Source organism: Rhinolophus hipposideros, assembly GCF_964194185.1.
Source record: "Rhinolophus hipposideros genome assembly, chromosome: 4".
Taxonomy (NCBI): Eukaryota; Metazoa; Chordata; class Mammalia; order Chiroptera; family Rhinolophidae; genus Rhinolophus; species Rhinolophus hipposideros.
In genome coordinates this window covers 50986745-51202147 of record NC_138050.1, presented here as the reverse complement: position 1 = coordinate 51202147, position 215403 = coordinate 50986745, and the positions used below count along the sequence as shown (strand labels likewise).

At 46.7% G+C, this 215403-nt stretch overlaps 3 protein-coding genes across 4 annotated transcripts; 1 reads left to right on the top strand and 2 right to left on the bottom strand.

Moving 5' to 3' along the window:
- Positions 1-44540: 44540 nt before the first annotated feature.
- Positions 44541-46605, top strand: LOC308496890 (polypyrimidine tract-binding protein 1-like; the record flags this gene model as incomplete). Its single annotated transcript, XM_081046671.1, is given in 4 exon segments — positions 44541-45469; positions 45548-45787; positions 45790-46281; positions 46595-46605. Coding segments are annotated over 4 exon segments (1632 nt in total). The 5' UTR covers positions 44541-44580.
- Positions 46606-73462: 26857 nt separating this feature from the next.
- Positions 73463-83591, bottom strand: LOC308496567 (uncharacterized protein C13orf46). Its single transcript, XM_081046096.1, has 8 exons — positions 83404-83591; positions 79560-79611; positions 78729-78900; positions 78588-78635; positions 77480-77527; positions 76193-76260; positions 73819-73899; positions 73463-73576 (listed from the first exon to the last, which is right to left on the bottom strand). The coding sequence occupies exons 1-7, from the start codon at positions 83585-83587 to the stop codon at positions 73833-73835; spliced, it is 639 nt and encodes a 212-aa protein (XP_080902222.1). The 5' UTR covers positions 83588-83591; the 3' UTR covers positions 73463-73576; positions 73819-73832.
- Positions 83592-85129: 1538 nt separating this feature from the next.
- RASA3 (RAS p21 protein activator 3) lies at positions 85130-209986 on the bottom strand. Of its 2 annotated transcripts, none has more exons than XM_081046095.1 (24): positions 209865-209986; positions 164026-164143; positions 145169-145272; positions 133632-133726; positions 126990-127066; positions 114900-114980; positions 114441-114513; positions 111386-111462; positions 108931-109035; positions 107171-107327; positions 106650-106798; positions 105655-105769; positions 104689-104763; positions 103686-103809; positions 102087-102193; positions 101146-101223; positions 98578-98655; positions 97265-97338; positions 96307-96413; positions 95605-95687; positions 92058-92266; positions 90767-90870; positions 88176-88359; positions 85130-86690 (listed from the first exon to the last, which is right to left on the bottom strand). In XM_081046095.1, exons 2-24 carry the CDS (start codon positions 164100-164102, stop codon positions 86615-86617), a joined length of 2409 nt encoding a protein of 802 aa, XP_080902221.1. In that variant the 5' UTR covers positions 164103-164143; positions 209865-209986; the 3' UTR covers positions 85130-86614. The 2 variants fall into 2 exon arrangements, with proteins under 2 accessions (XP_080902221.1, XP_080902220.1); XM_081046094.1 differs by lacking the exon at positions 209865-209986 and adding an exon at positions 203259-203419.
- Between the last annotated feature and the right edge of the window lie 5417 nt (positions 209987-215403).

Sequence of the window (215403 nt, the reverse complement as noted above, 5' to 3'; positions counted from 1 at the left end):
GTACAATTTGACCATTGACCAGATTTAAACCTCTTTCCCCGTCCCACCACGCTCAGCCCAAATCTACCACATCCTTTGTGGATTCTTCATTCTTGGGTAGATTTTCTCAAGACTTAAAACCCACCAAAGAAAAGACAAACCGAGGTCAAACTGAATCCCAATGGGATGGACATTAAGTTACTTCCTTTTGTAATCTTTGTTTTCTTCCATAATGATGACATTGAAAACCTTGAGGCTCCCAGTGGATATTTAAGCTGAAAGCAACATTGTGCTTGTTCACAGAGACCAAGACTTTCTGTCCCTCCTCCCGGGATAGTTCGCAAAGTCACAGGCAAAAAACACCAAACAAAACCAAAACACAGCAGACCACTCAAGGGGGACCACAGCAGGCAATGCAGCAGGAGGGGAGGCCTGCACCCTGCCTCTGGAGAAACCTGCTCTGTACACACCTCCGCCCCCATGCACTCAAAATGATGAGAAAAGGGACAGTGAGTCATCTCCACCCCAAACGGTTGGTCATTTTGCTTGGTGGGTTCAACACAGAGAGTCTGCACCTCTCAGTTCCTCCTCCCCTTCTTAGTAAGAGAATGAAATAGCGTTGCTGGTAGAATTCTTTAAGGTCATTGGTTCGAAGGTGGGGGTAATGGGCGTTAATATGTTAAATTCCGGGAAATTAACATTCTTGAGGACCATCTTCAAAGAATTAGCAATTTAAAAGATAAGCCATCTGTACCTGTGTCTGAACTAGAGTAATAAGGCACTTCTTTGTCAGCGAGCAACTCAAATGCAGCCTAGTGATGACAGCACCCAGCAAACACCATGGAGCTTAGAAAGACTATTGTGTTTGAGAACACCTACCTATTATTTCTCAGGGGTTCTAAACTAGCAGCCCATGGATAGATCTCAAGAATTGTGTGAATTCCTAGAAATTGTTTGCAGGGTTTTTCTCCATTATTTGTGTGTTTGGAGAAGAGAGTCAGGTGACCAGGCATCAGTATGGCCCCACTGGACAGTCTTTCAGGTCCCCTGCCCTGTCAGCCTGGACCTCACTCCCCTTTCCCATATTCCGCATTCACTCCTTCTACTGAATTGGTATCCCAATAATCATGACACCTCCCATTACGTAGAGACTTCATTTAATAAAAAGCATTCACAGACACGTGCTCATTTTGATTTTGATAACTGCGGAATGCAGAAAGCAATCATGGGAAGCAGTGGAGGATGCTTGACCCAAGCTAACTCCCAATTTTTCAACCTAGTTACTAATGCATAAAATTTGCTCTAAGGCAGAAATAGAAAATGAATAGGAAACAATTTGGATAATGTGTTCCAAAATCAGAAAGAGTTGTCAGGCACTATATTATATACCTTGAAATAGCAATGATGAAGTAGACAGTTCACCTCCACAAGGGGCAGGTTAGACTCGGGGCAATGGATGCTTTATATCAGGGGTGTCCAAACTGCAGGCCTGTGGGCCAACTGCGGCCCGCAATCCATTTTTAATTGGCCCGCACAAATTCCAAAAATATATTTAGTTTACTTAAGTAAACCAGGTGAGGCAATATGTACTTCACCTCGAGTGAGTGGCCCAGCTGTTTGTGTACTTTACTGCATATGGCCCTTGGTAAAAAACGCTGAAAAAAGTTTGGACATTCTGCTTTATATGGACAACCAGCCCATGATCAGGAGGTGGAAAGCCAGTGGTTCCTCTTTCCAAGGATAAACTAGGATGAAAGTATGGAGGTGAGGTAGGAGGTAGGGTAGGGGATGAGGTGTTTGTAGAGAAATGAAACTTCTCTGTTCTCCGTTCTGTCATCACATCTGTGGGTGATTTCAAGGTAATGAGATCATTCATTTAGGTATCCACTCAATACATGTGAGTTGAGTACAGTTAACTCTTGAACAACATGGGGAGGGGAGTAGCCAACTCCTCCCCATAGTCAAAAATCCACCTATAACTTTTGACTCCCCAGAAACTTAATTAACAACAGTCATTCCTAGGTATCCAAGGGGAATTGGTTTCACGACCCCCTTTGGATACCAAAATCTGTAGATGGTCGAAAATCCCTTATATAAAACGGTATAGAACAATGCATACAGTCAGCCCTTCACATCCATGATTTTCCAACCCTGGATCGAAAACACTGTTTTCGATCTGTGGTTGGTTGAACCTGCAGATGTGAAACCTAGGGATATGGAGGACTAAATGTATTTTATTGAAAAAAAATCCATGTGTATAAGTGGACCCACCTGCGCAGTTCAGACCTGTACTTGCTATTTGCCTTAAAAGACACTGTGCTGAGTGCTGACCAAACCAATCATATTTGGGTTTCGTTTGTTTTTAAACAGCTTTGCTGACATGTAATGAAAATATAATCAACTCCACACATAGGTTTTGACATATCAATGACATATGTATATACCTGTGAAACCACCACCACAATCAAGTTAAGAACATACCCATCACTCAAAAACATTTCCTCATTCCCTCTGGTAATTCCTCTCTCCTGAACGTCCTTGCCCCATCCTCATCCCCATCCCTAGGCAAAACCACTGGCCAGCTTTCTGTCATTATGGAACATTGGGCATTTTCTGGAATTTTTACATAAAAGGCATCATACAGTATGCAGACGTTTTTGTCTGTTTTTTTCCCACTCAGCATATTTTCAGGTTTGTCTGCATTGTTGCATATATCAATAGTTTATTCCTTTCTATTGCTCAGTAGTATTCTGTTGTGTGGATCTGCCACAATTTGTTTATCATTCTTGTTTCCAGTTATTGGATATTACCAATAAAGCAGCTATGAACATTGTATACAAGTTATTGTATGCATATAAACTTTCATTTCTCTTGGGGAAATATTTAAGAGCAGAATGATTGGACCATGTGGTAAATATTTGCTTAACTTTTTAAGAAACTGACAAAATGGTTTTCAAAGCGATTACCATTTTACATTCCCACCAGCAGTGTGAGAATTCCAGTTGCTGTAGTTAGTCTTTTTAATTTTACGCATTTCTAGTAGTTAGGTGTATAGTGGTATCTCATTGTGGCTTGAATTTGCATTTTTCTGATACTAATGATGTTGTTTAATGTGCTTATTGCCATCCAAATGTAGTTTTTGATGAAGTGTCTGTTTAAATTTTTTTATCTTTTTTTTCTTTTACTCGGGATGTTTGCTTTTTCAATTGTTGAATTATTTGATGCTTTATAAGATTTCTTTAAATATTCTGGATACAAGTCCTTTATCAGATGTGTGATTACCACATATTTTCTTTCAGTCTGTGACTTTTCTTTTCATTCCATTAAATAATGAAAACTATGCTTTTCAAAGAACAGAGTTCTCAATTTTGAAGTACAGTTTCTATAATTTTTAATGAATTCTGCCTTTGGAATTATATTTTCCTAATCTAAGGTCACAAAGATTTTCTTAATTTTATAGATTTAAGTTTTACATTTATGATTATGATTCATTTTGAATGTGTTCCTAAATATTTTATATTTTTCATCCTATTGTAAATTTTTAAATTTCAATTTCTGATTCTTTAAATGTTTGATTTTTGTATGTTTGTCTTCTACAACTTTGCTTAACTAAATTATTAATTTCAATGCTTTTTTGGTAGATTCAATAGAATTTTTAACATAGATAATTATGCAAAATAACAAGATGATTATTTGTAAATATAGACACTTTACTTCCTTCTTTCAAATCTGGGTGATTTTACTCCTTTTCTTGCTTTATTGACTGTCTAGTAACCTCCATTACAATGTTGACTAGAAATCATGACGGTGGATATGTCTGTCTTGTTCCTGATCCTAGGGAAATAATTCAGTATTTCATCATTAAGCATAATGTTAGCTGTAGGATTTTCATAGATGCTTTTTATCGATACGAGGAAGTTCCTTTCTATTTCTAACTTTATGCGAGGTTTTTTAAAATTAGTAATGGATATTGGGTTTTGTCAAATTCTTTTTCTGCATCTAGTGAGACAATCATATGTTTCTTCTTTTTTTGTACTCATTAATATGTGAGTTTTTTGTCTTGAGTGATTTTCAAATGTTAAATAAACCTTGCATCCCTGGGATAAACCCCAGTTGGTCATTTTATAAACTATTGTTGGATTCAGTTTGCAAAATTTTTGTTAAGAACCTTTGCTTCCATGTTATGAGGGTATTTCTTTTTTTTTTAGAATAGACTATTTTTCTTTTATTTATTTATTTTAAGATTTTTAATTAAAATACAGCTAGTATACAATATTATATTAGTTTCAGGTATACCTCATAGTTATTCAACAGTACCCACCTCACACTATACAGTGTTATTACCACGTTATTGATTTTATTCCCTGTGCTAAAGAAGTGATCACCATGATAGGTCCCGCAGCCATCGACACTGTACCACGTGGTCACAATATTTATTATTGATCTTTTCCCCCCTTTTAAAATTTTTCGATTAGAGTTGACATTCAATATTATTTTATATTAGTTTCAAGTATATAGTATAGTGGTTAGACATTTATATAATTTAGGAAGTGATCTCCCTGACTAGTACCACCTGGCACTATACATAGTTATTACCGTATTATTGATTATACTTATGCTTTACATCTCCATGACTATTTTGTAACTATCAATTTGTATTTCTTTTTTTTAAGGGGGACAGGACTTTATTGGGGAACAGTATGTATTTCCAGGACTTTTTTCCAAGTCAAGTTGTTGTCCTTTCAGTCTTAGCTGTGGAGGGTGCCGTTCAGCTTCAAGTTGTTGTCCTTTCAGTCTTAGTTGTGGAGGGCGCAGCTCAGCTCCAGGTCCAGTTGCCAGTTGCTAGTTGCAGGGGGCGCAGCCCACCATCCTTTGCGGGAGTCAAACCGGCAACCTTGTGGTTGAGAGGACTCGCTCCAACCAACTGAGCCATCTGGGAGCTCAGCGGCAGCTCAGCTCAAGGTGCTGTGTTCAATCTTAGTTGTAGAGGGCACTGCCCACCATCCCTTGTCGGACTCGAGGAATTGAACTGGCAACCTTGTGGTTGAGAGCCCACTGGCCCATGTGGGAATCGAACCGGCAGCCTTCGGAGTTAGGAGTATGGAGCTCTAACCGCCTGAGCCACCGGGCCGGCCCCCCTATTTGTATTTCTTAATACCTTCACCTTTTTCACCCTGTCCCCAACCCCATCACCCTGATAGATCTAGTACCTATCTGGCACCATACATAGTTATTACAATGTTATTGACTATATTCCTTATGCTATCACCTACATCCCCATGACTACTATGTAACAACCAATTTATACTTCTTAATCCTTTCCCATTTGCAACCATCCCTAACCCCACACCCATCTTAAACAAGTCCCTCTAAAATTCCTTGTAATACTGGTTTGGTGGTGATGAACTCCTTTAGCTTTTTCTTGTCTGGGAAGCTCCTTATCTGTCATTCAATTCTAAATAATAACTTTGCTGGGTAGAGTAATCTTGGTTGTAAGTCCTTGCTTTTTATCACTTATAATATTTCTTGCCAATCCCTTCTAGTCTGCAAAGTTTCTGTTGAGAAATCAGCAGACAGTCTTATGGGGGCTCCCTTATAGGTAACTAACTGCTTTTCTCTTGCTGCTTTTAAGATTCTCTCTTTGTCTTTAACCTCTGGCATTTTAATTATGACATGTCTTGATGTTGGCCTCTTGGGTTCGTCTTGTTTGGGACTCTCTGAACTTCCTGGGCTTGTATATTTAATTCCTTTGCCAGGTTAGGGAAGTTTTCTGTCATTATTTCTTCAAATAGGTTTTCAATTCCTTGCCCTCGCTCTTGTCCTTCTGGTATCCCTATAATGCGCATGTTCATATGCTTGATATTGTCCCAGAGGCCCCTTAAAATCTCCTCAATTTTTTTGGATTCTTTTTTCTTTTTGCTGTTCTGGTTGGGTGTTTTCTATTACCTTATCTTCTATATCACTGATTGGATCCTCTGTTCATGGAATCTACTGTTGATTCCCTGTGATATATTCTTCATTTCTATTATTGTATTCTTTATTTCTGACTGGTTCTTTTTCATGTTTTCTATCTCCATTTTTATGTTTCCTATCTCTTTGTTAAAGTTCTCCCTGAGATCATTGAGCATCCTTATAACCAGTGTTTGGAACTCTGCCTCTGGTAGATTGCTTTTCTTCATTTTGTTTAGTCCTTTTTCTGGAGCTTTGTTCTGTTCCTTTATTTGAGATATGTTTCTTTGACTCCTCAGTTTGGCTGTCTCCCTGTGTTTGCTTCTCTGTATTAGGTAGGGCTGCTAGGTCTCCCAGTCTTAGTAGAATGTTCTTATGTAGTAGGTATGCTGTAGGGCGTGGTGGTGCAGTCTTTCTGGTCACCTGAGCCGCATACTCCGGGTGTGTCCCTTGTGTGGATTGTGTGTGCCCTCCTCTTGTAGTTGGGCCTTGGTTGATAATTGCACATCAATGGGCGCTCACTGAGCTCACTGGTTGTAAGGAATGGCCATGACTACAGTGGAAGAATTGTTGTGCAGGGACTGATCCTACAGAGCAGGAATTGCCTCAGCAGCACCCTGGTGCCTGCCTAATCTGCCCCATGGGTGTGTCATTTTTGGAGGTGGCTGGGTGATATACCAGCTTGTTTTGAAGCTGTCCACTGGGGGTTAGCCCCAAGACCACCTTGGAAGAGATCCACTGTAGGTCAATTTCAGCCACAGCCCCTGCTCCACCTGGAGCCACCTAGTGGGAGCCAGAAAGAAATCCACAGATGGCTGCCGCCTGTGCCATGCTTGAAAGTGCTTAGAGAGGCCAAGCTGTGAACCAAGGCTGGCTGCTGCTACTGCTGAGCTTAGGGTGCTCAGCCAGAGGTATAGGACACTCTCAAGTCTGATGCTGCTTTCTGGGTTCCCTGAAGCTTTGAGAGACCCTAGGAACATCTGCAGCATGAGCTAAGGCAGGCAGTTTGTATGAAAAAGCCACTGAAAGTGGCTTGGGTGTGTATGAAAGTTGGTGGGGCAGGGTCTCAAATCACCAGGGTGTGGCAAACGAACAACAGAGACTCAGATACCTGGCAGATTCAGATCCCCACTCTGCGTGCCCATGCCAGGAAGGGGGATGGCTCAACAAAGAAACAATGACATCTGCCAGCTACTCTGTCCAGGAGAAAGCCACCTCTCCAGCCCCTGTCCCAAGGCAGACAACTCAGTTCCCCAGCATATGTCCTTGCCACTTTTCCAGCTGCTGCCCCAGCACTGAAGCTCAGAGCAAGTGATTCCGTGGGTGGGTAAAACCATGCAATGTCCCTTTAAGAGGAGCATCTGGGACTCTAGCCACCCTCTGTCTCACTCAGTCACAATCTCCGCTGGTTTTCACAACCAGAAATTATGGGGTTTTCTCTCTCTGGCACTGGAACCCAGGGCTGGGGTGGGGCTGGGACCTCTTGCTCCTCTGAGGGGTGGGAGGGACCTCCACAGATGAAATATCCCTCCGGATCTTTAATGGTCACATGCAGGTGTGGGACCAACCTGTTCTGAGTCTTTACCCGTCCTACCAGTCTGGAGGTGGCTTCTTATGTGTGTCCTTAGTTGTAGGGCTTCAGTTCAGCAAGAATTTAAGTGATTCTCAATGATGGTTGTTTTGTAGTTTAGTTGTAATTTTGATGTGGTCGTGAAAGAAAGTAAGCACAGTGTTTACCTACTGCTCCATCTTGGTATTCTCTTGGGTATTTTTTTGTATTATTGTTATCTGGTTTGGTATCCAAGAATTTCTGTCTTCACAAAATTAGTTGGTAAGTGTTTCTTCCATGTTTTGTAACCCACTGGTAGGTCTTGAAATCAATTTATTATTTTGTTAACCAGCAGTTTTTTAATGATGCAGAATAGAATAGAGGATATCAGAGATTATTAGATGTTAGTTCTTCATTTCCACTCTATTTATTTTCTGAGTGTGCACTGGGTCAGGATGTAAAAGTATTTATTACTGTGGGTTGTGGTCAAAAAGTTTGGAGAACACTGCTTACCATGGTGAATGAAAGTGATCAGACCTCATTAAGGTGAAAAATCCCTTTATGGAAAAGTCCTCCAGGGCCTATCCTGAAGGTGACCCTCTTGTTCCTATTTTTCCAGGAATGGTTCCATTTTTAACATCAAAAGTCCTGGGTCCTAGGACCCCCTGGGCACAGAACAGACCAAGAGGTTGCTCCCCCTGTTTTTTACCCCTGGGGGTCCCTTTGCAGCCTGTGACTTACAATGTGGTTTAGTGCCAAAAATAAGTGCTTTTATGGAATGCTGTAGGGATCTTTCCATAGAAACAACATCTATTTCTGCCTACCATAGGCTGGTTAACCTTTCCTTAGTCTGAAACATAGAGCCTCACTCTAGCCTGAGTCCTGGTCGTGGTCCTGGTGAGTTTGCAGAGCAGAGGGAGGGAGGCAGGAGTGAGTGAAGATGGGGAAGGGAGGAAGTGCATGGTGGAAAGAGAAGGACCTTTGAGCTGAATAGGTACAGTGTACCTCCTCAATTTAGTGTGACCTTTGGCAAGTCACTTTTCTTCTCCACCCCAAACTCTCTTGTCTGTAAAATAAAATAACGGTTAGAAAACTGTTGGTGTGTAGTGTGACAATTAAATGAGATGGTGAATGGGAACTCTTTGGTATGTCCTAATGGAAGCCATGACTGTGACTCCCGGGTCCTGCTGCAGCCACACAGCTTCCACTCCTGACTTCTTGCTGTTCTTAAGATAGGAAAGTGGCGACAGTTTCACTGTTGAGTGTGTCTATTGTAGAGAAGCTACTACTAATCAGGTATTAGTTCAATTCAAAAACATTCCCACACTCAGGTCTAACACAAGAGAACTGCTATAATGACTCGTCCTGACAGAGGAACCTCTTGGGAACTAAGAATCATGGAAAGGTGGGCTTGCTGCTGGACAGACGATGGTGCCATGCCCAGGACACAGTCAAGTGGAGTCACCTGGGAAGCCAGTCAGCTCCATGACTTGCAGGTCTTGGGAACCCCAAGATCAGGAGTGACCGAGGTAGCATTGTAGAGCATAAATATTTTGCCACAGCCATCCTGATGCACTTGTGTTTGGACAAAACCCGAGCCCTATGATGCTATTGCCCAGGGGTAACTGCAAAAAGAGTTGCAGATTTTAGTAGTGTGTTATTCACAGCCAGTTCGGCTGCATGTGCAGAAACCCAAAGTAAACGTGCTTATGCTATGAATGGGAATGCATCGGTTTGGGTAACTGAGAAGTCCGGGCCTGTACTGACCTCAGGGTTCCGGCAATGCCAGGACTCTGCCTTTCACTTGCTGGGATTTCTCCTGCAGTTACATTTCTTATCTCGCAATATTCTCACATCCATAGGAAATCGCTGTGGTTCCACAGGGCTCCTGCTAGAATTCCAGGGATGAGTTGGTTGCCCTTGCTTGGGCCGTGCTCCCACTTGTGAGCTGTGGGACGTGCACACACTGCTCTAACTGGAAATGTGCTATTGTGATCAACAGCCTTGGGTGGCAGGACAGAGCTCCAAAAAGGAAAAGTTGCTGGGCAGACAAAATGCAATGGATACCCCTTATCTAGAAGAGTAGCTTTTTGTATTGGAGGTGTAGATAAATGTACCATGATATAAAAGTTTACATTGTTAGAGCTTCTGGAATAATAACTTTTTCAGAACATTTTTTTCCCTTCTGGGTGATAAAAATATTGTTAGAAAAATATGTAAGTTGGCTTAACCATGTATTTTCAAGATCTGAAACCCTGACATTATTTTGTAGGGTTTGATCTACCCTTTGCTGCCATGACCATCTAGTGGACTCACATTTCACAGGAAACTTCTTTATCAGGTGCTGGACTGTGGCGTCCAATGCCAGCTGATGTCTCAATGGAGAGGGTAATGTCAGATTCCCCCATTCATTGCATCACATAACTTCAGGTGGACTTTTAAGTTTATGATTGTGACAAAGATATATATTTTGCAAAGCCAACTAGAAAACATTCTGTTTGTATCCATTTAGCATCCCAAATACATTTTGTTAGTTAAGTAACTGTGAACACACTTCAAGTGGATATGAAATTGAATCAAACTACCGTGAAATAACTGCCTGAATTCTCCTCTTTGTAACGGGGTCCTTCTCAGTCTCAATCTGGGAGGGGCCAGCATGGAACTTAGTGGTTTGCTGGCTGGTTAAAAGCAGCTGGAGGGTCTTTGATGCTGACAAAACTCTGTGTGGCCAAATGAGGCCTTTCCCTCCACCCCAGAGATGGGACAAAGCCAGTGTGGCCGGCGTACCTGCTTTTACTGCCAAGGATGAAGGATGGGTAATCTCAGCAAAGGCCCTTCAGCTGAGACCAAGAGTTGTGGGCTTGCCAACAATAGTGGAGCTGCCTCTGCACTCTGTCGTCTGGGTGAGAAATCAGCGAGCCATGCTAAAAGCAGGTACATTACAGAGGGTTGGCCTGGGCACTCTAAGGTATTTGGACTTTCTTTGGATGGTATGTGGGAGCCATTAAGAGTTTTGGGGAACTGAAGTGCCACGTGGACTCTTCTGGTCTGGATGAGATGATCCTTCCATTCCAAGTTTGACTGTGAGTGAATGCCCAGGCACAAGGGGCCTTTGGTTTCTTCCCCACTGCCCGTGTGCAGAAGACAAATTTAGATGACGGGCCTCTTACATTACTCTTTTCTCACCAGGAGTTTATGGTTCAATTTTCTCTGAGGCACCTGAAGGAAGGAGGCAGACTGCCTGCTGGGAGGCCCAGCCTCTGGGAAGTTCTGGAAGCCAAGGCCTGTGTGGGACAATGGAGGATGTGAGATTTCACCCAGACCGCCCAGAGCTGGGAGATGCTTCATTCTTAATAGAAGTGTCTGAGAACCCTGGTTTCTAGAATAATTGGCAGCTTTCACAGAGCTTTTCACAGGGCCCTTCTGATGATGAGCTGTGAGCGGGTGTTCGTAAGAGAAGCTGTAATTGTGGCCTCCAAGTGCACGTTCTGGGGCAGGGCTGTAAGTAGGTGGGAGGAACCACCATGTTGCCCTTAGCAGGTGCCCCGAGGACACGGGCGCAGAGCATGGGTGTGAACCCACGTGTGTGTGGAAAACACCACCTCCACTCCATCTCCATGACTATTAGTGGACTGTAGACATGTAGACAGGCTGCTGATAGCAGCTCCCTGTAAAAAGAGGAGGGGAAATTCCCTTTTTGCTTTATTCTTATATTTCTGCAGCTATTGAGTTGTGTTCTTTTTTATAATGAACATATATCACTGTAACAAGTATAATTTATAAATATCAACTAGCCCCTCTGAGGGTGAGCATTCACATTGCATAAAGAGGGACTTTTAGGGCTTTAACTTAGAAGGGCTTAAATAAGTGATGGAAGACACGCCTGCATTAAAGACTTCCTCTCAGATAAGCGTTACACACGCTCAGATGAAAGCGTCTTCCCTGGGCTGTCTCTCTGATGTTCTGACGACAGCTTTGTGTGCGTGCATGTGTGTGACATGCTTAGATGACAAGGCCTAAAAAGGCGTCATTACAAAGGTCATCAGGATTGCTTTGTTTGTTGGGGTGAATTATCTGATTCCTCTTCTGACTGTGCCCTTTTCTTATCTGTCACAGCCATCAGAATCTTGGAAAGTCATATAATTTAGTGTGTTCATTTAGAAAATTATGCCGATAACCATCTTCCCTGGCAAACTGTCTCGGAAGACTGAGATGGCTCGTTTAGGTTCCACAAAAGGAATTAGGAAGTGATTCGGATTTTTCTGGAGATAGCACTGGAAGGTGCTTCTGCGCCCAAACCCAGTGGCACACACAAGCAGGTGGTAGTTAGGGGGTGTTGTCACCTTCGTGGGTCTCTCTGGGAGAGTGGGGCTCATGTCTGCCCCTGGCCATGGAGGAGCTGTGTTGTACCGTGGGCATCTGGGACGAGGAAACGCAGAGAATCATGGAAGAGTGTAGCACATCCACTCTGGCCTGGGAGGTCTGCTTTGCCACTGAACATTACCTAATAAAAATAAGGGATAGTCGTAATAATAAGAAATTTAGGAAGTCCCTAAATGTCTCAAAAACCTCCCGTCTTTGATGAGGGAGTGGGAAGTGTTTCCAGTGAAACCCAGTGAATGGGTGAAAAGGGAGTTAGAGCTTATCTCCTCCTTCCTGTCTGGGAAGGAATGTGGTTACATGATCTGATGAAATCAGGACTGGGCCTTCTTCATGCATCACTTCTCCACCTTTTCCTCTAGCAGGTGTCCCAGATGGGTCCTTTCATTGGGAAGGATTTAAATGCAGCTCGGTATGGACAGCAGTGAGGATAGCAATAGAGTATTTTGGTCTGATCTGTCTTCATGGCTGGCTTACAACCCCGGAAAACGTTATGGGGAAGGCGGTCTTGGAACGAATGGAGTCATGCCATGACCTCAATTTTGAACACACCCACCAGTGCCGACAGAAATTGAATCCTGGATTGTGAATGCTGGTGACACGTAAACAAAGTTATTAAAAGGAAATTGAGTGACACATATTTCCTCGTAAGTGAAGTTGGCTGAGCCCTGCAGTTTCAAACAAACTGATGAGCTTTGCTTTAATTAATTAAAAAAGAAGAACTAGTTTGACATGGAGCTTGAAGAGGTCTAGAAATGTTAGTTTGGAGAGTATCCAAAACATTTATAGCGGCCTTCTGAGCTTTTGGAATTGATCCAGCTATTTAAATACACACAGAGTCGGTTTTCAACCTTCAAGGACAGGTGAGTTGAGTGGTGAGTCTCCAAACCCCTTAGTAGGTCTTCGACACACATCTCAGTGAAGCCAACCACACTCCCATCCTCAAGAAGGCCATGCACCTGGGGCATGTCAGTGTCCTGGGGCCACCATAACAAACACCAAGATCAAGGGCCTAGCTCCCTTTGGAGACTTCAGGGCAGGATCCTCCCTGCCTCTTCTAGCTCCTGGAGTTTGCCAGTTTTCACCAGCTCGTACACATGTTACTTCAATCTCTATTTGTCTTCACACAGCATTCTTTCTCTGTGTCTCTTCTCTTCTAATAAAGCCACCAGTCATATTGGATTAGGACCTCAGTGGAACTAGTTAACATCTACAATGCCCCTATTTCCAAATTAGGTTACATTCTGAGATCTTGGGGGTCAGGAATTTAACACATGAATTTCAGGTGACACTTTTAACCCATGGTAGGGTGGTGGGATGGCAGAGCTGGGAGAAACCTCACAGGGATTTGTCTCACTTCTGAATGCTTCAAAGGCGAAACTGTGGCTGGACATTTCCCTGGATGGCAGAGCCATGTGGACCCATCTTCTGGATGTTTTTGCCCTGAGTTGCTTTCAGGCAATGGTTGGTTCTTCTGTGTCATGGGTATGATAAAGTATAGTTTTTTAAAATTTCAAATACAGAATGAACAAGTGTCACAGACTTATTAACTCATTAATGAGGGAGGCAGACCGTTGGTAAAGCTGGTTCAAAGAGTATTTTAAGGAACTGGGTGTTTGTTCACAGGCACTAAAGGAGGAACGTGACAGCAAGGTCGCTGGGTCAGGTACAAAACTGGTGAATGTCCTTCAAGGCCATTAATATATATATATATCATATATATCATAAATAATAGGTATTATATTATATATCCACACACACACACACATACATATCTTTTGAAGTTATCTTTTCTTTTGGGCAGAAATTATTAGCCTCTTTACTGAAAAAGATCTATGAGTTAACCATGTATCTTACAGAGTCTGAATCTGCAGTTCATAGTAAATAGCACTGTAAGACCAAGCACTTTGCTGGGATGATGAAATAGCCTCATGGGACTTGGGAAAGGGCATCCCAGTATGACGCTGGAGTGACACCCCACACGCCCTTTAGCCTTATCTCCAAGTCTAGGATATTTTTCTTAACATAGATAATGATAACCCTCTGTCTGTGAAGAGGCCATTGTATGAATAAGAAAGTATTTTGGAGAACTCCTTTCACCCTGTAGGATGTTATCAACTACATTTAATCTGTGTTCTGTACAAGTGGTTAAATCAATGATTCTAGATAACAAGAAAGACTGTTTACAGGCCAAATTCGTTTACGAAGAAATTCTAGATTTACAAATGTCAACGCTTAGTAGATAGACCACTTATAAGGTGAATTAAGGCCCTGTGCGTGTGGATATGCCTCCCTAGGGACCACTCAGTTTCTCAAAAGGTTGGTTTCTCAACAACCAACATTTGTTGGACAATTCTTTATTTGATGCTTAATGGAGAAGAAGGGAATTCTTGTTGAAATTTCTGTCTGGGAGCCAAGACCAGACACTTGGACTATGGCGTCTATAAAACAAATTCCAGGTAAACCAATAACTTGCATCAAGGTCTTAGAATTTACAGTGAGCATCAACCCGCCTCTGTCCCACTGTCACGGATGATGTGCTGATGGGAGGTGCTTACACAAACACAAGGCACCCTAGACCTAGAGACAGGGCCTCTCCTGAGTCAGGTGAGCAGATACACATCATCGGCGTGGGGCATGAACACAGGCTCTCTTCCCCTAGCTCTCGCCCGGGGAAACCGCTTAACCTGGCTATCACACTACATGACTTGTCTAAAGGCAGAAAGTAAAACACTTGCTCGCTTGGGATCTATTTCCCCGCTTGAAATCTGTTACTAGAGCCTTGGAGCGTAAAAGTGGAAGTGGCTCCATCGCACAGGTGAGCGTCTCCCATTTTCTTTAACTGCAACACTGTGTTTCCCTGAGAAAGAACGTCCCTCTTCTCATTCCTGGCATATTCCTTGTTGAAGATTCTCTGGTATTTAGTCACCCCTCACCGCCTGCCACTCAATGAAATCCAAGGTTATAATCCGCTATTTGTATGACATTCTCCAGGAATTGGGCAGAGAGCAAACCTGGGCAGTACATGGAACCTGCCTGAAGCAGTGTTGGGGTTAAACAGCCAGCATCCCGTTAACTGTCCCCGGATGAGTGAGAAGCAGTCATCGGAACTTTGCGATGATTTGTGCACAGCAGATACAGTAAAGAAATGGTGTGTGTATTCTAGAGATGTACACATAAGGAGAAGGCTCGTTCTAGCATGCTGAAGCCTTCCTTCCATTCCAGGTTTTTAGGGTTTGGGACATGCATGATTTATACATCACACAAAAATGGATTTTCTTTTATTGGTTTTTCATTGCAAGAGGCAAGGGGAACACAACCAATTAGTTATGGCCGGTCCGACTGCCAAATCCTATATGATCACAGTGCAGAGAGCTAAGTAGGGCTTAGGAAAGCACATTTCATTGGCCCCCAAAGCAAGGACATCAGTATGTTCTGGTGCCGAGAATGAGCTAGTGATATCCAGGGATTTAACGAAATAAACGACTGTTGGAGTTATACTTACTACAGTCATGATTTGCCAAGTGTGATGCAGGCAGCCCTGGAAACTGCTATGTTTGGGTGGGAGGACGCAGAAGCTGGAGCCAAAGAGACAGAAATGCCTGCTTCCTCCTCTCTAGGCTGCAATGCAGTCCAGCAGTCACCACCACTATCTAATTTCAGAACATTTCCATCACTACAGTAAAACCCTGAACCCGTTAAGCAGTCACTCCTCATTCCCCTGCTGGTCCCATGTGGCTTCAAGCTGATCGCAAAGGCTATGGGTGCTGTGATGATGGCTGTTTATCGATGTCCTTTCTCCCTTCCTTCCTCAATCATAGGTGCTCAGCCCGCAACCACCTTCCTGGCCATGTGACTACAAGGTCTAACAATTAAGTTCGCAAACTTGTCCTAGAAAAAGTACTACACACCTCATTGCTGAATATCACTACGGTCACCTTCGAGGTTCTCCCCTTGGGAAGCTATGCACTGATGCCGGCACCTACTCCACCCTTCAAAGACACTTTGGAACTCTTTTTCTGGAATGGCCATCAGAGCTGTCATCGTATTACCCTTGATGTCCTAAATGTCATCAAAATGTCTTCCTTTCAATATTTCCTTCATCTTCGGGTAAAGAAAGAAGTCATTGGGGGCCAGATCACGCGAGTAGGGAGGGTGTTCCGATACAGTTATTTGTCTGTTGGCTAAAAACTCCCTCAGACAGTGCCGTGTGAGCTGGTGCATTGTCGTGATGCAAGAGCTCTTTCAGGACCATTTTTGCACACACCTTTCTCATGCCAAGATTTTTAGTTAATATTTTCCTAACTGTTTCTCTATCGATGTTTACTTGGTCTGCTATGCTTCTCACAGTCACCCGATGATTTTGACACACAGGTCGATGAATTTTTGCAATGTTTTCCTCAGTTCTGCTTGTTACTGGCCACCCTGACCTCTCTTCATCGGTGACGTATTCTCTCCCCTCAGAAAAACATTTAATCCATTTGTACACTGCCATTTTCTTCATGGCATAAACTTGGACTAATATGTCCTTGATTTCATTTCCACTTTTGCCAAGTTTAACAAGAAATGTAATGTTTGTTCATTGCTCTAATTCAAGCTCAGACATTCTCGCGACGACACACAACAACACGCAACAACAATAATGAACGCCACTCAGCAAGACACCACCACATGTCAACAAGAACACAGCTGTGAGACACTGATATACCAAGGTTATGAAACCTGACCGAGCAGTTTGTACAGTGCTGCCAAAGTGAGTACACAGTGGCAAGTTTGTGAACATAATTGTCACACCTTCACAAGTTCTCAGAGCTACGTCTGGGGTGGGGTGTGCCCTCTGCACTCTTTCATGCTGTCCTTGGAGGGCTGAGAATTCACCACACAGCAGAACCAGGCCCTCGGAAATGACAGAGCAGCAGGAGAGATGGGACCTCTCTCCCTGAGCTGCCGTGTTTAGCTGTTACCTGTACAACCCATGTGAGCAAAAAACAGACTTTTTTGTTCCTTAACAGTCATTGTTAATTCGCGTCTCTTTGCTGGAGCAGCTTCGCCTTGACCCCAACCGACACAGTGGTGGAGGTGGGGCTTGAGCCCAGGCATCTTTGACATCATGGCAATTACTCTCAAGATGCTACAAAGACTTCTCTAGCAGGTGCAGTGGGCCATGGGGACCACCAAGCAGTCCCCAGGCTTCTCACAGGAGCACCTGGCCTCCATCCATGTCAATAGCCTGAGGCCATGTCTGCCATATCTCAGGCCATCATGGCCCCTTCGTGGGCCCCTCTGGCCCCTGGAGTCCTTCACTCCCCTGTTCCCTGGGCCTCCCACCAGCTTCAACCCTGTGCTGACATCATACTTCGGAGACTGTATCTGAGAAGCTGCTGTGGGGGAGTTTATTTCAGGTCATGCTTGTCCCCTGGGGCTGCAGAAGTCAGGGTCACATCCTGAACCAAGTCTCTATTTGACACTTTTGTTTCTGTTCCTGAGAGATGGATAAAATGCAATTGAGCAAGAGTAAATAAAGGGACACTTGACCTTTGCCAACACTTGGGGACCCGAGAGAGGAAAAGCTGCATGGTGTGTAAAGTGAGAACAAGGGCTGTAAAGATTTTACAGTTTGTTTGACATTGTGGGCTTGGCCTTTACAACTCGAGAGGGCTGGCCTCCCAGCATGGCTGCATTTCTTCCAATGATGACTACAAGGAATGCAGTCCACTGAGAGTTACAGAGCGCTGTCCCCTGTGCAGCACCCTGAAAACTGTAAGAAGGTCGCCCTAGGCTCTCTTAACCTTTCCAAAATGAGCCAGGCTCTCGGGCCAAGCGAGAAACATGGAATGCAGGCCTAGGAAATGCTTTTGTCCAACTCTGCTTATCTGATTTTACCAGCATGTAGCTCTGTCTTATCAAAACAAGTCGTTTCCTTTGTTAGATTAGGCAGGGGTGTTGATAAACACAGTAGGTGCCAGATTTAGCAAAATCCTGCAGTGTCCCTTTCCCTTGTGGTTGGTGGAAGGTGACCCTCTCTGTTCTTGGTTGGGGGGAGGAGAGGGATGGGGTGATGGTGCGGCGTTTGGATGGGTGAGCAGGCAAGCACAGTTCTTTCATCATTACTGGGACTTTTGTTTCTGTCCGCCCTTTCTGCTCAAGGTCATTTGAAGCATTGTGTACTCCATTTATTTGCTCCGAAACTTCTCTTAAAAATGGAAGGTGTGCCTGAAGAGTGTTAATCACTTTTATTTTACAGAAGAGGAAAGTGAAGGTAAAGATTATGCAGATAGAAATGGAGGAGACCCTTAAGAAATACATGTCCCACTAAGGCCTAAGGTTTAGACAGACAAATTATTGTGGCAAATTATTGTAAGTTAAATCTCTTCTATGATCTCCTCATTCTCCTCCTTCATGTTAAAGTATGTGCACAAAACACTGTTTAAAGTCACCTCCTAAGAGCTGGAATCAGAGATGTCCAACCTCTTGGCTCAGGCAGTTAGCTGGTAAGAGACAACACAGGCAAAATGAATTCACAAAGCGATTTGGTATTCACACGTTTGTGATGTTTATTATGGAAACTTTCAAACATACACAAAGCAGAGAACCCAATGCACTGAGTTCCGTGATCCACTACCCATGCAGTGATGCCCGCCCAGGGCCAGCCTTGTTTTGTCTGTACCCCACCCATTTCCTCACTGGGTTATTTTAAATCAGTCCCAGACGTCATATTATTTTATCTATAAACATATCAGAAAGTATTTCTAACAGATAAGAACTTTGAAAAACCAACAAAAGCACAATTCCATATTTACAACTAAAATAATTGGCAATGATTCCTTAAAATGATCAGATATCACTGTTCAGATTCCCCTGGTTGTTTTACAATATTTTTAAGTTGCTGTGTTTTTTCCACTTAGGGTCTTGGAAGTCTTTTTTGATGTTTTCATCTCTGGGCCAGGCTCTGAGCTGGGCATAGCAAGGGGACATCAGGAAAGAGGGCCAGGCCATTACCCAGGGGGTTGGCCAGTGCTGTGGCAAGCACATCTAAACATGGGCGGAGAGGGCAGCAGCGGGCTGCAGGAGCCCTTGCGCAGGCACAAACCCTTGGGGAAGGTGTTCACCCTCCAGGTGAGGTGGCACTTGACAAAGAAAAAAGCATTCCACCTGGAGGAAACTGCACGAAAGAGCAGAGAAGGGAGTGTGCGGTGTGTGCTGGAAACTGCAATGGGCTCAGCGGGCTGAGTGAACAGAGGACGCAGGGGCTGGAAGGGTGGGCTGGGACCCCCTCACTGGGGTCCTGAAAACACTGCTAGAATTTAGACTTTATTGGAGGCCATGGGAATGTTCTCATAGGGAGCTTGCTACATAGAAGTGTTTCCTCTCTGGGATCTGCATGTTTCTGGCTTTGTGACCCCCGACACCCTCACTCACACACAGCCCCCCCCATCGGTGTGGTGCCTCTGCCCAGTCTGCTGTCTTCACACACTCAATCTCCACCACTGAACTTGTCCTCTGTTTGACCTTCGGTTACTACAGGAACTGAATCCCATGATGGAGTGTGTCTTGTTTGGACAGAAAGGTGACGCATGGAAAATTCTAAATATCTATGTGCAACTATGATCTACATACTGGTGTGCAGGGACCTCCCCTCTTCGGATCATAGCCATGTCCCTAGTGCTGGCCTGGCATATCGTTGACATGCAGTAAGTATTTACTGAATGAAAGAATTAACTTTGAGGTGGGGGCTTTAAACAACACAAATGTATTATCTAATTATTCTCTAGGTGAGAAGTCTGAAATAAAAGAGCCACGAGCTGCTTCCTTTTGGGGGCTCCAGGGAGAATCCATTCCGTGTATTTTCCAGCTTCTAGAGGTGCCCACGTCCCTAGGCTCATGGCTGTTTCCCCATCTTCAAAGCAGCAGCACAGCATCTTCCAGCCTCCCTCTGACGCGGGCCCCCTGCCTCCCTCTTTCTCTTATAGGGACCCTTAAGATTACATTTCCCACCGGCATAATCAGGATCATCTCCCATCTCCAAATCCTCAACTTAATCTCGTCGGCAAAGTCCCTTTTGCATGAAAGGTAACATGGTCACTGGTGCTGGGAATTTGGATGTGGATGTCTTAGGGAGGCATTATACTGTCAGCCACACGGACTACATAAAATGTTGTACTATGCTTATCAAGGACACATTCCAAAGGCAGGTGTTGGTTCAGGTACTTCAAGCCACACTCTTTCTTCAGATGATTTATTGGAATTCTGTTTTAGTGCTGTAGAATATATTTCAAAATAAAGTTCAGATAACCCATTAAATGTCGATAACCATCAACGGTATAAAATAATAACACGTACATGTTTATGTAAGAAGTGGCTTTTTGGAACACAAGCATTGGTTGCTGGGGGTTGCCCTGGTGTGTGTGGTATGTCTCTGCTGAAGGCTGCGCCAGCCAGAAACAGCTCTTTGCTTCAGTTCCAAAGTTCTGAGCCTGAGAATCTTTTCATGCCTCCAGGGTTGGAAGGTACAGAGGATTTGGGGCTCAGGGCCACAAATCTGGCTGTGATCACCTCTCTCTGAGCACAGCTTTCAGAGAATTGGGGCAGTCAGCTGTGCAGGCAGCCGTCTGCCCTCATCTCCAGATGACAGCTCCTTAGGTCCTTCCATGATTTGTAGTCAACATCCCTGCTCCTTCTGTCAGAGAGGCAGACACTCTTACATTGTCATGGCTGTTTTTCCCTCTTAGGCTCCTGTAGACCCTCCTTCTTCCCTCCCCCTGGACCATCGCTGACCCCAGGCACTCAACCTAAACTCCTTGCCTATGTTCTCCCATTCATTCATTGGTTCAATGATTGTTTATCAAGTTCACGTCATCTTCCAGGAACCATGGATGATGCTGAGGACAAGGGGCAGAAAATCAAGTATATAACTAGACTGACTTTTTCATAGAAGTTACCTTTTTTTCTAATGGGGAAAATCTTAACCAAAATATTATACAAATAAATGTAAAAATACAACTAGAATATGTGCAGCTGGTGGTGATATGAGAGAGTAAGTAAAGTTTGGAATCTAGAAATCAGGGGACGTGGTCTTCTTTTCATACTTTCCTGAGGGGGTGATGATGGAGAACAGCCTGGAGGAAGAAGAGGGTGGGGCGAGAGTGAGCAAGACAACCTGTGGGAGAAGACGGTGGTCAGCAGGACTGAAGGCCCCTGGGCAGGAGAGGGAGCATGGGTTTGAGAGAGGCCGGTGGGCTTGACCCCTAGCGCTATCCATGCCCTGCCAAGGCATCTGCTCACTCTCAGCCCTTTATTTATTATCATGTTTATTCCCCTGAAGAGTGTAATAACTATAATACAGCTTATTTTATCAGCTTTTTTCTCAATGGATGACACCTTCTCAAAGGTGTCCAGATTTTAATTAGAGCAATCTTCTGCATTCCAAGATGATAAAAATGTCTGCTCTTTCTTTCTTTCTTTCTTTCTTTCTTTCTTTCTTTCTTTCTTTCTTTCTTTCTTTCTTTCTTTCTTTCTTTCTTTCCTTCCTTCCTTCCTTCCTTCCTTCCTTCCTTCCTTCCTTCCTTCCTTCCTTCCTTCCTTCCTTGCCACGTTTATATCTTTGATTCATCTAAAATATATTTAAATACAAAGAATGAAGAATAAAGAGTAGGAGTTTTGTTTTACCCAAATGGGTAATTGGTTGTCTTAATGTCATTAATTAAATAATTTATAGCTTATGTATTTTATTTTGAATCCTCAATGTTAACCCTTAAATATAAGTATTGCTATCCCTATTTCACAGATGAGGTAACTGAGATCAAGTTAAATTAGGTATTCAAGTTTGCAAGCTAAAAAACTTTGAAGAACCATAATCAAATCAGATTTGCAAGCTCTATGGTCCACCTCCTTTCCCCTTCCTGGTTGTAAATCAGCTTATCTAATGTTGGAGCTCCAAGGAGCCATGGGAACCATGTCTCCTGGGAAACTGTGATTTAGAGAAGTTGCCTAGCAACACAAAGAGTCTTTGGTCTTTGGGTCTAGAGTTGCCTTATAGGAGACATTGTTTTTACAGGAATGACTTTGTGCCACTAAGACAGCTAAACTCCTTTGGATGAGTCCAGACACCTCAACCTACACCAAATTTGGCTTCATGTGGCATGAACAAGTTTCTGTTGTTAATTTAAAAAGTATGTATTGCTATTTAAGATACACCAATTAGATTCAGATGGGAAAAGTTGGAAGAAATAGGAAGATTTCTGCTTCAGAGAAAGGAGGTGGGGTTGACTGGTGGTTGGTACATATTTTCCCCTTATCCCACACTTTTGTGGTGGGAAAAATGATGCTTTGCTGAGAGGTGAGAAGGCGGCAAAGGAGTGCTCCTTCCCCATTGAGGCCCACTAGGGCAGGACCAGCTCTTCTCATTACCCATCACATTCCACAGAGGTAAATCAGCAGCAAGACATGACATCATGTCTGTGTCTATGAGCAGCTGAACAGTTCTGTGGTTCCTGAGCCATGCAAACAGCATATGCAGCTAAATGGGAAAGTGCAGGTTGTTATAATGTAGGACCCCCGGACATCGGGGGTCCTCTTCATACTGCTTCTCCTTGGAGCCCTCGAGAGCAGTCCACACAAATGCCTATGTGAATACCTACTAAGTGCCAGAGGCTATGATTAGTCCTCGAACTCAGGAGTCTACAGTCAGTAGGATTAATGGTGGGAGTACATGCGGGATTAAATAGAGAACAGTGTTAGATGAATGGTGAGCATGGTATAGAATTAATGGTGGAGCAGGGTGTGGGATTAATGCTGGAAACCAAAAACAAAAAAAGAAGCAGCAAAGCATTCACTGAAGTTTAGGAGATTTTTGAAGGCCTTAGAGTTCAGCATCTGGCCTAACCCCATTTCAAGTAGCAGAAGAAACCACGGAAAATCTCTGAGCTGGGGAGTGAAGGATGAAACTATGCAGCCCAGTGTGGGAGTAGAAGGGCATCTGAGCTGAGAGGTCATTGAAAGAGGCTAGGCCAACACTAACAATCATCCAATTTGTGATGGTGACACGTAAAATATAATGGGAACTGAGGAGAGAGAGCACATGAAGGAGGCTTTCTGACACAGACCTGATAAACCTTGGTAAACTCTTCAATGGCTCCCCATTGCTCTCTGGATGATAAGGCTCAACTCCTCGGTGTGGTTTGCAAGTGTGTTGCCTTGCTTCCCTCCAGTCTCCGCCTTCTCCCATGTTTTGCGCCCGACGCCTGAGCCGCTGGACAACACGCCATCCTCTTATGCGCCTCACACTCTGGGCCTAAGTTCTTGCCTTGGCCTGGACACTCTCCTGCCCCACCAGCCCTACATGCCCCCACCCTATTCCATCCTTCTGACCTCCGCACAGGGCCTGCCTGCTGGGACCCTCTCCTGAACCCCTACTCAGGACGGATTTAGGGGTTCCTTCCATGTGCCTCACCCTTATGTTGTAACTATTTTTTGTGTGTAGATGTCATCAGGCCACACTGCTGGAGGCACGTCGCTGGCTTCGTGGGTGCTCAGCAAAGGAGTCAGAATGTCTGGAAGAATGGACTGAATGTGAAGAACAGGGAGGGGCAGGGAGTTAACACAGATCAAGATTTCAGCCTGGGAGAAGTCATCAAAATAGGTCAGTATTCAAACTCTGCTCTGTAAAGACCCTGTTACAAGGATGAAGGAAAAGCTACAGACTGAGAGAAGATATCTGCATATCACATGCCTAACAAAGGATTTGTATCCAAAACATATCATGAGCGCTCTAACTTCAGCTGCAAGAAAACAAACAACAATTAGAAAGTGAGCAAGAGATTGAACAGACACTCACCACATCGTTTGCCAAGAGGGAAATGCAAATTAACACCACTGAGATGTCACTCCACACCCACCAGAATGGCTAACGTAAAAACAGGGACAACACCAAATGCTGGTGAAGATGCTGAGATATGACATCTCATCGACTCGACTCTTGGTGGGAGTGTGAGACGGCACAGCCATCCTGGAGATATTTGGGCCATTTCTTAAACAGTTGAACATACACTCACCATGCAACTCAGCAGTCACACTCCTTGGGATTTACTCTAGCAAAATGAAGACTTATGTTCACACAAAAGTGTGCAGCAGCTTTGTTTGTAATAGCCAAAGACTGGAAACAACTCAGCTGTCCTGCAACCCCCAAGCGGACAAGCATGCCAAGGGTGGTTGCAGCAATAAAATAGAAGGAACCGTCAACACGTCCTGCCGCAAGCGGATCTTAAGAACAGGGGCTGAGGGAGAAAGCTGGTTTCAAGGTGCACATACCCAAGATCCCATTTGTATAACTTTCTTTTCTTTTTATTTTTTTTATATGAAATAGGGGGCCAAGGGTCTCACAGCCTCAAAGACTGACAGCCCTGAATTGGGCCATCTTGGGGCTTTTATTGATGCACACACAAGAAGTAACGTTGTTTTCTCCATGGTCTGTGAATTTCATACAGGTATAACATTCTTAAAGTGACAAAATTATGGGAGTGGAGGAAGGTCAGTGGTGGCCAGGGGTTAGGGTGTGGGGTGACCATTCAGGCACCCCAAGAAAGTGAACTGGAACTGAAGTTAACTCTTTATGACTTTATCAGGTGCCAGGTACAGGAAACCCAAGCTGAGGTGGCTTATAGGAAAAGCAGGTTCATTTGTTGTTTTTGTAGTTTAAAGCCCAGGGGCAGAGCTGGCTGATGAGTGGATCTGGCACCTCTGCCTTCCTGCAGATCCTCTGGTTGGATCTTTGATGGGCCCCGCTATGCAGCCTGTTCCAAGGCTGGGAAGGGGCAGCCTCGGTCCTGGAAGCTCCTGGAAGCCTGGAACTCCCTGGCCAGACCACTCAGACCATGTGGGCTCCCAAAAGAAAACCAGGGTCTGTTTCTGGGAGAAGGGGCATAGGTACTGTGTTTCCCTGAAAATAAAACGTAGCTGGACCATCAGCTCTAATGTGCCTTTTGGAGCAAAAATTAATATAAGACCCAGTCTTATTTTAATATAAGACTGGGCATAACATAACATAACATAACATAACATAACATAACATAACATAACATAACATAACACCAGGTCTTATATTAATTTTTGCTCCAAAGACACCTTAGAGCTGATGGTCAAGCTATGTCTTATTTTTAGGGAAACACGGTAGAAGTAGACAAACTGCGAGTGTTGTCTACTCACGTCTCCCAGCTGCCCACCAGCATGGGGAGCAGACAGCCCCAAACATGGTAAACACAGGTGGGAATGGCAGAACTGTTATGCAAAATCAATCGCTATCCAGTTAGTAAAGAACCAACAAAGATAACATAAGTAGGCTTTGTGATGTTTTGGAAGGTGAGCCTCCCTCCAGTTGAGTGGAGTTGAGTTCTGAAGCTGGTGAGCTCTGTGGCTATAGCCTCACTACCAGAGATTGTTAGGAGAAGGTGAGGAAGAAAGCTGTGTGGAGGGAAATTGTTTCCAAAGAATAATTCTGGCAATATAGAACTTTCAGCAGAATTAAACTTTGGATGAGAGAAGCCAAGTAAGAGAAAAGAATCCTAGAGAGTCTTAGTGGGGCATTTCGGTCAAGACCAGTCATGATTCTCATTCCTGGACGTCTGTCATGATGGATGTGGGGTTTTTTTGAGGTAAAAGTTACAGACAATAAATTGTATGGTTTTGATAAATTGATCGGCTTATGTAACCCTCACCCCTGATAAGATACAGGCTGTCTCCCTCCTTCCCCTCATCCCCTGCCAGAGACAGCCAGGTTTCTGATGTTTCCATCACAGGTAAGTTTGATCTGGTTTTGAACTTCTCAGAGATGGATGCACACAGCTTACATTCTTTGTGTCTGGCTTCTTTTCCTCATTTTCTTCATCCTCATCATTCTGCTGAACATTTTGCCCCTCAGGAGGAAGTGTGGCCCCATCAGGATCCCATGTAATTTTCCTTCCATTGAAGAGCATCTGAAAAGAGATGCTGCATTGTAGCTGTTTGGCCGTATGTCATTGAATCCCCAATTCTGTGGGGAGGGCGGGGCTCATGTCTGGGGTTAGGGGCCCCAATTGTGTGACTACTGTCTAGATCGAGAGTGTCTACTCCCTCCTGCCAGTAACTGTGTCCGAAACCCCAGCAGTGCCTGCACAAAAGCCCCCCACCTGCTGGTTTAGAATCAACAACCAGTGAAGAATGAATGAAATGCAGGAACATGAGTTTTGAGGCTTCTCGGAGCCATCAGTGCCCATGAGGTCCACCAGCAGCTGGTGATGACAAAGCCGTCAGATTTGGTGAGATTTGCCTTAACAAGAAGGTTGACCCTCAGGTGCAGGGCTGGTGGTGGAATCCTTGCTGGGGCATCTCCAAAATCAAACAGCAGAGTGTTTAGAATTCTCTCATGCAGTCTAAAACTAGATTCTTGTTGCTGAGATTTTGCTTTTCCTTACAACAAAGAGGGAATTTAGATGCTCTGAACTATCAACAAACCAAAGGTTGTTGGCTCATGGGGAGCCTAGGGTTCTTATTTCAAAGTTGAAAGGGCCTTGAATAAAAATTAGACTTCATCACTAATTAGACTTCAGGCTCCAACAAGGCAGAAATAAGCTTTATCATAACCACCCACAGGCTGGAGAAAGATGAAAGCCTCTCCTCAAAGATTAGGGACCACAGGCAGAGCTGCACCTCTCTTCCAGATCAGGGGTTCCCGCCAGCTGGAAGCCTGCCCTGAAGATCACAGGATCTCAGATTTGATGGGAGTGGAAGGGCCGTCTCATCCGCTCCTTGTGCTACGTCGCTTCCGACACCCCTTTCACACCCTCCCACACTCATCTGGGGCTCCAACAATTCCCCTCTCCTTTCTCCTACTCTTTGGAAATTGTGGGGTCATTTCAGGAAACAAAATATATTCAGCTGTCCGTCCTGGAAGAAGGAATAACCAAAAATTAGGTCTAAGCTTCCAGGAAAAAGATGCAGAATACTGTTATGTCTCCTGCAAGCCCTTTGTTTTCCGGAGTGGAGTATGAGCTCCAGTAGGTATTTAGGGTTTTCTCCGTTGTTCCCTCGAAGTGGGGGGAAACATGCTCTGAGCTTTTCCTGCGCTGGGGTTTCCAGGTTATATGTCCCTCCCATCTCTTCACCATACACAGTTATGTCTGACCTCAAGGGGCTCTTCCAGAATGGAAGGCCTGCCTCACCCTCACTCACAGGGCGAGAACTTCTGAGAGAGGACTTTACGCTCATTGAGGATTTGGACCCCTTCTTTACATCTGTTCCAGCATTCAGTATGTTGGGGTGCAAATAGTAGGTGCTCCATAAACATAGGAAAAAATCATAACCCTCATAGTAGACTCTTCCTAAACACCAAGCTACGCACTATTTAGCATTTTTTACACTGCTCTTCAAAGTAGAAAAACAAACTCCTTCCCCAAACTTGCCAACAAAACACAAATGTTTCAGTATTGGAATATATTTTGACTAAAAGCACTGGTTTGGTGTAAGTTCAGCCAAATAATATATATCAAGAGTCTTAAAGACATTCACGTCCCATGTTCCAATATTCTACTTCTGGGAATTTATTCAGGGGAAAGTATTAAAAATGTGGTAAAAATCTTTACACCCAAAAATACATATGGTCATTATTAGACAGCATTATTTGTAATAAGGAAAACTGTAAACAACCCAAATGTTCAACAGGGAGATTGTTAGGTAATCTGTGGTAAATTCTCTTACTGGGTGATGATAAAAAAATAAAAATTAACACTTATCAAGATTTAATAACATTCATCCATACATCCATGAGTTATGGTAAAGTGTTCTGTGTAATAATTCTGTTCCAAAGGAAATAAGATTGTATATATGATATATGAGAAAAAAAAAATTTTTGAACTGCAATATAAAATTTCTTAAGGAAAATATAGCGAAAGTATTCACCATGGTTTTCTCTGGGTGATGGAACGCTGAGTGATTTCTTCTTTTCTTCCATTTTCCAAATTTCTTATAATGAGCATTTTTTATCATGGAAAACCCTAGTAAGATGTTGGCTTCACTTTGTACGTCTTTTCTACTCGTGTGTATGTTGATTCTGTTGTTTTGGTGCCATTTTCTGTGTGTGTTATCTTCTCCACCGCCCTGTAAATTTTTCGAGCAAACAAATGAAACCCTGGACCCCTGGAGTCCACAGTACCTTGCAGGGCTCTGAATGCAGTGGGTCCCGTTCCTGTCTTCAGAACAGGATGAATGACTTACCTGTGTATTTCCCCCACTGTACAGATGAGGAAACCAACGGAGAAGGACCTCAACCTGCCAAAGTGCACGGCATGCTATTACATACCACCGATAAACTTCAGTGGGGGAATTAATGTTCTTGGTCCATTAATGTCATTCCTGGTAACAATCTGAATCGTTTCCAAACACCTCCAGTCTTTTAGTACATACTTTCCTTATGGGGTTGCCTTTGGAGGCCAAGGAATTTGCATGCTACAGCGAAGTCCTCATAAATTTCCAAACAATAGTTGTCGATTGTCTGCCTCTCTGGCAGGAAGACAGACATTGCAGGTTTGAACTCACTTTATTCCAAATATGCATACTTTCAAAGAAAGAAGACTTATCTGTGATTTTAATAGTCAGGGCCTTGTTGGAGCAAAGCAGTGTTGTAGCATTTAAGAAAGAAATAGACTTTCAGGAAGATGGTCAAAAGGATAGTTTTTTGGGGCTAAATATTCAGACAAAGCATGAGTAATGCCCAAAATAAAGGACAACTAACAAAAGTTCAGCAAGGAGCGCTCCAAAAATAATGAGGAAATTTAGAGAAAAGACCATCCCTGGTCCAATTACCAATAACTGCTCTGTGGGGTGAGAGGAAGGAGGTGGGAAAGAACAGATGGGAGAGACGCACCGTGCTGAGGCTGGAACACCCATTAAAAGCTGTTACTCAAGCATACCTGGATTTACAATAACTTTTAAAAAAAATTTTCACGAGAGTTTATTTCAGCCAAATTGATGACATTGCTGGGAAGCGAGATGTCAAATGCTCCCTACAATAACTATTTTAAAAAGAGGGAGAAAAAAATGTAAATGTCTGTGAAGGTGAGACAGGGTATGGTATTGAAATTCTAAGCTTGTCATCATAATAGATATTTTAAAAGATCAAGCGAAGATGTAATGTTGCTAAGACGCCAAAAGCACAGCCAAAGTACATAAAGATGACAACACGAAGGAACGGGTAGAGTTGGGGAAAAAAAATAAAAAACAAATCACAAAGGTTTCCCTTGCAAATATTAGGGATAATTGAAGGGGTGGTAATAATAACAATGAAAATGACCATGATAATAACAACCCCACTTATCGGGTGCATGATGCGTACACTGTCTTGTTTACTCTCACAGCAACCCAGTTGGCATTCTAGTAACAAGTGTACGAATAAAGAAGCTGAGGCTTACAGGAATTGAGTGTCTTGCACAAGACTACATACTTGATAAGCAAGCAGGGCCACGTTGCAACCCAGGTATAACTTTCAAGCCCTTACCAGCAATGTGGAAATGAATAATTCACAAGTTAATTCCAGAAAGTTTCCTGACCGACAGTGGATCTTGGCATTGATATTACGGACAGCAAGACATGCCCAAAAGCAATTTAAAAAGTAAAGCTCCACCCCATCTCTAAACCCAGACACCTACTTGACAAATTTTTAGATTACAAAAAAAGAAGAAAGGATTATACAAATATCCATGAAGAAATGAGAAGTGATATCTGAATATTTTGGTATTCATCCCTTAGACTTTTGAAATGAGAATATTTTGGGGAAAGGGATAAATAAATAGAGTTTCAGTATGTCACCTCTAAATGAAGCATATCTAAGACATCACTCTTGATCGTCTCCTGGAGACCTGTCCTGACCCCTTATCTCTTTCATTTCTGTTAAACAGAGTTCTAGGGTCCAGGTTTCTACACCTTCTCCAATACTTCTACAAAGAAGGAGAACCAGGTGCCCAGTTTCTCCCAGTCCAATCTCTCTGAGTCACGTAACTAAATGTGCACCAACTCACCAGGAGTTTCTGGAATTGTTGCTAACATCCTAGAAGTCCACGTCAGACACAAGAGTCATCCCCATGGATATGAAGCCAGAGTGAAACATGGCCAGCAGGTGGCATCCAACTTTGGGAGGGTCTGGTCAGGTGCGGCCTTAGTATTATCCCAGCTTGCCCTGGTCACTCGACTTCATAGTAATGTAATACCACAACCTACCCATTTAGATTATTTTGGCCCCCACTTATGTTGTTGAGGTAGGGTTTTATTCTATTTCAAAATTGTAATAATTAGAAAATGATGATACTAATTGAATCTAGGAAGTAAAGATGCATTTAATACATTCTACAAAACTTAAGTGTATCATATTGCAATAATACTGAAACCAACTAAGAATAAAAAGGATAAATAGATACCTAAGCAAAAGGAAATTAAGACTGTCTTCTTAAATAAAACAGAAATGGTGTGTATATATACATACACATATATATACATATGTATATGTCACTGTGAAAGGTATTTAAAAGCAATGAAAACACAGATACAATCAGATACAATCAGATACAATATACTATATTTAAAACATGTAGCCCAAACATTATTTCATATGGCAATGTTTCCCAAATTTCAGTCCTCTTCATGCCAATTTCAAAGTTTTGCCATATCCATATAATCTGAACTATTATTATTTACTTAGCACATCTTTAATAGACTCAATTTTTGAACTTAAATACATTTAGTGCCATCTGAAACAGTGCCTGTAAAAATCACAGATTTGTTTTATTGGCTGTGCTTTTTCTGTACCACATTGAAATAAATTCTCAACTTTTAAAATAAAATAGAAAGTACCTATCCATGTGCCACCTAACCTTTTGTATAATTTTCCACACTTTGGGACTTAACGAAATCTATAGTTATATCTTCCACCATGAAAGCAAAGGTAGCACAATAAATAAACATAAATAGATGGACCTGTGTTTTCATTCAATACACACCATTTGCTAGATCTATGTTTTGGATAAGTCATCATTATATTATCTTTTTTTCCTAGTTTTATTGAGATATAGTTGACAAATAATATTGGGTAAGTTTAAGGTGTACAACTTGAGGATTTGATACAAGCATATTTTTGGAAATCATTACCTCATTAAGGTTAGTTAACACATCTATCACCTCACATAATTACCATAATTTTTTGTGTGTATGGCGAGAACATTTAAGATCTACTCTCTTAGCAAATTTCAAGTATACAATACAGTATTGTTAACTATAGTCACCATGCTGTACATTAGATCCCCAAAATTAATTCATCTTATAACTGGAAGTTTATACCCTTTGACCAATATCTCCCATTTCTCCCTCCCCCCAGCTGCTGGTAACCATCAATCTACTCTCTGTTTCTGATTTGGGCTTTTTTTAGATTCCACATATAAGTGAGATCATGCAGTATTTGTCTTTCTCTGACTTACTTTACTTAGCATAATCTCCTCCAGGGTCATCCATATTATTGCAAATGGCAGGATTTCCTTCTTTTTTATGGCTGAGCAACTGTCTATTATATACATAATTATGGAGGAATGAATAAAGAAACTGAGATCTATGTATCCGTAAATGTGATAATCATCTATCAACGGACACTTAAATTGTTTCCATATCTTGACTATTGTGAATAATGCTGCAATGAATATGAGTGCAGGTAACTTTTTAAGATCCTGATTTCAAATCCTTTGGATATATACTGAGAAGTGGGATTGCTGAATTATATGGTAGTTCTTTTTTAAGTTTTTTGAGGACCCTCAATACCCCTGTGATGATTGTATCAATTTACATTCCCACCAATAGTACCCTAGGGTTCCCTTTTCTCCACATCTTTGCCAACACTTATCTCTTGTCTTTTTAATAATAGCTATTCTAACAAGAGTGAGGTGACATCTCCTTGTGGTTTTGATTTGCATTTCTCTGATGATTGGTGATGTTGAGAATATTTTCATGTACCTGTTGGCTGTGTTTATATGTCGTCTTTGGAAAATATCTTTTTAGATTCTTTGCCCATTGGATTATTATCATTATGCTTTATTTGCTATCGAGTTGTATGAGTTCTTTACATATTTTGGATATTAATTCCTTATCAGATATATGGTTTGCAAACATTTTTTACCATTCTTTAGGTTGCTTTTTCACTTTGTTGATTGTTTCTTTTGCTGTGCATAAGCTTTTTAGTTTGATGTAGTTGCACTTGTTTATTTTTCCTTTTGTTACTTATGCTTTTGGTATTATGTCCAAAAAATCATTGCCAAGACCAATGTCAGGAAACTTTTTCCATATGTTTTCTTCTAGGAGTTTTATGGTTTCAGGTTTTGCATTTAAATCTTTAGCTTATTTTGAGTTATTTTTTTCTGAGTGGTGTAAGATTACAGTCTAATTTCATTCTTTTGCACATGGATATTCAGTTTTCCCAACACCAGTCATTTTCTCCTGAAGTCCTCACGTTCCTTGTCTGTAAAATGTGCATGGAAAGACTTATCTCATGGGATGGTGTGACAGTGAAATGAGATAATGTGTTTTTAAAATGTGTGATATGTATTCTTAGGCATAGATATTCTTAGACATGTTACATGCAACTAATGATAGTTCCTTTTCTTCCTTTCTTTTCTCTTCTTTCTTCTTCTTCTTCTCCTCCTTTTCCTTCCTACTCTTCTTCCTCTTCCTTCTTTTTTCTTGATTTTCTTGATGTCGTATTTTTTATTTATTGCTTTTTTGGTCTTACTGAATTGGATACAACGTCTGGAATGCTGAGTAACAGTGGAGATAGAAGGTCTTCCCTCTGTGGCCCCAGTGATACTGGGAAAACTCACTACTTCACTGCCAAGGGTGCTGTTGCCTGCTATTTCATGCTCCTTGTCCGGAGTTCCTCTAAGTACAAACTTCACAGCTGATTCCTCTCTCAAATTTGGGAAGTCTGAGCTGCGTCTATGACTGGAAGCAGTAGCACTATTAGGAGAAAAGTCAGAGGGCCTTTCAATGTTGCATGGATCACATATTCAATTTTAAATACCTTACAGTGGTCTCACTTAGCAGAAGTCCAGAGTTGTCTCTAGGGCCAGCTGGGCTCAGGATCCAGGACCCCTGTCAGGTTCCATGGGTGCAAGTGTCCTCTGCTGATGCTCTCTGCCCCTGGGTGGGTGCTCCGGCAGGAAGATTCGCTCTGGACAATTGGACCAGTACTGCAATAAGAATTAACCTCCTCTTCCTCCACCTTTTTCCTCCTTGCTTATCTCTAAATCTAAAGAGATGTTGAAATGTGTTGGACAGAAACATCTGGGAAGTTTCCAGGTAGAGGCAGGCTTACCTTCATGGAGAAAATTTATGACTTTAGATGTACAGCCAGAACAGGAGAATAAAAGCCTCCATGTAGAATATATTTAAGAGAGTTTCCCATCGACTTTAAAAAAGCAAAAAGATGTTAAGAATGTTTCCTTTTATTTCTAGTTATCAATTTTTTATCAGATAAGGTTGCAAAATTATATCAATGTCTTTTTTAGCATAGATTAAAAAAAAAACCAAAGAATTTTCCTTTTTTTGATCTACTTCATTTTTGTTTTCTTAATGGTGTCTTTCCAAAAGCAAAAGTTTTGAATTTTTATAAAGTCCAATTTATCAAGTTTTTCTTATATGGTTCATGTCTTTTGTGTCCTCTCTAAGAATTCTTTGTCTATTCCAAGATTGCAAAGATTTTTTCCTAGAAATTCTATAGTTTTTTATTTTACATTTAGGGCTATGATCCATTTTGAAGTTCATTTTTGTGTATAGTGTAAATTAAGGGTCAATGTTGATTTTTTTTTCCATATGAATATTTAGTTATCTTAGCACCATTTGTGGAAAAGACACTCCTTTCTTCATTGAGTTATCTAGGCACCTTTGTTGAAAATCAATTGACCATATATATATATATATAGGCATATTTCTACTGACATGTAAAGATATAACTGATTTTTTTAACATTACATTTGAATTCTGCAACACTGCCAAATTCATGCATTATTTCTGGTAGTTGTCTTACAATGCATGAATAGGTGTTGATTTTTGTTAAATGTTTTTCTGCTCAGTTGATATGATTGTGTGATTTTTCTTCTTTGGTTCATTGATGTGGTGGATTATATAGAATGATTTTGAAATACTGAACCAACCTTGCATCTCTGGAATAAACCCCACTAGTTCATGGTATATAATTTTCTCTCTGATGTTCAGATTGGGTGATTTTTTATTGTTTTAGCTTTCAGTTTACCGATTCTTTACTCTGTCTCCTCCATTTTTCTGTTGAGCCAATTCATTAAGGTTTTATATTTTTGTTCCTTCTGCCAGGAGGGACACGTGCTGGGCTGGTCCGGGTGTCCTGCTGGGTGTCACTTGTCTGGGCACAACATGGAGCTCCTGGGGATTGACTTGTGCAGCCAGAACAGGTCACAGGAACCAGGGGGCATGGTTAGATGTCAGGAGGGCAGGTCTGGAGTCTGGCCTAGACCAGTGCAGGCTGAAGTCTGGCCAGGCCACCTTCACGTCCAGAACCAAGTGGACATTCAGACAGAACTGGAGAAATGCAAATTTGAAAAAGGTTCTGGATGCCCCTTTTTTGTTCTGGCCCTTGGTTACCAATGGTGGCAGCAGATTCCCCCACGGACCTCAGACATATTGTGATGCCCTAGAAGCTCAACTTCATAGCTGATTCCCTCACCCTCACCTTCTATTTGGGCCACTTTTCAAAATGGAGGCAGGCCACCTGGGCCAAAATTGTGTGTTGGTAGGCTCTCTGACTGGTGATAAATATTGCATAGGCTCACAGTAGCAGTGTCTCTCTACGTTCTTTCATTTTAGGACAAAGGATCTTCCTATAATGGTCATAATAATACACATAGTGACAGTATGACAATTTTGCATTATGCTCACACAATTCCTAGTGCCGTAGATAAACCATCTCATTATTCTGCTCAAGAACCCTGTGTGGTTACTTCCCTCTTCTGTGGCTAAGAAAACTCATCCATGCCCTTACTGATGTTGGGTGCCTCACCGGGGGCGATGTCCCGGTAAGAGGTTGGCACAGGATCTGGACCAAGGCAGTCTAACTCCGAGCCTGAGCTTGTAGCCGCCATGGTCTGCACTGACCAGTCAGGGAACACCTCAGGTACTCTCGGAGCTGGAACCTACACGTGACACTCACCTCAACAGGGTGGCTAAGCCACACCATGAAGAAGGACTTCCTGCTGCTTGCGAATGATGAGGTGGGTTTATCTTTCCTTTCCTGCCAGCCATTTGGACCCTTGGCACATCCAAGAGTTAAAGGTGTCCACTTTTGGATCCAGAAAGCAAACACAACATAGTTTCTTAATCCCTTCACCATGCTGGCACATGAAGTTTAAGTGCTAATTGTGCTAATGGAAGAAGAACTCATGCTTGGAAGGCATGTTCTCACCTTGGTGGGATACGATCACAGAGCAAGCACTCAGGCAATCGGACAGACAGAGCAAGACAATGAACGGCGTTGGTCCACCTCCAGTGGAGACCAAGGACGGACCCACTGTTCAGCAGTGCTAGCTACATCTGGTCTGCGTTATACAGAAATATTAAGGGCATTTACTTCTTGGCTGATTATAAATCACTTATTTATTGTGGTTGCATTTAAAGAGCTGCCTAAGTTTTCCTCCTTGGTCAGCGTCCCTGCTCCCTTGAAAGCACAATTCAAACGATCTTTAGCTCAAAGTGGATCTAACATATCCTAGCTACGCATTCAGTCGAGATGCCTTTTCTTGGCATCAGAACACCCAAGATGCTGGTGCCTCAAAGTGACAATTAGTGAAGTCCTCACCAGTTTTGTTTTTCCCATATTGTCTGGACAGCTGCTGATTTTTGGGCTCATGCCTTGGTTGTAGAAGATTACAAGAGAATTTTAGAAGAGCAACATGTCCTTGGCAAGCAAGTTAGATAATCCTGTATTTCTGTGACTTTTCTCTTTGCAATTGTGGTTCCAAACAGTGGAGAGTGGTTTCCTAGGAAATAAATACCAAGGAGGTGGAAGAACATGGGGGCCCTGTCAGTGGTTGTTATAGGGTGGACAGCCACCGTCTAGGAGGTTCACCATACATTTCAATGTTCATGCTGATGTCATGAAGCCGTACTCACTGATGAGTACTTACTGGAGCTGTTACAATAACAAGTCTTTGGAGAATGCCAATTCTTTCAACATCTTATTTATCACGTGGAGAGAGTACTTGTAAAATCTGGAAACTTCACAGTAGAGCTTGATAATACTCAGAAAAGTCTCAAGTGAACAAAGCCCAGGCTTACAGCAGGATTCAATTACCCAGTGGAGGATTTCAGGACAGTTACACCAGGGAGGGGACAACTGAGTTTGGTGAATTACACAAATGGAGGTTTCATGTTCAGTCTTCATTTTTCTCTTCATTCTGGATCCAATAGTCGAAAATCATCTCAACGAGCACTTCCTGTTTACACAATGGTCTGAGGAACCTGTCATTTCTTAGAGGGAATACCAAAAAGGCTACTGTCCTCCAACTTGATGGAAGGGGAAAAAACTCCTTAATTTTGCTGCTTCCAGACATGTCATGGATCAGAGGGTTGGCGTTTATTTAGTCTCTCCTCCCCACTGTTAAAAAGAAAGGAAACAATCCAGTGGAAGTCTTGCACTGCCAGTGAAATCAACCAGAAGTGAGGGAATGAAAAAAGGAAAGGAAAGCAGGCACCGTGGAGACTAGAGACAAGAGGGATGCAGTCCGCGGGCCAGGGCTTCTGGTGTGGCTGGGTGTCCTCCTGCCAGCTGGATAGAGAGTGAGCAGTGTCTGCCGTAAGGTTTGTGGGTCACATCTGGGAGGTCATGGAGCAGAAACCCTGTTAGGTGGGAGGAAATACCTCAACCCACTGCAGCAGCTGCCAATGTTCTCAGCAGAATCCACCTTGAAGGGCACTCTGGAATTGAATGACTTGGGCAACTCTAAGGACAGGACAGGAACTGGGATGAGGGCCCTTTTGACACAGCTTGCTATGTGGGATTCAAGCACAAAATGGGCTCTGTGAAAGCACAAGTGTCCTGAGAGCACAGTGATAATAAGCCTTACCTCTGTAGAGCGTGGTTTAGGAAGTGCTGAGAGAGTGAGAGGAAATGCCGTTACAGACACTGCAGTGTCTGTAGGCAGCAGTCGTCCAGACAAGCCCTTTAGCAACTCCTGTCTCATGGACTTCTCAACAGTCCTGTGAGGTGAGCCCATTTCAGCTGAGGAAGCTGACTTTGGGAATGTTACTGAACCAGGTCACACCTGATAGTAGGCTGGGTGGTTAATTGTTCAATGGACTCTCTGCCTCTCCAAGGCCCCCCTGATGTCAGGTTTGGCTGCATGATTGGCTTCAGCCAGTGAAATGTGAGTCACATCTGAGCAGATGCTTTGAGGACCACTATGTGGCCCCATCACGTCCCCTTCCTCTCGGCCATGGGATCTCTATGTCCCACTCCAAAGTGTTTCTTCAGCCTGGGCCCCAGAATGGAACAAATGTGGAGCAGAGCCCCAGTTGACCAACCACATGCATATATGGCATGAGTGAGAAACACGTTTTGGTTGTTGGAAGCCCCTGGGATGTTGAAGTTGTTTGTTATTGAGCATAACCTAACTTGAGCTGACTGATTCTGAAGCCAGGGTTCAAGTCCAGTTGTGCCCAGCTCCAGAGCTGCTCCTCAGACCCCACAATGCTACCCTCTGTACAGGAGGAAATGCCTACGTCTGACAGAAAAGAAGCTGTGCCTTGGGGGGACTAGGCCACAAAGCTCTCAGTAACAGACATGAGACTCGCACTGGTCCTCTGATTCCAAGCCCTATGACTGCACCCAGGAGGTACCGCAGGGCCACTTTGCTGAAGAGCCCTTGGGACACAATCCTCCTACAGTTGCTGAGGTCCCCAGGATTTGGGGATATGCTCTTTGGGGGTTTCATGTATTGGGCCTCCTTTTTTAGCCACTCTACTTTTACTTCTATTTTTATTCTGGTTTTGGAAATCCCTTTACTTATGGTTCAAATAAAATTGATCTCTCCCTTTCATCCTTTGCCACAGAAGGGGGCACATTACCCTGAGCTGACCAATCAGAGAACCTCACGCATCTGTCCACAGTGATTGGTTGAGGGATGTGCATGTGAGCAAGCTGGGCCAATCAGAGCCTTCTCTGGGACTTTTGCTGGAGTACTAAGAAAGAAGTTCTCTGCTTAAATCGGCATTGCAAGCCATCTTCCCACCACGTGAGTTTTCCTAAGAGTCCAATACAGAAAGAATCCAATACAGAAAAAGGCAGAGACCAGAAATGAGTAGGGTGAATAAGAGATAGTCAAAATAACTTCTTTGATTCAGCCATGCCTGAAGCGAGTAAGATCTACTCTTATACTTTATATGACAAATAAATTCCTTTCCTGGTTGTTTAAGGTATCTTGGTCTGGGTCTCCATCACTTGCACCCAAAGAAGTCTTGACTCACACCGGATGAAATAACACTGCTGACACATTTGATGTACTTGTAGGCATGATGGACACCTCTAACCATTGACTCATTTTCATTGCCCATAGAACCTAATGAGGCAACATGCTGTACTCCATCTCACTGCAGCATTGGGAAACAATTGTGAAATAGCATTTCCATGTAGACTTTGAAGGTAGAATGTATTTACTGGTAATGAATATTGTCCTGCATGGTGAAGCTATCACAGCACAATTCTTGCATGCACCCACACACACACATGCACACACACATGCACACAGCTACATGATAAAGCTGTTGTACTACTATTGAGTCATCTTTGCCACCATTAGTCCCTCCTCCCCCAACAGGAGAGCAGAGGGAACAGTGCCCTGTGACTGGTCACAGAGGACCCCAACAGTGGCTGCCAGACAGCTATTTCAACCCAAGTTTTTCTGTGAAGAGATATTTCCACTCCTATAGCCTGGTTCTAAGGGAGGCCAAGCAGGTTCAGTAGCTGCAGTAATCAGAACTAGTGTAATAAGAACTAGCTCACAAGAGCAGTGGGATGAACAGAACTGCCCTTTTTGATAGAAGCTCTGAGGATATCCATCCAGGCACAAATGCTCAGATGTCTGGCTCTTGGCAGAAGGGCTGAAACAAGTGTGGATTCTAACCAGGCTTTGTGGTACAGCTGCCTGCTGGGACCTTAGCATGGGCTGCCAGTATGGTGTCTGGCCTCTTCACCAGCCGACTAGATAGGCACTCTCCCCTAAGTGTGTGCCTGGGCGCCAGGGGGCTCAAAGGCTCCTGTTAGCAGTCACTGGTTTACACTGTCATATGTCCTCACTTAAACTTTGAGAGCTCCTTTAAGGAGCGAACACCTTGAATGTCCCCATGTCCATCATCCCTGTGACTGGCTGATGTCCCTCTCTCCTCCTGGTGGGTAGTCTAAGAATGCTAAGAGACAATTGGCCAGCATCCCCATGTCCATCAGCCATCACAGCCCCCGTGCCCTAATGCCACAGGGCAGCTGGGGCATTAGGGGGCAGGTCCCTGGGGAGAGGCTGTCGGGCTCTTATCTCACCTTTTCATGATCTAGGTGGGCTGAGGAATATGAGTTCACTTCTAGAGCATTGTGATAGCAGCTCAGCAGGGTGGTTGAGGGGCCGGCCGAATGGAGTAAACATGTGGAAAGTGCTTATTTAGTTCCTGGCACATAGCACGTATTCAATAAATTTCAAAGGTCATCCTAAATGTTTTTATCACTGTTGAGGCTGAGTATTTAAAAATTCATCTGGTTCCTCTTACAGCGTCTCTAATAAATCCTCCCTTGGTTTTAAACTCAGGCCTAGAAACCGACCCACTGAGGGTTCTCCTGTAGGACAAAGTGTGAATCCACTTTGGTAATAAGTGGAGGCCTCAGGATCTTCTGGCAGGAGCTCCTGGGGCCTGGCCAGGAGCTCTCCCCGTTAACTCAGAGGCCCCTCGGAGGCCGGCAGCCCAAAGTGGTGGGTGAGTGCCTAGACTGAAGCCACCAGTTAACATCGCATCCAAGACTCTTGATTAAGGCGATTCTTGTGCCAAAAAGCAAGCATGACTGTGTTCTTATGCCAGGAAAATCCATTTTAAATACATTATGTCGCAATAGGTCTTACTTCTTCCTTTTTGCCCTCCCCACCACCCCATTAGCTCCAAGTAGATAGTCATGGCTCCGGGTTGGAGGCTTGTATTCCTGTTCATTGTGAAAGTCAACCTTCCTGGAAGGGTCCTACCCCATGTATTCCCTCTGCTTCATCAGAATTCACAATTCTCCAGGGCCTGCCCTGCATGGCTGCCTGCCCCTCAGCTCCAAAAGGGCAAGATTATCCAGCAAGCCAGCTTAGGAAAAGGTGATGTCTATTTAAACTTCCAAATGCGGAGTCTTCCTCCTTTAGGTTTTGCTGCTCTTTTTAAAAAGCATCATCTTCCTAATGGAATGTGAGCCCTTCTCCTCTCACCTCCTCTAGGAACCCGGGTAGCCAGCCCTTCCTGCATCACCATCCGCCCCACCTCCTTTGCAGCCCCACCCTGGACGGCCTGCACTGGGGATCAGGGTTAAGGTTCCTCTGCACCCATCTTTGTGTGATGGTCACTACTCGGGGCTCATTGGTTGACTAGCCTGTAGATGGAGCTCACTGAGAGAGTTGGGCTTGGGTGGAAAATCCACTTAACATTTTTTTGTGGTCTTTATTCTTGGGTGGATGCAAAATTTAACCCAACAGAAACTTACTAATTGACTATTAGATCATAAGAAGGTGCTGGGTTTATCCCTACTTTGAGGGAGGCATGGTTGATGGGGGCATGAGACCCCAGTAAGACAGGGAAAGGAACAGCGACTCCTGGCTGGAGGCAATTCCTCTGGCCATCCTCTGTCCATCCAGCTGTCCACCCCGGTCCACTGGCCTGTTTTTGGGGGTGTGACCCCACTACAGAGAGAGGACAGGGGCAGAGGAGGGGCACCAGTGGTTAAGGAAGAGCCCCCATGTTACAGGACGTGCAGGGTCTTGCCACTGTTCCGTTCTTATTCTCACCTCCTCCCTCCTTACCCCCGGAGTATGGCACAGTTAAAAGTTCAGCTTTTGCTGCAGGAGGACATTTCATTCCAATCATTAGGGGTTGGGGAGGCTTTAATGTGTGGAGACATAAAACTCCAGAGGCAGAGATCGGGTCTCAGACGAGGAGTCTGGAGACGGTAGTGTTTTTCCATGCTTGGTGAGTTGGGCAGGCATTGAGTTACAACTGTGAATTTTTACTCTGGCTAATTCACTTGTAGTCCGAGCCACAAGTTTCCTCTTTTAAAAACTGGAGTTATCGACTAGATCATATGAAATGCCAGCTGTCACATTCTATAATTCAATAAAGAGGATAATTTCATTTATTAGTAAAATATCGAAGACACAAAAGTTGCCACTTTTTTTTTTACCAGCCTTACATGTTTTGAGTTCTCCTTGTTCCTTTCACGTTGAACCATCTGCATACATATATTTACACAGTTTCAAACACGTGTATACACTATTTAGTGTCCTGATTTTTTTATATAGTTTGTTGTATCATTACACATTTACCTATTATACTTGTCAATGGTAAGTCATAAACTAGATATGCCTTGATTTACTGAATTGCCCATGCTAGACATTTTGCATTGTTTCCTATTTTATATTTGCATGCATACAGATTTATTATTCGTCCTTTAAATTAGTTCCCTATGGGTTTCAGTGGGTCCAAAGGCATGACTTTTTTTATATTCTTCTATACCTTTTGCCAGGTTGCTTTCCCAGAGGTTATCCACTTCTCTGTAGTGTCCTGCTTGTGCTTTTGCCTAGGCTTCCTGGCCTTGGGTTCACAGTTTGTCACATTGAATGGAAATTGAGCAGCATCTGGTTTAATTTGTATTTCCTTGATTATTACGGACACTCTTCTGTTCGTGTTTATTTGTAGGATCTCATCCTTCCCCTCCCAATTAACCCCAGCTTGGGTGTGTGTTTCTTTGTGTCCCAAACCTCTTGTGCACGGTGCACTTGCACAAAAGTACTTCAGTAGATGTGCAGTCTACTGAATCTACTGAAATCTACCGAAACTATCAATCTTTTATGTGATATTTATTGCAAATATTTTTCCTGCTGATTTCCGGTTTTGCTTTGTGACTTTTGGATGACCTATGTGTGCAGGTTTCCTGTAAGACAGCCATGAGAGCCCCTTCTCAACCAGCCAATGCTTCTAGAGGAGGGGCTGGCCAGGCTTCCTGGAGGAGGTGAGGGGAGAGGGGCTCACATTCCATTTGGAAAATGATGCGTGTTTTTTAAAAAGCAGTAAAAACTAAAGAAGGAATCCTCTCATGTCCACATTTTAAAGTTCAAGTAGACACCGCCTTTTCCAAAGCTGGCTTGCTGGATAACTTTGCCCTTTTGGAGCTGGGGGGCAGGCAGCCATGCAGGGCAGGCCCTGAAGAATTGTGAATTCTGATGAAGCAGAAGGAATACAGGGGGTAGGGCCCTTTCAGGAGGGTCGACTTTCACAATGAACAAGAACACAAGCCTCCAACATGGAGCATATGCTATCTACTTGAGGCTAATGGAGGGTTGGAGGGGAAGAAGTAAGGCCTATTGCAACATAGTGTATTTAAAATGAATTTTCCTGGCATAAGAATACAGTCATGCTTTCTTTTTGCACGGAGATCGCCTTAATCAAGAGTCTTGGATGCTGGTGGCTTCAGCATCTCTCATCTTCGAGGTGCTCTTGCCAGGTAAGGATGAGACTTACCTACATAGATGAGGACACCGAGGCTGGGAGAAGCTAAACCACTGGTCACAGAACCAGGAGGTTTTATTTTATTCTTATTATTCACCTTATCACAGTTTAATTTAAATAATTGTATACGCATAATAAAAACACACTGCAAAATAAAACAGGACCAAAAAGCTTACCTGCAGCTGACAATTATATGTCCCCCTCCTAACTATCCCTTAATTCTGTTTGCAAAACCAGCTACTTTTAACTGTAAACTGTTTCTTCTAGTCATTACTTTTACATCACTAAGTCACACGCTTCTATTTTTATTTCTTGATTTATCAATTTTAGACACTATCTGCTTATTTCCTGTTGTGATAGATATTTTAGCTGTATCTCCCCCACTCCCATATTCCCACTGTAATTATATCTTTATTCTTAGTTAAGTCCATACATAGTATTTACGTTTCCATGACTTTGTAAATATTGTTTACTGCAGAGCCAAGAAAGTATTATGATTCATTTTCCTTCTGTGAACAGCGTTTCCCTGCTTTGTCTACCCTTATAGTTTTAACTTTTTTTCTTGTAATATAAGATGATTTCACATTTGTTTATAGTCTTTTTCTATAGCTTTTATTCCTCTTCACAATTATGTCAGATAGTCCACTAATTTTTTCCTGTTTTTCCCCCAGGATAAGCCCTTCTGAGAGCTACCTATCATTCTGTTCTAATCAGACTGTTGGTTCTGTAAACCTGATGCATAGTTGTCATTTTAGGACTTCCCTTCACAGTTCTTCTGACTTGGATCCACTGTTTCATGGATCCCAGGTCTTCCTTTCTTTATTTTCTCCTTCATTTTACTAAAGAACATACTCAAGTACTTTCTTTAAAAAAGTGTGTGGGGGGAGGTAAATATTCTGAGAACTTGAATGTCAAAAAACATCTTTATTCTATTTTCACACTTGACTCATAATTTTTCTGGAACCGATTTCAAAGTTGAAAGTAATTTTTAGGAGCTAGGAATTGAACCCAATCTCTCTGAATCAAAAACCTACTTTCTGTCTGAAAGAGCAAGTCCACCATCATTACTGTCCTCAGCAAGTAACTTGAAAGAAATCCTTGGCCAAGTGGTTTTATATTCACAAACAGAATAGTGTTTTTCTTCTTGTTCTTTTTTAAAAAAAACAAATTATTTACTCTTATGATGCTGTAAGTTTTCCATTTGTAAAATAGATACCCTCTCTCAATTGTTTGCTTTTTCTTTGACATTTTTGGAAAGCTACCAGTGAATTTTGGCTGAAAACTATGTATGTGGATCATTTTACCAAGTACCCTCCATCCAGAAGTCTTGAAGCACTGATCCTGTCTCTGTGTGCTCTTGATGCATTTGGCTTAATCTGATTTTATTTGTGCTGAGAAAGGAAATTGCCACAATCCTCTGAAAGCAATGACAAATATTAACTCTGGGATTAGCAAGTGTCTGCCAGCTCTAGATGCCATAATAAGACACTACACACTGGGCAGCTTCAACAACAGGAATTTATTTCTCACAGTTCTGGAGGCAGGGAAATCCAAGATCAAGATGCTGGCTGACTTGGTTCCTGGTGAGGAAGGAGCTTGGGGCTGGCTTACAGATGGCCATCCCTTCCTGTGTCCTTACTTGGTAGAGAGAGAGGGAACTCTGAAGTCCTCCTTTTCTAATCCCATCATGCGAGCTTCACCGTGATGACCTCATCTAATTATCTCCCAAAAGAGCCCCACGTCGTAATACCATCATATTGTGCATTGGGTGCTTCAATATATGCATTTGGTGCATGTGGGGGGTGCGGGGCGGGGGGACAATTTAGTCAATAGCAGCCAGCTTTCAAGCATGGTTTTGTTGATTCCGGCGCCTCCACTCCGCCCCCGGCGGGTCTCCTCTGTGTGCAATGGACGGCATTGTCCCAGACATAGCAGTTGGTACAAAGCGGGGATCGGACAAGCTCTTCTCTGCCTGTGTCACCAACGGACCCTTTATCATGAGCAGCAACTCGGCCTCTGCAGCAAATGGAAATGACAGCAAGAAGTTCAAAGGCGACAACAGAAGTGCTGGTGTGCCTTCCAGAGGGATCCATGTCTGCAAGCTCCCCAGTGACGTCACTGAGGGCAAGGTCATCTCCCTGGGGTTACCCTTTGGGAAGGTCACCAACCTCCTGATGCTGAAAGGGAAGAACCAGGCCTTCATGGAGATGAACACGGAGGAGGCCACCAACACCATGGTCAACTACTACACGTCGGTGATGCCCGTGCTGCGTGGCCAGCCCATCTACATCCAGTTCTCCAACCACAAAGAGTTGAAGACGGACAGCTCGCCCAGCCAGGCCCGGGCCCAGGCCGCCCTCCAGGCTGCCAACTCTGTCCAGGCAGGGAGCCTGGCCCTGGCGGCCTCAGCCGCTGCAGTGGATGCTGGGATGGCGAAGGCAGGCCAGAGCCCAGAGCTCAGGACCATCGTGGAGAACCTCTTCTACCCTGTCAGCTTGGATGTCCTCAACCACATCTTCTCCAAGTTTGGCACGGTCCTGAATATCATCACCTTCACCAAGAGCAACCAGTTCCAGGCACTGCTGCAGTGTACTGAGCCCCTGAGCGCCCAGCACGCCAATCTGTCCCTGGACGGGCAGAACATCTACAATGCCTGCTGCACACTCCTCATCGACTTCTCCAAGCTCACCAGCCTCAATGTCAAGTACAAGGACAAGAGCCGAGACTACACCCGCCCTGACCTGCCCTCTGGTGACAGCCAGCCCTCGCTGGACCAGACCATGGCTGCAGCCTTCGGTGCACCTGGTATAATGTCAGCCTCCCCGTACGCAGGAGCTGGTTTCCCTCCCACCTTTGCCATTCCTCAGGCTGCAGGCATCTCCGTCCCCAACGTGCACGGGGCCCTGGCCCCTCTGGCCACCCCGTCGGCAGCAGGAGCTGCAGCTACAGCGGACCGGATCACCATCCCTGGCCTGGGGGGCACCGGCTATTCCGTCCTGCTGGTCAGCAACCTCAACCTTGAGAGAGTCACACCCCAAAGCCTCTTTATTCTTTTCGGCGTGTACGGCAACATGCAGCGAGTGAAGATTTTGTTCAATAAGAAGGACAATGCCCTGGGCAAATGGCAGACAGGAGCCAGGCCCAATTGGCCATGAACCACCTGAATGGGCACAAGCTCCACAGAAAGCCGGTGCGCATCACGCTGTCCAAGCACCAGAATGTGCAGCTGCCCCGTGAGGGCCAGGAGGACCAGGGCAGCTGGTCCAAGGACTACGGTAACTCATCCCTGCACCGCTTCAAGAAGCCAGGCTCGAAGAACTTCCAGAACATCTTCCCGCCCTCAGCCACCCTGCACCTGTCCAACATCCCGCCCTCCATATCAGAGGAGGACCTCAAGATGATCTTCTCCAGCAATGGTGGTATCGTCAAGGGGTTCAAGTTCTTCCAGAAGGACCGCAAGATGGCGCTGATCCAGATGGGCTCAGTGAGGGAGGCCATCCAGGCGCTCAGTCAGCTGCACAACCATGACCTGGGCAAGAACCACCACTTGTGGGTGTCCTTCTCCAAGGGCCACCATCTAGGCCCCACTGCCAGCACCAGCCTGCCTGGTGTCTCGAAGACAACTTCCAGCATTCCACAAAAAGCCACTTTAAAAGCAGCTGAAGTGACCTTAAAAGACCAGAGATTTTATTTTTTTAAAGAGAAATCAGTTTACCTGTTTTTTAAAAAATTAAATCTAATTCACCTTGCTCACCTTCGGGAGGCAGGGTGCTGGCTGCAGGCTCTTAGTGGCTGTGCACAGTGCCCGCTCCCCAGGCCCTCGCCTGTGCCTTCTGCAGCCTGCAGGTGGGCGCTCCCAAACCTCCACTTGGAGTTCTTGTGCCTTAAACCCGCTGCTCCTGCAAGGCCTTCTTGTGGTAGCAAACGCGTAGGGGTTTGGGGGCTCAGAGGACAACCTTCTGCAGGGATCATGTGCCTGGTGTGGGGGGGGCCACCGTGCAGGGGCTGTCCACACCCCAACCCTCATCTAATCAAGCGTGCGATCCTCCCCACCCCGGGGCTTCGGCTTGGAGCTCGTCATGCTCTGTTGTGCTTTGAGGCAGTGTGCACACCTGTGCCTAGCAATATCTCCAGTTGACCAAATATCCTAATCTTTCATTTATATGCAAGAGAAATAGTTTTAAGTAACTTTTTATATAGCAAGATAAAAATGGTATGAGTATAATCTAAATTTCTTCCTCGTTCAAAAAAAATGGTTTTGATCCCCTTCTCCAATAAAAAAAAAATATATTAAAAAAAATGGTTTTGGTGTTTTCTTTAATTCATTCTTAGTTAAGGTACTAGGTTCTTAACTTACAACTGATCTGAGTAGGAGCCTCACCCCAAGCCTACTGTCTTTCATTCGTATAAGCATTCATTGCACATCCAAGGTGGACCAGCCTGGGGACAAATCAGTAAGAGCAGACACAAATTCCTCCACTCATGAAGTTTGTACCTGAGCTCTGTAGCCCCCAGACCCTACAGGGATGCGTCCCATGCTTGTTTGATTTGAGTCACATGTTACCACCTGGCCTTTGTATATAGATGTTAGGTCCAGTAAATTTCCTCCTAACATCAAAAGTCTTAAAATGGGCTTACAGATTTTTCTGGAGTTTCTTCACAAAATAAGTACATAACTTCAGCCTACATTCTCCAGTTAAGTTCAGAACACGTTATCGAACTTGCTCTGATGATCTGGAACAACTGGGTTCTCCAAAGGCATGTTATTAATCTTTTGAAAACAAATTAATTATTTTATGGCCTCATGGTGTCCGCCCCTTCATGCAGTGAAAGGGCTAATTTCCTAAATGGATGCTGGAAGGATTAACTCACCTAATTCTTTCATGAACACTTTGTTAAGGCTGCCATTATTCACCTGACTAAGTATTTCTGTGGTTACAACCTACCGTTTGTCAAAGAGCACATCACCTTTCATACTACATAGGTGTGCTCTAATTATGACTCATGCCTGGGGTCAGGATCAGAGACACGTGACTTGCTGCTCTCCCCCTGCCTGGGGCGGGGGGGTGGGAGAGGGTTAAAGAGCTCACCAGAGCTGTCAGTGCCCTGTTGACCCAGCTCTGAAATATTGAGATTTGGGGAGCAAAGCAGAGACTAGGTAGTGCATCCAAGGAATGGCAGAAAGGAACTAAGAATTAGTTGAGAATTCATCAGATGACACCAGTGCTAGTTTTACTTGTACAGACAGAGGACACTGAGTATAGCATTCCTACCTCCTGTTAATGTTCCCCAGTTGCCTTGAGTCCACAGTAGATAGACATATTACAAGAGAAGCTGCTGTTACCAAGAAGCCTTCAGCACTGTCACTTAGAAGCATTTAGAATGCTTCTGGGGTTTTCTTTTCCTCTTGCCCCAGAAAAAATGTTAATGAGTTATGCACTGACTAATTAGCCGAGGGCAAATGGGAGCAGTAAAGGACTTTGGCAAAGCTTTCTGTCCCATACCTGCTTTCCTTCAACTGTGCGACTAGCCAGAGAGCCTTCCACATCACATCTCGCACACTGATCTCCTCCACACTAGTGTTAATACTGTCCTCAGGAGTCAATACAGGCCTTCTCATCTTCAATTCTGGGGCATTTCTTGGCCTAATACTGTTCCCTACTGAATAAATGATCCCATTGCTCAGTCTAAAATGTTTTGACCCCTGGTTCATAGATAACCTGCCCTTCTCTGCCTCTCTCTTATTTCCCTGAAGTCTCTTTCCTCTCACTCCTCTTGCTACTACACCCTGGTGAAGATACCCCAGGCTCTGTCCTTTGCCATGGTCTCTTCTTCTCCAACATTCTCTCATGACAATCCCACCCATTTTAACGAATTCACCTGCTTGGTAGACTACAACTACCTTGTCACTGGTCTTACTTCTCCTAGCTTTCTTGCGTGATTCCAAATACAAAAAAATATTCTCTCAATAAGGCATACTCTAACCATGGTCCTTCTCTTCAAAATGCTTCACAATCTCTGATTTCAGAATAAATGATATAGCCCACCCATCAAAGCTCTCCATTCTCTCTGCCTTCCACCAGCTTGTCTCCTGGTCTCTCACTCCCCCTTTTACTGTTCTTTGGTCCAACACTGGTCAACACTTGGTGACCTCCAGTCAGGTGTCATTTATTGGGCTTCTGGCTTTTGCTTCTGTTCCCTCTGTTTGAAATTTAAGGTCAACTTCTCGTATGAAGTCCAGAAAATTTCTTCAACTAGAAGTTCTTTAAATTTGCAACACTAGTTATCTGCACCTCTCTTACAGCTCTTAGGATCTTATGCCTTGTTGTATGGTAACTGGTAGACAGGTCTTCTCTACCCTACTAGCTTGAGAAATAGATCATTCATTTTTTTATTTCCTGTATAATACATTGTGGGCAGAAACAAATATTGTTATATAAGTGAATCAATAATTGGTATCTGAATGTTCAGCATGATCATATATGTAACTCATTGTGAGTTAATTCATTGGATTGATAAATGTTTGATGAGAAACATTTATTAAATAGATCAAAAAGAGTATTATTTCCTTACTTTCAATAATAGAACACCTAAAGAAGATCAAGAAGGAACAAGAGGACTTGAACAACACTGTAAGCCAATTAGATCAGAGACATAAAGAACGCTCCAATCAACAAGAGCAGAATACACATTTTTCTCAGGTGCACATGAAATATTCTCCAGGATAGACCACATGTTAGGCCATAAAACAATTCTCAACATTGTTGATTATATTCCCCATCCTGTATTAACTATCAATTGGTATCTCTTCATGCCTTCACCTTTTTCACCCTGCCCCCAACACCATTCCTATCTGTCACCCTGATAGCTCTAGTACCTATCTGGCACCATACCTAGTTATTACAATATTATTGACTACATTCCTCATGCTATCACCTTCATCCCCATGACTACTGTGTAGCAACCAATTTGTATTCCTTAATCTCTTCCCCTTTCACTCATCCTTAACCCCCTTCCCATCTTAAAGAAGTCCCTCTAAGATTCCTTGTAATACTGGCTTGATGGTGATGAACTCCTTCAGCTTTTTCTTGTCTGGGAAGCTCCTTATCTGTCCTTTGATTCTAAATGACAGCTTTGCTGGGTAGAGCAATCTTGGTTGTAGGTCATTGCTTTTCATCACTCGTAATATTTCCTGCCACTAACTTCTTGCCTGCAAAGTTTCTGTTAAGAAATCAGCTGACAGTCTTATGGGGGCTCCCTGATAGGTAACTAACTGATTTTCTCTTGCTGCTTTTAAGATTCTCTCTTTGTACTTAACCTTTGGTGTTTTAATTATGATGTGTCTTGGTGTTGGCCTCTTTGGGTTTATCTTGTTTGGGACTCTCTGTGCTTCCTGGGCTTGTGTGTACATTTTTTTCACCAGGTTAAGGAAGCTTTCTGTCATTATTTCTTCAAACAGGTTTTCAATTCTTTGCTGTCTCTCTTCTCCTTCTGGTACTATAATGCAAATGTTGCCAGAGGCCCCTTAAACTCTCCTCAATTTTATGGATTCTTTTTTCTTTTTGCTGTTCTGGTTGGGTGTTTTCTGCTACCTTATCTTCTACGTCACTTGTTGGATCCTCTGCTTCATCGATTCTACTTTTGATTCCTTGTAATATATTGTTTGTTTCCATTATTATATCCTTTATTTCTGGCTGATTCTTTTTTTATGGTGTTCATCTCCACTTTTATGCTTCTTATCTCTCTGTTGAATTTCTCCCTGAGATCATTGAGCATTCTTATAACCAGTGTTTGGAACTCTGCATCTGATAGATTGCTTATCTCCGTTTCACTTGGTTCTTTTCCTGGAGCTTTGTTCTGTTCTTTTATTTGGGACATGTTTCTTTGTCTCCCCATTTTGGCTGCCTCCTTATGTTTGTTTCTATGTATTAGGTAGGGCTGCTATGTCTTCTGGTCTTAGTAGAGTGGGCTTATGTAGTAGGTGTGCTGTAGGGTTCAGTGGAGCAGTCTTTCTGGTCACCTGAGTCACGTGCTCCAGGTGCGTCCCTTGTGTGTGTTGTGTGTGAGATCAACCTTCTCTTGTAGTTGAGCCTTGGTTGATAATTGCACATCAGTGTGAGGGACTGACCTTGGAATCGCTAGTTGTGAGGACTGGCCTTGACTACAGTGGAAGAGTTGTTGTGCAGGGGCTGATCCTATGGAGCAGGATCTGCCTCAGCAGGACGCTGGTGCCTGCCCAATCTGTCCCTTGGGTGTGTAGACTTGGAGGCGGCTGGGTGATGCTCCAGCTCATTTTGAAGCTGGCCACTGGGGGCGCCAACCCCAGGACCACCTTGGAGAGGTTCCACTGTAGGTCTACTTCAGCCACCGCCTGTGCCCCACCCTGGGCCACCAAGTGGGAGCCAGAAAGAAATCCACAGATGGCTGCCGCCCATTCTGTGCTTGGAAGCACCTTGTGAGGTAAAGCCTTGAATCAAGGTCGGCTGCCGCTCGTGCCAGCTTAGAGCTGCTCAGCCAGAGGCACAATTCACTGAAAGCAGCTTGGGTGTGCATGAAAGTCGGTCGGGGCCAGGTCTCAAATCACCAGGGTGTGGTGAATGATCGGCAGAGACTCAGAAATGGTGGCCACCTATGTTCACACTCTGGGAAAAGGGAGGGCTCTACAAAGAAACAATGACATCCATTGGCTCCCATCCAGGAGAAAGCTGCCTCTCCAGCCCCTATCCCAAGCCAGACAACTCAGTTCCCCACCATTTGTCCCTGCCATGTTTTTAGCTGCTGCCCCCGTGCTGGAGCTCAGAGCCAGTGATTCCAATGGTGGGTAAGTCCCAACTCAGTCCCTTTAAGAGGAGCACCTGGGATGTAGCCGCGCTCAGTCTCACTCAGTCACAATCTCCACTGGTTTTCACAACCAAAAATTATGGGGACTTCTCTTCCCTGCACTGGAACCCAGGGCTGGGGTGGGGCTGGGATCTCTCACTCCTCTACAGACCCCCACAGCCGAAATATCCCTCCTTATCTTTAATGGTCACACATGGGTGTGGAACCAGCCCGTTCCATGTGTCTGACCTTCCCACCAGTCTGGAGGTGGCTTCTTCTGCAAGTCCTTAGTTGACAGGCTTCAGTTCAAGTTTATTTTAGGCGATTCTTAATAATGGTTGTTTTGTAAATTAGTTGTAATTTTGATGCGGTTGTGTGAGAAGGTAGACACAGTGTTTACCTACTGCGCCATCTTGGTTGTTTGTGTGGTAAGTGTTTTGAAAATGTTTTAAAACTAGAGAGAGGTGGTAGTTATATAGCACTGTGAATGCACTAAATGCCACCGAATTGTACACTTTAAAATAGTTATTTGTTATGTGAATTTTCTCTCAATGAAATATATGAAAAAAGAAGAGTTGTATTTATGAGTAAACCTACCTTTACATTTACAATGGCAAGTTATTGAGATCCTTTCAGTTTATAGAGCAAACCATTTTATAGTCACTACTCTTTACAGTTCCTTTTCTTGTTTAGCTGTCATTTCAGGGCCTTCAGAGACCAGATCAACCCTAGAGGCAGAGAGTTGTTGAAGACGCTATCTTTTGGTCTGTCCCAGGAACTCTGAAGAACATCTGACCATCCCTACCCGTGTCTTCTCTGTGCCTTCAACGTCCAGGGCAAGGTCAAAGCTTGGATCTTGTAGCCATAGTCACCACGGGCTGTTTGAGGCTTGCAAAATCCTGTCTGACCAAAGACCATCCCATTTACCTGTGAAGAAAACATGGCCCCCATGGGTCTCATTCGATGAGGAGCACATCAGTTCCTTGACTGGAGTCCATGGATATAGCTTCAGGTTGCTTGCTGTGGAGGCTGGAGGTGTAGACTCTGGCCAAGGAAACCCCTTGGCAAGGGTTCATGAGACAAGCAGCATTATGTGGGGGACAAGTTGCTGCTGGTGCCACTGTCCCCTGGCTCCGTTAGCTGGAATACACCAACGAGAACTCTGGGGCAGGGAACAGCAGCCTCGAAAGTGATGCTAGCTCCAGGGTGTGTTATCTCCAGACCATCAGTCTGCTCCACTCAGTCGTCACCTTCCTTCCCTTCCCCAGATCTGGATTTCTTAAGTCCAGGACTTAAACTGCAAAGGACAAGTACTGTACCTTCTCTCTCTTTTCCCTCCCTTCCTTCCTCCTTCCACTTCTTGAGGTCCCTGAAACACTTGTTTGTGAGGAAGACCTCCACCCCGTCCCTCATCCCCCACAGGCAGCCCTTCTGTGGATGGTCATCTACTCTGTGGAGTTCCAGGGCTAGGCACGCATGCCCAGCAGTCATCCTTGCTTCAGTAAGACCCAAAGTAATAATAAGCAGTGATGACTAAGTTAGATTTGGTCATGTCTGAATTTGCCACAGTTTCCAGTCACTGAGGCCAAGTGCAGCATCACAAACACTGACACCAGCCAAACAGCCCCGATGAGCACCCTGGTTTTAGGCGATTATTTCATGGCGGGCAGTTGCTCCACTGGCCTTGGATGGTCAAACTGCTTTCCATGTCCAACTTTGTCAACATCCCAGACAATTCTCCAACAAGTCTCCTGGAAATATACACAAGCGAGCTCCGACTCTTTAAGAAGGGCAGTCCATGAGAGTCATTTTCATCTCGGGCCTATTTTCCTGATAAAAGAATGTGCACCGACAAAAACTCTGTGCAGTAACTGTGCGGTAACCCACAAAAACTCTGCGGAGGTTCTTGGAAGAAAAACCACTATGTTCCCTCCAGATGATTTGAAACGTTAACTCTAAACGTGGCCCAATGTCGTTAAAAGGGAAATGGGATTTTTGTTTATCCTTATAAGCGGTGACTATTTATCATGTCTTCCCAGCCAAAAGCACACTCAGCACTATTCCAGGACACGTGAAGCAGGAGGGGTCCTGGCCTCGACCACAGCTGAAACTGAGAATTTGCCATCTAGAAGGTGAACACATTCCTGACCTATGAGCCTGGGGATTTTTGTTTTTGGGAGCTCATTAAAGGCACTGAACCAGGGAAGAAAGTTTGTGCAGACAGAGTGAGCTGTGGGGGTAGTTTATCTGTCTGTAGAGAATGGGGATGAGCAGTGCCGGCGTATGGGGAGTGGCGCCCAGGCATGGTGGGGAGGCCCTGAGCCTGCTGAATCCTCTCCTCACAGACAGGAGCCAGAACTTCCCTGGAAACTGATTCTGTGAGGCCAAATGGGTGGACAGAAGTAAGGAAGTATTGGCCTGGAGCAGAGTCCTGACAGGTGAAGAAGGAAACAGAAACAGAAGGCCAAAGCAAGCATACAAGAGGGCCAACTCCAAGGAGACTGAGCTCACCGAGTGACTTCTCTGCCTGCAGCAGCAATGAGGCCACGGCAGGCTATTGAACCTCTCTCAGCCTCAGTTTCTTCATCTGTAAAATGGAAACAAGAAGCTTACCCGCCTCATGGGTGGTCACAATCAATCTCATGTGCTAAACACATTCCTGGCACACAGAAAGTGTGTCTCAGTCTCATTATCTTGCCTGAAATGAGAAGGCTGCACCCTACAAGACCCCTAATGACCCCAGCTTCCCATGAAGGTCTGTTTCTCATCTTGCTCTTGGTGTATTTCTCTCAGTGACTTTTGATGCTGACACTGAATGTCATGTTCCCTGGGTCACCATGCCCCACTCTTCCGTCCAAGATAGGAAAGGGTTGGACACCAAAGAGAAGTCTGTGTGTTTGGTTACGGAGGCTGGGATTTGGGCCAAGGTCAGAGGAAGCTAAGTCCTGGCTGCTTTAGCCAGAATCAATGTTCTCCAGCAGCCTGACGCAAGATAAAATCACACCTCAGACCCGGGAGGTGTGGTTTTCTCCTCCCGTCCTACCTCTGGCCCTCTGCCTCCGACTCTCTGCCCTCCCTCCCTCTCCTCTATCCCCAAGACTCATCTCACACAGATTTGAAGATTCAAGCACTGAGTGAGGAAGATGGAAGGCAGAAGAAGGTGGTGTTCCAGGATTATCTGTGTTCTTAGTCTGCAGTAGGTCCAGGAGAAATAGTTGCCTCTGCCTTTCCTTTCTGCTTCCTGCCATGTACTCCCCACCCTGCCCACCCCAGGCCTGCACAGCTCCCAACAGAAGGCAGGCCAGAGAGCAGGCCAACATCTAATAGCATCCATCTACCCCTCTGCTGCCTGCATGCAGTTTGTGCCTCTCCAGTGGAAAACCAGGTTTGGTTCAGTCTGAGGGTCCTGCCTAAGGCATTGTAGAGATTGGCTGTTCATGCCAGGCTGGGGGCAGGATCAGCATAATGGAATTACATGATAATATAAGCCAAAAAAGAATCCTGGGTTTCAGAAGTGTTTTCTGGTGATCTCATATCACATTCATTTATGCAGCTTTCCTACCCAGCAGCCTAGATTTGGGCTGCAGGCCTCCCAGGGCACTCAGTTGCCTCCTTTCTCCTATGAAATCTCCCCAGAAAACCTGGTGTCACCTGGAAAGAATCTCAGTCTACGTGGCCCAGGACCCACAGTGCTTCTCTTCTATGGATCCATCATTGATCACTTTGGTCATCATGCTTCAGTGATCTCTTACACAAGGAACCAGATCACAGTCTCATAAATGCACGAGTCAAGCAGAGGAATGAACTGAGGCCTAGAGCTAAGTGGTTGTCTCCGAATCCTCGGCCAGGTGGTGAGAGCCAGTGGATCCCAGGCTGCACCAGGTGGGACTTCCTCCTCTAAGTCTTGGCTTCCACACTTCACAGGGCATCAGAACCTCCAGAGTGCCCAATTCAGGAGGTTTTCAGAGGGTCTGAGAACTTGCATTTCGAACACAGTCTGAGATGACACTGCTGGTTCAGGAACCAAACTTTTTTTTAAAAAAGATTTTTTTATTGGGGGAGGGGAACAGGACTTTATTGGGGAACAGTGTGTACTTCCAGGACTTTTCCCCAAGTCAAGTTGTGTCCTTTCAATCTTAGTTGTGGAGGGTGCCATTCAGCTTCAAGTTGTCCTTTCAGTCTTAGTTGTGGAGGGCGCAGCTCAGCTCCAGTTGCCGTTGCTGGTTGCAGGGGGCGCAGCCCACCATCTCTTGAGGGAGTCGAACCGGCAACCTTGTGGTTGAGAGGACGCGCTCCAACTAACTGAGCCATCCGAGAGCTCAGCGGCAGCTCAGCTCAAGGTGCCGTGTTCAATCTTAGTTGCAGGGGCCGGAGCCCACCATGCCTTGCGGGACTCGAGGAATTGAACTGGCAACCTTGTGGTTGAGAGCCCACTGGCCCATGTGAGAATCAAACCAGCAGCCTTTGGAGTTAGGAACATAGAGCCCTAACCGCCTGAGCCACCAGGCTGGCCCCAGGAACCTCACTTTGAGAACCACTGCTCTGAATGACATCATTTATTTACTGGGACCTTAACCTTGGCTAGTTCCTTAACTTCTCTGAACATCAGTTTCTTCATCTGTAAAGTGGGAGTAATAACAGCATGCAAATCAAAGGAACCTGGGGGATTAAAAAGCATATAAACTTCAACACAGCACCTGTCACCTACAGCGATTCTAACCTCTGCTCCTGCCCCGCCTGTGGCCACCCTAACACCATCACCTTGGTCCACTGAACAAAGCCCCCTCATCCCCTCCACTGCCTCTCCCATTGGTAGGGAAATTCATCAAGGCCATGTGTGCAGCAGGCAGTGTGGGGCTGCCAGCGGAGGCGATTTTTTATTCCCCTCCCAGGGATTCGGCACTTTGGAGCTGAACATGTGGCCACAGAAAACCCTGGCTTGTTTATCTCCTGCTGATCCTGGACACGTGTCTTAGCTTTTCCCAGTCACAAGAAAGGAATGAGAGCTGCCATTGACAATTGGCATCTCTGTCCACTTTATTGACAAACAGTGTTTTCTTTCATTCACCACAGATGAGCAACTGATAACGGCACAATCTCTCCTCTGAGGTTGGTCATTCTCTGATGTTCACCATGGACCCTCTAGGTGTGTTGGAGGTAACTCCCAGGCCACACACATTTCTCTTCATGGTCTCTTCTCTGATGGGTCCCCTTGTTTCCAGACGACTAGGGTCCTCTGCTCTCATGGGGCTGGGATCCCAGGGCCACTGAACCCCAAACCACTCCACAGCCTCCATTCTTGGCACCGATAGAACCCTATGCTGTGACTACATGCCTCTTTCTACAATAAATTCCCGTCTGGTCCTCACCAGCAGGGGAGCCTAAGAACAAGGTCATAGGCCAGGATGAGCACTTCTGAGATACCCCCCAAGGCTGAGGCAATGGAGATGCCCACCTAGTCCCCCCGGGGTGATCCCAGGGAGCTGATGCCCGGGGTGAGCCTTGAGGGCCAGCCAGGGGCCTGGAGGAGCTGATGTCCAGGTGGCTGACCAGGCCAGAGAGAGGAGGAGGGCAGAGGACGGGAGGGAAGCGAGTGGGGCTGTCACCGCAGGCCTCTATGGCCAGGCTGAGGACTTGTGACCACCACGGATAGACACCAACAGGATGATTTAGAGAGGGTGGGGATATTGAGAGGTCATCTGGGTGAGTGAGGGTAGATTAAAGAGGGAGACCAGTGAGGCAGCTTGTACACATTTGTTGTGCACTTATTGACCAAACATTTGTATTGAAATGTATCCTGTGTCCAGCTGAAGGAATTCAGGACATGCCAGCACCCCCAAGGTCTCCTCTCGCCCCACCCAGGAGTGACCCTAGTGCCAAATTCATCACATAAAGGCTTTCACCTGTCCTTAGACTTCATACCGTGGGAATCAAACTGTGTGTTCATTGGAGTTTGGCTCCTTCCCTTTAACATTATATCTGTGAGATTCATTTGGTAGTTACTCTGCTGGATAGAACGCCATTGTGCACGTGTGACCGTTTGTGCCTCCTTTCTCCGGATTGTAGACTTTGGAATTGTCCAGGCAAGAGAGGATGAGGATTAACTAAGGGAGGGGCAATGGGGACAAAGAGAAACGCCCCCTTGGGAGGGAGAGGCCTTCCCTGTCTTGGGAACTCCCTCAGCTCACGGTTATGAACGTGTTTTGTAAACTGCAGAACATTCCAAAATCAGGAGTTGTGACGGTTCTGTTATTATTTCTGTCACGTCCCAGAAGTAATGTAGAAGTGGCCCATGGGTCTCTAACATAATTGATGTCCACTCCTTGCCTGTAAATTTAATCATGCTCACGCAGCACTAAAATTGTGAGATTTCCCCCCAGAAACCTGTATCTTCTGTTAAAGAATTTTTCATTCTACTGACCTATATCCTCATTACAGTTGGATATAAATTTTTGTGGGGTTTTTGGTCCATTTTTCAGCTTTCTTGAGATATATTTGACAGACAATAAGATGCACATATTTAAGATGTACAGTAAGGTAAGTTTTGACATACAGATACACCAAAAAAGTTATTATAATCAAGATGATTATGAACATCTCTGTCACCCACAAAGCTACCACCTGCCCCTTCCTGCTCATCTTGCCCAGGCAACACTAACTTGTCACTATAGATTAACCTGCATGTTCTGGAATTCTTTACATATGGAATAATACAGTATGCACCCTTTTATTTCCTGACCTGGTTCACACTGTATTGTTATTTTCAGATTCATCCAATAATGAATTCCTTTTTCATGCTTTGCAACATTTCGTTGTGTGGATATATCATAATTAGTTTACCTACTCACCTGTTGGTGGACATTTGGGTTGCTTCCAGATTTGGGCTATTAAAAGTAAAGCTGTTATGAACATTCATGTAGCAGTCTTTGTGTGGACACACCTAGAAATGGAATGTCTGGGTCATATGGCCATATGTTTAATATTTTAAGAAACTGCCAAACTATTTTCCGAGGTGGTTTTATTATTTTACAATCCTGCCAGCAGTCTATAAGAGTTCCATTTGCTCCACATCTTTGCCAACACTTGCCTGATCAGTCTTTTTAAGTTAGCCATTCTACTGGGTTTATAATGGTATCTCCTTATGGTTTTAATTTGCATTTTCCTAATGACTAATGATGGTCAGCATCTTTTTGGATGCTTCTTTGCCATCCATATATCTTCTTTGTAACATGTCTTTTCAAATCTTTTGCCTATTTGTAAATACTGAATTGTCTGTCTTCTTATCATTGAGTTGTAAGTCTTTATTCTATATAAAAGTCCTTTGTTGGATACATGTTTTGAAAATATTTTCTCCCATTCTGTTGCTTGCCTTTTCATTTTCTTTGGTGTCTTTTTCAGGGCAAACATTTAAGATTGATGGAATTTAATTTATTGATGTTTTTCACGTAGTTTGAACTTTTGTGTCGTATTTAAGAAATCTTTCCCAAACTAAAGGTTACTGGATTTTTATCTTATATTTCTTCTAGAAGTTTCATTTAGATTTGTTTCAAGTTAATTTTTGTATGTGGTGTGAGGTAAGGGTTTTATGGATTTTTATTTGATTTGTTTTGTTGCACATGAATGTCCAAATGATCCTTGATTATTTTTTCCCAGTGAATGGTCTTGGCACCTTTGTCCAAAATCAATTGACCATATCTGAGTAGGTCCATTTCTGGAATCTCTGTTCTGTCCCATTGATGTGTCTGTCTTTTGTAATGATGATACCGCGGTGACTAGATGGCCCAGGGTTAGATCCTCCTGGCTGTGCTCCAGTTCTCCAGGGGTCAGTCCAGGAAGGCCAACATCTCTCTTGGAGGTGTCCAATGCTGGGCATCCTTGAAGAGCAGCAGGCTCTGCCTTCAGATTTCCTCATGGAACCGCCCTTCTCCAAAACTCCTCCCAGCTCCTGGCTTGGGCAGAGTTTCTCTGTCATTCAAGCCCCTTGATAGCCTGGCATCACCCTGACCTTTCAACCTAATCTCTGTCTGCTCCCTGGTGACCCCCGCATATCCAGCACATTCTCTCTGCGGGCCTTGCTGACCTCATCCCTCTGGCTGCAGTGCCCAGGTCTGCTTACGTTTTTCACATCATCTGGGCCCGGCTTTTCATGAGACCCCAGCCACGTACCTCCTCTTCTCCACACAATGCCCCAGCCTTGGATGACCGGTCAGGCTCATGGGTCCAGAGGTATTCACACGTGAACTAAGAATTAAATAATTGGTGACGTGGTGCCACTTGCTAGGTGCCCTGCCTGAAGGTCTCCAGAAACCAATTAGGAGAAAATGTAATAGGAAGACAATGCACATTCTAAAATGGGACTAGGACCGCCATGGGCCTGGGCAGGGCTGTTCTTGCCACCAGAGTGAGGACACATTATGGGCCTTTGGGGAGCTGACCAGGCCGCAGGGAAGCATCTTTGAGGCAAGTCCAGCTTTCAACTCTTCCTTCCCACCAACCCCAAGGAGCCAGCACATTCTTCCCGCTTCCAACCAAACCCTCTCCTTCCATACTAATGACACAAATGGTCTTACAACCCCTCCTCTTAGCAACGCCAGAGATCCTGGCTACAGAGAGAAGTCCTGTTCTCCTGCCTCCCTGGGGTCCCGCCTCCCTCCTCCCAGGTCAGGCCTGGTCTCACTGGCGTCAGGCTTCCACAATGCCTCAGCCCTGAGGACCTTCAGCTGCTTGGAAGAAAAGTAGAAAACAGCTCTGAAAAGCCTTCTTCGGCCCTGGGCCATTGTTTTTTCTCCTAGCAAACTTGGCCCCCATGTGTTATTTAACCAGTAAAAGTTTGGCCGCTGTCCCCCTGCTGTGAAATATGGCCCTGGATGAGGCCAGGACAAACAGCGCCTTGGGGTGGCTGGCCTTCTGAGCTGAGCAGCCTTCCTGATTCCACTAACCCTTGCTTTTGTTGGATTTCAAATTGTCCTCTTAAATATCTCTCAGAAAATCAAGCATCCTCCTCTCTAATGAGGAAGAGAATTGGAAAAAATGGGTCCCCTAACATCAGTCTCTCAACTGATGGCTGTTGGCAACTCGGCCTCCAGCATTCTCGTTCCCCATGGCAACCACTTTTTTGGGGTAAACTGTATCTGTGCCCTCCAGTGTTCCTGGTTAGACTGCAAGCTGCTGGAGGCTGGGAATGTGTGTTCATTTTTATATCTCCTTCCTTTTTTCTGCTCAAGCTTACTGACCCCTGACAAAATGCCTGGCACGGATAAGGGCTGCACCAGTCCTTCAGAAGAGTAGTAAACAGCCACGGTGCCTCTCCCTTGCTGGGCTCTGTGTCGGCTAAAACCCAACAACGTCATAAATAGTGATCATGGTCAGAAAAGCCTTGTGCTTATAAAATATGTGCAAATCGACTATCATCTTAAAATCCAGAAGAGTTGGGTAGTACTGAGCTGATGAAAGAATGCAGGATTCTACCAAGTGGGAAGTTCCTTAGCACTGGGCAGAAAAGCCATTCACATATATTAGATTTTCAAGTTCAGAGGCCTTTTTAAAAACTTAGACTTAGAAGAGACAGACACGCAACTGAAGAATGAAATAAATGCAAGCCAGTCAGGGAGCAGCCCTGGTGGACGTGCCTGGCTGCTAAGCAGGAAGAGTCACCCAGGTGGTACTGGGCTCCAGGACCCCTGGTAATTCCTGAGCAGCAGCACAGTGAGCATGTGCAGTGCCTGAGTGCATTGCAAGGCCACAGCTGGAATCCAGTGCACATCATGGTCAACATGCCGGCCTGTCCCACGGTCTCAATAGGGCAGCCCTGAACTGCGCAGGCTGTGGTTTCCTAGTTGCGTGACAAAGTCAGCACTGGAGGTCCTCTGCTCTAAACCCCAGACTCGCACAATCTCTTCTTCTAGAAAGCTGGGGTGAGTGAGAAGACTGCACTTCAATAGTGAATACGTGAGTGTCCTGTGGGTGCTGTAACAAATTACGACAACTTTAGCAGCTTAAGGCACCACTACTTTATCATCTTACAGTTCTGGAGATCAGAGGTCAGACGTGGGTCTCAGTAGGTTCCAGTCAGGGTGTTGCAAGGATGACTCTTTCTGGAGGCACCTGCACCCCTTGGCTTATGGTCTTGTCTTCCGTCTTCAAACCCAGCAATGCAGCATCTTCCAATCTCTCTCCGCATCTACCCCTCTTTGGGGACAGAGTCCCAGAGAGCTCACGACATCACATGGAAAGGTACTGGCTCAGGTAGTAGATGGCCATCAGCTGTGACTAGTTGGCCATCAGCTGTTACCGGTTAGCCATTAGCCACTGGTATAACTGCCATGGCTGAGCTAGCAAGCGCGGATCGCAGTTAGCAAGGGGTTGGTTGGCAGAGAAGCAGACAACAAGCTGTGGATTGTGTGGCTCCTGCTTCCTGTGTCTCCAACCCAGCCGCCAGCAAAAATATAATGGGATGACCCCTGTATCCATGGCTCTGTGGGGGTTTCTTTTCGGCCTCACCATATCCTGCGTCCTTGTGTGGAGAGCGGGAGCTGCCCGTATGACACCCTCCTGCCTCCCTCTTAGAAGGACTCCGTGTGGACAGTGGGCCCACCAAGATAATCCAGGATAGTCTCCCATCTCAAGGTCCCTACCTTAATCCCACCTGCAAAGTCCATTTTACCAGTGAGGTGCCATATGCACAGGTCCCGGATGGCATCTTGCCACTGGGCATCACTGTGAGTTAGTCCCCCCACTTCCCAACCTGAACTTTATACTCCAGGAAACACAAGTATTCTCCTGCTTCTAAGTCTTAGCTCAGCTATTCCCACTACCCAGCACCCCTTACAAATAGGCTTTCCCTGGCTCACACTTACTCCATTTGGAAACTCAGCTTCCCTCGTAGCTGGGAAGGTTTCCTGAACCCGGGAAGGCTGAGCCCCAGCCCTGTGCTTATGATACCTGTGATGACGTGACCTCTTAGAACACAGGTAATGGGGGGACCTCCCAGAACAGGGTGCAGGGGACATGCCTGAGAGGTACTGGGCTAATACCTCCATGCGCTCTGGGTGTGAAGCCTTGAGGCCTCAGTTTCCATGGCTGTGAAACAGGCACAAACACAAATCCTTACCTCAACAGGAGTCCCAGGTTATCTTTTATATGCTGCGTGTCCTGGGCCAGTATAGCACCGTCTCTGTGACTCAGGCTGTCATTTGCAAAATAGAGCTAATGATAATACTTGTTTCAGAAGTTTTATGGGAGGTCCGCATGGCTCATAGTCTGAAGAGACTGTAAGTGTTAAACGGGATTCATTATGAAAGGACTTAGTGCAGTTATAAAGAAGCTAGGTATCAAGCTGGAGAGAAAGGGAAGGACATGCAGATGCTCTAAAAGCAAGAACTGGGCAGTATCCTCTGGTTGTGGTTCTGAAGCACACCATCAGGATGGGGGCCAGCGAGGGAGGTTAGGCAGGCTCAGACACCCCAGGATGTACCTGCCATGGCTGATCTTGCCCATACCCCCCCAATACCGCCTCGGGAGCTGAGCAGGAACCACAGCTTCAGAGGCACAATGGCTTTCCACGAGTCAGTACCTCCAGGTTTCAGTTATGACTAAAAAAGGACATGAAGTATGTGAGACGGGGAGGGGTGCCAGTGTTAAGCCAAGGAGGCACTGAAGAAGCAAAGAGGAGGGGGTAAAGGAGAAGGGCGGAGGGAAATTCCAGCCAGTCCAGGGCCAGCAGAACTGTTACCATGGAGACAAAATGCATAGCCAACAGCCAGGGTCCATCCTCTCCCCTCCAGCTTGCACCTCACAGAGCGGCCTTGACTATCTGTCCACACGCTGTGATTATGAAGTTTACCTACCTCTCACTTTCCAGCTTCAGTGCCTGAAACCTCCCTTGCAGCCCTCAGCACGGGCCCTGCCCAAGGTGCTGGGGCACTCACAGTCTCCCCCACCTAAATGAGCAGCTGCATGGGGCCTGTTGGTGGACCCCCTTCCCCCGCCCCAGTAGCTCCTGGAGAAGGAGGACTTACCTTTGGTGTCACCCACCTTATCAATATTCCTTTTACAGTGTGTTTTTGGTACTTTAGTACATTCTGTTATGATTTTCATCTCTTCTTTGAGCTTTTACTTTTGAATGTGCCCTTGGTCCTTGGAGAAGTGGCAGACTCACCACTCCACTGGAACATGGAAAATACAAGATAAGCCTGGAACATCCTGTGGGGCAAGAAGCCAGGAAATGCCTCCAAATTTAATGAATTAGAAAAGTTAAGAGCTTGTCAAAGGATATAGGGTGCAGCCTAAAGGTACTGCCAGTGGCCACAGATGGGACCGTGTGATCAGCCAAATATGTGATGATGGCTCTGGATTCTAATCCACAGAATAAAACACATGAGCTTGAGTTCTTGCTGATGTAAACAGCTGACTGGGTATGCCACCGGAAATGAGGGTCAGAGCCCTGTGCTTGAAGGAAGGGATATTTAAAACCCTGTCACTTAATACTAGGGATGAATTTCACTTCATAGCGCTGGGCCAAGGGAGGCAGGATGCTCATAGGGCTGGGGTGGGTGAGCCTGGAGCACCCACCAGGGCTTAAATGTGGGCTTCTCCCTAGGCAAGTCAGTGGTGCAGCCCCAAGGGGCCCCAACAAACCCAGAACCCCATCCAGATGGGGATCGGGCTGCTGCCACCATAGGTAGCTGTCACTGCTTGCCATCTGAAAAGGGAAGGCTGACAGTGGAGGTTTTATTCCTGCCACCTGTAGTCAACAAGTGTCCAGCAGATGGCTCCTCGGGAAGCAAGGAGCTCAACATCTGATAGGCCTATATATTCCCCTAAGATGTTGGAAACAAGGGTGAGTAAGGGCTTAGACAGATTTGAGAAGTAGCTGACTCAGTGTGGGGAGCATGTGAAGGGACCAGGGGCCAGGACTCGAAAGGACTTGCTGGAAAGGCCACGCGTTTCCTGGCCTGTGTACCAGCACACACATTGGGCCAGAGGACGTCCATCCCGTTCTCCACCACTGGCCGTGGCCCCTCAGGGTCCTGTCTGATTCTCGAGCTTCCACCTACACGAGCCTGTGTTTTGGCTGACACAGCAGGTTCCTGGTCACAGTCAAGCAGATGAGCAGGCAGTGGGAGTACAAGAAACCCAGAGGCAGGGCCACTTTAGTTACCCGCAGCCTGCCACTCTGCCACCTTGGGGGATCCCAGGTCCCTCTCCTTTCCCAGCAGACTATCTCTCAGGTGTCAGCACTCCACCGTGCCATCTGCTGGGGAGGGATAGTGAGGTACCCAGGGGTTAGGGAATAGTTTGTGCTCTCCTGGCTCACTCTGTCCCCCATAATTCTGGACTGTCTGTGAGAACCATTTGTCCTGCCCTTTCCCGGAACACATGTAAAGCCTTGCTTGGGATGCTGGAAGCCCCAGAGAGCCAATCTAGCCATGGGGCAGGGTTCAGGCTGTCCTCACAACTTCTGGCTGTGGGCTCTAGGGGCATCTCCTATCATTCCCAAGGGCTTGTATGAAGTTCTTGAAAACCTGTCCAAACACACGTTTGTACTAGAATGCCATATAGCGGTATTAAAGAACCGACTGCTGGATACATCACACAGACACCACATTACTGAAAGCCCCCAAAAGCCCCAGTACTTCAAGAATACAAAAAATGTGCATGGGGGGGTTTGTTAGTGCCTGCTTCGGGGGAGGGGACCAGTGATGGTGAGGGGCAAGAAAGAATATCCTAGTTAATGTTTTTGGCATCAAAAATATGAAAAACTTAGGGATAAATCTGACAAAAGAAATGTGAGACTTGTACATTTAAAACTACAAAGCATTGCTGAGAGAAATTAAAGACCTAAGTAAACAGAGGGACACTGATGTGGTATCATAAATACATCTGGTCTTTGTCTCACAGTTGCTAGCACTGAGCTCCTAAAACCCGTGGAATTTCCTGAGAGGAGTACGTTTTGAAATCCACGAGGAGTCCCTTTCGACCACACCTGAGTGTGTTCTAATGAGGTGACTCCTGGAGGCCTCTAGCCTACGGAACCAATCTTGTGACCCCCGACCTCTGATCTTCTGGAGGTTGGGGCTTTAGTCAATCACCAATTGCCAATGATTGACTTGCTTGTGCCTACACAATGAAGCTTAGATAATAACTTTTGGATAATGAGGTTCACAGAGCTGCTGGGTTGGGGTACTAGGAGAGTGGTGTCCCCAGAGAGGGCGTGGGAGCTCTGCTCTGTGGTTGGCCAGCAGCGTGCAGATGCCCTGGGGACCCCGTTGCACATGCCCTCTGCCGTGGGGACAGCTTTGTGAGTCTGAGCACCTAGACTGTGGAGTCTGCACTGACCACGGGCAGTTCGTGTGAGAGTGGGATTGCTGGACACCCAGCTGGTGCCGAAGAATTGGGAGGTGGTGGCGGAGCTGCCTTCACTTGGTTCCCACACAAATGACAGAGGCCTGTGTTGGAAAAGAAGGTCTTCACAGAAAAGGAGATGTTCTATTCTGACCGCTGGAGGTCTGCCAGCGCCTAGCTCTCCCCGTAGAGGACAGATGTGAGCAAAGTGCTTTATTGGGCATGAGCCTTCTCCCCATGACACTTCCTTCTCTAGAGGTGAGGTGACTGATGCACGGTTCCTCATGTGTCAGGATTGGTGCCCAGTGAGGGTGTTATCTGTCCTAATCCCCAAGTCACGGGTTGGCATCCCACCCGTCTGTTTCCCCCAACCCCCAGCCCCCACCTCAGGTGATACCCACCGTGTGTGTGGCTTCACTTCTGCTTCCCTATGACTGGCCCTAATTGCCCACTAACCAACTGTGGGGACAGAGCCAGGAGTGCAGTTTCCAGGCTCTCGGCCTCACGTGGAAAGGTGCTGGCTCAGGTAGTAAATGGCCATCAACTGTGATTGGATGGCCATCAGCTGTGGCTAGTTGGCAGTCAGCTATAACCAGTGAGCCATTGGCCACAATATAACTGCCATGGCTACGCTAGCAGCAAATGGGGGCTAGCAAGAAGATGGTGGCTGAGCTAGGAAGAGTGGATTGCAGTTACCACGGAGGATTGCAGCTAGCAGGTGAGGTTGGTTGGCAGAGAGAAGCAGACGGCAGATTGCGGATCATGTGGCTCCTGCTTCCTGTGTCTCTAACCCAGCCACCAGCAAGAATATAGTGATATGACTTCCCTATATATGGCTCCGTGGGTGTTCCTTTTTGGCCTCACCATATCCTGCGTTCTTATGTGGGGAGCAGGAGCTGAGGCCCCGCATGACACTCTGCATGACACCAACCCTTGCCCAGGGCTGGAATAGGACTGAGGCACCTCTGCCTGGGGCATTTACAGGGGAGGAAGAAGAGTACTTGGCAGCAGAAAGCTTAAGTGGCCCCAGCACGATCACATGTCTCCGAGTTGAATGTTGGTTTGCATTTTACAAACAAAACCAGCTGCTGAAACAGACATGTGGGCATCTAAGAAACCAAGGAAATCACATTTATTTCCCAATTATTTATTTAGAAAAACCATGCCAAACAGAGGCTGGAGCCCAGATTATAACAGAGCAATCTGGGTACCGAGGGAGAGGTCCCGCTGCTGAGAGGCTATGTCCCTCGGCCCAGAATTGGACCACAAGGTGAGGAAAACAACGGGATGGAATGTCACGGCCCGTGTGTGGACAGAGAAGTCTCCTTCTGACCTCAATCTCCCTCCTTTGTCTCACTGGGACTGCAGGCCCCTGGACCTAGTCACTGGGATTGGCACTCCCTCCTGCCTTGGAAAGTAAACAGAACCAAGACATCAAGCAGATTTCCCCGGTCAGTCCTCAGAGGCCCTCACAGGGGAGGCAGCTCCAAATCCAGCACGGGGGTCAGGCATCCTTGGCGACTGAAGGGCCCACGTGGTGCATTCTGACTTGCTGCTGGGGTTTGCGGCCTGGCCTGGGGACGGTCCAAATGACTCCTCCCCTGGGCGTTGTGTGTGTTTGGCCTGAGCAAGCCTGCTCCTTCCTGGGCAATTCCCCAGGACAGATATTTGCAGGGGGCCGGGGGAGCAGCGGGAAGGGTCCTTCCCAGGAAGCATTCTGCTCTCAGCCTGCCTAGACTCTTGGGGTATGGACTGGAAACCCCCTTCCCAAGGTTGCTCAGGCAAAGTTAACGCACAGCTCCACTGGTTTGGCATGCGATGTCAAAGCAAGAACACACACCCCTCCTCCCGCAGATCATCGTGGAAGGGCCCCTACACACAGGTGCTGCGTATCCCAAAGCGGGAGGACTGCAGAGCTATCTCCTGGAGATAAAAACCTGTCTCCTGACAGGTGAACAGCAGGGAAGTTGCTTCAAAGCAAGTAAGGTGGTGACGTGACAAAGCCGAGGGTGCCCCCTTAGATGGAGATTTCCTCTAGCTAGAACGTGAGGGACAGAGGCAGCTAGCATCCCTCAGGACAGAATGGCTCCTCTGAGGAGAGCAGAGGCTCACCTGTATCCTGAGATGAACCAGGAAGGCAAGTGGGGAGCTTTAGCATTCCAGGTCCTGGGTTTCCCTTGCAGGCAGTGCACATGACAGGGCTGATTTCCCAGAGGTCCATGGGTTGTGGGTGGCTGTAGGGAGCAGTGAGGATGGAGAAAGGTGGGGATCGGGTATTTTTGAAGAACTGCATATGGGGACAGAGGCACGGAAGGCCTTCCTAGGTGGGGTCTCTACTGACCGAAATGGGGGACTGGAGGCCAGTAGAGCTGTGTGGCCCAGCTTGGTGGGAGGTCTTGTGTCTTGTGACATGACCCAGGACTCCCGGCCCCCTGGAGGCAGCGTAAGGACTGGGACCAGGCACCCTCAGTACCTGCGCTCCCTGCCTCTGTGCACCTTAGCTTTCTCATTTGTAGAATGGGATCATCCACTCCCTGCCTACTCATATGTCTCAAGGTTTTGTCGGAATGGAATCCATCTAAATCCTGTTCCTTTAGAGGGTGCCACGCCCCCTACTCCCTGCAGAGAACTCTGATCAGAGAACTCTGGTCTACACAGACACGTTTGTCAGACCAGAAATAACTTTTCCCTTAGACCAGCTCACCCTGGCTGGGGCCTGGGCCCCCGCTGAACCCATCGTGACCCAAAAGTTGATGACAGGCAGCAAACATCCTGCTTTATGTACATCGCTCTTCCTTGAAAACCTGTCCCAAGTCCATGCAGAAGAGGGGAAACCCTGGGGGAATCTGCCTGTAGTCAATCCTAATTAGGTTTCCTGTAGCTCCGCCCACATTACTTACTTTGTTGACCTTTTTTTTTTTTTAAGATTTTGTTGGGGAAGGGGAACAGCACTTTTTGTTGGGGAACAGTGTGTACTTCCAGGACTTTTTTTTTATTGGGGAACAGTAGTGTTGTTTTCCCAGGACTCATCAGCTCCATCCAAATCAAGTTGTTGTCCTTTCAGTCTTAGCTGTGGAGGGCGCAGCTCAGCTCCAGGTCCAGTCGCCACTGTTAGTTGCAGGGGGCACAGCCCACCATCCCTTGTGGGAGTCGAACCGGCAACCTTGTGGTCACAAGTCGATGCAGGTTGGAAAGCCTGCGCGCTCCAACCAACTAAGCCATCTGGCCACCCAGGAGCTGGGCAGCAGCTCATTGACTTCAGTCTAGTTGTGGAGGGCGCAGCTCACTGGCCCATGTGGGAATCGAACCGGCAGCCCCGTTACTCAGAGCTCGCACTCTAACCAACTGAGCCACCAACTGAGCCACCCGTCCCCCCCTCGTTGACTTTTAAATGCTAGAAAAGTCAGCACCCGGAAGACCTCCGTGACCCAGCACAGGGGTCTCCCTCTGCTCCTGTCGCCGGGATGCCACTCCTGCCTTGCCTCTCCTTCCAGGACACATGGGTGGAATTCTCAGGGAGGCCTGTCTGGGAAAGGACAATGGGTTTCACAGGGCAGGAGGAGAGAAAGCAAGACATAGGAGTGCCTTCTCTACCCCCTAGGCCCTGGGGGGTCCCAGATCCTCAGAGCATGTTGCCATTGGAGGCCTATCAGCCCTGTGAGCCTCTCCCAAGGCCTCCGCAGCCCCCAGGCCTTCATGCTCTGGCCAGGCCTTGGCTCCCGTTCTCCTCCAAGGCAGGCCTTTAGTGCCCCAATGTCACCGGGAGCCAGGGACATTGGTGACACCAGGAAACATAAGGGCCACGGGATGTCAGCAATTTGAGGGAGTTTTACTTTTGTTTTTAGTTTTGTGGAGTGAAATAGCTCAGGTCATGGTGGAAAGGATCTATTTGTGGAGTGGGTTTCCACACGAGCCAAGCGTCATCAAGCCTTTGGAGCAAGGCTGTCCAAACTGCGGCCCGCGGGCCATTGTTAATCGGCCCCGCAGCAAATTCCAAAAATATATTTAGTTTACTTAAATAAACCAGGTGAGGCAATACATACTTCACCTCGAGTGAGTGGCTCGGCTGTTTGTGTATTTTACAGCATATGGCCCTTGGTAAAAAACGTTGAAAAATGTTTGCACATCCCTGCTTTGGAGGCACCCAGGGCTTTCCAGATAAGAGGTGCCAATGAGATCGTCTATCTGTTCTACAGAGCTCATGGGGTCATGGGTCATGAGATCATGGGGCAGGGAGAGTCAGTGGCCTGGGTCCTTTGGGTGGGTGACACGTATAAGTTCTGAGTCCTGAACTGGTGGGGCTGGGGCGTCCCGTGCACACAGGCCCTGTGTCAATTTCCTCCCACCCTCGCCCTGCCCACCAAAGGACGGCCAACAATGAATTTACGTTCTAGCCTCTCCTTTAGTGAATTAATTAAATGAGAGTTAAAATTCTCTGAGTGACGAAGCATCACTCTGCTGCCTCCTCTTGGTCAAAGATCTCAGACCCTGGTGACTTCCAGGCTGAGAAACAGAAGTTGGGAGGGTGCTGCCTCAGACCTACACCAGAGGGCGCAGCTGGGCAAGCGCTGCCGCTCATTCAGCATTTCTAGAAAAGGGTGGGCTTGCTGCCGGAGCCAAAATCCCTTTTACGTCGCTTTCCTTGGAGGCAGCAGGACAAGACTAGAAATAAGCAGCAGTAGCAGCAACAGCATGTGTAGCGTGGCGCTCGAGGAACAGCAACCTCTGAGGGCAGTGGCCAGTGGGGGTGCCCTGCTAGTGACTGGATTGCCCTGGAGTTCCTCATGCCCCTCCCTCCACACTCAGAAACCAGGCACCTCCTGTGCACCCTGCTCCGCATTTCCTGGGCAAGAAAATAGGTTTGATATTAGACCCCGTCTTGCAGGTTGTTGCAGAATTAATGATTTTACAACATGCAAAACTGCTCAGGACAGTTTACTGTGCCTGGCACAGAGCAAACACCCCCTCTGCTCTCTAATTGTTTGCCATTGTTGGCACAGTTGTCACGGCTGCTTGTCCTTTCTCCATATATATCTAGAGAGAGGGAAACATTTCAGAGAAACATGAAAATTCTATCAGTGATAATCTGAAGGTATGAGATGACAAGTTAAACACTTTTTGTTATTTCCCACATTGCCTATAATGAAAATATTGGATTTGAGGGAGAATAATAATATGGGAAAGAATAAGCTGGAGGCATTGTCATAGGGTGTTTGGGAGCAGCAGGAAAGGACACGCATTGTAACTGGTGTTGCTCCATCAGCAGCGTGGGAACTGCAAGTGGCCGAGGCTGACTGGGGCCTGCCTGGTCCCTGCCCAGGGAGGGCTCTATTAGCCTCTCTCAACCCCCAGCAGGGACTGAGGAGGAAACTGGGCCAGGCCTGGGGCCTGGGGCAAAGGGAGCCACCACTACCTGGGACCACTGGCTAAGCTTGTTTATGACAGAAAGTGCCACTGGGTGAGACTGCATCAGTGCCCTTCCTACTCCCACCCAGTAGGCTGGGTTGATGGGGGACCCAGAGGAAGAGGGAGTCCAGGAGAAAGACAACTCACAGGCAGCCTGGGAAACTTGGCTTCACCCCTCCCTAAATTTAAATGGCCATTTCATTGCCAACTGTCGTGGCCTGTGCAAGAGGTGTTCCATTATGCCCTCGCCTACTGCCTGGTCCACTCCACCTTGACCTAGCCTCTGCGCTGAGAGGGGCAGAAGCAGTTCTGAGGGCCCCAGGGGCGCTCAGGCTGGAGGCTCTGGTTTCCCTCCTGCTTTGAAGCAAACATGCATTGTGCATTGTGTCACAGGCGTGAATAAACAGTTCTCACTGCTCTGTGGGCGTACAGATTCCTCAAGGTCATCTGCTCTTTCTCAGCTCCAAGGCCCACCTCCTCCCCTTATCACCCTTGGGACTGGTGCATTTCTCTGGCAGGAAGGAGGGGTGGGCTGAGCAGGGCTTCGGTCACACTCCTCAGTTAGCAATTGCTTCGTGGGAGCCTCCGAGAGGCCAGAAGGGGCCTTGGCCAGCCTGGGAGCTCCTAGAGTAGAGTTCCAAGACTTTTCTTGCATATTTCCTCCCTCAAGGGTCTCCGGCTTCCAGGGTGTCCCTTGCCCACTGCTCAGGAGCTCAGCATGTGAGCAGGAGGCATGAGCCACAATCACCGCACCTACAAACCGGGCCCCTCTGGGCTCCTGCAGGCCGTTCTTCCCACCCAGGGCTGCCCTGAACTAATTCCCCCTGCAGACACCCCCAGAAAGATATAGAGCAGCACAGGCAGAACGTGTTTTGGAATGAGGCCAGCCATACGCAGAGGCAGGAGATGGAAGATGGACAAATGGATGGAGAAGGGTGACCTGGTTGGGGCCAGTCACCATCCTGGTCTGTGGCCGAGTGGCGGGTGCAGAGGGACTAGAGGACGGACTCAGGCCAGGGTTGCTCTGTGGCGAGGGCACAGAGAGCTGGGGGTCAGTGGCCCCTTCCTCCTGCACTGGCCAAGGGACAAACCAGCTCTTTCTCTAGGAGCTTCCTGGGTGCCTTCCTAGTTGGTATCAGTTGGTGGTCAGGCGCAGGGAACAGGGCCTCACGTTGCTTGACAGCTCCTTGTCCAAGAAGACGAGCAGTGGCCCCCAGGCCTCGGGTGCGATGAGCACATGGCAGAGCGACCTTTTCTGTGACCTGCTCATTTGTCAGTGTGTCCACAGCTCAGCACCCCTGCCCAGGAAAGCTGATTCCTGGGGCCCGATCTCAGCATGCTGTTTCTGACTGTCGCTGAGCCTGTTTTCATCTAGACAGAGGTCACAGGGGGAGGACTGAGACAACAGACACCTCGCATCCACGTGGTCGGGATGTGAGGGTCTCACCTGTGTTCTCAGGCCTCCGAGATGCTGCTTGTCATCTGCCCACGTCTTCCTGCACTCATGTTGTGAACGTGTGCTGTGTGTGCACATGTAGGAGTGCATGTGTGCACATGGTCGCATGTGAGAAAGGGAGTGTGCATTCTGGGTGGGGCCTGCTGGGACATGTGTTACAGGAGAAGGCGGGGCCGCATGTTCTCAGTCTGAGGCTGAACCACACGGAATTGCACATATTCACCCACTAGGCCTATGGCAGGTTGCCAAGACTGCGCCAGCTGAACAAAGGAACTCCAAAACCCCTAGTCAAGTCTCCCTTTGTGTGGCCCTCTGCTCCTGTTCATTTGTCCCCTGCGAACAGCATCTCCCTGCACCTCGATTTCCTCTGCCTGGCCCTCTTGGCTCCCAATTGGCGTGTCTGTGACAAGTGTTACCAGGACCTCCTGCACTCAGTTTTAAGGATGTTTTACTTCCAGCAAAGCCCAGCCTCCAGGGCCTCAGGGAACAATGTTCAACCTACCTCAGGTCTCCCAGATTCACCTTTCGTTGGGACAGGCCCCCCGGGTGATGTGGGGCTGACCTTGAGAACCATCTCCAAGAGTAGAGCCCACTCTAGGCCTTTGGGGGATTTGACTGCTCTTGGGAGTTCCCAGGTTCTGAAGGGTCATGTACCCGTGATCTGGGAGGCTCAGCCATCACGCCATCTATCCCTGAGCTCACCTCCCTTCTCCAATTGCATTTCATGGAACAAGATGCACAAAAGGAAGGAACGGGGATCCATTGAGAGGGGCCGAAGAGAGAGAGCATCTTCTGTTCACTCTTTATTGTGTCTCTTTAAAAGACGCATCGTCACTCACCCAGTGGGTCAGTGATTCACATCCGTGTCATCGGTGCCCCTGAAAAAGTTTCGTGTGGCACGTTTTTTAGGGCTGCTTGTCGGCATCACTCACCCCTCCCTGGTCTGGCCCACCCCAGGAAGCAGAAGTGGAGACCCTCGGTTACAGGCCAGAGGGGTGGGTCTTGATGGGGACTGAGGAAGTTGGGAGGAGGTCAGGCAGACAGCTTAGCCCCCTCTATTCTACTTCCTGTCACCCCAGGCTCCCCCTGCCCATCCGGCCTGTCTCCATGTGCAAATTACCTCCTCCAGGACTGCTACACACTCTCCTTCACCTTCTTTCTGGTGGAGTATGGAATGCAGCACACCCAGCTGGTCCTGGTCCTGGAGGCCAAGAGGAGGGAGGGGAAGTGAGAGAGGCATCCCCTGCGCAGCCATGAGGCCACAGGTTCCTGGAGTGCAGAGCCCTGGCCCCATGCAATACCCCTTTTATTCCAGACGCATGCCACAGGGTCTCCGCTCCAGCCTCTGCTGTACCCACTTTCTCACATCCTGGGGAGCCCAGTGCTTGCCTCCGCAGCTTTAGGGCCCAGCACACAGAATTGGATTCCAGTGCAGAGCCAGACTTGCCTCCCCACCAGATGCCCACTGCAATGTCTTTTGTCCTCTGTCTTGGAAAGCCTGAGCCAGAAGGGACCCTTGAAAACGAGAGACCTAAAAGACCAGCTGAGCCAAGCTGCTCACAGTGATCCCAAAGCCAGGTATCCCAGGTGATGGTTACCTACACCCAGAACCTGCTCGTTTCCAGAACATCTCAGCCTGTGCTTGTTTCCCTGTGAGGTGGTAGTGGGGTTTCCACTTCCAACCAAGGCTGCCACAAGAATGAGATGGTGGTCCCCTTCCCTTGGCAGGGACCACCACAGCTCGGTGACAAAGCATCCCACTGGACTGCTAACAGGCTGCTAGTGCGTGGACGCCTGCCCCAGCCATCTGAAGTGGCCCAAGAGGGCTGGACAGGGAAGAGTTAGCTCTGAAGTAAGTGAGATTGCAGGCGAGCAGGGCAGCAGGACACAGGTGACTGCCACCACACGCTGTAAGTGTCCAGGCCAGGCCCTCTGGGAAGGTCCACCAGACACCTCCTTGCCGCCAACCTAATGGCTTCCAGCAGCCAAGGTTTGGTTCTCTGGGTGCTGACTCATCTCGTAGATTTACTGGGGCAGCTGAGTCAGGGGGTTGGAGGCTGAGACCAAGAGACCGAGAGGGTGGACCCGGGATTGTCTGGCCCTCGGGGCAGAAAATAAAGCCGCCAAGCTGTGTCTGGTGTGGCCGAACCCATCACCATGTCCATTAAGAATTGAAAATATAAAGGTTTGCTTCCGAAAAGACTACCTATTTTAAGTCTTGATTTGGGAGTGTGATAGAGCCCTCCTCCTAGCTTTCACATGATAAAAGCTGATGTGACGAGCTGTGTAAGTCAAGATCAGGAAAGAGGTGGATCTTCTAAATAAAGAGGGAATCAAACTTCCTCGCAGAAAGTGTCTCCCCAATACATACAAGTCTTGGGGGAAATGTAGCAATAATAACAATTGGTGAGGGGGCAAAAAGTGTTTTGGCCAGCCTGGGAGCTCCCAGGATGGAGGAGCGAGACTTTCTCTGCACATCCACTTGCTCAAGGTTCAAGTGTCGTTAAGCAATGGGCTAACGCTACAAACATTCATAGCTGGCTGTACAGAAAAATAGCACCCACAGATGAGCCCATTTTCACGAGTGTGCCTGTCTGTGCGTCCCCAGGTCCAGCCTTTATCCTGAATCTAAACTTCAAAAACCATGTGCTCCTGTGTAGTCCTCACTGTTTCTGAGAGGTGGCACCTGGGTGTTTCAAACTTTTCCTTAGTTGGACAATTCCACAGTGTTTAAGTTATTTTAAATGACCGTGTATCCATCTTATAAAACAAACAGAGAAATTTTTCTTTTAAAAACATTTGCAAGTGAATAAATCAATAATGTACTTGTTAATATTGAGTGGTGGGAAGTTGAAAAAATTGCTATTTTCTTCCTCGTGTTTCTCTGTATTGTTTAAATTAAAATAGATCCATGGGTCCTTGGGTGGCATAGAAGTGAGTATCTCACCTTCTCCTAGACCCTTTATGGCCTCAGGAAGTGGGGATGCGCTTCCCTGGCCGTATACAATCTCCACCCCAATAAGGTGTAGGTTGTCAGGACAAACATGGCCACTGCTCCAGCTGAGGGCTGGCCCGCTTTATTGAGAAACCAGCCACGTGTGATGGGTCCTCCCACTGCCTGCAGGACCAAGTTCTGCGACCTTTCAGCCAAAACCCCAAACTGAGAAGCCGGTACAACTCATATGGTGACAGCCCACTCTCACCTCCCCTTCTTTCTCCTTTCTTCTCCATATTCTGGTCATTTTGTTGGCTGATGGGATGGGAGAGAAAGCCTGGCTATGGACTGAGGTGGGCCTCAAGGTAAAGGTTGTCCCAGATTCCTTAGGCCGTTAGGTCCCTTGTTGCCTGCCTCTCACATCCTCCAGGCTCAGTAAATGCTTAGATCTCTGCATGTGCCCAGGATAAGAGGAAAGGCACGTGAGCCCACCGGAAGCCATGGTAGAGGAAAAAGTACCCCCCACGTCCCTGAGTGTGAACCCATGAACATCACTCACTCGTCTTCTGACAAATCCCCCAGGTCCTTCTGGGACCTCTTCTCTTCTCTCATGGCACATGTGACCACCTGTGGAAAGCGAAAGGAGCAGTTTAGGGCATGAAAATGGGAGAGGGAGTCAACCACAAGCACCAAGGTTGGGCCTTCTGAACCTGTCCAAAGATCAGATAGGGGCATAGAGACTGCACTGGCCCTGAGTGTCCTCCCATGAGACAGGGCACCATCAAGTGGAAATTTCCAATTAGGGGATCCTGACCAAGGAACTGTGCCCTTAACGTGGGCGACCGTGACCTCCGGACTGTAGATCAGGAGACATGGGCCCTTAGTCCCAAACCGCTCCAGGCTGACCCTCTTTGAGTCCTTAGAACTTGTGGGCCCCCGTGATAACCTTGTCAGAGGTTAATAACCAGCTCTCTTCACTGTACAGCATGTTTTGAGGGCAAAAAGAGAAAAGGTGCAATCTTGGAAAAAAATAAGCCCCAGGCAGAAGCTTAAATTTGCCAAGAGATAACTTCAAGAAACTTCTAAAAAGATGACTTCTTACTACAGCAAAGAAATGGAGAAAGACATTCTAGAATATTTGTGTTAAAAAGACCTCCCAGAGAGGCCACTGAGTCCATCACTTCTTTTTATGGACAATAATAATGATGTGACGATGGCGATGGTGATGATGATGGTGGTGTAGGTGGTGCTGATTGTGATAATGACAGTGATGATGATGGTCGTGGTGATGGTGATGGCGTGATAATGATGGTGGTGATGGTGATACCTACTACTGAGGCTTTGTGGGTACCAGACACTGAGGGCTTCACAAAACAACCCTGGGGTGTGAGTACTACTAAGACTCTCATTTTACAGATGAGGTAACTGAGGAGCAGAGAGGGATGGTGACTTGTTTGAGCATTTACTGGCAGAGCCAGATGTGGAGGCCAGGTCTCCTCACTCCTAAACCTGTGCCCTTTCTACCACCCCAGCATAATCCCACAAGAGGTTTTCGGGGACCCTGGGCACCCCAAGATTGACCCAGGACCTAGAGTCTCTCATGGTGCTGGAATGAATGCAGGCTGGAGTGAAGGAGAAAGACAAAGAGGCAAGGGTCCTCTCCAGCTCCCCGCCACCCCCAGGCTAATCCTCAACACCCTGGAGCTTTCTTGATGTGGCTGGTCCCATCTCTGCCTCATCCTCCAACACACAAGTGCATGGAGCAAGTACCCCGGAAAAGCCTCATGGGCCCTAAACAGAAGCATTTCTGAGTGGGTGCTTTGGCTTTGTTGTGTGAGTTTTTTACCTCTTCAGCATGGCCTCTGAGATCAATCTCCACAAACACAGATGGTTTCTGTGAATGGAAACCAAAGAGATGTGGATGAAAGGCTGGGTGAGCTGGGTAGAGAGTAGACCTCCTGGGAGGTACGCTGGGCTCCCGGCCCTGGGGCAGCCAGGGTCTGAGCAATTACCCTTGGGACCACCACACATTGGCAATGCTCAGTGGGGCACCTGAAAAGCTGGGTAAAGATCTGCTGGCAGTGTGGGTGGCAAGCTGTCCATAGGCCATCTGTGGACAGGGAGAAATAGGGATTCCCACTTCTCCCACCTCACCTCCCATCAGTCCCTGAAACCCCAGAGGGTCTCTTCCATCTTCACCCTCTGAGAATCAGGGCCTCCGGGGAACAAGGCCATGTCCAGAACTGGGGCAGTCCCCTCTACCGTGGACCTGCTTAATTGGGGAGCACCTGAACTCTGCCTCCACAATCCTGGGGCCCTACCTAATGGGGTTGGTAGATTCACACTGAGATGTGAAAGGACACAGCAGCTCAGTTGCTGCTGCTCCAAAGTTGCTACATGGGCACCTTGGCTCAGCCCGGAATGTATGTCCAATGGTAGCACTTTATTCACCACTAAGAGAGGTATTTGAGGGTGGGTGAAAGACTTCCCAGAATCCCTAGAATCACACCAGTGTTGTACATTCCAGTAAAACACATCTGCCAATCTCTCCAGTCCCTACCACATGGATTGGGAAGGAGAATGACAGCCACCTTCCCTCAGAAAGTGCTCTGTGCCAATTCCTACTATGGTTGTGATGTGTCATTGGCCAATGCACCAAGCCTGGTGCTCGGTGATGTTTCCCTGGGCCGGAGACCGACAGGCCTCCCATCAGGGACCCGCATGCCTTTAGCAGCTGTACTGTTCGGGGTTAGGATACTCCAGCATTGGGCCAGGAGCACAGAGCTTGGCGCGGAAGGCTCTCTGGGGGTCAGCATAGGGCTCGGTCCAGCTTGTACCGTAGCCCTGCCCAGATGACTTGGGGCCATGTGTCCACAGTGTGCTCATGGTCCAGCAGGACGGTGCCTGCCGGGCCTCCCCATCTGACTTCTGTCACTAAAGTAAAAAGCTCTTGCCTCTTTTTCCAGAAGGTCTTCCAGCTTTGTGGACTCTGACTCCTGTTCCTGTAAGAAGACACCAAACAGGTAAATAAAGGCGGGACTCTGACTGGAGGGGAAGGCCAGCAGTACATGGATGTTAAAGGACCAAGGCCTGACCTTGGCCTCCTGGAGGCATTTGTCCGTGTTCTCTCCTCCTTCCAGCTCCTCCTCACCACTGGCCTCTGAGTCGCTCTTCCCAATCTCTGGTTCCATCTTTCCACGCTCGTGGTCTGACTTTCCAAGGCCATCCTGATTCTCTTCCTGATTGTCTTCCTTGAGGCTTGCCTGACTATAGAAGTGGAAGCAATGGTTTGGAATAGGTGTCGTGGAGACACAGCTTCAAGATGACACCTTTCTCCCTCTTGGGCGTCAGGCAGCTCTGAGAGCAGCTCCAGCTTGGACACATCGGGAGAGAGGGTCCTGGATGTGAAGGGCCTTCCTCCTTCCCGAGGGCAGGAAGGTGGGTAGGTGGACAAAGGCAGAGCTGGGGGCAGAGAGGGATGGCAATGTGCAGAGTTGCCGAGGACAGGGCAGTGCTACTCAGTTGCTTCTGTGCACAGTACGGCACCTCCAGGATTTCCCCAAGTGACGCCTCCAGCAAGCCCAGCGATCTGTTAGATAAGACAATACCTCCTTCTGGAGATTTGAGTGGGAATGTTTGCAGAGGCAGCCATCAGCTCCAAGACTCTGGGGCCACAGTGCAGCTGGAAGGGCTGCCTGGGGAGGTGAGTGTGGGGGAGGGGAAGAGACTTGCAGCCCTGAGACCCACCTTGTTTCGTCCTACCTCAAACCCTCCCATCTGAGTCCCCAGGGTCCTCCCAGGACACCCCAGGGCCCCTTCAGGGCGTCCAAGTCTCGACTGTGGTGCTAGCCCTATGTCCTGCCCCCACCGTCTCTTGTGACCTCACGTCTCTAGAAAAGCACCTCTGCTGGAAATAGCCCCCTTACCAGATGGTATCTTTGGCGTCGCTTCTCAGGTCTTTTCCTTGATCTTCAGATTCTGAGGAGGGAAGAACAGTGTTTGTCATCGGCACTTCCATCACGTGGTGTGGGAGTGCCGCTGGCCAGGGCCCCCCACTCAGCCCTGCAAGGACTGATGGGACCACCCCACAGAGCACGGGGTGCTAGACTCCCTGCAGCTCCACGCACACGGCAGTGCTCCGTGTCTGCCTGATGACTCATGATTATGACTAAAGTCAGTCTGGATTTTTATCGGGACAGGTTGTCCCCGATTCGCTGCCCACTCTGTACAAACCCCCTACCCACATATGATCACTCCAAGACCTTTGCCCTCTTTAGGGAGAACTTGGGGTAAGGCGTAGGGCATTGTCGTTATAATAAATGTGCAAGACCCAGGGAAACCCCCATACTTTGAAGTCCTGGTCACAGCACAGTGGACTGTCAGCAGCAGAAGCAGAGGGCAGAGGTGGGAAACCTACTGGGCAGGCCTCCTCTGAAGCACATTGCTAAGGGGGTTTTAGTGAGTCATTTTTCCAAGGAAAGTGCTGATGATGCCAGCTAGTAAGGATTTTTGTCCAGGTGTGAGAGAGAGCAATGTACCCAATAGTTCAGAGAAGCTGCCTGGCATCCAGGGAGCACTTCTTCCAGCCCCAGCCTCTTGTAAGTAGCGATTGGCAATAAACAGTTAAGATAAAACTGCATTTTGGTGACTGTGGCAGGTCAGAGTATGAGTTTCATGAACTATTTTTACTGAGCACAGACAGACTTCTTGCTTCTGGGAGCTTACAGAACAGCAGAGTCTTCAAAGAGGAGTTATTCTGGAGGAGATTTTCCTAACCCTCTTTAGGATCTAAGAGCGAGCCTCCAAGGAGACTTAAGGTTGTTGACATTCCAGGTCCCATTTCTGTGTGGCCACATCTGAGCCTGGAATGGCTGAGATGACTGGTTCCCTGCAGTAGCTGCTCCTCCCCCCAAGCAACTTGGTTCCCCTGCACCCCCCCCACCCCCCCAACATAACACAACACACATCAAGGACCCAAGATGCAAACACAGCACACGAAGCTTGAAGTAATGCTTTTGATGAACGACCTGACCTGGTGAGGGCACCTCTGAGCAGCCCCTATCCCGGAGGGTTTCCTTTCAGAATTTGGTAGTTGTAGCAGCTACTCCAGGCCTTCCTTTCAGTGTTGTTTTGGCTCACAGGCCTCAGGGGTGGGGAAACTGCCAGACAGAGGAGGTGATGGCTGGCTCCCGGTAGGTGCCCTGTTCCTGCTTCTCTAGGGAGTCCGATCCGGCTGGTCCTTGAATTCTCTCGTGCTGTCTCTCCCCTGGAAGATCCCCCCAGACCTCTGCCATCCTCCAATGCCATCCTTCCTGGGGACCTGGGCGTCCCTGCCCAGTGTTAAGTGACCTGCTTGGAGGGAGCTTTTCATCACAGCTAGGCCTCCCTGGGGCTCAGCACACACGGCCTCGTCTCTGACTGGCCTGAGTTCCCTGAGCATAAGAACCAGGTGTTCTTCATCCTCCTCATCTGCAGTACCCACGCAGGATTGGGGGATGTGTGATTTGTGGCTGTGCTGTCACCAAGGCAGAGACTGGCCATGCCAGAGACAAAGCCCTGATGGCAAAGGGCAGGGTGTGAGGGAGCAGGTGGGACAATTGTGTCTTAGAGAACATTTTAAGTAGTGCCCCCTTATCCACAGTTTCGCTTTCTGAGGTTTCAGTTACTCAGGGTCAATTGTAATCTGAAAATATTAAATGGAACGTTCCAGAAATTAACAATTCCTGCATTTTAAATTGTGTGCTGTTCTCAGTAGCATGATGAAACCTCTCACTGTCTCTCTCCGTCCTGCCCAGGACGTGAATCACCGCTTAACCCAGCGTATCCACACTGTGCACCCTACCTGCCCCTTAGTCACCTGGTAGCTGTTTCGGTTCTCACACCCACTGTCATGGTATCATAGTGCTTGTGTTCAAGTCACCTTTATTTTACTTAGTCGCAGCCCCAAAGCACAAGAGCAGTGATGCTGGCAATTCAGAGACGCCAAACAGAAGCTGTAAAGCGCTTCCTTTAAGGAAAAAGGTATGTGTGTACATATATAGGGTTCGGTACTATCCACGGCTTCAGACATCCACTGGGGGTCTTGGGGGGACACTTCTGCCGCAGATTAAAGGGGGACCGCTGTAGCTCTCAAGACACTCCTCAGGGAGAAAAGAAACAGTCCAGCCTCAACCTCCGATAAGAGGACTGGAATGATTCAGAATTAATAGTTTTTCAAGTGGGGATTAAAAAATCGACTTCTTTGGGAAAATCTTCAGCAGCCCCTTAGCTCATGTGTGTGTGTGTGTGTGCTTGTGCTTGAGTTTGCCTGTTTTAGAAGACTCGGGGCTGTCCCAGGCAGATCTTCAAACCCTGTTCCTTCTTATATTATGTATCTGGCAAAAAGAAAAGAATCAGTCAAAAGAGACGTGATTTTCCCTTCCCCACATTTGACGATGTGGACAGCAAGGCCTGTTTCGGCTTTCCCTGGCGTGTGTCCTGCTCTCCATCTGGCAGGCTCTCGAGCTCCAGAGGAGGCTGACCCCCTCCAACATGGTCTGGGAACCCCGGTGCCACACAGAAGCCTCTCTGCCACCCAGCCAGCCAGTTTGGGGAAGTCCAGTGGCGCTGGGTAGGAATATCCAGAAACGGTGAGGACTGCTCCTTCCCTCTGACTCATCACCTTAGTCCCAACTTGTGGGTGGCTCATGGCCCACATTCTTTGAGACATGCCCTTTGTGTCTACTTGCAATATTTCCTAAGCAGACGTAGGTTGATTTCTCCTTTTGGGAACTTTGCTCCTCTTCAGTGATCTGAGGAAGTGTGGCCGTGCTCAGAGCTTTAACGGAAGGAAGGTGAACACACACAGATGCCCCGTTGCCTCTGGCTGGCCCAGCATCGCCTCCTTCTCCTCAAACAGTAAACACATCTTTGGATTTGTACACTAAAGAACAAATATTTTCACACCTCTACCTCTTAACATCGCCCCTAGGGCTTGAACAAGCAAGCTGTATTTCCCGTTACTGTTTCATTTCTGCAGCCTGATCAACTTCATAAAAGCCCGCTTGCTGGTATGAACTTCCCAGAAGAACCAGACTGCTAAGTGCCCCAGCACATGCCTGGATTAGTCATTACAGACATTCAGCCCACTCAGGGTCCTGCTGCTCTGAAGAAGCTGTCACGAAACGCCTGCGGTGGGAGAGCCCCCGTTAGCTGACATTCAAGGCACAGGTCCACATCAGGACTAGGGCGTTTCGGGGATGCATTCCCATTTGGCCACACCATGGCCTCGCTTGGCATGTTTAGAAGTATCCTGGAGTGGCGAACGTGGCCCAACATAACGTATAAACCTACACACTTTACAATTTAAAAGCCACATGAGTGCCAAGTCCGACCAGCAGCACCATCCCCCAGAGGTTCACAGCTGACCCTGTGTTGTGGGAGGTGCCTGGTTCCCGGAAGCAGGAGGAGGCCAGACTCAGAGGTAAAATGCCTCATTAGAAATCTGAGCCACTTCCCATGCAGGCTCTCCCGAGGTAACAATATTTTCCATGTGTCCAGTGGCATTGCAGGCCCACGGGGCTCCCCAGGTCCCTATGTCCTCATCCCCTTCCTCCTGCCCCCAATAGAACTCCCAGTTGTCTATCCATAATGGGTGTCTGGCCCCGTCAGAGCCCCAGCCGGGTTCTGTCGCCTGAAAACTTCAGTGTGCAACACTTGCCACCTTGGCCTTTAGGGTTTTAAGCAGGAGGGCTGGGAGAGACGCTGCTTGTCACCCACTGTGCCCCCTACCTAGCTCCTTGCACAGCTTGCGGATGCTGCTCGGAGGGTCCCCCTTCTGGTGTAAGCCGCCCATGCTCCTGCTCCTCTGGAGGTCAGCCATCTCGCCGGCCTTGAGGTGTCCAGAGGCCACCTCCAGAGGTGCCCCGGGGCCCGGCCGGTGCCTCCTATGCATGGTGACGGCGTCCTTCTCCATCCTTCCCTTCCCTTCCCGGGAAAGAAGAGGAACCTGGCTCTCAGGCACACCCTCAGATGGAGGGCATGGCTTCCTACCTCTTTTGCAATGAGCAGTCCGAGTGTGCCCGGGGATGCCCCAGTTGCTAAGTGTCCCCTGTGACATCACTGCAGTCAGAGGTCAGAGGTCTGAGTTCAGCCCCACACAGCCCTTCACACAGACTTTGGGTTTGAAGAGTGGGTTTGCTGGGTTCCCTTCCTTCTGGGCCATCATTGGTCTCGCCACCAGAGAAGGCAGAGGAAGAGAGGCCAGGAAGGCCAAGGGGCCTTCTGGGAGGACACTGTGGCACTTCTGGTACTGTGTCTGCTTCGAGCCTTTGGATGATTTCTGAATATTTCAGAATCTTTCTTGCCCTTTCAGGACAAATATGGCACAGACCAGACTCAGGCAAATGGACAAAGGACTCTAATGGAGTCCTGGAGAGAGGCTTCTGATCCTTCTGCTCCCTAGGGTTTTCTCCTTTCAGCCCTTCCATGTCTTCCCACGGTGGGCAGAACTTCTTAGCCCTTGATTCCCTCCGCTGGACCTGGTCCTGTGTGTGAATCTGGCTCCTCTATCCTCCTTCGACTGCCCTGTGGTCCTGGGGCAAACGCTCAGTCTGGCCTGACCGGGGCCCATGGCCTCTCCCCTCATGGGCAGGCACTCCTGCCTTGGCGCCTCTGTCGACCCCACCCAGCCCATAGTCGCTTCTATCCAGAGCAGACGGGAGGCTGGAGAGAAGCAGCAACAGCACTTCCCTCCCCAAGTCCACGGCCCCGGGGAAGGAGGCTGACCTCCACCATCCTAAGTCCTGCAGCTACAGCATCCCCAGAAACGTCTGCGTCTTCTCAGAACTGATTCAGGTTCGAATTTAAAAAAAAACAACACAGAGTGAAGACCAAAGGGAGAAAAGAAAGGAACAAGGAAATGAGAAAATGCACTGTTGCCCCTGGAGGTGGGATCTGCCCCCAGAACCCCCACTGTGCATCCAGCCCCTCCCTCTCTACCCCTCTGGGAGGGACAACAGCCTCTGCTCAATGGCACTCAAGGTTCATCACCCTCTGCTCCTCCTCTCTTGGGAGGCTGGCCTGTCTGGTCCTCAAGCTCATGGCCCACTGTCGTGTTCTCAGACAGTGGCACACGATGGAGCCTGTCTTTCCCACCCTCCTTGAGCTGGACCCTCATCTCCTTTCACACTGGAGGTTCCCAACAGCACCTTCCGATGGCCCCACAGTGCCCGACCCCACAGCTTTCCATCCGAGACTATCACTGTTTCCAGCTCAACCCAAAACCCCACCACTGGACCTCACCCGTAAAAGAAACCTACCAGTCATCGGAGGGACCTCACCTGTCATTAGGAGGTCCTCACCTGTCATTGGAGGGACCTCACATGTCAGAGGGACCTCATCTGTCATCACGGGAATGTCATCTAGCTCCCTACTTTCCTGGCTCCACCACACATATCCCATCTCCCACGTGTGCAATTATCAGTGGGCACTCCTAGGAAAGAAGCAAGTCCACAGAAAGAATAAAACATCTGTTTTAATTGTGCACTAAAATACATCACAAATCATTAGTATCTTATAAACAGAAACATTAAGTTACAAACCCATGTTAAAAATTGCAGTTTGGTGCAGCCTAACAGTTGTATGTCCCCAAGTTTATTTTTTGTACTAGTTTTCTCCAACATTTTTGTGATAAGTCAGGTTCCTTCCTATCTGCCATCTAGACTGAGTCTGAAGGACAGTACTTGCAAACAAGAACAGAGATGGGCACAAGGGGACAGGATCCTGCGTGTTTGGACAGTACTTTCCAATGCCAGCGCCTGCGGCCATGAGGATTGTGGGAAAACGCAACAAACAGCTCCCCACCCCAACAGAAAGCAGCCTCGCCACTGCCCTGACAGCTTCTAGGGCCTTCACAGAAACACAGCGCACGTCATACTCTTCCAGAAGTCTAAGGGTGTCTGCACGGCCAGGCGCCTCCCATTGCAAGCTCAGGGTTTCTTCCCTTGTTCGGTTTTCTTTGGAAGACCTGTAACTGGCTTTCCTTAGATGTACCCCAGTCCCTTTTCTGCCCTACTGTAGCACTTTCCCCTTTAACAAGCCCAAGTTTGGATGGTCTGAGTTACTTTATATCAAAGACATGATTAAAAACATTTAAAAAAAACCAGCTTGAAAATGATGCACATTTCTATTTTTAAAATCTTCCCCAAAACTCCACAAGGGGTGGCAAATGTGGATTCTACTTGTAAGCCCCACTGACAGCAAAACAGCACAACTTGTGTTCGCAGTGGGGGCTGCACAGATCCCAGATCAGCCTGTTGCCAGCTTAAGGGACATGTGCAGGCTGTGGGTGCGTCTCAGCAGCAGGCAGGACTGGGCCTCTCACCTCCAGGAGAGAAGTTTGGATACCACCGCTACCAGGAACGCTCTGCAGCACCCCGTACCCCTAAACCATCAAGAGCGTTCTCAAATTGGGATCTCCGTGCAGTTCTGCACATCCCAGCCACAACCCTGACCCTCCAGTCAGGAAGAACACCAATATCAAAAGCTGAAACCAGGAGGCCATTGGCCCGTGGCCACCGGGACAGCAGGCTCATAGGAGAAGAGTAATGCTTGTATGTCCCGGCTATGCTGAAGCAGAACATTAGAGCGCCAGAAGGCTCCTGGTGCAGGCACCAAGGAGACCAGCAAAGGCAGTACTGCACGAGACAGAAGCACACGCTCTGCAGAGGGCGAGGCCTCGCCGGAACGGGTCCAGAATGGCCAGTTCAGGGCACTTGCCCACCAGCGCGAATAAAGTGCATGAAAACCATGAAAACGGCTCCTCGAGAGTCTCGGAAGTTCCATTAGCTTGACCTTGGTTATCTACACAAGCAGATGAAGTGTGGATCCCTTTGCTCACTTGCTCTGCACTCTCGTCTTTCTCTCCCTCTTCCTTTCCAAACACGGTGGCTTTCCTGGTGCAGTTCATAGCGCCATCCTGGGATGGGATGTCCTGCAGACTTTAAATGGAATGGGTGGAGACCTCCGACTGCTGCCTGATGTAGCTTTGGAAACTTTTATCTCCAATGGGGTGTTCCCTACAAAGGGGAAATGAGAGAGAGGAGAAAATGAGGCACAGCCTCCCTCCACTGCTGGGGTTCATATGCACTTTTTAAGAGTCTTTTTCCTATCTATCTATGTGAGTTGCATTCTTTGTAAGAAATATGAGAAATTCAGACAAGCAAAGGAAGAATTAGCCTGAAGACGCTTCTGGAAACACCCCCTGATCACAGTGTATATGGGTCATGTGTGTACATGGGAGCATGCGTGTAGAGCCCGTGCAGTGCACCTACACACGTGTGGGAACAGTGAGCTCCAGGAGGACACGGTGCTGTCTGCTGCATGCCTGGTACCCAGGGCCGTGCCTCGTGCAGCAGGCGCTCAGTCCTGTCTGCTCCCTGGGCACTTGCACAGCTGCTACCGCAGGAAACAAGACCCAGCTTCTCTGGCTGTTTTCAATCCATGGCTTTACTATGTTTAATAAATGGCAACATTTTTAGAACGTTAACGGGGACTCTCAATAGAGGGGTGTTGAAGAGGGTATGGAATGTGCTGTGCACGTTTATGGAGTCAGGACAGACTCATCTAGGAGCAAAGACAGGTCAGCAGCACCTGGTAGGCACTTGCTGGCTCCTCAGCATCCGTGAGCAACCTGATCCAAGCAGGCAACTCCCAGAGCCCTCTTCCCTTCCCAAACCCACAGCATGTCAGGAAGGAAGGAAAGAAGGAAGGAAGGAAGGAAGGAAGGAAGGAAGGAAGGAAGGAAGGAAGGAAGGAAGGAAGGAAGGAAGGGGCAGGGAGGAGGAGGACTTGCCACCACGTGGGGCTGCCCCGTCCAAGACTGTAGGAGTGGGGGGGCTCTGCCACAGTGGTCCATGGGCACACCTACCAGATGGGGAAGTCTGGCAGCGATGCTAACGAGGGCAGCCTCTAAGGACTGTTCTAGACCTTAATGTAATGTAACCCAAAGTTCCAAAAGCTCATGAGGTTCTCATTACGCTCCATTCTTAGAGCAGCAGGAGGGACGCAGATTGGTTGACGTGTCTCTGGGTGCAGGGCCAGCAGGGAGTGAAAGGGACACAAGTGGCCCGACTGAGTCTGCAATCTCTTAACCCGCACCCCTCCCTCACAAGACGCAGATGGGGGCCAGCCTGGAGCTAGCTCGAGAGAGGGAAAAGGTGCAGAACTTCCTGGGGGCAGGGTCACTGGCCCAGGAAAGCCTAATTTTGGAAGTGAATGTGTTGCGGGGGCAGGAGAGCAGAGGTCCAGGACAGTCAGGAGGTGGGAAGGAGGAGGAGGCAGGAAGGGAGGATGGGAGAGAGGTGCTGCCCCCAGGACACTGCCCGGGAGAGTCAAGTGAGGCCCTGCTTTGAAGGAGCCAGGAAGCCTGCTCAGTCCCAATGCTGCAAACAGGTGGCTCTTGGGCAGGCCTGGCACTGCATACCCCTGGGCTCCCTGCGGTCCCTTCCCCAGCTACCCACACCCTTGTGAGACGCCCCCATGTGACCGGGCGCCATACTCACTGGCTCCCGTATTTGGTCTTCTTGAACTTATCCCTTTTATACTGGGCGTGTTCCTGCTCCAAGGTCCCAACTCCCGCGATGACTTGCTTCAGTGTCTTGTAGGTCTCCTGGGGGTCATCAATGACGAACGTGGAGTACTCCTCCTGCTCTGGGCCGTCGTACACAGATCTGCTCCCACAAGCCTCTGCAGTGCCGGGGACAGGGCCGGAGGCAGTGTGAGTGGGAGCACCCACACAGGCTGCCCCGGCCCTCATCTGAAGCAGACTCCTCAGGAAAAGGCTGACCATTCACATGCAAATGCACCCGGAAATAGCACCCATTCCCATCAGTCCAGCCAACACTGAGCAGAATCCTGTGGGGCTAGAAAGCCAGGGCTCAGGAAACAAGGCTTCTCAGTGTCTAGCCCCGAGCGGCAGGGTCCCAGCCCTTGTCCCAGGGGACCTGCATCCGTCCACACCCTACTGGCTCACCAAGCCACAAACAACAGACATCTATTCCTGAACACTGGGCCAGGCTAGCGCAAAACCCCGTTGGGTCACACATTGGGTCAGTCTGGGGAGATGAGCTGGAGGATGTCACTTCTCGGCCGGGCTGTGCTAGCCGTTTCCTAAAACCTCTGTCACCCCCACCTGCTCAGCAGGTAACTTTCTCATCTCACTCCTGTTAAAGACCATGCAGAAGCCCTTCGTCATCCATAGGAAACACCCAAACACCTGAGCTGGGTCCTACACTCCAGGGCCACAGACAGACTAGGTGGGAAAACACGTTCTTTGCAGGGCACCTGGCCCAGGTAAGCCAGCGTCAAGGGGGCTCCTTGCCCTAGTTCATTAGCACAGAAAGCGCCCATGTCCACTTTACTGTTTTTACTTCCTAATAAGAATTGAGAGATTTCCTTTTCAATAAGAATTGAGAGATTTCCCCTTCCTACTCGGGAGAAATCTCTCAATTCTTAAGCGAAGCACAGGGTTATGGTCTCTGGAGACAGGTTGCCTGCATTTCCTCCTCAAAGCCACTGCTTGTTGTAACTGCTTGCCTTTGGGCAAGTTACTTCAACTCCAAAGCCTCAAGGAACCCCCTGGGAAATAGGGGCGCTGGCCTGGGGCCCAACAGAAGTGTGAGTCGTGGGTGCTATTGTCGTAAAAATAGAGGGAGAGGATTGACGCAAAGGAATGCCACAGCCACCATGGACAGGTCAAGAGGGCTAAGACCTGAACAAGCCAATGGTTGTGAAACATGTGAAAGGCCACAGAAATTCTCATTGCCGGGACATGTGCAGTGTTAGCAGAGAACAGGCTGACAAGGGGATCTGCAGTTTTCTACAGCTTAGATGTATAGCAGGGATCACTGAAGGCCCTGAGAGAAGGGACGAATGGTGGTGCTAGTGAGAAGGATGAAGATACAGGCAGCTAAGACCCAGTCCTTCTCCAGGCACTATGCTCACTGCTTCACGGGGTTTATCTTCACTCAGTCTTGGAACTGACCCAGTGCGGTTGGTGCCACTGCTGCCCCATTTCACAGAAGAAGAAATAAGGGCTTGCCTGGTGTGCGACTTGCCCAATTTGTCTCACAGCGGACGCTAAAGCCGCTTCTGAATCGAGGCCTGCGAATCCCTGAAGAATCCCATCCCAGGGCACCAAAGAGTGTGTGTGGGCCGGTGAGTGGTGGGAGTGGAGGCCCAGACCCTGGAGGAGGTCTGAGGACCAATGGTGAGTGAATAGTTTTTAGTGTTGAGAATGTGAAAAAGGAGGAGTCCATAAGCCACGTTATCAGATGCAAAATTGTTGACTGGATTGTTAAATAGATTATGAGCTAAGCTCAGGGAAGAAGAGCAAATAAAACTGGCATCAACTAGAACGGATCACAATAAGCATACTGCATTTCCTCTTTAGTAACATTTAAAAAACCAAGACTTCGGGAAACGCCAGAGTGTGTATGTGCTGATTTCAGTAAGGCAACTGACATTACAACAGCCCATGAGCAAGACGCAGCCCTGCAGACGAGACGACGGGTAGTTTACGCTGACCATCCACGGTCCCGAGTACTGAATGTTCCCCCAAAGAGATGCCTAATCTGCAGAAAGCTTTTCCCCTTCAGTGCTACACACGAAAACACCGCACAGACCACAGAGGCTCAGAGGGGTTTGCAGGCGTGTGTCGCAGACACCGGGGCTCCCTTCCAGACCACCTCAATACAGCACGTGATGCAATAAAGCAAGTCACACAATTTTTTTTGTTTCCCAGTACATACAAAAGCTATGTTTCACTGCACTCTCAGCTATTAAGTATGCAATAGCATTACGTCTAAAATAACAATGTACATGCCTTAATTAAAATTATGTTCTTGCTAAAAAAATGCTACCCAACATCTGAGCCTTTAGCAAGTCATAGTCTTTTTGCTGGTGGAGGGTCTCACCTCGATGTTGATAAAAACATCTCTGGGAATCGCAACAAGGCGGAGCACAATAAAATGAGGTATGCCTGTGCTGGGTCAGCTCGGCAGAAAGCTCCATGTGTCATCGGGACCCCGGCCAGGCATCCCCAAAGCTGCCTGTGATCTTGTGTGACAGCGGCTGGACCTCATCCTGTCCTTACCTTGCATCTTCTCAAGTTTGCTCATGTACAAGTTGAACAGGGAGTAGATGCGCTCCGTCTCTCGGTCCCCGTCGATGTCCAGCTGGATGTTTGCTGGGAGGCCACTGCTCGAACACGGGGAGAGGAACGGAAAGCACAATGCTATTAACCATGATGTTGATTTTTTTTTAAAGATCACTAAAGACAATAGAGTGATCCGACATTGGGCTTATCCCCAACCGGGGCTGGGACATGTGGTGTGGTCTACGAAATGGCTCATTAGCGTTCAAAAGTAGCCATCCAACCTTGGAGACGTGCAGGTCTCTCATACACATGGATCTGCCAAGGCAGCTAGCAAACAAGGCAGATTTATTTTGCTATGAAAAGAAATAACCCAGAATAAAAGCAGCTCTGACAGATGAACTTGGGCCGTTCTCCCTGAAGGGTCAGCTGGCTGCCCCAGTGGGGACAGACGGGTCCCTTCTCCTGCCATGTATGCAGCAGTGGTCCTTCTGCCTGACACGGTGCTCAGCCTCTGGGGAGACAGGCTGGGACTCAGTCACAGACTGCTGGGCGGGACCCAACAGGGACTTACGCTGAGTCAGCTCCTTCATCTGTGAAGCCATAGCTCCTGTTCCCACCTGAGAGCTTTGGGGGATTCGTCACATCCACCACCACAACAAACAGCAGTTGTCACTGTTCTCACAAGTCTCTGGGGCACACAGACCGGCTGAGCACCCAGCCGGGTTTGAGGCACCCAGACCTTCTAGGACTGGCAGAGATGAGCCTCTAATGATCCTCAAGAGGCCCAGCTAATGGTGGGGCTGGAAGAGGACTGCCTCCGTTTCCAAAGGAGGGAAGGGTATGTCAGTTGGAGAAATTAAAGGGGGTGTGATCAGGAGGGTGGAATACTTTCAGACTCTTCTTAGAAGAAACAAGACAGGAAAACCTGCCCCTAGGGGGAGGTCTTCTCTCTGCGCGGAACCCCCTCCTTCACTCCCCACCCTGTCCCTCCCTAAGGATGGCTCCAACTCCCAGCAGGGGCAGAAGGACCCCAGAAGACTCAGAGCTCTTGCCAGTCTACACAGAGCCTTCGTGAGGAGGTGCCCAGGGGCTCTCTCTTATGGCGGCTCCTCGATGACTGAGAGAACAGCCTTGGAGACAGCCTGCATGTGTGCAGTTTACAGAGTGGGCAGGGGCTATGTTTTAGCCCCAACTTGACCCCTTGACCAAATTTCCCTGTCGAGTGCACAAGTCGGATAACTTTGGCTACACTGGGAGGGTCCAGGAGGCTGGAAAAGCACAGACCTACCCAGTGCAGGGGGAGCAGCCGGGGGCCGTGTCCGAGGAAGCCCTGCAGCACAGCCAGTGGCCGTTGAGGTAGGCGGAGGGATGGTAGACAGTGAGGCGCTTCTTGTTGCACTGGCTCACTTTGGTGAGGATGTCGATCCAGGCCTTGGCCTCCACGCAGTTGTTGGCCTGGATGTACAGCGCTCGCTCAGGCTGGATGACCTGGAACATCTGAGGAGACAGAGCACGAGCTCAGGAGGGCCGCCTAGCAAAAGCTGCTGCTGGCAGCAACAAGGGTCATTAGCTTTGATACCTATAAGCCCAGGGGCTGCAGTGGGAGGATCTGGAGTTATCCAGAAGCTTAGACAGCCCAGGGGCATCAGGAATCTCCATGTGGAAAGCAAAGGAGTAGAACGGATTATCTCCCCCAATGGACCTACTGAAGTTGACTGTAGCTGTTACATAAATGGGCTGGTTTCTTTGGGCTCCCTTAGTTTTTAAGCTGGGGTGGGCTGCTGGGTAAGGTACCTCATAGCTCATCCTGCCCACTTTCCTGTCCTCATGTCCAGACCTGCCTCAGGGCCTTTGCATGTGCTGCTGTAACACTCCATGTGAAAGGCCCTTTCCTTCCCCACTGACCACCCTGGTGACTCTTCCTCCTCATTCCAGGCACGTTTACTTCTTTCATGAGTCTTCAAGCCTTCACTGCCTTTCCTATTTATTATTCACTCAACAAACATTTCTAAGTACCAGGTACTGTCCTAAGACCTGGGGACACACACAGTGTGGACCCAAAATAGTTTCTGCCGTCATGGGCTTCCAGCCAACAAGAGAGAGAAAGTGAACACACAATGCAGGGGACTGATTGAGGGTGAAGCCTAATGGGGGATCAGTATAGAACCCTCTAAATAAATGATCCTCCAGCTGAGATCAGAGGGTGACTAAGAGTTAATTAAGCTGAGTAGGGGAAAAGCAAGGATGAAAATTGTCCCAGGCAGCAGGGACAGTAGGTGCACAGGTCCTGGGGCAGCAGGGACAGTCGGTACAAAGGTCAGCAGGGAGGGTCGGGTGCTCCCAGCAGTAGCAGTCCAGCTGCACACAGAAGGGGTGAGCAGAGGAGGTGGGCAGACAGAGCCCTGGGAGACTCTCAGGCTGGACTTGTCTGAGGGCATGAGGATGTCAAAGAAAGATGATGGTTGGGGGAGAGGGTTATCACTTTTTGAGTGGTCTAACTTATTGCTTTGTACACCTGAAACTAATAAGAATTTTAAAAACAGAAAGATGATGGTTGCCTTTTCCAAGGGATGGGGTACTATGCACGGAGAAGAGAAAGGAACAGGATTTGATGGGTTCTGGGAAAAGGAGTTGTGAGTCCAAGTTCCTGAGTGAATAGCCAGGGCTCATTTCCAGAGACTAAAGTCCCCTGTCCCGCCTTGCATTATTGCATAGGCCTCATAAGGCACAAATCTGTGTATGGCTTTGGTCCCCAATGGAGGGAGAGTCTTCAGAAGGAGGTATTTTGTCCTGATTGTCTTCACAGGCTAGCCTCTCCAACAGGGCTTGGCACACAACCAACTTTCAAAAATGTCTCCCAAATGCAACAGGACGTTAGCCTAGGAGTGCCATGGGAAGCTGGCTCTGAGGAAGGCAGCAGGAAAAAACAGACCGATGAATAACGATGCTAAAATTAGGGGATTATTCTCAACCTAAATTAAGGGCCTGATGAAATGAAACAGCTCTCACAGCTGCTTCCAGGACGTTTTCCACACTTGTATCCTTCCGTGAACGTCTGGGAATGCCGCCGACTAAGGGCACAGTGTTCCCAGCCCCCCATCCTGGAGAGAGTGAGGTGACAGGATGCTGCCTGCAAAGGAGGCAGGCAGGCCTTCCAGCTCCTGGAGCAGGTGCAATGGTGTTAATTAACAGCACTCAGGTCCAGGGAAAGAAAAATCCACATCTGCCACAGGGTCACGTGCTTGCCAAAGAAATGGCGTCCAATAGTCCTGGGGAAGGGACAGGAACTGAGTTAAGAAGACAGGACAGGGTGACAGGAACTGCTGTCTGCTGACCAGGAGACAGGATAGAGCCACTTGGTTGGTTGGTGGGCCACGGGGCCAATCTCAGACCCGACGGAGATGCGAGGTCCTCGAGACTCTTCAGTCCCGTCCCAGCCAGAACAGACCCACAGTGTCCCCCGCAGACCTAGTGCGGCCTTAGGCACCTACTGAATACCAGACCACTGAGCTGTGTCAGTGAATGAAAGGCAGACAGACTCAGGAGAGGGAAGAGGATGGGTTGGAGCCTCGGCCAGTTCCCAGGAGGCAGAGCCCGACTCGGGGTACAGTTGGATAAACCAGGAACTTGGCACATCGCAGAGCCTGTCGAGTGAGGGAGGAAATGCCGCTCCATGCAGGGAGGCAGTGTGCTATGGAGAATGCTACGGGCCATCCTCCCAGGGCAACAGGACTCCAGCCTCCAAATAAAATGGGGCCCTAGGCGTCCTTACAGTCCTCACAAATAAATGAATAAATTGTCACGGGGGAGAAGAGAAAGCTACGCACAGTAGAAAGCCAAGAAAAAGTGGCGAGGGAATAACGGAGTCAGAAAGCCACTGTGGATGGGGAAGAATCTGAGGAGGAACAGGACACTGACAAGGTCCAGTGCATCTCCCCACAAGTCACTGATTAACTACAAGCCACAGCTCCTGACACCATGCACCCAGGGGACGAGGCACCTCAGGTTCCTGACAAAAACTCATCACTCACACCTACCCGGCCGACCATCTGACACCCAAATTGATGTATGTGCACAAAAACTGGCCTATGGGCTTCAAAAACGCAAGGCCACAACACAGGTGAAAGGCCGAGGGATGTTTCAGATTAAGGAAACGACAGAGAACTAACTGGACCATGCGACCCTGGTTTCCATGCTGGCCTGGGAGAAAACAACGGCTATAGAGAACATTATTGGGGCAACTGGCAAAATTTAAATATGGACTGTGGATTAGTAAGACTACTACATAAGTGTCGGGTGTCCTGATTTTGGTAACTACATGTGGTTATATAGAAGAATGTCCTTGTTTATAGGCAGTACGCTGAAGCATTTATGTGGTTCAGAAAAAAATATGTACATTACACATGGATGAGGTGGGAGCATGAAGGCATATGCTCAGTAAATGGGACAAAACCAGTGATTCTGGGTTAGGGACACCGGAGGTCCTTGGTCTAGTCATGTAACTTTTCTGTAAGTTTAAAACTAGATCAAAGTAACAGTTTCAAAGAAATTCCACATTATTCCAGAGCCTGTCCCTGTTGTCCTTTAATAGAGGATCCCTGGACCCCTGGAGCTGCCAGAAAAGCCACTTTCCAGCAGGTTCTGCCCGCCCTGGCTGCACCAGGCAGGGACAGTGAGCCAGGCTGCTTTGCTCCAAGGTTCAGATGTAAAATCACACAGAGTCATGTGAACACCCAGGTCATGTGGGGCCCCAAGAGGAGAAGCAGGGGAGGTGGGAAGTTAGTGGAAGAGGAGGGAGACAGCCCCGAAAGAGTGCCTGCAGATGGGACACTCACATTCTTCATCTTGAAGGATTCCTCTTCCAGTTTCTCCACTGCCAGAATGTTCTCGATGGGAATGCTGTAGAGAGGCGGGTCTCCTGTGGCAGAGAGCGGTTAATGAGCTGATCGGCCCAGAGGTAAACGCCAGTTAGGAGGAGGTGTTCGGGTCTCCCCTCCTCAGGTGAGACGGTTAAGAAACTGACAGACCACAGGCATGAGGGGGCTGAAGGGCAGTGGTTAGAAAAGGCCTGAGGAAGGACGCTTTGTGTTCACAGAACACCTGAACCTCACGCGCTCGTTCCCAACAACACCCATTGCCTGTATCTATCACTATGCTAAAGCCTCTCATCCCACACCGTCTCCAAGAACCATTTTTTTTATGGGGAGAAATTACTTTCTTACCATTCCATGGTCTAGATGTGAGTCATTTCAGATCCAGGAGACCACAGCCAAAATGGGACAAGGCTACCGCTGTCTGGTGAGAACCTGATTCCTACCCCCGAAGGTATGGGACGCCTGCTCCTCTCCACCTGCCACCCAGACTACCCTTGTAGATGTCTCTTCTGCTCTCTTGTTTAAAGAAACTGTTCACACCTTCTCTACTCTCAGTTTCACTCTAGAAAAGCAGACAGTAACCCCGATGGGGCTTAAACAAGGCTTTGGTCCCTTGGAATAGAGCTATGTAAAAATAAGGAAAAAGCAAATTTGTCTTGTTACCTTTGCTTTTCTGGTAGGTAAATTCATGGTTTGTCAGGCGGAACCATCTTTTCTTAAAATTCTTCATTCCAAAGCGTTTTCGTCCTTGTGCCCTCTTAATCATAAACCTATTGTGAATAGGACACGCTGATGGGTGAATGTCCTACGGCTCGGGGGCATGTCCCACAGCCCCCTCCCCGTCTGCAGCCCAAAGTCACGTCTGCAAAATAAAAAAACTTGCCATTTTTGTATTTGTGATACCCAATGCAGACTGTGGATTTTCAATATCTTGTAATTTTATTTCCAAGTGATAGGGTTAAAAAATCAAAAGGCCAATGTGTCTACGTTAGAAAAGGTTAGCCCCTGTGTTGGTATTAACTTTAAATTACAAGGTGGTGACATACTCCTAGTGGATTTATCAGACCACCAACAAAGCAGCCAACCCTTCCCCATCTCCTACACTGAAAATATGGGCAAGAGATGCTCTTTAAGAGAAAATGCTAGCAGCAGAATCACAGAGCCATGCAGGTGTGTTTTGGAAAGCAGAGACCAGCGATGTGAAATAAACACCTATTCTCTGGAAGGTACTGAGCTGTAGTGTCTCCTGACCAAAGGTGCTTCAGGAGTGGGGCTGATGGAGGGCAAGGTGAGGCCTTGAATGGAGGCATGAATGAGCCACCTGTGCAGAAATGCCTACTAAGGGGTCGTTGTCTCTCATTCCTCTTTCCTCCCACTGATGGGCATTTCTCTGTTCTGCGAATTCAGCAGATAATAAACACAGAGAAATGAAAGTAAACAAGCCATGTTTAACAGGCCCTGGTTTAGTCTTGGGCAGTTTAAAAGTGATGGACGAAGGGCCATGCTTCTCCCGGGTCCCGATGGCCCACAAAGGGTCTGCGTGCCTCTGACCTGGGAAACCACTGGTCCCCTGCCCACTGCATTTCTCTCCTGCCTGCCCAGTGGCACTCGCTGGCCTTACCCTTCCTTAAGCAGGATGGGCTGCTCCACGCTTTTGGGGTCTCTTCTCCCAGAGGACGAGATCAAATCTAAGAACTGAAGTGGGAAAGAGACCAGACTATTAAAAGGTGAAATGGCACACTTGAATATATTCATTCTTACACAGAAATGATGCTACAGGATACTTTGTGCCCCTTTCTGACACAAAGGAGGGAGAAGAATCTGGGAAATAGGTGCCAGGACAGTGGGTTCTTTTTTGAAAATCGTGGGGATCTTGTGTTGGTCTCCACTGTGGCTGAGAAACTTCTAGCCCCCACCCGACCTCCTGCAGGCTCCTTGAGGGAAGGTCTCACTGCACCCTCAGCTGTTACTTGGCCTGAAAGGCTGCCAGCCTTCAGGTAACACCTGGAGGTCAACCTGTATTTTAACAGGTGACCCAGAGAATGCATCTCTCATTGAATTTGAAGCAGCACAGGCTTTCCTCCCTGCCATTCTCATCTCCCCAGAGCCCTGGCCCTGTGGTTTGGCCCGGTGGGGGGCTCCCTGCTCAATTCAACCGTGCCACGGCCTGTCTAGATTCCTTCTATCAACTGATGGCTACCCCCAGCTCCTCTCCTTTCCTTCTCTTCTAGACAAGGGTTTTTATCATTTCTGAGCAATAAATACCGTGTTTCCCTGAATGTCCTACACCCTAAGACATAGCCGGATCATCAGCTCTAATGCTTCTTTTGGAACAAAAATTAATATAAGACCTTGTCTTATTTTACTATAAGACTGGGTCTTATTTTCAGGGAAACACGGTATGTGTGGCTGATTCTAAACAGAAGAAAAAAGCAAAGATCTTTAGGATCCAGAAATTTCTCCCCAAGCACTGTGCCCCTAACTCCAGGTCTGGGGTGCCAGGGCTCTGTGACTGTGAGGCATTCCGCATAGGGGTGGGGGCGGTGGCGGGGGCTGGCACCAAGAGCCAATGGCCGGGGTGGGCCAGGACATAAGAATTTGTGGAACAAACGAGGGCAAAATTCTATGAAGGTAGACTATGTAGTCATTTAGAAAGAATGTAGACATAAAAAGTAAAAAATGAGAGCCCCCAAATGTCAGATTCTGAAGAGAAGTGGTGCGGGAGGAGGTTATAGCGGCTCCGGGGGGAACAGAGCCCTGGCACTCAATGGGGGTCGCACAACCCAACGGACCATGTGTTCTGAACTGTTTAAAATGGCTAATGGTCGATTTTATGTTTTGTGATTTTTTTTTTTAAAAAAGCAACTCTGTTTCTTAGGAACAACATATAATACAAGGCACGGCAAGTCTATGTTAATTGATGTAAATACTTACATTTTTTACTGAGTCAGCATATTTCTGCTCATTGAAGAATTCATAAAATGCAGCCATGTAGGATTCCTTAAAACTGGCCTAAAATGAAACAGGTCACTTAATGAAGGCTGACAGAGCTCATGGCCCAAATGTGAAAAATCTAGAGGCATGGATTTAGTTACCACAATGGACAAGTCTCAGTTATGATAATTAAACAAAGGGAAAGATGCGAGGTACCGCTGGGTAACTGTACAGGGTATGAGTGCTGCAACAGACCTTAAATCACAGAAGCATGCTACGAAGATCATACAAGACGGATTCCACTTACGCTGTGTTTTGAAAAGCTAACTATATGGGGGAAGGGTCCTTGGTGAGCTCTTTGTTACGAGTGACTCACTTCCCCATGTGGTCACTAACATCTGTGCTCCAGGCTTACAAGTTTTCACTGCACCCAGATGTGTTTGCTGGGATGGAGCCTCGTCTCTGAGCCGGCGGCAGGGATGGGAGTCCGGGCAAAGCACAAGAACTCAGGGAGCAGCCTTCAAAACAACCATTCCTAATGCCTCATCCCCATTCAGCACTGTTTTCATATTTAGGTCACTTCACTATTTCTGGATGTGAAAACGAGGTGGTTTTTGTGCAGGCTTCAGACCCAGCAGGTGCCTGTACATCTGAGCTTCCAGCAAACAAAAACTAGTGTTGATTGATGGAGAAAAGCGGTCAGTGCACTTTAGCCTGCCTGTTAGCCACCACACACCTTTCATTCTACTCTGATGCAGAGAAAGCCAAGTGTTTGCACTGAAGCGGGGCTGCTTATCTGCAGTGATGACACCCGGGTTCACCCATGGCTCCACAAAGAGCACAGCGAGGAAGGCTGGCGTAGAGGCTCTGGTGGGGTGCTGCTCAACCCTCTCCAGGCAGAAGGGCATCCCTCTGCCTGCATGAGCATGTCCACTGTCGGAGCCAAGCGTGGGTTCCACCCCTAAGGAGCAGGCCGCCTTGGTCTGCGTGTCACTATCTGTACCTGCGGGCCCCCAACATCCCCAAAACTGCTTGTCAGGAGGCACGTGCTTGGGGCCCCTGCGCCTGGGGCAGACCCTCGGGGGCCTCAGCACCAACATGCAGTATGAGGTGAGCGACAATGAAGGGGACACACAGATTTGTCACCAAAAGGGGTAAAATGAACACGGAGCCCCAAGAAGGAAAGGGGCGTGCTGCTGGCTACGTGTGGATGAGCCCTGCAGCCACCTGGCAGCGGCTCAACCTTCCTAAGACATGGACGTCCTCAGGTGCTCAAGGTCAAGGCCACTGCAGGCTCGCGGCAGCAGGGCCGCACCAGCGATGGCAGCTGAGCTAAGGCAGCTCGGTCCCTGACTCTGCACATGGGAGTGGATGTGTTCGCTGTCCTGCAGGTGACGGCGGTGTCCACATGCCATCCTAATTTCCTCTCTTAAAGCAGTTTCACAGCTAAGCAGGGTAAGGGGCACGTGAAAGGTGCTGGAATATTCTATCTCCTAAGCTGGTGGGTGGGGATGTCCGGCTGGTTTTACTGTTCTTTTGACTCATCTTTTAAAATGTTTTTCAATGACATTCAATATTATGTTTCAGGTGTACAGCACAGTGCTTAGCCGTTTGTTTCACTTACGAAGGGATCCCCCCAATAAGTCTAGCACCCACCTGGCACCATACATAGTTATTACAGTATTATTGACTATATTCCCTGTGCTGTACTTTATATCCCTGTGACTATTTCGTAACTTTCAATTTGTACTTCTTAATTTCTTCACTTTTTCAATCCATTTCCCCAAACCCCCGCCCACCTGGCAACCATCAGTTTGTTCTCTGTATCTATGAGTTTGTTTCTATTTTGATTTTTAGATTTCACATGTAAGTAAATCATATGGTGTTTGTCTTTCTCTGTCTGACTCCACCCAGCATAATACCCTCTAGGTCCATCCAAGCGGTTGCCGATGGTAAGACTTCATTCCTTTTTACGGCTCAGTAATATTCTGCTATATCTATGTAACACACTTTCTGTATACAATTGTCTATCGATGGACACTTAGGTTGCTTTCATATCTTGGCTATCGTATATGAAATGTCCTTCTTTGTCCCTTGTTATAGCCTTTGTTTTAAAGTCTATTTTGTCTGATATAAGTATCGCTACCTCAGCTTTTTTTTCATTTCCATTTGCATGAACTATCTTTTTCGATCCCTTTACTTTCAGTGTGTGTCTGTCTTTCAACCTGAAGTGGGTTTCTTCTAGGCAGCATATGTAAGTGTCTTGTTTTCATCTTTATTTAGCCACTCTGTGTCTTTTGATTGGATCATTTAATCCATGTACATGAAAGTAATTATTGATAGGTATACAGTTATGGCCATTTTATTATTCATATTTTTAATCTTTTTTTTCTTCCTTTTTTTCTTAAAGAAGTCTCTTTAACATTTCTTGTAATACTGGTTTGGTGGTGATAAACTCCTTTAGCTTTTTCTTGTCTGGGAATATTGTCCCTTACTCTTATAACTGCATTAAACACACCCTCTTTCTGTTGTGTTAAAAAGAGGAGACAATTACAATCAATGACTTACAGACTTTGACTTGGATAAGCTGCCAAGAGTCTGAATAGTCTTTGAGATCAGTGTCAGCGTCCTAGACGTCTGTGGGTCCTATAAAACAGGAATGGGAAAGAGAAACGCAAGTTTCGTTTCAGTTTTACAAAAACCGTGAGTGAGCCCAGAATTACACAGCCAACAAAATGAACGACAGCACCTAAAAGCTGGCACGAGCATGCTGCCCGTGAGTAAACAATACACACGCAAACACCAGATCTGGAAAATTTCACCTAGACCCTTGTACTCCGTGTGGTCTGCAGCAGGATCTCAGGCCACTCCGGAGCCCAGACCCCAGCGTTTCCACAAGGTGCCAGTGGTTCCCTGAATAGCAAAGTGTGAGAAGACCTGCTGGAAATCCGCATTCTGGGCCCAACACACAAAAGCAGCATCCTTGCCTGGTGACCAACGCCAGTTCTGCGCCTCCCACGCCACCTCTCTTACCTTCACATGGTTTGGAAATTTAACACCAACAGAAAAACAAGGCCAGGCCCATCACCCTCGAATCCCCTCACCCTGGACTTCCACCAAGCACTGGCGGCTGACGTGTCACTCGCATCAGATCCATGAAAGCGCAGAGCTTGGCACATAGTGGACGCTCAACAAATATTTTTTGATGGATTAAACGACTGAATACGCACCAGATCATAAACACTCCATTTTTCCCAGTGGGGAGGGAGAACATAACAACAGCCAACAGTTAAAACCCTGGTCACACCTTCCATGTTTTCATGGATACAACTTAGGAAAGTCACCAAACCTTCTTGTAGACAAAGTTATGGGCACGTGGCATTGCCTTTCCCACCTCCACACACGTCACAAGAGACCCTGGCCCAGGCCCAGTGTCACCTGCTGATACAGGAGGACTGCTAGTGCAGGAGGGCTAGTTCACCAGTTTATAAGGGCTGACGCTCACTTACCGTGTGGTGAGGTGTGAGCTGGAAGAGGTTGGGGGACAGAATGGCGGGAGCGAAGAATCTAAGGAAAATGAAGCTGCTCACAGCCGTGTACCTCACATCAAGGTCATCTGTGGCCAAGACACAGAGAGAGCCAACTCAGTGGGGTTTTCTGGAGATAACAGCAGCGGACCTGGGGAGAGGTCTGCAACCCAGAGCCTCTGTTCCTCCCGAGGGTCTCATGGAGGCAGAGGTACTGGCCTGCGATTCTCTCCTAGACCCTACCCTCTCTCTCTCTCTCTCTCCCTCTCTTTCTCCCCCACTTCTCTCTGTCTCTCTCCCTCTCTCTCTGTCTCTACCTCTCTCCATCTCTGTTTCTCTTCCCCGCCTCTCTACCTCTCTCCCCCACCCCTCTCTCCTCTCTTTCTCTCTCCCCCTTGCAGTTACTAAAAGCTTAGCACCGTCTCAGCAGGGCTGTAACAGACAGCACCCACTCACCAGGCCCTAGTGGCCTTACAGGGAGATGGCTGATTACTGGATGGTTTATTCTCAGCTAGGGTGGGAGGATATGTTTTGTTTATTATTTATTTAATTCTATCTTATTCCAAAGAGAGTCAGAGGCTTGGTGTACTTGGTTACTGCCCCTCCTAGATACTAGATGCTCTTTGGTCCTGGAAGAGCCCAAGCTCTCTGAAAACAAGAGGTCCTGGCTGGAAGCACACGGCCCAGGCTCTATGGCTGGAGGAGGCTGAGACACCCTGGTGGGTAGTGGGAAGGGGCCAGAGCTCACCTCAGGGGCCTTCTGTCTGGGCCCCAGGGACTGCTCTGGGGGCTTGAAGGCCAAGGTTTCAGTGGTTCCCCAAGGCAGCAGGTCACAATTGGGCTCATTCACAGGCTCCCAGGGATGGATGGACAAGGTTGGCAACAGTGCCTATTTGACCAGGCAGGGCCAGGCACCCCCTGACCCCTTTCTTAGCCTTCTGAGACCTGGTCTAAGCTGGCGCACACCCTGCAGCCATTCCCGCCAAGGCAGGACACCTATACTTTGCCTGAGAGGTCTTCCCGGGTGACTCCTGGTGCCTTCCTGAGGAATCAGCAAAATTGAAAAAGAGGGGGCTCATTCCTGGGACTTCTCCAATCCCAATTCCCCAAAGGGCTCATCCTGTCTTTCTTGAAAATGCAGCGACACAAAGTTAGATGACACAAGGCGTTGAGCAATGCCACGAATGACCACAGTTAAGGAACCACCAGGAGAACCGGGAAGGGTGGCTTCTCAAACTGCAGAGGCCCAAACTCAGACGAGTTAGCACTCTGTCCCGATTAAACCACTGTGACAAAACTTGGCCAACGGTCTTGTCCAGGCCTGGGGCACTGAAGCACCCAGGGACAAATGCAGACAGAGACTAGGGAACACGGCCCAGCAGGACACAAATGGAGAGCGGTGCTGCATGGGCATTCTGCCCTGCCATCTGAGCCCTGGCTCAGCAGCTGTGTGAACCGTCTTTACAGGGACTCGGAAACATCACTCCTTTGCTTTAAGGCGTCCGGCACAGAGGAAGGCAAACACCCAGGGGAGGGCTGTGGTTAGTTGCTGTTGCATGCACATATCCACAAAGGACTCACCTTGGAAGCGTTTGGCAGCCGCCTCCCGGAGAGAAAAGAAAATATCACACATGACGGTAGGGCAGCTCACCCCTGACTTGGTGATGACATTGAAGATACGGTCGACGTACTGCCGCAGATTCTCCTGCAATGAGATGTGGGTGGGACACCCCAACAACGCTCATTTGGACCCGCCTCTCTCCCAAGGCCGCATGGAGCCGCACAATCACACTGGGGAGGGAGTGAGTGTGAGTCCCAGGCCGGGGACTGACTCAAAGCAGCCATAGGGAGCCGCGGCTGCAAAGGATAATACTTTCCATCACGATGAAAAGACACCACTCTTAAAATATAAACTGAGTAGTTATAATAATTCATACGGTGCAAACAGTTGGAGTTCTAGGCTGTGGGGAAAAGCCATGTTGTGTCCCCACTTCCACCCCGACCTCATCAACTGGCCATAGAGGTCAAATTCACTGGACCGTAAGTCCCCAAAGGAGAGAACTCTGTCTCTTTCTTTAAAGACATGGCAAAGACTTAGCGTGATATGGATGAAGAAATCATAAAAAAGACTGAAATATTAGGGTGAAGTGTCAAAAGCAGTGAGTTTTGCTGTTTTAAAAAACAGGACTCAGCTCTGGAAACAGCCTGGGGTGGGCCAGGTTTGGGACCAGCGTTTGTTGAGAGGGAGGGAAAGATGGAACAGGAAGACTGGTCAGGATGGTGAGGCCGCCTCCATAGGGGGCTTCTGGGTATCCCAGGGAGAAGGGAATGAGCAGGAAGAGAGTGTGGCAGGCCATAGTGTGATGCTAGTCAACAGGAAAGAAATCGATAGCAAAGAAAGATGGTGGCAAAACCGGCTGCAACAGTTAATCTCTCTACCTCAGCCTCCAGTGGGCACCCTTGCAAAGCACTGTCCGAGTTGGGTCCCCACCCTGTCCTGAATCTTAGAGTGGCCTGTGCCAAAAATGCTCAAAATGGGCAACTGACTCTGGAAAGTGTGAATGAACAAACCAGAACTCCTTACCATGTTGTTTTCAAGGTTTTCACCGTCTTTTAACTTCACAGGGTCAATTTCACAGGATTTGTGGCTCTGGCATACCTGGAAAGAGCATTTGTAACAAGGAGTGAGTGAGGTGGCTTCCAGGAGAACTGGTGGGGTGGAGATTAGCAGTATCAGGCTCAGAGACAAAAGGACATCGTGAGCCTTGTTCAGAAAACAGCTGCCCACAGCTAGCCCCCGCCTGGCTGCTGGAAGGAGTGCAGGGGATAGCAGCCGAAGACACTGGGCATTGTGCGAGGTCAAAATCCCATGAGGAACAGGACTTTCTTGAGATAGTTCTGCATTAGCTTATAAGGGATCAGGCATCATAAAGCTTAACAATGGTTTTACTTCAAAGTGCTGCCAAGATTTTGCACACAGGTCCAACCAGAATGCTATTTTAAATTTTCTCACATTGCAAAGAGTCTGTTTTTTATGAAACTGTTTTGGGGGAAACGCTGCCTACCCAGGCATCACATTAAAGGGTCAGGTAAGGAACGCTGAGTCATTTGGAAAGGAAGTATGTTGGTTACTTCGACTGTGTCTGACAACAAGTGAGAAATAACGGAAGGGCCTCCATAGCTGCAGGGGGCTCTAGCGATAACTCTGGACATCATGAATTCAGGAAGACCCAACACCTGTGGGCAAAGAGGTGTCCTCTGAAGAACCAGTTTTTCTCTTGCGTGTCCTTCTGTCTTTAGAATGACAGATTTTCTTGAGTATTTTTTTAATTTCAGAAAATGAAGAAGATTCTAGAATATACACAGAAGGTCGCCATAGAGAGGCTGGGAAAAAAACTGACATTGAAGTGATAGCTCTTTGTTCAGCTGAATCCCTGGAGGCTACATTCTCTGTGAGTATGCGTGTCTTTTACGGGGAAATGTGGGCTCCTGGGGAAATTCTTCACCCACCCACCCCGGCAATGTTGGGCCCCCAGGGACCCAGACCCACCTCCTCTATGGTGGGCTTGAGGGTGACGTGCAGGTAGTGCATCCCTGCCAGCTTCATCGTCTCATCAATGCACTTGGATGTCAGTGAGTTTCCTCGGAAAATGGTGTTGGGATCCCTGGAAAACAGCATTGGGGGTGATTTTGTCTTCTCATCTATGTAGCAAGGAGAAGGAAGCAGTGTTCTTGAGCGCCCGCCCATTGGATGCAGAAACACGCTCTCCCTGAGGAGTCTGCTGTCAGGTATTTTAGGAGGAGCATGAAACCAGGCCAGACGTTTCGTAGCTGGGGTCTGAGCCCCAGGCCCTGCCTGTGTAAAGAATCCACTGTACAAACAGCAGCCAGTGCAATTCAACGAAACAGCAACACTCCCACTGCCATCAACCCATGAAGAGGAACAGAAACTGACAGTGCTATCCCTTTGCTGCCACCTCATGCCTTGCCCCTTTGTGAGGCTTGTTTCTGCAATGAATTAATGCTTCTAAGAACAAAACCTGGGGTCAGCACAGGAGATCCAGCAGGGAAACGGGCAGAATAGGCTGTGCTTTCTAAGCTCTCTCAACAAGGGTGCGTTCTGGCTCATTCTGAACTGAGAGCACCGGGGAGTGACTCTCAGCAGAAGCCATCTCCACGCAGCAAGCAGAGATGCTGGGTGGGCGGGGGGCAGCAACCAGTCCTCTTACGTGTGCTTCACACTGAACCGAGCCCATTCCTGAGGCAACGGGTGCCATGTTCACCCACTTCTCGCACACACACATCGGGATTTCCAAATAAAACGGTGCAGTCTTAAAAAACAGTAAGTGTCTCTCTGAAAGAAAACCTGAACCTATATGGTTTCCTTTAGCTGCCCTATCCCTGTGCTCTGATGCGTGTTGAAGGAGACCTCTGCTGTCTGGGTCCCCCAGACGTCCCTCAGACCCAGACCCATCCCGTCACCAGGCCAGACTCCCCCTGGGGGAATGCGAGGGCATTCTGGGCAGGTGTCGCAGCGGCACTCACTGCGTCCTCCGGACCTCGGCATTGGCGATGGCGCTGATAAAGGGTACCACCCGGCCATAGTGCAGGAAGAGCCGCACCAGTGGGATGGCTGCTTCCTGCTTTTCTCTGCAGACCTCGCCCAGGATGTGGGCTGCAGACGCCGAGACAGGCTGTGCAGAGACACAGTGTGACCTGAGGGCAGCCCCTGACCCACAACATAACAGTCCCCACCAAAGGGAGATGCAGAAGTTCCAGGGCACAAAACAGGCCTGGAGGGGCCAGGCTGCAGGGGAAAGTAACCAATCAGGAGAAGGCAGCCCAGGGGTTGGGCCCCAGGTGGGCAGGGCCTGGGCAGGGACGGGAAAGGCGGGCAGGTGTGGGGGGCAGCGAGCGAAACAAGGGGGCAGGGGTGGGTCCAGGTAGGGGGTAGGTCTGGGTAAGGCGGGGCCAGGCAGGGGCCCAGCTGGAGATAGGGGACAGGGGCAGGTCAGTAACTTGCAGGTGGACTGGGCTGCAGGTGGGTGCCCCTGGCACAAGAGTACCTCCACATCTGCAGACTTCAGCAGAAGGTCCCGCAGGGGACGATAGTAGTCAGAAGAAAAGACATGGTCTTCTGTGTAAACCACATTAAGCCGCAGGGACCCCAGATCCCCTGGCTTCAGGCTCTTACTGCCGTTGTCTCGGGGCTGCAGGAAGTACCTGGGCACAAGGACAAGACGGTGTGAGGTGGCAGCACCTCCCAGGGGCTGGTCCTCCACCACGGACTCTGTGTCCAGGTCTAAGGCAGGAGGGGGCTCCAGGACGATTCTGCAGGTCCCACCAGGGCAAGGTCCAGGTGCCCGTCCCTGCTCCGCCCCCTCGGGCTGTTCCCCACGGGATGTTTAGTATCAGGGCTGCTCATACAGAGCCATAGACTTAGAAGCTGTGGTGGAAAGGAGAGGATGAGAAGGACGGGAAATGAGTGTAGTAGTTAGAGGAAATTCTGCAGTAAAATAATTTACCTGTGAAGATTAACACTCAGCAATGGCTATCAATAAGCAGAGCAAAATTGAAATTATTCTAAGAAACACGTGGTACAGCTTTTGATATGAGAGGGGATGGTGAGCTTGTGCTGGTAAGCGAGGCAGACCGCTGGGCACAAGGTCACTTTAGTGGTGTTTTCTGACAGGCCACTCTTTTCTCTTTGGTCCTACCGAGCGTGGCCCTGGGGGAGCCCTGCCTATTCTGAGTTTATTAGCCAGGCAGTTAGAGACGCTGTGTGGGGAGAGCTTGTGTCTGGCAGAAGTACCTGAACACCTGGGGTCTTGGGTGGGCTGCCAGGCAAATATCACAGCCTTGGTTACAAGGCCAGGGGCTATCAGCTACGTAATGCCTCTGAGCAGGAACCAGAACCCAGGCGGCTGTGCTGGTGCTGTCCTCGTGGAATTAAAGGCATGAACTCTACAGTTTCGTGGAGATAGGAAACGGCCATCAGGCACAACACACCAAAAATCTATCCACATCTTGAGTCTGTAGACATGCAGGGCTCTGTATGCAGTGTGTGGCGGGGCGTGGGACACGTGGCCTGTGGTGTGAAATGTGGAGGTGTGACACGTGATGAGCAATGTGTGACCTGCACTTCTCCCCGTCTTGTGTGTCTGTTAAAAAAGGTGCATGAAGTGAGAGGGCCAGTGGCCAGAGTGCCTGCGGCTTTGTTGTGATGATGTGCACTGGATCCGATGTGATTTATGAACTGATCATGAACGACAACAAAGGCATAAGCAAGAAATAAAGACACGGGAAGTAGTGAAAGCTGTTTTCTGGAATACGTGAGTGAGGGGTGAGGTAGAACTGGCACCACTCGAGTTAGACGGGCAGAATGAAACGGAGATTTGCCTGAAAACTGCAGCCCCCTGCACACCTTTCTGATCGGGTGACACTTCTGACGACAGGCAAAGGTCATGAACACCTGCCCCGGGGCAGAGCCTGGCACGGTGATGTTCCGAGTATGCCAGATGTCTGCCCTCCGCGCTCAGGCCCAGAGGCTGCTCATGCCCCTGCCCTTCTGTTCTAGGCTCTCAGCCAGCACTTCTCATGCTCTCAGCGTGATCACTTGCTCCAGTACCTTGTCTCCTGCTCTGTGTCACCTGAAATCTCATCACGACACCAAGCTAATTAGGACCATGAGTAGGTGGCGAGGGGGAGCTGACTTGTGCCACTTCGCTTTGGCTGCTAAGAGGCAGCTTTGTGTCCTTTGACTTGTTACCTCTGTCCTTCCACCCACCAGCTCACTGACATCAGGCCAGGCATGCAGCCATCTTACCATGCTTCATAGGAGCTGGACTGCCGCAGCACTTTCAGCGGAATCCTTAGTTCTCCCAGAAATTCATCTCCAAATTTCAAGTTACTGGCATTCCAGAGGTCAATTCTGAAAAACAACAAGCGGTAGAACGACCTAGGGAGGGGCAGAGGCTTTGGAGCAGGATGGAGCCTTCAGCTCCACCACGTCAGTCTCCGTGAAGACCTATACTGTCTAGACATTAAAAATGTGAAGTCAAAGCAGGACCTGACCCCGGAATGAAGACGTGTATTGTCCTCAGGCTGCAGCAAACGAGAGGAGCTGGAGGCAGAGCCCCTGTGCTGGTGTCTGCGTGAGGGGGGCCTCCTGTCTTTGTAACAGGAGGAACTGCTACCCTGAGGATAGAAGTATCACTTCCGTTTACCCAGGAGAGGCCTGGGCGAAGCAGAACCTACTGTTCCTCAAGGCTGGGGAGTGTTTGAGGCAAGAGCGCCCAGTAGGGTGACCTCAGGCTGCAGGGGTTCAACACAATGGAGTGAACAAATGACGTCTAGTTTTGCTTGGCCTGCCCCAGAGAATGGTGCCCGCAGGGGACTGACCAAGCTGCCCAATTTAACAACCAGGATGCGCCCTACCTTCCATCACATGAAAGTACATTTGGGAAGAAAAACTATCTCAACCCCTCTTTCTCCATCTACACCCAGAACTCACAATCCCAGCGACCTACCAGTGTGACTTGTGACCAAGGCAGCCAGACACTCCCAACGGGGAAGGGGAGACATGGCTAGTTGACAGCTGCTACCAAAACACGATTTATCACCATATTTGTGAAAAGTTCCCACCCACCTTGCTGAAAAATCTGGTCACTCACTAATTAACCCTTTTTTCTTGGGTGGAATTCTCACTGTTCCCTCTGATTTGGGGATATGGTAACTATACATGCCTGACAGATGGAGGCAGACACCATTTCCCATTGCTAACAAGCAAACATCACGACCACTCACAGTAAACAATTTAATCAGAGGTTACTCTATGAGCTAAAAATCTATCACCGCTTCTCACTACCCTTGGCCGTCAAGGGGAAAATTCTAGACGACAGCACCCGCCCTTCGGTTACCCCTGCAAATCCAAGCACGAGCAGTGGACAGCACAGAAGATAAAGGATGTGTCACAGGAACACATGCAGTCAGTACATGAAGATGAACAGTGTCCCACAGCATGTCACAGCAGAAGATTCTTTAATTTGTCAAGCAACACTTTAGCAATGTAAAAACAAGTTGCCAGGCGCTCTTTTCTTCTTTTCAATAAAAGAAACATTTAAAGACACTTTAAACTTGTATAATTAGGAAAAACTAAACAAACTAGGACTTCTCTCATAAATTCAAAGCCCATTCTTTTATAAGCACTTCTTTCTCTGAACAAGAAAGGGGAGCTGCATGTCTGAGGGCAGCTGGTGCACAGCCAAAACTCAAACACGGCCTTCGGATCTTCAGTGTGGACCTTCTCAGGCACTCCACTTGGGGTCACTTTGCCGCTGGCTCAGTATTTGACATGGAAGAATTAAATTAACTGGAAACACTTAAAATTGGGCTCAAAACAAGATCTGTGTGGGGAGGCCACAATCCCTCAACTCTTGAGCCCAGGAGAGGAACAAGGAAAAGAACCCCAGGGTCCTGCACTCGGGGAAGGGAAGAGCCCTGTCTGCACCCCCATCTGGCCCAGAGCATCCCACAGCCTAAGGCCTGGAAAGCTGCTGCAGGTACATGGCAGGACGCCAGAGTGCCCCCCACCCAAAATGAACGTCTGCAGTATTTCTAGTCAAACTTCATATGCCTCAGGAAACTCTGACCCTAAGGAAAGTAGATTTTAAACCTGTCACATCAGAAGCACTCCTACGCTTCTCCTGAACAGGGCTAGTCAGACCTAAATGTGGTCACCCTAGCCCAGGACCACAGGAAAGTACTCCCAGGGTATCTCGCACTGGGGGCGGTGCTGTAGGCCGGTGGGGCTTCCTATGGACATAGCGGGCCAGAAGAAGGCCTCTGAGTAGATCCCAAAACTGACGCTGGTGAACTTCACGCTGTCATGTTCGACCCTGCACACGGAAGGCTGTCTCACGAGGACCCAACGTGGCCGGGACCCGTGGGCTAGGATGGGCAAGGCCACTTGATGGACACAGCCTCACATGTGCTGGGTGGCAAAAGGCCTTCGACCTTTGACTCTTGGAAGATATTGCAAAGTGAACTATAAAACTGAGTTTGTCCCTTGGGCAAATGTCCTTTCAGGCACAACCACCCAAATATCTGGGTCGATTAGGACTTACTCCAGTTTCCGACATCCTTGCGTTAAAATGATCAAGAACACTGAAATTCCTACCTATTGATTCCCCCATTTTTTGGAAAGAAAACAAAACACGGACAGGACAGGTGAGTTCAGACTGCCGTCGCCAAGTAGGAGCCGCGCACAGACTCTCGCTCACCGGATTTCAAGTTTGTCCACATCCTCCTCCTCAAAGTCAAAGTGGGACTTTCGGCTGTAGCTGCAGGGTCTGGTCACCTGGTGGCGCAGACAGAGGGAGACAGACTGAGCAACTGCCACTGCGGTGCTAATGACCCCGGGCTCAGGGGAGGTAGCCATGCATTCCACTCAGCGTGGACACTGCCCCACTCACTGTGAAGGAGCAAAGCCTGGAGTTGAGCCCAGTGTCCTGGGAGCTGGGGGTGTGGAGCTTGCCAGGCACTTTCCACTAACTTCCATGTAATCCTCCCAGCACCCACGAGCGCCCTGAGCCCCAGTCCCAAAGCTCCAGAAGCCTTCCCCTCCTGACCTCTGCTCCCTTCTGCGTCAAATCAGCTCCTCCTCAGCCTTCCCATCTCATAGCCTTCACCTGTTGCCTCCACCTTGGTGGCAGCCTGTCCATCTGTCACCCAAGCAGGGCTCCCATCAGCCGTAGCCCAGCTGGCCCTAGCCTCATGCCTCATCCACCTTTGGCTAAAACTTCCACCAAAATCCACCAAAGGCCTCCTGGGAGCCCCCACTTGGTCTCCTCACCCAGCACACAAGGGTCTTTCTACAACCTGCACCACCATCCCACCCCCACCCCAGCTAACCACTGGGTCCCTTCCTCATTCAGGCACATGCTGGGAAGCCTACAAGCACTGAAAAGCCACCTCCTCCAGGAAGCCCCCTGGCACCTCCTGCTGCCTGGTGTGGCTCACAGGGCCACTATTTTATAAAAGTGTCTGGCTTCCAGGGATGATGGCCACAGGGTGATGTTTTCTTCTCTGCCTTATTCCTGCCTGTCACCTAACACATCTATTGAGTGAATGAAGGTGGCTCTTACCGAATTTTAAGTAATTTCCTTTAGGCATTTAAGGGTTTTTACTTAAGACTGTTAACCTGGGGGAAAAAATCGTCTGGAGGCTACCTCCTGTTGAAACTCCTGTAGGAGGCCGCCTGTGAGCCAGCCCCAAGCCCACTGCCAGACCATATGCTCCCCCTTCCAGGGGCTCAGCCTCAGGCTGTTTGCCAGCTGAGGCTGAAAGGAGATGCGGAGAACCTGACAGAGGGGATTTGCTGCTAAGCGGGGCTGAGCCCTTTGAGTCAAAGGACATAAACTCCAAATAGAAGCGTATTCCAACCAAAGTCATATGGTTTGAGGCCTCCAGGGAGGCAGGCAGCGGGCGGGGCTCACCAGCAGCGCTGAGATCCCAGGTCTAAGCCATCCCTGGGCTCCTGCAGGTTTCTGGTCCTGACTATAATTGTATCTGGGGGTCATTAAATTAACCTAGTGAATTGAGTCCCACATTTTTACAGTGAAATAGAAGCATATGAAATAGAAAATACGCAGCTCTCCGTGTGAGTGAGCACTTCTCACAAGTGGACGTGGCGGCTTGAGTGAAGTGTGTGGCAACGTACAGCCTGTACCTTACTGTGTGTTGCATTAAAAACCAAAGTTTTTAACTTAGAAGTGCTAGTCTAAGCCGTTCTAGACATGGAAGGTGGTTGCTACTTTAATGAACAATTCGTATTAAAAATTTTTCTACCTTTTCTATTCCAGACTCCGTCCCTGCCTTTGGAGACCCAGCATGAATCCCCCTTGAGATTAGCGTGACCGCATCAGCTTCCTGCCTCATCTCGGGTCTCTTAAAAACCATTTTCTTCGCCTGACTATAAAGTGAGAACATCCTTCTGGGATAGAAAAGCGCACGTTTTCTATGCCCTCAGGATCCCACCTCCACACCCCTCCTCAGCTGCCCGAACAAGGTCAGCCGGTCGTCTCCTCCACTGAAGGAATAGATGAGCTTCCAGACACAAGCAGGAAAAGGTCCAGGTTCTCTGCCCTTGGTTCTAACTCATCTCTCCAACTTCATTTTCCTAAACTTCCTGTTTTCATCCCAACCTCACTCTACATTCTAGATACAGAATTCCCTCTGGCCTCCCGACACTCCACACACGTACACACCCCCCGTACGGACTCTGCTCAGATGTCACCATTCTGAGAAGCCTGGTCCCATTTCCCAGGCAGGACTGGTGGCTGCCTTGGCTTTCTGGGCCCCAAAGCCACTGCCTTAACAGTCACTGGACCAAGTGGGACAATCTGCTCACATGTGCTCTCTCTTACGAGGCTCATGAAGCTAGGCGTGGAGGCTTTTGTCATCCTTTACCCATCCATGACCTGGCGCATAGGAAGCGTTCAAGAAACCGTTAAAGACAGAAAGAACACCTGCCTAAATAAAGGGTGCCAAAAAAATGTATACACGTTCTAGGAAAGGAAAACTGGATTAAAACTGTAATAATATGTACCGATTACAAAAGATGAATACAAGTCACGTTCGACTTCCACAATTACAAGAGGTGCTCAGAGTGGTTACCATCAGTGTCCAGACACTTCTGATTATGGTGATCTACTCCTTGAGCAACGTTGACCAAAGTGTCCACTTGTATACATTTTTTGGCACCCCTAGTATATTCCACATGGGACATCTTAAAACTAAAACAACCGTAACTGCTTGTTGTTCTGTTCTGGTCTTCAGTCCTCATGCCTTCCATCTTACTGCCTTCCATCTTACTAATTTCAGTGGTTCACATTCTGAGAGGCAGCCAGGGGGATCTCTGTGTCCGACTGCACTTCCTCTTTTGCTTCAAAACTCTATTTCTAATGAAACAAGCTTCTTCCCTCCACTGCTCAGAGAAGATGGGGCGGAACGGGCAAAACAAAACAAAACAACCCAAACCAAACAATTAGCAAGGACCCCGAAGTCCTAATAATTTGGAAAGTATGAATTTGTCAGTTCTCAACTCAAAACTGAGTCATTCTGAAAGCAACAGATGGCCTTTCTTTCTAGGGAGGAGAAATATGTTCAACCCAACCGGCTGCAGGGCAGGAGGGAAAATCTTTTGTATGGGGAGGAAATCACTCAGAGAACTTTCAGAAGGAAGCAAGTGACTGAGGTCCTTCAAATCTAGCCTTTTTGCCAAAGAATCTCGGGTGTAGGGTTTCAACTTAACATTTGTGCCACTGAAATACCAACCTCAAAATAAAACACTTCGTCAAACTGTGGGTTGTTGGTCTTCTTTTTCACTTTCGTCTTCTTTGCTTCCGATCTGTTATCAAGGGAGGAAGAAACAGAATTAAAAAGAACACTGTTGATGCCAAATCTCTCAGCCTTAAGACTGAGCTATCAAATGCACAAGTAATTTACTGCCTTTATTTATCTTATAAATATTTCTGTTTGTCTCCAACCCCAGATGGTATGCAAATCAGGAACCTTTACTAAGCCAAAAATACCCAACATTAAGAACAAAAAGGCTTTCTTTTTTTACAAAACAATGTTAGGGCAATAAAGGAAACTAAAGGAAGCCAAAACTATACATTCTACCTCACAGCACATCCTGCCTTCATCTGAGGCACCTTCCACATCATTCCAGGTGACTGCTACCCACCCTCCAGGCCCAGAGGCTGTGGGCAGGTGCAGGCGATGGCTACTTGCCTGTATGGTCCTGCTAGTGTCACAGTGGCATAAGGGTCACACTGCCCATTCACAATAGGGAGGCCTTGACACTCGAAGATGCTGAGGAGAGAAGTGGAAGGAATGGTCAGGAGTAGGACATGAAGGGCCAACAGGCTGTCTCTCAATGCCACTCTGGGGTCCAAGAGGATACTGTCTCAACAGCTCAGGGCCAAGAGCCACGAATTCTGACACAGTGTTGGCCATCAACCGCCTGGAAGCTCCCATCTAATAAGGAGTAATGAATGAACTGATTAGCAATCAGAAAACATTTGCAGGGTGGAAAGAAGTGTGCATTGCATTCAGTATAAAGGAGCCTCAGCCGAGGAGAACACGCTTCTGGTAATTTCCATGAACAGTGTCACTGCCTTCACTTCCTAGGAGCCAGCCACTGTTTGAGCTTTACACGACTCACACACTGACCTCTCCAACAACCTTACAAAGTTGTACTTTTGTTAAGTACCTGTTATAGGTGGGTAAACTGAGGCCCTGAAACCTTGAGGGGGTTTACAGCTACAGCCTGTGCATAACCTCCATGCCACATATGCCTCTCAGCAGCAAAAGACACCGCCTACCCCCATCCTCACCCCTCCCTCTCGGTCTCAAGCTTTACTCATTCATGTCTGATTCCACCTGCAGGTGTGGGGCCAAGTATCTGGGCTTATGGCTTTGTTTAAATTCTGGAATATAGTTATACTTGCTCTTTGAGTGTCTGTACTAATTCCATCATTTCTGTCATTTCTCGGTCTGTTTCTGTCAACTGTTCCTTCTCCAGGTTGTGGGTCACTGTCTCCTACTTCCAGCATGTCAGTTTTGAGGGGATGCTGGACATCGTGGATTTCATGTTGTTGGTGTCCAGATTCTGTTGTCATCTATCAAGTACAGAGCTGCTGGGCTTTGTGCTGCTCGGCAGTTAAAGGTCTCTTGCCTTGGGCTGATCGTGGCAATTCTGGTTTGAAGCTTTGTCCAGGGAGGTGCCTGTCCGGGGACAGGTCAGCCCCACTACACAGGTGTGGCCTTCCCGGGGGTCCATGCTGAGTGTCTTGCATAACAGAGCTCTCCACTGAGCTGGTGGGGATTCAAACGCCTCCCAGCTTCAGGAAGGTAGCCCCTTTGTCCCATAGCCCCCATGTTCTGCCTCACCCTATGGTGCTTCACCCTCTACACTCACACTGGCTCACGGAGCATCATGAAGTCCCCTCCTCTCCCAAACGTGCCCAAAGTGGCCTCAGACCCTAATTCCAAACTGCGTCTCCTCACTCCCCTCTGGCCTCTGCTTGGGACACCTCCCTGCCCTGTGTCACCAACACGCCTCCAGGACAAAAGCTAGACGCTGAGGTTCACCTCATCTGCTTCCCTTATGGGGGACAGGGGTGGTCATAGAGAGCTAAGCTGCCAACTGTCCAATGTCCTAAATGGTTCACTCATATAGCGTCCAGCTCTTTAGCTGCTTGTGGTGGGAGAGGGGATCCAGTTCTCACTATTCCAGCGTGGCCAGAAGTGGAAGTCCTAACCCCTATACTTGACCATCAGTTTGGCTACATATAGATGCATAATAATTTTCCCTCAAATATCTAAGTGTACCATTTCCTCCTTGTTGTTAAGAAGTTGGAAGACAATCACATTCTTTCATTGCTTCGTAAGTCAAGTGACCCGAGCTGCTTTGCCCCTCTTGGGAAGCCTTTAGGTTCTAACATTTTATCAGAATATTTCTTTCTGGGTGAGGGGTTTTGTTTCCTTCATGGTGCTCGTGCCCTTAGAAGTGGTGCTACCACTTCTGTCCTGTGCTGGGGAGTTTTCTGTCAATTTCTTCTCTCTCCATTTCTCTACCACTTTTCCTCTGGAACTCCTGTTTGGTCAGGTTGGGCCTCAGGGATTGATCTGTTATTTCTATTAGCTTTCTCTAATATTTTTCAACTCTTTTTCTTTTTACTCTATTTCCTAGAATATGTTTGTGTTTCTCTCTCAGATTACTGACTTGGTCTTTGGTTATCTTCCTCCCTTCATTAACTCATCGTTAAACAAATATTTATTCATCCATTAACTCATTACTAAACAAACATTTGTTGAGCTCTCACAATTCAGGCACATTTCTAGGAACAGGAGCGGAGCTGTGAGAGGAGAAAAGCTCATGTCTGAAGCTCATGTTCCATGAAGCTCAGGATTGTTTGGCTGGCACAGCAGCAAACAGCACAACAATAAATAGATAACATGGGATTACTGTGTGAGGTAATGTATGGGAGGAAATAAACTAGAAATGACAACAGAAAAATGCAGGGGGGGTTGACCCCTTGGGTGGTTCGGGGCCTCTGAGAGAAAGTGGTCCCTCGGGCTGAGGTCTTAAGGACAACAACTCACCCATTATAAGTCGGGGCATAGGGCCCCCAAAGGGCAGCAGCTCTGAGATGGGAAGCCAGAGGCAGGGGCAAGTGCTTGCTCAGGAGGTGTGAGGGGAGGCCCATGCTCCCTTGTGCAAATGGCATACATTTAATGTGAACACATCTTTATTACATTCAGTTGGTGATCAGGAAGAAGGTTTAGATGGTAGGTACATCCCCATTTTGGATCCTTAGAGATAACGGGTTTTCATAGCCAGAAACTCAGATGGCATCGCTGAGCATCTGACAAGAAGCTATTCTTCACACACCTTACGTCTTAGAGAAGAGCTGCCTGACATGGAGCAGCAGCCACCTAGAGCACTCACTCGGCTACCACGTGGATGTCACTTTCACTTCCTCTCTTAAAGACCAATTTGAGAAACGCTCTATTCTCTAACTCAGAACAAAGCTTGGCTCCTGATTACAGTTACATGAAGACATCTCATAGAAATAGAAGCATCAGTAGTCTACCATCTGGCAAAGTGCACAAACTGGGGGGGAAACGGTGTTAGCCTCCATCACACCCTCCTCCTGGTCGCGGATGTCACACTTCATTAGCATCCTAACAACTCGAGCAGGATTGCAGCTCAGCTGCACAGCCTGGGAGGGAGGGGGTGCTCTTGCGGGCTGCTCAGAGCACAGAAAGCCGAAGCTCATTTTCCGTGAAAAGGTATATCCACACTTGGTGTATCTGTCTAGGCCTATTCTATGTAAGACAAATTTCACCAACACTTAGGAACGTTATAGGTAAATAAAGGGGGAAAACACAATATTTACTGCACTGGCCATTCTTACGTCTTGGGAAGGACACTTTGAAATATACCAAGTGACCAAAATAATCAACTCATCTGGAATCTAAAGTACCGGAAATACAATATTTGTATGTATTTTAATTGGATATTCAACCTGACCCTTAAAAAAGTTATGCCTCACAGCTAGAGTAAGAGCTTGCAGCTGTGAAATCTTGTTTCCATTGTGTTCCTTCCCTGGACATGGGCAAGTCCTGGCACCTCCACTTCCTGCCCCACTAGGAGGAAACACAATGCGCCTACTGAGCTGTGCTGGTGTGCAGGCATGAGACGGCAGTAGTGACCGCCATCGTGGTTGTGTGGTGACAAAGCGCCATCTGTGGTCACCAGCAGAGGGCCCACCTGCTCCCTGCCCAGCTCTCTACCCTTATGTTTTGCTTAGAAAGGCTTCCTGACCTTAGAAGGAGCCACAAATCAAGACCCTGTCAGCTGTTTCTTCTTTTTCTAATTCCTTAATAATAGAAAATAAGATTTTTATTGGATTTGAGATGTGGTTGGAAGCCTGAACCTAGGTAATTTCTCGGTTGGGTGCCCCTCGAAGTGGAGCCACTAGCAGACTGTGCTGCCTTCTCTGGTGACCAGCATCCTGGAGTCTGGACGCCAAGCAGGACCCACTGCTCTGACCAGGAGGAGCAGCCCAGTGAGCATTTGCAAGGCTGTCAACAGGTCTCGTGTCAGCTTGCCAAGTGACAGAGCTTGCAAGTGGGAAAGCACAAGAAACCTTACTCTCAGACAAAGTAGGCAGGTACAGGATATCCAAGAGAAAGACTATTTACAGGGACAAGAAAGGAAGGGCTGTGAAAGGAGGCAAGTGATCTCAGCTCCAGCAGTGCCGAGAACCAGCACGTGTGTCATCATACCCTCTCGGTCTTCTGGCACAAACAGCTGCTGCACTAGTGTTCTATAGGAAGAGACTCAGGGTCCAAAAAAACAGTCACGAACAATCAATTCATCATCAATCCATAACATGATTCCCGCTCACCCCGGTGTAGACCCCCATGACCCCAGCACACCGCCGGGTCACACATGTCAAACTACTTAACTCACTCCACAAATGGCTATAGAACTACCACTCCATGTACAACAGCCTGACAGACAGGCTCACATCCTCCAGGCTTTTCTCAAGTGAAATGAAAGGTTATGTTATGAATGTAATGTGTTAACAGGTCTCTGCCACTAGAACGTATACTCCAGAAGGCCCATCACAGTGCCTGGCACTTAGTAATGGCTCATTAAATATTTTTGAATGAATAATTAAAAGTTGTTGTGTTGGGCCGGCCCGGTGGCTCAGGGGGTTGGAGCTCCGTGCTCCTAACGTTGGAGGCTGCCGGTTCAATTCCCACATGGGCCAGTGGGCTCTCTACTACAAGGTTGCCAATTCGATTCCTCGACTCCCACAAGGGATGGTGGGCTCTGCCCCCTGCAACTAAGATTGAACAGGGCACCTTGAGCTAAGCTGCCGCTGAGCTCCCGGATGGCTCAGTTGGTTGGAGCACATCCTCACAGCCACAAGGTTGCCGGTTCAACTCCTGCAAGGGATGGTGGGCTGCGCCCCCTGCAACTAGCAACGGCAACTGGACCTGGAGCTGAGATGCGCCCTCCACAACTAAGACTGAAAGGACAATAACTTGAAACTGAATAGCACCCTCCACAACCAAGACTGAAAGAACAACAACTTGACTTGGAAAAAGTCCTGGAAGTACACGCTGTTCCCCAATAAAAAAGTCCTGTTCCCCTTCCCCAATAAAATCTTTAAAAAAAATAATAAAAAGTTGTTGTGTTTATCTTTGTTGGGAAAAAAAAAAGAAAAGAAGCATGATATAGGACCCCTGAGCACCAGCTTGAAATCTAGTTGGAAAAAGACAAGCCACTCACACATGAATAGGTAAGTGTCCCAGGTAGGGTTGGTAGATGCCAAGTGCACATACGGACACTAAGAACATCAGGACAGTGGTCACCAAACCACCTGGGCCTCATCAGGCATCCAGGCCAGTAGACTGGGACATAGGAGAGTAAAACAAGACAAACAGATGAGTTCTGGCAGGGAAAGCTGTGGTGCGGAAGGAAAGAATGAGACATCTGGGAGAAAGAACAAGGTTCTGGGAGGGTTCTCTCTCCGCAGAACCATAAGAAGGCTCGGTGCTGACGGGCACCAATCAGGCGTAAAGCCTCCTGTTTGCTATTTGTGCTGTAAATGTTGCCCACTTCTTACGGTTCCCCCAGCGACCCAGCTTTCACTCACTAATCCAGGTAGGGAAGGGAGAGCCGATGTCCTTCCTGCGATGCAGCTGGGAAAGCCCACAGCAGACATCCGTTATCAGGAACAGGAACAAGGAGTAAAGGCATGAGCCTCCAGCCTCCTGAATGGAGGTCAGGGGTGGTTTGTAAAAAAGAAATAGGCAACCTCTGAAAAGGAATTTCAAGGACTCACAGGACAACATCCAATTTGCTCTTTAGGCCAGCAGGAAAGGGTGGGCCTGGCAACAGAGAGGAGTGAGCTAGAAGTGGGGAGAGGGAAGGCCTGGAAAGAGAACTCTGCCCAGTCAGAATACCCCTGGGGATCCCACAGTGATTGTCTGAGCCAGGTGAGCGGTGAGGGAAACCCAGGGAGGATGTGATGGGTGGGAGGATTGTCTACCTCAGGAGGAACCGCCAGCTGGAGAGGGCTGAAAGGCAGTCCCCAAGAAGATGTTTCTGGAACCTGTGAATGAGACCTTATTTGGAAAAGTGTCTTTCCAGACATTCAAGTTAGGGATCTTGAGATGAATAGATCATCTTGGATTTAGGGTGGCTATAAATCCAAGGACAAATGCCCTTATGTGAGGGAGATTTCACAGACACAGGGCTGTGTGAAGATGGAGACAGACGGAGGTAATGCAGCCACAAAGCCCAGGAACGAATGCCTGCAGCCCCAGAAGATGGGAGAGAAAAGAAGGGACCCTCCCTTAGGGCCTCCAGAGGGACTGCAGCCCAAGCCAAATTTTAGTCTTCTGGTCTCCAGAACGGTGAAAGAATAAATTCCTGTTGTTTTAAGCCACCGAGATTGTAGTATTTTGCTAAGGCAGCTCCAAGAAACTAACACCTGCGATAAGGGAATGACATGCATCAAGGAGGCAAAGCCCATGTCCCAGGCTATAAGCACAGGCCCTGCTCCATGTCTATCACTTTTTAGTGAGGAAAGTGGGAATAAATCATGGTGCTGCTGGGCAGAAGGGAGGGCATGAGATGATACTCAGGCAAGGAGAGAAGACTATTGAAATGACCGTGACTTTGCCCAGTTGGCTTCGCGTCAGTGTCCCATCATCTCAGCTCTTAATTTCTTCTAAGCCCGTAAAACACCATGGGGTTGGCCCAAGCTCTTGCTAACCTTTGAGGCACCAGGCCACGAGGGGAGAGTCCACATATATTACTGCTTGTGTTCCTTTCTACAACCCAGGAAAATGCCAGCATAGAAGCTATTGCTCTCATACTAAACAAGGAAGATACGCAGAGACAGTAAGTGGCTGGGCCACTGTCACACAGTTAAGGAAGATTTTGCTAACCTTGGACACCAGGATTTTGGGTCCAGAGCCTTTTGCACCTGATCACAGATGGGGTGCCCATTTGTCTCCTGTTCCATCCCAATTCACAGCTATTTGTGGAAGGTCTCGGGCATGTGGAATAGACTTATAGAGAGCTCTAAAAAAGAAAGTTATAAAATATAAAAACGACAGTAGTGTTAGTGGGAAATTAGTAGCTTATAAATGCCCACGTTAGAAAAGAAAATAAGAGCTCAAATTGATAACCTAAACTCCCACCTTAAGAAACCAGAAGAAGAACAAACTAAACTCCACACAGGCAGAAAGAAGGACATAATGAAGATTAGAGTTGAGATAATGAAATAGAGACTAGAAAAACAATAGAGAAAAATCAATGAAACCAAAAGTGGAGTCTGAAAATATCAACAAACTTCACAAATCTTTAGCTAGATGGCCCAAGAAAAAGAGAAGACTTAAATTATTAAAATCAGTAATAAAAGAGGGGGCATTACTAATGACTTTACAAAAACAAAACAGTTTTTAAAGGAATTACAGAATACCTAACTAAATGGAAAGAAACTGTTCAGTGGTTGAAAAACTTAGGATTGTTAATTCCCCATGTTGATCTGCACTGAATCTGCAATGCAATCCCTATCCAATACCTGCTATTTTTGCAGAAATTAAAATGCTGCTATTTTTGCAGAAATTAAAATGCTGACCCTAAAATTCACATGGAAATAAAAGAAGCTCAGAATAGCCCAACAATCATGAAAAAGAAGAACCAAGTTGGAAGACTCACACTTTCTGATTTCAAAACTTATTACAAATCCGTAGTAATCAAGACTGTGGTACGGGCAGAGGGATAGACATACATCATTGAACTAGAACTGATTCCATACAGAAGCTCACACATTGATAGTCCAGTGGTGTTCAACAAAATGCCAAGACAATTTGATGGAAAAGAATGGTCTTTTCAACAAATGGTGCTGGGACAACTGGATGTTCAAATGCAGTAAATAAAATAATTAATTAAAAAACAAAGAAATAAATAAAACAAATTAACCCCTATCTCACATCATATACAAATAAAAATTCACTCCAATGTGTTGAAAACCTAAAGTTAAGAGTTAAAAATATAAAAATTTTAGAAGGAAGACAGAAGTGTAAATCTCTATGATCTTAGATTAGAAAACGATTTTTCAGACAGGTACCAAAAACACAACCAACCAAAGAAAAAGTAGATAAATTGGATTTCATCAAAATTTATTATAACTTTTACATTACAAAGGACACTATCAAGAAAGTAAAGACAACCAACAAAATAACAGAAAATATTTGGAAATTATATATTTAACAAGTGTCTGGTATCCAGAATATATGAAGAACTCTTACAACTTAATAAAAATACTAACAACCCAATTTAAAAAGTCAGTGAATTACTTGAATAGACATTCTTCAGAGAAGATGAAGACATAGGCACCAAGGAAAAGAAAGGGTGGTTAACATCTTCAGTTATTCCATTTAGGGCAATGTAAATCAAAACCATTTCACACCCACTAGGATGGCTACAATAAAAAAGACAGCCAATAATAACAAGGGTTAGCAAGGATGTGGAGAAATTGGAGCCCTCACACAGCTGGTGAGTGTAAAACGGGACAGCCACTGTGACTAACAGTCTGGCAGTTTCTCAAAAAGTTAAACATGGAGTTACAATATGACCCACCAATTCTACTCCTAGGTATCGACCCAAAAGAAATGAAAACATAAGTTTGTACAAAAACTAGTACAATAGCCAAAAGGTGGAAACAACCCAAATGTTCATTAATGGATGATGGATAAACAAAATATGGGATACCTGTACAGTGGAATTTTATTCAGCCTTTAAAGGAATGAAGTTCTGACACGTGCTACAACATGGAAGAACCTTGAAGACATTATGTTAAGTGAAAGAAGCCAGACACAAAGGACCACATGGTTCCATTTACGTGAAACATCCCGAATAAGCAAATCCATAGACAGAGAGTACGTTACTGGTGCCAGGGGCTGCGGAAGAGGGCTGGGGTGTGATTGCTCATGGGGATGGGATTTTCTTTTGGGGCAATGAAAACATTTTGGAACTAGACAGTGGTTAGTGGTGACGGTTGCACTACCTTGTGAATGTACTAACAGTCATACACTTTAAAATGCTAAATTTGATGGTACGTAAAGGATATTTTCTAGTGAAAAAACAAACAAAACAATAACACAGAAGGAGGTGAGATGGGGAAAGAAATGTCCTGGTCTCTTTAGACACGTCTGATTTCCTCAGTTGGAGAATATGAGCCCTGTGGGACCCTCACTCTTTATCCCTTACTACATTCCTGTGGGGGACCCTTCTGCCCCAGGACTCTGAACAAAATGCAGTAGTGTGTATACACGTGTACGCTACTGTGTACTAGCATATGTAGTGGCACGTGTGTAGTGCTGTGTACTAGCATATGCACTAGTGTGTGCTAGTGTTTACTAGTGTGTACGCTAGCGTGTATACAAACGGGTGTACAAATGGTGGGAGAACTGAGTCCCCCTCACAGCCACAATCCCAATGAACTGCCCTGTGTCCTGTGAGTGAGGGGTACATGTGGGCACACTTACATATGCTGCCACTTCCCAAAAAGTCATGCCCAGGATCCAGTGGGGGCCTGGGGGACAACCATCGCTCAGTCAACAGCTATTGAGCCCGGAACAGGTTGCCCTGTGGAGGCAGGCGGCTGAGCTGCTGCTCAGGGATGGGCAGAGGCCCACGGCCTCCTGAGGTGCCTTCCTACTAGCCATAGTGTTTAAGGAGCACCTAGGAGCTCCAGACCCACCCAAGAGGTTCCAGACACATCCCAGCCCCCACGGGGCTGCATTCTACAGAGGAAGTCAGCATGAACAAAGAATGAGGAGATAAGAGGCATGGGGCAGAGGACAGAGCAGCCTAGACCCCCAGCACCCAAGTCCAGGAGATGCAAGAGGCAGTGTGACTGGATGGGGAGGGAGGGGTGCGGTCAGGAAGGCAGGGGACGCGTAAGGTGGTATAGGAGCCGTGGCTCCGAATGCATGTCTCATCAGCTGCTTCCCATTCTCCTATTGGTCTCAGCAAGCTAATGCCCTGTGGGGGACTCCCTGGCCTCTGCTTCTCCCCGAGGCCTCCTCTTCCTCCCACTGGCCCATCGGTCCTGCCTCTCCCCCAGGCCCCAGCTGCTACCCCTCTCCCAGGAGACCTGTCTCTCCAGAACGATGCCATTTCGGCATGCGGCACGTCTCCTGCATGATGCTTGTTACATGGTGTGTGAGCTGTTTAAAGCCAGTGCCCTGACGACATTAGAGCTGGTGCAGTGCTGCTCAGAGCCTACACTAGTCCCCTGGACCAGGCAGGCCCTCAGAGGGACATGCTGCACGAAGGACATGAGTATGGAATAGTGAACAGCTGCGCCTCCCTTGGGGACGAAGGCCGTGGCAGGGTGGGCTTGACGTGTCCGAGAACACACAGGGAGGCATGTCTAGGGCAGTGTGGGCAGAGGGACCCTGGCCCACTGACCTTATTTCTTGTCCCTCGTGTGCACTCGGGGAAGGGGTCAAATGTCACCTTGGGGCACTAATGAAAACAGTGTGCAGCCCATCACTGGGGGACACAACCCAGAACTTGGTGAGGCAGGTGGTTAACATCCTCCTGACATTCAGATAGTTGAGCAGGAAAAGTGTCGACAAGAGCCATGTCGGCACACAGATTTAGGAAAGCACTTCAGAACACAGCTCATTTCCTTGCATGAATTTGAACCCAGTTAGATAAACAGTGTCCGTGGGGCCCAGTCTTAACAAGGCATGCTCCAGTTAGCAGTCGTCTGCAAGGATCCAAGATAGCCCACGCAGCCTGAGGCCACCATGGTGCCAGGCTCAGGTCGCGTGGCTGGAGGCCTTTCCTCCCAGGAAACACTAGGATGCATGGAACCATCCCAACTCCCACCCTTACATCTTCTCTAAACCAAAGCTCCTGAAAAAAAGCAAAACCAAAATAAATGGGCCTTGGGCATAGCACGCCCCTGTGTTCCATACCAGAACCCTAAGCCCTCAGCCTGAGGTCCAAGTCACCCGCCTCTGGGATTTCGTGTGCCAGCAGTGGGAGTCTGGAAATAGCTGCACACCTACACTTGGGTGGCTGCTGATGCCAACAGGCGGTCCTGATTTTAGACACTTGTGTTCCCGGAAACCACAGCTAAGCATACACTGTAATAAGACGCAGAGACCCGATGAGGCAGTGTCCTGCTGAGTCACACGCGGGCTCAGCGCTAGGGGGACAAGTTCACCCTCCATCAAACAGATGTGGGGCTGGACGCCACTCTTGGGACAGGGCTCCTGTCCCATGTCTCCTGTGTGTGCCCTCCTGGCTCTGTTCTCTGCCCAGCCTGGTCCATTCTGTCTCCCCACCACTAACCCACACTTTCTTATTCTGTGAGGCTGTGATAAACAGCCTTAAGTTCTTTTTGAACAGGGAATAAATCTATAAATAAATAAGAATAGGTAATTCTCTCCTCATAGCTACAGGACCTGAGAGTACAGCAACCATTTTAAGAAGAATAGGAATAATGAAGGAGGAGTTACGGACAAAGCTTCCTGAATTCACCTCTTATGTGTGTCCCAGTCCCCACATTTCAGATAACAGGCATCGTCACCTTTTACACATCCTACACACATACTACGCTGTGTCTTTCACAGTGTCCTACATCTGTTTCTGCACTCTGTCCTCCTGCAGGTTCTACAGTGACAGCCCTGTAGCCTGAATTGACCAGCGACCATCTTCCTGCCATCAGGCGATGAATGCAGACTGTGCTGTGAGCAGTTGGGACAGGGCCCTCTTGGATAGTGACCAATGGGGGATACTCTTTACTACCTGCTGGAGGGCCAGACGGAGTGGAACCTAACGCTGAACTTAAGAGTCTTTGCCATCATTGCCTACCCCCAAGGAAAGGGCACAGTCACCAAGCATTACGGGGTAGAAGGAGCTCTAGATTCCAGGTTAGAGGTCTGCGCTCAGGCCCTAGCTCTGCCATCTGGCCTCAGGCACACCACTCACTGTTTCCTCATTTGTAACACGGGGTAGCCCCGCCAGCCTCTCTGCCTAAATGTCACACAGGATAACTCTATTTTTTACAAAAGCTAAATACGCCACCTCTAGGATGTGCATTTGCTTTACTGAGTACATTAAGAACGTGCCAGAACCTCTAAAAATGATGTCATCTTGGGGAATAAACCAAGTCTGGGAATTCAGATTCATTTGTTTGACAAACAACAACCCGCCCTACTGCCTGGGGGTCAGAGTTTCTATTTCTGGGCAGACTCGTGTCTTACCGCGCAGCCAGCTTGTGGCAGACGACCCCGGTGTCGGTGATGACCTCACTCAACCTCAGCTCCAGGTGGACCTTGCCCTGAAAGGCACAAGGACAGAGGGTCACGGGGGAATGGCCAAGCACAGTGGAGAGGCGCAATCTCGGTTCGCAAACTTGTAGTTCTGCCTGATCAGCACGGCGTCCGCCATGATTCCACCAGCCCCCACTCAGGTCCCAGGGACCACGGTGGGGCATGGCTCCCCCAGAGGGTTAAAGGTTCCAGCCGGTTGGCACATTGGGCTTCCAGTTCCGCTGACAGCAGTCTGTTTCAGAAGGAAGAAGTCAAAATGAGCAAGAAAAAGGTACTCGAGAAAGCGCATCCCAAACATGTTTGCTTTAGGTTGTATTCTTTCCAATGACTCGGGTCTGCAGTCAGGCACCCCAAAGCCTCAGGGATGAGGTTGGAGAACTCTCTGCCTGGACGTCTTGGTGCTTCTGTGTCCTCGGTGAGGATGGGATCAGAGGCCAGGGAATCTCAGTCCTGCTCTTCAAGAAGGAAGTTAACGCTCATGCTTCTAAGGAGGGAGAGCAGAGGTAGCTGGAGTAACAAGGGCAGAACTGGTGCTACAGTCGACCTGTGTCTGTATCTGTGCAAAGGGACAGACCAGCTGGAGGACAAAGCAAATGGGTAGCAAGGACACAACCAGATTATCATCAGGGGCCAGGGGGTCATGAGAGGGAAGAGTAAAAGGGGCCATAAAGAAAATGAGAAGACCCTGATCCAAAAACAAAACAAAACAAAAAACTTCACAGTTATATGACTCACTTATATGAGAGTACATAATATAATGTTAAAATTTAAATTATTTTTGATTAGAAAAGAGAGGTGGAACTAAATAATCTCCAAGGTCCTTTCTGACTAAAACGTCTAGATTCTGCAGCATGGAGAGAGCCTTTTGAAAACTGCCTTGTCTCTGAAGAATGCAGGAACCTGCGATGGGACAGGATGCTGAACGGGGCAGGTAGGACCAATGGGGAAGGTCTGAGCAGGAAGCTCAGCTGGCTCCCCCAGCGGCCTGGGCACTGCTATCACTCCTGGTCAGCTAGTGCTCCTAGGCAGTGTCAGACACACCTGTTTTGTCTGCCCCACCAGGTGTGCACGACCCGTCCTCCCCGACACCGGGAGCAGCCACTCTCCTCTTCCTCCTGCTGGCGCTCCAGCACACTGTCCTGCAGGGCTCCTGTCTCTGCCTCCCCTTGCCAGACCCACCTGAGATCCTTGGATGAGGTGAATCCAAGGGACCTGGGGCATCCACAGGAAGAATGTGCTGGCCTTTTGCCCACAGAAACCTCTGGTTCTGAACTTAACCTGTGAGAAACCATCTGGCCAACAACAGGTTTTTGGATCCATCTCCCCAAGTTACTGTTCTGAAACCTCCCGGCTCTTCTGCTTAAGGAAAGCAATTCCCGATGACCATGCATTTGAAAGAGCACTCCTGTCCTTTCACCTATTAGACTCTAAGCTCGAAGTTTGAACCACCAGAGAAGCATTTCACCAAAATGATTATGAGAAAAGGATTGGCGCTGTCTTGGACGTCTCCTGAGGATGAAAGAGAGCTGGGTCATCGAAGGGTTCCTCGCACTCGGGATGTGAGGTGCAGGGAGCACTTCCTGCTTAGAGCCTGACCCTGTGCAGAAGCACCACTAGTATCATTGGACAAGAGGCACCAGAACCCTCCTATTCGGCAAATAAACCAGAACCTAGGATCTGATGAGGAGATAGGTCAGGGGCGACATCTCTCCTGTGTAGGTCTGGGTGCACCCTCTTCACCCAGCCCACCTTGAGTCTCCCCTTGTCCCCTCCGTTCCCCATGCACCCATGTGCCCCTCAGGTCCCCCCACTGGGCAGGTACAGTTTTGGAAAGTACGTGGTGTCGAAAACACCAGCCCACAAGTCCCCCATGAAAGCCTTTCTTACTCTAAGCAAAGCAGCTCCTCCCTTTGATGGGCTCCAGGATCGCTGAGCTATGAACCAAGTGGCTGCTCCTGAAGGCCACAGCCGGGCCCTGCTTACAGCGTGGCGGGCAGCCAGCCTCCAGGATTCCCACGAGATGTGGCAGAAGCGGCATCCACGCTCACAAGACTGACACAGGAGACCTGACATGGACGCGGTGCCCCCAGGCTCCCTGTCGATACAAACTGGAGAGCCACCGGCTTCCTCTGGGGGAGACAGGCACTGGGAATCCCAGACCTTGGCCCAGCACACGTGGCAGCAGACTCACCCACACCACTTCCCCACTCGAGGCAGGACCGGCGACTGTCCTTGGGGCCTTTCCCTCACCTGCAGGACAGCGTGGCCGCAGGGAGGGCAGGAGCAATGGACAGGCGGAATGCCCAGTGATAAGTCCTGGACGCAGGACCAGGCCACCAGCATCACCGCCGTGTGACCCTGGGTAACACCCAGTATCCTGAGCCCAGAGGCAATATCTGCAAAGGGTGTCTGCCACCGGGGGGAACTCTAGGGGCATCTGCTGAGTGGCACTGCCTAAAGCAGCTTACTTCCCAAGGGAACCAACAGCTCTGCCCACACAGAGCCTTTGCGAGTTCCCACCCTGGAAGAGTCCCTCATCTGACAATGCCCAGCAGCAGGCTCCACGATGCGGTATTTACCCTCACACGTGTCCGGGCATGGCCCTCCTGGCTGGCCTCGCTGAGCTGTGAGCAAATCCTGAGCCAGTAACTGAGAAAGGTGCCTCAGCACCCTGCCGGCTCTGCGCAGGTTGCTGGGGAGAGGGAAACGCCCAAAGTGACAGCAATGACGCTGATGAAACTGCTTTCCTGAAGCTCCCTTTCACTGAGCACCGGCCAGGGCTTAGAGCTTTCTGAATTATCCCGTAATTCTGAGCACATCCCACAAAGCGGGCACAGTCACCCTCTGCTAAGATGAGGACCCTGAGCCTTATAGCACCTAAACCTCGGAAACCAAACCCAGAAGAAAACCTTGTGATAAAACAGCATAAGAACTTATCCCAGAACAGACTCCTATAAAGTTTGGTTCTTCACCTGCCTCCTCAAATGCACTGGGTACCAACTCCTACAGGGCCTAATTTTTTACATTGGCAATGGCCATTCAGACTGATATTTCACTAATTCCTTTGAATGGGCTTCTGAGAAGTGGAAGAACGTGTCTGGGGTGAGACGGAGCCCCCACTGCAGACGCCCAGGCTCACCATCCTGTTTCCTGTTTTTCCCAGCAGAGGACAACATGTGCACACCAGTAGACCCTGTGACTGCTCATGTTTCCTCTCTTAGGGCAAACACTTCCTTACCAAGGTGGCAGATATTGTCAGCTAATTCGTGTTGGTACCATTTTCTGGTGCTTGGGGAGAAGATGGTATGAGATAAAACAACACAAACACTATTTATCACTGAAAGGTCTTTCCCCCCAGAAGCTAACTCAATAGATCTGCAGTTCATAAATTCACGTCAGTTGTTACGCAGCGGCACTGACATTCAGGAGACGCCGTACAATGTGGGCATCACACCACCTCCAGCACAAACAACCCAGCCACAAACGCCAACGCCCAGAAGGGCTGAGGGCCACACCCTCCGACTCTGCACAGGCAGGAAATTCGGGTTTTCTAGGCCCAGTCTCTGCACAGCTGGCTTCTGGGCTCACAGAGCCCTGGATACAGACATACTAGTCTGAGCTTCAACCTGCTCAGCTACATACATCGACATAGCGGAGGGGAGGGAAGGGGGCCTGACCTTGCCTCCTTCCTGCAATTCCTTAAACCCTTAGAAAGCGCCAAGCTGGGTCCTTGTATGTGGACAGCTGCTGACACTGACTGCTTGGGAAATCCTTCCAATAGGATTATCTGACACATGAGTTAAATTCCCAGAGATGATCTGGATATGGCTGCAGAAGTTTGCTGTGGTGGTTTGTCTGCATTCTTTTCTGAATATATACTTTCATAACATGTTTACTAAAACAAAACAGAGCACAAAGCAGAGCTCAGTGGCTGCCAAGTGTCCTTGAGGGACTCGGGAAAGGACCCCTGGTGGCTCAGTGAGGGGATTCAATACCAAGAAGGACCGGAGACACGGGAAGAACAGATGCTTCCCGACTCGAGCATATGTGATGGCAGCCAGCAGCGGCCACAGCTCAGGCCTTCCCTGCCAATCATCTCGTTCTGTTAGCTACCTAGGGGCTGGGAAGGAGCAGAAACGATAAGTCCTTTTTAATAAAGTGATTTACCAGAGACTTTCCAAAACATCAATTCCACAAAGAAGCAAGACATTTTTAAAATTGTCTTTCCCCCCCATTTCTGTGACCCATTGATCTCTTGTTGACCTTGTTGACCAGTTTTGTGACACTTTCTTTTGGACACATTCCTTTTATCGTGAATTATAGAGCAGAGGACTCAAGAAACTGTATGCCATCCTCTGCCCTTCTAAAAACCATAAATGTGACCTTTCAAAATGAACCGTGGCTTCAGGGAAAAAAAATGCACTTTTAAAGGCCAGACTGAATCTAGGAGAGCGCTGCTCCCTTGGAGGTATGACCACTTTATGAGTGGGCATTTAAGAACTAAGTAAGCAAAGCGCTCATTGTAGAGCCTGGGCCTTAGTGGGCTACCACTGAACACAGTGCTTCCTCCTTCTCTTCATAGTAATAATGATAGTAATACATTTGCTGCTCATAATTCACAAATATCTAGGAAACTGGCCCAGCTAGAGTCAGTATCCCACCTCACAGATAAGAACCAGGCTGAGAAGGACAAGGGGCTTATCCACAGGCACATAAAAGGTGTCATTTATGAAATAGTGAAAAGGAACACAGCACTTTCTTCACTAATTTTAGTCTTTAAGCAGGAGAGCACACAATTTGCTAATCATTATTCCCTGTGTACTTTTCGTGTGACTTCCTGTGACTCTTTCAGCATTTCAAAATTAAAAGTTAAAAAAAAAAAAAAAAAGGCAAGGAGAAAGAAAAGTCACACTTGCCAAAAACATCCAACTTAAACCTGGGGGTAACACAGGGGGAAGATCATGGTGAAGACACGGCTGCAGGCTGCGTGCAGAAGCCATTGTGATGACTGCCACAGGCTGGGTCACTTCAGAATAAAAGTGATGGGGGAAATTGTCAAAATGGAAAGCAGGAATGGTTCCAGTTACACAGCACCAATTCACAGCACACTGCTTCTGGAACTTTCTGTCTAAAGATGAGATTTCCAATCACCTGAGCAGGTGCGGCTGGCTGTTGTATTCCTGGTGTTAACATTCATCTTTACTGTTCGAACTCTGCTTTTGAACTTTGGGCAGAGTTATTAGTTCTGCAGTAATTACAGGGTCTTCTAATTTCCATAGCATGTGTGGGCCCCTTGGTCGGAATTAATTAAATGTGAAGCACCCTTAGGATGCCTCTCTTTGGCTCAACTCCTCAACACTTCCCTCTGGTTGCCTCTTTGGGAATGTTTGTGGATCAATCCCAGTGGCCACCAAGGCCTGTGCACCCCATGGCCTCAGCAGGCAGAAACCCTGAAACTCCTGCCTTCACCCTCAGAGCTCGGCTGAGGCCGAGGGTACAGGAGGAAGTGTGAAGACATGCGGGTTAGCCAGGCCTCCAGATACTGGGCGAGGAGCACTGGGGTAAGGCGTGCTCGGAGACGCCAGGGATGTCCTACCAAAATGTTGGACACTATCCAGCTGTTCACAAAAGCCTGCTTTACAGATGAGGAGACTGAGGCTTGGAGAGAACCACCCCTGGCATATTTCACTAGTGGATGGGGACATTGAGCTCTGAGCCAGGCCTGCCTGTGCTCAGTCACACACCTCTGCCAAGCCACTGACATCTCCCCCGTCAACGAAAATGCTCGTGCGTCTCAGTTTAGGAGCCACTGTGATAACTGGTCTTGGCCCCCAATTTTGATATTACAGACACCGGCTTCAGTTTAGAACAGGCTTAACTGGAAACCACCCAAGCCAGGTTCACAAGAGAAGAGAAGATGCGTCCACCCTCCTGACAAGGATTCAGATGTTCTTTGGCACTCAGCATGGGGAGTGACCCCGAGTTGTGGGCAATTCCAAGAATAGCCCTTATGGGAAAGAGTTGGGAACCTGGAGCCTCACAGTCTCCCGTGAGATGGGGGAGAAACCATCTCCTTCCACAGGGTGGGGGTCAGTCCCAGTTAGCATATTGCCCCGGCGAGTCAGGGTGAGCCCAGGATGTTTCACAATGGGAACCTCATCAGAGTGGTCATTTCTTTGAGCTTAAATTAAATTCTTCCTTGCTGAGTGCAGAGAGCTTGCAAACACATTCGGTGATCTCCAGCAAACACAGGGACCCGCAGTATGAGGTTCTGGGTGCTCTTCTCACCCCACAGATTTATTTTTTCATACCCGTATTTTCTCTTCACCTTTAATTATTGATTTTCACATTTTGTGTTTTTAAAGCTGCTTTAATCATGCATGACACAGTGTGACAATAACCCATTTAATACACAAAATTAATAAGCCTACACTTGCTATAAATAGGACACAATTTGCTAGCGATCGTTCCCTGTTAAGACCAAATCCCTGTATCTATTTATTTAGCCACAAGCAGAGTCTCTTCTGTTCCCAAGGACCTCCGGTGTCCCCTGGGCCCCACCGAGGGTCTCACCTGGACTTCCGAGTCAGCGTCGACGTGCTGCAGCTGGAACCAGGTGTCCCTGTTATGGTATTTCTGCAAGTCTTCCTTCTGAATGGCCACCTTCCCTAAAACACACAACGCAGAGGAAACACAGTCATGAAAGGGACCCCACAAGGTTCATAAGCAGAAGTCTCTCCATTATCACTACCAATTATTGCAAACAGTATAACCCAAAATAGATAACAGAGTAAGTTGATGCCACCATGCTGTCTTCCTTCCAGTAAGATCAATATATGCAGCATTTCCTCTTGAAGGTGGCCAAGTCCGACCCCATTAGCGGAACACATCTCACACGTGAGTTCCCTGGTGGCTGCAGATCTGTCTACTCTCACGGCGGGAGCACAGCCTGGGGTGGTCAGGGCCCACCTTTCACGAGCATTTCACTCCCTATATTTTACCCAACGTGGTTGTAGTGAGGAGGGGGCACTAGATGGGGATATTCCTTGCAGACAAGAAAATGGCTCCACCAGGCATTTGCACAGCGAACTGCTCAGGACCGGGGAGGAATGTAGGATGCGGGTAAGGGGGCGAGCTCTGAAGGAAATCGCTGGGCCACACGGGCTGTGAGACCGGGCACGCCGCATCACCGTCACCTCCCGCCTCAACCTCCATACTGCAAGCAGGGACAGGCCATTGTCCTCGGCAAGGCTTTGATGAGGATTTTCTGTGTGTGCATGTGTGTGCACTTGTATGAGCTATAGCTTAGAAGACATGGGTGTGCATATTTAGGTTATATGGTGTGTGCACACACACGTGTGTGTGTGTTCAGCTTAAATAATGTGCGCATGCACGTGTGCATATGTATATTCCGCTTTCCTAGTGTGCATATTATGCACATGTGTGCACAGTCAGCTTACATAGAGTAAACGTGTATGTGTGTGTGTGTGCGTGTCAGGCCCGCCATCACAAGGGCACACATGTGTACTCAGGTCAGTTCACCGCATCAACAGAAACTGAGGATGCAGCTGGCATGAGCCTCAACCCTCCTATTGCCCACCTGGGTCTATGAATCAGTGTCTCTCAAAGTAAGATCACAGGCCACCTACGTCAAAACACCTGGAGAGTTTCCTAAAATGCAGGGCCCTCTCCTAGATGGAGGAAACAAATCTTTGGTGTGGGGTCCTGAAATCTTCGTTTTCACAAGGTCCCAAGGAACTTTTGTAGGCCCCAAAGTGTGAGGGTGTCTACTATAGATAGTTTTACAATCCTTACGCAGGCTTGGTACTTTGGCGCTAGAATATGAATGAATATATATATTTTTTAAATATGCATCATGCATTATATATATACATATATATTTTTATATGCAGCTTTTGTTTCCTTGCCGTTCTTCCATTGTTTCTTCTTCCCTAAATGTACTCAACCCTTGAGGTCCCCCTGCAATGTCACCTCCTCTTAAGTGTTCCCCTGGGACCTATTCTGTTCCCAATGGCTCACACAAGACCTTACAGGGGCCCGTGCCCAATGTGTCCCTTGATGAGAGATTTAAGGAAAAGCAGAGAACACTCTTCTGTTTGGTTCTATGGGAGTTCAGGATATACCACCTCAAAGTATGTCACTTTGCCGTAAGGATTATTTGAGCTGGAGACAAATGAGAATCAACAGATCCTAAACAAAGCCCTCCCAGAGCTTCCCTTTCTAATTACAAGCAGAAACCGCTGAGAAATAAAGGCAGCCTTGAGGCCCTCTCCCAGGAAGCAGTATGGCCATGAAGAAGATGGAAAGTTGACATCTGCCCCAAAACCTACTCCATTTGTTCCCCCATATATTTATTGTCCCAGTCTGCTACCCTTCAAGTCCTCAAACCTTTTTCCTGTGTATTGTCCCTTCTCTGACATGTATTGTTCCTTTGCTAAGATGCCACAACCAGTCCAAAGTCTACCTAACTCATTGTTGAGGCTTCCCCCACATGATTATGCTACAGGCATTCGTAAGCTGTTTCTCGTCTGTTATCTGTCTTTTTTTTTTTTTTTGAAGATTTTTTCTTATTGGGGAAGGGGAACAGGACTTTATTGGGGAACAGTGTGTACTTCCAGGACTTTTTCCAAGTCAAGTTGTTGTCCTTTCAACCTTAGTTGTGGAGGGTGCTGTTCAGCTCCAGCTGGCACAGCCCACCATCCCTTGCGGGACTCGAGAAATTGAACTGGCTACCTTGTGGTTGAGAGCCCACTGGCCCATGTGGGAATCGAACTGGCAGCCTTCGGAGTTAGGAGCATGGAGCTCTAACCGCCTGAGCCACCGGGCCAGCCCCTGTTATCTGTCTTTTGTCAGTCCACTTTACAGATCCCTGGCCGGAGAACCTCAGTAGGCAGAGAGAAAGATTTTTTCCCTTGAGGTCTTCACATTTTGTTCTGAGAATTCGGTCAACTGATCTCTACTCTGGACGCCAGACCCTGTGAAATCAACCCACCAGCACAGATATGAAGTTGCAAAGGTGAAACAAACATGAAAAAAGCTGTTCCAAGTGCTAGAGGGTGACGGCATCCAGGGAGTCAGGACAATTTGCTTCCACCGACACCTGCCTTCAATCTCCATCTATCTATCATTGTGCCGTTCATTATATCAGCAAATTTACATCATCTCATATTCTCAAAGGGAAGGTAACTGTACCTCACACTCCCTATATTGCAGAAGAGGCTTAAGAAAGACTCTGGAATCATTCAACTAGGGCTACTCAGTTCGAGGCCAGGTAATTCTGTCCACCTGTGAAGTGGGCACAGCACACGAGCACTCCAAGGGTCAATACCAGGGCCCACGTCAACCTTGTGGCTCAGCTATCATCACACAGAGCCATCGGGAGCCAAATCCTGCCCAGCCACATACTGCATAACTGTTTAAGCCACTGCACGCAAAGTCAGCAGGAGAAAGAACAAGAGAGACAGACGCAGGAAACATGTAGTGGACACAGGCTGCAGAAATTCTCCACAGAAATTCAGAGACCCAAGTTACACGCCACTGTAGGATTTCCTCCAACCAGTATCAAGTTACAAGGGCAGGATGGCTCCCTCAGGACTCATCTCAGGCTCCTCCCCACGCCTTGGTCCTCCCCTCACACCAGCACTGCCTTGATGGGCATCACACTGAGGTGCCAACAGTGGGTCCCACTACCTCTGGCCATTCCTCAGCCCACCCCCGTCACCAGGAAGACCGGCCCCCAAGAGAAGACTCCTTCTTCCTCTCTGCTTGGCTCCTGAAAAAGCCCGCATTTTTCTCCCCATGGGAATAGAATTTTGGATCTTGCAAGAATAATGCTACATAAAACAAAGAATTTCTTGGAATTGAATTGAGTAATGTATTTCATTGAAAAAGAATAAAGAAATCTTCAGACTCTGTGATTCAGACTCTTATTCAGCTGGATAAGAGGATTACGTTTGAAGTCTGAAATGTTAAGTAATTGCAATGCTTTTATGAACTTTAACTAGACCAGGGAGGAATCGTGTATTTAATGCTTATATGAATCCTACAACGTACACATCATTATGCTTTATTTTTAGAAGTACTTAATTTGACATTAAGTAGGTAATATAGGAAAATAGTACAAAATTTGAAACATTCAAAAGAATATAAAATACAGCTGAGAATAAGTTTCTCCCCTGCTATACAGTTCCTGACTCAAGCTCACTTCTGTCGTCAGCTTCCAGTTTGTCCTTCTAGAGATAGACAACATTCAAGAATATAAGAATATATACTTTTAAAAACATGTGTTAGTGTTTCTGAATGTGTATTAGTGCTTCTAAATTAGTCTTCTGAGGGAATATCTGACCCACAATCATAACGTCTACTAAAATGTCTTTGATGTGTCATAATTCACAGATCTGTCCCAATCTATCTGAGTGACATCAAAAGGTCACTAAACCACTCTGGGCTTCACTTTCTCATTCGGATAGAGGTGGTGCTACCTGGTTTTTCACCATGAAAAACCCCATGTATTATTCCCTCTGATGGGCGTTGTACCTGTCAGGGTCAGAAGAGAGAAGCATGCCTGGTAATTCAACAGTGGGCACGTGTTTTAGGGAATCAGGTACAGAGGTGTCAGAGGATGTGGGGAAAGGTAGACAACCAGGGTGAAACCTGCAGAAAGGCTGACTAAGATCAGACTTGATGACAGATAGCCGAATGCTTCCCCAAGATGGAGCTGGTGGCAGAGACGTTTGTTCTCATCACTCCTGTTCAAACTGGTGTTCTAACTGGTACACGGAGGCATGGGAAGGAAACAAGGGCACATAGACTGGGAAAGGTAGAAATGAAAGTCTTTATTCACAGAATCCATTGGAAAACCTATAAGAAAAGCTATTAGAATAGGTGTGTGTGGTTAGCAAGGCCACAGAATACAAAGTTAATACATAAAAATCAATTGTATTTGTGCATAAAAGCAATGACAATGAAAAATTCAATTTTAAAAAGCTCAACAGTATTTTTCACAAAATGATGCTTTTATGGCTTGAACTTTTGGTGTTCTATCTTTAAAAATCTTTGTCTGCTCCATCAAAAAAGTATATAAGGATAAATAAAAAATAAGTGTGTGTGTGCACGCGTGCACGTGTGTGTATGTGCGTGTGTGTGCACACAAGATACGTATGCTGAAAACATATCACAAAACACTGATGAGAGAAATTATAGAAGACCCAAGCACATGGAAAGATATGCCATGTTGGAGAGTCTGACTACTCAATTTTGTTAAGACGTTAATTTTCCCGAAATTAACCTACAAATCAACGCAATCTCAGTCATTCTGAAAATTAAGAAGCTGCTTTTAAAATGTAAATGAGAATTCAAAGGACCTAGACAAGCAAAATGAGTTTGGAAAAGAACAAAGCTGGCAGCACCCTCACTGGATACACCCCATTCCTAGACTCAAACCCGCAGGGGGCCACACGAGCAGCAACATGAGCAAAACCTGAAGGTGACTGTGGGCTCCTCCTGGCGTGGTGCCAGCAGATCAGACACAGAACACTGGAGAAGCCCGTGACACTGTGCTCGTTTCCATGACACAAATGTACACCCTAGAACTTGGCTTCTCATCCTGGTAACAACATAATTACTAGTCATAACTTTAAATTATTCCTGGAGATCCAGACAGCCACTTATTTTTACAGCTGTAAAAACGATGGTGAAAACATGTAAGTCCAATTGCACACTGACACACCATAATTTTAAAGCCACGAAGAATGGCTAAACCAGGATTTTGCTGGTTATCTTTAAAAATAGCAAGTACCTTAAACAGAATGATTAATAAACATCTTATTTGATTATTTTGAGGGGAGATAACCCCAGAATCAACTTGACCAGTGTCTCTGATGAAAAGATGCAAAAATATTTTTAAATTTCCTTTTCCTTAAGATTACTACTCAGAAAAGTTCTCGTGTGACTCTAAGGATTAATCAAATTCCTCTTCTTTCTAATATAATCTGAGCCAAGTACTAAGACCGATATTGTATCCCCATATTCACTTTCATCTGTCATCTGGTGTGTCCAATGCAGGCACAGTGCCACTGGTAATATGTCAACTTGTAACTGAACAGCTTAGGATTCTTTCGTTCCTCCCTCTCCTGCTTCCTTCCTTCCCTCCATAAACAAACCTTGGCACACCCAGTTGATATTGGATAGAGATAAACCCAGGCCCCTCCCTCATGGAGCTCTAGGCCATGGGAAGTACAATTCAGTGAACATGTGACAAGCAGCAGAAAAAAAGGCACCAGCATGTGAAGCCACAGGAGAACAGCAAAGGGAGAGCTCCCTCAGGTGCCACCTCCAGCTAAGCAGGGTCTCGGGTGGGTGGTGGCAACCAGATGGGCTTCGGATGGGGAGAAGGGCCAGGGGTAGGGCGCCAGGCAGAGGAGGCAGTATGAGCCCAGGCCAGGGGGCAGGTGGCACTGGGAGAGGAACTGGGAAGGCCTGAGCCCACGTCTAAGGTTGAGGGGGACAGGAAGGAGGAATCCTTTGGAAGGGCAGCCGCGAAGAGCTTGAATGCCATACTAGGAGTTTGGGCATCATCCTGAGGGCAAAGGAAGCCCTGCAGGACCTGAGCAGTGGAGTCCCATGGCTGGATCTGGATTTCAGACCCATCATACCAACGGAGATACCCTGTTTCCCTGAAAATAAGACCTAGCCTAACAATCAGCTCTAATGCGTCTTTTGGAGCAAAAATTAATATAAGACCTGGTATTATAGTAAAATAAGAGTCTTATATTAATTTTTGCTCCAAAAAATGCATTAGAGCTGATTGTCCTGCTAGGTCTTATTTTCAGGGAAACAGGGTACATGAGGTACGGCTGCCAGCAAGACCTGGAAAGTGTGCACTGGAAAACTTGTAAACCCTTCTTCATCAGATTCCTTCAGAGGTAAGGATTCAGCTGAGAAGCAATTATGATAGTTCCATCTTAAAATTAAGTCAAACATGAATTACCGGAGTTCCAATGTGGTCTATGCCCATGTATTTCCTGACCAAACCCCAATTATTTCTACTTAAATCGCATCAGTTCCCCAGAATGTTATCTGTTGGGAGTGCAGACACTCAGATCCTGCCCCAGTCCCATGAATCAGCAACTGCATTGTAACAAGTGTGTGAAGCTCTGATCTACATTCCCATAAACACTACCAGAGGCATGGATCATTTCTTCATAAGCACCACTTTATGCTACCTCAGCACCAAAGCTGCCTTTAGCAGTTTTGAATTTGGATTTCTTGTCATGGGTCAAGCGGAAGCCCACCACCCAGGCATCTTCGCTGGCCTGGGAAATTAGGAAGGCTAATGGACTCAAGGTGGTTCCTGCCACAGGAGGAACAAGCTACAAGGAGCTTTTGGTAGAAGGAAATGAGTACATTCTTTCAACCAACATGCTTTGCAGAAGTAGGGTGCCCCAGTCTTAGGCCCATATCTGCCAACCCATTGTCTTATATCCAAACAGAGCTGCCGTCTTTAGGTGGAAGTAAACCCACTGCAAGCCTCTGGTGTTTAGATGTACAGACACAATAAGAAAGTGTTCTACAGTCACATGGTTCCATTCTAATAAAAGGTAAATGTGTGTCAGGGGCTAGAACAGATATAAATGGGGAATCCAGGATGACTCCTGGGTTATGGATTTGCACCAAGTAAATTCTGGGGCTGAAAAATGGTGGACAGTGGTGGTGGGAGGTGGTAGTGGTAGAAGAGAAATAGTAGATCAACAGACAGGATGAGGGCTTGAGGATGGTAGATGGTACGTCATGGGTGGTGGAGAGTGATGGTGGATGGTGGTGGATGGTGAATGGTAAGTGAGGAGTGGAGGGTGATGGAGGACAAACAACGGATGATGAACGGGGTGGGTAGTGGATGGTATATGTTGGGAGGATAGTGGATTACAGCTCCTGGAAGGGGATGGTGGTGGTGGGTCATGGAGGATAATATATTTTTCTGATATCTAACTCATTCTTCTGCCATCACCCTTCCTCATCTCATACCCACCTTTCATCATCACCACCACCACCCACATTTTCCAGCCCCATCTACGTACCAACCCCCACAATCTACCTGGTGGTTTAAAACCATAAGTAGGAGTCATGCTAGACTTCTCCCTCCCCATCAGCCTCCACATTCAATCAATTATTGTCTCTAAAAACAGACAACGAGGCATAATCTAAAATGAGGTCAAGGGCTCAGTAGCACAGACCTGAGAACCTGGCTGCCAAGGTGTGAGCACCAGCTCTACAACCTAAAAGCCATGTGACTTGTCTGTACCAGTTTCTTCATCTGAAAAATGCCCTTACCTTACATAGTTATGATGATTAAATGAGTCAATATTTGTAAAGCACCTAGAACAATACCTTGCTCATAGTAAATGCCTTACATTTGTTAAATGAGTAAATAAGAGATATGCACCAGATAATTCAATTTGCGTCTCTCCTCCTTTCCCAGAACATGAATTCCTGTCGGACAGTTCCAGAATAAACAGGCAGCACTTATCATTCTTCCAGAGTGAGAGTATGAAAGATGGAAGAAATGACAGAACAAAAGTCAACTCATTGACGCACTGAATGACTCATTAAAGCTGGATGGTGGGTTTAACTTTGTAGGATCAAACACTAATCTCGATCTACACTCATTCAAAGCATTTTTAGCAAGCAACAGCGTTCACTTAAGTCTCAACACATGAATGCCTAATAAAATTTCGATAAAGTTTTATTTTTCAACTAAGCCACCCTCGCCAGAATAAAACAAGAATCAACACATCCTACTCCTGTGTAAAGGTTCCTTACTGCCCCGCCTGGTTTTTTTTCATAAGACCTAGATTTGTACTGCCTTGGAAGCTTTATTCACCCAACGTCGATGAGACAGAAGAAGAGGCATCGTGATGGCTCAGGGAGATGACTCAGGGGTAGGAAATAAGCCACACGCATGGACTGAAGGAGGACTTCACATGTGGACCAAGATCCGAAAAAGGAAAACGGGCTGAAGGAGAGAAGGAAATGCCAGAGCATGAGATCAGAACAGGAGGAAGGGTAGGGGAGACAGGGAAGGAGTAGGAGAGGGGAGGGGAGGGCAGAGGAAGGGGTTCAAAGGCCCACCATGAAACAACTCAGGAGCAGTGCAACAGAATATGTTTGTGTCACTCTCTCCAGCCCCCATTCCCGCTGTAGATAACAGCGGATCTGATGACTCTGGTGGAAAAGGTGTTACTACTTTCCTTTAGTCAGTCCAAATCACTTAGGTTTAGGAATGCTTTCACACTCATATACATCTAGTCATTGGTGCCCAAAGTCCCAAGGAAAGCATACATCTAAAAGCTCGATTAGAATATAAAATGTTGAGACTGAAATTCTATGTAGCCACCTATCACACACCGGAAAGGATAAAAATGAAATTCAGAGTCACAGTGAGATATGGGGTGTTGGGCAGGAAAACCCACTGAAGGGTGTTTGGGGAGGGAGAAGAATTCATGGGATGACCAAAGCAGATGTAAATACACCTTTCTTCTCCCATGTCTCTGCTAACACTGGTTCCCACTTCTCTACATATGACAGGAGATGTTTGATTTGTTGGCTCACTACCTGCTAGCTATTCAACTTCAGGCAAGTGTCTTATCCTCAGTGAGCCTCAGTTTCTTCTTGATATAGCAAGTGGAGATAACGTCTACCTCCTGGGATTGATAACAAAGGGTAAATGGCATGCTTTTGAGCCCTTGAAAAGACACAGCACAGTGCCTGGCATATATAAGCATTCATGTTAGTTTCCTTCTAAATGTAAGAATCACCTGGGGAACTTGATAAAACTACGGAATTCCAGGTTCAGCCCCAGGAAAATCTGGGTTCACTGGCATGGATGGGGGCCCAATTACCAGGATTTTAACACACTCCCCAGTAGCAAGGGGAGTGTGCTTAAAGAAAGACAACATGCTGCTTGAGGAAAGATAACATGTGAACTTGTCACTGCAGGACCAGTCAGATTTCAGAAAACTGAGATGCATTAAAAAGGCTTCTAGTGTTAGGAGGGTGTCACAGACCATGCAGGTGGAGGCCTGCACAGGTGCACAAGTGGGTTCTACATGTACGTGTGAATAAACACGTGAGTGTGTTTATGTTGAGACAGATAGAAAGGCCATCGTGGATGATGACAAGTTCAGCTCAGAGAACAATTTGCTCAGATTATGAAAGGTCTTGTATGCATGCTAGGGAGTACAGACTTCCTTCTCCAGGCCAGATCAGGCAGTATGGCCTCAAACTTGGCAAAAAAAAATTTTTTTAAATAAGTCAAGCTGTAAAATGGAAACTCCAAGAAAGTTTTTTCAGATAAAACACAGATTGAATTTCTAAAAGGTAATAAATGTAATACATGGAGGTATTTAAAAAAATCGTCCGTTCTTTCAACAAATGTTTAGTGACTGCCACCTGAGCCAAAGCCAGGTTTTGGGACAGACACGATGGAGTCATATATGGGCCCTGACCATGTTTTGAGTTTTTCTGTAGGTGCAGTGGGATACCAGAGGTCAGCTTTAAACTGGGAGGAGGTGCTCAGGGCCCCCATGTAGAAAAGGCAGCTCTGGTAGCCCTGGAGTGAAGGGAGAGGTGCAAGGAGCAAGCTCTTAGTCCATGAAGGCTACAGTCCAAGCAAACAAAGGCTCGCTGTAGGGGGATGTGGCTGCCACAGGTACTGAGCTCCAGATTTTGACAGGTCAGCTGGGAAGGTGAGAAAGGGGCAGGTATGGGGTTCACCCGGCAATGAGGAACTTTTGGTGGTTAATATGACTTTAACATGATGCATCTGAGACAATTATGGGGTCCTCCAGGGTAGGTGGACCTGCAGGCTGAGAGCTGAGGAGGCAGCAGAGAAATTGCCAGAGGGTATGAGGCTGAGAGACTGAGGGAGGCAGGGGACGTGGCCAACTGTTCTGAGTGATGCCGGGAGCCCTCTGTAACCTGCGTGGAAATAGCCCTACTGGATGCGTGGGTGACACCCTCGGCAGGCTGGGCAGTGAGTAGGAGCTGGTCATAATGCCCCACGTGTGAGCCAGAGGAAAGGCAACGAACAGTGTGAGTGAGTCAAGTGCACTTCAGATGCAAGGTGCTCTACCCAAGAGCTAAGCTCTCAAACGTCTCCCATCCCAGGAAAAGCCAAGGCCACAGCACAGATGGTATATGGTGCTTGGATTCCAGCAATTACAACTGTGCCCACGTTTGGCTTCTCCATTCTGGTGCCACACTGAGCATGAATGCGGACACAGGTGCACTCCTGAACTCAGGAAGGTTCTTTAATATTCCACACCTCTCTTCCACTGTCAGGCTGAGCCACTCTCTCTCCAGGAGTCCATCAGTGAAATGCTAGTGCCTCTGAGAGCACCCCAATGCCTCTGAGAACAACTCAACACCTGAGAGCCCTAGTGTCCCTAAGAGCACCTCAATATCTGAGAATATCCCAATACTGCTGAGAACACACCCAATACTTCTAAGAACACCCCAATGCATTTGAGAGCACCCCTAAACATCTGCGAGCGCCAATGCCTCTCCGTGCCCCAATAACTGAGGGCACCCAAATGCCCCTGGGAGCACCCCCAATACCATCCCATACTCTATCGAGGAGTTTGGGAGTCAGGAAAGGGCACAGCTTGGGGAAAGTGAGATGAAATTGCCTCTGCACACTGGCCCCTCAGAGGAGTCCTCGGGAGTCGTTTGAGGACGAGTCTGGAGGTTGCTGTACCCTCACCTTGAAGGAACGTTCCAAAGCCTTTACTGGCATGTCCTGGTCTCTCCTACATGAGCTTGTGCTGTGAAGCTCCTCCATACACTGCCAGGGCGGGACTCAGGCAGCATTTCCCAGCCATGGTGGATGCCAGGGGCATGCTAGCCGGGTGCCTAGGACCACTTCCTGCCACTGCTCAGCACAGCCAGAAAGGCCAGGTTAAAAATGCTATCTTGACTCTGCTGTCTCAGAACAGACATACCCCTGCCTGGAAGAGATACCCCACTTCTGCCAGAATGAGACCCCATTCAGAAGAGATGGAGAAAAAGAAGAAAACATCCGTTTAAGTACCTACCTATGATGGAATCCCTCCGGAAAACGTCTCTATCGAAAATGTAAAATGACAGGTGACGAAAACTCCGAGGAATTTCACAGTAAAAGTCTTCTCCATAGAAGGGGCTAGATAAATAAATAGAATGAGCACCATTAGATTCTGTGAGGTAATAGCCTTGTCTTTAGTCGTCAGTCGTGAGGGCGTCGAGGTAGGGCCTGCAGACTAAGCACCGACCTCGGGCACGTAAGTGTAATATCATTTTAAATGTACCACAAACACGCTATTCTGCATGCCATTGGTGAGATGTGAAATTGCAGTTTCTTAACTGGGGTAAAAAATGAACTCAAGAGTAAGCAGGCTATAAAAATCTTCACAGATGTGGCCCCAGCACCAGAGGCATGTCACGTTAAATGAATGAACTGCTGTGCTGCTTTAGCAACAGCTCAGGGAAACCAGAGAGCTCGACACATATCACGGCATTAACAAAATTATGTCAATTGTGGGTGTCCAGGTTTAGCACAAATGCCCCAGAAGTGCTAACCGTTTTGAAGGCCCAGTAGCAGGTGGTAAGCCTGACTCAGTGTTCCAGTTTCAGACAGTGCTCCCCTTTCTCCAGAAGTCACGGTGAAATCCCAATTGGGCAGCCACCTGTGCCTCTGGTCGGGGCACCCACAGCCCACCCTCCACTCAGATCCCGAGGCTCATTCACCCACAGATAGAACCTCAAAATTCACTGCTAACTCTAATCAAGGGGCAGGTATCCCCGGATTGTTCTGGATGGGCACGTGCGGGGGTTAGCAGATGCTGGTTCATGGAAGTCATAGTGAATGTACACAGAACACAGCACCCACCTGACCTGCATCCACTGGTTAGGAAATGGAGCAAATTACTTCAGCACACACACCTTGTGACTACCCCGGAATGTGGCATAATTCCATTTTCATGCGCATTCATGGCTAAGGTCTAACACAGGAAACATGTAATAGGTCAAGTGAGAAGTAAAACAGTATGTTACATTTTGTTAGGAGAAAGAGGGGAGTATGCTCCTGACCAAGTATGAAAAGGAAGACGGAAAAGAACTGATACCATGAGCGTCTCCTACTGAAAGTTTAGTGAGTGACAGACATGAGAATAGGAAAGAAACATAGGGAGAGAGGGGCCAGTTCCCAACTAAGAAAGCTCCAGAAACGTATTTTATCAATTCTGAGAAGACCTTTCCCCCCACCCTATATCTTAACATCTCTGAAATCAGAATGTAACCGCCAATCAATGTCAGAAAGTATTGTTTCATAGATTAATTAGCACTGCTTTTTCTTAGTGATTCATAAAATAATGGTACATCAGGAAACTGGCTGGTCTGACTACTCACGTCAGAGACCCAGAAACCAGCCCATGTGCCAATCCTTCCAGCTGGAAAGGCAAAGGACCTAAGACATGCTTGAGAAAGGAACAAAAGGAGAGGGCTCACAGTTCCAGGTTTCAAATTTTACTAGAAAGCAACAGCAATTGAGACAGCATGGTCCTGGCCCAAAGACAGATAGACCCCGCTACCTCACACCATACACAGAAATGAACTCAATCACTCACCTGAATGTAAGGGTTAAAACTATACCACTCTTATAAGGAAACACAGAAATAAATCTCTGTAACCTGGAGTCAGGTAAAGATTTCTTAGATATGATACCAAAAGCACAATTGCTGAAAGAAAAATTATCGGTAAGCCAGATTTCATCAAAATTAAAAATATTAAAACTTTTATGTTTTAAAAGACACCATTAAGAAATTCAAAAGGCACTTTGCAAATCACATATCTGAAAAAAATAAAAAAACAACTTGTATCCAGAATACATAAAAAACACTTACAGCTCAATAATAAGACAAGGAATTCAATTAAAAATGGACAAAAGATTTGAATGGATATATCATCAAAGAAGACAAATGGCCAACAAGCATATAAAAAAAAATGCTCAACATCATTAGCCATCAGGAAAATGCAAATTAATTAACAAGATACCACTTCATACCTGCTAGGACAGTGATAATTAAAAAGATGACCGATAGCAAGTATTGACAAGGATGTAAAAATATTGGAACCCTCATACATTGCTGGTGGGAATGTAACATGATGCAGCCACTTTGGACAACAGTTTGGTGGGGTCTTAAAAAGTTAACTACAGAGGGACCACATTACCCAGCAAGGCCCCTCCTAGGTATATACCCAAGGGAAACAAAAACATGTGTCTACACAAAAACTTCTACATCCACATTCATAGCAGCATTATTCACAATAGCCAAAAGGTAGAAACAGCCCACGTGTCCATCACGTGACAAATGGAAAAAGAAAATCTGGTAAATCCATATGATAGCTTCCTTTTTTGGTGATAAAAAGGAACAAGCACAGATAGATGGTACGATGAACCTCAAAAGCATGCTACATGAAAGAATCCAGATGAAAAAAACAAAAATACTTTTCATATTCCATTTACATGAAATGTCCAGAAAATACAGATATGTATACAAAGTAGGTCAGTGAATGCAGCGAGGCTGAAGGTGAGGCAGGGGTGTGGTAACGGCTAAGGGCTCTTTCTTACATGTTCTAAAATGGATTGTGGTGACAGTGACACAACTCGGTATATTTACTAAACATCATTCGATTGGACGCTTTAAAAAATTCCGACAGCATAGAGGGCTCTTTATAGTCCCTTCTCCCAGCTCCTCCCCTCCTCCTAGCTCAGCCTCAGAAAGGGAGCAAAAGGGATGTAAAATACTGAGCACTTCAGATATGTATTCGTCTAAAACAACAAGGAATATCCTTTATCTTTCAATGAAAGCAGAACGCCTGCAGACTTCCATCAGGTGTGACTGGTGCCCTAGTTTATATAAATGCTCATTAAAACAATCCCATTTCAGCATATTGCCTCCATTGGACTTTTTGCTTCGATGAGCCTTCCTGTGACTCATCTACATTTTGAGGCTACGTCTGATGGCAACAGACCCACAGGAATGTGATGCGTTGGGTTAACCTCCAGTTCCACCACCCACTCCTCGTGTGACACGCTAACTCTCAGTTCCCAGTGAGTCTCTCTGCGATGAAGAGCCTAAAACATCATGAAGATCAGTGACATAAGCTACAGGAAACCCTCTGATGCTCTGGCGGAAAGATACGAGGTCAGTGAGAGTGTGTGTATATGTGTGCGTGTGTGTATGTGCATATGGGTGAGTTGTGTGTGTACACATGTATGTGTGCATGCGTGTACACAAATATCCAAAGACACAATCAAACATACACATACTCCTCATAGTACACTATTTTTGCTAAAGAGGCGCAATGCCCGCCTGCTTCTCCCTAAAGCTAAAATCACAGTCATGTTGGAAAGTTTAATTAAATTGTAAAGCAGGACTGAGCTTCAGAACACACATTCTCCCCTATTTGGGCCCACGAACCCTCCCAGGCAGAGCCCAACACCACGTCACTCTAGAGATGATTACATGCTCTACGGCATCATTTCCTTTCCCACAGGGAAAACCACCATTCACCTACAGGCCTGAGAAAGAAAACAAGAGGAGATGGTTTTTCAACTGAAGCAGGGAATAGGGACCACCTGGGACAAGCACAAGACCTGCAGAGCCTTCAGCAGGGAGTCATTAGAACGAGACGGAAGCGGGGCACACAACTGTTTTCACAGAATCAAATGCTTCTGTGTTTTCAACGAGACTTCAGGTGCTGAGACACAGCCTTTAATAATTATGAAGTGCTACTACCAGAGATTCAAATATTCCTTCTAGAAGGAGACCACCGTGGTCGGCAGAGTGAGAAAAGAGTGGGAAGCTGGGAACTGAGGTCAGGGGTCGGGTGCAGCCTAGACTGGGAAATGGGCTGAGGAGAAATGGTCAGGCCTTCGAAACATTGAGAAGGCAGAGCAGATAGTTTACCCACAGCAGTGATGTGCCTGCAGGTACGTGGGCCCAGTGCAGGCTGACCAACAGATAGGTGGTGAGAGCAGAGAGGTGCTTCAATCACCTGTCTCCTCAGGTCAGCAGCTAAGAGCGATAGCAGGCCAGGTGTGAAGGTGTAAGGGGAGAGAAATGTGAACGACCATGGAGGAGAAAGCAAAAGCAGTGGACCAGCAAGTTTGGGTGAGACTGCCATACTGAGGGCCCACCAGAGCCCTTACCAAGAGCGGGTTTCTCTCCAGACACAGTGCTATGAAGTGGTCTGGATGCAGAGTGTTTTATACAGGATGGGGAGGAAAATCAACAGTGTCCACTTGGGGACCTGAGATGGAAGTTGGTGGTCCTGGCAAGGCCATGACTGTCGGGGACCCAGAGGCACAAATCCAGAGGGATTCAAGGAGGCAGGGTGACTGAGACACAGAAGAACCAGAACATAGTGAGATGAGAAAACAATCAGGAAAGCAACCAAAAAGTGCAAGTCGTTCTAGTAACCAAGACGCTGCATTGCAACAAAGCAGAGTGGCCTCAACACAGAAGCATGAGGACGATTTTCACCTTTAGACTTGCCATTAGAAATACCTAAGAGGTTTTGCTTGTTTTACTAATCAGCTCAAGTCTAGAACAGGATGGGGGAACCCTGATGTCCTGAGGTTCAGAGAATGGAGAAAAAGCTGTGTGTGACCACAGCTACTCCTATGTCATGTCTTGGGAGACAGGCCCTGAAGCCACTGTCACACAAAAATCAGAACTTCTTCCCAAGGCTTCACAGAGAAGTTACTCGCTTGCACTTTTTTGTTTTTCTAGTGGCAAATATTTCTAGGAAATGCCACAGAAATGGGCAGCCACATTCAAGCGCTGACACTGCTCCTCCTTCACCAATACCCTCATCCCCACAGCCTAGGGCCCCATCTCATTTTGTGAGATTACTACATGGAATTATTTTCACCCTTAAGATTCAGAAGACAATACAGTCATCCAGGCTCAGGGAAGCAACAAGGCACACACAGAGGGTGTGGCAGCAGCCTAGATGAAGCATGGGAACCAACTGCAAAGGTCTTGGGGCCATTTATCATGGAGGCTCTCTCTGCAGGGATATCTCCTTATCAACTATGCCTAATCCTTCCCTCTCCCATATTTAGCATATATTCATAGATCCCAGGAAGACATTATTTTTCACAGTACTTTGATTCATAATTAGACTTACGTGTAAATCTTTAGAATTTCCCTGCTTTTTTAAACTCCTTTATGATCTGAATTTTGTTTGTTTTTCAAATGGACACATTCATGGAAAAGAATGCTTCCTTTCATTTTAACTAAAAATAAGAACTTGCTTTTTTTTTTTAAGGATGACAAAAATCCTCAACAAAATATTAGCAAATTGAATTCAGCAATACATTAAAAAGATCATACCCTATGATCAACTGGGATTTATTTCTGGGATGCAAGTTTGGTTCAATATCTGCAAATCAATGAACATGATACGCCTCATAAACAAAATGAAAGATAAAATATCATATGATCATATCAGTAGATGCAGAAAAAGCATATGACAAAATCCAGCATCCATTTCTGATAAAAACTCTCAGCACAGTGCAATAGAAGGACCATATCTCAACATAATAAACGCCATATATGACAAACGTACACCTAACATTCTATTCCATAGGGAAGCATTCTCCTTAAGATCAGGAACAAGGCAAGGATGTTCGCTTTCAACACTTTTACTCAACATAGTATTGGAAGTCCTAGGCACAGCAATCAGACAAGAAAAAGAAATAAAAGGCATCCAAATTGAAAAGGAAGAAGTAAAACTGTTATTATTTGCAAATAACATGATACGATATATAGAGAACCTCAAAGAGTCCACCAAAAAACTATTAGAACTGATAAATGAATTCAGTTAAGTATCAGGATACAAAATTAGTGTTCAGAAATCAATTGCATTTTTATACACCAATAACAAACTAGCATAAAGGGAAATTAAGAAAACAATCCCATTTACAATTGCATCAAAAAAAAAAAAAGAAAGAAAGAAAAAATACCTAGGAATAAATTCAACCAAGGAGGTAAAAGACCTGTACTTGGAAAATTATAAGAAATTGAAAAAGATACAAATAAATGGAAGCATATACCATGCTCATATACAGGAAGAATTAACATAGTTATAATGCCCATACTACCCAAAGCAATCTATAAATTCAGTGCAATTCCTATTAAAACACCAATAACATTTTTCACAGAACTAGAACAAACAATCCTAAAATTTATATGGAACCTTGAAAGACCCCAAATAGCCATGACAATCTTGAGAAAGAAGAATAAAGTTTGATTACCTGATATCAAACTATACTACAAGGCCACAGTAATCAAAACAGCACGGTACTAGCATAAAAACAGACACATAAATCAATGGAACAAAATAGAGAGCCCAGAGATAAATCCATGCCTATATGGTCATTTAATCTACGACAAAGGACACAAGAATATACAATGGAATAAAGACAGTCTATTTAATAAATGGTGTTGGGAAAACTGGACAGATACATGCCAAATAATGAAACTAGACCACGGTCTTACACCATACACAAGAGTAAACGCAAAATGGATTAAAGACTTAAATGTAAGACCCAAAATCATAAAATTCCTAGAAGAAAACATAGGCAATAAACTCTCTGATATTGCGCTTAGTAATATTTTCTTTCTGATATATTTCCTCGGGTAAGGGAAACAGAAGAAAAATAAACAAATGGGCCTACATCAAATTAAAAGGTTTTTGCTCAGCTAACGAAACCATCGACAAAATGAAAAGACAGCCTACTGGATGGGAGAAGATATTTGCCAATAATACATCTGATAAGGGTTTAATATCCAAAATTTATAAAGAACTCATACAACTCAACACCAAAAAAAAAAAAAATCCAATTAAAAAATAGGCAGAGGACCTCAATAGACATATATTTCTCCAGAGGACATACAGACAGTCAATAGACTTATGAAAAGATGCTCAACATCACTAATCATCAGAGAAATGCAAATTAAAACCACAATGAGACACCACCTCTCACTTGCCAGAATGGCTATCATCAATAAATCAAAAAACAAGCGTTGGCGAGGATGGGGAGAAATGGGAACCCTCAAGCACTGTTGGTGGGACTTTAAATTGATGCAGCCACTATGGAAAACAGTTTGGAGGTTCTTCAAAAAATTAAAAACAGAACTACCTTATGATCTAGCAATTATACTTCTACGTATTTATCCGAAAAAATCCAAAACACGAATTTGAAAAGATATATGGACCCCTATGTTCACTGCAGCATTATTTACAATAGCCAAGCTATGGAAGCAACTGAAATGCACAGCAATAAACCACTGGATAAAAAAGATGTGGCACTTATCTACAATGGAACACTACTCAACCTAAAAAAATGAAATCTTATCATTTGTGACAACATGGATGGACCTAGAGGGTATTCTGCTAAATGAAATAAGTCAGACAGAGAGAGATAAATACCAATGATCTCATTTATATGTGGACTCTAAAGACCAAACTAAATAAAACAACAAAACAGAAACAGATTCATGGATACAGAGAAAAACTGATGGTTACCAGATGGAAGAGGAGTTGTGGGGGCTGGATGAAAAAGGTGAAGGGATTAAGAAACACAAATTGGTAGTTACAAAATACTCACGGGGATGTAAAGTACAGCATAGGGAATACTCAATAATATTGTAGTAACTATGCATAGTGCCAGGTGAATACTAGACTTATCAGGGACATCAATTCATAAATTATATAAATGTCTAACCACTACGCTACATACATGAAACTAATATAAATAATATTGAATGTCAACTATAATTAAAAAATAAAAAAGAATGATAATTTATTGAGGATTTTTACATTGCAAAATCAAAATCGGATCTACCAGGATGACTAGAAGAATCAAAAAGATATCATAACAAGTGTTGGTGAGGACATGGAGAAATTTGTACCCTCGTACACTGCTTAGAGGGATGTAAAATGGTGTGTTCGCTTTGTACAATAGTGGCAGTTCCTCAAAATGGCAAACATTGAGTAACCGTATGATCCAACAACCGCACTCGTAGGGTATATACCCTGGAGAAATGAAAATACATATTCACACAAAATCTTGTACATACAAGTTAATAGCATTACTCACAATAGCCAGTAAGTGCAAACAACCCAAATGTCCATCAACAGATGAACAGATAAGCAAAGTGTGGTCTGTCCATCCATACAATGGAATAATATCAGCCACAGACAGGGATGAAGCACTGATACCTGTTGCAACGTGGATGAATCTTGAAAACATTATGTTAAGTGAAAAAAGTCAGACATAAAAGGCCACATAGTGTATGATTCCATTTACATGAAATGCTCAGAATAGGCAAATCTGTAGAGACAGAAAGTAAATTAGTGGTTGCCAGGCGCTGGGTAGCAGGGTGTTGGTGGGAAATGGGGACAGTTAAAGGGAATGGGTTTCTTTTTAAGGAGATGGAAATGTTCTAAAATTGATAGTGGTGATGGCTGCACAACTCTAAATATACTGAAAACCATAGAAGGGTACATTTTAAATGGGTAAATTATATGGTATGTGAATTATATCTCAATAAAGCTATTTTTTGAAAAAAAAGAATTTTAAAAATACGTAAAGATGTCAGAAAGCAAAAAAACAGAATTCACATTCTAGGGTTTATCTTCCTAGAGTTTTTTTCCTCTAAAGGTATGTGGATAGAGAATAGAAATGGATACAGATAGAGAGACACATATTTTAAAAATAAAAATGAGGGGCAGCCAGTTAGCTCAGTTGGTTAGAGCACAGTGCTCATAACACCAAGGTTGCTGGTTCGATTCCCACATGGGCCACTGTGAGCTGTGCCCTCCACAACTAGATTGAAACAACTACTTGACTTGGAGATGATGGGTCCTGGGAAAACACACTTAAAATAAACAAAAAGTTTTTAAAAATAAAAAATAAATAAAAATGGGATTACATTATATATCCGGATATACAGTGAGCTTTTTCCTTTAACATCATCCATGGACTACTTTCCAAATAAATTTAAAAAATAGTGGCTAACCAGCACCTGAGGTCTAAATGACCACAACAGCTCAATTCGCCTATCCTACATTGACTGACAGCTGGTCCACTCCAACCTTCCCAGTTAGGAGGAGCATGGAGGACGAGCCCCTAGGATAGGGGGTCTCTGCACAGCTGTCTCATTGTTCCCTTAGAATAAATGCTACTTGGTGGGACGGTATTCACTATCCTAAGGCTCTGATCCCTCCAAAAAGGGGGGACCAATGTATCCCACACCCTCACCAACGATGAGTCTTATCAATATTTACAAACTTTGCTAAACTGATGGCAAAAAAAATCTACTACTTTTATTTGAAAAGTTTAAATTATTGGTGAGGTTGAATATCACATGTGTATAAGTACATTCTGTTTCATTTTCTATTAAATCGCCTTTGGCCCATTTTCGATGAAATGTCCATCTTTTCAGATTATTTTCATGTGGAGAATATTAATTTACTGAGAACTTGTAAATTTATATTGCAAATTAAAAGACAACTAACACACACCATATATCTTTTTAAACTAGAAACATCACAAGTTTGTTAACAATATCTGTCATCGACGGGCATGTGATCCTGCTATTTCAGCCCCAATTGTGACTTCTCTCAGGACGTCTCAGCCCTCCCAGCTTCAAAGAGGACCCACATGGGGGTTTAAGTAAGTGGGGCCAGCCATACAGTCAATCGTCTTCCCTCCTTCTAGCCCTGCAGACAGAGGACAGAGGTGGGACAAAAGCCCCCTAACCCCAGGCGTCAATCACCCCAACTACCAATGTGGTCATCTGGCTGACCTGACACCCCTTCCGGGTGAAAAGAAAAGTTTTCACTTGTCTGTTCATGGGCAGCTTCCAGAATTGGAAGTATATTTCCAAAAGTAAAAGGAAACTGTCAGATGACTGGGAACATCCTGGATGAGTTCTCCCACCCCCACCCTTCTCTATGTGCCTAGCAAGACAGTATCTTCTTTCTGGTGGATTCAAAAGGGCTACACAGTCCAGAGCTTCCCTTCCTATTAGAGGCTTAACCTGGGGTATCTCTCCCCACAGGCGCGGCTTTGTCCCCAGCCCAAGGTCAGCAGCAGTCAGATGTGTGAGGCTCCAGAATCCTCTCTCCAAATAAAGAAAAAATTGCCACCCAAAGGACTTGGCTTGCCTTAAATACCACTATTTGACAGAAGGAAATTAATGCATGCAGTGGCGTCCGCCTCTGAGGCTGGCCAGAGTGACAACCTCTTTTCCTTCAGTAATTACTGGGAGAAGCACAAATGAAGTTTCACAGAATCAAGTGAACTCTCCTAAGGAAAAAAAATTAAAACTCTCCTGCAGAAAACCGAGCTGATCTTTAAGGGCTGCTCTGACAAGGGGAAACCATCTGCATTCCTCACCCTCCCAGAGCCCAGATGTGCAGTTGAGTGGTTCAGACAGGGCCCCACTTGGGACCCGAGGAGAAACCTCAGACTTCTCTATGAGTCATCTCCCAGCATCTGCGAGAGGCTGGCATGCCCCATCCCACACCACGGCTGCTTGCTGCTGCGATGATGATGTTTGCTCATGAGAAAACAGCCGTGAGCCTGGTTTTCCCCCGTTTTGTGCTATTTCGCAAATGTCTGCGTCCATTTCCCAACATCTAGGCTCAAGGGAGGAGACGTGGGGGAGTGGCCAAGCTGCTTCACATTTGGGGTATGTAGAAAGGCTACATGCTGAAGAACAGGGACCCCACACTAAGTCTCTTTGTGCTAGGTCTATTCTTAAGATGGTCTTTGTGCCTCAAAGTCTGAACTATTGATACACCACAGAAAAGGCCACAGTTGAGGGTCGAGTGTCCAGAAGCAGTGGATCTGTGGCTCTCAGAGGAAACCCAGGCCTCACTTCCTAGCCCAGTGTGAACTGGAAGCCAAGCAGCCAGGGCCAGTTTTCCAAAAAGGGTACCTATCTCCAGTCAGCTCAGTGCTCAGCTAATAAAACATGCATGTGGTTAAGTCATTAACTATCAGCTGGATTAAAATGTCATTAAACCGAACGCTATATTCAAAGGTCCACAGCAGAAGAACCGGGACTGGAAAGGAAGTCGTGTGCCTTGTACCCTCACATGGACTGTTGGTGCTTGACAGGTCTGAGTCGCCCACACCTGCAGCGGGCGGTGCTACACCTGGCCCTGGGAAGACCTGTCAGTCAATCCATCCATCAGGCCAGAAAGCAGTCTCCCGCTGACAACGATCCTACAGGCATTCAGAGGCAGGAGGAAAATCTTTTTGATTGCTTCTTAGTCCATCTCTCACTTCCTTTAAATGGTCATTTTAAAGCAGCATGGCCCCTTGGCATCTGTGAGCTTTTGTTATAAAAGGTTTTGTTTTTTCCCTGAGGTCCCCAGAAAGATACTGCCTCTTAGTGGGAGGCAAAATGCTTGGTCTCTCCTACTGAACTCTAATCTTCACTCGTATGTCACTGCCCGAACTATTCACAGCAACTTCCACAGAGAGAGGGCAACTCCCAGGAGAAAGCCACTTTGTCACAGCAAAGGACAAGATGAACAAAACGTATGATGTATCACACAACATCTTGCTAACCTGAAGTGGGGGTTAAGGGGATGTAGCTAACCCTCCCCTGGGAAGGAGAGAATCTGAGGTCCTATCACAGTTTTGTTCCAAATGCTGGGGTAGAAATGTCCTGTCTGGACCGGCCAGTGCACTTTTGTCACCTGAGCCAATCACAGCCTGCACTTCAAGGACCCAGCACAAGCACTGGGACCGCAGGACCTAGTGTGAAGCACTGAAGGGACCACAGTGGCTGCTGCCAGATCACAGTGACACTGAGGGTAGCTGGGGAGCCCGGTCTTGCAGTCAGGACCACAGAATCCGGGTCAGCATTGGGCAGGCACAAGACCAGGGCTGGGCAATGCACTCAGGGAGCTGCTTACGCTATTCCCACAATGCTTGGACCCAAACTGGATGTCTGTGCATCAGAATCAGAGCCCACCAGCTGCCCTTTCGGTGGGCTACCTGCAGCTTGTTTTCCTAGCCTGACCCAGCTCTGAGGTCAGCCACGTGGCCCGGGCAAGTTACCTGAGTCTCTGATGGGGACTCAGTTTCCCCATCTGCTAAACCCCTACTCACAGGGTTACGGTGGGTTATGGTGCATAGCTCACACCACTTCACGTAGCTCCCAAAATGTCAGATCCTATTGTCTACAGCAGCCCCCTTCCTCTCACCCTGCATGTCCCCCAAATAGAAATCACACATTCTTACCAACAAATTACAATCAGACTCATCTTTATTAAGGCCTGGGTACCCATTCTAAAGTAACTGAGACAATGTTTCTTAGGAAAAGCCAGAGTCACACACCAGCCAGCTGTGAACAACAGAAATGTTTCAAACTCCAAAACCTTCAGAAAGGTCTTGGGCCTGGGGCGACCCTCCCTCCATGTGCAGTAGGCAAACCAGCACTTGCCATCCGCGGAGCTTTCCCGTGAAGCTCTGAAAGATTCCTCACACTCTGACACAAGGCGGGCTCCTGTGCTTTAGGAGAAACTGAGGGAAAAATTGAAGCTGGATGTCAGGAAGAGGATGCTTGAAACACTGCAGATCCACCCTGGACTCAGAGAAGCCCCTCAAGGCAGTCATAAACCCAGGGGACCCACTAGCCACCCCACAGTGAGCCTGGAACTCCCAGGGCCCACCCCTCTAAATGTCAACGTGAGGAGTCCCCAAGGCCACAGCAACCGAGACTACCAGGACCTTGATGTTTGTGGTCGTCACGCACCCATCAAGTTGTGGAGAAAGTCCCTCCCCACTTAGAGTATGAAAATCTAAACCATTCCTAGACGTGGAAATAACACAGACCGCTCCTTCAGCATAGAATCACCCCGGATACAAATACCCCTTCACTGGAGACTGGGAGTAAAGACACAGAAGAGAGAGGATGACATGGTGGGAAAGAGACGCTCTTTCCAACCTCACCCAGCTCTGCCCCTCACTCCTACACGAAAACAAGGCTCCAAGTCTGGGCCATTTTGGTCCAGTGTGAAACACCGTAACTCCGTGTAAGAGCGATGCTCATCAGCCCTCTGTCAGAAACTGACATAAAGGATAGAAATAAGTGCTGTTACAGAAAACACATCAGGTCTTCAGAAAATCTGATTTACATAAAGCTACCCAAAAAATCCTTTTCACAAGACTCATCCATAGAAATAGCCGTCACAAATAAGATTATGATGACCAAAAAGTAGGCCTTTCCATGAAAACCCACCAACGACCAGGTCTGTTGTTAGTAAATGGGAATCCTGATTCTCCTAGTCATGCAAATACACTTAGAGGGACCTGTCTCCCTGTGTGGAGCACCCCAAGACTATGGAGGAACAGATCCCCATCTGGAGTACTCCAGCACTATGGAAGGATGGATCTCACCATCTGGGCTAGAGGCCTGCATTTATGTCACAAAGACTTGTTTTCCCCTAATTTTTAACTTGAGAAATGAGAGAGAAGAGTAAATGTTAGGAGAGAAAATGTTACCTGTATAATAATCTCTTAATTTCAAAGTCAGTGTTTTCTAGTTAACAACTTGGTTTTTGTTAAAAACGTCTCAGAAAGAAAAAGTCTGTCTCCCCAAACCACAGACTTCCTCCTGTCCTTTCAGATCTAGCCCCAAAGAGTTCACCCCTCTAAAAAAGGGTGGAGTTGCTGAGGTCTTTCTTGGTTTGGTCATATCTACCACACAACAGTACCATTTTCTGAGCAATTGGCATCTTTCAGTATTGCCAGGAAGACACTCTCGTGTCATTGACCTGCATGCTCCTAAATCAGAAGTGTGCACCCATCTGCTTGGAAACAGTCTTTATTTTGGGTAAGTTCTCAGCAATAATGACAGGATTTGAGATTCTGTAATTACGCCCATGTCAAAAAACGAGCCGATGAGTTAGCTCCTCCTCCCTTTGCTCTGGAAAGCAGTTATTTTACTGTCTGATTTCTAATTTTATGTAAAAAAAAAAAACAACACAAAAATTACATACAAACAAAAGAACAAAAATACTCCCACATAATCAATCCCACTATCCCGAGAAACTAACCAAACTGACATTTATGTTCATATATTCCAGACCATTTTTGGAACAATCTCAAATTTTTAAACAAAAGAAATCTTATTATAAACACAGCTTTGTAACTTGCCGTTATCACTTAGCAGACATCACCAAACTCTGAGAAAGGTAAGGACCATTCCAGCCAGAACGTGAGGAGCTGTAAGGGCTTTGCTTTTGGGGAAAGACAAAAAGGGGTAGAATGTGCCGTGCTTTGGTGGCTTGGGCCAGGAACGTGTGGTAGGCCCCTTCCCTTCCAGATGGCAGCACAAATGAAACCAGGTGAGAGGAAGCAGGAGGGAGGGGGCTGCTGGGCTGGCCATGGGGTGGGGGCCCAGGATGGGCTGTGGTTTGGGGGCTCTGCACAGCCTCAATCAGCGCTGTCACAGGGAAAAGCGAGAGTCGGTTTGGGAACCTTGGGACAGCTCCTCACTTTTTTTAAATATATATTTTGTGGGGATTTGCTAGGGAAAGGTTGTGACAGCCACCTCACAATAATTGCTTACATATAGACAAAAGGAAATGAAAACTCTGATACTTTATGGAATATTCTTGCAAATGACTAGACTAACCCAGCACTTACGAGCTCTTATTTTTAACTCTTTTGTTCGTGTAACATCAATATGCTCCTTTTACTGGACAGAATGATGATTTCCTCCATGAAGTAACCTTCCCCTCCCAGTTCCCTGTTTTAAAAGCAGAAGGCAGCCTCTCCTGGGAGGGTTCGGGGCGGGGGTGTGTGGGGTGGTCCTAGGATGCTCTTGGCACACTGCACAGTCCAGGGCAGGCAGCTGCATCTGCGCGCCCACCCTGCCAACCCAATTTTATAGAGCCTTTTAGTTCACATAAACATTTCACGAATAATGATTGCCATTTAAAGGACTAAAAACTTATAACTCACTCTCAACATCAGGAAGTTATTTTTCCTAGCAGGGCAGAAACTTTTCCCAAAATCACTTTCCTGGAGAAGGGACAAAGCCAGAGAGCAAGGGCTTGTTCTCCCAAATGTGTCTGAGCCAATGAGTTCTTACAAACAAATCTGCAACAGATGCCATCTCTCAGCCCCCACTCTCCCACATCAAAAATAAAGGAAAAAGAAAGGAACGCATGAGGGCACTTTTCCTAAGATACTCGCTCAGTAATCGGTAGTTATGCGGCAGATGAGAGTTAACACTGGGGGACACTCAGCACAGAGTGGTCGGAGCCTGGTCTGATCCCACGGACAACCTGGTGAAAAGAAGGGAAGGCAATGTGTGTTCTCCCTCTTCTTTCTCATACACTTGGGCTGCACTTCATGCTGAGTCAGCAGACAGACAATACTGGTAGGTAGCAGCTGAGCTCAAGGCTGACTCTTCTTCTCCCAGAGGTTGTTGGAGGGCTCCTGTTGGAGTGCTCTGTCCCTCGGACACGGTGCAAGACCCTGCCAGCTCTGACCAGCAGCCTGCCAGGCCACCAAGCCCTCTGACTCTTTTGAGTTCAGCAGTGAAAGCTCCTTGCTTTCTACAGTGACTTTGTCAAATGAATGATCAAATCTCAAAGGTGATTCTGAACCTGGAAGGAGGCATGCTGGGGAGATGTGAGATTCTGCTCCATGACAGAGTAAACAGGGAACAGCTGCTTCCTTGGAGGCAACGACTGAACTCTCGGGAGTGGCTGGCTGACAAGTGCCCATGTTGGTGGCCTGGGCCAGTAAACATCAGTGGCCTTGCTTCTCAGGTTCGTCCACTTCCTTCCACTCTCCCAGCTGCTATCTGGGCCTTTGTCCTCTTGCCGTGACTCTGGCAGGGGCCCCAGACCAGTCTTCCGCTTCTGGGCTCTGCTCCTCCAATCAAGGCCACTCAAGAATGTAAGCTGGACCTTAACTGTCATCTTCTTACAATCCTCATATTTGGCCTCTACACCATTCTCTCTCCTCTAACCTTTGGAATGACCATGAGACATATTTAGACATCATTCTCTTTCTGTCTCTAAACCTCTCTCATACTTTGCCTTTCATTGTGGCTTTGGGGTATAGTTCAAATTTACCTTCTAGTTTACCAATTTTCCCTTCAGCTACATCTAATCAGCTATTTAATTCATCCACTGAGTTTTTCATTTAAATTCTTGTGTTCTTCATTTCTGGAAATTCTATTTGGTTCTTTTTCAAATTGGTTCAGTCACTGTTTATCATTTCTCACCCTGTTCGTGTTTTTATTTTGTCCCTTATTACTTCAGAGTCATTAAACTTTGTTAATTGACATTCTGTAAACTCTGCAGGTCTGATTCTGCTGTTCTTTGCTGTTTCTCATGGCAAATGCATTTGACACTTTATTCCCTTGCCTTCTTTGTGTATTTTTCTCCTCTGAGCTCATGTTCCTTGGAACTTTATATAAGACAATTCTTTGAGACCTGGATTAAAAGAGATGATTGGATTTGTTTCTGACTGGCCTATCGTTGCCTTGGTGACTTACAAACTACTAATCCAGGGACTGCATTAATGTATGTATATTCATGGATTGAGATTTTTCAACCATGGATGTGGAATGGATTCAGGCTGTAAACTCACAAGAGATAGTTTTTGGTTTCAAGTATTTAGCACTAAGTGGCAGCAGCAACTTTCCTTACTGATTTCTTTGATGAAGTGGGTTTATCTGTCTTCGTCCTTACACTATAGAGTAGAGCTTTGAGGCTAAGAGCTTCCACAGCCCATCAGGGAAATAGGGTTTTTGCCTGAATACTAAATACTAAATAAGCTCTTGGAATAATTTTGTGTATGTTTATCTCTTTCTTTGCTGTCAGTTATAACTTTCTGCCTACAGCACAACTCTCCTTATCTGATGTATTAGATAAGCACTCAATAAATTTTCATTGAGTTTATGAATATATTAATGAAGAAGAAAACTAAGCTTATTAAAACTGTCTGTATGGAGAGTGTGAATAATTCGTGAAGGAGTTAGAAGCTCTGGTGAGTTGGGAGTATTATCTCGGGGCCCTCACTAGAGTTAACTGGCTTCTTAGGACAGCGTTTCAGGGGCTACCACCTGATTCTGGTTGTATCACAGATAGCTGATTTCCCAGAAAGGACAGAATTACTACATCATTGTTTTTATTTAGCGCTCATCCTCCCTTTCCTGTTCCACAATCACATTTTCCAGTGCCACCAAGACCAGAAACCATAATTTCTACTTCTAAATATGTCTGAAACATTTTGAAGACAATGGTACCCATTTCTCAACTTCACCCAAAACCGAGGTTTCCAAACGAATTCCCTTCCAGAAATCCTCATTTGGCAGGTCTGGGGAAAGCCCAGCTTTACAGAGACTGACAGTAATTCTCCAAGTTTATGATCCACAGGCCGCTAACATCTACTATTTAAACACAGGAAGGATTTGTCTCGCATTAGGCTAACAGAAATAACGCTCGAGGGTTATGACAACATCATCTTCCCCAATATCATCTTATCATCAACCCAAAGCCAGACTTGTCTCCTGACAAATTCCTCAGTCTTTTCATTTTTCTCCAGCACATTATTTCAGGGAATCTGGAGCATGCATTAAATTAACACAACAACTGTAGTCGCTTGGCCTCAGAAGCAGCCTTGCCAGCACTGGCAGCAACGGTGCAGATGGAGAAGGAAATGTGTCTCCACGTTTTCGGGGCAGGAGATCCTTAACAGTTTTCTAAAAATTAAATTCATTAAGTCATCAGAATGTGTTGTGTGTTCCCACTTAGAAGTAACAATATGCCAAGATAGAATTCATCTGCTAAAAATGTTCTCGAACTCAAAATATCTGTTCGGATGGACCCACACAACCCATAATTCTAAACCTGAAAGTGGGATCACTGGCTGCACAGGGATTCTTCTATGCTCCATTGACCCCTTCATATAAACAACACATTCAGGGCCCCACTACTGGCTTTGCTATGCTGCCCCCAGACTGCAAACCACTAACTCCCATCCCACCTGCTGACACGTGTGTAATGATATGTTCTGCCGCCTCGCCTCACCGCTCACATTTGTGGTTTCTCTTTTCCTGCCCTTTGTACACTGCCGTGACTTGAGGGTCTATCTCTTCCTATCCCTTGGGGTGTGGCTCAGGGCTGAAGCAGCAGCATCTCCAGGAAGCTTGTTAGAAATGCAAATCATGGCCCCACCCCTGGCATCTGTGTTCTAAGTGATTCTTAGGCAAGCTAAACTTGAGAAGCACTAATGTTTTTATTATACAGCCAACTTCTCATAAATGCTGCTTTTTCACCTGAATTCTCTCTTCCTCAAATTCTATCAATAAATGTTTTCTAGATCTCTTGCCTCAGCAAATAGTTACTTCCGTGGCCATCCTCAGCATGCCTCTTTCAGAAAATTTAAAGGAAGTTAGTTTAAAAAAAAAAAAAAAAGAAGAAAGAAAAAAAAGAAAAAAGCTTTCCAAATAGTTACCCTCTCAAAATCCTTGATTTGGACTCTTCTATTGCAGTACACACTTTCCAGTTCATCTCTAATTAGAAAGCACTCAGACCTGTCTGGTAGGCAAATCAACAGTGACATATGTATGCTTTAGCCCCTTATGCTGCGCAGTCCTGGGCATTAAGAGCCTTCAGGGAATATCACAAGCACCAAGGATGGAAACTTGTGCCATGACTGTCCTATAAGTTAGAGCCCACATGACTATTTCCTAATCCTCGCTCAAACTAAATGGCAAGATGACATGTGTGTTCAGGACATTTTCCATATAGAAGAAAACTTATCAGTATCAAATAAAGCAAGAGCAGACATTACCAGAGTGATTTCTCTACGATTTTGGTCCTGAAAACCTCTTCTTGGTCCAGGTTCACGGTACAATAGCAATCTCGCATCTTGTTTGGCCCCGGGTAAGTGGGAAGATTTTTGGCTTCACCTAAAAAACAAGTGTAAATATATCATCAACACATCATAGAATTATTTAGTCCCCTTGCTAATCACAGACACATTTCCAAATAATGGATTTATTTCGTAGCAATGCACCTGTTTCCACTTTCGTACATTCATTAGATCTTTACAAAGTCTTGGTTTTCTTGCTACCACAAGTCAAAACATTGATGAGAATACCATTTGTACTGTTATTATGCAAAGTGACATACACGTTAACCTCTAAAACAAACTGATAAAGTAGGAGTCCATTTGCCTAGGAATTAAAGATTACTTGTTTTGTTTTACCCACATTAGTCCCTCTGATTTTTTTAATGTTTAAATTATGGTAAGATATATATACAAATAGAAATTAAAATTTATCACCTTAAGCATCTTTAAGTGTACAGTTCAGTGGTGTTAAGTATATTTATATTGTTGTGCAACCAATTTCCAGTACTTTTTCATCTTGCAAAACAAAACTCTGTACCTAGGAAACAACAACTCCCCGTTTCCTCCCTCCTCCCCACCGGCCATCCCCTGGCAACCGCCCTTCTACTTTCTGTTTCTATGAATTTGACTACTCTAGAAACCTCAAAGAAGTGGAATCATACAGTGTTTGTTCTTCTGTCTCTGGGTTATTTCCCTCAGATTAATGTCCTCAAGGTTCACCCATGCCACAGCATGTGCCAGAATTTCCTTCCTTTTCAAGGCTAAATGATATTCCATTGTGTATATGTACTATATTTTGCTTATTCATTTCATCCCCCAGGTCCTTTTTTATTTTGAATTTAATTCAATAGTACTCGATAAAGTTGGGCAATAATTAAGAACTTTTTTTTTTATTGACAAGAGTAAATGATGAACTACAGCTGTTTAAAATACAGAGTGAGGAAAAAATACAGTTAGGAAAAAGTCCAGAAAGAAAGAACTGCTATAGGTTGCGTCTTCTCTCCCACAAGCCCCTTCCCTCACACAGAAGCCTGGTGAAGCATCAAAGCACATTTGAAGAAAAGGGAAGAACTTTCAAGTCAGCCAGCATACCTGGCCAGCCCTGCAGAAAATGTCACAAAGTCACAACTCCCTAGTTGACCCTGGGTCTGTCTAGATAGAGATCGTTATCAAGACCACAATTGCTGGCATCCTCTGCTAGAAGCTCGAGCAAGCATGAAGGGCAGATCCAAACAGCCCTTGTGAACTGAGAGCAAGCAGGGATGAATGAGAGGTGGCTTTCAATCCGGACAGCTGATACCCAGGTGAAGTCCATGGAAGAAATGCCTCAAACATACTTTCACCTTCCAGAGCCTTCCTTGTCTCTGAGTTGTAAAGATTCCTGGTCTAAAGGCGTCCACAGGCACCAGACCCAGCACTACGAAAAGGACAGGTCTGAGCACCCAGCACCCTGCCAACAAGAGCCCAGACACATGCTGATAATACCTGTTAAGACTACTCACTCTTGTTAACCTACCTCACTCTTGTTAAAACTGGAAAAAAAGAAAAAGAAAGACAGAAAGACAGAAAAGAAAAAGAAAACAAACCAAAATCAGCGTAGAAGTTGCTCAGAAGTCCATCTTCAGAGCTCAGTGCTGACCACTCAGCATGAAAGCCCGCTAGTGCAGTCACATATTTTTTTGCATAACCCCAACAAAAACATACATTATAACTCACATAGGCAAGTTAGCTTATTTGAAAAGATGTCGGTTTGCAAACTGGCATGCCAGTGCCTCCAAAAGGCAGAGATAAACTCGCTTTGACTGTTTTCTTTTTTAACTTTCCATTATTATCAGTTGAGACCAAGTAGAGCAGCAAGTTAACAGAAGTCATTCAATAACTGGGTGGATGTTTTCTGCGCCAATAAATGTTATTTCTGATGCAACAACGTGTTTTTTAGGATTTCTAGCAGCACCCGTAGTAATCTGTGTGTGTGATCATTTCCTGCACGTGGCCTAAACAAGAGACCTGCTTCCCCGGGCCTCAGATTCCCCAACTATAAAAGCAAGAGGTTTCCAAGGCTCCTCCAGCGCTGGGACTCTTCTAATTCAAAAGATTCCAGATTTATTTTGGGAATCATCAATGATTTATTAGTTGGTAAGAAAAAGAAATTAACAGATAAATGTTTTCTAATTGCCACTATTATCCTTAAAATACCTTAACATTCCAATGCTCCCAGAATGTGCCATTTTTACATGAGTTGAGCAAATGAAAACATGGCCAATCTGGTAAGAGGTATTTGAATCTGAGCCAAGCTTCCAGTCAGTTGTTAAATGTCAAAAGACAGATTCTCTGAAGGCTTCTGGCAGATGTGAAAGGTCATATGTACACATGAATATGCATGCAGGGTGAGAGATGAACCCATAGGCAGGAACGGGGGAGGCAGGGCTCAGTGGGCTTCTCCAGAGAGAGAGGGAGGAGCAGATGCAGGTGTCCTGGTCACTGGTGCTTCCACCGAGCTGACCCGAAAGGGCAGCCATAGCACACAAGCCAAGTCCGAAATGCGCCCTTTCAGCCCTCCACTTCTGTTTCTAGAACTGATCATTTCTGCCGTGTGCACAAATCTTTTAACCTCAAAACCAGCCTGACTTTATTGATTTTCTAGTTGTCACCTTTATGGTGTGACTTAGGGCTTATCCTATTTCCCTTTGAAAAATTATTTTTGCAACAAATGAGATATTTAGCTGCAAGTTCCTGTTTCTTAAAAGGAGAAAAAATACTTTATTGAGAGTCCAAAGGAGATGGTCGTTGGTGGAAATACAGAACTGGGATTTTGTTCCTGTTTATCCTCCAAAGAGCCTCAGAACACAAGCCATAGTAGCTGACACTACTTCAAGGTGGGGGACTGTCAGGATAAAAGAGAAAGAAGAGCTTTCTCTGAACAATAGATGCTTAAAAATGTGAAAACATCAAGTTATCTTGCGCTGGGATGAAGGCAGCCTGATCCACATTCCTCCCACTCCACAGGCCCCCCATCTGGACTGTTATAGAAACATCCTGGTTGCTATGACAATGGTGACACCAGAGAGCCAGCTGGTCGACCTGTGCCAACATGAATAAACCGCTCAGACCAGGAGGGTTGGGAGCAGTGTCCAGCATCCCGCCCTAGGCCACGTCATCTGCCCAGGATCCTGACAGATGGGGACCCCACCTAGGCCAGAAAAGGGCCCAGAGGGCTGAGTTACTCCCAAGTCTCTGCTTGGAGCCCTACAGCAGAGCGGAGGTGGATGTCCTAACTCTCAGGGGTTGTTTCATCTTAACCATACTCAAAACAGATTTGTTTCTTCCATGTTATTATTTATGCCAAAGGCTGGAGGCTGCTTCCCTTAACTACATATTATGGTGCCTTTTTATCTCTCTCAGAGAAAAAGCTTTTTTTTTTTTTTCCTAATAAGTGGAGACATTTACATAAAAATGTAAAGCTGGTCCTGGTATACAATAGGTGTTGAATTGTTTGTTGAATGAATGGATGCATAGAAGATTGTATGCAAGGTAAAAGAGAAGTCAACCCTGGTTTCATTCTAAGAACCAAATCAGTAATTATTTTCGTATGATTCCGCCTATAACTGCATCTCCAAAATTTACACTATTCACCAACCATAATTGTCCATCGTAGATCTGATAAAGACAGCAAATTTGGTACCTGATACCATCTCTGAATGCCTAATTTACTAACAGAAGTGAAAAGGCAGCACTTAAAAAACAGTAAACTAAACAGCACTGAAATAGCAAACTGATTTCTAATTACAGGAATCAGGCAATGGGTAAGGAAAACAAAGGTTAGGATCTGAAAGCTGTCATCATCCCCTAGCCACCACTGGTAATAATTCCCATGCATGCTCTCAGTGAACTCAGCCAGGAAAACCCAAATCCCTGGGCAGCTGGGTCTCCAGCTTGACCTAGAGAGAGGGAAGAGCCTCGTTGGAGAAGCCGTGGGAAGTCTCGGTACCTCCGCTAGGTTCAGCCCTCATAAAGAAGCCCCCTGCCCATCTTGAAAGTCTGGCTTCCTTAGAGGGCACTCAAGAATGCCCTATGAGCCCCTACCGGGTAGGTCAGGGTCTTCACAGACCCCGGGGTACCCTTGGCAATGGCTCAAACCCATGTTACCTCCAAGGGGCATCTGATCCTGTTGGCTGCCCTCCAGCACATAACACAGAGGCCAATGTGCTCTCACTAAACCCACAGAAGAGACGGATGGAGGAAGGAATGAAGGAGGCATTAGAAGGGAAGGAAGGGTGAGGGTCGAGTCCAGGGTTCTAACAGACACACCACCTTTCTTCCAGCTGTGAGCCTGGACCTGAAGCCAACAGAAATGCCTGGGGACGTACTTGCCAGATGTGCTTGAATCTACCAGGTCTGCACGGCTTTGAAACTTGGTTCTTTCTTACTTAAATATGGTGGTTTTCAACTCGACTATGGGTCAGCCTCACTAAAATAATGCATGAACAGGCCCGTGAGCCCAGAGCACTAGTCCTGTAAGCGCAATCCCCATCCAGGCAAGGAGCCTCTATGTAGGATAGCGGAACATGTGGAAGAATGACCACTCCTAACACTCTGCATCTTTAGACAGTCCTTTAGTCATTCTGATTTAGAACACCGAAATGGGTCTACAAATTCTGCTGGCCAATATAGATTATTATAACAACATAAAAGTCTATTTCCCCAAAGAGATCAATTTCATGATTAAAATATTCTATTTCCTTGAATATATTTTTGGCTGCCTTGCTATTTTAGCACTTGATATTAAATACCACAAAACTCCATAAAACCAGATGAGATTGGATTTCTCAGTCAAATTATAAACAGACTCCTCTACTGCATACAGATTTAGAAGTGCAAAACTCCTCCCTGAGCTTTCTGGACCTCCACAGGGCATCACCCCTCCACCATCACAAACAGAGAGGACCTCTGCTCCGGGAGGAGAATGGCCCAGGAATAGTTACTTACATCCAGGTTGGATTTCCTCCCATTTCCAAAAAGGACAGATAACATGTTACAGTATAAAAGACAAGTATAAAATATGGCTGTTAAAATTGAAATTAAAAGTTTGAAATATGGTAAAAGGAAAGAAAATTACATCTACCCAACTCCAACATGTGTGATATAGTGACCAACTGAGTTCTGAGTTTTCCTAGTAGCTAAGGTACAGATGGAAATACGGTGGGAACCCACAATTCTCATAATTTATTTAAAAAATGAAATATACCAATTCTTCAGGAGGAAATTCCATTCTATAGCAACTCCATGGCTGGAAGCCTCACACAGGAGACTGGGCATGTCTTCCCTGACAATGTCATAAAAGATACAGAAACATGCTTTATGTCATTACTTCTTGTTCTGTCCATCAGGAGAAGTGAGTGCACAATAGGAATTACAAACCCTGTGAAAGGGTTCTCAGCAGAGGAGGTGGGTGCTAACCAAGGAGGGGCCAATTTCTCCTGCTACACTTAATTCAAGGCTAGACCTTCCCACTCAGGACAAATTCCACCTGGCATTTCCATTCCTAATACCACATCTCATAGCCACACCTCACCCCAACTGCCGTGTCTCTTCTCTTCAGAGCGTTGGTCTGTCAGCCAAGATGCAGACGATCCCTAGAAATTCCCATCTCCTCCCACAATCCAAGCGGCATCTGGGGTCACCTTGGATAATGGCAATTTCTGGCTAGATAGACAGCCCCGTGGCGAGCTGCCAGTGTGTGTGTGGTTGGGGGGGTTGGGGGGGTTGGGGGAAATAATTTGGGGCAAAGATTTGTGGCACCTCTACAATTACATAATTGGGCCAACACCCGCTCCCCTGCCCCCCCTGCACACTGTGGTCCCCACCCTAAACACTGCAGTCTTCTGAACAGGTCACACCCCATAGAGCATCTCCTGCTCCTCCACTCTCCCCACTCCACTATGGCTGTTCCATTACTGTCACTTACGCATAAGTTCCTTGAAGAGCCATGCAGACCCCCTGTTCCAGGACAGTCGTTAAAATTTGGTGGAGCATCTTCAGTATTTCTCTGCTTTTACCGCATGATCAGAATTGCCAGGACAGGAGTGGGGCTGGGGGAAGGAGACCTCACAAGTCTAAAGAAAAGTGCATTTTAGGCTCCTAAACAAGAAATAAAAGCCTAACATACTAAGAATGCCAGATGACAAATCACCCACTTCTCCACTTTCAGATTAATTTTGTAAACAGAATATCTCCAGAATTGTTTAGATCTTCAATTTTGAATTGAATTAAATCTATTCAGCACCTTAAAACACACAAACCATTGGCTAACTTTGCTCTCTTTCAAAATCTGGTGTTTTCCCATGGTGGGGGTGGGGTGGGAATGCATGCTCTAATCTTTTGTGCTTTTCCAATTAAGCTAGAAATGAAAATAACGTTCTTGGATAATAACTCAATCCTAAATAAAAGCTGTAAAATTAAGTCCAAAAAAGGAAAAAAGACAAGAAAAATTTACAAAAGGAAAAAAGAAACACTCGTTTCCTTTTCATGTTGTATAGGTATTTTTAATTCCTTAGAAACTAAACTTTTGTGTCTCTGTTTATAAAATAATATTTCACCTAATGCTTCATTTTCTGTCTAATGGCTATTAAGACCAGAAAAGAGGAAACAGACCCTCAACCACGGCAGGCATTTATTGCTGAGGTGAGGATATTATGGAAACCTCTGAAAGAGTGAGGACCCCTTGAAACTACAAAGAGGAGGGTATGAGCTCTCCCCGGGCAGGCCCTGGGCACTCCCCAGGATGAGACTCACCAGCATGGAGGCCCCCTGCCGCCCCCCATCGTTGTGCATGTGGACACTACATGGGAGGTGCCAGCCAGCCCAGACCACACCAAACAGGAAACGCAGTCGGGGGGTTGCTGTCAGGGCTTAGGGAACCTCAGACTAGGACTGCACTTCACCTGTCACTCCCCACTTCCATTAAAAGTGATAATGTGACCCAGAGAAGAACAAGGAAAAGAACACCTGGGAGAATGCCTGTATGAACACCTTGAAAGTCGCCTTGGAGAACCCCTGGCCAAACCTGGCAGAACAGCTGGGCTAACAACTGGCGAGCTCCTGCTGGCAGTGGACACCAATCCCACCAATCCTGTAGCCTGCTGTTTTCTCCTACAGAGGTGTTATTCATTTGTGTGTGTGTGTGTGTGTGTGTGTGTGTGTGTGTGTGTTTGATTTCTGCTTTTTTTAAACAGCTTTATTGAGATAGGATCAGCATACCACAAAACTCACCCATGTGAAATGTACAATTCAATGCTTTTTAGTATGTTCACAGGGTTGTGCAACTATCACCACAATCAACGTTAAAACATTTTCATCCCCTCTGAAACATGCCAGGTTCTATTAATTGTCACATCCCCTTTCTCCTTTCCCCTCACCCCTAGCCCTGGCAACCAATAATCTACTTTCTATCTTTATGGATTTGCCATTCTGACATTTCATATAAATAGAATCATAGAATATGTGATCTCTGAGTCTGACTTCTTCACTCAGCATGTTTTCAAGGTTCAACCACACTGCAGCATGTGTCAGGACATTATTCCTTTTCGTGGCTGAATAATATTCCATTGTATGAATGTAGCATGATCTGTTTATCCATTCTGTAGCTGATGGACATGTGGGTTCTTTCCAACGTTTGGCTATTGTGAATAATGCTGCTATGATATATGTGTACAAGTTTTTATGTGAATGCATGTTATGAATTTTCTTGGTTACATGTGGGAGTAGAATTGCTGGGTCATATGGTAACTCTATATTTAACTGAGGAACTTCCAAACTATATTCCATGGTGGCTGCCCCATTTTATATTGCTATCAGCAGTGTAAGAAAGCTCTAATTTCTCCACATCCTCGCTGACACTTACTAGTATCTGTCTTTTCAATGATACCTTTGCTTTGTATCAGAGAAATACTTGTTCTCAATTTTTTTTTATGATGGCCAAATGAGGGGCGGGAGGTGATTTGTAGCTAGTTTGATTAAGACAGTAAATACTTTTGGCAATGGCCAGGCAGATAATGAAACTGTCTCTGAAGAGCACAGATGGAAGCTCCTTCTGCACAGTGGCATGTCTGGGATGTATCACTTTGGGTTTCATGTCCCGTTTCTGACCAGATGAGCAACCTCCCCAGCCCGTAATCCTACCATGAGCTATTCTGGGTTTATCCGTTCAAGCACTGGCTTTGAAAACACAGAGGAAAACACCTCACACAAGACAGCCAGACTTGACAAGCAGGCATGCATGACTGCGAGGGCATCTCTGCTGGAAGCTCGGGTAATAACCACACAAAAATGAAATCCATCTGCTTCCTCTCAGCTCAGCAGAGCTGGCCCTGAGTCGTGGGTAACAAGAAAAAGAAAAGCTAGTTCCCTTTTCTAGAGAAAATTGGAGAGGTTCCAGAGGCCTGATCTATGGAACTCAGTTTCACATTTTTATTTGTATACATATTTTTTGTTGTTATTATTCAGCAGTACCACTAATGCATGGTAGAAAATTTCCAGCTGTAGGAGTCCAAAATTAAACGTGAAGAGTCACTCCATAGCCTCATGCGCAGCCATAGAACCAGTCTCTAGAAATAGCCTTGTTTACTAATTCCTGTTTCTTAGTTCTTTGAGCAAACATTATAAATTTAACAACCTCTTTGACAGTTCTTGGTTTATTAATTTAAACTCACCTATCTGAACACACAGTGTAACATATAGATGATGTCATAGAATTATACACTTGAAACCTATGTAATTTTAAAAACCATTCTTACCCCAGTAAATTTTAATTGAAAAACACGACTCATCCATCAACTCCCTGCTCTGAAAGACAAATAATTTAAGGCCATGTACATGGCCCACCCCCACCACCCAATTTCTGTTGTTATACTGTCTTTACATTGTCAAGTATTTAACATTTCATTCTGTTCTGTACCTTTTATCTAACGGTCTTACCCATTTTCTTTATAATTTGATTCTAAATCTTTTAATCCCACAGACGTCCATTTACAACAAGATTGTGCAACTATTTACTATGACTAGGCCCCGCTCAGCAGGCCCTCTGAGCACCGAGGTTCAAGGTGGCCACTTCTTGTCCCTAAAGTGTTCTGGCCTCTTCCGTGCCATATCCAGACACTACTACTTCTTATACCGTGTCACCCTTTGCTTCATTCCTTTTTCATTTGGCCTGAGTACCTCCTCCAGTCACCTTATTCTGGGGTACAAGGAGGATCCATCTTTGCCTGCCCAAGTGTCCTTATAGTTTGACTAAATATAAATTCAGGGTTCAAATTAACTTTCCTTCATATCTTTAAGGCAATGCTCTATTTGTAAGAGCTCTTGAAACATATCAAACAGTCCAAATATCAGTGCTGTCTTGAAGCCTCCTTCACAAGCAACAATGAGACTCTTGTTCTTCGTGAAGTTTTGGGGAGCAAATATAAGCCAACATATTACATACGTTGCAGCATACTAGTCTAATGATTGCTTCTTAAAAATTGGTATTAATAATACACCTTGAGGAGATTATCAGTACATTAAGAACTTCCTACTCTTTTAGGGCTGCAGTTTTTGATTAAGTGAACACACCACGGTCTAGTTAACCTTCCCTAAGAATAGGAACTTTGGTTATTTTCATTCTTTTGCTACCGTGTTTCCCCGAAAATAAGATCTAGCCAGACCATCAGCTCTAATGCGTCTTTTGGAGCAAAAATTCATATAAGACCCAGTCTTATTTTAATATGCTATAAGACCAAGTCTGATTAATATAATATAATATATATAATATAATATAAATAATATAATATATATAATATAATATAATACAATACAGTACAGTACAGTACAATACAATATAATATAATAATACCGGATCTTTTATTAATTTTTGCTCCAATAGACGCATTAGAGCTGATGGTCCGGCTAGGCCTTATTTTCAGGGAAACACGGTAGTACCAAGAACACAGCAATAAATAACCTTGTATAGATTCCATTTCTGTATGATAAACAATAAACTCCTAGAATTACAATTTCTGGCACAAAGGGTAATTCGTAATTTTCATATAAATTTATCATATTGTCAAACAGCTCTCCATAGTAGCAATTTACATTCCCACCACGTTTGAAAACGCTGTTTTCCTATATCCTTGCTAGTACTGTATTATCAAAATTGTGGATCTTTGCTAATCTGAGGTGAAAACTGATGTGTGTATGTATGTTCTGCCCTCTTTATTACAAAGGATTCTTTTTACAGGATCTAACTTGATTCCATTTATTCGAGAGCTAAAGCCATGTCCAGAACTCCTATACAGCTTTCCTGTCCTCTGTTCTCCCTAAAACAAGGTCCCCACAAACCAGCTAACAGAAGCTGGGCAGACAGACACTACTCTGATGGAATCCATGGAAACAAAATCTAGGGGAGCTGAACTCATCTTTGCTATCAAGTTCTAATTTTTCCAACTGTGTCTGGATCTACCGCTTCTAACTCTAAAACATCCAGCGGTGCACTTAAGGCGCTGAGACCTCAGCTTGACCAGACACCCCGGCACCCCAGATGCTGTGGCGGGCGGGGCGTCACCCCATCCTCCAACCAGAATCCTCTCTGGTCAAGGTGACCTTAAACCCTGACCAGTTTAAGGACTGGCTGTCACCACCACAGTGCAGGTTCCTGGATTCTAGCAGCAAAAATTCTTCATAGTTTGCATTAAGTGTTATTTTGAAATCAAGGAAGGAAGACAATCTGGAAAATACCAAATTTGGGGAAAGTCATTATGCATACTGCTGCCGTAAGCCCACTGACTCGTCTTGATGTGTAAAATAAGACGCCTAACCTGGCCAAAGACAACCATTCCCAATTTGTGGTGGAAAGAGAATCTTCACTTTCAAGATCTAGGTTTATTTTTCGGAAACAGTCAACACACGATTTCACTCTGCTCTTTTCCACCCTGTATATTTTGGTACTATTTTTGCTTTTCTTTCTTTTTCCCACACCATTCTGTGAAAGAGTCCTAGCGTGACCCTGAGAAAGACAATTTCTTAGATGTTAACAAAAGAATAGAAAAACCATTTTCTTCCTTACAAAAATCAGAGCCTGCCATTAATACATCTAGTACAAAACACAAGTTCTGGAAAGAATTTTGGATGGCGCAGGTCCTTTGTCCATTCACATCTGACCTGAAAGGAAAACTGCCTAAATACTTTCAGATATACTGTGGAATATTTCAGGTCCATCTAACTACTAAAACAAGACCTCACACGGAATTAGCTCTTTCATATGTTAATATTATTCTGGGACTAAATGGGACTCTGACAGCCTTTCCTGACCAAAGATTAAAATTTTCATATATAATTTATTATCCTTACAGTTGATTAAATACACAACAGGTTCAGTTTCTCAAGCAGTTCGTATCTTGTAGTCAGGATTATTTTTTATCCTTCCTGGGGGGCGGTTTCCCTAAGAGTGAAGGCAGCTATGACACGGCCAGCTTAATGCAGGGCTATCTGTTCACATGACTTCATGTGTAGGTAAGTGTAGCATCTGTGAAGATGCTTGTGTGTAACAGGCCTATTACTTACTGTGCTTGTGTGGGCGGGCGTGGCATCTATGAAGATGAACGTTCGTAATATACCTGCAATTGCTCTTCTCTAAGTAAGGCTGCAATTTACAAAAGCCCTAGCGATACTCTAACTTTCATTTGCACAAAGCAGAGAGACTGCTCCCTCCTAACAAACCAATAAAATTCCTCCCTTCTCTTCCTTGCTCTCAGCAGCCAGAAGTGAGATGCCAGTCATAAGACGGTGGCAGCAGAAGGTGCTGATGACAAATGAGAAGGACCCAGCCACCACGACAGTGGTGAAGGCCCAGGGGAGAGGGCGCTCTGGGCTGGAAGCAACCCCCATGAGCAAGGTGCCAATGACCTCCAGAGCTCAGGACAGAGCCCTCCCTGCAGGTCACGACCACCAAGGCTGGCCAACTGCTTTTCTCCAACGACCAACAGGAGAAGCACTGCGATGTGAAGAGAAATAGGTGACGACTCTCAAGGTGTGAGAACAAAGATCTGAGGCAATGCAAAGGCTGTATGAGATGGTGACCAACAGAAAGGGCTAAGATATTTGCAAATCACACATCTGATAAATAGTCTTATATCCAAAATATATAAAGAACTCCACAACTCAACAACAAAAAGACAAATGACCCCATCCCAAAAGACCTGACAGACATTTGTCCAAAGATGAACAAACTGGCAACAAGTATATGAAAAACACTCAACATCATGTGTCATTCTGGAAAGGCAAGCCGGAACCACAATGAGATTTCAGACCATGAGGACAGCTAGAGTTGTTTTGAAAAGGAAAATAAGTGTCAATGAGGCTGTAGAGAAATGGGATGGTTGTACATTGCTGGTGGGAATATAAAACGGTGCCGCCGCTGTGCAAAACAGCTTGGTGGTTCCTCAAAAAGTTAAACAGAGTTACCACATGACCCAGCCATTCCACCCCTAGGTATATACTCAAAAGAACTGAAAATAGGTCTTCAAACAAAAACGTGTACATGAATGTTCATAACAGCTTCACTGCCAGGAGCAAGCACCTGAAGACTGAAGGCAATTGTCAGGCAGACAATTTCAAGAAGAGCCAGGGGCCAGGCAGGCATGTGTGTCCCGCACGAGTGCCACGCATGCGTCAGCACAGCTGGGGTGGGGGCGATAAGGATGCTCACAGGAGCCCCAGGCCCCTACCCTGAGGACCTGCGGGTTAACTGTGCATGTGCCGGCCACAAACTGTCCTTGGAGACTGCAGATTGAGCACAGAAACATGTGGCAAGAGCTAGTTCTGGCTGGGAAGGCAACGGCTTCACAGAAGACGTGAGTTTTGGGGTGGGTTCCCCTGCAGGGGATGAAGAGGATGCAGGAAGGGCAGGTGAGATGCAGGCTGACTTAGATCCAGGGAGACATGAAACCCCATGGAATGTTCCAGAATGCAGGCTTCCTTGGGACTGAGGCCAGCAAGGAGAGAGAGGCAGTTGGAAGGCACATGGGTGGGGCGGAGGCAGGACCTTTGGAGGGATTTATAAAAGGCAAAAGATTTATATGATCTGAAGAGAAAACAGAGTATGGAGGGATTTATAGAATGAAGTAATGAAAGCTTTAAAATTATTTCTAATGGGCTATGGGCTGCTCTCTTAGCTGTAGCTCGTATATATGCACGAGAGGAGAAAAACTCAACATACTGTTCCCCAACTGCAAGGAGGAAACACTGTGGAGATTCTAGACCCACCCGCACATCTGGATGGAGTATACCCAGCGTGACTCATGCCACCAGCATCCCACGCTTAGTGACCGCTCCCTCCAGGGCCTAAACAGGCTGTTTCAAACCCGGCACCAGCTGTAGTAGACCCCCCCTCCCCGCAGCCCCTTGGCACTCCAGCATCTCACACAGGAAGTCAGAGTTCTCTTTGCTGAGAGAACTCTCAAGAGCTGTTTAAAACTCCAAAATTATTTTAAACATCACCATTAGTCTAATTAGGCAAAAAACACTGCCAAGTTTATAAGCTGACTACTACACTGGAAGAAAGTGGGACATTTGAATGAGACCATGACAAATGAGACCATATTGACACGCCTAAGCACAGGATGGTTTTCAACTTTCAAGTATGTTACTCTGGGTTCTCCAGCGGTCAACAGCATGGCCCAGAGCAGAGTCGTTGGAACCCACTCATGGTGTCCTCACGTGTCACAGCAAGGGCAACCAAGTCCTTCTGAGACACACACACCTGGCACAGAGAGCAAACTAAATTCACCTGTCACCATCGTGGCGGTGGTATTTGGCAAAAAGAGAAGCGGGTTGACCAACTCGCTGATGCGAAAAGACTTAAGGGCCCCACAGGATGCTTTGTGGGACCTGTGCCTGTTTGCCTGGCGCCTATCGGACTTTGGGTCCGAGTAGACGTTCTCAGAGCAGACTTGGCCAGTGCAGGGGTGTCCAGAAGAACTCAGTACCCTCCTTTGGGGTAGCTCTTCTCCAATCAAAGTGCAATAGTCTAAAAGGCTCAAAAGCACCAATGAAGGCACAAAGAATCCCAGAAGCACACTGTACTTATTCCAGAGACTTCCATTCTTCAAAGGGACCTGCAGGCTGGCTCACAGCACAAGGGACGGAGCCCTGGAGAGAGCTTCTGCCATGGAGGGAGGGTCCACAAGGCAGGCTAACTGCTGAATGCGGCCAAACTTCAAGATGTGCCCATGCTGCCCACAGTCACCCAACACCCAGGCCAGCAGAGCACCTCTCCCCCTCAAGGGGCTACTGGAATCAACAAGCCCAGCACAGGCCATAAAACCCTGCAGGAAGCCCAGTGCCTCTGGGTTGTTTTCACATGAAACTGCAGCCAGCAGAAACGGACCTCTCTGCCTGACCCTGTCATCAGGGGATAACACGCCAAGGCACCCACCCCCCACCCAACAGTGGTGTGAGCATCTGGACCTACTTCAGTGAACCCAGCCACAACGACAGTCTCTAATCTGCTGTCCCTTGCGGAGAACCACAAACCAAAAGCCTGATCTGGCCACTGGATTTGAGTCTTAATGGCAATTTTAGAATATAAGGAAACTACAAAATTAAAACTTTGGTTTTTCCTTCCTTATTTATTACGGTGAAAGATTGCCCGAGAGGGAGAGATCAGATTCTAAGTACAGAGACTGTCGTGTGCTAGTTGGTTCTGCTGCAATGTCCCTTCCTCCTCAGTCCTAATGTCACAGACATGAGCAAACACAGAAACATACCAGGTCACCAGCATCCTCTCCAATTCAGAGGCCACTGCAGTGACGAGCCCTTACCTGTCCCCCATGCTCAAACTCCAGGCCCTCATTAGAGGACTTTCCTCCCCATCCAGGGCAGGTAGCGCTGCCCTGCAGGCCTCACCGAGGGGCCTTCCCAGCCCAGATGAAGGAAGACCGAACAGCTGGAGTGGGCTCTCCTGGGTGGAGGGGGTGGGAGACAGACCCCCACACGAGAACCTAAGCTCCCACCCCAGTAGGCTCCGGCCACATCCCCAGAGGGCCATCAACCATCTGATAAACCTGTCCCAGGTGCTGTCCTCCCACCAAAGGGGGAGGGGGAAGGGGCTCACCTTTTGAGGCTTTGTAACTGGTGGCAAGTTTATTTATAACAGCAGCTGAGGCTCTCAGAGCACAGCCAACAGGTGTTGGTGAGGCAGCAACCCCTTCAGGAGAGACGCTCAGTGTGAGGGGCTGTGGGGGAAAGAGGCTCTGTAGCCCCTCAGACAAAAGTGGAGCAGCCCCCTGCCCCCCACATGGGGACAAGGACCCCACCCCACCTGCCTCCCACCTCCCAGAAAAAACACCATCACATCAAGGGGCAAAGGCTGACAAAACAGAAATTCATGTTCCACATTTTCACTGACCTTCAGCTTAACAGTGTGGCACCTGTTTTGTCACCAGAGCCACACGTGTACAGGAAAAATGAAAGCACCCGCGGGCCTCAAGATTGCTCTTCTGTCCTCCCCTTATGCCTGGCTATGATTTCCAAAGTTGACCGTTCTCAATCTCTTAAGAATACTTTTAAAAGACCATGAATAAATCAATATCTGGGTCGCCTACGAAAACAATCCACAAAACAAAGATTTATGAATGATCAATGTTTATTATAACAATATTTATGTTGACCAAAAAAAGGAAACAATTGAATGTTCAGCAATGGGAGATTCCAACAGAGTGCCGGTGGCAACACTGAGCCAGGATGTGGGGTCCACATTGTGACACACGCTACAAAATCACCTAGCCCGTGTCTGGGCATACAGCATGTGTATATAATTCATAGGCAGTGAATGACACGCATAGTTCCTTTTAGAAAGCTCTACGTTTAAAATGAAGAATTTTATAAGGAAACTCAATTTTTTTCTATACCTATTTCTAAATGTTTTTAATTATGACAGAAATATATACTCATTATAACCAGTAACACTCTGTAAGTATAGTATATAGAAAAACTTAATTATCTTTCTCTCCCTTCAACCAGTCCCACACTATGCTATAACTAATGCTGACCATTTGGTGCGGATACTTCAAGACCTTTCAACGATCTTAGAGCCACACAAGGAATAAATGTATTGATATATGGAGGGCGGAGTTCTGAACTTGCTTACCAAAATAGGCTCATACTGTATACGACTCTTCGACTAGCTTCTCTTTACTACATGACAAGTGTATTCTTGCCTATGGATTTGTCTCAGTCCTTTGTAGGAAAGCCAGTGTTTTCCACAGGATGAAGGCACAAACACAGATGTATTCACCCAACTGCTCTCTGAAAACTCAACCTGTGGCACCAAGTTCAAGCTGCTGCTGCCACCCGGCAGCCCAGGGCACAGCTCACACCCCTCCACACCAAGGCTACTTGCCTCTCTGGTGGGGACGGAGCACAGCTACTCCCGGGGGTGAGGGTGCAAGCCCAATACCAGAGAAATGTCACTGCTGAGGGTCTGCACTTCCCTTCCCTGGTTAGTGGTGGTGGGCCTGGTGGGACATCGTGTATTTCCTCTTCTGTCGTTCCACAGCCCTTGTGCCTCTTGATAGTTGGTTTGTCCCACTATGTGAGCGTTCCGGGTCTACTGTGAGCAGGTTGGTCATGAATGTGTGCCACAGACATTTCCTTCACGTCTGCCAATTGTCATCTTAGTGTCTTCTGCCATACAGAAATGTTTACTGCTTATGTAATCAATTCTGCTGTCTTTTCCTCTTCAGCTTTTTCGTTGACTGATGACTTAGGAAGTTCTCCCACGTTCCAGAGGTTATTCACAATATTCTCCAAAATGTTCCTGATATTTTTGTTTTATTTTTTCACATTGTAACCTTTAATCCATATGGAATTTGTTGTATATGGTGTGGTAGGATGTATTTCAAGAAAAACAATTAAGCCAACTCCATTTATTAAAGATATCACTCTTTCCTCAGTAAACTAAAATGCCATCTTTATCATAAATTAGGTTCCCATATATATTTTGATCTGCTTCTGTAGTCTCAATGATATGATTTGCCTATTAGAAACCTAAGAATATCCTGCTTAACACTTTAAAAAGTTGACTATATATATTAAAAAATTATATATATATACATATATATATATATATATAAACATCTATTTAACAACTGTATCACTTTTGTTAGTCTCCAAGTTATAATCTTATTTCCACATACTAACATATATACAAAGCAGGCACCTGGCCCTTACACTTTCTGAATAACTTTTTCTGGTTTAAAGTCTAGCTACAGCTAATAAACCAACATTGAAAATTCCACATGTATTCTTTTTTTTTAATTAAAGTTTATTGTGGTGACAATGGTTAGTAAAGTTACATAGGTTTCAGGTGTACAATTCTGTAATACATCATCTATATATCACATTGTGTGTTCACCACTCAGAGTCTGTACTTCCATCACCATATATTTGATCCTTTTTACCCTCATCTACTATCTCCCTCCCTCCTTACCCTCTGGTAACCACTAAACTATTATCTATGTCTATGAGCTTTTGTTTCCTTATTTGTTTGTCTTGTTACTTTGTGGCTTTCAGTTTTACATCCCACATATCAGTGAAGTCATATGGTTCTTGACTTTTTCTGTCTGACTTATTTCGTTTAGCATAATCTCATGATCCATCCATGTTGTCGCAAATGGCACTATTTCATCTTTTCTTATGGCAGAATAATATTCCATTGTGTATATGGAAGGCAATGTGAAGGTTCCTCAAAAATTTAAGAATAGAATTATCATATGACCCACCAATCCCTCTCCTGGGTATCTACCCAAAAAATCTGAAAACATTTATCCATAAAGAATGTGCTCCGATGTTCACTGCAGCTTTATTTATGGTGGCCAAGATATGAAACCAGCAGTGTCCTTCAACAGATGATTGGATAAAGACGTTCTATATATACACAATGAAATACTATTCTGCCATGTGTATAGTTTAATTTATTGTAATTTAAATTTAAACTATCTACACCCGTCTTAAAGTACACCACTGCTGCTTGATTAAAACACTTAACTTTAAAGAAAGTTCTCTAGCCAAACTTGGCCTTGCTATACTTTTTCTGTCAGCTCTACTTGGAGTTTGGGATCTACCAGTTGTTTACCTATGAAAACTTGCTCACTTCAGTTTCATCTTGAGTTTTTATCCTTACAAAGTTGTTCCTTTTCCCCACCACTTCCATTTTTGGCCTCCAGAATCTGAGCCGTTGGCTGGTCTAGACTGCTTGTAATTCAATCAAGGGGCAATTCACAATTTCCCATGAATTAAATTATAAATTCATAGAAAATCCTCAGTTCTAGTTTCTACCATTATGTCTAAGAAATGTAAAGTACTTTGAGACACCTTCTGTCAGTCCCTCCTCGCCAGAACCCTGGGAGGCAGGCAGGCCCTGGATGGCAAGAGTCAGGGGATCAGGAGGCAGAGGAATGGAAAGAATGGAGGTCAGGCCAGGCAGGGACAAAGGCTGTGAGGTCAGAGGGCAAAGGGTGGGGGTGTTAGGGGAGGTGGTGACAAAAGGGCAGAGAGAACTTTCCAAATGTTTTGCACAGGGGCCTGAATTAGAAACAGGCAACAGCTAACTCTGTGTGTGTGTGTGTGTGTGTGTGTGTGTGTGTGTGTGTGTGTGTGTAAAATGACTGCCTAAAACATCTAAAATATAGAAAAAAATGAGGAAAAAAATCACACATAAGCCTAAGGCCCTAGCACAGCCCTGTATGTTTTTCTGATACTTTTTACACCCTGGTGATGAGTAGATGTAACATTTTGTACTCTGCCTTCTTATAACATGATTCCAGGGGTTTAACTTTCCATCCTCATAACCTGTTCCTTGAATGTCAGCATTACACGTCAGCATGAAGCGTGCAAGGCTATTTCTTTGCATGCCCGTGTTCGTGCCCCTCGAGACCTGGGCTCCTTTTCCCCATGTGGCTGGGTCTGGAGCTGGGCCTCCCATGACCTGGACATCCACCTGGGCAGGTAGCAGGGCCTGCGTGGGGCTCCTCCAGGAGCTGCGTGTGGCAGCTCCGCTTCCGGCTAAAAGGGGGTCCTGGCCACCACCACCTGCGTCTCAATCCTCCCCGGGAAGCTCAAAGCTCCAGGCTCAGAGGGTGAGCCGGGTCCTACCAAGGTAGAATGAACCTCAATGTCATCTGAGAGGGGCTCAAATTACTGCTGAGTTTTCCAGAATGGAGCCAAGCACAGTACTCTCTAAACCAGAGGCTTACACCCGTGGCCCAGCACCCAGTCAAACTGCCCTCCTCCGTTGTCATCTCAGATGAGGTGTGAGTCTCTCACCCACTAAGCCTCAGTTTTGCCAGTACAATGAGGATAATACCGCCTGTGGAATGCCATGGTTCCTGGCACACTCACAGAATAAACCGTCAACAATAACAATTTTGAGCCTTTTTATTCCCACTCAACCCCCCACCACCCAACAAAGAGTTTGAACAATGACTATCATCACCATGCAGCTTTCTTGGTGCTCGAAAACACTAGGCAATAACCACACCTGCTAAGCGTACGTTCAGCATCAAGACTAGAGAGGTGTTGGTCTGTCAGGAAACAACCTCACTCTGAGGGCTGGGTCAATGATTTCCCCCAATCACAATAACAACTATTCAGCTTGACTTATTCTAAATTGTCCCCAAACGTCTCCATAGTAAATTACAGTCTTTCCATAAAAATCTGATTCCACTAAATTATCACAGTGAATGAATATTCAATTTATCAGAGAGGTATTCCCTAATAACACAACTGGCAGCAATTCAACTTAGAGCTAAGGAGAAGGAGGCCGCTGGGGCTGCAACAGGCGAGGGGCTGCATGGAGAGTTAGGGCAGAGCCAGATTCAGAGCCAGATACGGTCTCCACCTCCATATGCTTACAACCTTCAACGGGGTCAAAATCCCGAGAGTTTCCCAAGGGAAACTTTTCTGAGAAACTGTCAATTCCTGGGGTCAGACAAGAGGCAGCACAGAGCCAGGCCTGACAAATGAGTTCTCAGAACCTCATCTCGGTCATGGGACGTTCAGCTGGCTTTATTTCAGTCCAAACCACTGGCACTGCGGTCTCATCTTGAGAAACATGTAAACAGCACCAAGCATCTTTTTCTTTGCTCCCTTCACGTCTCTAATTCAGTCTGTTTTTCTCTCCGTTCTTCCCCATCCGTCCACACTAGAACCCTCTCACGGCCTCACGTCTACAACACCAGTTCTAAAGCTCAGCACCAGTCTACACTCCAGTCACGTCTAAATAATCCCTAACCCACAACAGCTCAAGACGACAAGGATAACGCCCACCGACATTTACATGGTACAAACCTGGGCACTTTATACTCACGATATTCCTATTCCATTATCTCCCAAGGAGATTGGTTGTGAGGACACCAGGCAGAGAAGCGACATTACTGTTCTCTCAAAGTGCACAGCTAGTCAACGTCAAAGCTAAATTTGAACCTGGGACCATCTGACTTTAATCTTGTCCTCTTGGGGCCAAGAGGTGGTGGCTCAGTCGGTTAGAGCTCCGTGCTTCTAACTCCAAAGGCTGCCGGTTCGATTCCCACATGGGCCAGTGGGCTCTCAACCACAAGATTGCCATTTCAACTCCTTGACTCCTGCAAGGGATGGTGGGCTCCAGCCCCTGCAACTAAGATTGAACACGGCACCTTGAGCTGAGCTGCCGCTGAGCTCCCGGATGGCTCAGTTGGTTGGAGCGCTGTGCCCCCTGCAACTAGTAATGGCAACTGGACCTGGAGCTGAGCTGTGCCTGCCACAACTAAGACTGAAAGGACAACTTGACTTGGAAAAAAAGTCCTGGAAGTGCACACTGTTCCCCAATAAAGTCCTGTTCCCCTTCCCCAATAAAAAAAAAAAATCTTAAAAAAAAATGTTATAAAACTTGTCCTCTTGATATGGCACCAAGCTCTCGCTGAGGCCAGGCCCTCAAATCTCTAAATGCTTCCATCTCCAGCTTCCAAAGTAGAGAACATGACAAACTCCACGTACCATGCAGGGAGGGGTGCTCTTTGATAAGAGGGGTGTCCTCCAGCTTAAGCACAGGACTAACAGATTTGAAATAAACAGGATGTTCATGCTCAAAGCATCCTCGCAGCAGGTACCCCATAAACGTGCCCCATGTCTTAACCACCCACAGACATAGTGACAGTCCAGTCTTGCCTGCAGAAAGGGAGTTTCTGGGGTTTACCCATGCAAAAGGCACCCAATGTGCAATTACAACTTTTCATATTCTAACTTTGCTTTTCTATATTCCTCAAACCTTCTTCAGTGAAAATGTTTACTTTTATAAACACACACACACACACACACACACACACACACACACACACACACACAGCACCCAAAAGGCTCAAAGCCACAGTTGCTGACAATCCTCAGGAGACCAGAGTGAGGAGCATCTGTGCCGGAGACCCTTACAGCAGAAATACGAGGGGAGACCAGAGGAGGGTGACATGGCAGAAGACCCCCGCATTCCACCCTCATTGCCTTACTCCTCCTCCTCTCAACCCTGGCAGAGATTAGATCCCCCACTCCCAGAGGAGGGTGCTGTGAAAGTGTGCAGGAACCCCAGTCTAGACCCATGGAATCGGGTCGTCAGTCAGTGGACCAAACATTGACGCTTTAAAGCCTCCAGGGGACTGCACTGTGCACCCATCTTGAGTACCACGGCCTGACTGGCCACCAGCGGCTTCTGTGCTGGGTTAAGTGGTCCTGCAATATGCTTTGCACAGGAACACTACAGAGCATGTCTGAGTGTGAATCTCTCACACTGCAGGTCAGCCAGTCTGTCGGGGCTGGCAGCATTGGCCTGCGCCCCGCACAGCATGGGACACATCCCCTCAGCCACTTTGCTCCACATGCCCCAAGGGGGCCTGGATAGGGCCTCACCCCACAGGGACACCCTCCTCTGGTAACTCACAAACTGACCCCTGGTTGATGCTTGTTTGGCGACAGTAAATCCGTCCTAAAATACTGATCAGTCAATAGAGCTGATGGGAGAGGTGCTGGCGCTGAGACGGTAAACATGGGACTTCCACATTGTAGGAGAGCCTACAAGACACCAAGCTGCCATGAATCACCACTCAGGGCTGCTCACGGTGAAACAATTACAACTACATACGGAACAGCAAATTGTTGATGCCACAAATGAGCTGTAGACAAAATCCTAGTGGGTTGTTGTCTTCAGGAGAGAAGCATCACTTCCCACACCCCACGTTCCCACGCAGAACCCAGCCTCTCCACAACACACATAAGAAGAAGTCTCAGTATTTTCAACTACATATGTGACAAACTTTCCAAAAAAGCCTCTCACCACACAAGCTGGTCAAAAAACCTCAAAGGTAATAACAGAGTACATAAACCTCCATCCAAGTAATTAGAGTTCTCCCTGATGCAATTTGAGCAAAGCCGGTACTTCTAGGGGCCTGTCAAATCCCAAATTGTGGTTGGGGTAACAACACGACAGCAGTAATTCCAAATAGAACATGATCAACTTAAAATATCTTCCATTTATGCTGTTGGAAGAGGTACAGGTTTCACCCTACCCTTTAATTCCAAAGGTTAAGCAGGGAGTGGGGGTTTTAGTGGAAGAAACAAAAGCATAAAGCAGACAAGCCCCTGTGTGTGGTCGGGTATGTGGCACTGTCCCACCCTGTCCTGTAAACCCTGGGCCCCACACACTCCACCGGGCATGAAAGACTGGAGCACATCGGGTAGTCTGTATAGGAAATGCCAGTACGTAATCAGACCAGCACAGATAAGGGAACAAAACCCTCCATCTACTGCTAATGGATATTGGCATAGCCCCCAAAGGGGGCTCCTGGTAAGGGGCTCCTATCCTGAGCTGCTGCAGCTGAGCTGGGCCACGTCTTCCTGAGGGAGCTGGAACATGGCAGTGGATGGAGGATTTTCACCCAGGAAAGTAAGAACCCATCTCCTCAGAGTGAGAGCAAAGCATGTGATGAGGAGCACTTTCCACTGATGCCAGTGCAGGAAGCGCTGCTGGATTCTCAGCTCAGCTGTAAAGGAACAGCATGCCTTAGCCCAGGGGCCCAGACTTCCGTGGCTTTGGGAACCCCCTGGAAACAAAGCCCGCTAAGTCCTGCCCAGATTACTGATTCCGTAGGTCTGGGGTGGAACCTGAACATCTGCACATCGAACAAGTTCCCAGGTGGTGCTGTGGGTGTGGGGAGCCCACCTGAGAGCCGAGTTGAGGGGAAGAATTCAAGGAGGGGACAGTGGGCATGTCAGCTTTTCCTGCCATGGCAAGACCCCTCCCCTCCCACCTCCAGACAGAACCAACAGCCTCCCTTGAGGACAGCAGAGGTGAAGGGAGCCCAGGCTCTGTGCAATGGGTTTCAAAGAGGAGTCTCAGCAGGAAGGAGAACCTGTCCCTCAGAGGGGGGATTGGGACATGCAAAAGGACAGGAAGGCAGGCTGGGAGAGCATAGGATAGGAGTTGGAAGGGCACAGGGAGCTGGGGGAGGCACAGAGCAAGTGTGCTAAGGGGTCACAGGGAGGAACTAAGGCCAGAGGAGAGCCAGGCTCTCTTGGAGGAGGCTAGCCAGGAGCTGAGAGAGGGACACACTGGGAAGCCTTTCCTAGGGTAGGGGGGTGGGTGTGGTCCTGGGACAGCCCACATGAGCAACACTGGGTCACAGCCACACCAACTCCAGGACCCAGAGGCAGCTTCTTTCCCTGCTCTGCTATTCACGGGGAGAGCTCATTCATGGAAGTCATCTCCTTCCTAGGACAGGCTCACACACAGCACCTGGGGCTTCAGAGCTCCACCCCCAGTCCTGGCCTGTTCCCAGCACAACAGACACCCTAACCCAGCAGTCGTGGCTTGGGGTCTTCCCGGCACAGCCCCACACATTTGCCAAGCATTCAGCGACAACCTGACACGTCACTTGGAGAAACAGACAGCACATGACTTGTGACTGCAGAGCAGTGACAAGAAACAAAAGAAACATCCAATAAATAGATTTGAAAGGTAATGCAGATCCCTGCTAACCCCATCTGGAATAACCAAGTTGCAAATTGACAAACTTCTATAAAAGAGGGAAACACGCTAATGAGAAAACCAGATTGGTAGCCTTTGTTACCCAAATTTCAAGATGGTGAAACGGTTTCTATATATTACAGATTTGTTAACTTGCATAACATTCCTTAATGTACTCCACAACCCATTTTCAGGTGATTACAATGCACCGAGCAGGCACCGTGTCTGGGGATGGGGCCACCTGAATGACACGGTGTGCTGACGTTTGTTGTGATATTAGAAAGCCAAACCACAAATTTATCTGCGAAGCTTAAAATGAATTTCCTCTTGTCATGTGCTAACTTTCTATTCTGGATTTCCTGGGGTTTCCTTTATTAGACTTGAGTCCAAAACTGTCTTGGAAAGGACTCTGTGTCATCTCGGCCTTGCACACATAAGGAGGGGGTGAGGAGAAAGGGGTGGAAGGATGGGAATGAAATGAGGTAATCACCAATCGCTCTTGGCCAGAAGGAGACAGACAAGTAAGCATTTCCTAGCTCTGGCAATATGTGAGGTCCAGCCACAAAACCTAACGGTTCCCTTGCTAAATGGAGCAAAATGAGCCGGGACCCTCATTCTACCTTTAAAAAAAATAGTAGCTTATTCTTGGCTGGACTTTAAACTACACAGGCCAAAATGAGTGGAACATGATTGTGTACTGCATTTTACTTATAAAAGCAACTTGGTTTTCTTCATCCTTCACTAATCTTTGTTTACTCTTACCCATTAATAATATGTGGTCAAGTTTTCAGTATAAACCTGAGAATAGTTTAAACATACTCCCTCCAGAACTTGTTTGGTGTTGATTTCTCAGCAGCCCCATTTATTTCCATGTGCACAGAGAAGACAGGCTCTCTAACTCACCAATGAAATTATCCAGAACTCCCAATTAATCCTGAGGAGGAGAGAAGGGAGCTAAACTAGTATGATTCTCCTGCTCAGCTGGTGTCCTTGTGCAGAAAGCACCTCGGGCACGCAGCCCAGCTCAATGAATAGGTCACTGCTACAGGAAGCAGAGGGCAAGGCCTTGCCACTTACAGAAAGAAACCTCCAGCCCACTGAAGGCTTCCCTTGCTAGGGGATAATCTGTTAACTCAAACTTGCATCCAGTGACCTGATATTTAGAGACTTGTCACACTTTGAGAGAAGTAACAGTTTTCTCTAGTGTCTCCTGGGCATACTTAGCATAGGAATATAGTGCCTCAATGACCAGGGTACCGAGTATCCAAGAAAGACAGCTGGGGGTTAGAGCAATTATACCCCCACCTAGCTTGTGCAAGGCAGCTCAGCACACAAAAGCAATGCTTGTGTTTTAGTGTCTGTGTTGGGGGGTTTGGGGAGCCCTGTGTGCTCTAAGTACAGGCTCATCACAAGATAACTTCCCATAGTTTCTAAAATAGTTCATTGATTCATTAATACCCACTTCCTGTCAAAAGAGCCTTGTGCCATAGAGATAAAACCATAGAATGATCCAGAAAAAAATTTACAAAATTCAAAACAACATGCTAAAGAATTTCGATTGTTATCTAAAGTCTAAATGAGGTGGTGTGGCCCGCTGTTTTTCCAGTTTCTTCTATAACACACGCAGCTTTGTATGAATTTTTTTAAACTACACTAAATGCTTTGTAACTAGCCCAGGAGTCAGAAACACCTCCTATTTCCTACTTCTATTGCATTCCACAGGAAAACACAGCTTCCTAGTTACTGCGTTGCTGCTACAGACATACCTGTTCCTGCAAAACGGCAATTTATATGTGTGATTATACTTCTTGGTTAATATTTTACTTTTTAAGCCATAAATAGCAGGCTTAAAGAAGAAGCAAGACGCTCTCTATGAAGAGAACACACGGGCTCGGAAGCAGGTGACAAGCTGTCAAGCTGACAACATCCTGGGGTCCCCTTGGAGGGCAACCTGATGAATCAAGCTGGGTCCTGAGTCAGGCCTGCTCCCCCAGCCCGTGTCCAAAAGGCTCTATTTTACCTGAAGGTAATTTACAACTATGAAACACACACATAAACATAAACATACAAAACAGTGTCCTGCCATCCTGTTTGTCTACAGACCCTAGCCCTCCTTACTTGTGCTTTCCATGGAAAATGTCACATTTCAAGGAAGCCAAGAAGCCTCTGTTATAAGACAACCATTGTCACCTGCCACTAAGAAAGGGGAAACAATGACTCAGGGCTTGTCAGTGGCATGCCTTCTTCAGAGCTGTTAAAAAGTGGGGAAATTGCACTTAAGAATAGACAATGAGCATTTGAGATTAAGAATAGACAATGACATAGACAATTAAGACAATTAAGACAATAGACAATTAAGAATAGACAATGAGCATTTGAGATCTTGCTCCCTGGCATTATCTCGTCAGTTTGCCGCAAATAAATTCTTATAAAAATTCTTAAAACAAACAAAAAAAGATGAAACCTTAGAATAGGTAAAACACTGAGTTAATGTTTAATTTACTTCTAATGACAAAAGTGCTGCTCTTATTCAGTGGGGGCCACTTTATGTAATTAAAAATTAATTACACATAATAATTACATAAAATTACATAAAATAATTAATTACATAAAATAATAGTTTGTTATTTCTGAGAATTCTCTGGTTTGGAAAATACATTGTATGCAGCGTGTGTTTGTGTGTTCCTAGGAGAATAGGACGAGCAGCTTAGAGCCATGTCAACCTGCCTGAGCACAAAGGAGAGAGCGTCTCCGTAAGACCCAGTTACTATTCCCAGACATACGTGACCATGTCAGTAAGTTTGTCTTGTTTACCCTTTAGGTTGTAACCCCTTGGAAGGCAAGGCCTACATTTCTTTGTGCCCTTTTTAATCGCCAGTTTATGGTTCTACAGGTCCACGTGCAGCATGCGATGGTGGCATCCAACTAGGGGAAACACGGTGGTAATCGTCGGAGTCTCCTGGGGCTGGCTTCAGCTAATGGTCAGCCTGTGTGATTTGGAATCCTTTTTAGCAGGAGAAGAGCTTTTGAAAACGAACTTTTCCCAACTATATTTGCGATTAACGCCGCAAGCCAATCGCAAGTTCCTGCCATTGCTTTGTGGCGACCCTCAACAGTCATCTGCGTATCTTACACTGACCTCTGAAGGCTACCCTATCCTGGCCACCCCCAACCTTAACACAAAATCTACACGTATTTACACGACCCACAATACTTCCCCAATTAGATTTCCCCCAAAAAATTTCCCAAATAGTTCTGAAATATTGTATTTAAAAAACAATGCCATCATCACTTTTAGGCCATGGTGATACTAAAGTCTGGACTAGCTTCTACAGCAAGAGGCAGAGCTTTGGAGATCCATGTGCCCAGGTGACCATTCGCCGCTCGGTGATAGATTAGTGACCCCGCGAGGCCATTACCTGACACTCTTCACTGAAAATTAGCACATACATCCTACTTTAAAAACACCAACATTCTTATATTCACAAAAGTGGCAGATTCTAGTTCAGCGACCAATAGGAAAGCTGAGCAGAGCCAGGGAGAGGGTAGTAGTAGTACCAATGCTCAGGTGTTCCAGAAAAAAAAACTAGGAGACACAGAACTAAATCATTACTGGTAACAGTGAATAATGATCAGGTGAAAAAGGAATAAAAGGCCATTCTAATCCAGGGGATGCGACACTCTGCCTGCTCCCTCCTCTTCGGTCCTGAGTACCCTCCTCAGCTCCCTGACAAAACCGTCTGCTTGTCCAAGAAGGGTACAAGGAAGAGAGAGAAAGGCTGCCCTGAACAGAACACTGGAATATTCCCTTTATGAAACAAAATAAATAGAAAATCAAGATACTGAGCAAAAACGTAATGACAAGTGGCTTTTCTCTTTTCACGCGACCCTTTATTTCCAGTCAGGACATGTATAAACACATTCTTGAATCCAAATACTGAGAAACTCTTTCTCCAAATACTTGACACAGAGCTGAGCGGAGCAGGAAATGATGAACAGAGAAAGGAATGCCACAGATTCAAGATGGACGGAGCCAGCTGGGGGGGCTCCGGAAGCCGCACGAGGTCTTCTGACCATAACTTCCCATGATTTCTTAAGGAGTCATCACCCTGTAACTGCAACTGCAAGGGAACAATTGAGCCATTTGTAGCCCACCCAGCTCTGAGGGAATCCCACGAGGGAAGGCCTCCCCCTTTCCAGGGAGGCATCAGCCATCTGGGGCTACCAAACTGGGGGGTCTCACAGAAGCAAGCTAGTTAGTTCCTAGGGTTTACGCCAATAAAGCCTGGTAGGCAAAACAGCCCATATACAAACTTCCTCTGAGTCTGCCTCAAATTAACAAGTGGAAGGAACTTCTCATCAAAACCTACAGAATCATCCAAGGATCGCCTTCCCTTTACTCTCACCTGACCAAGTTCCCCTACAAGGAGCAGACTTCTATGAGGAAAGGGCCACTGGTCACGCCTAACGGACTACAGCTCACGTACCAATGTTTGCAGTGGTTTCCTTTTCACATTTTCCCTAGAATAACATCCCTCTCACTTGAATTCCAATATATTCTCCTGAGCATCAGAGCCCAGCCCAGCCCAGGATCGTTGGAGCTGGTCAAAGACTGGGAACTCCCACCTGACTGCAGCCAACTGAGAAAACAGGCCAGAAACAAATAGGGGGAAAAAGCTATAAGAAAAACCCCAAGTTGTGGGCCAGCCTAAAAAGTGAAATGTTTCTGACACAAACATAAAATATTTTAAAAAATCAAAAATAATTACAGAAAAAGTCCTCAGATCGTAGAAAGTGGAAAGGCAGGTGTCACAGCAGCGAGGTCCCAGGGCAGGCAGTAGGGGCCTCACCAAGCAGCGCTCAGGGCTCTCAGACTGCAGGTGTTCCCAAACACACACCCACAGACCCCCTGGGGATCAGGCCCACAGGAGCCACGTGACTATCTGCAGTGTCTCTTGCAGCCTCTGCCATGTAGGACAGACGAAACAAGATTAAGGCTTTCTTGAGAAACAGGGACCATTTTTAAACTCCACACACCTTACTCTGAGTCCCAAGGCCGGTTCCCTGGTGCCAGGAATCTCCGCAACCAGGAAACAGGCAGCAGCAGCCGCTGTGAACCTCCCTTACACTTCCATCCCACCACCACAGGGGCACACAGCATTGTGCACCTCTACCCGAGACAGGCCCCTGAGCCTGTGTGCATGTGTGTGTGCACGTGTGTGTGACCGTGTGTATATGCATGTGTGCACATGTGCCTCTGTGTGCCTGTGTGTGCAGATGTGCACGTTTGTGTAGGTGTGTGCATCTGTGTGTGTACCTACGTGTGTACTGTGTGCGAGTGCTTATGTGTGTGTGGACAGCAAGAGGAGACTGAGTAAGAAAGTAAAGATGAATGACCCTCTCCATCAACTAAACCCTCTGCCTCACAGGGTGTAGCCCGGAGTGGAGACCTTGAACACTTTGTTCCTGTGAGCCCTGACCACCTCCTGGACATACTGCATGTGGGTGGTGTGTATTTTCCATGTGAACATCATATAGGAAGAGTTTACTGCCCTTGAAACTCACCCCTATAAAGTAGATAAAATACATACTTGTTTGATCTTAAGGTAAAAACCGTTTATGGCAATTGGCCCCAGGACAGGCCAGCAGGGCCTCCTGAGAAGGCTGAGCTTACCCGCCCAGCCCCCAGTGATCTGGAATTCCCCAGCCCAGCCCCCCTGCATGGGAAAACCAGCCAGTCACAGCATCCCACCCAGACCTCTGAACAAGAAGCCAGCTTGGCCAGGTCCCCTGGGGTCTACACACTGATAGAATTTCCGGGACTAGTTTATATTCCTGGATCTCTGCTAATAGCCCTATACCACGGTCTTATCCCAGCCTTGGAAAGCCCCAATTTAGCTGGGCCAACATAAGCAGATGCCCAAAGGCTTGGAGGCGTGGGGCTGAACCACCCTCCTGAATGCCCGAGTTTAAATGCCTCACTCCAACCCTTCTCGCCTGCCCCGCTGAAGACCCTCCATTTGAAGCACAGTCTCAGGTGAAGTTGCGCAGGCCTTCCAGGCAGCTCAAGACACTCAGCTGGGAAGTGGGTCAGCAGGCTCTAACCCCCAGCTGCCGTTGCCCCTCAAGGACCACAGGTTCATGTGAAGGTGTAGCTCTGCTAAGTCCCATAAATGCTCATTTCAAGATTCACTAAGAAGGAGAAGGCCTCGGGTGGGAAGCTAGCTATCTCCTGTTTGAGGAAGTGATTTGATACCCACACCCAAGCAGCAGGCTGTTCCTCGCTAACCACAGAAGCCCTGAGCCTGGGTAATTACAAGTTCATCACAGAATAACTTAGGCAGTCACAAACTCTCTTGCTGTGTGACTTTGGGAGGTGCCCTGCATCGCAGCTGTACAAGAGTCTGACAGGACAACGTCCTACAGGAGCCATCCCTGTTTCACTCAGATGTCCATGGCTCCCTGGGCAATGGCTGATCTGGCGGAGTGAAAATGGACAGAGTACACAAAAATCAAACAAACTGGCCATTCTGGTACCTCCCAGGAGTGGATTTAGAACCAAAAGGAGAAACCACAAGAGCTAAAAAGGAAAACGAAACCTTTTCCCTCAGAAGAAAATAACACACACAGACAGACACACAACAAAGCAAAAGAGAAGATTTCAGGGCATGTGTAGCACCCACAACTATTTAAAAGGCTTGACTCTGTGCGGCTCCCTGGGGGTTACTCTGTGTGGCTTCTTATAATGGACATGACGAGGAAAGAAACCAGCCCTGACTCCAGTGTCCTGCACACAGATCACACCCACTTGGACCCACCCTGTAACTTACGAAACTAGGAGTCCAAAAACAAATCTCCAGAAAGAGACACACTAATACTTAGCACCCTCAACTCTGTTAAATGTCCTGAAGAACCCAGAAGCCTGAGCCCAATCCCAGAATCCTGTCAGCCCCCGAGGCCGGCAAAGGGAATGACAGCTCTCAGGAAGGGCCTGGTGACACGATCCTGGTGCTGAAGGAGGCACCAGCGGGCACTTGCGGCAGCTGAGCAGAAAGCACTGAGCTTCCCGTGCACAGGGGGTGTCATTGGCTGGTTAGGAAAGAACCTCCAACATGAGTCTCCGGGCTCTGAGTCACCCTGAGTCTAAGAAAGACACAGCGACTTTGTTTACCTTTGGATTGTATCCCATTGGCAACTGGGGGCCAAAATAGAATAATTCTTTACATTTTGGAAATTATTCTGATAACAGGAACAGAAACAATGTAAAGAGGAAAACACAGGCACAAGAGTCATTCATTCCTCGACCGACTGAGGACTGCAGGGCACTGTGTTCTGTTTCTAGAAAAGGTTCTGATTAACAGGGGAACCCTGAGTGCGGCTTCCAACCTCCCAGCCCTCCTAGGAGCACGCTGACCTGTACAGCGTGTTCCAGATGTTGGAGATGCAGCACTTACCAACTGTGCTCTTATACCAGGGTGCTGACTGACCCTGATATGGGGCTCAAGCTTACTCAAAAACTGAAACAAACAATGCCAGATTTCAGGACAGATAGAGCTACAGCCCCGGGGGAATCCAGCCCTGCGTGCAGAAACATGCCTAATATTTTCAGACTCGTAGAACAAGGAATCACTGTATTTGATCCCACGGTCATCTTGAGGATCCATCATTTCCAGGAAAAATATAATAAAAACACTCAAACCAAAAGCTCCCCAGACACTCTGATCCCTGAGTGGGCCTTGAGCTTGACCCAACAACCCTCATGTGAGAACCATTTCCTGGGTTCCAGCCTGGAGCGAGTTGGGAAGCCAAGAATTATAAGACGCTCATCTCCTCATCTCTAAGGATGATCATGGGACTTGCATTTATACCAAAGTTTGAATGTGTTAACTGTTAATTTTGGAAGCTGCCCCTCACACTTAAAGAAAAGCACCGGGTCATCTGCTGTGGATGACATGATTTGAAGTTCACTTTCACCCGTGTCAGAGTTTCCTGAACGCAGCAGCTGCAGTGCCCACCCCGCTCTGCATGTCTGAGCTGGTTCAATGCCCCTCTCTCAAGCCAAACCCGTGCCCTCTGCTCCGACAGCTTCTCTGTGCTCCAGCTTGTTATTCACTCACTTCTGGACTCCGAGGACAGCCCCACTCCCATCTCTCCCACACTTTTCCTGCACAGGCGAGCCTTTTGCCATCCAAATAAATCATTGTATCTTTCTGGGCCATGGTTCCTCTACAGAATGTTGTTCTTTCCATTTCTAAAGTTGTGTTTTAAATCCTTCATTTACCAATCTATATACAAATTTCACATACATGCCTAATAGTATTGTCCTTGCTTTTTCAAAACAGACCTTTTATTTCTTCTGACTTGCTTCCTGCTTCCTACAGAAGCGTTTCCACATCCCCACACAGGGAGTCCAACTGACGGGCTTATGTAGGTTTTTCTTTCCACGTGTGCACACATTTATCTGGGTTTTATTATTCTTTAAGGGGATGATCTGAGACAGACTTTCTGCACTTTGCTTTTCTTTCTAGTCCTACCCCATGGAACTTCCTGCACGTCACGTGGCCTGGCGTGGCTCTCATTCCCCTGAAATCTGTATAATATTCCATGCTGTGGAAGCACCATAATATAATCACCCTTTCAGTTGGCATTTACTTTGTTTTCACTTTTGCTCTTTGTTCATTTAACTCCTCACTGTGGTGGTGCTGCAATGAACATTCCTGTACATCTCTAACGACTGGTCCAAGTTAGAACATGTGGTCATGCTGCAAGCTCCTCCTTTCCAGTGTGAGTACAGCTCCCCACCCTGACTCGGATGCAGAACACTAGACAACCACTGAGGACCCCTGGCTCACGTGCCGTGATCTTACATCTGCTCTCTCACGACCCTCCAGGGGTGACCAGCACTTGCAGGACGTGATGTCCAAGTCCCCACGAAGCCTGTCTATATGCTCCACTCTACCCATCCAAACACTAGAGGCCCATCTGCACGCCTCACTGGTCACTCCAGTCAATCATTGCTGTGTATCCCCCACCTCTGACCCCCACTTCGTCCATTGCCCAGCTCTGCATCACACAATGACTCCCCCCTTCTCCAAACTCTTCACAGCAGGTTCAAGGTTGCTTTTCCAGGATGCCAGACTTCACCCACGACACACTAGTGCAACTGTCTCTTCCTGATGCATTTGTCCGGTGTGAACTAATTTGTTACAAAATTAACATAACAAATAGCTTTAAATTGTACTAGCAGAACACCTATCAATAAAGATCTGAGTAGTGGAAGTGCCTTTGTTCACCCCAGCTCATTAAGCTCCACAAAAAAGGTCTTAAATCTCCACTTTGACAATGAAAAAAACTGAAGCAGAGAGAACTTAGATTTGTCTGAAGTTTCAGAATTAGCAAGAAACATGGCCGTGACTCAGGCTTGAGTCTCCAATTCCAAGTGTGGTTATTTACATCCTCCTCTCCTCAGCTGTCTCTCAGGGGCTCTTGTCCCCACAGCAGCCTGACGGCTCCAAAAGTGACCACAGCAGTCTGACCATCTTCAAGGTCACTTGGAAGAAGGAAGTTCGACTTGCAACCTCACTTCTCAGGCGTCAGCAGCCACCACTTTTGGTTGTTCCCAGTGAATGTATCCATCTCCTTTCTAAACATGTGCACAACTTACGACTAAGACATGATGTGCCCATATTCTCATTCCCCAAGTACCTTGAGTGTTTATACACTCAAATGTCTCACTACTTTCAGAGAATTCTGAACGTTTTCTACAAAATGCCATATCCCAGCCAAGTGATTGTCTACAGTGCCACCCCAGGAGCCCATCCTCTGCTCACCTACCCAACACCTTTTCCTCATGTGCCCGGGGTGGGGGGGGAGGGGTGGCGGCATATGCTGGTGGCCCTGCTCAAAGAATCATTTCTGGATTTCTGCATTCTGTTCAAGACAGCATCTTCACGATGTCTCTCCTCTCCAACTCCCACCTCGGCACCCCTTGCTCAGGAACTGCAGCATCTCAGAGTAGCAAAACCCCGCTGTCCACCCATAGGAGCCAATAGCCCTAATCCTTCCCCATCATGAAAACTGACCACCCCTTGTCCCTAAAAGCAGCCCCTTCTCTCTTTCCCAGCCCTTCACAACTATCAACATTACCACCACCATTCGAATCCAAGATCATGAAGAAAGAAAAGACAGACAGTATTAAGTGGTGAGGAGAATAAGAATGTTGGCATTACACAAACGTGCTTTCCAATCCCAGTTCTGCTCTTATAGGTGGGGTGATTTGGGGCAGGTTATTTCATAAGTTCTATGAGCCCCCCTTCCTCCATGTCAATGTCATGAAATTGACATTTAAGTTAAAATTAAAATAAGATAATGATTAAATTAAAATAAGATAATACATATAAACTAGATACTTAAAGTCTGTATGTCTCTCCACACCCGCCCCACCATGCACAGCAAACCCATACCCCCTCCCAGGCAAAACCTGGGACCGCGGCTGAAATCACCCTTGGCCCCGAGCCCGGCTGCTCCCCAGGCACAGCCCCGTTTTGCTCATTAGTCCTTAGGGGTTAAAAATAGCACAGGCTAGCTGAGCTCGGTTAATAAAATATCCAGGTTAATTTTAGCATCAAAAAGCTCAAGAGAATATAAAATCCCTGATGCCATGAACCACGTGTGGCCAGCATGGCTCCTCTTTACACTGTCAAATAACCTGCCCAAAGTCACCCAGCCTGTGAGAGCGGAACTTATACACACACACAAGCTAATGTAACTTATATCACTCCCTTAAATTCACAAAATATGTTCTCTAATTGAGAAAACAACTTCTTTGCCCTGTGAAGACTCTACTACTAACAATAACATTTTAGCTTACTAGCAGGACTACCACCTCATCTGATCCTTATAGGACCCTGTTAAGGGGCACATACTGTTTCTCATGAAGGAAATCAGATTAAACATAACACTTTTAACAGAGTTGACCTAGAACCCTGAGCTCCCAACCCATGGTCTGGGCTTTTTTACCTTCCCTCCCTTCTCGCCAGAGAGGGGAGGCACAGACTAGGGACCCTCCACCACCATTCCCTGTTCTCCTCTCACTTGGCACCCTGACAGGGACCTCCTGCTTCTGGGATTCTGTTTGCATCTAGGTGAAGGGAGGAGAGAGGCGGGAGCAGGGCCACACAAAGGGCCACATTTTGCTGAATGGGAGGAACTGTCAGTTCCAATGTGCTTGTGCTGGACCCAGACTGTCATCGCCCTTCTTGGTGGACACGCTCTAATCTTACAGAGAAGGAACATGAGAGCTTGCTCTGAGCCCAGTTAGCACAAGAGAAGCGGATCCAAGGAGAAGGAAGGGAGAGACGGGGTCAGAGGAAGGCCTGTAGCAAGGAACACAGGCCAACACACCAAACAGATCCAAACTGCACCCTCAGACCCAGGATGAAAATCATTAACAGAGCAAGCGGGCTTTTCCCACTCTGAAGTGCAAGACTAGGATATTCTTTAGCTTAAGAGAAATGCCTTTGTATATTGCTCTTAATTGAACACTTTTATTGAGATAAGATGGACACTTAAAAATGAGTAGTAACTGTTATGGAAAAAAGGAAAAGATCCCTGGGAAGTGAAGCTATCTCACAATGCCTAAAGGAGTGTTGGGTCCAAAATAACACTGCCCAGCAGAAGTGCTCTCCTTGTGGGTTCTTCCTCCAATCAGAGCCTACAAATCTTCCAGTTGCTTCCTTTCCAGCTCTAAGTCCTGACTCATGGAAAGTCAAAAGAACACACTTCCTCAAATAGCCATCTCATAGGAAGTGCATTCAGTCTTACATGACATGAAATAGTGGTGTAAAAACAGTAATAACTAGTAGACAATGTTTAAGATTTTTAAGTGTCCAGAAGAACCCTTAAAAATAACTCTCTGTGATATTTAAGTAGGGAAAACAACAGGTCCTTCAAGACAAGGACTCAAAATACTTACAATAAAAATACCTCACTTTTTATTTGTCACTTTCTTATGCATTATCTCATCAGCAAAAGGTGGAAGAAAAAAGAAAGAGGAGGATAAAAAGGAAGAGTTCTTCCCATTTTCCCCAACTTTAGCCTCTCAATGGAACCAAGTACCATCACATTTTGCAAAACTATTTAAGAACTAAAAGGCCAAGGCTCCCACACCTAATAAACTCTTCATCTCACCCCCCCCTCAAAATGTTCTGCCTTTTTTCTTAGCAACAGTAGTGATATTGCTTACTGGTATAACTTTAAGAAGAATTTTTCATTTTGTCTTTTTCTAGGACTGAGGGGGCGGGTATAATGTAAGCCTGAACAACACTGTCTTATAAGCTCCCAGCGGATGCAGTAGACTATAATAGCCTGCATTTTGCGAATGGGAAAATGAGGCTATGAAAGGGGAGGACACTTGCCCTGGGTCATCCAGCAGGCCAACAACAGACATGGGGCATGCAGCCAGTTAGCCTGGAAATAAGGCTCAGAGATGAATGGACGGCTTGGCCAGTGTCTCCGAACAAGGAGAGGCAAGTGTGCATGTGACCGGGTGTGCAGTGACTCATGCACGTCTGCCCCTCCTCCAACTATTATACACTCACACAAGCTAATGTCACTTATTGCATCCCTCATCATCAAGCCTTCAAGATCAGGGCATTCAGGCAAGTCAGAGCCAAGACCGGCCACGAACAGAGGGCAAAGGAAAGAAATCAGCGTACAACCTACCATGCTTGGCATCACGGTCATCCTGTTCTACTAACAGGTTTTCCCTCAAGTTAAATGAGACTAAGCCCCAAACCAGCCTGCCCACAGTTCATCTTCCAGTTCTCCAGCCCACGCTCAGACACAGGAGGATGCCCTGACTGTGCCACGTGTAGGCCCCAGCTCCCTGCACACCCCCCAACACAAAGGCGGGACACCTCTCCAGCCTAGCACTGTAGGTGAAAACCCCCTGACAGGAGAGAATACAGGAGCTTCTCAGAGATCGAACCATGTCCAGTAAGTTGGACAGCTGGTGCACAGGCATTTCTGCCTCACTGCTATAGCCCCCAAATGTAGGAGGGAGGTGGGGAGGCTCCAAAGGTTCTAACAATACGCAGACCCCATGTGGCGTTAGAGACAGCAGATGTTCCAGTCACTGCACTAATCCTCAGCAGAGGAAGGTGTTTCTCTCACTTGTTTAAGTGAAGCACACTTTAGGAGAGAATACCTAACCAAGCAGCATCTTCTTACCACACGAGATCCCTCCCGTTGGGGCCCAGAACCCTCCCACGAGCATGCACTGACAGGCCAGCATGGCTGCTCTCCTAGACCATCGGGTGTCTCCTGCCCGACTGTTTCACGTACTATGCCATCCTGGAAAGAAATCAATGCTCTCTGCCTAACAAACCACCATTCCCGAACCCTCCTTGAGTACAGTCTCAGACAGCCTGGCTGTACTGGGCCTGGACCACACAGTCCCCAGACTCTTTCCTGCCTGCTGCACCCAGAAGCCTGACACACTCCCCCACAGCCACACGGCCACTCCAATGTTACCCTTCTGTTCCCTTGATTAAGCAATCTCCTCGAGTCCTCCAGGGTGACATCTGCCACACAACTGGACCCAGGCATTGGGTTAGGGTTCTTGGCTGAGGAGACCCTAACAGAGGCACTTTTCCCTGCCCTCACTTCAGGTGGAATCTCTCAGTATGAAAGTGCAACTGATTTCAACCTACGTAAACAAGAGAAACCCCCCATCTCCAGACAGACTCCTCAAGGCTGAAGTGCTGTCATATCCTATCCGCAGTACTTCTGAGCCAAATATCAACAGCATCTCAGCGATGATCCATACACCAAAATAAAGCAGACAGGAAACAACACGCTGATTTGGGGTAGCTGGAATTCCTCAGGCAGCATCAAATGTCAGCAACAACTGACACTTCCACAGTCACTGGGTGCCTGGCTCGGTTCCCTGGAGCCCTTTTTCATGTGGGAATAGATGAGAACGTGGAGCACTCCCAGAGACAGGGAGGCAAGAAGAACCCCTGAGGATGGAGACACTCTGGGTCCTCAGAAGCCCTCTCCAACATGAACTGCCCTCTTACCCTGCACATTTATGGCATTAATGTGTAACAGTCATTCCAGGCACCTATCTTGTTTTGTTTTGTTTCTGTGGTCTCTTTTTCTTTTTTTTTTTTTTTTTTAGTGGCGGGGGACTTGTACATCACCCTCCCAAGATAAAACAACTAGGAAAAAGCAAATCTCTCCAGATAAACCCAGGAAGTCCAGATATAGCCCTCCAGCCCACTCCAGAATCTGCATTTCATTTCCCTCCCCCAGCTCTTGAGTCCAGTAAGACAGGCAGAATCCTCCCGGGTGACACGGCCTGAATGGCAGGCCCTGGTGGCCAAAAGCTCCCTCCTGCAGCCATTTCTCAATGGAAGGTGGGGGAGGGGTGGCTCCAGTGTCTCCCTGGGCCACAGTGCGCTTCACACATTCACGGGGACATATGCACACACAAACACATTTATCTCCAGATGTGTGCACACACAGATTTATACACACACAAAAACAGACACATCCACCCACACAGACGTATGGAAACACAGGCACCAGTCAGCAGCGGGACCCGGCCCCACACCCCTGGGGGAACATGTGGAAGAGCTTACACATTCCCAGAAAAGGAAGTTTCTGGGTGCAGCAGCTGGGGGGAGATGCCCAACTGTGAGATCGGTGCATTTGGCACCTGAAATGCACGCACCCAGAGAATCCTCACACGCACGCACGCGTTTATGCACACACAGGAACACACTCATGCACACACAGGAACGCACACAGGCACACACTCCTAGCGGGTACGGGATCTGCGTCCTGCACCGCGCCTCCCCCAACGTAGAAGGACCCCAACCCCTGCACTGTGTCTCCAGTAACTTGGGGCCGCTCGCAGCGCAGGAGAGGTGCAGAGAGCTGCGTTCCCCCGAGCCGCGAGACCGACCATCCCCAGGAAGTGGGGAGGGGCCTCGACCCGGGAGTGCGCATCTCCAGGAGCAGATGAGGGACCTGGGGGCGCCCACCCCAAGACCCGCGAAGACCCCGCCGTCCCCGCCGGCTCCCGAGAGCTCACCGATCTTGATCTTCACGCTCTGGAAAACTCGGAGCCCCTCTTCCTCCACCGCCATGCTGATCGGAATTCGCGCGCAGAGCCCCGCGGAACAGCCGGAGCCGGAGCCCGAGCGGCCGCGCAGTACCCGCGCTCTGCGCCCTACCCTGCTCGGGGCTGGTCCCGGGAGCACCCGCCCCAGGGCTCCGCCCATGCGCCCGCCCATTAGCCCTGCCCAGCTGTCCATTGGCGGAGGCTCTTAGAGGGGCACGGACGTTACAGCTCCGCCCACAGCGCGACCCCCAACTACCCATTGGCTGAGGGCTAGGAGGCGGGAGCGAAACTGCTCCGCCCACAGCCCAACCCCAGCTCCCCATTGGCCGAGCCCCTGAGGGGGGCAGGGAGGGGACCGAGAAAACGGGTCTGGGGGCTGCGGGGAGCGGCGAGGGGAGCAGCAGGAGGGTCTGGGGGTGTGGAGAAGCTGTGCGGCACGGAGGCAAAGCGCCGGGGGTACTTGGCTTGGCTGGGGGAGGAGACAGGGCGGACGGGGGAGGAGGGGATGGAGACAAGGGGCGGGGTGGGGGGGGAGACTAGGCCAAGTGCAATGCTGTCTGCCCTCGCTGACCCCCAGGCATTTTCAGGGTCCTTACTGACCTCATTTACTTGTCTGTCTCAAGGTCTTCCGACTTCCTCTCCACTTCCCGCCTCTCATTTATCTTCACAGGAGCCTACATCACACACACACACACACACACACACACACACACACACACACGCCCTACATCTCACACACACACACCTGCATGTACCAGAGTATAAGATTAATAAAGATAGGGGCCTGTTCTTTTCACTGCCTTATCCTCACTTCCTATGAAAGGATTTAAGGACCATTCTTTACCCTAACCACTTTAGCCTCCTTCCAGGTCTTCAATCATCTGTTGAGTTTATCCTCTCAAGACCTTAATAATGTGGTGTTTATTGGTAGTTTAACAAGGAGGTTAGGAAAGCACCTTCTCCCTGGTTCAAACCCCAGTGTTGCTGCCTCTAACTCCAGGATCTTGGGAGGTTTCTGTAGTGCCTGCTGTTGAGTTCCATCCAGACTTCCCCCTTAAGACCAAGGTTTCGTTGCCGTCTGTCTGTCGGGATAACTGAATGGCAACCCCAGCTCCTGAGCTTCTCAGAGGATTGGCTGAGGCCTCCGTAGCAACTTCACTGTGGTTAAGCTGCCTCTCTGCTGGATTCTTCTTCCCTTGAATACTCACAGGATTTTTTTCCTAAGAACATTACTGATAAACTCCAGCACGCAGATCTCTGCCTCCGAGTCTGTATCTAGGGGAACCCAGCATAAGACTAGTGGGCCCCGGAGTGTCTAAGAGCAGCCTCTATGATGGGGTTTGAGAGCTGAAGACCCACTGACACATCACTGGTGGCACAGCAGCCCTGCCATGCTGTAGCAGTGATGAGCTGGAATGAAAGTCTGTGGAAAGAAACACTGGCTGGTGCAGTGTCTCAGGCATTGGAAAGGTTAGGAAGGCAGTAAGTAATTATCTAAACTATGGAATCAGATAGCTCGTGCTGAGGATAAGGCAATGAAAAGATTACCAATTTAAAGAAAAGTGTAACAAAAAGAGGCTCCCTTGGTACCATATAAAGACACTCTCATCTATAAGCAGAGAACAAAAACAAAGCCATGGATCAGAGCCAGGACTTAAACACGAAGATAGCAATGCTCAAAAAGAAGGCTGAATGCTCAATCCAAGAAAGGTTGCTGTACCCAGGTCAGAACCCTGGTTGGGAAGAAGGGAGACCCTGAGGCTTGGGGGAAGGTCATCTGGATGAATGTACTCAAAAATCTTGAATCCTAGATTTCCCTAAATCTTCTGGATCTGAAGAGGTGTCCCACTTCTCCCTGACAAAGGCAAGAACTCTCTGTGGTTGAAGGTGATGCAGAGACCTCCGAAAGACAATGCATACACCTCAGTGGCCTACCTCCAGCTCACTCTGCATTTGCATCACCCAGCTGGAGAAGTGCTGAGCCTCAAGAGGGACAAAGGTCCTATCTGCAAAGGAGTTTCAGGACCTAGGAAACCTGTGCCAGTGGGAGCTGGGAGAGTAAATGCAGAACTAGATCAAAGAATGTTGGGTACAGGGGAGGCAGAACATAAAGGTAGATCAGGTTAGAGTTTATTGATATGGGATCATTCAATCATGATACAGGATTTGGCACCCTGGCAAGTACTGAATGCTACCTAGTATGGCCTTTGGAAGTTCGTAGAAAGCAATGTTGCACACTAAATGGAGTGGGAATGCCAAATGGGTGTGGCAGACAGCAGAGGAAGGCATTCAAATGCTCTGAGAAGTGACACAGGGAATTAAATATACTCCATAAAATCAGGAACCCTAGTTGCTGACTTGGAAAGCCCAGAGGACTCTCCATTTACAAAAGTGATGAGGAATGCCTGGTGAGATCCTCAGCTGTGGCTGGCCACTGCAGGACTGGGCTGAGGGTAGAGATGCTGTTACAGGGAGCATTAGTCTCCCTGATAGCAATGAGGATGAGCAGACAGTGACATAATAGAGGCCAGGTGGTAACATTGAACCATCAAAAGCAAGATAGGTGTAATTATTGTAGTGCAGCAAGACTGGAATGGCAGTCTGGGTACCCTGAACAGCAAAGAGCTATAGAGGTGGTCAGCCAAACAAAGCATAAGGTGCAGGACAAATTGAGCAAGAGTGTTGCTCAATTTATACAATCAAAGAAAATCACAGATAGGTATCAGTAGGCTGGAGAAAGTTGTCCCAATAAAACTTCACAATCCTTTTTCCCAGTTTCTAGAGATGAGCCACTTCTTATCCTCAGAACTCACGGACTGAAGGAGAGGACCTGGCTGCAAATATATATGGTAAGGATTCCCCTAGGACTTAGATATTTTGAGGGCTGCTGGGCTCGGGGTCTGAGTCGACATTGGTACCCAGGGACCCAAAGAGTCATCATGCCCCTGACAGAGTGGGACTTGTGAGGTCCAGGAAATGAATGGAGTCCTGGTCCAGGAGTGGTTTACACTGGGCCCACTGGATCCACTGGCCAACCCAGTGATCATTTCCCCTGGCACTGAAGGTAGAATTGGTATGGACATAGGTGACAATTGTCAGAACACCCACATTGGCTCCTTGGTGTTTGGATTAAGAGTCGTCCCAGCAGGGAAGGCCAAGATGGAAAATCAAAAACAATAGCATATCCGGGGGTGGGGGGTGGGGAAAGAGAACAAGACTATCCTTAAAGACCTAAAGTCCCTCCTCATTTCATTCACCAGTCCCTCCTCTGATACCAGATAGGTTCTAGAGGATGACAATGGACCACCACAAACTCAACCACACATTAGCCCCAATTGCAGTTGCAGTGCCAATTGTGGTGCCACTGCCAGGCCATATCAACACAGCCTCTGGTCCATGGTATATGGCCATACAGCTGACAAATACACTCTTCTCCATCACAAATACCGTGTTTCCCTGAAAATAAGACATAGCTGGACCATCAGCTCTAATGTGTCTTTTGGAGCAAAAATTAATATAAGACCCGGTATTATATTATTATATTATTATATTATATTACATTACATTACATTACATTACATTACATTATATTATATTATATTATATTATATTAAAGACCCAGTCTTATATTATATTAAAATAAGACTGGGTCTTATATTAATTTTTGCTCCAAAAGACGCATTAGAGCTGATGGTCCGGCTAGGTCTTATTTTCGAGGAAACATGGTACAAAGGAGAATCAGAAGCAGTTTACCTCACATGGCATAGACTCTAGCACACACTTACAATCTCATCCTAGCAGGCTTTCCTGTCTTCTGTTATCATATAGTCCAAAGAGATCTGGACCATCTGGACAGTCTTCAGAGCATCAGTTTGGTTCTCTACATTGATGACATCATATTAATCAGCTGGATAAGCAAGAAGTTGGCAGTTCATTGGAGGTTTTGACAAGACATGTGTACTCTAAGACACATGGGCTCAGAGGGTGAGAAATAAATTTGTGAAGATTTAGGGGCTTCGCACATCAGTGGGCAAGATGTCCCTGATCTTAGGCCTCTCTTTCCCTCTAAGAAGCATGGAGACTGTGTAACATACTGCTGGGATTACTTCCTTAACAAAACTCAGCCTCCACAGAACTGTGCAAGCACCATGCCTTGTCAAATCTATGTTCAGCACACAAGAAAATTGATCATTAGTTTTCTAAATTAGACTCTATTCCCTTAGAGGTATGATAATAAGAGACAGGAAAATATGGAGGGATTAAAGTAAAAAGTGATGGCTTCATAGAAAGTATCTATAATCTCTGGTTTATAACTCACACTTACATTTTTCTCTTTTTGACAGAATCCTCTGTGGCACCCTCCAAAAAAAATTTCATGAGAAGTAGCAACCTATCAACAAGTGGATATTTATTTATTGCTAAGACAGCATCATTAGATCATTATTATTAATATCTGATCAATCTATTTTCAAAGGACCTGAAGTGACATGAATGACCAGTGTACAATAGAATAATTTTTAAAGAGTACCAAAAAAGTATTGAAGGAAGGAATTATTGTATCAAACTTATACAGGTGAAAACATTAACTGCAGTGAATAGAAAGCTCAGCTTTGAGTTTCCTAATAATCAAGGTGAAAAGGGAAAGATGGAAATATGGTATCTTACAAAAGTTACGGTATACTATCTAACAAAAGGAAGTGTTCAATCATAAGTCTCTGATTAAATTTATTCGGGCATTTAAGAGTGAAGGAATGTAGCTCTCGAATGACCTGATAGACTATGAGAGAAAGCATTTAGGAAATCTGGAAAAATGAGTAATATGCCTTTGAATAATCTTTCTGAAATATTAGTTGCGTGGGCCACACAGAAGAGAGAAGCCAAACAGTGAACACGTCTACACTAAGGTTCCTTTTGGACGCTCGAAATCCAGTTGTGCTGTACTGCTGGTGGAAAGGAGACCCAGCACTCCCTGGGCGAGTGAGCCCAGCCTATCCACTGCAACAAGACATCAATAGACCTTATTGGTGTGCACCAATTGCTTCTTCTTGTATGTGTGAGGGCCATACTGCCTACCCTCTGCCAGATCAGGAGGAACTATGTGCTTAGAAGTGTAAAGCAAGTGACATTACATCTGGTTGGAAGCTGAGAAAAACCACTGTGATATTCTCCAGTCTCTCCCTTCTGCTGTGGCTATTGAGAGGCCTTCTCTTAAAACTCGGAGATTACATAGAATCAGCCTAGACCCTGAGTCACTACATGGAGGACAGCGGCCCTGGAGAGCAACTGGGATCTGCAGCTGTCTTTGTAAACGTGGGAAATGAACTTCTGGTGTGTAGAGCCAATAAAATTTGGGAATCATTGGGATAGCCTAAGCCTGTCCTATCCTCGTTAATAAAAAACCCTAATAGAGTTTATGTGGGATGCTGTTTGATTAATATTGACGAACCTGTCAATTTGAGTTAATAATAAAATATAAGCCCAGATATCTAATGGATTTACCTGTGAATAGATTTGTGTAATGCTTTGATTGCTTATTATGAAGAACATTAGCTCAAAATGACTTTTTCTTTTTCATCATAATAAAGTTTAACTTGTTATTTTTTTTAATAAATTCATTTCAACTTTTTTTTAAAACTTTTTATTTATTTAAGTGTGTTTTTCCAGGACCCATCAGCTCCAGGTCAAGTAGTTGTTTTAATCCAGTTGTGGAGGGCGCAGCTCACAGTGGCCCATGTGGGGATCGAACCAGCAACCTTGTTGTTAAGAGCACCGCTCTCTAACCAACTGAGCTAACCAGCCACCCCTAACTTGTTATTTTTGACCCTAAGTAGCCAAATATCAAGGTGATTTTTAAAGACACCCCTGAAATCAGCAATTAACTACACTCCAAATCTTGTCTTCTTAGCTATGACAGGAAGGTATGTATTTTTTTTCTTCTAAAATCTCCATTGAATTATCCCAGAAGTTAAAAAGGAGAGGGGCACCTGATTCACATCATTTAGGAAAAAGATTTGCCATCAAGGCTCTATTCTGTCACTCGATTCTCACAGCAGAATCACAACACAAGCCCTAGAAAATCCTGTATCTGACTCACAGATGCTTCCGGTCCTAGAGACCAGACACTGGAGACCCAGCGATAAAAAGAATAAATTTGCAACAAATCCCAAACTGGTCTTCATCATTGTCACAACCAAGCAAAACAGATTTTATCAGTGGCCAGTAAGAGGTGTTCCTTTCGTAAAACATTCGATTGAGGGACCCACATAAAAGTAAGGGGGAAAATGTACTTGTATGCCCACCATTCTGATGTAAATATTTTCATTTCTCTTAGTTTCCTTCAAGGTTTTGCTGATATTAATATACAATTTTACACAGTGGCCAGCCTTACAATTTTTCTGAATGAGTATTTACTCTGTTTCATGATTCATTTATTTAGTAAACCTTTACTGAGCACTTAGCACATGTCCAGAACCTGCCAGGTCCTGTAGGAATACCAGAGAACTACAACACACACCCCTTCACCTCAGGACACTCACATGAGTTGTGTAGTTGCCACTAAATAACTGGAGAGCTTACCTTCTTCACAGCGTTTCCTCCACTTGCAGTTAGTTCAGTCTGCAATGATACGGCAAAAAAGATAAACAGAAGCGGAAATCCCAAAAGTAGACCTGGTCTCTAAGGTATACTCTTAGATGCAATGACAGGACTGCATGAAAAACTGCAAGTCCATTTCTGAGGAAGTGATGACTCTGGGAAACTGAAGAGTCCCCTTGGGTGGTCCCTTTCAAGGGACTGCCCTCACCTCTTCACATAGCTTCGTTGCCATAACTCCCAGCTTCAGGGGTGTGGGTGGCACAGAAGGGAGTGAGTGGGTGGTGGCAGCTGGCTGGGAAGGAAATTTGGAGATTGTGCATTGTGAGGAGGTCTCAGGACCACAGAGAAGCAGAAAGACAAAGGTGGGGCTCAGGAGCAAACACAGCATCTGTCTGTGTACATTAATACATTTTATTTAACTTTGAGTATGATAAATGATTGGCTGGCACTGCTTTTATTGTATCTGTGGTCTGTGATACACCACTTAAATCCCTTTCTATTCCTTCCAAACAATGTGTTGTGAACATCACTTTTCTCCCCGGATTATCTCGAAGTGTTTTTGTCTGTGAAATGGGATAACAGCAGCACCTTGTTGTAGGGACCACAAGTTGGTATGTGGTATGTGGTGCCGTAATTAGGCCAGTGTTGGGCAAATAAGAAAAGTCGGTTTAGGTGGTTTCTCACCCAGCATGCCCCCAGGGCAAGGGTGGGGCTATTTCCTCTTACACCCTTCTGACCCCACAAAACCCTCCCTGAGCACCTGGTGGCTCTCCTGTGACCTGTGCTGGGCCTGGAGCTGTTGTTAAAGCACAGACGCCAGGCTGTGGCATCTCTGGGATCTCCGATGTGGGTCTGTGCAGGTTCCCACACCTGGAAGTCAGCTGCCTCCAGGCCCCCACGTGCTCTCAAGCACAACGACCTCTGGAGCTAAGCAGAGGGAGGCCTCTGGTGACCTGAGGTAACAATGGACCCATGTTCACAATGAGGTCCTTGCTCCCTTTGTAGGAAGAAAATGTCCTTCCAAACATACTGTGCACATAAAACGACCACTGTTCACTGTAGCTTCATTTGTGAACGCCCAAACCCAAAAAGAGCCTTCAGCCTGCCCTTTGACAAATAGCGGGTTAAACTCTACTCAGCAACAAAAAGGGACAACTTCTGATACACAACAACCTGGTGGGTCTCAGGGCTCCGTGAGGCGAGTCCATCACACACACACCGTGAGATTCCATTTACACAACATTATTGAAATGGCAAACTGTAGAGGCAGGAAACAGATAGTGGTTGTCAGAGGTCAGAGGAGGGAGAGGCGGTGGTGTGACTGGAACAAGGCAGCAGGAGGGACCCTGTGGGACAGCAATGTTCCACGTCTTGACGGTGGTGGCCACACAAATCTACACATGTGATAGAATTGCACAGAGCTGACACACACACAAATGCTTGTAAAACTGGTGCAGTCTGAATAAGGTGGATGCAGTGTATCAATGCAATCTCCTGACTATGACCCAGTCCCATAGTCACCACGTTCATGCACAGATGTCACTATTAGAAGAAACAGGGTGAAGGGTATGTGGGCTTTCTGCATTACTTCTCATAATTGCATGTGAATGTACAATTAACTGAAAAAAATTGTTTTAAGGACAATATGGTGGTAAATACCAACTCCTACTGTTCTTGCTGCAGTCCCATATGGGCCCACATCCTCTCCTGTGGGGGAGACTAACATTTGGCTACCCACAGGAAGGGCGTGACCTCATGTTTATTCACCTTGCCCTGCGAAGAAACTGTTCTCTTGTTGTCATAAGAGGAAGGCTGAGGCCAGAAGAAACCTCAAGGTCCTCACTTGCAAACACCCTGTCATCTCTGTTTGACCTCAGAAGACCCAGCCACATCTGAAGACTGTGATTCGCACCTACAGCTTCAGGGAATCCAAGGACAAATCTGGCTCCTGCTGCATTCTTTTCTTTCAAAGGTCTCCCTTTCCAGAATCTTCTCAACCTCTCTGGGCTTTGTTTATCCCTGTTTTCTTCTGGAAGCAAGCAAGCTTTCAGTAGCTCAATCGCTCTCTTAACTCTGAGATTTGGGGCTATTTTAAGGGGCAGCAAGGCTCTCCCAACAGTCACTCTTAAACCACAATTGGATAGAAAAACAGCTGGAGGTCCTGATTCCAAAACTGCTGAAACTTCTTATTAAAAGACTCACATAGATAAATACACTTTAGGTCATGACTCACACAAATTTTATGAAACATTACTTATCCTGAATAATACAATGTGTTCTAAAATTTTATATTCTCTTCTGGCTTCATGTTTAAATAATCTGGTTTATTTAATTTTAAAAATCAATTTCAGGAACCTCAGTTAGATAGTGCGCCACTGGTGTACTGGAGGTATCAGCTCACGAGATCCAATGATTAACTTTTCAGGAACTTTGCCAGCTGCTTAAACAGGACCATTCTTGAAAATTAAGTTCTATAGTCTTACAAACTTTATAAAATGGTATAAACCCATGCTCTTGAGGTTATCGCTGTCTGTTATATGGTGGAAATACTATATAATGAACTGCCCTTTTCATCTCTTCCAAACTTGGAGTATTTACGCTATGGAAATTGGAACATTTACACACTCCCTCCCCACTTTCTTTCCAGTCAATTGTTAAGCGTTTACCAGCACTTTGCTGGTTGTGACCCACACTTAGAAATGCCCTATTCAAGTCAATTCCTCTTTCCTGTCCCCTCCCACCTTTGTGTTGTATGTGAAGAGATTCAAAGACAGTTGTGCGGGAACCCAGGATGCAGAACTAGTTAGTGTTCAAGCTGGGAGAGGTACCCTCTCTTTTCTGATTCTGGTCCGATGCTGTCACCCCCACAAGGCTCTGCCTCTTGACTCTCACCCCACCCTGGAGGTAAGGATTGTCTGCACACCACGGGGCTGAGAGGCTCTAGGGCTAGAGGCAGGACCCACCCCCTCTCCCCAGGACTGATATGTCCTTCTGAGACAGGACATAGAAAGATGGGGAGCAGATCCCTATTCTAGGCACATTCACTCTGCCCCTGTGTGTCTCAGGACCTGCAGCCAGCTGAACACCAGTGTTCTCAGTCAGGCAGCTGGTGCGTAGCACAGAACGGGGTGCTGAGAGAGGAGGGCAGTTGTGGAAACCCAGTGTCCAGCTGTGGGGAGGTATGGGATCTTTGCTCTGTCTGTCCTGCTGATACGGTCCTCTCCTCTGGTGTGCTTCTTTGTTTGACCCTTCCAAACTTGCTGCTGACACGCTATCTAGGAGGTAGAGGAAGAGAACCCAGAGTGACTAAGAAACATTAACCCTCAGAACTGTTCCTCCCAGGCTGCCTCTAACTTAGAAAGTGTCTGACAGGGAAACGGCACGCAGTTGTGTGTTGCTGGACATGATGAGTCCTTGCTGACCTTACAAAATATGTTTGGTTACAATACTCCCAAGTGTGTTGCTCCCATCATCAATTGCAATTGCTATAAAAGCACCAATTAGGGAAATTTAAAAGAGTGCACTCATAATCCCACCTCTCTTACATGAAAGCTATTTTTATGTTGCTGTTCTCATCTCCAGCAGTCTTGTCCTGACATTTGATTTTCACACAGTTGTAACCAAGGTCCTAGACCCCACAACACCCCTTGGGAAGCTATTGTGTATCCCTTTCCATATTTTAACTGAATGGGCACTGAGGCCCTGAGGCTTTGCCCTGGGCCATGGGACCCCTAAACTGGGCTCTGCTAGCCTCCTTTGCATATTTGAAGGGGATGAGGTAAGTGAGGCCACGATTAATTTCATGCTTCTATCACAACTCTTTCCCTGCATTTTTTCAGATTAAAGTAAGAACAGACACAACTGGGGGGCCTCTTTTCCTTGGGGGGAAGAATAACTGCAAATTGCAGTGTGCCTGTAATGACATAATGACCCGAGACGAGATCATTGATGAGCTCCAGGCACCCTAAAGTTCTCCAGCCATTATTGTCACTGCCTGCCTCTCCGACTCCACTCCACCACCCCCACCGACTGCTATCGAGACAGCAGTTTTATGAAACCTGGACAGAAGAAAGGAAAGGCAACAGGACGATTCCACAGGACAGATGGGGCTCCTAGGCTAAAACACCATGTTTGGGAACCAGCTGTAATAGGAAGCCCTGAGGCTCCCAGCTGGATTATCTTCTGTAATTGTAGTTCATTTCTGGCTCATGCAGTCAAAGGGACGCAGAATATAAATTTGTGGTGATGAATTAACTAACTCCTGGGATGTTACCTGATCCTGTGACCACTTGAAAGTTATCTTTACAATAAATATGTGGAGTCTTAGAAGAGGCCTCAGTCTCAGGAGGTAGATTTTTAAAACATAAATTTCTATTTTATCAGGCCAGAAATTTGGGCTGAACTAGAGCACAGTCACTGCGAGTTACCCGGCACAGGAATAAAGATCTATTCTTTACTTCCCAGTGGGAGGAATCCTCTGGAGACTTGATTCAGGCCATGTCACTTCTCTGCCCAACCCTGGACTGGCCTCCCGTCTAAAATCTCAAACCCCTACCACGCAAAACAAACCCAGTGTGAACTGGCTATGCTCGTCTTCTGCCCTCACCTCCCACCCCTCCTCTCCTCACTGCTCCCGGCCACTGGCCTCCTTGCTGTTCTTTCAGGCTCTCTCTGCCTCAGGACCTTGCACTTGCTGTTCTGTGTGCTGGAACGCTCTGTCCCTAAATAGCTGCATGTTGCTCTCTCTTCTTACTTTGGGACTTTGCTTAAATGATACCTGTCAGAGAGGTTTCTCTGACTACCTCATATCAAATAACTGCTCTCGTAACCTTCATTTATTCTCTCTCTCTTCACTCTGCCTTATTTTTCTTCATAACATTTATCACGACCTGACTTATATATGTAATTAATTGCTTATTGTCTGTCTCTCTCAGACTCATTGGGGTGAAAATATCTAATTTAGAAATCACTTTGCAGTCATAAACAAAACACTAATCTGCATTCAGACAGATGACGCTTTTGTAGTTTTTTTCACATCCTTCAGAATTTGCTTCATGGAAAAATTGGCGTATCCAACCAGTAATAAGAATCATACTGCTGATGGAATTGCAAGCTGCCACCTGCTATGCGTCATGCTGTGCTAGCGTGGCACTCTCGACCTCACTGGACTCTCACAGCAAGGGGCTAAGTTTCTTATGACCCCACCCACAGACAGAACAGAGGTTCGGCGAATTTCCCAAAGCCACACAGCTAGTCTATGAACTTTTAAATAGCAGTTCTTCATTGTACGAAGAAAATAATGTCCAGTCTTTACTGGGCACCCTTTCTACTCACTCTGAGAATCAAAAGTCAGGCTTTTTGAATTTCATACGCTGTAGTTTTTAAACCCTGGTGAATACAAATCTGAAAACAGAAAGCACTGAAATTCAGGGATGCTTGGGTACTGGTCCTAGCTTCCCAAGCTAACCAACATTCTCAGTGTTTTACATGCCATCCTTGAAGAGGTTCTCAGCCTGAGCTG

What these genes read in the sequence shown, in the direction of transcription:
- LOC308496567 (XM_081046096.1), bottom strand. Translation starts at nt 83,587, where the DNA reads ATGGAGAAGGACGCCGTCACCATGCATAGGAGGCACCGGCCGGGCCCC. An exon ending in CAAGCTGTGCAAGGAGCTAG is followed by an intron (nt 79,612 to 83,403) that starts GTAGGGGGCACA and finishes TTCCCTCCTCAG; the next exon opens with AATCTGAAGATCAAGGAAAA. An exon ending in TCAGAGGCCATGCTGAAGAG is followed by an intron (nt 76,261 to 77,479) that starts GTAAAAAACTCA and finishes CGCTTTCCACAG; the next exon opens with GTGGTCACATGTGCCATGAG.
- RASA3 (XM_081046094.1), bottom strand. Translation starts at nt 203,313, where the DNA reads ATGGCGGTGGAGGAAGAGGGGCTCCGAGTTTTCCAGAGCGTGAAGATC. An exon ending in ACACTAGCAGGACCATACAG is followed by an intron (nt 114,514 to 114,899) that starts GCAAGTAGCCAT and finishes CCTTGATAACAG; the next exon opens with ATCGGAAGCAAAGAAGACGA. An exon ending in GGCTGCCAAACGCTTCCAAG is followed by an intron (nt 102,194 to 103,685) that starts GTGAGTCCTTTG and finishes TCTTGGCCACAG; the next exon opens with ATGACCTTGATGTGAGGTAC.